This window comes from Falco cherrug, chromosome 1 (genome assembly GCF_023634085.1).
Source record: "Falco cherrug isolate bFalChe1 chromosome 1, bFalChe1.pri, whole genome shotgun sequence".
Classification (NCBI taxonomy): domain Eukaryota; kingdom Metazoa; phylum Chordata; class Aves; order Falconiformes; family Falconidae; genus Falco; species Falco cherrug.
In genome coordinates this window covers 19,409,795-19,697,507 of record NC_073697.1, presented here as the reverse complement: position 1 = coordinate 19,697,507, position 287,713 = coordinate 19,409,795, and the positions used below count along the sequence as shown (strand labels likewise).

General features: G+C 38.0%; 1 protein-coding gene and 1 long non-coding RNA gene across 8 annotated transcripts in view; both read left to right on the top strand.

The window, feature by feature from the left end:
* Nucleotides 1-12,440, top strand: part of LOC102054661 (coagulation factor XI) — a 17,829-nt gene extending 5,389 nt beyond the window's left edge. Inside the window, exons 5-15 of one of the 6 annotated variants that reach the window (XM_005433776.3) lie at nt 448-607; nt 1,187-1,296; nt 4,511-4,670; nt 5,444-5,553; nt 5,641-5,800; nt 5,931-6,046; nt 6,434-6,608; nt 8,648-8,823; nt 9,133-9,228; nt 10,564-10,703; nt 12,090-12,440. In XM_005433776.3, the coding sequence (XP_005433833.2) occupies nt 448-607; nt 1,187-1,296; nt 4,511-4,670; nt 5,444-5,553; nt 5,641-5,800; nt 5,931-6,046; nt 6,434-6,608; nt 8,648-8,823; nt 9,133-9,228; nt 10,564-10,703; nt 12,090-12,245 (1,559 nt within the window). In that variant the 3' untranslated portion in view covers nt 12,246-12,440. Of the gene's footprint in view, nt 608-1,186; nt 1,297-4,510; nt 4,671-5,443; nt 5,554-5,605; nt 5,801-5,930; nt 6,047-6,433; nt 6,609-8,647; nt 8,824-9,132; nt 9,229-10,563; nt 10,704-12,089 lie in introns of those variants that run through there. The other 5 variants (XM_055697528.1, XM_027797578.2, XM_027797579.2 and 2 more) reach the window with 5 other exon arrangements.
* Nucleotides 12,441-45,528: 33,088 nt separating this feature from the next.
* Nucleotides 45,529-190,019, top strand: LOC114014295 (uncharacterized). Of its 2 annotated transcripts, XR_008730037.1 has the most exons (17): nt 45,529-45,666; nt 52,609-52,837; nt 54,364-54,440; nt 91,633-91,700; nt 92,034-92,162; nt 92,771-96,524; nt 108,166-108,221; nt 110,292-110,379; nt 111,319-111,414; nt 112,019-112,048; nt 115,432-115,568; nt 115,669-115,755; nt 130,331-130,452; nt 133,747-133,833; nt 134,841-134,952; nt 180,980-181,014; nt 189,886-190,019. It is a non-coding gene; the product is annotated as an uncharacterized LOC114014295 (long non-coding RNA). The 2 variants fall into 2 exon arrangements; XR_008730034.1 differs by lacking the exons at nt 45,529-45,666; nt 52,609-52,837; nt 54,364-54,440; nt 180,980-181,014 and adding exons at nt 86,892-87,327; nt 88,835-89,151 and having other exon boundaries at nt 134,841-134,944.
* Nucleotides 190,020-287,713: the final 97,694 nt, after the last annotated feature.

The window sequence follows — 287,713 nt, the reverse complement described above, 5'->3', positions numbered from 1 at the left end:
CAGCGCTCCCTCCGTGGAGTGTAAACTGAATTTTCTGACTCAGATGGGAGATGTATGTTGTTTATGGGGACAGGACCTGCCTCTTAAACTGCTCTGTGAATTTGGAAATGGGGAAGTATGTTTTAGTATTAACCTTGAGTTCTTGCTGTGATTAACGGCATGATGGTCTCAGGCACAGTGGTTAGAGCTCCTTGCTCCGGTGGGCAGAGGCAGTGTCAAAGTCTGCCAGTTTTTTCCTTTGCCGTGCAGTACTGTACTGTACCTGCACTTCTGATTTGGTTCCATCATACTTCACATCTAGTAACTGAAGTGAGCATGGGATGTGGAATCTGGAATGTGAGAGCTGTGTTGTACCAGCTGCTCTCTGTTGGGCAGTTTGCAGTGCAGGGTGGGGAAAAGAACAGAAGTGTGCTTTCAGAACTCGGTCTCTCTTTTTTTTTTCCACAGCTTGCAGCCCAGATGTCCACGCAGGACTGGATATGGAAGGGAATATTCATGATGTTGCTATGGTTGACAGCTATCAACAGTGTCAAAAAAGATGTACCAATGACAAACATTGTCATTTTTTTACATATGCCTCAGAAACATTTCACAATGCAAACTTACGGTAAATACAGGTTTGATCACTTTCTTTGAGCAGCACTGTGCTTTAGTAGAGTAAATTTCAGAGCAGTCTAAGATGTGAGAATTTATTCAAGGAAGTATTTTTTCCTTGACTCGTTATCCTTGGAATGTTTATTCAAACTTAGAAATAGGAAAATGTCTACAGTCAATTAGCTTGCCCTTCTCACCGATAGACAAATGAAAACTTGATTATCGTAGCACAGAAGAAAGTTAAAATCCTCTGGAGATACTGAAATGCAAATTATATTGGTAGGCGTGCAGCATTATTACTCTGTTAAATCTTGTTCTGCTTGTTGCTGTGAAAATAGCATCGTCAGAGAAGTCAGAGAAATTCTTACATTTCTATCAGGCCAAATTTTTGAGCTGTTAATCTGCTCAATTTACAAGTTAAACATTGTTCAGCTAGCTCTGTTCCTAATTTGAAAATTATTCTGGAGATTGAAGATTCCTCTGGCCCATGGCCAGAACATGCAGCATGGTAGGAATTATGGGGCCAGGAGGATGGTGTAGAGCAAGGAGATAGCCTGTTGTCTTACCACTCTCTTTATTCTTTGTCACTCAGTAAAAAATGCTTCTTGAAACATACCAGTGTAGGAACTCCAACCAGCATAAAGGTGCTTGATGAGGTTGTGTCTGGATTCTCTTTAAAGCCATGCCAGCTTTCTGAAATAGGTAACTATTTAAAATCTCTGATTCAGTTTAGTTTTAAGGGTTATGGATGATGAGGTGCAGTCTATCTCTGACATGCATAAATGTTTCATTATATACGATAATTCTACTATAAACTTACTCTTGCAAATATAGTTAGTATTCTCAGGCAAAAAGGAAGTTCAGATCTTTTTAATTTTTTCATTTTAGCGTTTGTCTTACAAAACCAGTTGCCTGCTTTGAAGATGTAAAGAATTTTTCATAAGGTTAGCTTGATGAAATTGCGTATTACCTTTGTACCATGGATTCAAAAAGGAAAGCTAAAATCCCATCAGAGTCAAAGATCAGGAGGAATATAAAGCTTTCTGAATTGTTTGTATACCATGTATGCACTTAGAAATTTTTAATGAAGACCTGCAGCTTTCTAATACAACCGGCTAATATAGGGAAGTATTCTGTGTTTTCTGGGTGACTTGTGATGAAAGCAGTGTCTGTGCTTGTTCCTACAATCATTACTCAGGCAAAACTCTCAAGAATGCAAGATCAAACAGTGTGTATTATACCTTCTTATTCCCAATTGAAACATCTTTCACTTTTTAATTTTTTTTCTTTTTCTTTCTTTCTTTTTACATATTTACCTCTACTTTGTCTTAGTGTGTGGTATTTTCCCTGCTTAATGGTGACGATATTGTTCTTCTTCCATATAGCCTGATTTTAGCTCACAGATAATCTAGTTTTCCCACATAAATCACATTTTGTAGACACTCTGCGTCTACATCAGTGTTTTCTTCAGACTCTGCTAGTCCTACTGTGGGAATAATTTTTGGAAACTACAGAAAAAGTAATTTTGTTCAGATCTTAACAGTGAAGACACTTAAAGGAAAATGAAGTGTGAAGAATAAAAAAAGGAAAATAAAGTTTAGCAAAGAGAAGAAAAGAATTTAGCTATTTCCTTACTATGTGTATGAGAGAGAACGGAGGGAAGATTTTTCTTTCCCCCCAAAACTCTTGCATTAAGATATACTAGAAAGGCATGCATTCATCACTAGAAGAAAAATCACAGTACTCAAGAGGGTCCTGCTCACAGATTTTAAGAAGAATTGGGGGACTGTAGCATATGCACAAACATTATGACTTCAAATTTTAAAAAAACCAAAAGCTATTTGACACTTCATCAAAGACGTTTATGACAGTGATGACATGGCAGTAATGATCCATCACAAATTGAATCACAATTTCTGAAAGCATGTGAAGGTCAGTCTTGTTCCTACCTGTTCTCCCTTGCTTTCTGTGTCTTGTGAGAAAGGCAGGAGGAGAGAAGGAATAAATTGTGGGATCACAGAGGCCTGGACAGTACTATTGGATCAAGGGGTCATCTAAGGATGTCATCTGTCCTAATCCAAGATACATCAGCTATACCTGTCCAGACAGAGATTTGTGAAATGTAGTTTTAAAGTCTCAGTACCACCTTCTGCCTTGTTGTGTTGTAAATACCTGAAATGGGTTTATTTGAATATTCGTTCTAGTTTTTTTTCTGACTGTGTTTAGGCTGACTAATGCTACATTGTATATGTTCTCAGTGCCCTGATTTTAAAACTCGATGCTTCCCCTTTCAAAGCTTTTGGAATCACAGCAACGCTCTGTGAATGCCAAAAGCTAAATTGTACCAAGAAGCTCTGAGATTCTAGTCAGTTCAATTCTAAGATGACTGAAATCAATATAGGATTTCTATGTTTCCTGCTCTACTGTGCCCCCTTCCTCTGCATAGTAATGCTAATGTTGTTGACCATCTGACTGCAGTTTGTTTTCATGAAGAGAGAGGACATAAAAGGTCCTTCTGTAGCCTTTCTTGTGTCCTTTGCCATTAGCTTTCCTTCTCCCCTGAGCAGAACCTGAGCTTCTTTCTTAATGCTAATTGAATGGTACTGCCTATTTTTCTTATAAGTTTCTTGCTATTCAGCCTTTTGTTTTGTGCCTTTGCTTTTCTGATTTTGTCCTTACGCACACATGCTATTACGCCTCCATAGCAATTTGTGTGTATTTCTGCCCTTTGCAAAGTACCTTCCTTGAGGTCATTGAATATTGAACAATCACTGAACATGATTGTTGACATCATGGGTTAGCTTCCCTAAACTTCCAGATCCACATTTGTGCTTCAGATAGAATTTCCTTTAGAAGATGCCCATTCTCCTGAACTCTGTTTCCCCTTAACATGGGATCTTACCTACTAATTAACCCTTACTTTCTAGTCTCCTGATTTTTTTCTCCCTGTTCTAATTGTGTGATTACTATCCAGTATTGTTGTCCTTTCATGTTTACGTTTTTTGAAAACCTCATCAAATTAACAGGAATCACATTAAGTTCTACTTCTCCCTTTTACTGTTTTTAACCCTTTCTGTACTAAGATGTTCCCAGTATGTTTCAGTAACTCATTGTGTAGTGTCGACTCCACTGCTGTACTTTCTCAACAGCTGAAGTTCCCTGCTGCCATCAAGTCCTGCGTTTTGGATCATTTCACTGTTTTTACTGTCTTTACAGCTTGATGGTTTCAAGAAACATCCTCCTTGCTGGTGCTTTGTTTTTTCCTCATTTTCTTGTTAACTACGACTTCAGGCGTATCTTTAGAGAGGCAATTCATTCTCTTTCTAAACATGGCAGTACTTCCTCTAACTTCTGTACCTGTAGTTTGGTTGTGTGAATTAGCCTGCCAAGCCTCTGTTAGGTTATTTTAGTCTTGTCAGAGGACAGGCTGTACATTACTCCTGCTTATTCCACCTACTTTTCAAATAGCATCTAATAAAGTCTTAAGAAGGTCATTCCATTATTTTTCTTCTAGTCATCTCATGGTCCTTTTAGATATACCCATTATCTTAATTTTTATAGGCTTTGCCTAGATTACCATGATTTATTCCTAACTGTGGATTTGTACACTTGTCTCCACTGTTCCTAATTTAAAGTCTTCTCTATTAGATTAGCAAATCTGTATTCTAATATATAATTTTTCCCCTTCTCTATATGAACCCTATCCCTGCTCAGTAATCCTCTCTGTGAGTTAACACACTCAGAAATGTTCTGAGAAACAGGTTTTGGTTAAAATGTAATGTTACCTTTCCGTCTTATCAGTCACAAAGGAAGGAAACCGTGAATAAGAATAGAAAAGAGTAATCTGTAAACTTCAACATTCTGATGACGTAATATAATCTTTGGAATTTTGATATTTTGTTCTTGTTTTATACAGATTGTCAAATGGACATTTTTGAAGATCAAGAATTTTCAGGAATGAATATTACCAGTTTTTTCACTCCTGACATCTCTGTCTGCCAAACTATCTGTACATATTTCCCAAAGTGCTTGTTCTTTACATTCTTTACCAGAGAATGGCAAATCAAATCCCAAAGGTGAATATGGCAACTAAGGTTAATTCTCGAAGTAGATTTTATTTTATTTTTCAGAAGCACAGAGTCTTTTTTTAATCACGATTTTCTTATACTTAGGGATTTTTTTTGTTAAAAATGATGTCATTCACTGAAAAATAACCTTTTATGTTTTGTATTCATGAATTTATAATCCCCTGTGGGCATTTCATCTGTTCTCCAGTATGATCAGGGCTTTTGTATTGCAGCTGCATATCTGGTGTTAATCTGAAAAGAGTTATATGCAGCAAAGAGACAGTGAGCCTCCAGATTGCTTTAATGACTTAAAGCTGAGTTTTAAGATAAGTGTCATCTGGTTTCCTAGCAATATTATTTACTTGAAAAGACTTTCGGTAAAGTTAACACATTTAAAAATGTGCCTAATGAGCTTGCTTCTTTCATATGTAGTGGAGAGAATAGTTAAAAATCTACATTCCACATAAAACATAAGAATATAGTTTCAAAGGAATTTCAGGGAGAAGCAAAGCTTCTGAAGTCACATCTTCTATGTATGTATAAATACTGTACGACCTTTACTAGTACAGTCATATGCCATTTCACAAAACTACAAACGCCCCATCAATTTACTGTGAACTAGTGAACTCAGTGAATGCATTTTCTTATGAAATACTTTTACAGATAGAAGACTTGGAAGAAAAAAACACATTTAAGAAAGAACCTTCCCTTACCAGTACCTAAACAATCAAATTTAGGGTGTGAGAACAGATTTAGTTACTGTAAAACATTTTTCTTTTCAGAAATCTTTGCCTTCTGAAGACGTCAACAAATGGGATACCAGAGGCACTTACATCGCGAGAAAATGCTTTATCAGGCTTTGGTCTCCTAAACTGCAGAAGATCCTTTCCTGGTAAACAGTAAATTACAATAAAAATAATAATTTGAATTAATCGATTTCATAGACTTTCTGATGCTTGGAATGCCCTCACTTCTACAGCCTGCACTTCTCGCACTTACATGCATATGGATTTTTTGGGAGATGAACTCAATGTCACTTATACTAAAGGACACAGAGCCTGTCAGCAGGTTTGCACAGACATGGTCCGCTGCCAATTTTTTACCTACTTTCCTCTCCAAGATTCATGCAATGAGGAGAGGTGAGAAATATTTTTGAAAAATGTTCAAAGATTGCCGAAATAATAGTTGCACAGACTTGGTTGAGGGGGTAATGTATGTGTTCAACATAAAAAAAGTAAAAACTGAATCTTTGCATTAATTCATTGGCAGAAAGTGTGAGTGTCACCTAAGAATGTCTTCAAATGGATCTCCAGTGGAAATAGTACACGGGCCAGGAAGGATCTCTGGATACTCACTAAGATTATGTAAAAAAAAAGCCAGTACTGGTAAGTAAAACTTCTTCCATGTAAAAGCAACAACAGTGCTTAACTGATTTCAGTACAGGAGGCCAACCCCCCCTTTTTTTTTTTTTTTTCTTTGTTTTTTTTACTTGGTTGCATTGTCCCAATGGGATGCTTTGTTGCCTTGTGATGTTAAAGTGTTCCAAAAAAGTGAAGTCTGCCAGTTCTGCACATTGTAAACACCAACAGTAGCACTGTGAACTTGGTTTTAATAGATTTTATGACCATAAATGATAAAGGGGTTAGCATGTATCATGGATCCACCTTTGCAGTGGATTGGTCCCTGCAATCAGGGATCAGCAGTAGTCTCATCTCACTTTTCAGTGTTGGGTGCAAATTATCTCTAAGCACAGTTTTTAATTATTCCTATAGTGTGTATGCAGCATTCTGCAAGAACTATTAGGATCGTTGGAGGGACAGACTCTTCCCCGGGTGAATGGCCGTGGCAAGTCAGTTTGCATGTGAAATTACCTCGTCAGAGACACCTCTGTGGGGGCTCTATCATCAGCAACCAGTGGGTTCTCACAGCTGCTCACTGCGTCATGAGGTGAGGCCTAAGTGTAAATATATAAATAATTTAAAAAAAATGTCATCCCGCGGGTGAGATAAATTGAGATCTACCTTTTAAAAAAATAAAAGTGAGGACTAGAATAAACTCTTTTAATGTAACCAAAAGATGAACTTTTAAGGTAGACTATTCATATCCTTAACATAACTGGAACTCTATACTTTGTCCCTTTGTAACATAGTATTGTACTACCGATGCTGAACTATTTTATTGTGTCTAGAAGATGTAATTCTAAAGTAGGCACCAGATACCTACAGAAACTTAGACATTCTCACGCGATATAAGCTTTTTCTGACTGTAACACCATGTCATCCATCAAGGAAAATCTGTTGGTAGGTTATACCATTTCATAACCTTCAAATGACTTATCTTGGAGATATCTCTGTGGCACTTAAGTAGTGGTATTAATCCGAGAGCTTCAGCAGCAGGGTTCTCAGCAAGACCAGGACACAGAGTAAATCTCTGTGGGGGTCCAGTTAGGCTGCTTCTGGCACCTGATCTACCTGTTTCTGCATTACATGAAACATCCAGATCCCAGTTGCCCTGGTTTTACTTTAGCAGATTTTTTTTCCCAAAAAAATTCTATTAGTCAGTCAGTTAATGCTCTTATTTTTAATGCAGATTTCATATATATAATATAGATATATATTATTTATATTAGTATATATATTGTATCTGCATTAAAATAAATATAACAATTTTATTATTATATTATAATATAATAAATATATGTAATATAATAATTAAATAAGATAAATATTATATTTATATTAATGCAGATAAGAACAAAATCTAAAGCAGCCAATACCTAGGACATGGCTACTTTGCACTGATGCATATAGTCTGTATTGTTAATCAAATGACCATCAGATTTGGGTCATGAAATTGCTTGTGTTGTGAACAGCTAATTTAATGGTCACATAGATGATTAATTTAATTTATTAGGTTGTCATCACCTGTATGCAGGTTATCCTGTCATTTACAGAGTGGAAAGTGTAAGGCTATAATGCAGCCTGCTGGGAGAAAAGGGACAGGTAACAGATGAAATGCTTCAAAGAGGGAAGACCCAGCAACGTTGCCCCAAACCAGTCATTTTTACTCATGCAGTGTAGTGAATATGTCCATTATTGATTTCATGTGGAACAGTGTTGCCAATATTTTGCCTCCACTGGCAAACTTTATAGAAGTGCTTAAACTCTAAAAAACCTATATAAAAGATACCATTCTTTACCTGTTATCCACTGTAGAAGTTACCAGTATAATAAAAGGCCAAGGGAGAAGATTTGCTTGCAAAATAAAAATCAAAAAGACAAATTTTGCTAATTATTAAGCCTAACTGATATTTAAGAATTTATATATAAAATCTTAAAATTTTTTTGAAAGTTTATTTCGGACAAATTTTGTGTCTTCTTCATTGTATGTATCAAAACTTCTAGGTTGCCTTAATGGTAGAATATCACAATGAAATAGCCCTTAAACTTACTCAAAGTAAAACTGAAATAATCAGGATTAACTGGAACTTTTCACGTAGGTCTATGACATTACACTTGCTAATCTATATTTACATGGCTGTGTCATTTTCCTAACAAGGAAATGTCAGAATAGACTCTATCTGAATTTATATTCCTAAGCTTATTTTCATTATTAGAAAAGCTGTTGTGTTGGAATGAATGGAAATAATGTCATTTACTACTTCAGGGCTTGCATTAGGCTCAATTAAAATAAAATAGAAAGAGAGAGAAAAAGAGACCATAAAAGATGGCAGAAGAGGATGGAGGATCAGGACAATGAAAGAGAAAACTGATGTGAAGAGGAAAATAGGAATAGGGAGAGGAACAGAAAGAAGTGGAGGGAATGGACAAAACAAACTTTTTTTCAATTTTGAGTGTATGAAAAAAAATATGAAAAAAGGCCTCAGTGTACACTCAGGAGTAACAGAGGATCTTGGCATCTGCACACAAACTCTAAATGAGTGCAAATTTTTTGCTGCAGACTGACTGTTTGTCTTTTTCCCTCAGTCTTGAGAATCCCAACATTTGGCGTGTTTATGCTGGTATTTTAAAACAATCAGAAATAAATGAGGATACGCCCTTCTTCAAAGTGGAAGAGATTATTGTTCACCCTCAGTATAAATACGCACAGACTGGATATGACATTGCTTTAATGAAACTTGATAAGCCTATGAATTTTACTGGTATGTAGTGTATTTCAGAGGAATTCTGAAAATGTGCAGGATGACATAAGGCTGGCATTGGTATGGCAGTGCATGATACCTGGGCTGGCTTCCTTTAATATGGAGTTACTGGGGGTTGAGGAGAATCTCATTCTATTGGCTTTAAAAAGAAAAGGGGTGGCTTTCATTTATGTGCCTGGAACGATACGTACTGTAAGAGACAAAGCATAACAAGGAGGCTGTCATCAGGGGTCGTGTAGATGCCCACAAAACCTTAATGCTGCCGTTATCTCTGCTAGTCAAACTAATATTTTTTTAATTGTATTTTAGATCTTCAACTGCCTATTTGCCTGCCATCAAAAGAAGATGCTAACATACTTTATACTGACTGTTGGGTAATTGGCTGGGGTTACAGAAAAGAAAAAGGTACAGATGCATGTATGAACAGTGAGTTCTGGTATTTGCAAAAGTCATGTGGGTGAAGAAACCATACACCCTCCCTCCCCTTTTTTTTTTTATTAAAGAAACTCCCCCTTCTTTTTTAAAGAAAATTCTGCTATGTTCTTGAGTACCATTATTACTATCTGGCCAGCATTGTAATATAATTCTTAATTAGAATCTACTTCTATTAAGGCATCAAATGAGATGTATGAAATTATCATTAAATGCCTTAGTGCTCTGACAAAAAAATTAGATTTTATAAATCATTTGACTCAGTAGTATGATAAATGTAAGTAGGCAACCTTAAATATATCCTGTACAAACCTCAAATAATTTTCCTTAGATTCTAGCTTAATCTACTGGCAAAACCCAGTATATATCTGGGCTGCACACTCCTTTTCGTGCTCCTGGCTGGAAAAAGCTGACAGACTTATCACTGAACTGTGAGGTTTAGAATTACAGTCTGCCCATAACTCATGGGGGTTTTTTTGGGTTGGTTTTTTTTTTTGGCGTCATTGTATTCCTATGACTTTAGAAATTAAGATGGAAGATGTTGCTTTTATGATTCTGAAGGCTGATTATAAACAGTGCTAATAATTTTCATGTTTTGACAGTTGATGGGATTTGAACTCCTCTGATATTATATGGAGTTAGGCCAAATAGCTGTTAATTATAAAAGTCTGGTTTTACATGTGTATATCTATATGTACACACACACCCCTATTTAAACAATGTCCTTTCCTTTGTACACTTTCCTATTTGAAGGTTAGAGTTCAATGTGAAATCTAACAAATTTAGGCGGATGCTGTATAGGCTAATTTCCTCTGTTAATTTCTAAGAAAAGGCTGCTCTAAAATACTCTTATTTACTCTACATGCCGATTTCTCCATCCTATAAACTACGAGGGCATGGAGCAGCACAGATTGGGCAACTGGGAGACTCCAAACCTATTGTAAAACATTATTAAGAAATAATTCTTAATAACACAAAGCAATGTTCTTAATGGGAGGGCAAGTTACAAGGTCCAATGTCCTGAAAGCTGTACTCATATGAGGATTCATTGCAAATCACAAGGGAGTTTTGAAGCTTGCCCAGTCATGAGACGTAAAACGATATTGTAAGAGCATTCAAATTACAGATAATTCACATGGTTTGCTAACCAAAAAAAAAGGAAAATCAGTGTCATGAACATCTAACATTGCTCTAAAAGCACTGGCCTCCAACTGTGTAATACCACTGTAAGGGGATTTCTGGGGTTTAATTTGAACTTCTGTTTTGCTAGAAGCAAACGTGTCTCTGTTCATACCACCCATCACGTAGGTCGTGTGGAAGATATCCTTCAGAAGGCTACCGTTCCCCTCATGTCCAGGGAGGAGTGCCAGGCAAGGTACCGGAAGCACAGAATAGGTGACAAAGTGATCTGTGCTGGCTATGACGAAGGTGGAAGGGATGCTTGTAAGGTAATAAAAAGTAGTAGTATATAGTTCTATATTCCAGCCATTTGTTCAAATATATAATTTAGTACTGTGATTTTTTTTTAGTTGCCATTAGAAAAATATGGTTATCAATAAAGCTGTTGATTAATTTGTCACTCTTGCATGTCAGAAGCACTGGAAATCAAGGTATTTGCAAGATATTTCTTATGTGACATTGAAATCTTTAGGGATAGATTCCATGGATAAGAAATTTTATATATATATATATACACACTCAGAAACTCATGCATTTAGGCAGTAAGCCAGTATTCCTTTGGAGTATTAGAAATCCAAAGACAGAAGTATAGTATCTCAGAGCGTTTCTCCAGTAAAAGCAGGTTTCCTATGTGATATTTTTATTTCTTGACCTGAAATACATGTGAAAGCTTATTTCAAAGCATCCACTGTGTACAAACCAAAAGGAAGGGTGCTAGCGATGCTATTAAAATGCACAAGGTATGGAAGGCTAAAGACAACATGAGTGGATTGTTCTGTTCGTTATTATAATTGAAAATGTCACAACAGCATGAGTTCAGTGAGCCAGATTCTCTGCTTAGGCGTAAGCTCGTGCACTTCCATTAATTTAAGTATTCTGAGTTAATTTATGCAAGAAGAAAAAAGTCTGATTAGTAAGATTAAATTCTCTACCACATACAGTATTTTCATATTAAGCATTTAACGGTTAACATTTTTATGTTAAGATGTTTACTGTTACTATGATCGGTATTGAGTAATTAGCAATAAAAATACTTGAAGCTGAGATTTCCTCTATGCCAGTTAAGGTTGCTTTATCTGATACTGTGTACCAGAACATGGGGATGCTGGTTTATAAAAGTAACAGACTTGCTATTGTCTTAACAACTCATAACAGCTATGCTAAAGAACCTTATGTTCAGAAAGATCAGTTAGGAATAGGAAAAGAAAAGAGAGAGGTGTTTTATCCTGAGAGGGACAGTCACTCAAACAAGATAAGCCATGCAGAGAGCTGAGGTTTGTGTCCTAAAACTAAGGTTGTAGGAGAAAACATTGGCAAATTTACTGTTTTTCTCACTTGCATGTGTAGTCTTCATTGGGTTTTAAATCAGTGTATGTAGATAAATAAATATATAAAAAGTCAGTAGTTTTGAACCCTTGTGGGAAGTGGAAATTATTTGCAATGACTGGAAAGAATTTAGAAGTGAATTTACTAGATAAAAAAGAAAATCTGATTCAGTAGTCTTAGTTAACCTTAAGTGAAAGTGATGGAAATCCAGGCAGTTATGCTGGTGTTAATGCTGTATGATGCTGATTTTAATCAAGGTTTTATTTTGAGAGAGAAATACTGACGAGAGCTCTTCCTTGCATGCTCTGATTTCTTCTCCTGTGACACAGGGAGATTCAGGAGGGCCGCTGTCATGCAGGCACGAGGAGGTGTGGTATCTGGTGGGCATCACCAGCTGGGGCGAAGGCTGCGCTCGCCCCAGGCAGCCAGGTGTCTACACAAAAGTTGCTGAGTATTCAGACTGGATTCTAGAAAAAACTACGTAGCATGAGAGTTACCGACTAGCTCCAAGTGATGCCGTGGAATAATAACCCTAGGAGCAATGTGATGAAGTGTATTAGCATTTTTTAAACAGTGTTTCTTGGTAGACTGGAATGTAAAAGACTTGATTAAAAAAAAGTAGAAAAGCAGGAATGAATGAACTGTGCCTTTGCTAAATAAAAAGCAGTAATAAAAATAAACACTGTCGTCACTGATTTGGCAGATAAAAAAGTATATCTGAACCATTGATTTCTTCTGTCCTTGCTAACATAAAATGGGAGTGGATGAGGTTGCAAGGCATGTATGGACCTGGAAGTTGGGAACGGCTTCTGACTTCTGAGCATACAGCAGTGGAGTTTGCCCTCCCTTGTCTGAATTTGGTTGAAATGGGCTGACCAGTTACAGGCTTACTGCAGGGCTTGAGGAAGGGAAGCTGAGGCAGAGAGAAGCCCATACAGTTGTATAAACCTTGTTTCCTTAGGGAATTAGCCAAAAAAGTGGCAGTACTAACAGAGGAGACAGAGCCTGAGGCCTTGGCATGCTCTTGAGTAAGTTTTGCAAGTGTGGTTAATAGCTCTGTCTTTCACTTATATTATTCCAATTTCTGCAGAAAGTTTTGTGAGAACAATAATATGGGTCTGCTTGCCTTGAAGTGGAATATCCAAAAAGTCAATAAAAGAATTGTCCCCTTTAGAAATATCATATGTCATTGGTCTTTAGCACAATGTATTTTTATTTTCCAGATCCCTCGCTCTCCTTGATTAAAGAAACAGCTTTCTCCTTTTAATTTTTCTCCTTTTTTTCCTTTTATCCTTTCTTCTTTTTTTGTGTCACGTAATAAATGTGTTTCATGGCCAAAGTCAACACTAGTGTGAAAAAGAGCAGTCAAGTATTCATTACTTTCCCATAGTAAGAGGCAGCATTTCACACTGAATCAGAAAGGAAGGCACAGGACTTTGCACTGTCTTTGTGAGACTTCATGAGCTTGTTTCCTAGTCATCTACATTACCTTCATTTCTGAAAATGTGTTCTGGAGTGCTACTCATAACTGCCACACACCCCCACTGGGTATGTTGTGGAGGAGGTGAACAGCAGGAGTGGCTTTACAATTAAATGAGGTTGTGAAAATTAGAAATTAAGCATGTCGAATTTATGGGAGACAGCAATCAAGCTGCTGAAAATTACTTCTGCATTTGATTTTTTGATGCTTTATTTGCAAATAACACTGAGGAAAAAAATGTAATTCCACAACTACAAGCTTCAGTTGTATTTCTGCCTAAGTATCCAAAGAGCCTCTAGGGTCAGAGTGTTTCTCGGTACGTGCAGTGCTGAGCTGACCGCCGTCAATGCACCTGAAATTGCAAAGCTGTATTCAGGGGCTGGGGGTTTGGTTTTGTTTGCTTGTTTTTGAAGAATCAGAATTCAAAGCAGGGATGAAAACAATCCACATGTAATAGGAGGGAAGAGGGAATGTTGCTGCTGTGGGCATATCTCAGGAAAGAAGGGTGCTGCCTTCTCTCTGCTCCTCGGTGGGCTTCTGGGACCAGGGGCTTGCAGTGCTGAAGGTCTCCTGCTTTGGGAATCCTCATGCAGGCAGTAGGCATTCAGAGAGCCAACAGGGAAAGTCTGGCATGTGGTGAGGGGACTGGGTCAAGGGGGAGAGGGAAGACATGTCACTGTGTTGGCACTCTTTGCCAACACTGCAGAAGCCAAATGGGAGATAAAGGTGGGGGCTGATGTCCTTTTCATGCTCTGTTTAATCCACAATAGTTTAAAATATCGGTAAACCTCGGACATGCTGTCAAAACCCTAGATACTTAAATAAGGGACTGAGAAAGAGTAGGAAAAAAAAACAACCCCACAGCAAAAAAAGAATGATTTCTGGCATTCAAATGTGGTTCTGCCCTCATGGGGAAGGAATGAAGATGGCTGGAAAAGAGCTGCCGAAGAAACAGAGGAATGGCTTCGGTATGAAGGTAGAGACTGAAACTTTTTAAAGAAGAATCATCAGGAAACCATCCAAAATACCTGTCTGCCAATGCTCAGCCTGTGTACTTGCTGGGGAGCATATGCAATGTCAAACCAATAACCTTTAATGCTTTCTCATAGTAATGCTGTCTCAGCTTCTTTTGCAAATGTACACAAAATGCACGTGCGTTTTTTTGGAGGGGGTGTGTGTGTGTGTTTTTGTTTTCTGCTACAACTTTCCAGGTTGTGGCTACTGCAGTAATGAAGAGGAATGGCAGCTCAGCAGTGCTCTGTGGGCCTCTGGAGCTCCAAGTGTTGTTTCTCAGAGGTATACCTGGTGACAGCAATATGCCAAAGGAAATCTGTTTCTGTGGGAAGGATAAGGGGTCTTAGTGACCGCATACATCCTTCGTGAGCAGCTGTTGACTAGGTAAAATATCTTATTCCAATATATTTTCACCTAGAGCAGATATTCTTCAGTGAAGTTTTGTATTAGTTGTCTATTCATCTGCAACAAATTCCTGATAGCTAGAAGTGAGTAACAGGAATAGGTATTATGTGGAGAATGCAGGCATTCCTGGTAGGTGTACAAAGTTCTTATGACTTCATTTAAGAATAGTTACATAACGGAATGTCTGATCTTTGTGTGGCTTTATATACCAGCATAACATGTAACTCATTGAGAGCTTTAGACTCATAGATAGAAACACATTGGTATTGTTAAATGTTATGTTTCTGAGGCTTTCTGGTATCAACAGGTAGCTTGCACTAAATGAGAGGCAGTTTATGACCTTTATTTATTCTCCTTTCTCCTCTACCTCCCTGGGGAGAAATAGTTTTTTAAACCCAATAACCACAAAACCTATCGCAATCTCATTAAAGAAAAGCCTGGCCTTATACTTTAAATCTGCCTCCGTTTATGTTGGTACAGAACATAAACAGCAGTGCTTTAGCGGTTGCTTTGATTAATGGCAAGTGTCTGTTTATGTCTTATATTCAGCTCTTAAGTTACACTGAAAATCAATAAAGCTCATAATCTTACACTAGGCAGGCAGAAATCTTGCAAGGGGCAAGCACTACTGCTGGTGAATTGAATAGCAGCATTCGTCTGTCCTGAGTTTTTGTACAAATAAGGTCCTTAATCCCAAAAATTTATAGCCTTGTTCAGGAACAGATGAAACACTTTATATGTGCTGTGATAGTCTGGAGAGCAATTAGTTCATCATAAAGTAAGCCATAGTGTACTGCTGCTCAAGTGGACTCTTTAACTTGTGATAGTTTTCTCTGTAGTCGTTTTAATAGAATTGTAAACCAAATGAAACCAGCTTCTCATTAAACTTGCGCTGCAGTGTGATTCCTGCCACTGCTGATGCTTTGCCTAATGTCTGATCTTGAAGTATGTCTTCTTGAATGTGACCTGGTCTGGGAACAAGAAGGCATGAAGCCTCTCATTTCTTCTGCCTGAGAGAATTAAAAATTTATACAGTGAGGATGTACAAACATCACCAAGTATGCCCGTTTCCTCTGCTTCCTCAGCAGAGAAGGGAAAATCTGGGATAGGCTTTGAGTATAATTATTTGTTCTGTGAAAAATGTTTATTCTGCTGTGATGAAAAATGTATCTCAGATGCTGAAAAATAGGGAATTCTTATCCTCTGCCTAATTTCCAGTATGGATGGAGGATTCTTTGGAAAATAATTGCTAGTTCATTTTTTTAATGAAATATTTGCATTTTAATATATTAAAAATGCATTTCCACTTCAAATAGAGGGCAACATTATTTTGCCTCTTTGAACAATAATAGCGGATATGAAATATTACATCTTTATAGTCAGGAATTTCCTGGAATAGTAAGTTAATTGTTTTTCCTATGGTCATTGTGTTGTAAATCATGTTATAAATGTGTATAGATGTATTAGACTTACTGTTGTATGTTACAGGAAAATTTTTCGTGAGTTGTGCAGTGGAGATGTAAAATCATTTTGCATCTTCTTAATGTTTCTTAATTTTCATAGGATCCTAGAAGAGGGATCTGGAGAAGGTCTGTAGAGATTAACTAGTGCACTATCCTGCCCACATGGACAATCAAGAACCCCTACATCATTAATGACTACAGTTTCTCAAGCCTCTAGCAACAGAGGTTCTACAGTCCCCTTGTGCAAGCTATTCCAGTGCTCAGCGATCTTTACTACTACGAAGTTTTTCCTTGTCACTGAGTTAAATAATCTTCCCTGCAGCTTGATTCTAGTGTGCTACCTGCCATGGAAATGGAAAGTGAGGAGAGAGGGGAGGTTGGGGTTTTGTTGTTGTGGTTTCATTTTCTGTGGTCATCCATCATATGTCTGACACTTTTTTTTACATCACAAGGTGGTTAGCCAATGTTGAGGCAGTTCCAACATTTTTGTTAGCTACTTTGTTTGTGAAGACTAGAAAGGGCGGACAATGACACTGAAGAAAGAGGGTGTGCAAGGGCCTGTGCACAGGGTGTGCAAGAAGAGATTAAAAGGAGCTGATAGGAACTGAAGCTGAAGTGAAGTTATTGAGAGGAGAGTTGGAACAAAGAAAAGAAGAATCAGTGCAAGTTAAAGAAAGACCAGCCCAAATGGTAGGTACTCATCTGGGCACTGGAACTGAAAACATAATGGAGCACCTAGACATCCCTTCCAGGTCCACACAACTGTACTCCAGGACCTGAAAATTAATGAGGTGTGGTGCAGAAATGGGCTAATTGGCTCCTTGTGTACTAGGAAGTTGTAGAGTTTTCTGGAGTGCAGTGCTACCCCAGCATGACTGTCCTGTGCTCAGACCTGAGCTCATTGGCACACAACTCTGCTACGATTTGCTGCTGTACACGGATGTACCAGTCCGAACTGCCAGCCTCGTATCTGTACCTCCACTCCCTTTGCCACTGATCTTACCATCTGGTAGATTTTGTCTCCCTGTTACCTCTTTGCTCATTTTTGTCCCCAGAGGTCACGAACAGTGATGTGAAGAACCGGAGAAATTGCTGTTCTGGGGTGTTGATGGGTGATGTGGCCTCCCTAAGGTTTATTGCATTGCATGTCCCTCGTACAGCATCACTTTTTCAATCATTCCTGTTGGCTGAGTGCTGCTTAAAGAAAGGTGCTTCTTATGGAAACACCATCTATAATGCTCCTGAAGCTTCTGTGTTTCTGCACTGTGACTCTCTTGTCCTGTGCGTGGTTCACCATTTAAGTACTTTGAGTATTTTGGTTTTAAACTTGTGCCCAACACATTGAGTAGGGAACAAGACACACTCAACAGGTTACCCGGTGTGACGGGAAGGATAGAGGAGCAGTGACATCCTGTGGAGGACAGGGAAGGTGTAGAAGGGGAAAGGCAAAGGTATGTCAGCTTTAGAGCTGCTTCTCTCTTCTGAGCTTCCTAGGATTTGGCTGTTTTGACAGGCGACTTGATGCCATAATTTTCACTGAATCCAGCTGATTTTCTGAGTGGTGAGCAGTTAAACATTTATACAATTCTTATTGGATGAGCCCACATAAGCCAAAACTTTGGACTTCAAAGAGTCCAAAACTTCTAAGATGAGCAGAAAGAGCTGGTGGGAGCTTATAGAAATGAAAAAGAAATGGAATAAAGTTGTATATTTCTTTCCAGTAAAGGTGTTCTGCTTATCTACAGAAGTGTTTGTATGGCTTTCAGTAAGCCTCTGATTTCTTTAACATTCACTGCATGTTCAGCTAAAACTTCAGGGAAAAAGAAAAGCATTTTTGTGTACTCTAAAATTACTTGCAATAGTTTTGTCACTAGGTGGCCCTTTTGCTCTAATTTGTCTTGTGTTTAATAGCTATGTTGAGCAAATGCACTTGTTCTGGTATAGCTTTGATTAGAGTAAGTATGATTAATACATCTAAAAGGGGTATTTTAATTCCTATAGCTAATAACTAATAGTAAATAATTAAATTGGCATCTTCATTTGTAGCACTCTGAGAGCAGATATGTTTAGCTCCACTCTTCTGCACGGCACAGGACCATTAGAAGACAGCAGGACACGAAGGCTGACAAAACCAAGCTAAGCAGGCACTCTTTGCCCACAGCGTCCTGCCAGCGGAACCCCATGGTATTTCACATTTTAATAAACAGGCATCAAAACCACTGAAAGCCACAGCCAAGGCCTCGAGCGCATCTGCTGGCTGTGGGGTGCTTGGCTGGAGGCCAGCTTGAGTACATTGTGGCTGGCTGGTCCTGCGAGAGGGAGCTGGGGGAGACAGAGCTGGAGGCAACCTCAGCTCGGGGCGCTCCGTGTGAGCCTGGCCTGTGCATGCTGCTGCACATTATAAACTTACAGCAAACTTAGGCTGTACAATATAACTGGCTTTTAGGATAAAAAATATACCTAGCTGCTAAGAATGCCTTTGTTGGATTTCCATGTCTGGAAAAAAAATACAGGGAGATTGTCTGAAATGGATAAATTGGTCAGGACTGGGCAGAGGTGAAAATCTGAATTGTAAATCCCCAGCATTTGCCCTGGACGCAACCGCAGGGGACCATGCAGAACAATGGCCCAGGTAGTACAGGTTCTTGAGGAGCTGGAGGGTAAACAATATCTTGCTTTTCTACTACAACTCCATTGTTTCAAAGTGGCCGTTGATCTTAGTAACACTTGCACCAGTCTGGCAGGAGGAGAGAGAGGTTCTTTATGTGCATCAGTGAACAAACCAAAGTGTTAGAGATATTTGTGGATTAAAGAAGAACTAATGGCCTTAAGTTACAGCAAGAAGGGTGCTGAGAAAAACTGTCTGGGGTAAAAGGCAGTGAAGCAGTGGGTAGGGGGCAGTGGAGGATATTGTGGAACTTCTGTCACTGGTATTATTTATGGCTAGGTTACTCCGCATTGTAACTGTCCCTGTCTTGCACAGGGGAGATGGGCTGGACCATCTTCCTTCCAGCTGCTGCCTGTGATCACCAACAGCAATACATAACCAGGAGTTTTCATTTTTTCTGTAATACATGTGGCTTTTTGAACTTGAAATACCATCAGAATATTTGTTTGTTTGTTTTTCTTATCCATTCAGCCCTCTCATTCTTGAAAACCCATTTTTATTATGGACTGATTTTCATTCTCTACTGTTTGATTCATTTAGAAAGCTCAAGTCCATTTAAAAACATAATAAAGTGAAAGGAATAAAGAAAAATGAGAAGATGAAGTAGTCCTAAGCATGACTAACATGAAGACACGTTTGTTGTGCTAGCCTGGCAAATGTGATTTTTGCCATTACCAGGGGAAAGCACCAGGCTTTGCAGTGCAGGGACCCAGCGCTTGTCTGTGTCTCTGCCTGAGCTGGTTGTAGCTTGGTTTAGCAGCTGTGTAGTGGTCAGTGACCACTGCCTGACCTGTTTTAGCCTGAGCGATGGGAAACTACATGTAGTAAAGGCCAAAGAGCCCCAAGAAATCACTGTGCAACAAACAGCAGCCCCCAGGGTTAAAAGGGCTGGGGGCGCATCTTTGAGACTTCAGCTGGGAAGCAACGAGAAAGAAGCATACTGTGATAAAAAGCAGAAAAGGATAACTTCAAGTAGATCTTTGGGATCCCCACCATGATCGTCGTACTGCTCCCAGCAAAGGGCTGACGATGCTGATGGCTGCTGCACACACAACACCCTCCCCCTTCCCTCCCTCTGAGAGCCTCTCAAGGAAGCCCGAGACCACTGACCTTAGGGGAGCCAAGGTGATGCAGGAAAGGCAAGCACACGCCAGAGAAAAGGGGTATGTAGCAGGAAGGAGTTATTTTCTTTCTATAGCAATGTTTCCTGTAATATTAATGAAGCTTTTCTGTGTTAATTGGACAACATGGATTATTAAGCTGTTAGAATGGTACTGCCCGTCCAGCTAATGTTTTGATTGTGCATGTGTGGTGCATTCCCTTTTGCCCACAAGAAGACTTTTTTCTGTGTGACATAAAGTAAATGGAGCTTTATCTTGGCTCATGAAGGCATACAAGGGAAAAGTAGAAAGCCATCCCAAGGTGGTAGCAGAACTTTAGTTTGAAGTATTGTCATCCATTGATTGAAAAACAAGAAAACCACTCCTTTTGCAACTCCTTCTGTTGCTTCTGAACCTTATATTACTCTGCATAATATATCAGAAACTCATCTCAGTTAGCCTCCAGGTGCTACCCAATGAAAAAAAACATTGGTAAAATAGATAACTCATAGTGTCCTCATACATGCAGTTAATATTGACACATACAGATTTTGTACGCGATTGATGTTGGTTATTTTTTGGTTAATTTTCTGCACAATGTTCTGTATTTGATGTTCCTTTTAAAGCTGCAGCTGCTAGATCATAGGACTGGGTAGGAAGGTCACCTTTATACATAGAAAGTAAATTTCTGTCTCTTGTGGTTGCAGGGAAGAAAGCTGGAAAACATGACCTACGGCCATCCTAGAGGCTTACAAGCTACCATTAGGATTTGTAAGCAGCTTTTCTGAACAAAAATTCTCCTGATAGTAAAGCTTTTTTGCATTATTTTCAGAGATCTGACTCACAGCTGTCATGTGTGTGGCAGTGACAATACAATACTATGTAAACCTTCAGACAAGATGAAGGGTAAATCTCCTGAATTAGAAATCTAGGCCGTAAGTTTCACCAGAACTTAAATTCAGCAAAATCTGACCTGAACTTCTTGCATTCCCTTTTATCTATAGCATGGATTTTTGTAAATGATTTAAGTCACTGACATTGGTTCCTCAAAGGTCAACGTGCACTGCTGAACTACTCCAAGCCTCCGAGCAGCCTTGGTAGATGGGCCACAGATGATACACCAGGACTTGGTGTTACTTTGCCATTCCAGAAGTGAACTCTCTGTATCAACGCTATTCAGACCTACAGCTATAGATAAAATTACCCTGAGAGAAGCACACTTGGAAAAGGGATGGGTAGGGTAACCTTGCATTTCAAACTTTGGGGATTTGAAAGAGCTGATCAGTTGTAGCATGTCACTTAATCTTTCATTGCTTCAAGACTATCATTTACGATACCTGTTAACACTTCTTTGCTCTGGCCTGATGGGGAGAAGTCTCCAAAGTAAATAATACTAGTACTGATTCATCATTAGGAAATTATAGCAATGTTTTCAGCTGCTGTTTCTGTGCTCTGAACGATGGAGAGAATCCCAATTGCAGAGTTTCAGATGTGTGCTTACAGTGCTGTGATGACCATCTACAATACTTTAGGGCAGACAAGATTATATAGAGAGAATCCATGTTTCCTAAATGCATTGTCTGAACACAAGGGATACCCACGGCAAAATGACTCATGCCTGCCTCGTGAGTGAGAGACTTATTTTTTGATTAATTGCTTTCAGAACCTTATTACTTGCAGGCACATGTGGCATCAAAGCAGCCTGGTCTTTGGCATACATTTTGATGCAGTGCAAAAGGTTACTTTATAACACATCTAACACATGATGTTTGATTTATTCAACCAAAAATCTAGATGATACCCTATGAACTTCATGGAAAGGATTTAGTGTGCCATTAAAAATGTAATTTCTCAGTAGTACCAAGTGTTACAGGATAATCCATCATTATGAATGGACTAAGATTAATTGTTGGACTTGATCACATATGGTGGAGACATTCCTCCGAAGAACTCTATATCTGAACCTGGCTTGGGTACTCTCTGAGCAGAGCTCACTTCGCTAACTCTTACTGCTTTGATTCTTGTTTTGTTCATCTCTAGTTTAACAGCATTGCAGACTGTTCTCAGACCAGCTGGATGGGCAGTGAAGGGCTTTTGACAAGGTAAAAACAGTTTCAAGTAGAGGTGCAATTATATTTCCTCAAGATAGATTGCAGGAACAAAAGAAACAAGTAGATTTTCTAGGCCATCCTAAAATATGCAATTCTATAGTGAAATCAGTTATTTCTATTCAGATGAGAGGGAAGTGACAGGTTAAACGTGGAGGATAAATTAACAAGTTTTTCATGTGCATGTGTTAGTTTGGTTTTTTTTTTTCATAAAATAATGAGTCCATATATTTTTATTTTCTTTAAGGAAATAGGACAAGAATGTACAGTAAAATATCAATGGTAAAATCAGCTGCTGGCACTTTACTGAAGAGTAACGCTGAGATGGATAGTGGCCTTGTGTTTCAGGTGCTATGATCAGTTTTGTAAATAACAGGTTTGCTGTTTGTTCAGTGTTGCCTATGCATCATCTTTGTAATGTACAGTCAATGGACATTTTTGACTAGTTGGGATCATTCGATTTTCCATTTCATTAATGTTTAGTGTATGAAGTATTCCCCATGAATCAAAGGCTTTTCTAAGCATGGTAGAGACAGCAAAAGGGGTTATGGCAATTTGTAGAAAAAATGCATAGCCCAGGCAGCTTTATAACAGCTATGGACCGATTTTGAGTTGAGACACTAAAACTTGTAAGTGCATGAGTAGTACAAAGAAAAAAAAATATATCTCTAAATAAAGACTAAGTACCCAGAGAAGTGTTAGTCAAATTAATGTACCTGGTAAATCTTCCAGACAGGGCATTGTACAAGCTTTTGCTGTGGTGTTCTGCAGTTAGGCTGGTAAGGCAGTAGGTAAACGAATGTAAAACAAAGTAGGTTTTTGGTTGTTCTTTGTTTTTAGACTGCAAACATTTCTAATGAAGTATATGATTTTTTCCTTAAGCATAGTAAGAAAGTATCCATTTGATATGACGTTGCTTTTCTTAACTTTTGAGCTCAGGTTTATTTAGAAAAGAATTAATTTTTCAGGCCAGTGGACAAAACAAAGCATTGAAAAAACATAATAATATTATTGATTAAATTATTTTTTTTTTCATTTATCATTACTAAATGCAAATTTATTTGTACAAAGACTAAGTAAAAAGAAATTGGAATGTTTCATTTCATAAATGAATTATTGTATTTTAAAATTTTGTCCATTTTACCCTATTTCTTTGGTTTGAAGCAATTGGATGGATTTGACCCTCCTACTCCTTAAAAAAAAAAAAAAAATAAAAAAAAGAGCATTTGGCTGTGTACTTTCTAGTATGGGAAAGAGCTGACATTTTGAAAATGCCATCCAAATCTTGTTTCGAATCTGGTTTGGCAAATTTCCATTATTACTTGAATGTTTATTTTTCTGGTTGTATCTGCAAGTCTTGGGTGAGCACATCTGGCATATATATAAGCCCTCTAAGGGGTAACGAGAAACCCTGGATTTTCTGTCACAACATGGCTGTTATAAATGCCAAAAATTTCAGAATGCCGTGCTGTGAAGCAGCTACCCATCGATGGGGGCAGGCTTCTTGCCTGCTGGTTATCTCACAGCCTTCTTGAGAAGAGCTCTCAGCTGAGGCATGGGAGATGAAGATTGTGATGCTATTGAGAACTGACTTCTAGAAAAAGAAAAAACCCCACACACCTGGGTGATGTATGTGGGAAGTCAGATTTTCAGCGTGTCCTTCAGGTCTCAGCTTTGCCTATATTGTTTTTATTTGGTAAGAAGGGTTCTTAAGCAGTTGTGGTGTCTGATATCACACTACTCCTTCACTCTATATTGCATGCAGGTGTAAGAATACAAGCCTAGATAACCACATTAAATAACCTATGAATCTTATATGCTTTTCTGTATCATCACTTTGTCTCCTGGCACCAGCACCCACACCTCAGACCATTTTTTGTGTTATCAGAAATGTTCTTTATACCAGAAAGGCTAAGTTGCTTTTCTCCTACTGTATGAGTTTACAGAGAAAGTGAATGGCATAGCAAAAATCTTTCTGTGAGAGCATTAAATAAGTATCTGCTGAAATAATTATTTGTTAAAGATAGAATGGGAGGTCGGCACACCTCTTTGACATCAGGGAAGGAGTTACAAGAAACTGAAGGATGTGCTTGTGCTATGCAGTACACGTAGAAAGGCTGACCCTTCTAGTGTAATTTTAAACCGTAGGAAAGATTAAAATTTATGGTTCAAGGGAAGATTGATGAAAGTGCTTACACAAGAAAAATTACGGATGAGAAAAAGAATGGGGATAGACTGGGAGAGCTAAATATACTTTGGCAATCAAAGTATACAAACATACAGTAAGGCAAGCAAGAGGAGAAAATTAATTACTGCTGACTTTTGGACTTTCAACTATTCCATAAGCGTGAGAAAAAGCAATACTTAAAGAAAAAGGCCTGATTCTGTCCATCAGCATTATAAGGTAATGTATAAAAATATATAATACAAAGAGAAAATGAAAGACTAGTGGTACAAATTATACTTTGCTGATGGATGTTCAAGGTTCAAGGAAGCAGGATAAGGAATGCCGCTGTTTGTGGTGATGCCAGCACTTTTTTTGAAATATACAGAAGCCAGCTTGAGCTGTCCCAGCTATATTTCAGCCAGGGCAACATTTACATTCTCTTCATATAGCTTTTACTTGCAGTTTCCTTTAAAGAATATTCCTTTCTTGTCTGAAAAACAGCCTTGAGGTGTTGCAAGAACGAAATGGGTGTCGTGGCCTCTCGACCCAGAGGGTCAGAGCATTTCAGACATGTCTGGGATGATCCGTATGCATTAAACACAAAATTTCAGCTGGAGCGAAGTCGGAGGTAAAGCCTTATGGCTATAAAAGTAGCTGAGATGGAGTTGAACAGCTTGGGGTTCGCTGCAAGGAGGGGAATGTTTGGGCCCTGTTCAAGTTCACTGCTCCTGGTGGCGAGGCCCTCAGGGTACCGCCGTGCCCGCTCTGTGCTGTGCTGCCAGGGCGGCAGCAGCGGGGCTGGTGAAAGCCCTGCCACATCCCCAGAGAGGGCTGCCAGCCTGTTCCTGCAAGCGGCCCTGCGCCAGGCCTGTGTGAGCTGTGTGGGTGCCACGGGCTGCCCCGCAGGCTGCAGGCACCCTGCCTGGGCCCAGCAGCACGTCAGTGCTCTTCCAGAGCAAATGAGCTGTGCTGAACAGCAAGGCTGATTAGCCTGGGTTAGGCATGGTCCTGATGGAACGGAGTTCTTGCTCTTTTGGTTTTGTTTTGGTGCTTCTTTAGAGTTTGGGCGCTTATTCGTGGCGCTGAATTGCACCATACGGGCAGGCCTGCAAAGCAGAACCGTTGGCGGGTACCAAGGAGGTCACCTGCGCTTGGTAAGCATCTCTTGTCATTCCTCAGTGGTTTTATCGGTTGTCTTTCTCAGCACATGAACTTTTCATTGTTACTTACTCAGATGAGCTTCTGTCTTTCATCTGACCTTGTCTGTTCTGGCTGAGGACATTGGGTTGGGAACGTTCGTTTAGCTGAACGAGCACTTGTTAGCTCTTGCAGCACATTTCGGTGCCAGAAACCTTTTGTAGAATTTGGAGAGTCATGAATTAAATTTTTTCCTGGGTAATGTAGCATATGTCCGCAGATAGACTTTTTTTAATATCTTCTGTTCTTTTTAGCCTAACTTGCCTTGAGAAATTAATAAATTTATATTGATGGCTAAGGACTTGACTATAGAGGTACTATCTCTGTTTAATCAGGATAGATTAATAGTACTCTGAAATAAGCTTTAAAAGCCTATGCTAGAGTAAACACTTCATTAGGTACAGTATTACTTTTATCTAAAGGGCATTAGCTCAAAGTCTCCACATTTCCCCAAGATATTTTATATATCTGACCCAAGACAGCCATCTTCTCTGACAGCCTGACTTCAGAGATTTTCCTTTGTTAAAAACTTCTCTGAGGTTTAACACATCATTAAAAGCAATGGTGCATATGTCAAGACTACCTCATCTTCCAAAATATGAAGAAACATTAAATAAAGAGAAACAGAGTCCTTGGACTTGAGAGTAGGACCTGGTCTTGAGCAGTTAGGAGGGAATGGCTGATCCTGGGGTCTCACCCTGACACAGGCCGAACCTGGGCTGTGCTTCCAGAATGTGGGAGCTTGGGAGTGCTTGTGGATCCCTTGGCTCCGACATAATGTTTACTTTACAGGATTATCCTTTACCTTTTGTTATGCCTAAGGAAGTCTATGCATTGAAGAGAAACAAACAAAAAAATCTGAGACTTGTCATAATTTCATGAGAGAGAGCAGCACTGAAATCAGGCTTAGAACATAAGACTGTGAAACATAAATGTTTTTTGAGGGCTTTTCAGTGAATCCATTTCACTGTGCATGCTTAAAGATAATTAATAATAAAATTCAGAAATACGACTTTTATAGTGTTAGAAGGAAATCCTAAAGATTTATTTGGTTACAAGACTATGTGAGTTCTCAGGTGATTATTTTTTAAACTTCACTGAAACAGTGGCTTAGTCTGGATATCACACAGATGTTCTCATTCTGTATTCTTAAAAAATTACATCGTGAATAGTGTTTTTGGCACTGCTGTAATGTCTTGTTTAAAACTATTTTCCTTTGATGCCTTGGAAATAACCAGCTTGGTAAAAAGACCTGAAGCATAAATTATTGGTCTTTGGACTATTTAAATCTAGGGATCTTTCTCAAATACATTATACGTTAATACCAGACTAAGTTTTAAATGCCTACCAATTTTGCATAGCTTATTTACACCTGTTTGCTTTTTGAGAGTTTTTCAAAGGCTTTCTGAAGCTTTTGGGGATCCTTATTACTTTTCACAGCAAATGATTGTAAATATTTGAGTAAATGTAGCAACACCCATGTGACATACGAGGGAAGTTGCAACTTCCAGTTATGCTCCATCTTATAGCTGTCTAGTTTTCTCAGTGGAAGTACTTCCCTCCACCTTTATTTTTTTTTTTTTTAATCAAATGTCCCCTAAACCCATCTCTGTCACATTTATTCCACCCCCCACCCCCATCTTCCCCAGAAGCAAACCAGTTCTGTCTACATATTTCAGCTTCGGAAATTACAATTTTAAACAATATTGTGTTTCTTGTCAAAAAGTCCCCATCTTTTCTTAGTCCTCCAAAGAAAGTTTTATTTTTTAAGAAAGCTCCACCACTGTAGTGCTAAAAAAGAAAATCCTTTTGAGTAGCTTCTCTCCCACAAGAATTGCAGAGGCAATCACATGAACATTGGAAAAAAAGATTGGCATCTCTCTCTCCTGATTTCCCCTCCTTCTCCGCAAATCCTGTGGCTTGCAGCATACCTGACATCCTGGTGACATTTGTACAGGCACACAGGGTCCGGCAGTGTAAGCACTGAGTTACCTTCCCTTCTCTTGCGTCAATATGATAATAAGAGATGCGAATGATAATACAGAAACTATTGGATGCCAGTACTGGAAAAGAAATGAAAGGATTTGCAACAAAGATGGACGGTGTCTAGCAGATAAAGCTGACACAAAGCCAGGATCAAGAGAAACCTTAAGCTTGAGTTTTGAAATTCTTGTTTCATCTGACTATTTTTAAGCCTTGTGTGGTCTAAAAACCAGCTTTAGTTGACTTTCCTGGAATAAAGCTTCTTGGTTTGATCCCTAGCTGGCCCAGAGTGCTGCTTGCTGGATATTAGGGAGGAAAGCAAAGGTAACATTTTTCTGTGAAGATCAAAGCCTGTTCAGTGTATAATCCAATGCTGACAAAAGCTGGTGGAATGCATTACTTTCTAGCCAGGACTACTTCTGTCCCTGCATCACAGAGAAAAATAATGGAACATTTTATGGTACTACCTCTTTTCCCTACATGAGAATTGTCTGAAACCTCCCCCATTGAGAAGCATCATGCTGTTTTCTGTTATAAGGACAGTGCATGAAGGTTTTAACAATGACACATTTAGCCCTCTAGGTCCTTTCTGGAATGAGTGCTCTAAAATTCATAAAGTGCTGGGGAAGACTTTGTCTTAGTGCTAATTTGAGCCATCAGTAGATGAAATATTCAAAACATGTGTAACACTTAAGACTATAAGTGTTGACTTGAATGATTAAAAAACCTAAAGCAACTGTAATTAAAGTTTAATAATTCATAGGCTGCACTATGAAATGGCAAGTTGTTTCATTTTGTAATTTTCCATTAAATTAACTGTGGTAAGAAATGGAAGTACCCCAAAATTTAAGTACGTATAATCTCAGCCAGCACTGATATATGCACTTGTAATTCGCCTCAAGTAATTAAGAATATTTATGCAAGAGTAGGACAGTGACGAATCAATTTAAGTAAAGCACTCTGTTGAATAACTTTGTGCTTAAGGTTAAAGCGGGAGTCTAAATGTTTGCTGTATCCATACCAAAGGACATAAGGAGATATTTGGTGATGATCTTCAGTGTAGAATCTAAGTAACCTTTGCTGGTTAGGAAGAAAAAGAGGGGTGATTTCTGCACACCCCCTCCCCTTCCCCAGCAGCTGGATTTTATTCAGTGCAAGTCACTTGGCAGTGTCGGCTGTTCCCTGCAGTTTCTGTGGAATTGTGATGCTCATCCTCTGTAGCCTGGTTAAAAAGTGGCAAGGCTACCCAAAGTTTAAATCAGGTCAGAATCTGCTCAGTGAGTTATACTGAAAGAGTAGAAGACAAAGGAGAAGAGAAAGGGTTGAGAAGAGGAAGAGACAAATATAAAGAGTGAAGAGAAGAGAGAAAGATGGGGGATGGGTTGAGTTTTGTAAATGGTTATTTGGGAAGTAGAAAGATTAATTCCTAAAAGATTCCAAGAGAAAATAGTATTTCTTTAAAACTGTTTTGGCATTGTTTTTTCAAGATAAAGCTAGCTACAGCTTGTGGTCAGTGCTGGAATGGACATAATCAATGAGAGATTTTTTTAGAGGTGGATAACAGTTATTACTGCTACAGTTGTTTATCCTGTTTTCTGGGGAATTAGAAATGAGCATGACTAAGAATTAAAACTTCTAATATATATAATTGCACATTTGTCACCACAAAGAGGAAATTTTATTCTGTGTTCAAAGGAATATTTTTATGCAGTAAGATACAGATAATGCAAAAAAAAAGAGATTAAAAGCCTTTAATCCTGGTGAAGGAAAAAGCAAGGTTATGTCTTACAAGGCGAAGGATGACGACAGAGTACATCTGCTGTATTTGCTGAGTGAATGGAGATGCTTCAGTCCCTTGTAGCACTGTGCTTTGTTTTCCCTTTGTTTTTGCATTAAATACTATAAAGGCAAATAATTCTTACAAGAAAAATGGGAGGAGCTGCATTTTAGTATCTTACACTGGGTGAATGCTCAGTAAACAGAGCTTTAATTACTGACTGAGACCTCAGTGTCAAGTGCAGTGAAAGTCAACATCTTAATGATGGGAAAAGCAGCTGATTATTCCCTTGTATTTCCCTTTTGGAATGCAGGGCTGGGTTGTCCTAGAGAGGCTGAAGGAAAAAGTAATTTGCAGAATGATTCATTGAAGAGTCATTTAGATGTTTCAAGTAAATGTCATATTCCGATCTGTTCAGAGGTTTGCAAAGTAAATAAACCCCCGACAAACAGGGGACTGTAAAGCCTTGGATGGTGCCGGTGGAGTCAATCAAATTCTTAAGACTAACCTCCCATTTTGAATTGGAAATATCGACTAGAAGATGGATCTTTTCAATAGCTCAGTTTCTTCAGTGGCAAATTATGGAGAGCAGCAGACGCGTATGTGTAAGAGCTGTGTGAGTGTGTGAAACAGTCTGTTTTCTCACACATAATTAGCACAGGTCCTAATTGCCACATGTTTCCCAAAGCAAACAGACAAGGTGGTTTAGTTCATTGTGTATCCATCTGTAAAATGTTGTTAGGCAGTCAATTTTGTCATTAGAACTCAACTTTCCATTTTATTACACATTTTTACAGTTTTTTGCCTTTCAAGTGCTGACGGAGGAGATATTGTACGTTGTGGGTATCTCCAAATAACTCTAAATAACTCCAAATTCTGAATATTCTTATGGAGGTAGTTTTAAAGTATGCACCATTTACTTATTTACTGTGATTTTAAAAAATGCTATTTTTTTAAGTATTAATTGACTTTCAAAAATAAGCAAATCCTTATTGCTTCCTAAGTATCTATGTATGCAACATGTTTTCAAGCATGCCTACATAGAGATATGTAAAGAAATACATGTATTCATTTATATTTATGTATATGTTTATGTAATCTTATGTAATTTTATCTAGGATATTTACATATAATTAACTACATGGAGTGTTCAGTTTCTGCTTTCAAGCAGATAGAAAGAGGATCAATTTAGGTACAAGTGGCCCAGTGGGAACAAGGAGATGAGGTGCACTGACTCTCCCAGGCAATATCACAGAGAACAGAATTAACATAGGCAGCCAAACATGATTTTTTAATTGTTTCATTGATACAACAGGTAAAAAGTAATACATGGCTGTGGTTTTCTAATTTAGGTCTGGATTGTTACAAAGGTATGGCTTGTATAAAGAAGATAAATCAGGTGACCCTAGTCTCTTTTTTATTCTAGAAAATAATAGAAGAGCAATTCAGTAAAAAAAGTGACAGTTTAAAACAAATAACTACACAAGTTAATTACACTTTAGAACTCGTTGCTTCAACTAAGCTAGAAAGAAGTTAATATAAAGCAAATCTATGAATTTTGACTGCCTCAGCAGTCACATATGCTTAGGAGACAGGTATTTTACATGGGATGTCTCCATTTGATAACACTGTCTGGAGCAAGGAGCAGGATCTGGGTTTTTTGCTGAAGGAAACAGAAACCCGATAGTGAACATTTATTCCTATTCAAAGTGACTTGGTTGGCTTGTGCCCTGAAAAGTGATGATTTTTATCAGATAATAATTGGTTTTAACAGGTCATTCTTTTTTTTTTTAATATCTTGTCAGACAAAAACATCTGATATAGCCAAGTCTGACAGCAGACCTTAAAACAACATGTGGCCATGTGACATTTTATGCTTTGAAAATCTCATTTATGGGATACAAGGAAAAGATTTATTTTTCTCTTAAATGAAAGTGTGTAACAGACACTTAATTGCTTATAGCTCTTGACATATAAAAATTGGCCCAACCATCAGAAATGTAAGTCATGGACAGGTTTGGTGTTTCACTGTACTATTGTACCATAGGTTACAGCATTCAACTTTTATTTTCAGATGCTGTTATGAAACAGCTATATATTTTAAAAAATTGCTGACATTGAACATATTTTGATCTCGGTTCGCTAGCAAGAATGCAGGAGAGAGAATGACAGCTGTCAGATGTTATGTTCACATCAATGCAGAATGTCTTTTATACTCTTATACTTTATACTTTTATAGCTCCAGACGTCGAGCTGAAATTGTAGTGGTCTCCTCCCCTTCCCATTCCATCCTCCATTTTCCTCTCTTCCTCATCCCCCCAGACAGAAAAATGAGGCAGAAACCTTGGTTTGGGCCATTTCAGTCAGAATGGTTATATCATACCACCACACATCTTACCACCAGAATTAGACGTCAAACCTACAGCAAACGGAATGATTTTCTTTGTTAACTTTTTTTTTTTCTTGGAATAGGCTCCCTGGTTGGTATTTATCCACACTTCTCTCTTCTGTTCATGTTTGAAGCAGCTCTAACTCTTACCCACACCATTTGCTGGTGCAGGCATGCATGTGTACCTCTGCGGTTCCTTTCCATAGCCTCATCAGCTACGGGAAAACTATGGGTCCCTTACCATTTAACCATTATTATGTTCTAAAAATCCCTATCCAGGTGCTTTAATGTGCTTGATGGAGTCCTTTTTTAGTAGAAACCAAAATATACCATCTGGTTGAGCTGTGGAGGAGGTTGTCCAGGATGCTTCAGCAGTTTGACATCTGCAGATGTTATTTTTTTCTAGTCATCTGCAGGGTATGGACTTTAACAGTGCTCACAATCTCAGCACTCACAGTCAGAAAGCTGGAGTTGGCCATCATCGTTTCAACTGTGATTAATGTATTGTTTTAGAATTAGAAGGTAAAATACAACTGAAAGTTTATTTAGACTACTTTAAATAGTTTTTAATGGAAAACATCCTGAAAGTAGCTTTCATTCAGAAGTGAACAAATTAAACAAAGGAGCTGTATTAGAGTGGCCAAGAGCTTAAACTGATGATACATTTGCTACATCTGAATGGTGCAAAGCTGCCTTAGAAGTAAACCTAAGAGAGCTTGACCTAAAAAGGCAGTTAATGCTGAAAAAAACTTTAATTTTTTTATAGGCACCCAGACCAAGTTCTTACATGTTTTTATCAACGAAAATGCAGTATTATTTCTGATATGCTGTTGAGCTTTCATTAAGTTTAAAATACTTGCACAGTATGCAACTTCTGCAGTCCTTCTTTCCAAAATAACAAGCACTACATACAAGATGAAATATTAAGTGATTTTTTTTTTCCTTTTGCACATTTTTAGCAATGCAAGTCACTCTTGAGGAAAAAACTTAACTATAATGGCACATCATCCAGAGACTGTGAATGAGCAGAATATAATGAATGGTTAAATGTGAGGGCTCACTGCTAGGAGAAAAATTCAGCAAACCAAATGTTAAAAATGCTCCTCTTACTTCTGCAGATTTCTAATTAATAAATGAAAGGTGTAAGTCAAATATTTCTCCAGCACAAAGAGCCCTTTGCAGTTCTTGGTAGGCAGAAGAAAAACAGAAGTCATGGTTTCAAATTTATTTGAAGTCTGCACACCTTCAGGCTGATAGTGTGTGATAACGGTGTTTGTACCCCCATCTATCTTGAAGTTGATGCCTCTGCTGACAACCTGAGAAACATGAAAGCCTGTATCACCAAAGGTGTTCCAAATCCATACAGACTTCTTGTAGCAGGGAGTCACGCACAGAAGAAACACTTGAGTACACCTGCGGTTTCAAAGGACAGCACGGCTTACAGTGCTGCTTAAGAAAACTGCCCAGTGATATCACTGCAGGGCTGCGTGTAGGGAGATGTTATGGGAAGGTTTTAAGGCCAAACAGTTCATGGACCTCACAGGTGAGGACACCCAGAATGGAGCTCCGGGAGTTGCACCCCTCCCCTCCCCTGTACATTGCTAACAACTAGTCTGCTTTATTCAGAATCAATATTTTTTATTAGAAATGGATATATAATGACTTCCAACGCTACTGTGTGATTTTTCTGCATTAGTTCAATTGCACAAAGATATGATAATATTCCGTCATTCGAATATATTCTCTTTACTATTGTACTAAGGGTGACCAAGGATTTTAATTACAATGACTCTGTTGCTTTTTGTTTTCTTTGAATTTCATTTATTATGGTTGGATATCTTCTACTCAGTGTCAGATATTTCTGTGTATAGACTCTGATAAGACATTTTAGATTGTTTTCTGAAGACAGTTTTTGGCATTTTTTACATTGCAACATCTAGTTTGACGCTTCAGACCTCATTCATAATCAGCAACACTGTCTCTGCAGTCGCCCGAATATTTTATACTTCAAAGTACCCAGATTTTTTTCTCTTGGCCATCTGTCTACAACTGCTTACTCAAATCAGTGTAACCAAGGTCATCTTACATTTCTTGTCTAAGACTGTCAAATTTATTTTCAGCCTTGTCAAGTTCAGCCTTTGCTTTTTCTCTTGTGCTAAGGGGACATTTAGTCTAAGTATGCTGCTGTTGGCATTTCTTTTTCTTTCCCCCTTTTGACATCTTGCTTTTTGTGCCATTTATTGCTCTGTGACCATTCTTGGTTTATTTTAAAACACAGACTATTTTCTTTTTCTTCACTGTGTCTCTTACAACCTCTAATACAACCTTATAACCCCTTACAGCAAAGCAGATAGTCATGGTATTTGGTTTGCTGTTCTTGTTTCATATGAACTTAACTCAGAAATCTGATCGGAGTGTCTTGAAAAGAAAATTACGTAATTCCAGCTCAGAAGGTGGCGAAAAGTTCTGTGAGATCTCTGCATGCTTGTTTAATGTCTGATTATTCTTATATTTTGAACAACAACAAAAAACCACTAAGAAGAAAATACTGTACTCTTAAGCATGTAAGCCAGGATACTTAAAAACTCTCTAAGAAGAAATTAACCAAACCAACGCTTTGTGCATCACTGTGTATACATGCGTAATTTATCTCGTTTATGATTAAAATTCTTGTACTATGCCATTTGTACTGGTTACCTGCAGGCAGGCTGATGTAAGCTTATCTATAGCATACTGGAAGTGGCTTAGCGCAGTATCTTCCTGTACTGTGGATCCAAAAAAAAGCTGGGCCCAGCTACCCTGTCCAACTGCAATGGCTAGCGCCCAGGCTTGTGTGGTGCTTACCTGCCACTCAGGTAGCCCTTAAGGACACAAGGTGGCTGCAGCTGTTCAAGCTCTGCGACCAGTGACTGATCGGAGAGTATTTTATTGACTCTTGCTTTGGGGAAGTTTTCAGGTGCATCTTCCAGGATGTTATTTTCATCCTGAAAGTTCCAAATGGTGCATTCAATACAAAAGTACTTAGCATTTGGTAGAATTTATTAACACCCTTGTGATAGATTTCAGTAACAGTTTTGTCCTTGTTGACACAGAGTTATGTGTGTTGCTACATCTTTCTTTCTCACTTTGTTTTCATAAAATAGTATTCTGAAACTTCATGTCTGACCTTGAAAGTATGGGTTTGCACTGAAGTATTTTTTTTCCTCCTCCAGGGAGCTTTTGTCTCTACATCAACAGACCATTCAAGAGGTGAAAACGTGGAGGTGTTGTTTTAGCTGCTCCCTCCCTGGGTTGCATTGCCAGCAAGGTCAGGTACCGCTCACTGCTGGTGCTGTTCCTATGCCAGACCATGAAATGGAGGAGGAACACCAAGGCAGCAGTGAGTTTTGGGTGTTTGAAGGCACAGTTCGTGTCCTGAATGCACTAAGGAGTTCTGCCCCTGTTTCATCCCTCAGGGAGCCTCACCCACCACCTCTGTGCCACTGTGCAGCCACTGTCCCATCCTGCCCTACTCCCTCGTGGAGTGATTTCCTACAACTTTGGGAGACTTCCCAGGGAGGGGATGAAAAACAGAGATGTACTGAGAGCGGTGCAAGGCAAGAGGGTTGCACTGTTCCCACAGGAAAGCAAAACCCATGATAATGAAAATCTGGCAAAAGAAAGACCCTCTAAGACTTCGTTTCATAAGTTTAGAAGGCAGGCATTCTTTATTGCAGCACTGGGCGCACTGACATTAGCATCTCACTCAAGCCTACCTATCTGACCAGTGTTCCTCGATTTATTACAACAAAGCATCATATTACCCTGAAATCTAATACATAGTATAACTACCCCCCCAAAATGATTTACATACGCATAAGGCCCTTGTGTATGTGCACTTTGCTGCTGGGGGTCTTTCTTGGGGTCTTTCAAGACCCCTGGTGGTTGACAAGTTGGTGAATTTCAGCTGAACTTGCCTGGGGAAGATGCGCATTCCTTGTTCTTATATAACTCCATTTGTTCTCTGCACTATACGGTTTTGCCCACAGTGCTCCATTACCCCACTTCTCTGGTCTACTGTTCTATCCCAGGTGTCTCAGAAAGAAGCTGCATCTTAATGAGCTCATTCAATAGGTCGAGTTAATCATTGCTTTAGTTTCAGCTTCTGTTAGTGATTCTTTATATCTTTGTTATATCACCCATGAAACAGATTGATCAGTTGAACAGACTGCAGATCCCTGCAAAGCAAGTGAGCGAAGGCTGGCAGGGAAGGGGTGGCCTCAAAACGAGTCTGGATTTTGCTGCTGGTGCTATATGGATGCTGTTTCATGGTGGTGGTCAGCCCCATGAGGCAGGTAAGCTGTTCTGGGCTTCTCCAAGTGGGCTCAGGGCAACGCAAACCAAAGTCAGATGCCACCAAGAGCTAGAAAATGAAAGAATTCAGATGTTTTGCTCAGCTGTGCCTCTCTTACAGAAGCTTAAGCTTTCAAAGTAGGGAAAGGAAAGCTGTGTGTGCCACCCAGAGCACCCTCATGAGGGTCGGCTTGGTGCTTTTTCTGTTGCAACTGGCACCATGGCAGGCTGGTGGGGTGGTGCTCTCGGGGACAGGAGCCTCATCCCTAATTCCTCCTTTGCTTGAGAGAACTGGAGTCTACTGTCTTCTTTTGCTGAAATGGTGTTTGGAATGTTTGGGTTCAACAAGCTGGAGACAAGAAAGAATCCTGTGCACAGGGGTACCCTTTTGAGTCACCCAGACCCGGGGCGATGTGGGAACCCCAGGGGGTCTGGGTGTGACAGAAACCTGTGCCCATGGCAGGGGCTGCTTCAGTGTTTTGTATCAGTCAAGAGCTTTAATGTAACTGACCATCTGTCCAGGTGGCAAAGCCTGGAGTTTAGGATTGCCTTCTTCCAGGTGGGCACCCTAAAAACAAGAATACTGGGTCAGATTAACATATTCTTTTCCAAATAACCTGTTGGGTTCTTTTTCATGAGCTACAATGGCCTTAATTGGAGAGGAAAATGTCCTTTACTTGAATAATCTGTAGGGATTTGCTCATTTTCCTGGGGGCAGGCTGCTTGCTGGTTTTAGAGGATCAAGGTTCCTGCCCAAGGCCAGGTGGCCATCTGTGCCCACGTTGGTCTTTTCCTCTCCCTGGGCTGCAGGATCCCCAGCCACTGTTTCAGGGTGCTACAGGTGCCCCAAGTTGGCTGTCCAGTCATGATGTGATAGGGATTTTGTTTTCCGTCTCATGCTTTTGAATGAATTGGAGGCTGCTACAGTATGTTGCAAGTTGTGCAGTTCTCCTGCTGTCTTAATTGTCTCCTGGGAGACAGTCGCAGTCACTTGGGACTGGTGCTGTAGAGAAGGTTGGCTTTTTAACTCTATCCATGTTTATTTTTGTAACTAATACTGCTGTTACTTAGCTCTGAGGGTAAGTGGCACTCTTGTCCCTCTCTGCTTCAGAACAGGTTGGCCAAGTCCAAAATGCCTGTTGGGAACAACCACCAGATGTGCTCTCCCTTGAACTGTGTCCAAACATTGTCTGTGAGCATTGTCATGGGCCAGAATTATGCCAAAGAGTATGATAATGATTAAATAATACGGGTAATTGTGGCCCAATGTCTTGATGCTGTTTAATATACTAGTACGAAGGTACTAGTATCAGTGCAACTTAGGAGCTGAACTACTTTATTGGTATTTAATTGCTCCTGTATCATGAAGACCATCACAGCAACTGTGATGACTTTTGGGAAAAAAAAACCAAAACCAGCAGCACAGCATCTAGGTAATTTGAAATTAAAATATTTTCCAGTGATGTGCTTTGGGATGGAGAATAGACAAATCCCACCTTGGAAGAGCTGGAAGCACATCCATCATTGTAAGAGGAGTTCCTAAAACTGCCCTCGGGCAAGGGCAGTTTAAAATATGTTGCATCTATGTTAATGCGAGGCTGGACCTAATGGTTCTACATCTCTTCATTCACTTACTTTTAAATTAATTAAACTGTGGAAGTTTTAGGACACAAGTTCTTTTCCACCTAGTTCATCCCATAACTCAGTTGAATTTCTAAGTTCATTATAGTCATGTAAGTGTTCACTCACTGATCAACAGCTCATGATACTCTTTCATTATAAGATAAAACATTTTGGGGTTCACGATCTGTAGTTAAATTGCTGTAGACAGGATCAATGATACTGTAGCTTTTTAAAAGACAGGTTTATAAGAGCCAGAAGTCCATGAAGTAGCACATCAACAAAACTAAATGGAAACTGTAGAATTTTTTTTCAGAAATCCAGTGGTGACTGTCAACCTGCATGAAGCTTTTAAAGCTCTACTCTGTCCTCTTGGTAATTTCCTATTTTAACTGAAGAATGAGCACAGGCACTGCTAATTAATTCTGAAATCATCCTCTTGCTTGCTGAACTGAAACAGGATCCACAGGCAAGAAATTGGACCAGAAACACATTCTTGTTTTTGATGTGAACTCTATGATGCTATGTCTGAAGCACAGCTTAAAGTTTACTACCTGGTTAATTTAAAGTACCACTGAATTATTTAAATTAGTAAACAAACTCTCTAAGATATTCTTCTTGTGAATGTCACATCAGCTTGTTACTTTGATACACAGTTGTAAACAGCTCCCATCTGTCTATATATACACCCACAGATTCCTCTAGAAAGTAAAGTTACACAGTCCGGTGCTCGCTTATTTTTGTGGAGACTTACTGATTTTTTTGTATATTCACCAGAAAGCGCTGAGCCCACCTCTGGCATTTGAAGTACCCGATGAATGTAGTGCTAATGAGTGAGATGTTATTCACCTACTTAGGCTTCTGCCAGACACAGAGCCTCAGAGCTTCAAAATTTGTAGTAATTTCTGTCAGACAGAGCTGACAACAACCTTTTTTCTGTTGTTCTGCTATTTTTGCCATGCTTTAGACATCTTTGTGTTTCTTCATAGATCGTCCATGAGCAGAATATGCAACTGTCTCAAACCATGTTCCTGGAGCAAATGGATCAAGAACCAATTTATGGATGGTGATCTATTTCATGCCTTTTTCAAAAGGAATATTTTGGAGCCTGACAAAATTTTGTGTAGGCAATCCTGAAATGTATAGATATAGGTGAGATGACTTTTCACTTATCTTTCTGTATAATAAGAATCGAATACACAGTTCATCAGTCAGAGAGATCCTAAGGATTCATAGTTATCCTTAGAATTTGCTGGTTCTCCAAACAGTGATTTCTGCCACAATTCTGTTCTGGGAGTGTAATCTTTATTGTCACTATGTAATGAAATGTGCAAATAACCCAAATCTGCAATGGCACAGTAGAGCCATTTCTTGGAGACACTTGTGGCCAAGTCAGAAACCTTTCCTCTTTTCAAAATGACCAAAGAGATGTGATGTAATAAATGCACTTTCACTGAGGGAATGGGAGCTGTGCCCCTGCTGCAAATGAATGCACATCTGGGTTAGAGCATTTTTAGATCTGATTTTTCCATACTGTCATCAGATTCTTCCTCCCATCCCATTTCATTCTGCTGTTCTGAAAGATCTGCCAGTAGTTCTCCAGTCATTGCCTTAAAACTTCCTCTAGTGAGAGCCTACTGGAGGGATGGGCCTCCACAAGCTTCTTACAGAAGATGTTTTCAGCCTGTTCTCTCAGTTTTGATCTGCATCATCAGTCCTGCATCTGCAGCATCTCCCCAGGGACTCTGGCAGTCATTTTGCAGCTGTACAAAGTTGCCAATTGACCTTTCTAAACTAGGGCAACAGTAATCATTATTCCACGGGATATATAAATGCATGTACAGATCCATATGTTTACGGTGCTAGGTCACTCCCGTACTTGTACAAAGCTCAGAACTTTACTATTGTTTTGAACTGTTTATTTCCAGGAATGCAAGGCAAAATTGTACAAGCGCTGATCGTTACTGTACATGACGTGTTTTTATACCTGGGGAAATGTGTTTAGTAGATGGTTTTTAAACATCTTGCAGAGCCCTTCCATGTCCAAAACACAGTCCTGCTTCTCAGTTACCTCGCAGCTATATGAGCTGGCAACAAGAACTATTAAATTGGAACATCAGTGTCTTTTCTTCTTGCTGACAAAGGCTCATCGCACTGATGAAAACGAGCTAGGCTGGCTTACCCCTAGAAGGGAGAAAGGGCTAAATGAAACGTCTTCTGTTCCTGAGAGGGCAAAGTATTTCCCATGTTGCTGTATGGGGAAACCAGTCCATAGGCGTTCACTGGATAATCCTCAGCAGTAACTTTAATAATCAGTTAGAAATTATGTATTTCACATGGTCAGGAGAAAGAGGTGAAGGAGAAATAATTTAAGCATATTCCAAGACTGATTTTTCAATCCTTTAAATTATTTTTTCAGAAAATTCGGGATGTTTTTAAACTTTCTACATTTCAGGCGTGTTCTGCCAGTAGTTATTCATGAAAAAAAATTAACAAAATACATAGAGATGGTACTATTTGTCAGTGTCTTTACAGTATCAAGAAACTCGATCAGCTTCGTATTTTCAATGTTTTTTGTTTGGTTGTTTTTTTTAATTAGTGTCATAGCAGAATTATCCTGGCTAATAACCAGAACTAAGTCCTGTATTATAACCTGTGTTATATATTTATTACAGATTTTTTTAATCTGGGTACAGAACAAGGCATGATAGAGACTGTTCATTAGACTGATTGGCAATGTTTCCTTGTATTTTGTTTGCATGGCAAGGTTTTGGTGGGGGATACTACAGGGGTGGCTTCTGTGAGAAGCTGCTAGAAGCTTCCCCCATGTCCAATGGAGCCAATGCCAGCTGGCTGCAAGACTGACCTGCCACTGGCCGAGGCTGAGCCCATCAGTGATGGTGTAGCACCTCTGGGATAATGTATTTAAGAAGGCGGAAAAACCCCTGCACAACAGCAATCCCAGCTGGAAAAAGGAGTGAGAATGTGTGAAAGCAACAACTCTGCAGACACCCAGGTCAATGAAGGAGCGGGAGGAGGTGCTCCAGGCACTAGAGCAGAGATTCCCCTGCAGCCCGTGGTGAAGACCATGGTGAGGCAGGCTGTGCCCCTTATCCCATGGAGATCCACGGTGGAGCAGATATCCACCTGCAGCCCATGGAGGTTTGTGGTAGAGCAGATCCCCACCTATGGTCCAGGGACAACCCCACACTGCAGCATGCAGATGCCTGAAGGGGGCTGTGACCCCTGGGCAGCCCATGCTGGAGTAGGCTCCTGGCAGAACCTGTAGAGTCAGAGGAGCCCAGGCTGGGGCAGGCTTGCTGGCTGGGCTTCTGACCTCATGGGGAACCCACGCTGAAGCAGTCTGCTCCTGAAGGACTGCACCCTGTGGAAGGGACCTACACTGGAGCAGTGTGTGAAGAGCTGCAGCCTGTGGGAAGGAGTCGTGTTGGAGAAGTTCATGGAGAACTGTGTCCTATGGGAGGGACCCCATGCTGGAGCAGGTAACACTGTGAGGAGCCTCCCTCTGAGGAGGAAGGAGTGGCAGAGACAGCGTGTGATGAGCAGACCACAGCCCCCATTCCCCATCCTCCTGTGCTGTGGTGGGCACAGAAATCCGGAGTGAAGTTAAGCCCAGGAGCAAGGGAGGGGTGGGGGGAATGCATTATAAGGTTTAATTTTTATTTCTCATTATCCTACTCTGATTTGAATGGTAATAAATCAAGTTAATTTCCCCAAGTCAGGTCTGCTTTGCCCATGACAGTAATTGCTGAGTGATCTCCCTGTCCTTATCTTGACCCGCGAGCCTTTTGTTATATTTTCTCTCCCCTGTCTGTCTGAGGAGAGTGATAGAGTGGCTTTGGTGGGCACCTGGCATCCAGCCAGGGTCAACCTACCACATTGTTATATTCTGACAACCAAACATCTGTCAGAGAATCATGAGTGTCTTTGATGCTGGATCAAAGTAAATCTAGTGGTGGGGTGATGCTTCTGTTTCTCAGGCTTACTCCTGCTCAAGTTATCTGTGCTTTCGTTGTCCAAAGGCTGGATCATGAGCTAAGTGCAATAAATTAAAATTGCAGAGGTACATTTGTAAAGTGAATTAAGTCAGTCAGGATAATGAAATTACTGTTCTATGTAATATTCTACATCCACACCTTCAACTGAATGATACTGCTGATTTTTTTTACCCTAGATGGCAATCTCATGAGATGTGATCTCATACACTAGGGTGACCTAGTATAACATTCAGATGTGAGAAATGCATTCTTATTACTGTCAAAAACTTGAAAGAGACCATTTTGCTTCATGACCAAACTTCACCTTTTTTGTTTGAAATTTCTTTTGGCATAAGGGGATTGTTCAGAGCACTAATGACGGGAAGAAGTAATAGTGAAATTAACAGCTCTCACCAGTTGCTCTTCTGCTCTCCAAAATATGGATTACAGGGATTAACAGTCCTTCAAGGGACAGGATAAGTAAATGCTCAGTCTTATAAAGTGCTCCTAGCTCAGCTCTGTCACAATGTAACTTCCTTGAATGCTTTGTGCTGTGAACTGATCACTTGGTTTTCTAGTACTGAGACCGGCGCTTACTGAAACATGCAGCTAGTCAGCCCAAAAATGGCACTGGCAATTTGCAATGATAAATTTGTAGAATTAAATAGTTCATTGTCAAGGGATTACCAAAACGCCTGAACATAAGCCATCTATCATTTGAAAGGCTGAATAATAGTCAAACCCTAGAATTTTTCCAGGTAAATTAATAGTTTATATCCCACTGCTGTGCTCAGAGTTTTGACTTTATTAACAAGTTACACATACACACAGTGCTATTACCTGTTGCCTTAGTAACAATATATATTTCCCTGGTAACATAGGAAAAAAAAAAAAAAAAAAAAGTGAGCATGCATGACTTTGAAGAATCTAAAACAAATATATAAATACGTGGAGGGAGTCAGGTCTGAAGGAAAGACATGCAGACATTTTTTGTGCATCAGAAAGAACTGAATTTTGGGTTTCCTATTGGGGAAATAAATGGGAAAATATTTCAGGAAAAATAGAACATTTTTGTCTCCATGTAAATGACTCCCTAAATTAATTTCATAATTGGAATTAAAAAATTTTTAAAGCAATTATCTTCCTTATTTATCACCTGTCCCTCTTCCTTCTATGATGAAAGTACATCCCCAAACAGTAAAATTTCCTGATTGCTTTCTAAAGAAACAGAATGGAAGAATTATTGGAACAAAATAGCCAAGCTATATTTTGAGCAGTTTTATCTGTGGTTTTTGGTTTCCTAACAGTCAAACTGCAGTGTCAGCATGGTGAGACAACCATGTCAGAGAGGATCAATCCGTGGAAGGCTGGCTTTACAAAGCCTTAGATAACTTAAGTCAGTTTTAGGTACTGGTGATAACATAGTAACACAAAATAAATCATGGCCTACAGAATATGAACTTGCATTTCTACAGTACTGTGCACTTGAGCTTTGTGGTGTGATTTACGAACAATGTGTGACTTAGACATGGACAGGTTGCTGTCAGCTGTTTGTTATTTTAAAGGCTTGGGACTAGAGTCAGGAAATCATTTCTGTTTAGGACCGTGCAAATTAGATTTTACAAATTCAATATTACTCAAGCATATGCTTAAAGCTAAATGCATTCCTAAATGCTGATCAGAATAGAGATAAATTTAAAGAGTATGGGGATGTCACTTCATGAACCAGGGCCAAAGACAAGAGGACTTAAGTGCAAGTCCTCTGTTTTTCTGTACAACTCTTCTCATTGGTGTCATTAATGCTTTATACCACAAGCTCACATGTCATATCCATGTAAGACTGTCTAAATGGGGAAGATTAGAACACTTGAAATAGCATGCAAAAGCCTAAGGAATGGTAAAATAACTACTAGCCCACTGCTTATGCAAATTTTTATTTGCTCAGTATTTAGTGATTTAATTTCTGTACATGTAAACCACACTGGCTTTCTTTTATTCCTCATGAGATCACTGTTATGGAGCCATTCCTTATTAAACTCAAGCAAATTTCTGTCTGTGTAAAATTACACATTCAAGTAGGTGTGAATTCCAAATGAAATTACTTACTTTTACTGCAGTACCCTTTTGACACAATGTTCTCATTTAATTCTCTTCCCTCTCTATTTTAATTCTTGATGCTGAGTGGTGTTATACGTGTGGTAGAGACAATATGTGAAACTTGTTATTTGGGTAGCTGTGAAAAGTACCTATGTAGCAGCATCCAGTTTTTACTTTACAAGAAAAAGAGTGCGTATGACTACAAAGCCCTGGCCCCATCCGGAATCCCCTTGTCACAATGTGTATCCAGCTGAAAAGACTTTTCATACAAATTTAATTTCAGTATTAATATTCTCAATTCTTTACCTTTTTTTGTGTGTCTGTTTTTGGTGGGGCTTTTTGTTTGTTTTTGACTCTTTGTTTTATAAGCGTATTGGCTCCGAGATATTGTACAAACTCCTCAGCTTCTCACCTATATTAGATTTGTGGTTGCTATGGACTCCTGTGACTGTGGCCATAGTAGCCAGAGACATAAAAGACAGACAGTTTGTGGTATACAGACACATTCTCACTGCACTCCTAATTTTTATAAATTAATGCTGATAATCAAACTTCGGAGTCTTTGCTTAGCTTTCTCCCCTGACTTTAGCTGGCGTGCCGTGTTTGCTCAATGTGTACATTTCATTGCAGCTCTGTTGAGCAAGGAAATGCCGACCTTAGTAGGGGCAGACTCTGGAGCCTGGAACATGCCAGTGCCACAGCGAATTCAAGGAGAGCTGCTATTACATCCACTCCTGAGAAGAAGGAGAAATTAGTTTCTCAGCTTTGCAGAACACTGCCAAAGTTTGCATTTCTCAGCCATGTTTCCTTAAAAGCTCTTTATTATTTTAAAAAAATTACCATTGCCAGAAAGGCAACAAAAGAATATTAGAAGGAAAATAAGACCTATAGCCCATCCTGGCTTGTCAAAGCTAATGATGAGATGAAGCCATCTGTCTCTTAAAGGTATGTTAATGTTTAAACTGCTACTCAGAAACCTTTTTCTCACAGCGAAGAGCTTAGTCAGGAGGTTAGTACTGGATACCCTGTTTTCAGAAAAGTAAGCAAGCCGTACCATACAGCTGCATAAAACCAGGAGCATCAACCATTACAATGTTACTCTCATGTCCTACTGCATTGTGTGGTGATGGGCAAGGAACAGAGATAACAGAGTTAGAGCAGCATAAACTTTGGGTTTATTTCCTTTCCTCAGTACCCTTCAGGCTATGCCTTCTGCCACTTTTTGAAGCGAGCATGATTCCTGCCTATACATCTTCCTGATTCTCAAAATGGTGCATGCATAGGGAATAAAAGCAAAAAACTTTTAGGCTTTAGGTGCCAACAGCTATTTCACTGAAGCTCATCTTAAATGTCTAAAAACCTGGCCTTCTTTTCTGTGTTTGTCCTGCTAGGAGCATCCTACTACTTTTTGACACCCTCAGTGTCTCCTCTATACAATCACCTGTTTTTAAAAAAGGCAAGATTTGCATAGCTTTCTCAGTGTGTCTCACCCCAGCTCAGCGCTGCAGCCTAGCTGCTGGAGAGGAGCTTTCATAGCATCCCCACAGTCTGAAGGACGAAGAATTTCAGCCCTGCTAGTCTTAGCAGTGCAGCCTCAGGCCAAGGAGAATGTAGCTGCTTTTTGGCAGCTACATGTTTGTCCCTTAGATAAATCTAGCATTGGGATTTGGCTGACCTCAGGGACTTCCAGCACTACCCTTAAGCCAAGCTTTTATTTTAGCTACATGAGAGAATAGTCCCCATTAAATCACATAGGCCCCGCCTGTCAAATGTGCTGTACCGTGTGTATGCAGAGATGTTAAGACAATTAATCCATGTACAATATGTTGACTGGGATTTTTTCACAGAGAAGATGAAACTGGAAAGAGTTTTCAGCAGAGTTTCAGAATGAAAGATTGTATCACTACAGGTTAGTGCTTGTTTGAGTATTCTCTGTTCCATTCAGCGTCAAGGTTGTAACAGTTGTACATAGCTGAGTTTTACTGACTGTCATTGCAGTGTTCAACTAAAGGAAGGAAACAAAGCAAGACATTTTCACGAGATGATGACTAGCACCTCTGAGCAGCAGTCACAGCGTCAGTGAAAGATGAATAGTGGTGTCATGAATGGTAGGTTCATTAAATGATACACAGTTATGCAAGACTTGAAACAGGTATGTTCAGATCACCCTTTCTGTGTGACCTTGGGCAAGTTATTCACACTGTTGCATGGTAGACGGAGTCAGATTTACCTGCCTATGTCTTTCCATTTAATAAGCAGGGAGCTGCTTTCCAACCAAGTTGTCTGATTAGGGCAGGTAAAGCTTTACGTGGAGTGAATGCTTTTTTTCAGTCGGTCGGGCTGTTTTGAGGCTTATCTCTTGATGTACACAGTGTTTCATCCTGCAGTCCTGATGCTCTGAATGTCTTACCCTCATCTCATCTCTTTGGAGAGAGATCAGCCACATCTGAATTGTACCTAGATTTTCTTTCAGTAAAACAAAGAGTGATTGGCATCCCAGGGCCTCCTCTGGGAATATGAAAGTCATGGGCAGTGGAGGTTCTTACTCCTGGGTATATGATCTGACTAGAGTTATTTTTATACGTTTTCTTGACACAGTCTGCTTCTTTCTCGTTGCTTCCCAGCTGAAGTTTGAAAGGTAGCCCCCAGCCTCTGCCAGCCCTGCTACCCCAAGGGGCTGTTTGTTGCACAGTGGTGCCCTGGGGCTGTCACATCTTACTGCACAGGGTATTCCCAGGGCTCAGGCTAAAACAGGGTCTGGCAGTGGTCACTGACCACTGCGCAATGTTAAACCAAGCCCCGACCAGCTCAGGCCGAGACACAGTCGAGTGCTGGGTCTCTGCACTGCCAGGTTAGTACAAAGCCTGGTGCTTTCTCCTAGTAATGGCAAAAATCATGTTTACTGGTCTGTGTGGCCCCAATGCAGAGCTGGGACTCCTAAGATGTCAGTTATGATCAGAAATCTGAAAACGTGCTCAGCTGTTGTAGGTTACCCATAGCCTCTCTGCTGACCTTCCCTCTGGTAGATAGCTCTGTTGCAATAAGCAGCAAAGACATATGAAAACGAAATGGATGTGTCTTGAGATATTTGCTGTAAGTTTAAAAAGTAAACGTTACCCTACATTTTACAAATACAAAGACTTACATTTTTCACAATTGCATTTAGCTGATCTTTGTTAACAGTTCATAAGAGCACATCTACCAAAGTCTGCTGTAACTAACCACAATTTATTTACTAAATACGTCAGATCATTTCTGATATACTTACTATTAAACATCAAGTACTATTTCAGCAGAAACCAGACTTTTCTTGCCAAATAATGCTCTACCAAGGCACATGGGACAATTTGAGGTGTTATGTGTCCAGTAGATATCACTATAATAATGTGTGTCCACCTCCATAACTAATTAGATGACCCTGAACTACTAAGGTTTCTAGGGGTTGGGTTATATTGTGTTTCTTAGTGTATAATTTCTATAAATTCTTTTGCATTTTTAAGAGGTCTCGTGGATCTCAATGGATATCATATTTTGCCCTTAAAATGGCAAAATTAACCTACAATTTGACTGAAAGATGACTTGCTCTTTTTTTTTTTTTTAGCCTGACACTCAGTAAACCGAAGGGAGCTGTCCCTATCATTACTAAATTGACTCTTTTTCAAGGTATTTTACATCTCCAATTTTCATTTATTTATGAAGAGAAGCGAAGGGAAGTCTATTTAATGTTAGTGTTGTAAGACAGAGCGCCCATCTTGTGCCCAAGCAAGCCACTGCCTCACAGCCATGATGGCTGCAGCAGATCAGATCTGACGCTGCAAGAAATTCGAATCAGAATTTATGAATATACTGATCTGTGTATATCTCATTTAAAGCTGGGATCTTAGCCCGTGCGTTTTCTACTCTTGACCACAGAGATCCCAAATGATAAGGCACCATTTGCACTGATTTCCCGAGATTAATTTTCACACTGTCTCTTGAGTGTATGTGTGGCTTAGTCACACGCCAAAGCCCTACACCTACCACTGTAGCTGTTCACCCAGAACTGAAAATGAATGATTTTGTACTTAGAAGATACAAATGGTGTGATCACCTTCAAGACAAAGAAAAGCTTCCAGCTATGTTTTATATTATTACTATAAATGGAAAATAAAATTAAACCTAAAATAGACACTACAGCCCTTCAGTGCTGTACTCTACCACTGATATACTTAGCGTTAATAACATTTAATTAGCAAAACAGTATTGGGTTTGACATGTTACTTACAGTGTTAGGAGGAGCTCCCTGGGACATACCTAAGGAAACAGGGTATTGCCAATCTCTTCTAACTCAATTCAGTAAAAGAAAATTGTCTAGTGTTTCTGACACCAGAGATGCGTCAATACAGATGCCATTACAGAACAAATTGGCACTGATTATCACTACCTTTAATCTCTTCTATTAATGAAATCATTAGTTATTTTCATGTCAGCTGAGACAGGTTGTCATAGCAACCTTTATTATTTGACATTGATCAGGAGAGTTTTCATGTCCCAGAAATCAATGAGTAATGAGATGATCTAAAAATTCTGGGTAGTGGTAGTGCTAAGAGAATGAGATATGTCAAATTCTTAATGGGCGCTTGTAACGTCTGGAAAAAAAAAGAAAAGCAAATAGGAAAGGAAGTAAAATACCCAGAGAGGTTTTGAAGAAGATGCTGTTTTCCACTGTGCTTTATGTTCTTTGCTATAAATCTTCATGTATTTCAAATATTATTCTGTGAACTTTTAGTAAGCCAGAATACACCATGACTCGTGAATCCCTCAGTCTAAACAACTATGCAGTCCCTGTTGGAGCAAGTTAGTAAAAGAGCTGGTACCTGAGGAGTTGGAGCAGAGAATGAGTGAAAGAGCAGAAAACACAGCCATGTGTTTCCAAACTGTTTGCATATCTTTACTACTAGATGTCCCTATAAAAAATAGAATAAATGGTCTCCCAAGTAACTTATGTACAAAGGTCATAGCCTCTTAGCACAAGGTGACTGTGCATGATGACCATTACAGGTGTAGTGCTTTTGCAGTGGTTAGAATTTTTGTGTGCCGTTGAGATGTCTTTTCTTGGAAGATATGCTTGGAATGACAGAGAAAGGTACAAACTCTGTCTAGAAATATATAGCTTGAGACACAAAAAACCAGTTGCCTTACACAGGCTGAAATACACAAGGAAAAATGGTAATGCACAAGAAAAAGTGGAATTTGTATCAGTTGTTGATCTATAGCATGCTTTATTCAGTTGTTGTAGGTAGGTGGGAGTTATCTTTGACTGATCCATGTTTGAAACATAGGTAATTCCTTTTAAATGAGCGGGAACAGGCTTCCTGGGGACACATAAAGGAGAACAAGTATGAACTAGAGGTTTTCCTAAAAACTCCTGGGATGTCTATGGGAATAACGGAAGTGATGTGTTAGTATTGCAGTACCAATGAATGTGTCAAAGTGGAGGCCTACCATTGGATGCATCATGAAGGATTATGGTGGGTGTTTTGCATATTTTTTTTTTATAGTGAAGGAAAACAGCTTGGAAAGCATAAATAGCTTTTTTCCTGCATTTTTGGTGCTCTAATCCTGTGATAACAGATGCCAGTGTCAGGATTGAGAGTTTTAGTCCACAGGATTTAAAGTGTTATCAGTTTTATAAACTCTGCACTGGTTTTTAGCAACACCCCGATGTGCAATGTATGAGGGTTGCTGGAGGTGCTCACATGGTTGCCTTTCCTTGTTTACCCCAACTTTCAAGAAGTGGCCTATGAAATTTATAACCCTCATGATGGCAGCTTGCTCATATTCCACTGCCACCACCATCTGGTTTGTATCTAGGGAGGCTTCTTTATAGAGTTCCACTTCTCCTGGACACTTTAAGGAGAAATGTTATATAATCAAAAGACAGCTGGAAAAAGTCACTGACCCTTGAATTATTCTGAATTGTTCTGAACTTGGGAACCAGAACTCTTCCCCTGCTTTTGCATTGGTGAGTGTAATTTCCCAAGTTTTCCATCTTCTGTGTTGCTTACATACGAGAACTACTTTTTGCCTTCTCCAGGAAGGAGGTAAAAAATAAAAAAGGAATTAAAAAAAAAAAGTAAATTAGCCAGAAGTTTCCCTAAAACTTGTATATAAATTAAAATTTACAGGCATATCTACTGCATGGAATGCTCTGCATTTCCATTTTCTGGAAAAAAAAAAAAAAGCCTTTTCTTTGCTGTGCTTCACCTGCTTTGGCAAAACCCCAACAAACAACCAAACCAAAAAAATTGGTGCTCTCTGCACTATAAGAGCCAAATTACCATTTCAGTCTCAGAATTATAAGACTTTTTCTACAAAGATGACATTTTTTTCTTTCTGGTTCTTTGTGGGGCAGAGCTGAAAACTGACCCGTGTAAATTTGAAGTGTGTTAATATTACTTGTATGTTACTCTTCCAAATAACAAGTAAAAAAGCTTTAGTCTTCAAAACACTTTGAATTACTTTAGGTAATTGGTTTTTGTTCTAAGCAAGCATCAGAGCATTAACAAATTAGTAGGCTTTTTCATGTATTTTCACATCAAACTCCCAATGCCATTAATTTTCACATTTCACTGTGTGATACCTTTGGGCAGTAAAATGGCACAAATTTACGATTACCTGCTTATGGGATGCTAATAACAAAGCTGTGCTCTTTCGTGGGTCCCTTCCTATTAAGTCAAATAATGCAATGTAACAAATTTTACCTTGTTTGATAGGTTACTCTTTCTTGTATGTATTTTCATACTGGAAGAAGTAAAAGTCTAAGGTGTGAACTTTGGAGGACCAAATGCAACTTGTATTTACATATTCTAAACATGAGTTATACCAGTTTGTTTCAAGGAGCTTCCTGACAGAAGATTAGGGATGTCTTGTTGCAGAGTTAAATACAACTTCAAGCTTTTCTTAGGACATATACCCAAGGTTACTGCTGTCTGAGACACAGATAAAGAAGTCATACCTGTACTGAGGAGCCAGAGAAAGCTGGATAGGTTTCCAGTGACATAATTTCCCACTGCGCCATTAGATACTGAAATTCATATTTCTGCACTATATAGGCAGAAACAGACTTCTGGCCTTGCGTAACCTAAGTGAAAGGGGATAGTATTGTGCTATGCCCAGCATTTCATCACATGCTTAATGGTGAACCTGAGATTAATCTCTTTGTTTCTCCTTGCTCTGTGGAGGAGTTTCTCCAAGGCACTAGCAGTAACTGGCAATTGAATGTGTTGCCTTAACTGTGCCCTGCCTGGTCCAAAGCAGTGAAGAAGACAGGTGGCACTGAGTCTGGCTGAGCCCCACAGCAGCCCTCACAGTGCTGTGCTTGTCCTGGGAGCTAGAAAGGTGGTGACAACACACCAGTGTTCTGACCGCTGCTGAGCAGCGTTTGCGCAGCATCACTGCTGTCTCTCCAACCTTCCCCCCACCTCACCTGTAGGCTGGGGGTGAGCAAGGTCTTGGGAGGGGACACAGCCAAGGCAGCTGACCCAAACTGACTGATGGGATGTTCCATACCGTATGATGTCTGCTCAGATTTAAAAGCTAAGAGAAAGGAGGAGGAAGGGGTGGGCATTCGTTATTTACGTTTGTCTTCCAGAGCAACCACTATGCGTACTGAAGCCCTGCTTCCTGGGAAGTGGCCAAACATCACCTTCTGATGGGAAGTAGAGAATAACATCTTCTGTTTTGCTTTGCTTCTGTGCGTGCACCTTTTGATATGGCTTCATTAAACTGCCTTTATTTTGACCTACAAGGGGGTTTTTTCCATTTTACTTTCTCCTGCCCTGTTCTGCCAGGGAGGGCAGTGATAGAGCACCTGGGTGGGCACCTGGCATGCAGCCAAGGTCAGCCCACCACACAGGCTCCTGTGTAATGCCTGTGCCTTGCCTCGCTCCTCACTCAGGCTGGCCATGCTCTCTCAAAAGCTGGCTTGGGCCTCTTATTCCCCTACAGGGAAGTTCCTGATCTTGCCTGGAAGCAGGTGGAATAAAACACTTTAAATGCATGTCACAGATGAGGCTGGAAAAAAGGGTAGAAGAGTCAGTGCTGCTGTAATTATTCCAGTAATAGTGCCAGCAGTGGAGGAAGGCACAGGTGCTGAAAATGCAATTATGGCAGTGACTGCGGTGGTAATAAAAACAGTGCAACAGCAGGCACCCACTTGTCTTTTTCCTTCCTTTAACCAGAGCCATCAAAGGAAAGAAATGGCAATATTTTTAATGAGAAGAAAAGTATTCTGATTTTAATCACACATCCCCTTGCCTCTTTCCGCTTCCTTAAAACGTACCACTGGGCAGAAAGTGATGTTAGAAACAGAGAGGCTCAGTCCTTTTAGGTAATGCTGCCCATATAGCAAATTCCACGGAAATCAATAGCAAGGGGGAATACAGAACACTTTATTTAGTTAGCTCAATTGTATCTTCTGTTTTTAAGAAATTTACTATGCTCAGTCAATTCGCTGTCTTGATTCAAGTGAGACAGACACATGGAGGGAGGCAGTCTTCGGCCATTAATACGTTTCGTTTGTGTTTATAGGTAACTCACTGGGATTTTTCTTTTAACCACTTTTTCTAGCTGCTCTGTTTACTGTTTTAGATTGAAATGTGGGATCCTGAAATGTGGGATCCTGAAATTCCTTGGAGGGCAAACAAACCTTGGGAAGAGAAATACTTCAAGTCCAAAAGCTCAAAGGAGGAGTAGGAAATTATGTGAATACTTCCTATGTTCATCTTCAGGAATTACTCAGAATGAGAACTGATGTCAAAACATGCCATAGTCAGCCTCAGCAGTTTACCACAGACCTGCTTCTGCCTTAAGTTGAACGTTAAGAGGAAGAACACTCATTTCACTGGGCACTTTTTATAGTAGAAACTCTTTAGTAAGGGGTTGGTGCTTTGAAACAGCTACTATTATACTTGAGAAGGAGGTTAAACCAGAGTTTGATTTTTTTCCAGGAAGTGTGTTTTAAGAACTGGCAGATCGCTTTCCCCATTATTTTTTTAGATTTTTTTTAGGCTGAAAAACTGCTTTCTATGTTCATGAAAGAGGAAATAGTCTGATTGATTTTCATTAACTATGGAAGAACTCACAGCTTCCTTAAGGAGACAAGAGAGAAGTTACAGCTGAGCACCTGTTATAAATAGAAGCTGAAAAGCAAGACCTTGTCAAGCTGTGGAGAAGAAGAAACGCAGCAACCTGTCTGGGGCAGCACATGGTCATTGTAAAGGCAGCTGGTAGAAAAATGTAAGTGAGATTGATTATTTTTAAGTAGTTTGATGTGAAGGTTTATGAGAGATATTTGTGACTGCTTGATTAAATATCTTAGCACCTTGTGGCAAAGAGTTTGCTTGGCTTGTTGGCTTGGATGGCTGAGGCTGTAGCTGTGGTAATGATGGGCCTCTGGATCTCAGTCCCTTTCTGTGTATTTTGCTAACTCTCACCTCTCCAGCAGATCTCTAACATAACTTTGTGGCTAAAATGTAGACTGTTCAAGGATCCTGTGATGCTGGACTTTGTCCCTCTTGGGATGTTTGCTGGTCTTCATGAGCATGACCAGCTTTTGTGAAGCGGATGGTCCTAACTGAAATTTAATTGCAAATACAGTCTGAGTTGCTTTTAGTATTTTCTTTCTCTGTCAAAGACAACTTACAGGTAAACAGCAATTCAGAATACTAAGGGATATGGTTTCCAATTGTTATGAATTGTATGAATATTTATTTCCATTTTGGAACATAAATCTTGAATAATTTTTAGGATTTCTGTGCAAGTGGAATAATTTTTATGATTCTGTTGTTTAATGTTAAATTCAACAAGGACACCTACGTCATAGTTGTTAAGGGATATCTGAGAAATAATCTACAGTATAGGTAAGAATAGGTTAACCTGATTCTAATTCCTTCAGCTTTTTAAATTAATGAAATAGTTTAAATCTTGCATTTTCCTCCCAGAGATTTTTGTCTAGGTTGCCTGTGATTTTAGTATAATAAGGACATCTAATTTAAAAATCACTTGGTAAGAAGAGTGAGAAGAAAATATGTCATTCTTATTCTGTTTAAAATTCTCTTCATTTTTCATAGTACAAAAGACAAATTGGCAGAAATAGGAGGAAAAGCAATTAATTATACACAGCAAATTTTAAAGAAAAAATAATACAAATAAGGTGGAAAATGATAAATCTCTTATTAAAGACTCCCTCCATCAGAGTTGTATGTGACAGAAACACAAACCTGTTCCAGTAACAGAGAATAATTAACTAAGGATTATCCTTATTGGCATAACTCAGTGACTGGGTAGATCAATGTAACTGTGATTAATTTTCTAACATCAGTTAGAGATGGTGAATGTTTAAGTGTTACAAATCATCAGCACTAATCATATGATATGTTGAAATTGATTACAAAACCAGCAGCTTTGACAAATTGTCATCTTTTGTGTTAAACAGTAACATTTCCCCAGCATTGCGGTACTTTTAACTAGTGCCATACATTTTTAAATGTATAAACAAATGCCCAGAAAAATTTATTTTAAGATCAGTGGTTTTATTTATAGCATGGATTCTGCTGAAGGCTCTCTGCTGCACCCCTTCTTTTGAACATTACAGCTAGCCCTGGGCCAGAATAGATTGAAGTTAACACAGGCACTTTCAAAGCTAAACCTCAGACACCAGAGACACCTGGTATTCGATCTGTCAGTCTCTCCTCTGCCTGTTCCTCTTTTTCAGAACCTTGTTATGCAGTACTGATGCACAAATTCATTCTTCTTCTTTTCAGATATCTCCACGTGAAATCTGTAGTACGAAATTCCAGAGATCTACATCTGGATCCAAAGTCCCATACTTCCAAAAAAGGTGCCAGAATTCTGGAAATTCCTGAGGGGGCTAAGGTGACTTAAGCACAGTTAGGGCTCAAAAAGTACATGTGAAGAGGTGATGAGGTGTGAGAGAGGGAGAAAGACAATTAGCTATGGGTAGTACTGAAAGCTGGAGCTTGGCTGTGAGGATTTAGGGGCTAGATAATCATCCTGCCTCCCTGGAGGAGGTGGGCAGTGTGCCAGAGTTTTGCAGAACTAGCTGGAGAAGTCCGTGTAGGCAGAAAGTAGTCCCAGTAGATTAGTTCAGGCACTCCTTTATTTCAGAGTGTGCAGAAGAATCATCATCTTATGTGGGATTAAATGGTTAAGTTGTTCATGTCACATAAATGAGTGGTAAGTGACTGATGGATTTATTTTGAGAATGTTGATTAAAAAGGATGTTTTTGTGATGAAAAACCAAGCATGTACCTTGAACTGAATATCTGGTTGTTCTAAAGGAAAATGAAAAACACTTGCTGTAATTAACAGAGGGTAGATGCTTGTTGATGTCCTTTTTCGTAATGTGGGCAGGTTTGATCCATCAGCAGAATCCCTCTGAACTGACACTCTTAAAGAGGGTTTTGCTGCAAAGAGATGGGGTTCTGATATTTGTTGTCTGTCTGTCCATCTGCTCATTCAGCCACGTTTGAGACTTCACAGAGAACATTACATGGTAAAGGAAAAATACAGCTGTCAACATTCACTCTTACTCCTTGACCTGGTTTTATGTTGGTCAAGTGAGGGTTAGGGCTAACACTGCATCCAGAGCAGGCCAGGAGTTCAACTTCATAGTAAATCTTGTGGAAATAGCTGATCACAGTAGCTTTTTATGAATAACCTTGTGTTACGTGCTAGACAGGGTGACTGTCACATACGTTTGTGAGAAACATACCTCTTTCTCTCTTAAATGAACAAAATCTGTGCAGAGGGGCCGTTATCTGAGTTCCTGTAGAGAAAGCAGAGAGGAGACCGTGTTTTTAAATTCCTTATCAGTAGAAAAAAATCTTAATCTAGTAAAGTACCAAATCTTCTTGTGAGGGGCTCAGTCAAGATCTTCAGGCACAGATTTTAGCTAAGGGTTGGAACTGAATGTAAATTTACGTGGCTGTGCATGGGAATGAGAGGAAATACTTTCCAAATGCACTTTTTAGCTTGATTTAATTAATTATTTCTCCTTGTCGCAGGGGCGCTGCTCTGAAAGCAGGCTGTGAGTGCCATAGGGAAGGAAGAAAAAGGGGTGAAGCCTGTAGCTTTCACTCTGTTCATCCGAGCCTGCCCTGTGTAACCACTGCTGCTATATACCAAATAAACAGTATTTTATATGAAAGTGAGGAATAATGACAAGGAGCTTTATCAGTCAGCTATGTCTTGAGTCACAGGGCTTCCCAGGGTTTTCCTAGGGTAACATAACTTCTGCAAAGTGAAAGACCACAGGGCTAAATACAGAACGTGTTTATTAGCCTTGCTGTGTTTGCAGCTTTTCTGGGGCTTTCCTTGCATGCTGTGTGCTAGACAAGCTTTGGGACATATTCTGCAGGGGAATATATTTTCCCTTTGATTTCTTGCACAGGGAACTACTGTAACCACTTGGATGCTGTAGCAGTACTGAAATGGATCTGCTGCCAATCCCTGCTGTGCAAATGAAGTACATTTTCTCTCTCAAAGCCTGCCTGCATGCCCACTGAAGGTGCTCAGGCTGTACGTTGAAGGGGTAATTTTAGCTTGAGGATACAGACCAAAAGGGCAAAGGAAGAGTTGATGATGTATTTATTTCCCTACTTTCATTTCCACCCCCCACCAAATTAACACTTCTTTCACAGTCTTCATTGTGCCCTAATGGTCTTTCTGCATCTCAGCTAAATAGATGTGTGGATCCTAAAGAAACTTATAAGGATTTCCAGATGGCAGAAGAGAGTAAAAACGAAAGGTACAGATAAAGTATAACTTATGCAGAAATATCTAAACAGTATCTACAGAGAACTAAATTAAGACTGAACTAAATTTTACTGTACAAAAAGCAGTAAGATAGAGTTCTGAGCATGTCATGCTGTGGATCAAAAATCTGCTGGTGTTATGGTTATAAACCTCCCCCCACACACACTTTAGGAGAAATATGCATAAAACCCCACTATCTTAAAGGGCTTGTGTCTTGAGTAGTATTTTTGCTTATGACTTGTCTTGAGTAAAGTTGTGTTGCAGGTGCTGCCCTGAATATTTTTACTGTCCATGTCCCCAGCAAGAGAAGGGTATTACTTTGCATCAGTTGCTGACCCCTGATGACACTGGTAACTACCACCCGCAGTCTGCCCGAACCAGGAAGCTCCCTGTAACATTTTAGGTACTGAAATGGTTGTTTGTTTTTAGAACACAATTCCTGACTCCAAAGGAGTGGTTGTTTTTCTTCTTTTAAATAGAGTTCTTGTTATTAATCCAATCCATCTCCTCCTACCTCTTTTTTTCCTTACTCCCCTAAACCTCCTTTCTTGCTGGCTGCAGAACTGCAGAAAGCTGAGTTCTGCCTGTGCTTTCTTGGTGTGGTGACACTGGTTTCCTTAAAGAGGGATCTGGTCACAGAGCCTAGATTTTCTAGCACTCAGTCCTGTTGTGTCTTGAAAACCTCCAGTGATGGGGACTCCACCATGCCCCTGGCAAGGTTGTTCCAGTGATCGGTTGTTCTCACTGTGAAAAATGTATTTCTTATATCACGATGAAACCTCTCCTGATGCAACTTGCACCCATTGCCCCTTGTCCTCTCCTGTGGCTCTGCCCTCTTTGTAGCCAACCTTTAAGTACTGGAATATTGTGATGAGACCTTCTCTTAGTCTTCTCTTCTCCAGGGAGAAAAGACCTAACTCCTTCAGTCTTTCCTCACAGGACAGGTTTCTCCAGCACTTTCATTATCTTCATGGCCCTTCTGTAGACTGTCTCTAGTCTCTCTGTCTTTTTTTAAATTGTGGGGACTAGAACCGGACACAGTACTCCAGGTGTGGCCTGACAAACATTGAGTAGAGTGGGGTGGGTGATCACATCTCTGTCTCTGCTAGTAATACCCCTGCAGATGCAGCCCAGGATCCGATTTGCCTTCAGTGCTGCAGCTGACTGCTGCCTGATGTTCAGCTTGTTGCTCACCAGGACCCCCAGATACCTTTCAGCAAGGCTGCTCCCACAAATCTGAGCCTGGACTGGGCTCTTTGGATATTTTGTTCCAGGTGCAGGACCTTGTACTTTTCTTTGTTAAACTTCATACTGTTCTTGCTAGCCCACTCTTCCAGCCTGTCCAGGTGTGTGTAAGAGATGCACATCGTACATGCATTGCACAAATACACAAGTGTTTCTTTGCGCATGCTGGATAAAATCTGTTCTGCTTATCTGGGAGAAGATAAACTTCCTTCACCACTTGAAAATTCATAGGAACAGAGTTTTGTGCTTTGTAAGTTTTATCCACCCATGGCAAACTATTAATTACTGGATTGTTGTAGAGGTAATTTATATAACTTTTCTGGTCACTAGGTGGAGATAGGCAACCACAATGAGGACAGCTTTCCCTGCATTTTGTACTATGAAAGGAAAGAGATTATTCTGTGCTGATTTGGACAGCAGGGAGTGTATTTTATCATTAGAAATACTATTTTGGTACCAGGTTGCTTGAGGATAGGATGACACTTGCATTTGCCAATCCATAGCTTTGTATCAAAGCAAACTTTTTCACTGGAATCTGTTTTTAATCAAAAATATAGTTTGGGCATAAATTAATCTGATGTACATTTTATTGTCAGTAATACACTGCTGAATTTAGACAAGGAGGAACATTATTTAGATCATGCATAATATGTGTGCGTGTGTGTGTGCAGAAATTACTTTACTAGATGACCTAATTAAAAAAGAGGAACTTGAAAACATTCATTTGATGTCTACTATACCATGGAACCAAATACAGAATGTACTATGTACCCCCTCGTACTGGCAATTATGAAATGCAAAACTGTATGCTTCACACTGTGTTTGTATATTCCCTGTGTATTGCATCTATGTCGGTACACAAGAAATAAAAATGCAAACAGCCTTTCAGCACCAGCTTTTGGAAATTGCTCACTTAAAGCCACTTACAGTTACGGGCTCTCTTCAGTAAGATCCCTCTTCATCTTTAAGCTGAAGTTTCTGCTTCCTGTTGCTTAGTTTATAAAAGAGGATTCATTTCTAGGAACAATTTGTAAACACTCGGAGACAGAACAATCCTGTACCTTCAGGTACTGAAGGCAGCTACAAAGCTGTGCTTTAGGCTGAGACTCCTCCATGCGGACGTGCATAGCTGCGACAATGAAAGCAGGCTGGGTGCTGAAGCTGGTCAGTTGTTACCTGCCAGGCAGAGGGGAGTACAGTGCTGCATCCTGAGCTTCCTGGGAGGTACCAGGTTTTATTTTTCTAATTTTATTGATGAAACTAGTTTCTAGGCCTCTCTTTAGCAGAAATGATGAGTTAATAAACATCCTGACCTTCCAGAAGCAGTGATGAATGCATCCAGGCAGTCTAGGTATGTACAATTACCATATGCTGACTATAAATGGAGTTAAACAGGGCTGTGCATTGGCTGCAAGATTATTGAGAGCAAGGTTTGAACTACTGATCAGCAGTGCTTTTAAATACAATACTGGCATCTTTGTGTTGTGTCATACAGACCATTTGCCCCCACCTGGGGAGGTCTCCCCCCCTAAAGAGTTAAATCTGGCTGGTACTGCTAGAAGCTGGTGGGAAGAGCTGAAGGGAAATTTGTTGGCGAATGGGAGAGAAGACAGTGGCATATAAGAAGAACTGCTGTGCTAGGTGAAACTACACAGCAGCTTAGCTAGGTAGTTTGTCTGTGCCCTGTGTGTGCGTATGTGTGTGTAATAACATACTTTGGACAAGGTTACAACTATAGGACTGAGATACACCTATAATTCCTCTGGAATGTGATCCAATCTGACAATCTGTGAGGGTCCCGACTGAAAGTTTGTATCCACAAGTGTGTTTATCCTCCATTGATTCAAGCACTGGAGGTTTTTTTGTTTGTTTTTTTTTTTTAAATTATTATTATTTGGTTCTCTTTTTTTTTTTTTTTTTAATCCTTTTAGCCTTCACAGCATCCTGTGGCAATGAAGTTCATGGTTCGTTTATTGCTGTATGGAGAAATACTGGTTTTTTTCTGATTATCCTTCAGTTCTCATGTTGTGAGAAGTAAATTTTTTTTCCCTATTCACCTCCTCCACCTCATCCATTATTTCTTATGCCTCGGTCATATTGTTCTTATGGCATGTGCATCGCTATGGGGACTGAGGACTAGAGATGACTGGAATGTGGGAAATGTGGAGAGATGGAGAAAGCATCATCATCAGGGTTCACTCACAAAGTTTGGAAAAGGGATTTAATTAAAATCACTCTCATTGGCCACCTGAGAGGTGTTGGCCATTGTAGGTGCTCGTGCTCTGTATTCTGAAGGACATTAAGTTGCTTTCTGATTTCTTATGGGGTATAAAGTACTCTGCTGTCAGGCTGAATCAGTTTCTGTAGATATTAATGAAACAGTGCTGCTCAAATTGTTAACAAACTTTTTTACCAAGATCAAGACCTTTAGTAGTGGGTCTGTAGGTTGCTGGTGCAGAGCAACCTGTGCGCAGTGCTCAGAGATTTTCTGAACTGTCACAGAGAAGATTTGCCTGCTTTTCCTCCTACATGTGAGGCTCCTCTCAAACTCTAATATGGTTTCACAGAGATACAGATGTTTCTTACCAAATTTTCCATCTGCAATGTCAGCAAGATGAACCCAAGTGGCAGTGAAGGAGACTTAAGGGCCTCCTTCTGCTCCCTTGTTGCCAGGATATCTGAAGAATTTATCTCAACAGGTAGCACTAGCCACTTAGGGTCCTTTAAGAAGCACTAAAGGTTGCACATTTCCTCTCTTTGTGTTTCTCCTTGAATTTTTTAGCCATTTTGGTTTTCCTGGACTTTTGTTTGCTGGCCCAGCAGAACCATTTGGACTGGGCGTTGCATTGCTTTCCTCTCTATGTAAGATGCTTGGTTCTTTTTAGTTTGGTCTAGACCTGTGCTTCCATTCTGACACACACACAAGTGTATGCTTTAGACCCAAGCTACGCATTTTCATTTGGCTAAGGAGGAATGTGGAGTCTCAGGTATCCTGGTTCAAAGTGAGTTTCTTGAATAGCCTTTACTCAAGTGGTGTTTATAAAAAGTAGCCTGCTCCTTCCTTTTCTTCTCCAGCTTTTGTTAGGCCTGTCTCTGACTCCTGTTTTACCATTTTTGTTCTGTCTGCACTCCTGACTTTGCCTTCCCTCATCTTTGTGTAAGTGGGGTAGGATATTTCCATCCACACAGAACTGGGCTACAGCAAAACTGCATTCATTCTGCTAGGATGCCATTGCTTAGTAGGAGCTGTGAGAGGAATGACAAACATACTTGGTGTAAAAGGCAGTCCCAAGAATTTGGCTTTCAGATGTTTTATCAATTATAGTGCACATACAAGACTTCATTCACAATGCTGAAACAGTACACATGCTGGAGCAATACATACTTGTCTAGCTTTTGGGAATTGGAGTCTAACCAGAGACAACTCAAAACTAAGATTTTTTTTAAGATTAAAAAAAAAGTTTTTCTTGCAAGTAAGTTGGAAGGACAGGACACTTCCAATAGGACTTAATTTGCTCTAAAGAACGTAGTGCTACAAACTATCAACAGCTACACTGATGATGACTCTATTGAAATGTAAATTAGCTCATTATTAATCGCTATGAGCTTTGAATTTAAGTGTTTAATGACAAAAATGGCCCATATATGAGAGTACAAGAAGAATGGATTCCATAATTACTTTCACTAAGCCAGTCGCTCTCTGCAGAGCTAGCTGAGGGCCTCACTGGCAGGTGTTCTCAGGGAAAGGTCCTGCAAAAAGCTGTGAGAACCTGTAAAGTATCTAGTGCATTATGTATGCTTGAAAACTCTCTCCCAGGAAGTATTTTTGTTGCTACTGATGGTTTCTAGACTAATTCAAGAAAGGTCTCCAAAGAGGAAAGCCTTTGCAGGCCTTGCTTGGTGGGGTTTAACATCAGCAGAAGCCAGCTAGTGCATCTTCATTGATTTTGATGAGCTTGTGCAGAATTTGTAGCAAGGCTGGCCTTTCCCATGTAAAACCAGCATGGGATTAGAGAAGCAGTGTCAATAACATATCTATGTGCTGTTATGACCTCTTTTAAATTCTGCCCTCATAATCCACGTATGCTCCATTTGTGTGGTGCAGATCCAAATGTCCTTTTTAGTTTCAGTATTAAAATAGTAGAGGCATTTTATTTCTTTAAGTAACACAGAAGTCACGCTTACAACATTGGTGCTACTACCCTGCTGTTGTTAGTGCCAAAGTCTGCCAAATGCTTCTGTGAGTATGTGAGCATGTGCCTGTGAATTGGGAGCTGTTATGTCGCGTGGCATAACACGGACTGTGTCGATGTATGGTTTTCAACTTTAGTTTGTCCTCTTAAATACCACCCTTTCCTTCTCTATTATTAAATAAATTAACAAGCGGAGTGGATCAAAAACCTTTTGACCTGCTCTTCTTGCAAGAACAGTCTTTAGACCTGCCCTGTGGGCAATTTCTAAACTTTTTCCCTGTTCACCAGTTTTGTGCTGAGGCCGGCGTGTGTGACAGCCATGGCTTCAGATTCAGTGTAGCCCACACGAGAGGCAGGTGGGGAGCAGTTATCCTCCAGTGCTGCTGAACTTCTCATGATCTGCTGAAATCTATGGCAGCAAGTTTTATAGTCACTTTTCTTTTCAGGATGTCTTGTTCCTTATTGTTCAGGTTTTCTTCAAATCTGGAATTGTCAGACAACTCTTTAAGATACTGTTAGAATGTCTTGAAACTAAGAATTGACTTTTTCCAGCTAAAAAAATGTGCTGTGATCTTTAGCACCTTCTGCATCTGGTGCTGGGGTTTGATTAGCTGCTGTCATGTCTCCTTCCTCATATTCTTGAAGCCTGTGACAAAATATTTGCAAGCCTTCTACTATTCCACCATTCAAATATTTAAGAAAATACTGCGTAGAGTCAAACCAGGATAGCCTTTAAGGCTCCTTTTGAAGAGCTTAATCCACTCGAACAGTAAATAGTGTTTAACTGGTCCTAAAAAATTCTTTTGTTTAGTTGTGCGGTTACCCTATGATGCTTTTTGTTCCCTGTATTTTCTAAGTTATTTAAGAAACTGTAATCTGGAATTATGCAAAAGCATAGCTAGTACCAGAATGTATCCCATGCACTCCTTCATTTTTACCTGACAGGCTACACACGCTTCTCTGAAGAGTCAGCTTTTTAATCAAAGCTTTAGGTTAAGGACTGAAAAATTAACAAATAGATTCATTAAAAGATTTCACACGTAATTTTTTTTAATGAAAATTGTTTTTTCTCTGTTTTATTACAAATGAAGCAGATCTTTAACAAGAAACTTTTCCCCCTTTCTGTTGTCTTCAATTGCTATTGTTTTCCCCTTCTTTTTCTCCCTTCCTGCACTCTAGTTCATTACATGAGGTGTGTCTGGTATGAAGGGACACCAGGGAGAAAGCTAGAGAGAGAAAGGACATTTTAAAAATGGAAAAAAATAATCTTGCTTTCTGTCAAAATAGTATGTGAAGAAAAAAAACCCAACACATTGAAATACTTGCATTTCCTTGAATATGTTTTAAATTAAACATTTATCTTTTTAGTAACTCTTTTTTGCCTTACTGGGTCGTTACTGCTTTACTAAGCATTTCTTTCTTGCCAGGACCCAGCACTTTCAATCCAAATTAGCTCAATCCCAACCTCTTCTGCTTCTGCTGCTGCTTTTCTTCATACCTCAGTAGTTATTCTCAGTCATCCCTGGCTGACAGTTTGCTTACATATTAGCATTTCAGTTTCACCTGTGCTTGTTAAAGCATCAAAAGGCTCTTTGCCCTGTTCAGATCACTTGGCAACTTCTGTGTATAGACCTGCGCCTATTTTGTATGTCAGATTTAGAATATTCAAGACTATTTTGTTACTCGTTCTTCTGGTTTTCTGTTTCTTAAATGTTATAGAAATTCTCTTAGGTAGGGATGTTGACATTTTTGAGCTGATGCATTAAATGTCAGCATCTGCAATTATTTAATTGTTTGGGGGTTTTTTCCTAATTGCCTGATGCTTTTACCAAATGGCTCCATATTCTGCCCTCATAGTAGCAGCTGTGCTGTTGACCTTATTCTTGTTTGGATAGATTTTAGTTTTGCTTTTGGTGTTTTCTGTAAAATTCCACTTTTGTGGAGTCTGCTGTTTATCTTCTGATATTTATGTGTATTTCTGCTCCTTTGAGGGCATATGTTCTTCCTTTAGGGCCCAATTAACATTTTTCCTTGAACTATACATTTGCCTATGAATACTGCCGTATCTAGATTTTTGTATACCATTTCATTTTCCTGTTTTTATTAATGTATCCAAAAGCATTAGTGACCTGTTTGGTTTCTGAAAGAGAAGTCTTAGACTCTAAATGAAAAATGCAGACTTTGTTAGTGATAGTACACTCTGTGTACCTCGAGCTGTGTCTCTCTAGTGTCTGCATTAGAGCTCAGATCTCTTGAACTCCAATTCCTGGATTTTCTGCTGAAACGCTAGATGAGCTAAGATAGATGTTTTATTCTTCCTGTGCCTCAGTTCCTCTATGTGCAAAATCTGGGAAAAACAGCTGCTGTTTTGCATTTGTATCCAAGACATGCAGAAAATATTCTGAACTAAATATTCTAAACTAGTATAATTTTTTTTTGACTGTAGGAACCACTTCTATTGCTCATCTTTTTTGTGACTTCTTACCTTGCACAATAAACATTTCCTCTCTGGAATGCATGGTTCCTAGTGCCCCTTTCACTGATTTTTAGCAGTTTCTTCCCTGTCATTGCTGTTGTGGGTTTTGAAATGCCTTGTATATATTAAGCGTACAGCCTTCAAAACCAGTAGATTTTTCTCACTTATTTTCTATTTTATTGCTTCTGTGCATCTACTGTACCCTCAGAAATGCTGACAATCAAAAATGCTGTTGCATTTTTTCTGGTTCTCAGTAGCATTCCTTGTAATGTAAAGCTGACTGGAGAGGAGAAAGGAGATGCATGAGACAGGGTAAGAAGAAATTATATTTTCTTCTTAAAAGCATGAGTTTCACAACTGCCATATTTGTTTCTTCCATTCTCCATGTAGCCAGGGACTCTTTCATTATAATCAAGTCTGGGTCTTTTTTCATGGCCCTTTGAAACAGGTGGAGAAGTTTGGTGTCATCCGTGTGCTTAAGAGCTGTGTTCAACATGGAGAAGGCAGAAGACTGGAAAACCCCACTGGACAAGTGACATTTTTGCTCACCAAATGGAGGTTCTTGTCTATCAGCAGTTTAATTCAGAATTATAACGCATCATGAGGGTACGTATCAATAGGACCTAGGAAATTCTGCAGTTATGAGATATATTTTTTGTCATCAACATGTGAACCGCAGAACATACAGCTTGTTAAACCTTTAATGACATTTTACAGATAAAGGGGGGACCAGGCCTCAAGGAGAAAATAAATAAAATTAGAAAGACAATACAATTTAAAATATTAATAAGCAATAAAGGGGAGAGGTAAACAGAGTGTGTAGTAGATAAGCTGGCTGTGTTTACATCCAGTGCACGTGACCTACCTCAGATCTCCACCATTTTTGTCCTTGGCAACCAACTGTCAAATAATCCACTGCTTCCACTGAAAAATGTCTGATTTCATGTTTATTGGCATACAGAGGAAAGATCTCCACACTTATTTGTAAATATTTAATCTCCTTTTTTATTTATAAATCTTTGAAGTGCATGCAGTAAGAAAAATACATTTATTTCTATATGGGAAGGAAAATGGAATATTTAAACAGAATGGTACCTGCATTTGAAAAGAAAAATCTGAAGCATCTATCTGTTTAAGCATATACTTAATAAATAAATGTACAGAGCATATTATCAGTGCATATTGAGGTGAGTGGGGAGTTCCTGAGAAAGTAATTACTTTGTCATATCCTATGGAGTATTACCCAATTTACCAGCATTAATAATTCTCCTTATGAGTCATTTTATACTTATGACCTCTCGGCTATTCATATTATATAAAAACTATGCATAAAAAGGAAAAAAAGAAAAGAACACTCTGCTGGTTCAATAAAATAAATGCCAGTTAGAAAACTTGTATCAACACCATAGTCAATAATATAACCAATGTAAGCTTATTTCTTTCTTTGATCTTGAAAAAAAGAATTAATGAAATAGTGATAAAACCTCAAAGTGAATAATGTCATTCTCTGTCATATCAAACAATTTTTCAATGGAAAAATGTATTCCAATTAATTTTAGCTTGTAGTTTTGAGGTTACTTTTTTCATCTGTTGTGTCTGAGTCTGTGCGCATTCACACATGCCTTTGTAGGTACAGAGGTGATGGGCAGTGGGTTTTTTGGCCCCAGGGATTAAGCCTTTCTATAGTCTTGCTGTTGTCGGTGTTTGGGAGGGGGAAAAAAAAAAGCATAGCAGAGGGAATTTCAGACAGAGTCAGCCTGTTGTCTTCTGCGATTCTTGTGCTTTGCAGAACTGGTCATTGAGCTTTAGCATCAAACATAAATTTCTGAAGCTTCTTCCTTATCGCAAATGATTCACACAGTGACATAATGGAATACAAATTAGATTTCCCTTTGAATAAGTGATACAAGTCTGGCTTGGGACAATGTTGTTTAACTTCATTTTCAGAGGAAGCCTCTTGAATGCAAGTTGATAACCTTTATGAGTTTACAAGTGCATCAGCTGTGTCTAATTTGTAGTTACAGTATTTTAAGACTTTTCCCATAATGTGGGTATGTGTGCATGGATTTACAAAAGCATTTTGGGAGGGTTTTGTTAGTCAGCTATGCAATAACTAAGGCTTCAGAAGATCATCTATAAGCCAAACCACCGTATTTTTGAAAACTTTTATGGTTTACTTTCTTTTCCCATTTCTAACCAGATATAGTGATGGGTTATTATGGTTTTTGGCTTTTTGGCATATTTCTGTTGACTTGAAGTACAAGTATAAAAAACAATCACTGCCCCAAAGTCAATAAAACAAGAAAGAGAAGGATTTTATAGTGCAAATTGATGCATTTAGTAATTAATAGCAATAATTTTTGGGGTAGTTTTGAGACTAAATATTGAAAGTGTCAGTGGGAGCTTTGACTATATTAAACAATCCCAGCATGAATGTAAGTCATGAGTATAATGAAGGTCTGTGAAGGCAAGCATGAGCCTAAATATATCAGATAAGATATTTCTAGTAGGATGAAGTACTGGCCTCTTTTTATTCCTAGAGGTCTTCTAGTACTGGGGCTGCAGGGACTGCAACTGCTATTGCATTTTCTCCCTATTGCCTACCAGCCAATAGTAAATGCAGTGCTCCACTGATGCTTTCCCCTGATTTTTTACTACCACATCAGCTCAACACTGTATTTGTCATGAACATTCCTCATTTGGCAAGCATGTAGTGATGACCAGATAGACTGAGCCATGAACCCTTTTATATACATTTAACAATTCCTTATGCACTGTAGTTTGTATTGTGTCATATGGCAAACACTCTGAAAATCTCTTTTTGAAAATCATTTTTGCTTGGTCAGTTCTTTATTTGTACACTAAGTATACATGCTGGCTGCAGTCATTAACAGCACTGTGTTCAGTCCATGGTATGAACCCTTTAAGACACTAACTGACACTTCTTAATCTGAACATTCTCAGCACTGAGTACTCAGGAGTCCTCCCCAACCCTTTTTTAGTCCTTTTATGGACTAGACACCCAACTCATTAATCTGTTATTTAGCTACTTATTAGTCACACTCTCAAATACCCCACACCACCATACCACTGACGGACAACTGAAATACTTAGGCTTCCAATTTTTCATGCTTGTATGGTAATACTTTAACCTGTAATGGAAATTATCAGTGTCGGTGTGTATGATAGCAGTAAAACTACATTGGACTGCTATTTGTGGTTCTGGTCACCCATGTACATGACCTTTATTTGGAAAAATGTGGAGAAAAGAGAGTTTCTAAGACCATAAAGAACACGGTAACCCCCTATAAAAACAGACCAAAAAAAGTCTTCATCTTTTTGTTACGAATTGAGAATGGGTTAATAATTGTTATATCTGTCTTGCTTACACAGTGTACAAACACAATGTGTGCATTTTTAAAAGCTCCATAGCTGGATATCAATAGGGGCAAAAAATGAAATACTCTGGAAGCGTTTGATTATGACCTAATTCCATTGTGGAAAATTAATTTCTTGGTTAAGTAATGTTTGCTAACATGACCCATAATACTCATTAAACAAAAAAGTTTGAAATTTCTTATCTTTGCAAAGCTGTACCAAGGTAAGAAAAATCAACATTTATTTCAATTAACATAAACTTGGCTATATTTAAAATAGATTTTATTTTTTAAAAGGGGGAAAATACTAAGTATTTCCAGCTGGTATTTTCCCACAGTTATTAACAATTAAGCAAACCAAAATTAAATACGACTTATTTTATACACATAATCCACATCCAATGGAAGCTCCAGTGATATACTGAGAATAAAAAATTATTATTGTCCCACACTGGCATTTGAGTCAAGTTCTGAATTCTTCTTGAACTTTTGAAGCAGCTTTGTATTTTTATGTTTCACTGAAAGAGCAACAAGGCTGCTAATGGATATGTATGAAATGTGGGACCCAGGACCTGAGTGCGTGCCTTGGCCACATCCTGATCCTACATTGGGCTGAGGGCATATTACACACCAGTCATCTTCCATGTCCTGTTTTTTGTGGACAGGAAAACTGGGTCTAAATGTACTCTGAGAAGGGCTGCAGGGAGTATTTCATTGCTTACTGCAGTGCAGGCTCCAAGCTAATGCCTGTGCATCTTATGTCCAGCAATGGAATTGTGGCTGCAAGAATTTCATGTGCAGGTGCCTCTGACCTGGCAGGAAGATAGGATCTACAGGAAAAGCTTTCAGACAAATTTCAGCTTGAAAGCTGAGGTGCTCTACACTCATATTTGTGTTCAAACAGTGGAAGGAATGTATCTCAGGCTGATTTACAGGACGTGGTTCAGGCAGACGTGCCAGATGGTTGGAATCTGAGGGCTGATGGTCTGCTATCCGTAAGGCCTGAGTTCTGCTTAATCTTCCACTTTCTACAGCCAAGATGAAGTTGGTTGGATGACTAATCTCAGGTTATGTTAAAATGTTTGGATGTTGGCTGTGGCAGTTCAGGAGTGGATAGCTTGCTCTCTCAGCCATCTCTGCTTTGGGAATAGCAACCTTTAGAAAAGGACCATAAATTGAAGACAGCACCTGCTTCAGCTGTTCTGTCTAAATGGATCTTCATCCTCGAGTCAATGCTGACAGACAGGTTTCCTAGGCAGCCTGATGTGGAAAATTTGGAGGATGCTGAGGTCTTTCCTTTTGAATGCGCAAATTCCAGATTGATCTCTCCCCCTTACTTTCTTTTCATGCAGTTTTCAGCTAAAAACTACTAAAATCCAAGCCATCAAATATTTTAGCAAATTCTAATTTTTTTAATGGTTTTAACTGGACATGTGTGTAGTTTTGTCTTTAATCCTTGTCCCACAACATTCACAGCTTGCTTGTTTAATTTCTATAATGTGCATATCTAGTCACATATGACAAGGAGATTAATCCAATATCTGAATTTTTAGTTTGCCTGGTTTTCTAACTTAAGTTTAGCCACCTTGTTTGTCTTTTTGCCTGGTGAACAGGCTTATGCAAACTGTAATTCTCTAAATTCTTCTGAATGTCCTTAAAATATTTGCAGTGAAAAACAGTCATGGAGCTTCTCCGTGCTGAAATTATAACCTTAAACCTACCTGGAATTTTCGGCCTTGTTTAGGGCTGCAGGAGCTCATGGGCACTCTCCACAGGTGGTGGATTCCCGAGGCAAGAGAGATCAGAGTGCATTGAACCTGTTCTGCAGATAGAAACACCCCTTTTCTCTTTTTTTGTAGCTGCACCTGAGGCAATTCAGGCAGAGATCTGTAGGACTCAAGTGGTGATACCAAACTAGATTCTAGAATCTTCATTCTGAAGTCTTTTCTCCTCTGCAGACTTTCTGAAAGTTTTGGGTTTTTTTACATTTTCACTTAGTCCTCTTCCACCAGATAATCTTCCTGTTTTCTTCCTTTTGTCCTTGGCTCCTTTCCCTTCACCTTAACAAATCTTCTCTCATTAGCTAACAAATTCCTGACACAGATCCATAAATTTAAATACCAAACTTTTAGGTGAAGAGCTTTGGTCTCCCTGGAACTAACCTGAAGTTTAGCAGCCGTTATGCTTTTCAGTCTGTTCCTGCATTATGTAGAATTGTAGAATGGCTTGGGTTGGAAGGGACCTTGAAGATCCTCTAATTCCACCCCACTGGCCATGGACAGGGGCACCTTCCACTAGACCAGGTAGTTCCAGGGATGGGGCATCCCTAACTTCTCTGGGCAGCCTGTGCCAGTGTCTTATCACTGGGATTTTAAATCTTTTTTTCCCTAATATCTAATCTAAATCTGCCCTCTTTTAGTTTAAAGCCATTACCTTGTCCTATTGCTACATGTCCTTTTAAAAAGTCCCTCTCCAGCTTTCTTGTAGGCCCCCTTTATGTACTGGAAGGCCCTATAAGGTCTCCCTGGAGCCTTCTCTTCTCCAGGCTGAACAACCCCAACTCTCTCAGCCTGTCTTCACAGGAGAGGTGCTCCAGCCCTCTGGTCATCTTCGTGGCCCTCCTCTGGGCTCATTCCAACAGGTCCATGCCTTTCTTATGTTGGGGCCTCCAGTGCTAAACACAGTACTCCAAGTGAGATCTCATGAGGGTGGAGTAGAGGGGAAGAATCACCTCCCTCGACCTTCTGGCCAGGCTTCTTTTGATGCAGTGCAGGTTATGGTTGGCTTTCTGGGCTGCAAGCGCACATTGCTGGGTCATGTTGAGCACCAACACCCCCAAGTCTCTAACTCCGCTTGTTTGTTCCCCATGCTATGTGTGTTTGCATAGAGGCATTTAAGGTGGGCCCCAATGAAGCTGACTTACTGGCTGGAGTGGCTGGAACCCTTTGTGCTGCTCTTCAGGTGCTCTCCTGCTGACCTGCAATCCCTCTCCAGGGTCTGAGCATCTCTTGCTAGCGCTGGCATCAAACTGGTAGGAGTGGGATGGATCGAGGTTTCCTTCCCCAGGACTTTAGCTTAAAGCCTTCTTCACCAGCTTGGCGAGCCTATGACCAAAAATCCTCTTCTCCTTCTCTGACAGATGGACATCTCCTGCAGGATGATGGACATCTCTGACATCCTTGTACCTCAGTTTCCCAGATTACTGAACTCTGATATCACCGTCAGAGGCTGTAATATTTTCTGGGCCTCTGCTCTTCAGACAACTGATTAACTGAAGCAAGCAGTTTCTGCTTTACCCTGGGCACGAGAATCAGTGGTTATCTCCTGATAATTGTTTGAGTGGTGGAAGCCCATTCTGAACCTCATGTAATCCTCATAACATCTGGGCACAATGTAACTCTTAATTTCTTCTCCCTCATGTACTGTAGTTTATTAGAATGTGTGCCCTAGATTGGAGCCATGGCTTTTACATTTTTAATATAAATTCACCCAGTTATAGTCATCAGCATGTCCAGATGACAACTTTGAAATGTCAGTGGAACTCTTGAGTTCCTTGTATGGACTCTTTTTTTTAACTCCTTTTTTTTAAAATATTTTTTTGTTGTTTTTCACTTAAATGCACCATAGTGAATACTGACCCTTTTTTAAAAAGTCTGGCATAATTACATAATGCAGTTTATTACACAGGTAGCTCTATCTCTGTCTTTTTCCAGTCTTTGACTTTGCAACCTTAGAATTTTTAATATTTACGTGTAATGCAAATACAGGTTTTATATGGTGATTTTATTAATGAGATGCTAAGATTGTACTCATAAGGACTACGATCAAGAAAACCAAGACCTGACTTGGCATATGAACTGCATTTCAATCCTATTATACATATGCCTTAAGGTTCAATCTTCTATTGCTCAGTCTAATACTGTTAAGGGCACATAATATGAACAATGCAGCCAAATATCTTTTAGAACACTGTTCAATTTACTAACAATTTATTTCTGATATCAGTGCAGCATGTCAAGAATAATCCTCAGGATGTCAAATACAAAATGAAGAATGGGTCTGATTTCTCATTTGTGCTGTAAGTGAAAGTCTAGGTGCAGATTAGAAATGAACCAAACTATAGTATGTTATCTAGGATCTTACATTGTGATTTGGAGCTATCTGTGTGCTGCTGCTTATTTTCTCGTTTACCATACAAGTTGTGCTACCCACTGCAAGTGTAAAATAATTCTGCTTTCTTCCAAATCTTCCATGAAGTGGATGTCCTAAGTTGAAGAAGCAAAGATATCTTTTATGCTTTGTCCCTTTTTACAAAAATATCTGTATTTAGATGATCTGTATTTGCTTTTTCTATTATATCCAAATAGTGTGTATTTTTTCAGTGGAAAAATTAATAGGGGAAAGATATTTTGACCTCTCTCAAATCTGGTCATTGAACAAAGGAACTTAAAGAGGTTTCTGTGCTTTTAGTGATAATTCCATTTATACAAAGATCACATCTATCATCTCTTTGATTCTGTTTAAACATTATGTGTGATGGGAGCTTGCATGTGGAATTTAGCTGTTTGGTACTTGTAGTGATGCCTATTCATTCTAATACAAGGTCTCTTTTGCTTGAAAAATGCTTGATTCAGAAAAAAACTTTTGAGGACCTTGGTGTCTACTGCTGTTTTTTAGTCTGACTACAAAAATTGCCATGTGGTTCCATTGTGCCTGTGCAGGTGAGTGAGTATATCTAGCTTGCATTTATGGATGTTTATATTTTAGATCTTTCACTTTTTAAAATGTGAAATCACTTGCTCACAGATAGAGAAACCATTAAAACTTGTCTTTCTTACAGTTGTCTTTGTCCTTGTCCTAAGGAAACAAACCTTTGTTTCCTTTGGACCTCGTCTTTTATGATGCATCATGTGGGGTGGTCAAAAAGGTGAGCATGGTGAACCATGGGAGAGAAGAGCAAGGGACCTGAATTAGTGTTTGATAAACACTATTCAGTTTTGTTATTCACTATTCAGAAATTCAGTATTCAGTTATGGCTATGCTGTGGTTCACATGCTGCTGATCAAATGGCATTTGATTTTAGATGAAGTCTTAATATTTTTCTTTCTTAACCACAATTGACTAGTGGGATTCAGTCTGGCAAAGTCCCTGGTGTTTGTTTTATTGTTTACTTGCAGGCTGATATCTTAATATAGATTTTGTAGGGGAAAAAAATCCCATCTTGCCACAGTTGTGTTTAACTTCATCAAAGAATTATAAAGCTAATGGATCAACAGTTCTATCAGACTTTTTTTATAAAGCCAAGGTTGTGGAGAATTCCTATACAATGGAAAGTTCATATTTCTTTTTTAATTAATCCAAAGGGAGTGTATTGGGATGATATTGGAATACATCAATGCAGTGTTGGATGACTTGGTATTCACTACATATTAACACTGCAAAAAAGGAAAATGTAACTTCAAGGCTGGTCTAAGAAAATAAGGTCAAATGAATAGCTAGAAGGTTAAGCTGATTTACCGAGTAGGATAAAAGATACTTTTTAATTTTCAAAGGGGATATACCCAGAGTAAAGATGGAACAGTTTTCAAGCAACAGAAAATATCTGTTGTATAAATAGGAGTTGGATTTCACAGAAATTACTTACAGCAGGTCTTTAAAATGCTTACTTCTTTTTTTTTTTTCTTTGACAAGTATGATGATTAGACTACACTCATTTTTAGCAAATGTACTGAAAGCCATATTTATGTCATTCCTGCTAAGTCTTTCAGCCTGGTATTACTTGATGGATAAGTATGTCTGATGCTTGGAGCCTGCCTCTTGGCACAGGCATGCAGGTGTAAGCTAGGATAGATGAATACAGCCTTCAGGTAATAGATAAGCAAATCTCTTTCAGTCCTAGTTTCACTGATGAATACAGTACTCAGTGAGACTGAGGAACATTTGCAATATCTGATATTTTAGCTTCTTGTCAGAAGAATGAAACCTGAAACATATTGTTAGCTACCAGAAAGACTGGCACACTAAAGAGGAGCCACCCGGACTGAGCCACTGGGGAATCTGAGGATGAGTGTGCAAATGAATTCACGCTGTTGTCCCACATAACTGGGGTTGAGTGTCAGTTGTTTGGTGTCTGGCACATTGTAGCAAGGTCTCTCCCCTAAGAGAAAATCAATGTCTTTCAGAGAACGTGCATAGGAACAGGAGGCATGCTTTTCTTTAAAGGCACATCTCCTCCAGCTTTGTTAGGGCCACTGCCTCTAAATGTGTGAGGTCCAGGCTCAGTGTTCTCCACCTGAGGAGGCTCAAACGGCTGTCTCTCTGTAGAACGTCCAATGCTATTTGGAACTGGAGCAACAGGAGTAACTTACTGCCAACCCTGCTGAAGCAGACACACACTACAAAGATTTCACTGGGCTCAGAAGAGAGTCAGAGTAAGCCTAGTTTAAAGCAGCAGGGAAGCCTGAAATCTCACACCTGCTTCACAGAGCATCACTGTATTTTACACAATGGTATTTCGTTGTGAGGTCACAGTTATTAGACACTGAAGATAAAGCTCTAGATACCGCAGGCAGGGCTGACACTGCCCCTTTCCTTTTTCCCCATGCCCTACTTCGTAAATAAGAACATCTGAAGCTTCCCATTTTATGGCCCTATTTAACATGTTTGCAATTCTCTCAGACTTCAGCTGCGTGGGTTGAATTTCTTCGCCCAGGTAGCTTTTTGTTCTGGGACAGGCATTTACCTCTTCCTGTGCAAACGTTTCAAAAGCTGGCTTTCAAACTATTGTGGCTTGCACATGGTCTGCAGCGAGTTTAGTAACTGATAGCTCTGAACAGCTGTTCCTGGGTGTCTGTGCTGCTTCCTCGCCATTCTGAGTGCCTCTCAAACATCTGATGTGGGTCAGCTTCAAAGAGTGACTGACGTCCTTCAGCTCAAAGCCTGCACTGCAGTGGGACCACACAACAGGACAGAAAACTGGGATCCAGAGAGAACACAGAGAGAAACTACCTGACTGTAGTTCAGGGGAGAAAAAAGCTACACAGATGTGAAGATCCATGAAAGAGACATGGGCAAGAAATTTGTCAGCAGAAAACATGGTAAAAAAAAATCCATTTGACTTGTGATGGCCCCCCAGAGGATTCGTTCCATAACTTTCCCAGGGACTGAAGTATGACTGATGGGCCTGTGGTTTCCTGGATCCTCCTTTAAGCTCTTCTTGTAGATGGGGGTGACATTAGCCTTCTGCCAGTCTTCTGGGATGCCCCCCAATCTCCATGACTTCTCAAAGTCAAAATATTATATTAGCTGAAGTAATACTGACAATGGTTTATTGCCAAAGCTGACAATTTTCATGTGAAAATTTGTTTTCACAACCTTCCAAAGTTTTTTTTTAAAAAAAAAAAAAAGTCAGTGTTTCCTTGTTTCTCTTTCCTTTCTGTTCACTCCTGTAACCTTCCAGTGATTCCTTTAAAGGGGCTACAAATTGCTGAAACTCCATTTCCTCCATGGCAGAAAGCACATTGCCGGCATTCAGCATTTTCCTCTTCCCCTTTATGGCAACGTTATTTGCACACAATGTTGCATAAAGCACAAACACACTTGCCGCTCAAGGTATGGTGCTCCAAGCTTCTTTGGAAATGTCATTCAATTATTTTTAATGTGAATATCACAACAAATTTAAAAAATGTGAACACAACCGTACTTGAAAGTACTATAAGTAATTAGTAGGGTGAATGATATACTAGACAAATTTCTAAGAAAAAAATGACATTTCTGTAAATAAAGTGCTCTGGACACTGTATTTCAATCTCTAACTGCAACATGTCTATGTTCCACCATGGTTTTGACATAGTAGTTGTAGATCAACAAACTCAGTGTTGACTCATTATGTTTGTATTATATTATTGCTCAGTAGTCAAAACACTTTATGAAGTACACTTTTATATGCTTTTATATTTTTCAAATGTCTTTGTCTCAGACCTTTAATTATGTAAGTAATGTTTGAAGTTGCTGCTAGTCTCTGGGCCCTGAGTCAACAACTTGCCTCTAGTTAAGGACAAAAAAAAAAAAAAAAAAAGTTCTGGTTCTAATTTCTCTTTCCTAACCCTAGAGATAAATCTTTTTCTTGCTGAACTTCATAACAAATCCCATGTTACCACAAAAAAGAGATGGAAACTTGATTCTCTTATATATAAATTTGACATATACGTATATCTTTTTTTATTCAGCCTCACTCCCTATCACAATTCAGGCAAGAGTAATGCCAGTGCTTTAGATCCCTACTTTAATATGCAATATAGGATTATATTGGGCAGAGTTCAAGACACACTGGCTATTCTTGAAATACCTCAGTGGGCAAATACTCAGTGTTCTGAGTTTGTAGCATTTATTTTGCATTGGTTCTCTATCTGCCTAACTGCACATTCCAAGAAGCTGATTTTTGCAAGCAAGATTTAATGATTTTTTTAAATTAATATTTCAAAAACTTCTACTGCTACCCCATAACATGACATTCATCTTAGGTAGCTTTAAAAATGAAAAGCTGTTTTCTCACCTTAACTTACTGGACAGCTGATAGCACCTGGACAAGATGAGAGGAATTTTATTTTGGAGATGCCTGTCTTCCCTTATGGCTGCAGAAGGAGTCCTAGCACCTACATTAGCTTTATGTAAACCAAAAATTTTTGATACCTAAGTTTGGTGAACAAACCCACTTTTCTTTGATTACACGTAAATTACTTACTGCTTTTGTAGCTTTAAGAAAAACAGACTTTTTTTCCTGAGCTGATCCAGTTAATTTGAGCCCTTTCAAGTTAATTCAAATGTCCCTTAAGTTCTGAAATTTGGGCCAGTCATTACTTCTAATGTGTCTTCTACTTTCCTTTCTTTATTTTGTTTAGTTTAATTTTTGTCTTTGTAAAAAAAATGCTGGCAACTTTTTGCTAAACCAGTAACTAATATTAATTTTAGAAGAAACTATATCCAGATAGTAAGTTCTTAATTTTTCTTCTTGGAGGGTCACACAAAAAACCCCAAACCTTTGTTCCCAATTCACCATTTGGTATTTCTGTACTTTGCAGCTCTTCAAATAAGCTGGCAGTTAAACTCTTGCTAAAAGTCCTACTTTGTGTCTTTGTACTTCATTTTGTCTAACATTTCAATAGATTTTTGTAGGAATTTAAGGGTGGACACATCTATAGTGGCTGTACTTTTTTAGTGACAAATGATGTTTTCATTCAGCTCCATTGCTAAGAGATAATTCTAGGACGTATATGTAATAATTTGAGGAGTTTGCAGCTGTTGAGGCAATCTAGTTATTTCTGTGCTGTGATATAATTTTATTTTTCTTTTATTAGGCTTCCATTGTCTGATGATAAGTAGAAGTAAATCCTTATGAACAATGGAAGTATTTTAGAATAAAAGACTCTTGTAATCAGTATCCTCCTTTACAATACATAAAACTATTCAGTTTCTACTTGGAGACTTTGGATTTTAACTGAAGCAGAAATCCATATGCACCAAGCTGTGCATGGTAAATTACTGTATCTCAGAAAAGATGCATCTTGGAAGAACTATAAAATAAAAACATTAAGATTTTTTGCTTATGAACAGCAGTCTTCTTGCTGGTTCACAGAGTCATGTCAGGCCCAGTTTGGTATTTTTCTAAGATCTCAATAGCTACTTAAAATTATTGAAAGGACATGTAATTATCCTTGTTGGTTTGGTATTGTTTAAGCTTTTAATTAATTTAAATGGCTTCATTACTGTATTCACTGTTATTCATCTTTTTCCCTGCTATCTTTAGATGAAAGCAGACAATGAAGAATTAGGAAGCTTATATATAAAGAAATTAAAATTTGATGATCAAAATTCCTCTGCATCATATAAGTAAATCAAGGCAGTTTAATATTTCCTCTGAAAAGAAAATACCTAGATGCAAAATGATCATATTAGATTAATTGGTAAAGTAGATAGCTATTATAGCTGGTTTTTAATTAATTAATCCTGGATATATTGAATGGAAAATACTGAATTACTCTGATTCCAGAAGACTGGAGGTTAGCCAGTGTGACATCCACCCACAAGAAGGGCCAGAAGGAGGATCCAGGGACCTACAGGCCTGCCAGCCTGACCTCAATCCTGGGGAAGGTTACAGAGCAGATAGGCTTAAGCGCCATCACACAACATGTGCAGGACAACCGGGGGACCAGCCAGCAGGGGTTCGTGAAAGGAGGTTCTGCTTCATGGACCTGATCTCCTTTTGTGACGAGGTAACCCACTTAGTGGAAGAGGGAAAAGCTGTGGATGTCTACCTGAACTTTAGTAAAGCCTTTGACACCATCTCCCACAGCATTCCCTTGGAGAAGCTGGCTGCTCATGGCCTGTACGTGTGCGCTCCGGGCTGGGTAAAAGGCTGGCTGGCTGGCCGAGCCCAAAGGGGGGTGGGGAATGGAGCCACATCCAGCTGGCGGCCGGGCACACGGGGTGTTCCCCAGGGCTCAGCACTGGGGCTGGTCCTGGTTCGTGTGATCTGGGTCTGTGATCTGGGCGAGGGGATCGAGTGCACCCCCAGCGAGTCTGCAGCCAACACCCGGCTGGGCAGGGGTGCTGATCTGCTGGAGGGCAGGAGGCTCTGCAGAGGGGTCTGGGCAGGCTGGATCCACGGGCCCAGGCCACTTGTATGAGGTTCCACAAGGCCGAGTGCCGGGTCCTGCCCTGGGGTCACACCGGCCCCACGCAGCGCTCCAGGCTGGGGCAGAGCGGCTGGGAAGTGCCTGGGGGGAAAGGGCCTGGGGGTGCTGGTGGGCAGCCGGCTGGGCATGAGCCAGCACCGTGCCCAGGTGGCCAGGAGGGCCAGCAGCATCCCGGCTTGTGTCAGCAACAGCGTGGCCAGCGGGACCAGGGCAGTGACCGTCCCCCTGCACTGGGCACGGGTGAGGCCGCCCCTGGAATCCTGTGTTCAGGTTTGGGCCCCTCGCTGCAGGAGGGACACTGAGGGGCTGGAGCGTGTCCAGAGCCGGGCAGCGGGGCTGGGGAAGGGGCTGGGGCACAAGTGTTGTGAGGGGCGCCTGAGGGAGCTGGGGTGTTTAACCTGGAGACAAGGAGGCTCAGAGGTGACCATCTCACTCTCTGCAGCTACCTGAAAGGAGGTTGTAGTGAGGTAGATGTTGGTCCATTCTCCCAGATATCGAGCACTAGGACAAGAGGAAACGGCCTCAAGCTATGCCAGGGCAGGTTTAGGTTGGATATTAGGAAAAATGTCTTCACTGAAAGGGTTGCAAAGCATTGAAACAGGCTGCCCAGGGAGGCAGTGGAGTCCCCGTTGGATCACCACCCTGGAGGTATTTAAAAGACTTGTAGATGCGGTGCTTAGGGACATGCTTTAGTGACGGACTTGGTGGTACTGGGTTAACGGTTGGACTTTAGGATCTCAACAGTCTTTTCCAACCTAAACAATTCTATGATTCTTCTTAGAGTGCAGAATGGTCATACAAAGTGATTGCTTCCTCAGAAATGTTAGTGTTGGTCCTTATATTTGATGAGACCAGTGATCATTAATTAGATGATCACAATTTTCTTATAGGGACAGACCTATTCTAGAAGTCTGGAGACATGACCTGAAGTCTAAGTACATCACTTTTTGAACCTTGCACTTGGCAATACTGGTGTCTTTACTATCACCTCCATTCTCTATCTTCTTTCTTTCCTGTAAACAAAAGCTGAACTGTAAGCAAATTAATTAATTGAACATTAGAAATTCTGCTTTGGTGACAGAAAATTGAGTTGAGTGGGATTAACTGAAATATAAAAAAACCCCACATAAAATATGGGCTCAATCTCTTGTTTTGTATGCTGAGTTGCATCTTAAGAATAGAAATTTGTCAGAACCATGGCTGTTGCCTAACAAGAAAAGTTTGAGGTGTTTCAATATTTTTCAGCTTAGTTTTAGACAAAATGAGAAGCCTGTGTTCTATGGAAACATTATCTGTAGGACCACTTGCCCTAAGAAAGTGATCTGAATATTTCATAGACACCCATTTGCCCCAAACCAGTTTTAAATTCTACACATTTCAGGAACCTGCTGTAGTTTTTATATGTATTTTGGCCCAAGAGTCTATATCATAGTCTTTTTATTACATCTAGGAAGAAAAAAACATGAACAAAGTGAGCTTTTGTTTACATGTGGCTATTTTCAGTCTTGCAACAGGGTCCCCCAGTATAGTTATGTCAAATTAACAGATATCATTGTTGCGTAAGAATGACTTCACTGCTTTGCTGACAGTACCATCCTGACATGAATAGAGATGTTCTCTATCCTCTTGCATACAATCCACTCTCTTCAGCAGATGTAGATAAAAGTGTCTGAAATGAAGAATTTTTTGTTATCTTCATAAATGGCTAAATTAGGAACTGACCTTCCTGATTCTCATCTGACCTTCTTTACAGCAAGGATCATGAATTTCATCCAGTAACATCTTCTTCAGATCTTTCCCAAGCCTTTACAACAGTTAGCAGAAGTCCAGATGTTCAGATAAGTAACAAAGCCTCCCTTGGCTTTAAATTAAATTAAACTAAATTAAAATTACATAATTTGCTTTTCATCTAGCAATATGAGGTATAAGCCATTGTTTCAGGAGCTCCTGTACAGTATGGAGAGAAGATATATATTAATGTAATTTTTAGAACTGATGTATTAAGCAAAAATCTAGAATGTTCAAAGTTAAGAATAGAAAGGTGCTGATATTTTGAAAAAAAAAATTATATTTCCAGACTATTGTGATAAAATTAAATGAAATTAAAGTGAGCATAGAAGGCAGATGACTGAATTATGTTTATCTTGAGCAATGCTATGAAATGTTTCCCTAAAACTAAGCTAAACCTCACCAGAAGACCTAGACATCAGAGTTGCTGGCCAATGTAATTGTAGCAAAAATCCCAACCCCTTTGCTTTAGGTGTAGCTAATAGAGGAATATTGTACTTTATCCAAGTCCTTTGATTTGTTTCTGTGATATATCCAAGTGTGAAAAATGCAATTTAGTTAAATTTATTAACTTCAGGATCACACAAGCTTTCGCTGTGCCACCATGCTTCTGTCATGTCATGTTCCCTTCCCTCTGGTCACTGCGATACGAACACAAGAATATGCTGCAGAAAATGAAAGAGTCCATTGTCTCAAAATGTTGGTGCCCATACAAAGCCTGACATGGGAACATAAGTTAACTGCTAGTGGCTCCCAAACAGCCATGGATTTGTAAGTTAAGCACTTGTTAACCAGAGTACATGTGAAATAAGAAATACAGATGTAAATGACAGTATATTTTGTTACCAGTTCTTGCTCTTTATTTTTTATTCCCTTAAATCTTTGCTGAAGGCATAGAAAAGAAGTCTGGTGCATAATTTAATTGAGACTACCTTGCAATAATTAAGTCACTGAATGTGAGAGAGATAAATGTTTAAAAACCCTGATATTTTTTCTTGATAATTTTCTTAATGTAGCTGTCAAGAGGACTACTTGGGTACTTGTATTTCAGTTGATATAAATTGCATCTCCTGTTCAGTTTCATCCCCCAAACAGCCCAGAAAATCAATACTCCAAATGCACAGTATGATAAATTGTAGGGGTTAGGCAGTAGAAACAGCAAAGATTCTGAAAACTTCAGTAAAAGAAAGGCAATGATAATGCACTGCAAAGTACAGAATTCATTGAATTGGGTAGAAGGAAGAGGGGTAACAGTTCTTGGCTAAATTCAAAAGAAATATTTTCTTGTGGGAATTGGCATTTTATTTATAAACTTCTGAAGTCCTTTTTTCTATATAATTTATCCTGCTAGTCAAATTTCTGAATTCATCAGGTCAGATATACTGACCTGCTCACAAATAATTTTCTTAATGAAGTTATCTTAAAAGGAGAGGAGTAAATCTCTTGTTTCTGTAAAGCCATGATGTTTCAAACAACTTGAAAAGATACTTCTGACATAGCATAAATTTGGGAAAGACACGTAATCCCTTGATAAACTTTCAAAGTTTAAAACTACTTGAGCAATTAATACATCCTCTTATTATGGGTGAATCACAGTTTCAAAGATTTCATAATTATTCATGAGAATAGATACGCAGAAAGAATAAGCTGATTAATCATTGCTACTTTGGAGAAAAAGAAATCTAAAATTAATACGTAATCTGTTTAGGTTTTCTTGCTTCTGCTTTAATGAAAAGAAGGCCAGTATAATTTTGCCATCTGAGGAATGAGCCATCAATGTAACCGGCATTCTATCTGAATGATTTCTGGATGTGTCTGAAAGAGAATGATTGTTACTGATATCATTGATTTTTATAAAAGTACACTAGTTGTCTTGGCAGATTCCAAGCCATTTTGGGCAATGAGCCTAAAGGCTCCCATCAGAGACTAAAGGATGTTGTGTATGGGTACAAGTGCCACTCAGTGACAGCCAGAATGCTGGTGTGTTATCAACACTGTTTTAGTCACAAATCCAGAACATAGCACCACACAGGATACTATGAAGAAAATTAACTCCATCTGAGCCAGACCCAATACAGTAGATTTTTGTATGATTTTTAGTGGATTTTAGTAGATTTTTATACTGTGAGGTGAGAACCTCACTTTACTTTTGATCTTTAACGCTATGAAAGAAAGAGACTTCTGGGAGTAAGACGCCATGATTTTGGGAACTGAGCTTCTTCAACATTCAGGTTGTGTTTGGTCCTTGCTTTGTGTCAGTCTCATATGAATGGTCACAAGGTATTAAGTTACTTCTTTATATGTGAAAGTAGGATATTGAACTTCAGGTCTCAATTCTTGAAAATGAGTGAAACTTTGGACAGATTATTCTTAGAGAAAGGGCTGGAAATGCTTGGAGGAGAGTCCTGCATGACTAAACTACAGAGCATATGTCCTGTGTCCATGTAGCATCAACTAGCTGGCTTGAGTAACTTTCTATAGGCTGGCTAACCTCACCCTGAAGAGAATCAAGAGTGTGTGTCTGGTTTGTTCCACTGTCTCTCTTGTCAGATCAGAAACTTGCAACAAGGAGATTGTTATGAACAAGAGGCTGGAGGCCCTAAACCATCTCCGCTACTTCTGTGATCATAATCTGAAAATATTGTTGTGCATGCCAGCTTCACAACTGGCTAATGCAAAATAGAAATTAAAGTGCAGATATGTTGCCAAACGGAATGGTGCATTGTCATGAAAGAGAGGAGATTTAATTTCAGAAAAATGGCAAAAACCTGGGCCTTCTGGTTTCACTGTTCTAGAAACAGACATAAGCTCAGGAAATGCTATCCATTGAAACTGGTTGGAAAATAACTTCTTTCAAGTTGGTACACGGTGACTTGGAAAAGAAATCCTAAATATATGCAAATAATTAGCAAGAATATTGTGGTCAGAAGCTGTTTATTTTTCTATACCCACCGCTATTCCATATACATTTCTGTAAAGTTTTTGGCTCGTCTAATGTGACAGTCACCATAGTAAAGATATACTGTCATGTTTCTGTAATAATCTGGATGGTAGATCATAAACTGCAGCTTTTGATGAAGTTATATAGCTGATCTGCATCTGTAGGTACTGTAGGAATGCAATCAGGTTGATTCACTTGGTGTTCACAGTACAAAGTAAAAATTTCAGTGATTGCTTTTAGAACATTCCAAGGTTGTCTTCAATTATTATTTTTCATCAGCAAGGTACAGTGTAAGCAAGTACTGCATTGAAGATCGCTTACGTACATAGTTTGCACTGACACTGGAGCATAAAGGTACTGCTAACCAGAAACCTGTTGTTCATGAGATTAAAATAACCAAAAGTTAATATAAAAAACAACTTTTGTTCAGACTATGATTATCTTTTATTTCATTTCTGGCTTGCACAAAAGACTAGTATAAGGCTTAGTAGTTCAATGTATTTATGAAGTCCAGAAAGAGTCTTCAGGAAATGAGTTTTTCCTTTTCTTAGCAGAGAAGCCATAAATGGTTAACTTGCTTCCCCCAAACAAAAGAGTCTCTTAGGAATGACCCAGATCTTTTGCTTCAGAATGTAATAAAAAGGATTTTTCTTTTTTGGACAGGAATGTCCCTGTTTAAAGTCCCATCTCTCCAGCAGCAGAACCACCGAGATTATGGAAGCCCATGTGCTTCCTGGAGAAGAAGTTGTCCTCAGGCAATTTGCAGAGCCAAGAGAGCTTTATTCCCAGCAAGCACTGTCAGTAATGGATTTTGATGCTGCTTTGGGGATATTCTCAATAGAGAGTTCCTTCCAGATTTTGGGAGATTTTTCTCGATTTAGTATTTGTTTGGTTGATTCAAAAAAGACCATTCTGCATTTCAGTTCCTGCTCAAAGGAGAGTTTTGTGTGTTTTTATCCACAGCGGAACCCAGCCTTCATAAGACAAACAGTTTGATGAGGTACTTCATCGTTATTGTTATTTAGCTCACTAGATACTGGAGTATTTGTTGAACTAACCAATTTATTGTAAACTAGATCATATCACTATTATTTAAGAAAGCATTTTTATCAGCATGAGTTTGATCTACTGTTTACCACTGTTGCAAAGTAGCTGAATTTCAGGTAAGTTGCTGTGCAAAATTTAACTTCTACAGTACAAACTTAGGCTTCAATACTTAACCTGCCACTTCTGCTCAGACTGTTTTTTTGTATTCTCGTGTCTTCATATGCCTTCTCATTTCTTTGGCTAACTAAAATTATAATGTACACAGTAGAAGTTAGCAATTGATACTCAAAATGTAATCTTTCCCTTCTCCAAGCATTTTCCCTTACCTCTACATAATTTCCTAGCACAAAACTTTTAATATCTTTTTCCTGTTAGTCCCCTTCTAGCACTGAGTATTCGTTCCTTCCCTAAGGAAAAATCCTGTCCTTTGTCACCCTTGAAGGCTCTGAGCCCCATATACCTGTTGTTTATTTTGTGGACAGGAATGCACATAGCTGGAAGCTACAGGAAAATCTGTGCTGAACACAACTCCATGGTGGCTTTGTGCAAAATCAGCCTGCAAACTGTGCTTTAGTGAGATATGGTGGTGGGCTTGTGATTACTTTCTTTGGGAGAAAGCACAGAGGATTAACATTCAGAATAGCAAAGAAGTGTTTGGAAGAGGAATGTGCACATTTTGGGAAATGTAAGTAGCCAGTTAGTGGTAAGAAAACTTGGATATCTCCTAAAAAGCACAGCCCATAAATGTACCTCCCTAAGGAAGCAGTTTTCAAGAGTCAGCATGAAAAAAGAGTGGGGCAGTAGGGGAAGCCCAGACTACAAAATACTCAAGATTGTGGTAGCAGTCTTAAATTATTTATTTTTGTTACTTAACAGAATTTACCAAAGGCGAAGAGCTGCAAGCTGTACCTGTTGTTATAAACTTGGACAGATGACTAGATAGGTACTGATCATTCACTGGGTTTCTCTTCAAGCCCTCCCAAAAAGTAATCGGCAGTGTTCAAACACAAGAGATACAACGGCTCATACCCTCATGTTCCTTTACTTTTCATTTTCTAAGGATGCAGTTTTATAGTGTGAAGCTAATCTCTGTGCAGAGCAGTTAAACCAGTGACTCTGGGATGCCAGCTGTGACACCTACTAAGAATGCTCTTGCAGACTTCATAGCTCTTGTCACTGACATGGTGGTACAGCCCCCTTCTGTATTTCAATGAACTGGTCTTGCTGTGGGGGTGAAGAGGATGGTGTTCATGAGCTGAGTGCCTCATGCCTGGGAGGTGTTCAGGCAGGCTCAAGAGGAAGGACCCCTTTGCCTGGGCCTGATGACTGCCACGACCTGAAACTACACAAGTGTGTCCTGCAGATCAGGTATTTGGCAGTTCAAAGAGTGGTTCATGGAGTAGGGAAACATGCAGGGGACTGAGGGTGCTGCTGGAGCATCTGTTTGCTTTTGGCGCCTTGTGCACCAGCCAGGGTTGATGCATATCTTGATGTTGTATTCACTAACAGGGAAGAACCTGTTGTGGAGGTTAATCAGTGGTAGCCTTGGCTGTATTGACCATGACATAGTGGAGTCAAAGATCCTGAGGGGCATGGGGAAGGAGAGTAGCACAGTACCAGTCCGGGATTTCAGGAGAACAGACTTTAGCTAATTCAGGGACCTGGTAAGTGGGATCCCGTGGGAGGCATCTCTGAAGGACAAAGGAGTTAGGGAAAGGTGGCAGACCTCTAAAGGCAGCTTCCTTCAAGCTCAATAGTGGTTCCATCCTGATACTCAGGCAAACATTAGATTTATCAGGAGACCTGTGTGACTAAACAGCAGTACAAGGGATGTAGGAAGGTGCTACAGTGGAGGGTTACAAACCTTGCCTATATAGGAATGTAAGGTTGATGCCAGGAAAACAGAGGATGTGTAATGCTTGATAAGCCTGGTTGCCTTCTAGGTAAAAATGACTGGCTTCGTGAATGAGGGGAGAGCAGTGAATGCCATTTATCTTGACTTTACCTAGGCTTTTGATACTGTATCTGCAAGATGTTTCTATGTGTGTTAGGATATTATGGTTCTGGATGGGTGGACACCAGATGGATAAAAAACAGGGTGACTGGACTCAGATTGTGGTGGTTAATGGCTTGTGCTCTACCTGGCAGTGTAGTACTGAATGGGTCTGTACTATTACCCGTGCTGAAAATCCCTGTCAGTGAATGGAGGAGTTGGTGGAGGGCACACTCATGAAGTCTGCAGGTAGCACTGCACTGGGGCCAGCAGTTGATATGATCGTGGACAGGGCTATCATCCAGAAGGACCTTGACAACCTAGAAGAATAGACCAACACTAATGTCATGAAATTTAACAAGGACAGATGCAAAAGTCCTCTATCTGGGAAGAAAGGGCCCTTGCAGTGGTGCATCTTGAGGACTGCCATGCTGGAGAGCTGCTGTGTGCAAAAGGCGCTGGGGTCCTCGTGGGCAGTGAGCTCAATGTGAGCCTGCAGCATGCACTGGCTGCAGAAGGCCAACAACCTCCTGAGCTGTATAAGCAGGAGCATGGCCAGTAACTGGAGGGAAAGGATTATCCCCTTTTGCACGGTGCTCATTAGAAGCACACATCTAGCATACTGCATCCAGTTTTGGGCTGTCCAATATAAAAGAGGCATGTAAAATGGGGGTGAGTTCAGGAAGATACCACTGAGACAGTTGAGGACTGGAGTGTCTGCACTCCAGAAGTGCTGAAGAAAGGCTGAGGGATGGGGACTTCTCAGCTCAGAAAGATATGGCTTTGAGGGTGCTTAACAGCAGCCCTCAGGTACCCACGGAGTGATTGTCAAGAAGGTAGAGTCACGATCTTCACTGTGGGAGGTTGAGAGACAATATGCATGATGTCTACTACCTCGAATTTGTTGATTTTTTTTCTGAGGCTGTCAGAAAAAAATCCTGTCTTTCATAAAAAAAAATTCTCATCACACTTCTTCCAATATTTTTACATTTTGCTGATGTTTTTGTCATAGAAATTTTGAAATATTTAGTCAAGGTTTAACTATCAACATCCTTTCCATTTATAGGAGGGGAAAAAAACTTATGAACAAGCTACTCTATACCCTGGTTTTACCTGCTTTGCTGGTGCAGATCTGAGTCTTGAGCATTTTTCTTGCCTGTGATTGCAGCTTTTAAGCTGCTCCCTGACCCTTGATGGTATGTGTACTTTCATGTTATTATTCTTTTGAAAACTGGGGCCAATGGGTGGCGGGGTAAATGGTAGATCAGCTTGGATGCTGCAGTACCATCCCAGATTCTGCCTGGCATAGGCCTGGCATGCTGGGCAAAGCTCTCACCAGATGCCGTGTTAATTTAGCTTTTATTAGTGAACTTCAGCGTGCATCTGGCTGAATATCTTGTACCAATACTTACCATATGCTGCTCTCCGTATCATAGAGTACAGTTGTTATCAGGATGAATATTCCATCTTTTTGCTGGAAAAGTAGTGGTTTGTTTTTAATGTTGAAAAAACTCAAAGAATCCTTTGTATAAAAGATGATGTTATCTGATGGTTTTGCTTAGTTCTTGAATGTTACAAACCTTGGTTGGTTTTTTTTTCTATTTAATTCATGGTAGAAAAAGACAGTAAAAAGACACAGAGGAGCAATAACTGTACCCTCTGATGGACTTTAATAACTTCAAATAAACTGACAATATGGACCAGAATATTTTACAGAACGGTGTAGATGTTCATGAATGTATATAGTTTTATATTTATATATAGATTTATATTTATATATAGCTTGATGCATCTTTATAAATATTTCATATTGGGGACTCTATATCATCTTGGTTATGAGACAAAAATAGGAATTTAATTAATACTTGTGCTTTATTTGGTATCATAATGCCACTGCCATAATCACCACAGCTTCTCAGATTATTACCTAGTTTAGGTATTGAAGCTTAAGTTTTAACTTTAAGTTATTTAAGTTTTTTAATATTTCATAAAATATAGCAACAAAAAGAAGACTTGACAGAATATAAGGAAATTATTTGCCCAACCAATTTTCTGTAGTGAATAAGGTGGTCTTGGAAGTACATATACCTTAACGAACCCTGTGAGAAGGTAGTAGTTGCCACACACAAAGTTCATAAATCAGATGTGAATAAAACTGCTTTACCTTCAAGTATCCAAAAATGTCCAGACAAGTTGGTTATTTTGGTTAGTCTTGTGGAATAATTGCTGGAATTTAATCTTTCCTAAGAAGTGTAATGACAAGGTAAAGATTTCATCTGAGGACACCCAAATGTCCCTTTAAAAAAATGTGTGACACATTATAAATTCTGGGTAGCGACTAGAACTGGTAGCGTTTCTTAGGGTGAAAACTTGAAAGCAGATTTCTTTAAAAATGATGACTTCTATGAATGTGGAAACAAAGTAGTTGGTTCAGTGTTTTTTTTCTTTCACCTTCTCCCATGTTTTTTATTTTTCAATGGGAGGAGAAAAAGAGGAAAGATGCTTGCATGTGCATTTAAGTGTATAAGAGTGAGGGGAAAGAGAGGGTGTTTTCAGAGCAAGTTTTGAGGGTTTTTTACCATTACTGCAAAAAGAAGTGCTTTAAAACTTTTTTTTTTTTTTTGTAAGGAAGTACAAGGACTTTCATTTTTAAATAACTGAGCGTCCTTTCATTTTCAATCAATACCTACCTTGCTCTTACAGTACTCACACCTCAGAGATGGAAAGGCTCGTGAAAAAATTCATGAAAAGAATAGAAGTCCTGGTTTACGTAAGCTGAAAAAGGTGCACCTCCGCAGAGAACTGCAAGGAAGGCTTATTTCATGCTGTGCAGCTAAACTAACAAGGGAAAGTGTTCCTCCTGGTAATGAGCACAAACACCAACACATGCTGTGTGACTACTGAATGACTTGAAAAATCCTTTTGCTTCAAATGCAATGCAGGGCCTTGGCTGAAGTCACTGGGATGGCACGGATGTATGAGTGAAGAGCCTGCACATGACATCCCTTGCCCCATACATGGTATTCACCCTTCTGCAGAGATCAGAGTCTCTTTTGACCTAAGCAGTGGCCGATTTTCTGTGAAAATGTAAAGGGAAAACTTGGTAATGCTTTCCCCTGCCTCCCCTCTGCCCTGTTCCCCTTGGTGAGGAAAGAGTGCATAAGGAATGGAGTTTGAAGGGCTGGAAAATGGGAAAGTGAGTCTGATTTGTCCCAGGCTGGACTTCTCTTGACTCAGTGTTCTGGACTGTGTCACAGAGGTGAAATCACCGAGGACAACTTGGATAGCATGCTTAGATGTGATCCTTTTAATGCCCTAGAACCTTTAGCTTAAAACATTGTTAGGAGTTCCACTTTACTTCCAAAAAATAACTAATTTGAAAAATAGGCCATTACTTGTTGTCCAAACTGTAATGAACAGTGTTCACCATTCTGTTTGGAAACCTCTGTAAAAAGATAAAAAAAGTAGATTTTTACAAAAAAAAAGTTTTTAAAATGCAAATTGCTTAATAGGAGAATATTTTAATTTAATCTAAAGGTGAAGCTCTGACATACAGTGGGGGATTTGGATTCAAGACATATTGCTGTATATTCACTCACTGCCTCAGGAGGCACTTTTGTTGTGACAAATCTGGGAGTGCTCCAATCACTCCTGCCTAGCCTCCTTGCATTCACTGCCTGCTGTTTAAGAATGTGCATAGGAAGGTATCACTGCTGCTAACAGGAAGCCTATGGAGGGATAACCAGTACAAGAGGTTGTAGGGGTGGCATGCTAGGACATTCAGCTCCACAGTCCCAAAAGGTGAGGACTCAGCTCCCAGCATGGGGAGCGGTCAGGCTGCTGCCAATTCTCCCAGTCTATGAGCGAGTACCAGGAGTGTTGCTCAATATCCCACCACTTACTGCATGGGTGTGAATAATTTGTGCTGCAACTTTAGGAGAGCCCTTCTTGCCCCCACCTCTCCCTCCATTTGATGTTTTAGGAAGTACTGTTCTTGTCTTCTCACCTTCATTGCACAAGCAACTGAAACAAGTGGACCTATATAGAAGGTATATACGCATAGGATTTCAGTGTACAAATTTTGATTTATAAGAACAGTGGTTTCACATTCTTTAATAGCCTTTTCCAGACTTCTACTGACTTGTCCATCAAATGAAAAAAAAATATTCAGACTGATCCCTTTTCTAATAAGATTTAGAGATTATGTCTTTTTAAAAAATGTTGTTTCAAGATGTTGTCTTTAAGATGCTCTAGACTATCACTTTTAAAATGGAGTTGATGTTTGAAAGTTGTTTTTTTTTAAATGCACTGGACTTCTTATGCAACTATTTTGAATATTGCAGTATGAATTGTGCCAAAGAACTGTAATAGGTGACCAAATGTCCATCAGATTTTTCTGTAATTATCACCATTACATTTGAGCATTGGAAGGAGGGTAGGCTCAGATGCTTTGGAGGCCTTTTCCAATACTGTTTTTTAGAATCTGACGGCTTATCATGATGTCATGCCTGAGCTAAATAGCACAGCTTTTCTGCAGTTCATGTGTCCGTTCATTCAGGACTCTGAGGTGGATTTTCTGATGATTTTTTCTTTCTTGTGTGACACTTCTGAGATGAACAATTTGTATGGAATACTTTAATATTCCTGAGGCTGAAAGCCAGCCCTAGTCTTTCCATGTGCATCTAGTATTATGTTTCTTTTTTATAATCCATTAATACAAGTACCAGAAGATAGAAGCAGAGACAGTGTGAGCCATGCTGAAAAGAAAATAATAATAATTAAAAAAAAGACCAACTTAAGGAGGCAGATATTTTTGAAGTATAATGTCCGAATGAACAATTATGTTCATAAAAAATTGTGTGTCTTTGCTTTCACTAATTACCATGTAAACTGATCTGCCTTTTTCCCTACTTGGGTCAGAAAATGCACACCATGCATAGAATTGTAAGACTTTTAGGTACAGATACACACCTGTATAAATATGTACACCTGTGTCCTGTCTCCTCTAAAGGGGGGGTGTTTTGCTGTATCTGAATCTCTGTTATGTATAATTGTATATGGATACGTACAAACAAATCACAACACACTTCAGGAAAGAAATGAGCAGTGAAATTATGTAACTGTTCTCATTCACTATTTGCTATGCTAAGTACTTTTCATTTCAGTTTTCTTAACTGGAGTGAAATATAATCTACAATAATACCATACAGTTTAAACTTCAGAAATATCGTACTTGCTTTGAACAAGAAGGTCTCATTTTATAACAGTATTTTAATATAGTCTTCTCTTGCCTTGACTTGTATGATCTGGTTTAATGGGTCTGAATCTTAACATTGTACAAGTATTTTATATAACAATAGAGCCCTAACTGGGAAAAGTTTGCTGGGCTTTAGATTGTATTAGTAATAACTGCAGAGATCTTACCAGCTCTTTTACTACCTGTAACATGAAACAAGGATATAAATAAATTATTTAACTACAATTTCTTATATGTTTTCCAGGCAAATCTGAAATAGAAACATTACCCATGGCCAGACTCACTACCTTTTTGTCATGTCAGAATTCTCTGGTAAGTAGATTTTTTAAAAAAAGTAGTCAATTTTTCTGTTATTGCCTTCTAAAGCATTTGGGAGTCCAACAACCAAATAAATGCAGGGGAGGCTCACTCAGGGTAGGTGATGTTCCACAAGCCAACTTTGTAACTGGAAGCAGGTTACTGTCACTTGGCTGTATGGCTTTTGCGCTCACATTTGGATCTTGCTGTTGCTCTGGGGAGACATATTGCATCAAAGTAGTTTCACATGAATTGCTAACTCTAGGCCTACTTTTACACGTAATTAATGATTAAGATGTGGTTTGTGTTCTACTTCCTGACAGGCTGTTTTCTGTCTTTAATCTCTAGGCATACAACTGTATCTATTCCTGCTAGAGGATGAGTTGTTTTCTGCATTGAAACTTTTTGATTTCATATCAGGTGAGACTAGGAAGGAGTGTGCCTGTGAGCTACTCCGGCCAAAGCTGTTATGGAGAAGTAAGTAACCTTTCCTTTAAATAACAGCTGCTCTGTGTGCCATTCTGTCTCAGAGTCAAGCAGAAATTCCATACTGGAACCAAGAGACTTAACAAAAGGTTAATGAATGTTAGAATTTTCCTGTGAAAAGTTCTGGTCCTGCGAAACTGGAAGTTTCTAAGAGAAGGTTGTGATCCTGAAAATTTCTCAGTAAATGCCCTTCACTGATACTTTTAGACATACAACCCATGCTTATTTTGCAGCTGGTCCATGATCAGGTTTTTTTAATGCATCTGAAATTTTGGTAATTTTTCTTATTACATGTAATTTAACAGAAGAGTCGTATGAGTGCTTCTGGTCTACGTTTAAGTGTCAGATATTTTGAGACTACACGAATTTGTTCTATGTTTAGATGAAGGAGAAGCAAGAGGCAAGATTGTACTGTTTTCCCAAAGTCAGAGATAAAAATTCCCCATCATTAATTAAAATCCATTTTTTATATCATTGTTACTCAGGTCTGTCCACCAGTTTTTCTCTCTGTTTCAATTGCTGTGTTTCTTCCTTGTATTTCTTTTCTATATACCGTTACCCACTCACCCTTTTGTTTTTTCACATGCTTCTTGTTGTAGATGGGAAAGCTGCAGGATCCACAACTTACACATAGTCTTTGCAACTCTCTTAATCACTTGGCATAGCAGTGAGAGAGACCTGTTTCCATGGTGTGTGATGTGTATCTCCATGAACAGGAAAGAAAGAGATGATACTCTTTTCATGGATCAGTAGGTCAACTTCCTAATATGCTAGCTTGGGATCCCCAAGAGGCACCCAAATGGAATTTTTTATTTCACCTGTGTTTCTTTCATAGAAAAGGTATCTTATACTCTTTACAGACAACATTATGTGGTAATATTTAGATTTGTAAGAAGTTAACTTCAACTTTTGAAAGAGCAGATAGAACAAAGCCAGGAGACATTGGGAAATGGTGTTATTCAGGTGAACAGAGTGCAGCATTATGCCAGAAATGGGGAGGAGTAAGAAAATAATTCACAAATTACATGAGTCTCCTCTTTGTGTTGATAGACTGAATGAATGGGGGTTGCATCTCACTTGATTAACTTATACTGATGTGAATGAAAACCAAGTCTCTAAATCTACTTTAAACTGTAGTGTTTCTGGCATGTGTGAAACTGCACAACATTTTAATTAAGCTATCCACAGAATGTCAATAAAAAAGTGTCTTTGAACAGGTAATAGCTATCCAAAATAAAAAAAGAACAATTCTGGGGACACTACAAAGAACATTAGCACAGAAAGAGAAAAATTTAAGTCAATTGTAAGTCTGAACTTTCAGTAGATATAAACTGGAATATGTCCCTGTGAATTCTGAAACAGGTGAGTGAGATTGGCTGGCATATTTAGGTTGTTTACAGTGGCTCATGATGGTCTATTAATATGAACAGATGATGTGACATTGGCTTCCCTGGGGCCAGGATTTCAGCTCTGATATATTTGTTGGGAGTTGGAGAACATAAATTAGAAATAAGGCAAGCTAGAATATATCTCCATTTAGAAGGATAAGTTATTTTTTATATAGATTTTTCAGTCTGGCAACTACGTACTATCAAGTCTGAAATGGGTGTCCCATATCAACCTGTACTTTGGGAAGACATTTTATGAAATCCACTGTATCAGAAGAGGCAAAAATCAAAAATTCTCCTGAGGTCTGTATAGGCGCCTATTTTTATTGTGGAATCTGGGGACTGATGCTAATGAATGTGTGCTGTGGATTTATCCATTCAGTAGTATAAAAAAACCCCTACACGTTGTGTTTACTAGCATCTCATTGGAAAAATACTGGCTGTTCCTCCCAAGCAGTTATGTGTCCTCTTTAGGTTTGGGTTCAGTGAGAACAGCAACCAAATCTGTTACTACACTGTTTCTTTAATAGATCTTAAAATGCTTTAAAAAAAGAGATTGATAATATTTTTTCAGGTGGGAAAGCTGAGACAGAGTCCAGTGAAATGATTTCTAAATGACATTCAGATGGCAAACAAGAGAGCTGGAAATTTAGGCTTGGTGGTGTACACCATGGATCTGACAATTATCCCCAGGTAGAAGTTACCTTTCTATGTTAGAAAGACAATTAACTGTATCTTTAATGTTAGAAATTATCTTTCTGACAAAACATTTGTTTCTGTCAGTTTGGTTTTTGGCTTTGAGGGTTTTGTATGTTTGGTTTTTTTGGTCAGTGTCTTCTAGTACCTTGTAAATGTTGACAGATTCTTAACTTTGCAGGTTCTATGAGAATATGAATTTCTCTATTTCTTATTTTGCAGAGAGCAACAGATCTTGAAAAGCACCTAGGTGCTTAATTCCCAGAAAATTGACTAAAAGATTTAACTAAGCTTCCACAGTAAGGCTGTGTCTAAGCCAGCCATTGAATCTGGCTCTCCCGAGCCCAGTACAGTGCCCTGGGGCCAAACAGAGATGCAACATGGTGTGACATGTTATATCTTCACTATACAACATTGTGAAAGGGAGGATCAGAATAATTTCTTAGTTCATGCTTGACTAGAATTCATGCAGCTGGCATTTCTTATTGGTAATTCAAAGCAACCTACACTCACAATTAAAAAGCTTTTTTGTGAATTGTAAGCAAAGACTTTTCAGCCTGCACTTTGGGGTTCCTTGGTCTGAACTGTCCTTTCTGTCCTTTGAGGCCTTTGTAACTGCAGAGCATAAGAATAATCGAGTAATTTTGGCCTTTACACAACCTATAGTAAGGTGTTATTTAAAGATTAGTATAATATAATTGTTTGCTTTTTACTGAATAATCAAGTAAACATCTCTTTCTTAATCCCTTGAGGCTTCAGAGGTCAGGCTTCTGCTTTTTGGCCTCAGGTTCTATGGCTAAGAGGACACAATTCACATGTAGTCCTTTAAGGAAAAACAGATTTTCCTGTGGTTCTTTTTGTTTTCTTTTTTTGTGAGCTTGTTTTTTTTTTCCCCCTAAGTCTCAGGGACTGATTCATCTCTATCATAATTTTTTACAGTGCTTTCAGTCCAAACCTTTTGCAAAGTTAACCCCTCTTACTTTACTGTGAGAGCTGAATTGGCTTCAAACTTCATAAACGATCTGAAAATAAATACAAAATCTCATTTTGTTCTTTTAATGCTTCTGAAGAATTCCTTAAGTAAGCTTAAGGCATTACTTTTTTAAACAGGCCTCCTCCACATAGTGTTTCTGAGGCAGCTCACAGTGTGTTGTACAATGGTAGCTGTTACCTCAAATCAAATGCTGTCTTACATTTACCACTTGATAGAGTTTTCCATAACAAAGACAGCAGACTAAAGCCTGTTACAGTAAGCCATACTTTATTTCAAATCAAATGCTAATCCATCTGAAGACATAAATACAGCCACTGAAACCCCAAACTTCAAATTTCAGTCACTATTGTTTCACGTAAGGCACACATTTCATTTGAAGTGAACTATCATGAAACTATCATAATGCAATTAGCAGCTGTCATGTGGGAAACCTATGAGGTCAGACAAACAAGGCAACCAGATGGTGCTCACAGTTCTGCATATTCAATCAACATTTTTTCATACTGTATCATAAACTTTCTTCTCTGGTGCAAAGGGCCCCACGACTTAATCTTGACAAGTTTATGTGTTAGTTTGCATTGTCAGGAGCTAATGTTGTATCTCATATGCACTATTATTAAACAAATTCAAAATATGAAATACCTACTCAAATGTAAAGTGCAAGAAATAAAATCACAAGGTTGGATTTCTCTCTGGCTATGTGAAACAAAGGCAAGGATTGAATTGTGGGTTTTCACAATGGAGGGATTTTACCAGTGAAATGCCACAAGGATCTGAGATGGGATCTGTATCATGCAATAATCTTGGTAGCATAAATTACATAATTTCAGGTAAGGTTACATAATTTCTGGATAACAGCACATTGCCTAGGGTACAAACAGTTGCAAAACAGTCTCAAAAAGCTCAATAGAGTGAATGAGAAATTTCAGTTTGTCCTGGTTTTGGCTAGGATAGTTCTGAGTTTTTTTCAGTAGCTTGTGCAGTGCTGTGTTTTGGATTTAGTATGAGGATAATGTTGATAGCACACTGATGTTTTTAGCTGTTGCTGGGTAATGTTGATACTAAGTCAAGGACTCCAGTTTCTCAGGCCCTGCCAGCAAGAGGGCTGGAGGGGCACAAGAAATTGGGAGGGGGCACAGCCAGGACGGCTGACCTGAACTAGCCAAAGGGGTATTCCATACCACGGAACATCATGCTGAGTATATAAACTGAGCGGAGTTGGCCAGGGCCTGCTGACCACTTCTTGGGGACTGTCTGGGCATCAGTCAGTGGATGGTGAGCAATTGCGTTGTGCATCAATTGTTTTTTTCCCCTTTCTTTTAGAATTTATTCTTTCCTATTATGTCTCCTTTTCATTGTTGTTGTTGTTATTATTATCATTATTATTATTATCATCATCATAATATTTTACTTTATTTTAATTACTGAATTGTTCTTATCTCAGCCCTCGAGTTTTACCTTTTTCCCAATTCTCCTCCCCATCCCGCTGGGGGTGGTGGGGAGTGAGCAAGTGGCTGCATGGTACTTAGTTGCCAGCTAGAGTTAAGCCACAACATGGTTGAAATTTAAAGATGGCAAATGACCAGGAGGTTGGGTGGAACATCTTGGGAGTCGCTGTGGGTTGCTCTCTGAGGACATCAACTTGATGTGCAGCAGCAGTCTAAAAAGCACACGGGAATTACCTGGAAAGAATAGAATGCAAAACAGAAGATAGCAGTATCATGCTGTGAATTCATAATGCTTTCATAGCTTGAGTGCTGAATGAATTTTTGGGCATCCTTTCTCAAAAAAAGACACAGTAGAACTATGTGAGGCACAGAAAATTTTAAGAAGGATGGTCAGAAATAGTGAAAAAAAACTTCCACATCAGGTAAGCTGGACTGAATAAGACACAGCCTTCAGAGGGGTTAAGTGCAGAAGGAGCATGATACAGGTTTATGTAATTTTGTACCATGTGAAGAAAATCAATAAGGAATTATTTATTTATATGCTTGTAGCACAGAAGCTTAGAGATAACAAAGAGCAGAAGGTTTAGAAGTGAAAGAAGCACTTTTTTACACAATACAGAAATGAAAGTCTTCTGTTCAGTAATTTCCCAGTTTATATGCGTCAAAATTATAAAAGAGTGAATAAATAGGTGTGTCAGCAGGGAGGATGGCTCAAAAAGTACCTAAACTGTGAGTGCCATATCTTGGGGGGAAGGAGGCAAATGCAGAAGAATCCCAGTGCATCTCCAGTTTGTAATATTGTTTTCCTAGAATTTCTGCTATTGTGCACTTTCAGAAGTAGGGTACAAGGTTGGGTTTTAGTCTGGGGGCTCAGACTAATGCTTTCATGTAGACAAGTCATTGAGGCTCCCAAAATCAAATCTCTTTGCCTGAAGTTCCTCAGTAAACTTCAAATCCACACTGTAAAAGATATGTAAATACTTACGGGGTTTAAACACAAAGTTTTTTTCTTATATGTTTTTCATACTGTGATCTCAGGGCTAGGAGATGGGTTCCGTTACCTCTTGCACTGCCCAGGGAGTAGGGTTTTACTGGGGGACAGTTACAATTCTAACACAGCTAACTTGCCATCAGCTACCTCTACTGTAAAAACAGTTCCATTAGTTGGTCTTGCTGTATCCTTGAAAAATCCCTCTTAAAAAAAAAAAAAAAAAAAAAAAAGCTTTTGAAGAGAAGGGGATCTAGCATTAGAAAATCCATAAAATTGTTCTTGGGGTTTTTTTTTTTTAACCCTTATCTATTAATGTAGTGTTCAGGAATTATACTAGCTTGCCAGTTAAATAGCTTTCTTCAGGCTTATCGAAAAGTTTATGATGAGTTTTATGATTGACATTACTTGTGTGTATGGTTACATATTCTCAGTAAATTATCTAAACTGTGGGCACAGATTCTCAAACCAGTGTACCCGGAAATACTTCCTTCATCTTTAGGAAGTGAATTTGCAAAACTGGCCCACAAGGGTCCTGCAACATTTGGCCCTATATTCTTCCATCTCCAGAATAACTGAAGGGAAATGGAATTTCAAAAAGGCTTCATCTGTTTGGTATGATTTTGGATTAGATTGAGATTACAGAAGCTCTTATGGATTTGTTTTTACACCGGTAGGTTAATATCTGAATTTTGTTTCTGAAATTCATTTGTTGGATTATTGTAAAACAAATTCTGACAGGGAATAGCCATATCTCATACAAAAACCTGAAAATATTCTTTGCTCTTGAGATTTCAGCCTGTTTTATCATGCCATGTTAACACTGTTTTGTAGAACATAAGGCCAGGCTAACCACCAGGCTTGGTGGAAACCCCTCCCGTCATCCTGGGTAAATGACTAATGCACCCATCTTCTTATGTTTATCACATACCTACTTTACATGCGCACGTCAGGCAATTAAATATATTTCTTTTTTTTTGCATTTTCTAATTAAAACTTCATTGGCCAAGAGGAGGGTAAGGAGGGGTCCATTGCTCTTTATCCTAATACTTAAATACTTACAAGAATAGGAGAGACAACCACGGATAGGATGTCTTGATGCCTTGACTCATTTCCATGAATGTCAGCCCAATGACAAGTTATTGGAGGTTTTGAACATGAAGACCCCTTGGATTTAAGTATATGAACTGGGAGCTCTTTGTACATACAGGCAAACTATCACTGGAATTCCACTACTAGGTGGAGTGTTAATTTAGTTCGAGGATAAATCACAGTTCTTGGGAGATAAATCAGAACTCTATAGACTACTGTGGAAGAGCTCTTAGTAAACAGTCCTGGAGAGCTGATTTCTGGAAACAGCTGAGTTCCCTTTCATATCCAGTCTGTACCAATGATATCCTATCATGACTGTGTTGCCAAATGAATATGTATTCCAAGCTAGATGGAGAGAAAATCTTTTGACAGAAAAGAGAGGAAACCCCCCTGTCAATTGATTACTGTACCTGCAGCTATGGAAAAAAAATAATATATATATATGTATATGGGTGGTGGTGGTGGTGTGCATTTCTTTGATTTAAATCAGTTAAAAAGGACTTACATAAGCAAAAACTTTAAACTAATTTTTTAAAATTGTATAACTGCAGATATGATGTTATGGTAAAGGTACTATGCAGAGAATTAAGCTAGCTCTGAATGTCTGCATGATCCTTATCACAGCATCTATAAATCATTTGCAAGGCAGCTGGCAATTATGAAGGTCTATTGATGAGCCATAGAATGGCAGGAGGGAATAAAAGGGAATATAAAGAATAAAATTAGCAAAGATAGTTTTATTTGAAAATATGCTTGTTTGCAAACATTTTTTGTTTTATTTTTGTCCTCTTATCTCCCTTGGAAATGTAAACCATGCAAAAGCACTGAGACTTCCTGCTGCCAAAATTTATCTTTTTTGACAGTAACTGCTGCTTACCTGAAGAATTAGAGGGAACATGGTTTTCTTCTGAAGTAGTGCACCATGTTGTGCATTCAAATTTTTACTCTTCCTGATGTGATTTGATGATACTGTTACAAAGCTAAACTGTTGACTAAGGCTGTGAAGTAAATTGAGTGGACTATAATTCCTGAAAGTGGAAAAAAATTAAAAAAATCATGAGCTGTTCTGTGCAGTTAGAATAGTATAATCACAGTAAGGGAGAATTTAAACTTGACAGGTTTATGAAAACCTGTTTAAAATTCTTAACATAATTTAATTTCTATGATCTATCTGTAATGACATTGCCAAAGTCCAAATAATATGATGCAACACACTAATGGTGTTTTGGGGTGATCTTTGTAGCATTTGAGATTTGTAATAATAGTAACACTACCTTTCTTCAAAGAATACTTTATAAGAAAATCTATTTCAGGAGATGATAATCTTATTTATTTATAAATAATAAAGGTGTCAGAGGGAGGAGAATATACTCTGATCAGCCATTACAATACACATGCCAAACCCATGGTAAGAACGAGATACACATTCTATTGGACCTTATTTCTTAATAATAAACTTTTGTGTGCTTCTGATTTCCTGAAGTAATTTATGCAATATCATCAGACAGTAATCATTTTTATTGTCATAATGGTTTTAGGTGCCTATATTAAAGAACCCAGAGGTGTGTACAAGGAAGCACCTAAAATAATCTGTGCTCTGTGGGGCACACGTGGTAGAAGAGAAATGTTCTGACTGAAGGGAAGGAAATTTTGTGTATGTATTATGTAAACTCATCTTCATTTAAGATGTTTCACAAACTTTCAGTGAAATATATGAAGTAGAAGGCTTACCTGAGCAAGCAAAGGATTTGAAAGTAGTTGTCCCTGCAAACTGCTGCAAACTGAGACTTGAATATCCAAGATTTCTACCTTTCATTGGAAGGTCAGTGTACGGTAACTGACTGCTTCACTAGCTCATGAGTTGGTTTGGCAGAATGAAGTTCCAGCTTAGTTTAATACCTCTTTAGTCTACTGCTGAGAATGTACAGCAGTGTCTAAATTCAACGCATGAGTAATTCCGGTCCTGGCTGGAGTTCGAATGTCATCTATGCAGTCACTGCATGCTGTTGGAACAGCAGGTGGAGCCTACAAAGCCTGTTTCAAAAAGTACTACAGGGAACACTGGAAGGAACTTGACTGTCTCTTCCAAACCCACAGAGACTTTAAGGATTTTTGGGATTTTATTTACAGAGAGGACAATTAGATACCAGTTTAAAAAAAAAAAATTCCGAAGAGTTAGGTCTTACATGAATGTATTATTATCAAAACCTAAGGTTTTCTGACTTGTCCATTTTTTTTTGTTGTTGTCTCAATTTCAGAATGGAAATAAGAAAAGCAATGTCAGTAAGATAAATGCTCACAATTACTTTGGTCTTAATCATATTGCTCCATGATCATGATGGATCCTGGAAGAGAACACACTTTTCTCTTTTTTTGACCTTATTATTATTATTTTTATTATTATTTTATTTTGACCTTATTATTATTATTTCTCTTCTTATGACCTTAGCAGGGGCCATTTACTAGATTACTGTCACTTGCAGACAAATAGGTGAAGTGTAAAGTCAGTATAAGATGGTGCTGCAGGAGGCTACTGTTTGCCCTATTGCAGAAATCAGTCTGTTCATTTGCATTATACATTGAAATCAGTGAGATTTCAAGGTCTGAATCTGAACCTGATTTTGAGACTTAAACCATCTACAAAGAAGCAGATCTAATACCCATAACTAAGGCAGTATTTACTAGTTTTCTAGTTTGCTTTTTCTAGGTCTTATATTATTTGTGTTCAGTTTCTGAAGAGTTAAACCTGAATTGTCCTTCAGATTCGTTTGAATGTAATCTTGTCACTCACTTGGCTGACTCAATAATTTATTGATTAGTTGTTAACTTGACATGCTTCTTTCTATTGTTTATAGCAGAAACTAGTTATTTCCTAAATTTCTCTGTTGTTGCTGTTAGTCTAAGTTTAACATCTTTTGGGCAAGCCTATCTCACTGGAGTGTCCAAGTGCAGCCAGCTATGGTCCTGGTACTGCCGGCAGGGTCTTACACTGACAATCAGCTGAAGTCTTGACTACTGCTGCTATTATAAAAAAAAAGTGTGGGAGAAACTGCAGTATCAAGTTTTAAATTTGAGAGTTATTATGGATTTAGAAGAAACAATACAGGCAGAAACTGGAATATGGACATTTCAGTATTTTTTCTTACAGATTGTGAGCAAAGAATGGAATGGAGCATTAAAAAACAAATCCAGGGGAAAAAAAAATTACTTACTGACTGGTGGCTGAATTAGAACAAATCCCTTAGAATGACATCACTTTTATTTGAGAACAGCAACTGCTGGAAAAATCATTGACCTGTTTCAATGTTTTGGTGTAAAAAAACCCAAAACTAACTAGTTTTAATAGTAGAATCTTCCACTGATACCTACTTCATAAAAGAAGAAGTCTTTTATCTGTCTAGTAGTTCTTAAATTATTGAGTGAAAGACATCTGCCTGGACTGAAGTTAGATTCTTTTAGAACTAAGGATCTGTATACATACCGTAATTAGTTTTCAATCCTTTATTTACAAGTAGAACAAATCTATTTAAATAAGTCTTACAAGATTTCTCATATTAATCTCTTATTACATCTGTGAAGGATCAGTGATTTGTTAAAATATAGACTGAAGTCAACAAAATAGAACCTGTATAAGACTACTAGGGAAGAGAATCAGCTCCCCTCCAAACAGTGCACCAAAATTGATTCTGTCTTTAAAGGTGTCATAATAAAGTTGTATTTTCCCTTTCAAAATGACATTTCAACATTTAATTTATTCCCATTATTCCTAAATGCATAGCCAAGTGCAGAATTTCTAGAAGGGCTTGTGCTGTCCTTGTTCTGATCACATAGATCCTTTGAGGAAAAGGCTTGCTTGGAAATTGTGCAATGACCATAGAAAAGGAATATTTTTAACAGTTTAAAAATAGATCAGATGCTGCACTCCATGCAACCAACTGTTCTCACTTTCCAAGTGATGGAATGTCCACCCACACCTCTCTTGGAAAGAAGAATTGTTAATTCAAAAAGAGTCCGTGTTTCAAGCTGTAGGCTGTACTGACAATTTGACAGTGCCCACACCACCAGACCTTGTTCTTACACCTAAAGCCACTTGGAAGTTTCAAAATGGAGTGCTGTTGTTGAGGTACGTCCTTCGACACTTCTGGTTTGTATTTGTGCCATTACTGTGACTACTTTTTATAAAATACCTGTCACTTGTTGACCAGCAGGAGCTTACTCTCTCTTATTTTTTCCCACCCCCCTAACAAACAGTTGTAGCAAACATAATACATGTTCTACTTGCCATCACTGGGATATAAAGAGAATTGCTAACTCTGAATTCATAAATATCAAGCAGTCTCCATTTGGCAGCTTTGCCATTGCTGTATAATTGCAATGAGAATGTAGGTCCCAATTACACTTAAGATTTATCAGATTATATTTAGGGCATGAATTGTAGCCTTTAATGAGATGGGATAATGGGTGGTAATCAGGTTAGGAGAGGACTGAAATGGCTTTAAGAGAAACTTTGAACTATCCAGTGTGAAGCTCTGTTAACTAGAAGCTACTGCAACTGTGCTTAATAGCACATTTGGTGCCATGAGGGCCCTGCTACTGCCCTTTGATACCGTTCCTGACACGGTCCTTCGTCTCATTTGCCTTCTCAAGCAGGAAACTGCAAGGGCAATTTCAAAGCCATCTTCTTAGTGTCCAGTAGTCCCTAAGTGTGGGGACTACCCTAACAAGCCTTACACTTTCAATATGTCATTCTAGCTGCCTAACCTAGCTAACACAGGTTGAGCTTCTCACTTCAGATTCTCATAGGCCATTTCTGGTGTAGGTGTGACACACCACACCAAGTTGATACATGCTCCTATCCTCTGTCATCCTGGAATAGTATCTTTATTCTTCACTCTGGATAGTGTTTAAATGAAGATCTGTTTGTGCCTGCAGAATTACCCCATTCCTGTTCCCCGAGAACCCTGCAAAGCAAAGGCGTTATGCTAAAATGATAACATTTCCTCTTTTAACACGCCCGTGTTTATGGGAAATACCTGTCATTTGCTGTGTGAACTGCGCTGGCATCGGTAACTTCAATAGACAGGTCTGCATGGACACATGCCAGCATTTTGGTAACTCCCAGTCTGCAGGGCATAAAGCCAGCTCTTGCTGAATCCCTGCCGTATAGCCACGCTATCACATCTTCTGGAGGGGCAGTCTGTATTTGTACAGTTTTCCATAACAAAGATGCACGAAGCCAGCACTGACATTTTGCCCAGCTGCTTAGGACCGAGCATTGTCTATTCCTCCTCTGTGTAGGAACGGTCAGTGTCATGTACCCTACTGTGGCAAAGGCAATCCTGAAACAACTGCCTTCAGTATAGGCAGTACATAACCGAACCAGAGGATTAGGGGGTGACACTGAAATACTACTGGTATTTCCACTGACCAAACTACTATCTGTACAAGTGATTTTGGTGTACATATGTGAAGGCATATCCTCAGTACTTGGAAAGATTGTATGGTCACTAACTAGTAAAAACATTTTCAACAGTGTAAAAAATACTTAAAATTGAACGCTGATTTATTTTGCTGCCAGGCACGTTCTTTAACAGACATGTACAGACAGTAGTTGTCAAGGAGTTATATATGGCAAACTGACCTGCATCTGCTCAGGGAGATGAGAGCCTAATGCACATATGGCATTATACAAGTTTACTAGCAAGTGTATTACCCTTGTATGTTGAATAGCCCAGCTGTGCTGCTTTTTCTTATGGGCTGAAAGTAAGGGGCAACACTTTAGCATGCCCTGTTGGAAGGAGCAGAATGGGTTCTGGGAAACACCAGAGAGCTACGCCATAATCCTTGGGAGCAGAACAAAACAATCAATGTCATCTCCACAAATACCGGCTACAATAGGAGATTTCTAATTACTTACTATTTTTTTTAACTTTGGACCCTATCTTCTAAATTTTTTTCCAGTCACCTGTGCAAATTTAAATTTCAGTTTGCTCTGTGCATTTCCTCAATGTATATTAATTTACACCTCGCCTTTTATTGTGTTCAGTAGGTGAGCTATTAAAGGACAGTTATTTAGAAAAATATATTTTACTGTTGTATGGATCAGATCTTTCAAAACAAGTACTTCTGCAAAATAGGTCTATGCATGTTCAAAGTTCCTCCTTCCTGTATTGGCATTTCTTACAATTAGCCAAAAAAACCCCCAACCCAACAAAAAACAAAACTATAGTCTATAGCCCCAATCTAAAGAGCAAAGCATCATGCATTGCAGAAAACAAATAGCTGAGTAAATAACTGGAAATAGTTTAAATTTTAATATTTATTGTAGAAGGTTAAACACAAATATGTGGGTTTTGTTATTAAATATGTCCCTTTTATGAAGCATAGTGTTGTGTCTACGATGATGTAAGATACTTCAGCATGGCTGATCTAACCTCGAAAGTATTTGTTTACGGTGAGTTGTGCTGAAATATTCATGGACAGAAAGAAAGTAGTAAGGTTTAATTAACATATGTATCTGTGGGATACACAGATACATAAAATAGCAAGAAGTGCAATAATCTGTTGTTAGTAGCTTGCAGTTATTTCTGTCCTTAGGAGTAATTGAAATATACGGGCTGACAGAGCATCTTTATGGCTGACTTGGGCATTGCAGTGTTTACTGGGGAATGGGAGTATGCGGTTGATTAACATTGGAAGAATCCATCTCTCCATGTAAATAGAGCATTGGAAGAAAGGATTATTTGGTGATGAAGCATAAAACCGTGATTTGGAAATTGGAGGTTCATTTCCCAGCTCTGTTACATGTTTTCTCAAAAGTAAAGCATCAGAGCACTCCATTTTGCCTCTTTTGCAGGCAGAGAAGTGAGCAGTAGAAGTTTCTCTCCCATTTTGCAAAGCACGTCCCAGAATCACAAGTCTTCTGTGGATACTGCTGGTTTGCTTTATATCCTAGTAAAAATCTGATTTTGCCATATTATACCTATATGCCACATATTTCATAGCGTAATCCCTATATCCACTGGGGCCTTGCAGGGACAGTATAGTACAAATAGAGACAGCACCAGGATACGAGCTGAAGTTGGGCAATGTTTTGTAGGAATGCTACGGGTTGTGCTGTCAAACATCATACTACCACAAACCATATTCTCTCTGGCACTCATTTATTGATAAGTATTGTGTCCTAAATTATTCATGCGTTTTTTTATCCTCTTGTTCTGCATTTTGAGGGCTTCTCGCTTTTTCTAAGTACATTTCTTTTGCAGCGTAGTACTGTAAACAGTGATGATAATCAGCAAAAAGGCAGCAACAACAGGACCAAAAAAAATGGAGGCACATCTTGTAGTTGGTTAGAAAATCATAAATACAGTGGAGTAGTCATACCTTCCGCCCACGTGAATATCAAAGGATGGGCACCTCTAGATGAGGTGAACGTACGCGTGTCTTCAGCTGATAGTGCCTGCTGCACAATTAAGTTTAGTATCCTAGTAACAGCTGCCCATGCCTCCTCCAGCAGGGACGTGCAGTGAACTTTTAAAGGGCAGACTTCAGCACGCTGAATAAAAAGCAGCAGGCAGAAGGGCAAAGTCAAAAATTTAGAAAAAATGGCTGCAGGCTGTTTTGTGCGGGTTTTTTGAGAGCATTTCATTAAAGGAGCAGAAGGCTTGTGTGCCTTCTAAGCATTTAAGAAGTAGTGGAGTGTTTATGTGAAAGAACTTCAATAGAGCCAATAACGTTTGCTAAAATAGCAGATCATGCCTGAATGCAACAGGTTTGACTGGAGCAGGGATCACAGTTCAGAAAGAAATTACAAGGGCAACATGAGGATCAAAGAGAAAAAGCTGAAGGACTTAACTAGACACAAGCTGCTCTGATACTGTCTGGTAGTACTCGTTTGCATATCTAAAGGTCAATCAAAGCAAGAATTACACATACACATAATGGCTTGGCTTTCAAGAGCCCTTCAGGCCTTCGTGTCTGGTCTTAGGTACTTCAGTCTAAGGACATTGGGGTAGGTAATGCACAGCCAAACGGAGACTTCGAATCTTTTGAAAAGGTCACATGGATTTTCATATCCTCATCAATATTTGAAATGCTATGTGTTCATTTTAGGAAATTATAATTTTCTTTTATGAAGGCAAATACACTTCTAAAACAATGTGATATGATTTTCTCTTGGCTTTGTGTATGTGTCTGTATGCATGTATTTTTTTCCTAATCTTCCCTTCACCTGCAGTTATTAGTTGCATATTTTCTGTGGTCAAGCCATTTAACCTTCAGCAAACCTGATCTGAGCATGTGTGAAAAGGTTGTGCTAGTGAGAAAATGTGATTAGGACACATGATAGTTCTCTGGTTGTAAATCCTCTTGATACTAATGGGAGAGGGACCTCACTGGAGTATGACACAGCAAGCAAAAAGCACCAAACAGCCTGCTGGACCATACCCTACAAACATTCAGTTCAAGCCCTGTTCAAGATTAAATAGCTACAGACAGTAAAGAGCCAGAGACAACATTAGCTTTAGCAATTATCTGAAGTGCCATAGTCCACATGTTCAAAATTAGTAGAATTTTAAGTGTCAGGCACCTTAATTTGTAGTTCTTCTTAGATTATGCATGTCTATTCAATCCATGGAAACTATGTTTACGAACATTATGTGGGTTGTAATGGCAAGTACTTGAAAACTAAAACAGATTAGATTGTTGATTGTGCTTTTAACTTCAGCTCTGCCTCTTTGTCCACCCACGAGATCTCTGTGGCAAAATATAAACTGCTTGTGCTTCGAGCAAGCACAGCTGGGAGTGCTGAGACAAATACAAACCTGGTGTTTCTTCAATATAGGGAGGGTAAAGGCAAATTAAGTAACATTCTTTGAACGTAATACTTCTCTATGTGTTACTTTTTAAAAAGATGGCCAAGAAACTAAATCAAAATAACTTTTCTGTACAATTACACATGTGTATGTGGTCCATGGAACCCATCCTGCTAAGATAATGCCTTTTCCTGAGGTTTTAAACATAGTTCTTAATAGAGTATCACTGTTTGCTGGCTGCCAGCTACAGGATAAAGCTGGATATAAATTTTTCTGAGGTGTGTTACTGGACATGGTCCTGGGCAACTGGCTTTAGGTGGGGCTTGAGCAGGGGCTTGGACTTCTAGAAGTCCCTTTCAACCTCAGCCATTCTGTGATTCTGTTAAGACTAATAATATATTTTATATGTTTTATGATAGCGTGCCAATGAAAAATGATTGCTTGTTCATGTAAAGTCCCAGACTGTCTCTGTTTTACTTTCCTTGTTGAAGAAATCAGTCTGAGATTGTGAAAAATAACCCAGCCTGCTAGATTTCTCTTCTGTCTCTCTCTCCCTCTCTCTTTTTTGATAATAGCTGTCATCTTTCTGGAGAATCCTGGAATGACTGAGATGCCAGGCCAAGAACAGGAGGTAAAAGAAATATTAATGCCTACCTAACATAAATGTGAATGACACAGTACATTTTTTAAGGATGAATTTAACAAGTTCTATCTTCTTGGAGGAATATTTCTGGTTTTGGGGTGGGTTTTTTTGTGTGTATGTGTGTCTGGTTAAATCCCTCTCTAAGGGTATCAGGATGGCCTCATATGAGTCATAACAAACTTCAGCAAGCTTTTAAATTTTTATATTATTTTTAGGGGCTTGTTTTAATTTATCGAGTTTTGATCTTTCTGCTGTTTTAGAATTACTGTGAATGAATATAATAGAAAACAAAGTAATTTTCATAACAAAGAACTTTTCTAGGATTATTTTTATTGCAATCTTACATTCAAATGAATGTGTGCTTTATTTCTTCCTAAATTTCAGAGATTCTTTTTCAAAATGTCATAGAAGTTAAGTTGTGTTATGGCAACATAACAGTAGCTTAAGGTGTTCTTAAGGAATCTAAAGATTTAAATGTACCCAACACAGGCTTCCTACAGCTGATCCTAATACTGTCCTGGTTTCAGCTGGGATACAGGTTTTCTTCTTAGGAGCTGGTACAGTGCTGTTTTGGATTTCATAGGGGCAGGGGGTAGGTACTTAGTTGCTGGCTGGGGTTAAACCATGACATCGTGATTTAACCCTAGCCAGCAATCAAGCCCCACACAGCCACTGGCTTGTAAAACTCAGGGGTTGAGATAAGAACAATTTAATAGGGAAAGCAAAAGCCACGCACACAAGCAAAGCAAAACAAGGGATTCATCCACCACTTCCCGTGGGCAGGCAGGTGCTCAGCCATCTCCAGGAAAGCCGGGCTCCATCATGCATAATGGTTACTCAGGAAGACAAACACCATAATGCCAAATGTCCCTCTCCCTCTCCTTCCTTCTTCTTCCCCCAGTTTATATACTTAGCATCACGTCCCATGGTCTGGAATACCCCTTTGGCTAGTTCAGGTCAGCTGTCCTGGCTCTGTCCCCTCCTAATTTCTTGTGCCCCTCCAGCCCTCTCGCTGGATGGGCCCAAGAAACCAAGTCCTTGACTTAGTATAAATATTGCCCAGCAACAACTAAAACCTTATCAACGTTGTTCTCACATCACAGCCAAAACACAGCACTGTACCAGCTACTAAGAAGAAAACTAACTCTATCCCAGCTGAAACCAGGATACATGACAATTCAAAAGATTAAAAAATACACCTTTCAGGCTTCATGAAATGAAAATATAAATTAAAAGTATGGTGCCGAGAGTAGTCATAATGTTTACCCCTAAAATGTCAGTTTTTTCAATGAATTTCTCCAGTGTTTGTTTTCACATGTGACAACTGTTACATTATGTCTTAAAGAATGAGCACACATCACAGGGGAGAAGTTTATAAAGTTTTTGAAAAACTTTATAAAGAAGAATTATCATGCAAGACTGTGTCTCTTAACTTGTTACCAGGTCTTGTTAGGTATTTGCCTGTCTGTAGAGAAAGCATGTACATTCTGGAGCTGCATCCTGGCTTGTGTACTAGCCACCTAGGCTTTAAATCAATACCAATGAGCCAGGGAGAGAAATGCACCTTCTAGAGCTTTCTGAAAACTAACGAAAGCCTGAAGGTGCTGTATATCTGTGCTGGGGGGAGCGGGGGAGAGGGACAGAGAGAATTGGGGAAGTAAAACAGAAATGTGGTTGCTGAAGTTCCTGGGTGCTGAGATTGTAAGAAAGTCTGGAATGAATTGGACTGCAAGATCATGCAGCAAATTTTGTCTGTCTGGCAGTGGACAGACAGTAACAGATACATAAGAGAACAGCATCAGAAGTGCCCAGATTCTAATAATTCACATTTTAAGAACTTCCCAAAACAGAGGTTGTAGCCACATCTTGGAATGTAATAAATTTTTAGACTTTAGACTCTCTCCTTCAAAGATTTTGCCCCCTTCGGACTGTGTGCATGATGATTTTGTCTGGCACCTTGTACTCTTGTGTTACAAGAACAGTGACTAATGTTTTTCCTTTGCACTTTATCCATGCCATTCATGATTTAATAGATCTCCTAATTTGTTGTTTCTGTAGGGAATACTCTGCCAGCTGCCTCTCTGGCACCTCAAAGGGATTTTCTGCTTTGATTGTTGCAGCGTCAGAGAGCAAGAGAGTGTTCTAGGTAGGCAGGACCGAGTCTATTTTAAGATCTATACGAGTGCTTTGGGGAATGTTCCAAATTACGATGATCCAGCAAAATTATAATTAACTTGATGTCTTGTGTGCCTGAAATAGGACCAGAACTTTTATATTTGTTGGTGTTGAACAATGCTTTAACTGGCCAAAAGGACTGCTGCTCAAAATGACATCCACATTTAGTTTAATAAGCAAAACTGTTGTTACTTGGAAAATGTTTGTGTGCTGGCACGTGTGTTTGAAGGCGGATTAGCACTTGCCAATGATGCACACTTGCCTGGGGCTGTAACATGCTCTTCGTTTCTGAGACTCCAGGGATAAGAGGACAGAGGACACACTCCCAGGGACTGTTTCTGTCACAGATACAGATGCCTCTCATGTCCCTTAACTTTTGATTACCTCTGTGCTGGTAGTCACTTTGTTGAGGATCAGAGGTTGATCATCTCCTCATGTACGGTCTTAGTTCAGAGCTAGAACATGAGCTGCAACTGGGGAAAGACATCTGGATTTGAGTTAACCTTCAAGCCAATCCATGTGAAGGCAGGTGTCATGGTCTGTTTGGGTGTCTCAAATTCACAGAATAACATACTCTGTAAATTAAACTTTACTTTATGGGCTCTTTAGGAAAAATTATAAACAACAAACAAGGGCTAACACGAGTTCACTAATTTGTAAATTAATTTATAAAGCTTCTAACTCACAAGTTCTCTAATTTATAACTCACAACTTGTAATTTGTAACTTGTGCATCTGTGAGCAAAATAGTTACTGAGCTGATGAGAGTGCTCATCCTTCCTCCTCCATTGTGGTGCAAGCATCCCCTATATCACATTGAGAGGCACAAAAGCCTTGGCAGCTGTTGGATCCACCTCAAACTCCTTTTGTGGTGTTTTTTTTTAATAAACTGATGTATTCTTACATTCCAGCTTGGAAGTTTGGTCTGTACCATTTCCATGAGTTCCTGGATTCTGAAGAAACTGCTGATCAATATGCAAGGCTGATGGCTGCAGGAGCTGCAGATGGTAATGGCTGCATAAGGACCGTTATTCTGGCCACCATGTCCTGCCTACCGGTGACCTTCACTTTCACCTAATGGTGCTGTCCCCAGCGTACCTCAGGCCTTAGCATGAGCTGTGTGTTAGCCAACTTCTGAGCAGGAGCTGAGTTAACAGTCACAGCAGGGTATGAGAAGTAGCATGATTTCTCCACCCAGGGTTTTTTTGAGTGCAATCGGGCACTTCAGGGTGTGTGCTTAAAACAAACTCTGCTTTGGAGAGCTGGGTAAAGCCCACAGCTTGTCAGGTGGGGACAGAGAAGCTTTTGACTCAGAAGCTGAGGAAAACAGATAATCTGTGGATTGCTGATGAAAGATCAGTGCCTACAGGTCATTGGTTAAGGTAGTTTTAATTTGTTTATGTTTTTGTTTTAAAAAAAGCAATAATAGTATTATAGTCCTTGACTGCTTAAGACAGGTCATAAATCATTAAAAACTCTTTTGATTTTGATGTATTTTTTGATTTGTGAATGAAGTAAATCCTTGTTGGCTTTTAACAGTGTTAAAGATTTCAGAAAGCAAACCAGGTAAACCAAATAATTTGTTTTTTTTCAATTTCTTATTTTTTTCAGTTGCGTTTGCATCCTGAAATTTTTGCTTGGGTAAGTAAAGATGACATTAAGGATTATAAAATTGTTGTTGGAGGTGTTGCCAGATGAAGTAAGCAATCGTGGTCTAGCTAATAAGAGTAGACAACATTTGTAGCAACCTTGATATTATTGCAGAAAGAATTATGTATAAAAATTGCTGCCGTTACAACCAGTCTCTTTCATCGTATACATATATATGTGGATTTGAACTTCATACACTGGTAACTGAGTAGTCTCTGAACTGCTCTCCTGTCTCCATACCTGTGCTATTTATGCTTTGGTTAATGGAAAATATAAAAAATATTTTATATCCTTCTTTGTCTGCTTTACCTGTATTAGTCTCAGTGGTGGTAAATCACAGCTTTTTTTCGTTCATTAATGACCACTTCTTGAGGATTTTGTTAGCTCTGTTGTTAAGAATTGTGTTTCTCATAAAACATTGTGAGAATTTATTTGCTTGTGTCAAATACTTATTCTGGTAAGTTATGAGCACTGTGCATGGATTAAGAACAACAAAAGCAGGAAAGGAGAATAATTAAAAGCTATATTTAGTATAATGAGGCGGCTTTAGCTTAAAGGGAACTGGTTAAAACATTTAGCTCTCTCTGAACCCTGTGTTTGTTTGTACAAACACACAGAACCAGAGGCAGCCTTCTCTAAAGTAATGGGATTAGACTCCTGAGTTTATATGAGCCACTAAAACTTCATGTTACCCAATGATTTTTAAACAGAGTGATAAAACAGAAGACATCTTATTAAAGAGAGATCTTGGCATCCATAAAACTATGATCTTTTTAGGATTTTCATTGTTCGGCAAGAGAAATCATGTTAATTGGATATGAAATTTCCATAACCCCTGGAATTCCACAGGCCGATATTTAGGCTCTTTTAAAACCTATCTGGCTAGCCTCTGTGATGTGCCTGGTTCAGGAAGTCCTTCCATGGACATTGTTCTGGCTGAGAAGAAGCTCACTTGGAAAGTGCAGTCCCCAGCCTGGCTGTTCTGATTCAGTGAAATAGGCAGAACCATGAAGGGGGTGCTGAGTGCCAGGAGCTCACCAGTGGCAAGCACAGGACTGGCTTTGCCACTCACTGGAAAAAAAAATTGCATCTGCAGGTGTATGATCACTGTTGCTCCCACTGAAATAAGCATACCTAATGGTAGCAACGTGAGCAGGGCTGGTGGCCTAACAAATGCAAAATAATGGGGTAAAAGCATTCATTAATAAGAAAGAATTCCTTCCAAATTATGTGTTGTCCACATATTTCCAAGGTTTTTTTAAGAAACTACACTATCACTACAAAAGGATAATGTCCATCTGTGAGGGGGATTTGAAGTAGAAGCAGAACAAAGCTCATTTTATAATGTCTATGAAACAAACCAACAAAGCCAGCAGAAATGAAACTGTTCTTTCTTCTGAGACACTGATACTTTCCAGGGCAAGCTGATTTTTCAAAATATAGGAAAAGAAACTGGGACTTTATAATGGAAAGCAATTAGTTTTAGTTCTGGGTAGCATCAAGTCTGCTTCTTTTACTGCTATAGATCAGAACTTGCTACCCGGAAAATAAAAGAACGCCACAAACCCAGCACCAAGAAACAAACAAGCTAAACCCCAAGCCCCATAAGCAGTTCAAAGGCAGTCTGTCACATACCTTTGCTATTATTTTAGGAGTATTCTGTAGATACCCAGCATTACTGAGAACTTTGAAGATGTGTGAATTCAACATGAGATTATGAGGGCCACCTGCTGAAGAGATTTGGGCAAGATACTTGCAATTAGTTGGGAGATCTGAAAAAAATGAGAGACTGACACTTGCTTTCCAAAGCTACAGGAAACTGTCTGGCCCTGAGCACTTCAGGAAAAAAAAAACAAAAAAAAAACCAAACCAAAAAAAACCACAATGAAAACCCCTCCCTAGATCTGGGAGAGGCACGTGTCAACAAGTGGTTTCAGCTTGGTCAGAAACTGAGACTGGACACCCTCATTAGAACCATTCAGACACTCCCCTGCTTGCCGTAGGGGGCTCTCTGGTGTGATGACAGCACACCATCAGCAACTGGGGATGTTATCGGGTGTAAGGGGCAGATAGGGAAAAGCACCCCATATTCTGCAGAAACTCTGCTGCAGATTGCTCCCCAGCTGGAAATCCCATTTGCTGGAGCTCTTGCAGACCACAGAGCTGTAATTCTGCAGAAGTCAGAGGGAATAATACCCTAGGGACAGAGGACAGTAATTGATTTGAAGTCTCTTTGATGAATGGTTGCAGCACCTCATGAAACCTAGGTGTTTCTCTTCCATGACTTTTCTTCATCCAGAATGCCTGGTGATTGGACTAAGTTTCTGTGAATTCTCAGATAACAATAAAGATAATTTTGTAATCAAATGGCATTATTTGTAGTATAAATTACACATTTTTTTAACAAAGAGAAAGTTGTTTTCTCATAACCTTACAAAAAATGAATATTTTTTATCACCTCCAAAGTTGATCCAAAATTTTATGGCATTTCTGAATATGCAACCATTCAGTACAATACCTCTAGATGTTAAAAATTTAATAATTGGCTGCTATACTACAGCATGAATTTAGAGATATTTTAGTCTGAAAAGAAGAGCTACTAGACCAAAAATGTCTTTATAAATATTCTTATTTTCTAGTTTAGAAGATCCAGTTTAAATCACGTTTTAAGTTGTTAAAATGCCAAAACATTCCTGTTAACAGTCATCATAGAAAGATGATTATTTTACTCTATTATCTAAATCACACTTGGCTGTTGCAGGTGAACAAGGCTACTGACCTTGAGTTTGTACATAATCTTCAAAGGACATCTCTCCAGTACACTTTAAGGCAGTCCACAACCCTGGACATACAACTTTTCTGAGTAATAATGAGTTAGATCTGGTAGGAAACTTTCTGTACCCTTTGTGAGCATCATCGAGCAGCTGAATATTGACAAAACAGCCTCTCAGAGAAAAAAAGATTTTGTTTTTTATAACCATCTAGAAGTGTGGCTTTTTTGGGAGAAAGACAAGGAATAACTTATTTATACTTTAAGTGTTCCAGGAATTTAGGATTGTCTTTCTAATGTATTTTTATACTTATATATAGTACATCACAATAATATATCTATATCTAGATAATTCATAATAGTAATTATAATATGTGCAACAAACTGAAGCAGAGAGATCCTATCAGATAAGTTCCTCTTTCAGTAATTTTGTAGGGCTGAGAGATTGTTTACAAAATTTGGATCAAGTTTAACTTTGAAATGTTTACTGCTCACTAAAATTTGATACCATGTCACCCTACACAATAGCTGGATGTACGTTTCTGCCTGGTTGTCAGTTTTGCTCACACCTTTTAAGAGGCCCATAAACGTTCACTGATTTCAGTGGGAAAAGTGAATACAGTGAACTTGGCAGAACTGAGCTGTTGCTCCAAAGGGCAAAGTCAGCGTTGCAGTCATGGACCTGTTCTGGAGTAGCTGCTGTAAAATATTCAGCAGCTGAGAGACTTGGATAATCCACAGGTAAGATTAGATCGGTAAACCCAGTGCTTTTTAAACAAAAACTTTAGAGTATTGCTTCATTTACTTTTTTCTTATTTTTTTCTCTCTGCAATCCTTCCAGGTAATTTATCAAAATGGAGCTGTCAACTAAAACCTAGCATTATTTTGGCTGTGGATGATGCTTAATGCATGGAGGAGGAGGGAAAAGGTAAAAACAAATTCGAATGGGCCTTGGAAAAAGTATGGATAATAGACCACCTAATACGCTATGCAAAAATGCTTTCCACTATGCAAACTTTTCTTTGTGAGGTAGTAAATTATCTTTTTGCCTTGAGTGGAATTGGTCATATGCACGTAATAGTGCACTAATGTGAGTATGGATATGTACGATCTGTCACCACTTGGGTTTGAAAATAAGATGAGCATTGGGAGTTTTTGAATTTTTTTTTTTTATTTATCCTGGCCCACTCATCTCTCCTGACCCAGTTGTGCTAGAAGATTTATTCATGGGGAGCTAAAGGATTACCCAGTCCAAGGATTCTCTTGTCAATGGTGCAAGACAACTATTAATGCAAATTAACAGTAAACTGTTATGGATTATGGAATTGCTCAGGTAGTGGCAAGGCACATATGAATTTTGAGAGAAAAGAAAATAGAGACATTGTAGATGCCCACAGGTAGTTTTGTCCTTGCATGGCAATTGCCATGAAAGCACAGAAGTGTTTGTGGGGAACATTCATGCTGGCATTTTTAGTGAATGAGAGCCCAAAATTTGATACACAGTGGGGAGCAGTAAGCTGGGTAGAAAGATAGGCTATGAAAGAGAGATTAAGCTGTTTGAACCGATAGCAGTGAAAAGTACTGAGGTCCCGGGCTAAGTCTGGCCTGGGTAATTATTCACTTTGCCCTTCCCTTGAAACAATCCATTTCCATGATGAAGATCTTTCTGACAGAAGTATAACCATGTTCATTTTCCCACGGGTTGTTCTTTGTGGCCTATTTATAGTATATATTTTTAGCTGTGGCAGTACAAGGTACTCCATGTTTTTGCAGTTATAAATGTGTGTGTGGTTCTCTTGCGTAAATGAAAGCCTGAAGTGCATGTTCAAGCCATTTTCTCACATGCCTTTAAATCAGGAAGTTAACAAGGATAATAAGTCACTGGAACACTTAAGTTATTCAAGTCTAGTCTAACTTAGTATTTATAATATATCACATTTATCAAAGTGATAAGATCTGGCAAAACTAAAGGTTATTCAAAAGGATTCATCTCCATCAATAGCTCCATGAGTACTGGAGTTCATAACACCCCAGTTCCTGAGCTCTTGTATCTCGTGACTGGACTGTTTACTGCAGCGGGAACATCAGAATGTGTGTCTCCCTGCTTCACACATCTGTTCTTTCCCAGGTTGGTTTTGTGATGTCTCATAGAGATGAGCTAACACAGTAGCCTTTCCCTTAACTTGGGGAAAGAGCACTAATTTGGAACCTCTGTCCTCCATTCTGCCAGTTAATGAAACTGTAGAGATAGTTTGGGTTTGGCTTGGTTTGAAAGTGGCCACTGGATCCAGAATTTATTACAGGATACTGAAGGACAGGCAGGCAGACACTGCAACAGGGAAACAAGGCAGAAAAGATAATTAGTCCTTAACCCGCTGTAAGGGGATTCTGCCTACCCAGACACTCTTTGATAGCTTCACACGTCAGAGAAACATTTCCCCTGTCTCAGTATGGAAGAAATGCCCAGTAATGGATATTTCAACTTTTAAAAAGGTGTTTTAAACAGCTTCTGTTTCTGCATACTTCTTAAAATATAAGTTATAGTTAAGCTTTTACTATTGATGTGTTCAGTTCTGAATTGCCTTTGGGAAGTCCTCAGAGAAGGTTACTGCCTTTAGTGGTGAAATGGAAAATCAAAAACCTAACTGTCAGTGTGGCATTCACATCCCGCAAATTCCCTGAGACGTTGCTGATACCTTTGGTTTCTTCCAGTGGCACACAGGAGCATGAGATAAAGCTCTTGATATGCAGAGCTGCCAACTTTTCCTGCAGATCTAGAAAAAACGTGTTGTAGAATGATGTGATTTCTGAACAATGCATTACCTAGTTTAGCACGTAGCCTTCCTTGGGAAGGAATAATTTATACATCAATGCCAATAGAAAAGATATTAACTATAGAGCATTTTGCTTAGGACTCATTGAGTCATAATTTGAGTCTGATTTGTAGCTACTATAAGTAATAATACTTTCATCAAAGTAAATGTTGCTACAGTAGTTTGTAAACTGCATATAATATTAGTTAATCAAGACACAATAATGTACGTAGCCAAAGTCATGCTAAAGCAGAGAAGTAACAAGCTCCTGCTTTAATAAGGCAGTAATTGAAATAGACAAGAAACACAAGTAAAAGAAAAAGATACATGCATGTTGGTTGTTAAGTTTGCTGTTTTGTTGTTTTTTTAAATGACTGAGTAAGGTGGAAGGATCAGCCTTGGTTCAGTTAATGTTTCAACATATACAGCGCTTCTTATGCAAGCAGTTTTGTTTCACTGAAGTCTGGGTGTTTGTGCCGCCTTTATTTTTTGCATTTGAAGTCTGCTATTAAGTTTCAAACCCTAAAGGGGAATAAATTCACTCATTTCCTAACCTAGTTAGAGGGTTGGAAACAGTGTTTAAAACAGAATTTTAAAATAAATGTCTGTAATTCATGCACTTTCTAATATGAGAAATTCATAAATTGGGACATCTAGTGCTCAGAAAATGGTAAAAATAGAGATATTTTATGAGATAAATGAGTACAAACCTAACTCTATAGAAATACATCACATTAGGAGACTTGTTTTGGAGTTCATTAGAAAAATGTTGACTGTTTTGTTATTAAAAGCCAGTCCCTCCTACAATAAAAAAGACCTAATTGTTTAAAGATAGTCCTACTGCCATGCACTTTTCATGATTACTGGAATAAAAAAAATAAATAACTGAAGCAGCTGACTGTAGGCCTACATACCACTGAATGACTACCAAAAAAAAGAAAACAAAACCTTTTTTTGTGACCCATCTTATCCCAGAGACATTTCTTGCATTATGTAGACATTATTCTTCCTTTCTGTATTGCAGAAATCTCATGCATAGAAAGCATGATATTTGCTTTCTTTTTTCTTCTATGATTTTGTTTATACATGTAGGGTCATTCAGACTACCATGAATACAAATTCTTCTGAGCTCTTTGAAAAGGACAAGAATGGAGGGATATGCCAAAAATAATGAATGTCAAATGTTTCCTGTAGCTAAAATAATTCTTGGTTCCTCTGCAGTTTAGAGTTGCAGCTTTGCAGAACTCATCCAGTTCATAAACTTTCCCATGTTCAAAAATTCATATCCAATCAGGAAGATTTCACCTCATTTTTGCATACATATGCATATCTATTATGTACCTATACCATAAATCTGATTTTATTTTTACTGCTTCTAGATTTCTCTAAATAGCAGATTATGAAATACAAAGATTTTAATTTAAAGGAAAGGAAATATGAAGGGTATTGGTCTATCAGTCTTGACTCCAGCAACTACTGAATCAAGACTTAAACAGTCAGGTGACATAAGTGAAAAAGAGTGTATAAGTGATGCTGTGTCCAATTCTGGGCTCCCTAGTTCGAGGGACAGGGAACTGCTGGAGAGGGGCCAGCAAAGGGCTATAAAGATGATGAGGGACTGGACTATCTCCCTTGTGAGGACAGGCTGAGAGAGCTGGGCCTGTTTAGCCTGGAGGAGGCTTGAGAGAGGATCTTATCAATGTCTACAAATATCTTAAGGGCGAGTACCAAGAGGATGGGTCCAGGCTCTTTTCAGTGGTGCCCTGTGACAGGACACTGAGCATCAGGCACAAACGGCAACACAGTAAGTTCCTTCTGAATATGAGGAAGAACTTCTTTACCTTGAAGGTGCACTGGACCAGGCTGCCCAGAGAGTTTGTGCAATCTGCTTCTGTGGAGATACTCAAAACCCACCTGGACATGACGCTGTACAACCTGCTCTAGCAGACCCTGCTTTAGCAGGGGGTCAGAGTAGATGATCTCCAGAGGTCCTTTCCATCCCTGACCATTCTGTGATTCTGTGATAACACGTATTATGTAACTATATGTTTAGGCAGAATTCTAGATAAACCTATTCCACCTTGTAGTATCTTACATCTCATACACCAAATGACATTATCTGCCAAATATGAAATACCAAGAATCTCAACAATCATCAGTGCTTAGTTCCAGGAGATGTCGTGGGATGTTATGAAAAACACATACTTTGAACATCCGGTTCCTGATGTATTCTCGTAATTCCCTCTTGAACAGCCCTGTGGATAACTTCTGCTCACCTCGTTCAGAACAGCAGCTCTTACTCACTGAGTTTAGCCAGTGCTCCTGAAAAATGGAAAAGCCTTCAGTGAGCACACAATGAAATATTCCCTTATTCATACCTGAGGGCAAGTAGGTCTTAAAGATGAGGTGGAACATGGTGATACATCTGGAAGAAGGAAGGTATGCCCTTTCTTTCTCCACCTCACCTCACTTTATCCCAGCCAAAGTTTGTCCTTCCATGCAGAGGACAACATAACATGGTGACACTGTCTCAAGATGTCATGCTCTTTTTTCATACCTTAAGGAGTTGACATTGTTTCTTACTTCTCTGTGAATCGTCTACAAGAAAGTGCTTTCATTGGCTAAATAGGCAATAGTTATTTTAATATTTTTATTTCAATGCAAATGTATATTTTATATATTTCTTGCAAAGGAAAAAAACAACCAACACCAGACCAAGAGTGCTATACACTTAGAGGAGTTGCCCTTTCTAAAACAGCAGAAAAGGAAGGTAAAACTGTGAAATTGAAAGAACAATTATAAGAAATAATATGAAGAACAAAACTAGAGATAGCTCACAGTTGATCCAATTGAGTTGAAACAATTTGCAAGAAATAGGGACTTACATAAACAAAATATGAGTTCAATACTAAAAATTAAAAGCAAACATGACATTACAAAGCGTCATGGATATGTGGCGCAAAGGAGTCATGGTATGCCTTACCAGAAAAATGGACGTAATGTTCTTAAATATTGAAAGGCCTCTGACTGAGGAAAGGGCTAAGAATAATTATTCACAAGTGATTTGTAGCATTTGGATGTGCTTACCCTATTAGCTGAAAACTCACTCGAACCTTATAAGAGATCCTCCATGATACAGTGTTTCTGGTTTTTAAAACTTCATGTGTTCAGCTGTATTCTTATTATGATATTCCCTACATCTGCCACCTGTCCTGAATCCCCAACCTTTCTTCTCTCCCTGCCACCTTAAGCAAAATTAGTTGATTTAGAAAAAAGAGGTCTCCTTTTCCAGTGTACTAACTTGCCAGGCTTGCTTGGACCTGCTTGCTCAACTGAAAAAGTGAGTCTTTTGACCTGTGCTTTGAACTAAATGTGAGAAATTGTTTATCAATCTTAGCTGAGTAGGATTTAAAAAAAAAATAAAATTAAAACATAAAAAGAAGTATCTTTTTGAAGCATAAAACAAAGAACTGCTGTCTTTGGAGGGCTAATTAATCAAATGCAGTCTTGTACTAGGCTGCGTTGTGTTGCTTTCCATGTCTCTATTACTTCTGGTTCCAGTTACCACAGCTGTAGTTGCTAGAGGAACTTTGTCCCATGCTCTGCTGTGTGGAGTACCGGCTGTCTTTGTTGTCTGATGTTGCAGAGCCATGGATGCTGGTGGGTGCTCTTTTTAAATATATATTGTACTTCACTTGAGTTTGCTAAAGACATAACACTTTCCTCTTTGGTGGATTTGGCCCCTCGCCCATTCTGTTTTATTGGGTTCACGTGGGAGTCCCAGGCTTTGTAACTGAATACACAATTTGAGCTGCGTATTTATAGGCTTTGTTATGTATAAATAAGCCTGGATAACATCACCAACCTTCTGTCTCTTTGGCAAAATCTCTCTTGCAGTTGATGTTTTGTGATGCCATTTTGATGTAGTTCAGTCTCTTTCCTCCTCCTTTTCCCTTTCTGGGGTCATTTCTTGTATATAAATGCACTCTTCCGCAGAAAATCACTGCTGCACCAAGAGAGCAGAAACCTGCTCCAACTCCTCTTGCTTACTGGCCTGAGTGCTTATACCAGGTGAAAGTGAAAGAAGGAAGAGGGGAGGCCTTCAGATTAGTCTAGCAATAACAGAATTTTAGCTGAAAGAAAGAGCTGAAAAATGGTTAAATAAAAGCTGGATAAACCCCTTTGACTATAGTAATAGTTTGGGCTTGGGTTGTTTTTTTTGTGTTTTTTTTTTTTGTTCTGTTTTGTTTTTTCTTTTATTGTATGAATAAAATAAACTCCAGAGACTTTCTCTGAAGGAGTGGCCTGCATTCAATTGCAGGATAGCATAACAAATTCTGGAAATATCTTCAGAACATTCTTTAAAACATTGAGCGAAAACCCACTCTGTGTACAGTCCCCTGTATACAAACTGCAGTTGAATTGTTGTGATTTCATCTCTGAATATGAGTGGTTTGTTCCTAGCAAATTTTCTGTTTTCATATAAACAGATTTTCACAATGAAATACAATACAATAAATTATTTTAGTCTCTACTGATGCTGTGAACATGCCAAAAGTCATGTTAACCCTGCCATCAAACAGAAGTTGGTGAAGCATGATGAGAAAATATTTATAAAAAGCATGGCCATAATCTTTCTTTAACCCAGAAATACCACTCTTGTGTTCGAAAGTTTGGGGTTTCCCTTCTGAGAATTAGGAAATTTCCTTTTAACATAGGAGTATTTCTAGAGAATATAAAGTATTCTTGTTTTTAACAAGAAGCAGGCTGGCCTAGTAACTGTAACACAGTTCTTAAGTGTGCCTTCATTTTTGTTTGGGTTTGTTGTTGTAAGCCAGAAGCTGGACATGCATTAATTCCTCAACTGACCTTCTAATTGGCAGTGATCTCAGTGAACTCAAATTATTTCAGGGCGGCTGAAATTAGAATGTGTTGCTGGTCTGCGTGGGGGCCTGTGCGTCACCCAGGTTTGTGCCGAGGAGGAGGAGACTCCTCTTGTACAGAAGCCAAAGGGACTGTGCTAAACAGGGGTGGCTACATACATGTGTGGTTGGCAGCAACAAGGACTAGCAGAGCGTGGGAATGAAGGCAGCTTGGGTCTTTATGCTTTCCAGCAGAATATTGTCTTTTTTATCAGACTGTCCAGTTCCATTACCTTGGTTGCATGAAACTACTATTCCTCTATTCACAGAGCTTGGACTAGCTAGATGGCAAAAATTGATTTTTTTGGGAAGAATTCCCTAAATGTAGAAGAATCATCTGCTATACAACCTATATTCATGTTAATGAATGATCAGACTTAGCTGATGTGTTGCCTCTCGTTTAGAGATGGCTGAATGAGTTTGAAGAAAATTATGAAGCTGGACATATTTGACCTATGCCTCATTTAAAACAAAATCAGAAATGTATTTGAAGTTTCATCAAATTGAATCGGTTTGTTTCATTATCCTGTGGTGATACTGAAACCTTGCATTTCAAAGAAGTCAGAAGTAGAAACGTTAAAAGCTGCAAAAGGGTTTTTCGTCGTGTTCTTTCCAGCTTGAACCTATGCAAGCATTGATAGGAACCTGTTTTAAATGTCTACTTTTTTGAGACTTGGAAGTATGACTACTAACTGTGTATCTGATGGTGAACAATTATATTTTAATAAAACTGCCTACCAATGTGAAATTCCTCAAATATTACAACTATTATTACATCAAATTCTTCAGTCCATAATGGCTTATATCAAGAGGATGAGTAGAAAACTTTCTGACTTATAGCAGCGTCTTCTTCCTTATCTAAATAACTTGAATAGCTGCTATGCATATCACTGACTCATCCCACTTTGCTAAAAGCTCAATTACACGGAGCACTTCTGAGAATAAGGACTTACATATTGTACTTCTTGTCGCTCAGTTGAGTATTACTCAGTTGAGATTTACTACTGATACTGCTGTCATGGTTGCCTTAAAATTTTAATGGAAATCAAATATTGGAACAGATAATTCCTTTAATGTGTTGTATAAAACAGAAGAGGATAGATATACTTAAAGTTTAAGGTTTTTTGAAAATACTAAAAATAGAGAAGCAACATATTAAGTTTCCATAGTAACGCACATGTAAATTCTTACAACTGATAAATGGAAGTAATTCATTCAAAGACATTCTCAATGGCCAGACCCCAAATCTTTCTCCTGCAATTAAATAGTGTCAGCAGCATATATTGAATGTTCCACACCCACTCTTCCTACATTTCTCTATAAAAATACACATCACCTTACTTTTCCTGCCCTGTTTTAACAACAGCTACAAAGCTCTCTTTGTCTGAGAGTAATTTACAAACTCCATTATTGTGTTATCTCTGTATTAGTAATGTATGTGACCAGATGTGGAGGAAAATAGCCTGTGTTCAGCTGTTATGTTTTTATATGGAGAAAGGACTCCAGGATATAGTGACCTTTGTTGCCAACAAACTGTAGGGATGAAGTCTTCAGAATTAATGTTTTTCACCCTGGAAATTCTGTGTACATGGAAATATTTGGATTTCAGACATTTTTCCTCTTTGTTATGGAAGTTTCATACTTAAAATAGTTATGATTATTTTTTTTTAGACCCTGAAGATCCCAGTATCTGCATTAATTGTAGCTAAGCAGTCAAATGATATGCAAAAAACATGTAGTTAGCAACAAATGTGTTCTCAGATTGTTTTTAAAGTTTGTGCAAGAATCTGTTCTAAGATTAAATGTTTTAAACTTGCATTTAGTATCTTTTCCCTGGCTGACCTTTCTGTCTTATATGTAACCACTAGTCCTCCACTGGTGCCACTGAACAGTCAGCTTACACTTCTAATGTCACCTCCCTGGATGACCTTTTCTTTTTTTTTTATTTTCTTTTGTTTAAATTACAGGTGAAAATTAAATGTATTTAATGACTCCAGTCATGCTCAAATGGCTTTTGCCATTTTACAGGGAAAACAGCATTACAGTGCACCTGAGAAGCATTCATTTTGTTCATTGAAGACTTTTTAAAATGGGTAATTAACTGTAGGCTAATCTCTTCAACGTTGTAATTGCAAATCTTACCCTGATTAAATGGATGGTAGTTTCTGGTGCCACTGTCAACTGAGATGTTGCAGTGCTTGAAGAACTGTAGTATAAACTCCCCTACATTTTAACATCAAGTTAAAGACCAGAAACCCTTATGTTTCTTCTGTAATGGAGGAAAGAACTTGTTGTAAGGATTTGCTTAATGAGGTTGTCTTCATTAAAGTTTTTCAAGTTCAATGATTTCTGCAGAGACTAAGCAAACAAATTCATTGTGTTGGATGTGTTTTCATACAGCCTATTGCTTAGCAGGGGAAATAAAGAGTTCACAGTCTATCCCTCAGTGACACATATAATCAGGCTGCGGGATCTGATTGAACCTGCAGGACTTGCTTGTGATAGGTCACATAAAGCACGATACTTTTCTCCTCTCAGTGGTAAGTACAGAAGTATTTCTGAAAAGGGGAATTAGGCATGCAAATCTGAATTTCTTATTTATTTTTTTTACATGTACAATTATGGCACCTTTTACAACATGCCGAAACTAGATTAAAAATAATTTATTTTGAAATACTTAGCTGTAATATTGCTCTGTGTAATTGTATTTGGTATTTGTTTCTATAAGCAGATACTTAATACTTTGCTGGTTAAAGCATTTACAGAAATTGCAGAAGGCTGGTTCTACTTGCATTTTGTAGCAGCTGGTGCTAAATTGAATAGATCAAGCTTATTTAGACAGGAAAATGTACCAATACTTAATATTACTCTTTTTTTGCCCTAAAATGGAGCAATATCTTCCAAGTAACAGATTGAAACCTGAGCATTTTTCCTCCTGTTATGCAAAACAAAAGCAGAGCTATCATTTCTTTGGATATTTTGAGGAAAAGTGGCTGATTCTGAATATTTCCAGTTATGTCGCCCCTAAAGTCATACCTTCTGGGACAGGACTGATACAATGCTCAGTGAGGCACAGATACACAGTGACATCTTTCAAAACACACAGTGACTTTTAAAGGATATTGACGTTGTTTTAAACTAACACCTGAAGTTGAGAGTGGCACTGTTTCTCAGGAGCAGCACTTCACTGGCAGTTACAGGGAGGAGTTTTCTTTAAGTGCATTATCCTATGTGTAGGGACATCAGGAATATAAATGGATATTTCCTTTTTCTTTTCCATGAAAATAAATAGGAAAAAGAGCTATCAGAAAACTTTACTAATTTAATTTTTTTCTGCTAGTGGCCTGAGTGACCATGTGTAATAGCGATTCTGATATTCATATTTTATTTCCTCTGTGCATCACTTGTTTCATTAAGCAAGGGATATGTTCATCCTGGAAAGAGATCCAGCCTCAGGCAAAACTTTTATGTTGCTGTTGTGACACAGAAATCTTATTAGCTGTTTCAAGAAAACAGCTGAAATTGATGGTTTCCTCAATGCTGTGTTTTTAATCAGTGGCCAGTGTATTTTATCTTTTATCCTATCTTCAAATACTAGCCAGAGGGTGACCTTAGGCCGGTAGATGTGTTAGAAGAGTGAGTATGGTTCTAGATGTTGCACTTTGGAAATTTTTTGATACCATAAATTGTAAATCTACAGCTATCAGCTTATCAGTAATTTGTTGTAAAAAACTGTAAAATCTGTTCAGAGGTGCAGCTTTCATCTTGGAACAATCCAACCCATCACTGCACACCTAACTAGCTGAGTTGTATAGAGCTGCTGTTATTTATGGATGAAAATGCATTGACAGCTAGAGAAGACATCGTTTGAAGACAGTTACATTGTTTAATGTAGTCAGGTATGCTTTTATTTGCCTTTATTTTATTTACTCAGAACATGACAGTGGAACTGCACTAATTCAAAATTCCCTATGTTCAGCCACATCTATACTATATACATACACAAATATATTTACTGATATGGTTATATAGATATAGATACAGTGAAAAACATAAACAATACAAACCATCGTGCACTATAACATGCAATAAACTACATGTTTAATCAACAATAAGATATATTCTTTCTTCCAAGCATATTTTTTGACCAGGAATAAGTAGTGATGGTCAGTTATGAAATATTTCGTTGTTCTTGCATTCCTGATTGGCTTCTAATCATATTCTGGCACTTCAAGAATACCACTGACATCTTAAAAATACATACTTGGTGATAACAGAGTAACTGTAGAGTCCATTCAGTTCTCTGTAACCTACTTCCTTCTCTTTCAAAAACAAATTTAAACCAGCTTGTTGGGTATGAAAGGTTCTCTGCAACGAAACTCACTTCCAGCACAGGTACTTCAGAGCTGCCTTCATTTCAACACATTTCAAAACACACTGATGTTCGCATGAAGTTCCATTGTTTTTCCAGGCCTTGATCAATAGAATGAATTACTCCATACCTGTTTTCCTGCAGTCAGTGCATGACAACTGACTTAGAGAGAAGCTGGATAGTTGGGTCGTTGTCTTTTACAGAGAGGGCAGGAAGTTTTCTTAAATTTGTAGATTAGTCAGTCAAGTCAATGACCATTCAAAAAATATCATACCGATTTTAATTGAAACAAAAATCTTTCCTGCTTCTGTGACAAAGTGTCTAAAGAGGGAGCTCACTTGTTCTTCTATCTTGCAGAGAAACTTTTTGTTCCAAATATTCAAATATTTTGAAATTTTCATTCAATATAGCCCACTTCTTTTTTTTTTGGTGGTTTTTTTTTTTTTGTTTATTTGTTTGTTTTGGCTTGGTTTGTTTTTGTTTTGGTTTTTGGGTTTTGTTATAACATCAGTGAAACAATGTACCCACTGGCACTTTACCTGCTTACATAAGCTGTTATTTCACCAGGATCATTATGCTAGTATGTTTGTTGGCTGCCAACCTTATAAGTTAACTTTTCCTGTACTTCTTCAGCAAGATGTGTTTTCAGGATAAAGAACTAAATCCTATTATCAAATTATTTGGAAAAATATTTATTTGAGGTTTGTTGGGGAAAATCAGTTTTCATAACAATAAGTTGTTATGATGCAGGGAAATATTTATTTCCATTCACACAGATAACAGAAAAACAGAATAGACTTTGACAAATATTAACAGGGTACAATTTCTTATCCATGGTAATATAAAATAAGGCAAAAATGAATTATTAACTTTTCTTTTTCTTTGACTTTATAGGTCTGCTCAGAAGTATAAACACTAATCTGCTGTTGAATGTTTCTTGTGTATACTTTATTAAAGTTTTTCCTCTTTTTTTTTTTTTTTTTTCTTCCCCCAGCCAGGTATACTGTAGCTTCTCCAAAGAAAGTGAGTAAAAAATGTTTTCTGTAGTACCCTTCCAGAAGCCAAGAAGCAACATTAAATTTAAAGAAGAAAAATGTTTATTGAAGTTTAAGGAGGAAAGGGTTATTAAAGCAGTTTTCCTCATGACTTCAGCTGGAAACAGTTGAAAAGCATGTTTCCGTGAACACTTAAATTAATTGTGCACATGGTGGTTCCAAGTTTGGATTTCAGGAGTTCAAAGAAGGACAAAGAACTGCACAGACTTCATGGATTTGGTCTTTTGTCAGATAGTGCCCTAATGAAAAAGCAAATACATTGTGACAGAGGGCAGTAAATAGAACAACACCCCCCATAAATATAGCTTGGAAGACTTCAAAATACGTTATTTTACCCTAATTTGAAGCTCAAGAATTGACATTTCCCCCAGTGTTTGGCTGTTCAGATTTTAAAAACTGATCAAGTGCAATTTAGTAACTAACTGTCACGCTGTGTGCTCCAGTCTGAACACTGAAATAGTGAAATCACAAATTATGAACTTCCTTCAGCTTTCGTCACACAGCACAGCTCTCTGAATAGACTCCATGGTCTTTCTGACAGGTGCCTGTTCAGGATCTTTGCTTAATGAGTTCTGTGTAATTAGTTATTACAATACTATTTTTCCTATGGTCTTGTCACCGAAATCGGGAAAACTCCTTAATACCAATGTAGCATTAAGAAGCAGACATTATTTATTGCAGCATTGGATGCATGGGGGATTGTTCCACCACACACCATATGTTTCATTCAAACAAAATTATATAGTCCACACTTATGAGTATGCATTACATTTCTCAGAAAGATCATACATATTCATTCAACAGGCAGTACCATCTTAATTGAGCATCGCACATGCTCCTTACAGCTATCTCTGAGTCTTCTAAGGGATCTCATACCACAGTTGACCCTATAGTTACAGGTGACCGATCACTGAACCTTAATTTAGTTCCTTTATATCGAGAGCCCAAGGAGAGTCCAAGTTGGTTTCATTAGTTACCTATACAATGGTCTCCTCAGTAAGTTTTAAATGAGTCTTTCCCTCTTTAGCATAAAATTACATGAGCAAGGTTGGTTAGCAGCAGTCTCTCCATAGTGATTACACAGAAGCAAACAATATAGTTGCAAAGCTAAAACAGAACACGTTAAGAAATCTAGTTACCATGCTAAAATAGACTATGCGGTAATAGTCTTGATTCAGGAAAATCTCCAACTGGAATCAATTAAAAAAATATCTGAAGAAGTTCGTAATACACAGTCATAGGCAGAAAAGGCTTTTTCTTGCAGGCTTGTGGGAACTGGGAAGCTGAAGACTGGCTTGATAGGTGCTCAGTGTGTTTTCATGGCTTACACCTGGGAGGATAATGGGGCCTGTCTGCAACGCGCGCTCTGACCGGTTGATCTGAAGATCACAAAACATTTTTCTTTTGAATCCTGCCTCTCTACTACTCACTAACATTAATATAAGTAGATATAGTCCAAAGTATCAGAAGAGTTGCCTTATGCATGTGTTTCTGTGTGTGTTCCCTGTTAATGAGAAAACAAAGTGGCACAGGGCTTAATACCAATATTTCTAAAATACAGACACAATAAAAAATACTTTAAAGCTTCATTCATTTTGGACTAAAACTTCTGATATACCTACCAAGTATTCTAGGATCTCCCATTTTCCCAGTATGTAAATGTAGCTCAAACATCTTCATTACAAAAATTTGCAGTTACACTTAATTTTCAAGTTTACCGGTGTCAAGACATTTCTTTCCTGAATAGCAGAGCTAAAAATTGAATGGTCTCTGATGCTGTTCCTCAATCTGAAACTGAAAAATGAGAGAAATTTACATTTAAATAAAGTTCTCTGCATGTGTTGAAGCTGTTATTAACAAGATAAATTGGTGCACCAAGTGAAGATCCTGGAGGCTGTGTTGACATATCATTGTTTGCTTTACATAAGGAATATGCAGTGTATCAATGCCACAATTGCAGCATTAATAACTGTTCCTCCCCTTTTTTGACAAACAAGAATATGGTGGCAATGTCCCCAATTAAGGCTCTAATGGGTAAAATCTGAGATTTAGATATTTCTGTCAATACAGTCATTAAAAACTAGTAATTATCAATATGTTTAAAATCATCATTTAGCTATGAATAAATTAAGAATCAGTTATTAGGAGATAGTGTTACATCAGGATTACCTTAAATAATTTAGTCATTAAGCAGGGAAAGACTGGTGAGTATCTCCAAGGAGCAGCTCATAGCACTAATGTGTCTATGGAGATGTGGGCTGATATCTCCCACCTACATTACCTTACTAAGGAATTTTTGCCTGTAGGTAACAGTTGTGCGTTGTTTTTATGATTTTCACAGGAAGGAGCATCTGTGAGCAGGCTGCATACCTCTAATCTTTCAGTTGTTCCTGGCCCAGCAGTTTAAAAGGTATAGGGACACTGTGCAAATAACCCGCCAGCTTCGAGACACAGCATTTCTGTGTAAGTAATACCTCATGTTTATACAGTAAATTTCCAGTGTTGTGGAGCTCCAGATATGCTTGCATGCTAACAATACTGTTATGAGCATGATGGTTTAACTTAATTATTTTTCAAAGTGCAAATTCTACAAAGTGAATGTATATGTATCATTGTAGACACGGTGACAAAAAGCCTTTGTCAAAGATACAAGTGACTCTAAATTTTGTCATGTTAGACTTTTTTATTAGACTTAATTTCATTAAGGGGAAAAAGGAATCAATTTTATAAACTCAGCAGGAACTGAGATCCTTGCACCTGGATTGTAGGTTATTTTGTTGCTGGACAGAGGTACGACCAAGGACCTAGATTTAAAATACATTTCACCCAAGATACAGCAATAGCTTGCTTTAGCAATACTTTGTATGTATCTAGATGAGGAGTTAGTTACCAACCTGAGCGATGCCTAAAGACCCAACTTCAAACGGTATTTAAACAGTTACTTGAAATGCTTGGATGCACTTAGTAAACAACAGGGGTATAGACTGGTTTGGGTGGTCACACCAGACAGGGTGTGAATGTTCCTGTGACTACCTTGTGACAGATTTGAAAATCCCGCAACAGACCTCTTGATTTGAATAGAACATTTCCATAAAATTATTAGAAGAAATAAGCCACATGCCTACCTTTCTGTTTATAATAAAATTTAAAAGGTGGCTATATTTATACCTGAAGGATGTTCTGAGCTTTTAGTATGTCAGTATTGTATTTTAATGTGCTGGGGAGCAGGGCAGGGGGGGGCAAAAAAGCTGGAGAGGAGTATCACTTTGACTATCCAAATACTTGGAGCTAGCGTATCAGTGAAAAGGTTTGATTACCCACAAATATCCCTATGAAATAAGGATTTTTACTTCACCAAGCAGTCTTGAAGGATGCACAAGAAAAGATGAAGTGCTCAGGCAGTGATATAGAGATGCATCAGGACTGTTTGAAGCACTGTTTCCAGGGCACTAGGGAAATACATGTCTTGTAACATCTGTGCCAACGAGACAGCAGCTGCCCCCCACATGACGGTAATCCCTTTGCAGTAACTTTGTCAATGCCTTCATGCCATCCTCCCATGTTAAAAAGTCATTGGATGAAGCTCTTAAAAAAGTATGAGATTGAATACAGTAATAACCTATGTCCAGTTTTCATTTTTAATTTTATGCTTCTAGGGTTTAATTTAATCTTTAGCTATGAGCAGCTAGGAGATTATCCCATAATTGCCCAATATCGGTTGTGTAGATCTGTGTAGTCTTTTGAAGCAACTGGGCATCCAAAAGGTCTGATTCTGCTTTTGCCTAATACATGTGTCAGCATGCAGCCACCTGATGGTCTTAATTTTTCCCTGTTCATTTCCATAAAATTACACAGGTTAAAATCATATTAAAGGGGCAGAAACAACAGGAAAGGATTTTTAAATGTTTCTCCAACAGATGTGTCTGCATAGAATCATCATAAAATCATTTAGGGTGGAAAAGACCTTTGAGGTCATCAAGTCCAACTGTTGACCCAGCACTGCCAAGTCCACCTCTAAATGATGTCCCTCAGCACCACATCTACACATCTTTTAAATACCTCCAGGGATGATGATTCCATTGCTTCCCTGGACAGCCCTGTCACCAGAGCCTTTCCTAGAATAATAGCCCCAACTTGCAAATAGGTAGCTGTTTTCAGACTAACATATTTTTGCATATCTAAGACAAAGACAAATGATACTAAATCAGGAGAGTAAACAATGCTAAATCAGAAGAGTTAAAACTTAAGTTGTTTTTACAAGCTTTGATGACATGTTGAACTGTTATTTTAAAAATGCCTGCATAATTTCTCCAGTCTTCATTTAATGAAAAATAAAAGTATTACAAAGTGGTTGCAGTTGCTCTAGGCAATTTAAAATCGTGACTTTGCCAATAGAATTACTTTTCCTCTGTGATTGTAACTTGAATTTAAATTTCATTTTAGTGGCTATTACTCTATGTTAAACTCTTTGCTTTTCTATTTAGAATTTTCTGCTCTGAAGGAAAAAGTTAAATTCCTGCTTAACTCTTCTTTAACAAAACAAGTGTGATAATTTTAATTTTTTTTTAAAAGTTTTCTTCAAAATAAAACCATAGGATCCAGGCTGCCTCTGTGGTTTGTCTGGTGGGTGGTACAAAACCAGATCCTTTCAATGAATGTTCTGTTAACTTGTGGAGCATTAAGCATGCTCATAAATAGAGCTTGCGTTTCGTAAGGTACAAATGTCCATGTGTATATATTCCCCGTGGGTTATCACACTACAGAGTAGGATTGGGTTAATACTTGGATATAAATGGAATATTCCAAGGAAGAGAAATTCAGAATTTGACTGATGACTACATATTAGCAGAGTAAATGACAGTGCAAGGACTGGCAGCATTAATTTGAAAAAAAAGAACTGCTTCCAAGAAGAAAGAAAAGAATTGCTTTGCTTTTATAGTAACTGTAAGGGTTTTTACTAGGCAGGCTTTTAGCTCCCTTGCTGGTCACTATTGGAGCAGTCTGAACAGTCTGACCCAATGCAGTTATAACCTCTTAGGATACTAGACCTGAGGTTTTTTCTAGCACATTGAATTAGGAGTCTTGTTCTGGTACCTAGCTCATATCTATGTGCCTGTCGGTCTCTACTTCCATCTATTCAGGATTTTACAGTATTTGTACCCTGGTTGTAATTTAGGTCACATTTACATGAGCTTCCCATTCTATGAAGAAACATATTTGCTGAAAAGTAATCTCTCTAGTATCAAGTAATCAACTGCATTACTTGAATGAAATTCTTATTTTTAGATATATAAAAACATGTGTCTAATAAGCACATTGCTTTTTGATCATGTTTATGATGGATTGTCAACATTCTGTGATTCCTCCTTGACAGTGAAACATTACTTGTTAGCATTTAATTTCAAGTGTTTCAAAGTGTGACTTCAAGGAAACAGAACATGTTTATGTCAAATGTATCACACAGTGTATCAACAATCACACAATTTACTAACATTTAGTTCATAAAAATTTGTTACAGTCATACAGTCATTGGTGGGAAGGTGGGGCCTTTAGAGGGACCAATATGAGCTAGCATGGTTAAACAATCAAGGAACAGAATTAAAAAGGAACATCTCAAAAAGCTAGTTATGTCCAAATGAAGAAAGCAGGAAAGATGAACCATGACAGATTAAATGGAAATATAGAAGGCATGCCAATAGAAGTTTGAAAAGTCACTTATAAATAGCATTACAAGCTAGTAATAAATCCCTTTTACAGATGCAGCTGGAGCAAGATGCTTTCAAGAAGGCCTTTAGGGACCAAAAGAGGAGTTCAGAGAAGATAAGGCTATAGCAAGAAAATCAGGTAATTTTTTTGGCATCTATCTATAGAGGAGCTTGAGTGTGCTGGAACTCCTCCACATGGCTGTATGCACCTCAAACTGTGGCACAGGTAGAACAAACTGAACAACAGAGCAAATTGTCAAGAGCAACAGGAACAAACTGGCAGGTCGAAGTGACACCTGCTTAAGAATTCTACAGGACTTCAAGGACGGAGCCGTCAAACCACACATTCTGATATGCAGTCTCTTTTACATTTCCTTCAGTACCAAAAAACTTGAAACTGGGCTACCTGACACCAATTTTTAAGCAGCATTCCAGAGATCTGAAGAAATGTAAAAATCTGGGGAATTTTTGAATAATCAAGTGAAAGGCAAAAGTTCCATATATGACTAAAAATATGAATAGAAATATATACTGAAAGGGTGCAGATGCTTTTCTCAGTGACTTGGGAAGAGCAGTCATGCAATTTTTAAATTCAAAATTAAGCATATATATAAGTATATATACGCATAAAGGTATGTTCAAGACTTACTCCCCTAATGAAGGATTGTTTCAGTCCTGCAGCTAGTTTAATCATGCAAATATTTGTGACACTTAGAAATTTCACAGATGCTGAGGTATGACATATCTGTAAAACCAAAAGGTATCTGAGATTATCTTTTCTAAAATAAACCCTATTGCATCACTTCTCTGCTTCCTGTTCCATTCATATTTAGCATGGAACATCTATCTTTGATGAAGAAAAGTAATGTTTGCTTTGTATCTAAAGATATGTAAAATGCGTACACATAAAAACATGGAAAGAGCAGAACTAATTCTGCAGTGGTTGTATTATAATTGTTAAAATGAAAACAACTTTATTTTCTGTTGTGAGCTCTTTGGCTCCTGTTTTCGTGAAACTGACCATGTAAGAATTAGCATATTTGTGACTCACCACAAGGTTTTCTTTAAAATAGCCTGAAGTAACTATTGTTCTAATAATGTCCATACTGGTATCTTAAGATTCACTGACTTTCTGATATCTGACAGGGTGGCTTATCCGGTGACTGTCGTAGGTAAGGACAACTGGAACATATTCCATCCTTCACAAGTTTCCTCCAGAGGATCATCTTGGAATTTCTGCTAAAGGAGAGGTAAGAAGGTAAGAAAAGCTGTTCATATAATTAAGAAGCAAACTGAAGAAGAGGTAACACAATTACTTGGATTTATTTCTTATCCTGGCTTCCTGCTATAGTTAGTTATTGATATTATTCCAAACATGGAAACCTCAGTTTGAAGCTATACCTTGTACTAAGTAGTGGTCCAAAACCGCATATGTGATATTTCTCAGAAAACTCTTCAGTACACCCATGGTAAGAGTTTAATCAGGCATCCTGATTCAGGGTAATGCAGACATTTAGTCAACATTAGCTAACCTCAACTTAAAATTAAAGGTAAGCGTAACTTCACGCTGCACTCAGTCCTTAGGTTTCATTCTTTCATGTAATATTTCATAATTCACTGCACATAATTGTTGACTGAATACTCAGTTATAAAACAAAGCTAAAAACCAAGCAGTCATTCTGCAATCAATATTTGCCTTAAATGAATGGTTAAGTATTTCCATAACAGCAGAAGCCTCTTTTAGTCTAGGTAGTGTGGCATGCAATAGCTTCCAAAGTACAATCTGTACATTTTTGATTACTTTGTAAAGGGAGAAATAAGTATAATTACCTTCTAGAACTGTCATAATTTTTCAAGCTACCACTGAGATGCCTGTATTAGCTTCTGTGCCTGTAGATATAAACAATATTGCATTCAAAAGAAAATTGTCCTAAATGAAAAGTCTTGATTTATGAAGTCTGTTTTCTAGACTACCAAGTACTTGGCTACGTTCAAACAAATTGATTGGTTGCAGCGTTCTCCCTGACCTGGGATTTATTTTTTTGTTGTTCAGTCTGAGAAACGGATGAGGTTGATTCTTTCATTCTCTGATTGATTCTGCAAAAACAGTTCAGCTCCAGAAGCCATTTTCAACTAGTGTAGTTGAAAGGTACTGAGTTGTAAACAGATAGAAACAGAAGTAAGGTGTTGGCATCACAGTTGAGAGAATATGTACTCATTCATTTAACTTAATTCCTATTTTAGTTGAAAATTTACATCTGTGATCTGGAAACTGAAGCTTGTTAAATAATCAGAGGAATTTTTGTAGCAAGATACTTGCCCCTATTATCACTTCTTCCTTAGCTGCTAGAGCTGCACGCTGGTGCCTGAATATTGCTTGACTGAATGGGACAAGGGAAAGGTTCCTAACTGATGTTTTGATCAGTGAATAGTTTAGGCCAGTACTCTCGAAAGACTGCTTCCAACCTGACCCCATACTGCTAGAGAGGACTCCCCTTCACCTAGTGATGTTCCAGCTGTGCCTGAAAGGACATGCTCTACCCTGCATCTTCACCCGTGGATTCATTGCTGTAGGTAAAAATAACTGATCTTACTATTCTGCAAGGTTCATTTTCCAGATCTTCAAATGATAAGGCCCTAAAGGAACACAGGAGAACAGAAAACTTCCTTTCTCTCACTCTTTGAACATTTGACTGTAGATGGTGTATGAGATATTGTAAGATTAAACTTGTTATATTTCACAGATTTATACCTCCTTCTCTCTTATTTATTTAAATTTGGCATTATTTATAAACATAAGTGAAAACATCAGGATAAAATTTAAGCATATAATTAGCCTAGCCTGAGCAGACAATCAGCTTGCATTTAAAAGTAAAGTCCTCAAGGTACTAAATGTGAACTGAATGCAACAAAAATAGTGAGGATTTCAGGGATTTTCAGGGAGATCACACAGCAAGAGAAGTATCAGCTGCTACCGTCAGGAAGGAAATTTCCCAGCCCTAAGTTTGCCCTCTGTTCAAATTAGGCTGTTTTCTGTTTGTGGGGTCTGACATTGGATAAACCATTGCTGACAGAGTTGCCTTTAAAAAAATCTAAAAGTTGTTTTGAAGATACAGATTTGTTTATTTGAACAAAGGGCAAGTATATAACACCTTGGGACACTGCGAGATTAATCAGGGAGCAACTATTTTGTGTTCATGCATGTAATTAATACTATAATAACCAGGAACAAGGCTGAAGAACAAAATTGTCTATGGATGACCCTCATTCTTACTGCAAAATCTGAGCTGAAGTTCTGAGGTTAAGCTTGCATGTGTGTCAGTCCAAGCATAAACCCACCGGTGCCTATTGTCCCACAGAGGGAACTGTCCTCTGCATTCACGACACCTGGATATGTACAGCTAGACCCATTGACCAGCAGGGAGACTATAGTCTTGTCTAATCTGCTGAATAACCACATTGAAGGTCACTGCATGGGTTATTTGGTTTGCTGCTTGTAATCACTGATCTAAATGGGCTTTGGTAAAACTCTTCATCTCTCTGATCCATAAATTTCTCTGACTGGTTAAACTTAGCTGGTTACGCTGCACTGATTCACAGTTTGCATGTGAATAACCGTGTGAGTGCCCCTGCACTATTAGAAAGTGACAGTGAGATGTCACTATTGACAGTGAGATGTCGAGCAGACCTTGCTATCTTTAAATTATTGCTTGACTGTAGAAGAAAAAGAGCAAGGAGCACTGCAGGTGCCATCGTGTTTGCCCATGTAGTTTGGAAATTTTGTCTGGAACTACAGCGAGAAGCACCTATCAGAATATTGTGGTCCTGAACCATCTGCTGAAAAACAAGTCACTGAGAGATAAGTGACCCCTCATATTTCGTGAAATAGGAACCTCATTGAGGTTCGGATTTTTTTTTTTGTGTGGACATTAATCATTAAGGTTTACTGTGGTGTCCGCTTAGCCCTTTACTTTTGAACTGATATTGTTTAAGGATAGCATAGATATAAATATCACTGACAAAATGTAATCCACAAATATGAGCTGTGACTGTAACTCAGAAATGCTGTAACTGTTTACATTTCAAAGCTGCGGCAAATTTTAAATAAGTGTATTAATATGAAGTATGTAACTCAGAAATGCTGCAACTGAATTTCAAAGCTAAGAGGCAAAGTGATTTCAAATAAGTGTATTAATATGAGGTACCACATTGTGAACATAACAGCTCTTTTACAGGCTGTAAGTACATGTGAGCTTGTGGAAAGAGCAGGTATTTTATGTGTTTTATATGTTTTTTAAATGATAACATTTTGATATTATCAGTGGTTGTTTGATAAATACACTTTCCAGGTCTCAAATATTTTTATACAATATTTATTAGTAACTCTCTTCCTCTGAAATTAATGTGAATGAGAGACAAACTCATCACCTTGCTATATAGAATAACACAAAGGAGTAATTCAGCTCTGAAATTATAGGCTAAAATTCCATCTTCACAGGGACCTAGTACTTAGATTGCTTATATCCCCAGCTACAGTATCATGAGGTATTCTCTGATTTTTGTTTGCAAAGAAAAAACTCGAGTTTAAATTTGCAGAATTTAATTTGCCTTTCTTTCCACCTATTCGGGTAAAAATCATATAATTTAAATATTTCCATAGTAGACCATATCAGACTTTGGAAAAAGAAAAGCACATAGTCTTCAATACTTAAAATTGTGTCTGCACTGAGATCTGAAGTGGATTTTCCTTCAATTCCACATTCCAGTAATTGCTAAAAAAGAGGTGTGGCTGAAATTAGATTCAAAGAATGTTTAAAAAAACCACAAAACACCCAATAAAATTTTCTAAGGAGCTGAGGAAAAAAAGCTCAATCCTTAAATATGAAATGAACTAGAATTAACAGTACAATGACATTTTGAAGTATCTAAGAATTATTCCTTTCTTTTCTCAAGACAGCAAATGTTTAAACTATTCCACATTGCACATCTTCCTATGATTTGCTATACGTTTGATGTTAAGTCATTTTTCCTAAGAAGCATGCACTAAAAATGGTGTTAAGGAATATCCACAGTTTTGCAGTGAGCATTTAATAGCCAATTAGAAAATAAAATTTTAGTCTCTACCATTAAGGGTTTGGTTTTTTGCTGGTTTCATCTACTGCTAAAAAGGTGCTTTTATTAGGTACACCTTTATGACTGCAGAAAAATATGCTGAATTTCAGGGATAGTAATTTTCATACCTGCCTTAGCAGAAGGTACATACAGGCTGTGCAAAGCAGCAGATGTTAGAGGAGATGCAACCGCATGGTTAGCTGGAGAGTATCTTGACTGGAGTCTCTTGAGCAGTGGGAGAACTGGCTCAATCAGAAATTGAGCCATGGGAGCCAAATCAAACTTAGCAAGTCCCCGACAAACTCTTGTTGTCTTATTACTAATGCTGTCACTTCAGTCTACAGCAGATAATGTGCAAAGATCTTTCTGCAAAGCGGCAGATGCCTGGAATTGCAATGTCAGAACTGTAGCCAAAATAGCCAAAATATGTAAATTTGAGTTTAAGTTACTCAACGCAGTTTTGGAGAGGTTTCACTGACTACATTTGTTAGTACTGTTTCTACCTGCATTATTTAATGCCAGAATCATAAATTGTTACCTGAATTTATATATCATTTACAGCTGCAGTTCATGCAGTCGTGAACCAAGTACCTGTGAGCTTGTCTGCCTGTAAAGGCAATGTGTAAAAAACTATGTATTTACAAAACATGTACAAAATCTTCAGTACTCTACTTGTACAAAAGTTGTAAAAAATAAATTAGCTTTCCATGAAACCATACAGAGTCACAAATTCGATGATGTTTAGATATCTTCCGAGATGCTTGTCTTTGGAGTTATCATTCAAATATGGACATTTTCCTACAGAGCCAAGTAATTCCATGAAGTCAATATAACGAGAATCAAGGCAGAACAGGAGCACAGAATCAGCATTACTTTTGTAGCTGTTCACCGCATATTAAAATGCCTGCTGCCTGTCATGTGGGTGGATGAGGTCATTCCAGATCAGATTTTCCTCAAGGCTTGGTCACGTTCTTCATATTAATTTGGGTAAGGTAGCTGGCTGATAAAATTAGAGGCCAGACAGTTTTACTGGTGTGAAGGAGAGAAGGAGGCAGCTGAATTTTGCAGAGACATCAGAACCTGAGACATCAGAGAGCCTGACAGCAGTAAAAGAACAAGTTGAGTGGGAGTGGGAGAGAGAGGATAGTCTAGATAGGGTCTAGGGGGAGATGGGGAAGTTTACTTGACAGAGAGAGAAAACTTCCCAGTAACATAGGAATACGATTATTCTTCTGGAAAAAGAAAAGGTCGTTGTTGCTTATGATTAAAATTTGAACGATCAGCCCAAGAGTCTGGGAGGGGGGCTAAAAACCAATTTTCAGTGCAGAAGTTGTCAAAAACAGCATAGCGGAGAGGGGTAGAAATCCCTTCATAGTACCAGCTTTCATACACAGAGCTCATTTATTCAGTTTTGTTCTTTCCATCTCTGTATGTGTATTTTAAATGAAAAAGGAACCACCAGACAAATACATGAAGATGGTGACTGCTCGAGAGAGTGTACCTATAATATTCTATAAATCCATTGTAGCCTATTACTTCAAAATGTTTTCCTTGCAACAGATATAATTTTGAGTAGAAAAAAATATTGCACTCATATAGAAAATGTCCTTTCTTTTGACAAGATATTATTTTTTTAAAAATTCTAAACTATGTCAGAATTTTACACCTGGTAATACTCCCACCAGCTCTAACCTGGCAATACTTGTGTCATATTGAGAAATTAACTTGCTCCTTTTTTTTTTTTTTTTTTTTTTTTCCTAGAGCTGGCTTTGCATTTAAATTGTGCAGTTGTTGAAAAATGGAAGAGATGTTAAGCTTTATTTTTTGTTAATATTTTAATTTCATTTTTATATACTTTTGGCCCATGGGCTTTTCTTTGGTTGTCACTTGTTTGATTGTTTAGTGTCACAAATAGAATTGTGTTACTTTAAGCAGCACTTTTCTCCTAGGAGATTGCAGTCCTAATCAGGCTTGACAGTTGATTTAAGTACAAGAATTTATCTTCTGAAGTTTTTTTTGAAACATTAGAAAGAAAATCACAGCAAGCTATATATGGCTTGAGATTTTATCTCCTTCAGTTATCTCTTCTAAGCGCATTGATGGATTCAGCAGTGCTGAAACTGAATCAGTGCTTTCTTTATAGTGATACGGAAAATAAAATGCTTAGTTTTGTCCTATGATGGGAATGCAAAAGGAGACAAAATAAAAAGAAAGATAAATGCATTTATTAAAAAATAAGTTTATGGAGTACTAAAGTTGGGGCCATATTAGACATTTTTCTTCCAACTGATCTTACAGAAAGGTATTTTAAAAATAAGGCTTATATTACTAATAAAAGAACATATTCATAACATTATTGAAGTACTATGGAAGGGAAACTAGAAGCTAGATCAAATTTAAGCAGCTGTTGTGCTAGGAACACTAATTACCAGAATGAACAATATTGTCACATTGCACCTTCTGTCTTTTGCTTGTAGTCTTTTGTCTTATGTTTGCATTGTGATTTTGGATAAGAAACATCTTACTATATCAGGGTTTTTTTGTACTGTGGCTAGTCCACCTAGCTAGCCCAGTTCACTTCCCTAGCATTACACTGTAGCACCACACAAATAATGTAATTTAAGTCAAAAGGAAGTTTAAAGTTCTGAATTTTCAGAAGCAAGTGCTTGAAGTGTTCTGATTTAGATACTGAATGTTTGAATGAGCACTGAAGTTTTCTGTGTAATTTCCTGGAAGTTTTGTATAATTTCTCTCTTTGCCTATGATAAGGGAAAAATAGCTTAGACAGGAAAGGGTCTTCTCTATGACTTTTGCATAAAATATGATAAGTCCAATGAAGTAATCAGGCAACCTGGAAATTTCAAAATTAAGCCTGGATGCATTGAGATAGACTATGGGAGTTTTTAATTACATTTGTTCTTAGATTTTAAACCAGTCTATTTCTGTTATTCTTAGTTGTCTTTTACTGACTGGTAAACTGTTTTTTGCAGATGTGGAACAAAGTTATTTAAAATTCATAAATGCTCCCGTGTTCTTGGAGCATCACTGAAAGCACTTTTAAGGGCACCCCAGCGCTGATAAATCTTATGTACCAAACTTGAGGTCCACGCAATGGGCTGGATGTGTTGAGCCTCAGTACTTAGTACCTCATTTCTGTGTCTGCATGTTTAAAAATGTAACGCATAAACCACAGCTAGCTGCCTGCATGTTAGTCATGGTAACCGGGGGATGTGAGGACCAACCAGTTGAGCAGTGCTAAGCTACGCTAGCTGTAGGGTATCTAAGGCACCAACTAGTAGACATGACCTAGAGCTTCTGTGTACCCAACTCCCTGATTGTCTGGGATTGGCAGTTGAAGTCCCTAGGGAATATCCTTAGGCATTTTGAGTAGCATCAGATGTCTGCTCAACCAGAATGAGCCCTTTGTTGATGATGAAAAAAATAGGTAGGGTGCTCAGGGCTTAATGATGTACTGGCCACTATGAAAGCAGTATCCAAACCTGACTGAGAGCTTTCACCTCAATCCCACTGCTTATTCTGCTGGAACAGTCAACTCTTTTATTTTGCAAATTGGATAGTCTGGGGTTGTTTGCCATTTTGCATACTGCTTAATAGTAAGAGCATTTTCCCAGGAGGTAGAAAGACCTGCCTGATTATAGGAAGGCATGCTGAGAATTACTTTTCCTGCACATACAGGGTACAACAATTATAAAAAGAAAATGACAGTGAATATCAGAAATACAACTGTTATTTCACTGTCAGCACGTACTCACAGATTGCAGTTTCTAATCCCAAAATTACTTATGTATTTTATCCATTCTCTGTTTCCTGCCCCCCCCCCCCCCCCGCCCCAAGCATAATATATAAACATTGCTAGGGATAATGCTTTGCACTTCCGTCTTTCAGTTTTATTCTATTATTGAGTTCAGCATCCCTGGCACTTCTTCTCCCCATGATCTAAGAAATTTTAATGCCTGGCGCTGCACCAGCTCTGCCTCAAGAGAAGTCTTTAACACCAACAAATTATAAAGGCTCTTGTGCTTCTTGTCTTGCCCTACTTTCATGCAGAAAGGGGAGACTGATTTCCATAACAACTCTGTTTCTGGAACATAATTTCTTATTTCAGCTCCATTGGACATAAAAAAATTCCATCTGAAAGCTTCATCAGAAACTTAGCAGACTTGAAGTAGATGTTTGTGATAGTTGAATTCTACTATTTAGATTGGAACAAATCATCTTTTCACTGATTCCCAAGCCTGAGAGAAGGAAGATGTATTGGCCCAGAGCATTATGCGTTCTCCAAAGTACACAAACTTATTTTCACAGAAAAAGCTGTCAGAATCCCAGCAGTAGTAGATGGAGACTGGAGAAATTAATTCATATTCACCAGCTATACCGTATACCTAGTCATCTCATGTAGAGGAATGAAGGCAGTGGGTTGGTTAGCACTGATAACATGCAGCTGTGGCCTTGCCTCAAGGCAGTGGATTGATGGACATGGATGATGTGCAGCTGTAGCTCATTCAGCTAAGCAGTTAAATAGCCCTGAGGAGCGTGGGAGAGGGGGTTGGATGGAGGAGGAGGAGCAGTGTGGTCTGGCCTCTGGGGGGAGGAGAAACAGCATGGACAGTAGAATCTTAATGAAGGTAAAAGCCTTGTTGCAGCCTACTAGTTTGTTTGTGCTGTAACAATCTCTGAGGAACTGAATCAGGAAAACAAACTTGGCTCTGATTTCAAGCCTAGGCCTTGTTGTTGCAGGAGTAGGTATGATCAAGTGATGGAATGAGGGGGAACTTCAAGACAGTGCGTGAGTCCTGTAGTTGAAGAAATGAAGAGGAGCAAAGTGTAAACAGATACACACACACACACACAAAAATAAAAATATGTAATAGACCTGTAAGCTTTTTCTTTTTTTTTTTTTCTTTTAACTCTGTAGATTTTGGTATGTGGCAAATTGGCAGACGTGGGAAATACTTGCTTAGCATGAAAGTTATATAATGCTAATACAAATTTTAGCTGATAATGTCATTTTTTGCTTAAATATGGATTAATTGAGAATTTCAGCTTTCCTTAAAATCAAGCAAACAAGCTCTGTTTCACTCATGATTACAGAGAAAGGTTGAAAATATGCAGTCATAAAGGCTCAAAGAGCAGAGGGCAGGACAGCTAATCTATAAAGATGCTACCTGTCCCAGCAACAGCAATGCTGTTCTTAAACTCAACATTTTCTTTCCAATTACTATATAATTTTGGCTAAGGAAGCGGCTGCTTAGTACCGAAAAGGTGGACTGTGTTGCTTTGGAAACATGCAAGGTTGATGGGTAGGTGGGCTTCTGTGGACACACCCCCCACCTAGCCACCCACCCCAGCTTGCTTTGGAAATGGTTACAATGAATGGTCTCACTAGAAGTGAAAGAGAAGGATTGAAACATGTCCTTACTCAGAAACTTTGCAGTAGCACATTATGTCTTCCAAGACATGTCCCTAGTAATTGAATTTGAAAGTTAAATGCTCCAAGGAAAAACTGATCTGCTCCCATCGTTATACAGATGACCTAGTATCTGAGAATGGCCCTTTCTGAAGGCCTGACTTGGTACATGGAGACCTGGGCAGGGGTAGGTGTATTGCTCCTGTTAAATAATGAGCCAGCATTTATACGGCGAGTTTAGGAAGTGCCTCTCAGTTTGTTTTGGAACAGCTGAATCCCTGCTGTATAACCCCCCCCAAAAGAGCTGGTTGAAAAGTTATTCAAGTTTTTTTTTTTATCTTTTGAAATTAAACTCAGGGCTACTCACCTGAATATTTTCTCTTAAAACTTTTCTAGGCTTCCAGTGCCTCTCTCTAGCGGTCAGTTTACAAACACATCTCTGCATTACAAACCGAAGCCTGTATTCAATTAAAAGAAAATTCAGTAAAGATTTCTAAGTCATAGGAGAGAAAATTGGCCAGAAATGATGGATAGTTTGTTGTGAAATTAAATTTTTTATTCTTTTTCTTTCCTTCACATACTTGTTCAATTTTGGTAGGTTTAGTGTTCTCATTATCTGCCTTTTACAGGATGAAATAAAAGAAACGTTCAAGAGAAAAAAGAAATTAGTTTTGCATCAGTTAAATGAATAAAGCAGTGCCTAAAAAGACCCCAACTTTATAAAAAGTTTTACACCATCTGTACATTTGTAGTTGGCACCTGATGACAATAGATACCATATTATCCCAGAATTCATGAACTGAATGCATTTCCAAGTATTCCAGTTTTGTTAACTCAAGGGTGACGCCCAGGACATTGAACACTCCTGAAACGGATTTCAGTGAAACAGTATGCATGGAATAAGGTCAATAGCTATACATGTGGCAGGATGGCATGTAATACAGTTGTGTTGATTCTCCTCCACTGATGGTGGAGGAAAATAGCTAATTATGGAATAGCGTTTGAGAAATCCTGTCATCTGACATTTCTGCAGTTTTAGAAATCTCTGAAATATATGCTTTGAAATGCTTAAAGATGACAGTACTGTCATACATGGCTATTCAGTGTCATACTGGTAATGTACATGGAGAAGTGTCAGTCCTCCAAATGCTAGGCAGGGTCCAGCAAGTAGCCATGCTTTCCTCAACTCTTAATTTCTTACTGGTGTTATCCCTTCCTGAATCTGACCATTTTAAAATATGTCTGTCACAGTTTACCTTGGGGAATTCATCACCAGATGTGCAATATAGTGAGGATCAAATACCTGACTGTCCTTTACATGTTATATGAGTTTTCTACTCTACCTGAGAAGTTCTTGATGAAGTTAAGCTCATTAAATAAGGAAACGAAAATGACTGAGACAGCCTGCTGTTAGAAGGAAAAACTGGTGAAGGCAGGATGACTCTATGCAAAAGGAATAGAGTTTCCCACATTCCAGGATGGAATTTTAACCGGATGGAATTTTAACCACTGTATTTAGAAGCATACATTTGTTGCCGTTGCTATTCAACTCTTTGTGGAAAGATACAGCTTTGAATACATAGCCAGGTAACTTTCATCACCTATGGCTAGAGGCACTTGCCTACATTATGAAATCCAGATACATCTACTTTATCTTTCTTAGAGCAGTGGAGTAATCCTGGGCCTCCAACACCACATAAAAGTGTCCTGCTCTCTGTGTATATTTCTCTCCAATCAGAAATTCAATTTGAGTACCCTCATAGTAACACTTTTATCTAGAAAACATATTTTTTTTCATTGGCATTTCTGACAGAGTAAAAATGGTTTATAGCAAAATTTCTAACAAGCTGTAATCCTTGCAATTCATGAATTGTATATGAATACTTTTATCCTGGCTTTTAATATTATTTAGTTGCTTTATAAGGTATGTATTTTAATTTACTGTTTTAACAAATAATTTAAACTGATTTTTCTAATAATTTTAATGTTGGCTATTGGGTCAACTGTAATTCTGCATCACCCATTTAAGTATGTAAAAGAGCAGGCAGAACGTATCCTCTGGTGGACTGCTCCACCTTGCTGCTTTCAAAGACAGCAATCGCTTCTTTACTCTGCTCGAAAGTGAAGTATGTTAGTAATTCTGGTAATACCACTTCATCGTTCACATACAGCAGCTTTTCCCTTACAACCGAACAGGATTTACCAAACTGTCTGGTTTATGCACTTCTTAACACCACTTGCCCCAGATACATGGCAAAAAATATAGTTCCTCTTTGGGATTTATCAAGAAACAGTATTTGTAAACATACACAAGACCTGTCCCAAGCTAACTGCTTTGGTTTACTGGGGTTTGACTTTATTCTAAACTTAGACAACAAAACAGTCCTACGGCCCTTTCAAAGCCTGGCTCTGATCCAGGGAGGTATCCAGTGCTCCTGGGTAGGAACAAGCAGAACCCACCTGATCTGGCAGCACCAGCCAAAAGAGGACTGACACAGTTCTCTGAAGTTCATTAACCCCATTGTTAGGGTATTAAACATACTGAACTCACAATGTTTTTAATAATTTTCACAAATCAATTTTAAAAAAACCAAAAAAACACTATGAAATTTCTTGCAACCTACACAGGCAGCAAGTTCCATATATTCCATACGGCACCATAAAGTTTTACAAGAAACTGAAGTTAGAAAAATGGAAGGCCATATGGGAAGCAGGTGCAAAATGCTTGAGTAGGTGTCAGAAATCTAATATGAAAGCTAAACATAGTAAAAAGTGTAAGAAAATAATTTACCTGAAATAGACACACAGAATCTTCGCATAAATTGTCTCTGGGTTGTGCGGTTTATTTTGTTGCCAATTCAAACAGTAGAAGCTACCTCATCAGGCTTTGTAAGAGAACATTTTTGTAATATACTGGGACCCTTAAACAGTAATTTTAAGTGGCTTTAAATTGAGTTCAACTTTTATAATAAATACAATTGTCAGGAAAGTTAAATCTTTTAATTCTGCCCCACCTCTTTCAATACCTTCCTGACCATTGAACAGTTACTAAACATGTTTACCAGAACTCTTTTTTTTTTTCCTTTAGAATGTTGCCAAAAGTATCCTGTATGGCCTTTTTAAGAATGCAAACTTCTGTTACACTGAGCATAGGTTGACATCAAGGCCACAGAAGATTTTCTTTCTCATGTTTTCTCAAAGAAACCCTCTCCTTTTTAGGTGCAGATGGTGTATTCTGAGGAATTTAAGAAACACTTCCAAAATTCCATGAGTTTTGACACTGTGGTAGCTCTAAAGTATCTGAACCAAAGTAGTATGTCAGCATCTTCCTGGAAACATTTTTCTGTTAGTACTGATATGTATTAGAGCTGCTTTAGCTGTGGAATGGTGACAAGGTCTCACCACTTTTAATGTCTCTTCCAAACTGCTGTTTTTCAAATTACGAATCTGTTTTCCAAACTGCATTTGAGGCATGATAAAAATATGACTTTGATGAGAAGTAGGAAGCAGTAGTGTCTTGCATTTGTGAGTCTAATGTTATGAGTTAAAAAGATACTGTGTTAGTACTTAGGATGTGCATGCAGAATTACCACAGCTACTCAATTTTCAGGGAGCCTTTTTTTCCTTTTGGGAACTCTCTATTCTCTTGGAAAATCCATACTCCAGAATTAAATCTAGGTCACCTCTTTAGAGGAGAAAAGCATGGCTGGAAATGGAGATTTCAGTCTTAGCTGCCCTACCTTCATTGTTTTGGGTGCCACAGATGTTGTATCTGTTAGAAGTGTGTTAGGCACAATTCAGTTTCAACTTTCTGTCACATTTCCATTGTAAGAGCTTATTTGTATACAGCCAGTTTTTGACCCTGCTTTGAAGCCAGACTCCAGACCCAGGCGTGTTATACCCCCTAACAGCTGCTGCCCCCTGCCAGGGATGTGTTCCTCCAGGACTTTGTCTTGGGGGGAGAGCAACCTCTGCTGCCCACTGATGATGGGGGATGTGGCTTAGGATGCTAGGAATTCCCTGGCAGCAGCAGCAGCATGCTGAGTGCTGATAGCTCAACTTCTCAGCCTCCTCTCACGGAGCCCACCTCAGGGACACATGCTCCTGCATAGGTGTTGTTTAGTACCGTGTCCTGAGAATGAAAAGCTTGGATGCAGGCATTAAAGGCTTCGAAATACTAGCTTGACTCTGTCATAATGGAGGCATGGATATTTCTTTGAGCTGCGTCACTAGTGCTGTAGCTAAACTCTCTGTTATGCCCATGGTGAAACGGGTAAAAAGCAGGTTCCGCTTAGACAAAAGTCTGCTCCTTATTAGAAGACCAACATTATGTCGCTTCTTACACTCTTCCACTTCTATAGGCACTTGTCACTATAAGTATCTATGCATTCAAGCAGTTTCCTCACTGGAATTGTGAAAAACTCAAAGAATACAAATTTCTCGGGCACAAAAATTGAACTGATTACAGAATGAAACAAACCTAATTTAATTCCTAAGAGCAATCTAAAAGTATGAAGGAAGGTGTGAAAAAGAGTTTGGGACAAAGACACTGTCTGTAGATCATACTTTTTCCTCAGCAGGGTCACTCTTTGCACTGTCCTTGTGATTGATCTTTTACAAGCTCATTCACACAGCCCTATTTTCAAAGGTTTCCAGGTTCTTTTCTTTCAGTCTTTTATTCACTCCCAGTTTCTTGCCCAGTTATAAGACCAATCTCACTCAACTCAGGCTACAGTTGCAGTCCTGGGGTGCTACGGCTGCAATACCCTGCAGTGATGCTCCTTTATTCAGCTCACATTTCCTGCTTATGGAATAAAATAATTCTCTATATTAATTAGGAAATGTTTCAGGGTTTCCTGGAGTTTGTTGAACAGAATGTAAGAAGGATGAGATTTCCCAATTCATGGGAATATTGTGATCTAGCAATTTGTATTAGATCAAGTGCCAATTTCTGGAATCAAGTAATTTCAAATAAAACCAATGATGTGTTTATCACACTTAATTTTGACTGGTTATAGCTTTTAACACTGGTGCTCTTTGCAAAAAGGTGGAAAAGACATGGCTGTGCCCTCAGCCTTTAGAATTTCTACTGCTCTACATAAAGATGTCAAATGCAGAATTTAAGCTGCATATTTCCAAACTGTGAGTGAGCCACCAGAGCAACCAGTTGCTGAATATTTTACTTTTGCATACCTTTACGAAAACTTTACACATAGTTTTAGAAGAGTTTTATACTTTTATTTTATGAGTATATATATGTTGTGAACTGAACTGTCCATTCAGTTGATAGTATTCTGGTTTTTGATAGCTATGTCTTGCCTTTTTTTTTTTTTTAGAATCTGTCCTGATAATGAACAACCCATATAAGGTTCTAATATAATTTCATTTCAGAATGAAATGAATAGGTGTTGAAAGGTTTTGTTAAAACCGACACATCCAACTCATGCTTTAGAAATTTCTGCTTGGACAGGTTTGGGCTGCTGCAGCATGTGGCTGCTGTTTGTGACTGTATAATGAGGCTTACAGACAGTACTTGAATTTTTTATTTGCTTTTGTATTGTAAAATTTCACCTCCTAGAACTGGTTAATTACATGATATCAACTTTCATTTATTAAATAAATAAGTCACTGAATAAAGAGTCCTGCCTCATGCAAACAGATAGAAGCTTAAAATGCTAAACAAATGCTACCTAAGGACTCAAAAGCAGAAGCCACATGAAAAGCAAAAAATATTTACAGTTCTTACAAAGAAATAGCTAGTTGTGATTTTCTTAGCACCCTAATTCATACTTTGTGAGTGAAGTTGGCAAGACAGTTGACTGCTCAGAATACCTGCCCTCTAACCATTTTTATTGTCACCTCAGTGTCTGCTGCAAAAGAAAACATGAGCCTGTTATATCTCCTTCCAGCTAGCCTCTAACTGATTTGCAATGAAAAATACTCACGGAAATGCTATTTTTCTACTCAGAAAGTGATATTTCAGATTGCTACTTTCTGTTAGAATTTGAACAAATTTTTTTCCCCTTAAAAACTATTTATTATCTATATTATCTATAATACAGTTAAGTACAAGCATGGCTTCTCTTCTCAGCTCTTTAAACACAGTATGTACTTCTGTCTCATGATAAGCATGTCTGATTTTAGTACTAGAGCAGCTCTCCAGCTGGGAATGAACCTAAAGGACTGTCTTCAAGTTGAATAATGACTGTGTAGTTCATAGACTTATTTCCACATTAATAGATGATACAACTCAATAAGTGTAAATTCACAGAGGGACACTGCTGATATTTTACAGGTAAGCTTTCTTCAGACTAGTGCTTTTCCTGTGAACTGAATGCCCCTTAGTGGCTGGAGAGCATTCAATTTGCTCTGGAGTGCACCCTCCAGTTTAATTTCATCTGGAAAGAATCAATGTTCTTGTAGTTTGTCTACTCTGCAAGCAAAATGCGGTAAGCAGCAACACCTGAGAGTTTCACTTTGTATGGGAGGGTACAGCTGACATGAGCTGAAGCACTAATGGGGATGCATTTGTGACAGGTTATAGATGTGGCTCAAGAGTATCCTGATTATGAGCTGATTCTGGAAGCTGCCGGTGAAGTTGCATTTCATAAGGAAAAAACCAACATTGCATTTCCTGTATATTTTGACTTTTTTTATATTGAAACAAACCAAATGAAACACCCTGAGTTCTCCCAACTTCTCAATTATGTGTTTATGTGTGCAGGAAAACAGGGTCATTTTTCTCAAAAAAAAAAAAAAAAAAAAAAAAAAAAGTCTTTTCTTCAGAATACCAGAAACATTCTAGTATTTAGGACAATGAACTGGAAGCATTTTTGCAGTCATTAATATGCTGTTAAAACTGTTGTTTGCCTGAAGTCCCCCAGCTCAATAAGAAACAACTGCTGCCAGTTTTTTACTTTTGTATGGATGTGGATATAATTCGGGAAGTTAGAGCTCTTGCTCTCTGTTGTACTAACGGGAATGGCCTTTTTCAGGTTCATTTTTGAGCATAATTGCGTCCCAGTTAAAAATGTTTATCAGGTTGCCTAGGTAAGCTTTGAATAGTTTTTAAACCACATGCTTTTAATTCTGCTTGTTGAAGCTTTCAGGTGTTTTGCAACCATGTTCTAGAATAGTAAATGAAAGAAAGGAAAAGATTTAATGTCTCATTGGTGAGACATTCTCTCTGTCCCCATTCTGTCTCAACAAGTACCCCCAGGAGTAGAAAGACCCTAGTATCATTTGGGAAGAGGAGTACCTGTGGCCATACTTTGCCTAATGGAGAGAAGTGAAATCAGCTCAATAACTTGGCAATAGCTCTATAAAAAAAGGAAGGAATCAGTAAATCGGCATTTTTTTTGAGAGAGGGCACTACTGCTTTCTTCAGGGAAAGCTGTCATAGGGCTCACCACTTCTGCAGAAATTTGACTAAGACTGGAGATGATGCAAGTAAATGGACTATTTACAGATAGGCAGTAAAGCAGCCCTAAATAGATGCATTGCCCAGATGGTTTGGTGCCATGGCACTTGTTCTGACTGCTGTCATAAGTCTTCTGTGCTGCCTGCTCTTCTCTGACCCTGAGTCACCTACAACACTGTCCCTACATCTTCTCCATCCAATTAGAATGAGTATATAATTTCTGGACTTTTCTACAAAACAGGTGGATGCAGAGAAGTTCAAAGGAAATGCCACCTCACTTCCCCCTTCCACCCACCACTGGTAGCAACCCATCTTGCCCCAGAAAAATACTGCAGGATCAGTGGTGGTCTGGCCGCGTGCTGGGCAGGGCAACCGTTCCCAGAGGAGCTGGGGAAACAGAGTAAGTCCTGGGGACACCTTGCATTTTCATCCTGTGCCCTGGGGATGGGTCCCCTGAGGATAAGGTTCCTTCTTCCTCTGTGAGATGGGGACAGCCAGAGGAAAAGAGCTTGATTTGAAAAGAGGCAGAGACTCTGCTCAGCCCTGTCCAAAGCCATGACGGTATTGAAGCACTAGGTGAGATCACAGTGCTTTTATTTGGCATACAAATTGTGAAATGCCCACATCTCTGCACCCTTACTTCTACAGATGGAAACTTATTTAAAAGTTTTGGTCCTTATGAGAGAAAAAACTTTTTGATGTGTAAAGACAGAATGCAAGCCTGTCTGCCACTTATACCTTTAAAAGTAATGTGATAGGAGTGAAACAATTGTTTTCTATTTATTCTACCATTTCTTATGCTGAACTAAATAAATTACTGTCAACTTCAAGCATTCAAAAATCATGACTCAAGACTTTAAAAAATGCCACGCACTTCAAAGGGTATATTTTCTTTGCCTTCTGGTTTTGAGCCATCAGAGATCACATTTTTAAGTTTTTCTCTGAAAGTAAAGTAATAATAATGATTTATTTATTGCTTTGGTTTTTAAATGGATTAACTTAACCCTCCTCACCACCATATAATGTGAGACTGGCTAAAATCTTGAGGATTGGCAGCAGTTTTCCAGTACTGCAGCCTTGTTTCCACTATTATGTTCTGTGCTGGATAAAAGTGGAGGATGTTTCAAAACAGTTTCTATTTTACCATTTTCCAGTTAATTCAGTCTGTCCACCCTCTTGCTGCCTAGCAGCAGGGAAAGTACGTTGCTTCATTATTCAGAACAGAAACTGCAAATCCAGTTTTCAGGCACCTGGGGGGATTGTTCTGTGCTTTGACCCAAACCAAAGGATTGTTCGGAAATTAGGCTCAAGCTTTCATGTCACATCTCCCAGGGCTTTGTCAGGAACTTAATCCTGGCTGCCGCTTTGTCCTTACATCCCGAGTTCTGGGAGGCAAGCGAATGGTGAGGATCTTTCTCTGTGTTCACAGGGAGAGAACAAGAACAAAGATCCCCAACTTGAGAAATGTAACTGAGGAACATGGCAAAGACACAAAATACATAATGTAACTGAGAGAAACCTTTCTAAAAATTTTATCTTTTTAAGTTATTAGTCATCACAGCTTTTAAGAATTCTAAACTTTTGGTATATTTTATCAACTTCTATTTTGAAGGGACGAGAACATTATTTATTGTTTACAGCTTTCCTTACTTGAATCCCAGTGGGTGGATTGTTTCCAGAATCAAGCCATTACAAATCACTGGGATGTTATATTAATTGCTTACGGTTGTTCTTTTTTCTGATAGGTTGAAGTCTTACCTGTTTTTGCGTATATCACAAAGTGAAGTTAGCATTTCTTAATCATTTTTGTAAAAGATCAGATGAAACTGCTTCACACCCAGTGAAAAGTTGTGTTGCACTGTTAGGGAGTTTGTGCCACCAAAACCTACTTTCCAGTAACCCTTTCTTTAATCAGCTTCATAAACAACATTTGTTACAGTTTAAAATTTTGGATTTTATTTTGCAAGGATTTGTGACAACTATTTGTTTAGCTTCATGCAACAGAAAGGCACACTGCAAAATTTGCCTTCAGAAACCTGTTTTTTTCAGCATCTCTTTCTGGTTGAAATCGGCAGCGATTGACATTATCTTGGTTTTCAGTTTGGATTTTGCATTTGAGTTAGTGTCGTCTTGTGGGTCTGGATTATAACCTGATACCAGCAGTTATTTGTTATTTTGAGGATTAGTTGTACTGGGACAATCCATGGTCAGTGAAAAGCCCTACTTTGGTCCTACACCTGTATGTAGCATTCTGAGGCAAAAGAACAATGTGTATGTACCTCCTACAGGAGGCCCACATACCTGTGGAGATTTCACTATTTAAATTAGGAGATACTTAAACTATGCATTGTGGATAACTGGCTAGCTGAAAAGGGTCACATAGACATAGTCCAGCTGGCTGGACAAAAATGCACATCGCTCTCAGCTTATCTGAAGTAAAGCAAAATACACTGTCTTTGGCTGTCCTTGTTACACAGTAACAGGAAGATTTTGGTGGGAAAAGAATGTTGCAGGTGGGAACAGATAACTACAGAAGAGAAACAAGGGGCGGGCTTGGTATTTAGGCAACTAACCAATAATGAGCTTAACTTTTGTAATATGTATGAGCTAATTATAACAAGGCATAAAAGGTGACTGTAAGGGACAATAAAGGAAGTCTGCTGATCACTCATATTGAGCGACTGTGTCTTCCCTCCGTCGCAACAATGCATTACTTCCGGAGTTTGCTAGTTTTCAGTCTTTTGCTGAATGAATATTCATTTACCCAACAAAAAAACCCAGATCCTGCCGGTGATAGGTTTCCTTCCTGGTGTGGATAAGACCAGTACTTCTTGGCCCAAGATAGAGCTATGTTTCAAGCTGGTAGCATAAAACATCATAGCAGTCTCATTGAACTGTAAAATAGTGAAAGCATTCTTTGTAATATCATTATGCATCTTTTGTTGTATTTATAAAAATCCAATATAACATGTAACTTTTTTAAGGATGGAAAAAAATGTACCTGGCAATTGCTAAGTAATTTTGTGGGTATAATACATGTGTCATCATAATCAAGCTAACTGCGGGCTCCTATTCCTAATGAATTATCTGTTTGTCAAGCTCTGACAGAGTGTTTTGGTAAAAGGAGATGGACTGAGATTCCACAGTGGAATCCGTGGGGAAGTTACAGCGAGGGAGGAAATGATGGAAGAAGAAACTGATTTCTGAAGCCAACCTGTTATGTTTCAGTGTTTAGCAACTGATGTGATAAGACCCAATATTGTTTCTCATGGCTTTTTTTGAAGTAGAAAGAGGCAGAGGTTAGATTCTAATTAATGTGTTATTGTAACGTTTGTATCTTTTTTCAGTTACTCGTGGATCCTGCTGAGAATAACAATGTCTAAAATTTATGTTGATCCTTGATTTTGTTGATTTTTTTTAAATAGATTTTTGTTCTCCTGAGAGACAGAGATGTTTACAATATATTCTAATTATAAAGTAAGTTTTAACAGGCCAAAGATAAAAGTTACCATTTAAATTCATTTTTGGGGATCAACTGTTCAAAGAAAAAGAAGAATAAAATCACTTCAGTGGTTTTGGAATATTTAGAACACTTCTGAGCACAGACTTTGTAAAAAAGACTACAGTGAATCTTCAGCAAGTTATGTCCTGCTATAGTATATAGTGACTAGTTGTATTGCTCATTACGATCTAGGTTGGCTACTTTGTCATAGCATATCTAAGAGCTTGCAGAAAGTGTGTATCCTTTAAGGATATAAATATTTCAATCCAGTGTATGCATCATGGCTCGTGAAAAACTGCAGCACAGAATGGATTGGGCCTTAAACACACAAATAGGTCTGCTGGAGACGTCAACTGTCAGATGCAGTTCACCAAAGTGAATGCTGCAATGGTTCGGTTTGCTGGCAGAATGGCTCGGTTATGGCTAATACTATCTGCTTTAAAGGGGATCCCACCACAAAAATCTGATCAAGGAGGTATAGGTTTTATCAGTCTCCATATGTTGATGTGAGACTAATGCAGCTGGTGCTTTGGCTACACTTATGCATTTTCCGTGGTCAAGATGCAATAAGGTACTCGGTCCACAGCACAGGACGGGACATGATGTCGAACTGCTGCTGGAAGGAGTATTAGATAGTAATGCTCCTTCGACTATAAGGCTTTTTATGATCTACCCTCAAGCAGCAGTGGCACATAGACTGAGACAAAGGGGAGGTTATGATGTTGAAAGATAGCTGAGAAATCCTCTCTTGCCTTTCAGCATAGGACTTTTGATTACAGAGTCCATGCATCTAGCAAGACATAGCTCGAGCTCCTCTAAACCCATTGCTTCCCAATAAAATATTTTGCATTCATACTTCAGGTCACTGGGCAGAACAGAATATACTATTTCTTTGCTTGGTTTTGTCTACAAGGCAACAAAGACCAAGCTTCACTGATGTGAACTATTCAGAAGATATCTGTTGCTGTGAATGGGTAAAGCTGTGTTACAACTGGCTCTTTAACAAAACAGGACTTCACACATAACTTGTATATTATGCCTGGTTTAAAAAACTGAGACAGGAGGCATAAAGGAGCTCTCCTGCTCCCAGTTTAAAAATAGCACTTTAAGATGCACACAAAAAGCCATAGGGGTAATCCTTTTAAAAGCAGTTACAGTCTGTTATACACTATACCAAACATGTATGAGTGTGTGTAAGTATATGTATCTAATCAGAAAGAGTAAGAACAAATATATCCATATGTTAAATTTCACTCTAGATATGCCCAAGAAGTTTAATTTTCCAAGACATACTAGGAATGTTAAATCTTTCTTCCAAGCCCTCTTCGCAGTCCCTTTGTTTATTAAATTAATTTTGAATAGTACTACATTGTCTGTAGCTTATGGAAGGATCCATTAATCATTAAGAGAAATAACGAAACTACTTTTTATCAAAGTCATCATCATCCACATGAACTAGTGTAGAAGAATTACAAAGGAATGAAGGCAATGTGTTGATTAGCATTGGTAGCATGCAGCTGTGGCCTTGCCTCGAAGGCAGTGGGTTGATGGACATGGATGATGTGCAGCTGTAGCTCATTCAGCTAAGCAGTTAAATAGCCCTGAGGAGGGTGGGAGAGGGGGTTGGATGGAGGAGGAGCAGTGTGGTCTGGCCTCTGGGGGGAGGAGAAACAGCATGGACAGTAGACTCTGACTGATGGTAAAAGCCTTGTTGCAGCCTGATTGTTTGTGCTGCAACAAACTAGCAGCTTGCTTGACTCTTCAGACTTCCAAGTACTAAAGGAATTTATTGCTTGAAGTCCAGGAAGCTGGTCTGAACATGCTTGCACCTCACCACAGCAGAAGCGCACGGCAGTGGTGTGACAGGCATAGACAGTTGCCAAGAGAAATTCCTGTTTGATGGTGTGGCAAAAGTTTATTAAATTGATCGCTGCTTATGGAAAAGTCTTTAATTAGGAACTGTTTAATTTGGACAGAGAGTTCAGTGAGCTCAAGGACAACTTTAATGAGCAGTTTGTTTAATTGAGACAACAATAAATTGTCCTGAGCCCCTCGAACAAGCAAGATGTGGGCAGGGCCATCCGGACAGTAAATACTGTGTGCAGCTGTGTCACGGCGGTAACTCCACCACACTGGGGTGCCTGGCCAATGTCCCTGGTGTGTGTGGACCTTATGGATGGTGAGGCAGCTGACACCTGCACTTGGCACAAACTTCAAAGCTTACATACACTGGGTGTGTAAATTATTTTTGTTTTTCACTGAGTATAAAGGTGAGCGAGCTCCAGGACTGGGAAGAAGCCTCAGCTACGGGTGGGTGCACTGTGTAGGAATTTCCCAGTTACCGCAAGACTCTTGTCACTGGCTGCAGTGGGGCTGCCCAGCCTAAGTGTGGGCCTGGGTGGTGTTAAGGTGATAACTGGTGATGTGCCCTTTTCTTAGTCTCTGTACCGCTTTGCAGTAATGATTTGACGCTTTGCTCCTATTGCTCTTTTGTCGTATTGTACATAATAACCAGGACTGTTTCCCTTTATCATACTGCATCCTATTTTCCTTTATTATTTTGTAATATAATTAAATGCATTTATTATATTTGAGAATTATTATAAGCCCATTTTTGCTTGATTTCCAGTCAGTCAGCAAAACAGATGGTCAAAATCACATCAGATGTCATCGCTTGACTGGGGAAGGGTTTTCATGTATGATAAAAGCTTGTTTATTTTTATGGCTCTTTGGAATACTAGAATTTTTTTTTTTTACGGCCAGGAGGAATAAGATGGTGGAAAGAATAGAATGGAACCTCTGTTAGTTTTTTCTTATTTTTAAAAAATTTATTCCAAAGTACTTCTCTTATTTTAAGCTCCCCCTTTACAGAATTTACTTTTAAAGCGGGAACCTTTGTCTCCTTCTGACTAAGCATACTTTCTAAGGAGTATTTGATATGGGAAACAAGTAATCAGGAAATACTGTGATACTCCTGTATATTTTAAAGTGATTCAGCTTTGCAGTTTAAGTAACTCCTACTTAACTATCCACTTAAAACATGCTGGTTTTAGTTTAACAGTACTAAGACTCCCAGCCAGATGTTTTCACTCTATTTTGGGATACATAATCAAAACAGCATGTCTGCCATAAACAGAAACTATTTGTGGTCCTTAATTATTCTGTTAATGAGGAAACATATTATCTATTTCACATGAAGTATGCTCAGTATAGATCCAAGATGAAAATGAAAGTATGCAGAAATAAGTATTACTATTAATGATTTGGTGACTCACCTAAAATGTTATGTATTAATTCAGTGTAATATATAGATGTTAATATTTTTATCTGTCAGTCAGTCATCATGCTGTGAATTTTATGCATGAACCATCTATGACTGAATGCAAGCACTGACAGCCTGGTAGATGTCTGAAGTGTAGATAATAGCAATAATTTATCTAATCAGACTTGATATTTAAAATATCTGCTTCATGAAATTGCTGTTGAAGTCCAGCTGCCACTTTCAATACTCAGTTCCTGTTTCACCGTGCACAAAAGTTGATGGCTCAGTGAAGGAAACAAGCGTCTACTTTGAAGCAATTAATTTAGGAATTGTTCAGGTATTTGCTCCTCTGTGCTAACAACATTTTTAGCTTATTATGAGTGACTTGAGAGGTATTCCATCCACACGCAGACTCATGAATAGCTTTTGGATAATATTTTTTTTTCACTTAAAGAAGTTGCAGAAGGATGGTATTATCGTAATTACTTAGCCCATTTTATATAAGAAAAAGATACTCTGAAAAAAGCATAACATATAAACATGAAATTAATATGAAATTCAAGGCTGTTATGGGCCAGAATTCATGGGTGATTTAGGAATTCACTCAGTTCTTCCCAGCGGGCTTCAGGTACCTCTGTTGCTGTATAAATTCCTTATGCTCTGAGTACCTTCACACATTTGGCAAACTGAGTGCTGCAAAATACATACTCTTTGTAGGGACTAACTTCTGAATTTCCAGAGTTTTAAAACAGAACTGTGTATCGGAGTGACAGCTGTATAACTTTTAAGGGTTGTGAAGTAGCCAAAATCAGTTATAAATCTTCTATTAGTGAGTAAGAAGTTTTAGGTGCACCTATAACATCATTTATCTTGGAAGCATTGATAAGTAAAACCAGGGGAAAAGAGAGGTGATTTAGGGTTATGTGAGTCCTCAGAATAGGAAACATATAACTTAACAAGCAACTAAAGTTCCATTGCTTTTGTTTCAGACTTGTGTAAGGATTTAGACTATATTCTGTTGAAAACAAAAATTGGAGTTGCATAGAAACTAACAAAATAGGGTAGGATTCAATGGGGGGACCCTTTCCCCCAGAATAATAATAAAAAAAAAAAAAATCACAAAAAAAAAAAAATTACTGAGGGTGACTTGTACCTAACAGAAATAATTTATTTTCCTAAAAAGGAAAAAACATTTTGATGTTATCCAGAGAAATTATTGGTAAATACGGGATAGGCTCATTCAAGAAGTATTAAAGGTAGAAAGGTAATGAAGTGGGCAGAGTTGAGGAACAGCGGGTCATATAGAAATGTTATTGTTCTGGGCAGAATTACTGAATGAATTTCAGGGACTGGGATCTGATCTGCTTACAGAAACAGGCAATTAATGCTATTGTAGGGACCATGATGAAAATATTTTTAAATTCTCTGGATAACACTGTTCAGCTGAGTTCAAGAAAGACAAGTTCAGGATAGTGCTCATCACCTGAAGATCTTGAAAGGTTATCAGAGTGACAGAGTTTCATACAAACTGGAACTACAAAAGTTTGAATTCCTGTCCTGGATTTGGCTAGCATAGAGTTAATTTTCTTCTCAGTAGCTGGTGCAGTGCCGTGTTTTGGATTTGGTGTGAGAACAATGCTGACAGCACACTGATGGTTTTGGTTGTTGCTGGGTAATGATTATATGAAGTCAAGGACTTTTCAGTTTCTTGGGCCCTGCCAGCAAGAGGTCTGGAGGGGCACAAGAAACTAGGAGGGGACACAGCCTGGACAGCTGGCCTGAACTAGCCAAAGGGATGTTCGATACTATGGGACATCATGCCGAGTACCTAAACTGGAGGAGTTGGCCAGGGCCTTGGATTGCTGCTTAGGAACTGGTTGGGTATCAGTCAGCAGGGGGTGAGCAACTGTATTGCACATCACTTGTTGTTGTTTGGTTTTTTCTTTTGGATTTTATTCCTCTTTCCCCTTTTTATGACAATTGTTGTTATAATATTTTGGTTTATGTCAATTATTAAATTGTTCTTAGCTCAACCCACAGGTTTTACCTTTTTCCCAGTTCTCCCCCCCCATCCCACCAAGGGAGAGTGGGGAGGGAGGGAGCAGCTGCATGGTACTTAGTTGCCAGCTGAAGTTACATCATGACAGTTTATCAGAATGAAGGTGGAAGAGGTTCTCTAAGTACTGACTGCATACATATGAAGGAGGAGGGAGAAGTATTTAATCTGAAAAACTAATACATGACGGCACAGGAGCAAATTGGTATGGATTGGCCACGATTAATATAACAACCGAAAAACATATAAATGAAGTTCTGAAGTAGCTTTCCAACAGGATATTCTTGACAAACATCAAGATTATTTTGAAACATTTAGCAGTGTGGCTAAATGCTTCCCCAGGTGGACTCTTATTATCCTGTGCCCAGTATGCTGACTGCATAAATTTATTTACCTTTCTAAGGCCATTTCAATGTGCCTAGTCTTATTCTGTAGAATGAAGTTTATAACTAATAGTAGTATGCGGTACTCAGTGATTTAGTACAGTGATTGACGAAGGGACTTGTGCCCCAGACTGTGTCTTTTTTTTTTTTTCCCCAGCTGTCTCAGCTAATCTGATAAAAGACTCTCTGTACAAACTTTGCCCCTCCTACCTAAATTCAAGCATTGCAAAACCTAGTTACAAAAATATATGTTTACTCTGAAGTTGGGACTATTTTGCAGTATAAGAAAACCTACATAGCTAATGTTCCTGCCATGTTTTTTTTTTTTTTTTTTTTTGTCAGTAAACAAGAATTCATTATGCAATGCTCTCAATCTGGCGAAAGGCATGAACACTAAGCACATTACAAATTTTTCAAAAATATGTTAGCCATGGTGCACTACTTACTGTAATCAATGCTCCTCTGCCAGTGTGGAAATCCCCAGGTTTCTCTCTGATAACACTAAATGTTTCTAATTTTGTCTGGTAGTGCAATAGCATTTCTGAGCCTGAGATCTAATTAAAATCTGTGTGCTCTTTGATATGAAACAGATCAAAGTTAAATTTGGTATTCTTAACATCCAGCTTTTTCTTCTCTCTCCAAATGCCCTCTTCTACTGTCTGAAAATATTCTACAGAAGTTCAGCAGACTGTTACCTTCTCTGAAGATTTTTTTTCTGCATCATTGGAAGTCTGACACTTTGATAGGCTCAATGAAGTAGATAACACACACTGAGATTTATGCATAGAGTAAGGAACAGGATGAAGCATATCCTCAGCTAATTTAAATCGGAAGTGAAACACCAGATTGAGTGATTAATAACTGCTGAGGCTATTGCCTAATGGTTTTTACACAGGAAAAATCATGCAAACTGATAAACAACCTTTTTTCCATTTAGAAGGGCTAAACAAAGGATAATACAGATGAAGGTCTGCTTATATAACTTGAGATACGCAATCTATACTACTAGAAGCTGGAAAGAATGTTCAGAGACAAATTTTCGTAGCATCCAACTATGGGAAACACTGTCCTTTGCCTGAAAATCTATTTCAGGCTCCAGTATAATTGAAAATATTGAAGCTTCTATGAATCAAGATCTTTTTTTATCATGACTACTAAATATAATCTGTATTAGACTTTGTTTAGGCATTGTGAAAAATGTTTTCTGCCTTGTTTAAAATACAGTAGGGCAAGCAGATAAAGAAATCACTGTGTTTTGCTGTCCATCTCCATGAGGAGTCTTACCATAGCACATAAACTAGTGAGATCTGATTACAAGAAACGGGTAATTAATGAATTATTAAAATGTTTCTATCCTTGACCTCAAATATGGAGAGTAGATGGAGATGATATTCATACTAAGCTTTTCTTTTCCCTGCTTTCCCTGTTGGTAAGTTAGACATCTAGCATGAAGTGATCTCCCTAGCACACAGGGGTTGTGGTACTTCAAACACAGTTTCAGAAGTAGAGTCCTAGACCTGTGCTTCTTGTTTGCAGAAACAAAAAAAAAAACAAGTGACATTCAAGATCCCATTCCCCAGATGCTTTTCAGGCAGTAAGGCTAGCAATGAATCTTTTTGTTCTTGTCAGGGGTGTTATTTTGACAGATATTTTCAGAGAAAAGCTACATTTAGTATAGCCCCTTCAGATATCATTAGTTTCAGAGAGTCCATGTGTAGCTGAATCTGCCTCCTTCCTCCTTTCCCTTCTCTCTCCCACCCCAGCCCTGAGGCAAAGCCTTTCCAGGGGCCACTCTCAGCACCACTCCTGGGCTTCAGAGATTTACTGATGGTTGGACAAGGCCAGATTTTCCAGAGAGCCTGAGGCTAGCTCCACAATGCTGTACCTGAAAACAGAGTGAATTTGGAGCAGCTTTGCATTCTTGGTCTGATTTGTTGTAGTTCTGTATTGGTTGAAAACCGAGCAAGGGTCAGCCCTTCTTTTACTTGAGTCCCCCTGGCATGGAAAAACACCTTTGTGGAGCAGGTGAAAGCCATGACTCTTCCTACCAGGTCCTGAACATCTTAGACGCAACCCGAGCGCTACAGTATTTGGTGCTGCATAATCTCGCTTGCAGATTGTGCTGCCTAGTGGAGTCCATAATCATGAGGAGAATGACAGGGCAGAACCCAGATTCTGAGATGAGGACCTGCAAAAATGAGTTGTGTGGCCTAAAGAAAAGGTGAAGCTTTCAGTGGTAAAAGCTGAGTGGAGAGATGCTTGTTAAGACTCTTCTCGTATGTGGTTTGGGCTTCTTAATCTGTGTTGTGGGTCTCCCGAGCTGACTCCACATTTACAACTCTAATTCTCTTCTGAAATTGGAGCATTCAGTGTGCATAAGAAAATCAGTCTCTGTCACACTTAATGTACAAAAAACGTGGGTTATTTTGTTGGTGGTTTTTTTTTTTTAACCTATTAGGCAGGAATTAAGTGCCTTAAGATGTAAGTGGCTTTGGCGATTTATATGTCCCGATTGCTTTTTTCCCTTTGTTAGGCACAGGAGATGCAGATAGCCAGTGGCAGCTCCTGCAATTGAAGAAGCTTTTGTTTAGCCATGATTGAAACAATCTAAATATTGGTTTCTTCTTCATTTAAATATTGGCTTCTTCTGTGCCAGTTGGCTGACTGTTCTTCGAGACAGAGCCCAGGCTGAGCAGACACCATCAGATTGTACTGTTGGTGGGTGACAGAATAATGTGCTTGTTTAAGGTTTATTGATGAAGAGGAAGATTGATCTTGACAGTCCACCAATGTCTTTGACCTAGCTTAATCCTCAGCAGGTTTAGCTACTTGCAAGCATTTTACTAACGCAGTTGTTACCTAGCAAAGCTAAGACACCAGGCAAAGCCATCACTAACAGCACTGGCTGGGAGCCAGCAGAAAGATAAGCCCGTGGAGATGTATTCTTAACTTTATTTCCACCTTCAGATGTTCAAGCTCTTTGTCACATTGACTCTAAGGCCTATGGTGAATGACTTTGCTCAGTGCTGTGGATTCAATTACAAAACCAAAGAGACTAAACTGTTTTGAAGAGTTATTTAATTATAAGGTGGTAATTACCTGGTAGCAAAAACCATGCTCAGATGATATGTTGTTGCCAAAGCAATTAACTGGCTGGAAGTGAGAACCAAAAGCAGATTACAGCTACACAGCAGGAACTTGGTGCCAAGTTCTCCATGGCTCTTAGAGAAAAGAGCAACAGCATTCAAAAAACCCAGTGTCTCCTTTCCACTCGGTGTGGTCTATGTCAAAGTGTCCAGAAAAAAGCCTAAAGGCTCAGAGAGATGTTTTTTAAGACTCTTCTCTCATCCAGGAATTGCACCCCTTTTTTGGGTTTTGGTTAGTTGTTTTTTTCTCTTTCAGCAGCAGTTTGTGCATGCTTTAGAGACATTGGAAGAGTAGTGTGGCTTTTGGTGCCACATTAGTTAACTGGGAGTGCAGATGGGGGAGCAAGTAGAAACCATCAGAGTTGTAGGAAAATAACTTCGTCTTTTTGACTATTTAAAACTTATAGATGCTCTGTAAGATGCTATTCAGAATTACTTTTAGCAAGCAGTTGTTGTCTAGCTTCAAAGTTGCATGTTGTATCTAAAAGGCATGAGAATTTGGATTGGGTTGATTGCCTCTGCGTGAATACTAAATGCATTCAGAAGCTCTGACACATGAAGACAGTTGAGTCTATATGACTGTAGAGACTATTCAGGATTACTTGTTTGGCTTGCATTGCATTGGTTTTAAAGACTCAGACAAATATTTGTAACATGTTGAGTCAGTGACTGTTTCAGCACGTAATAAACCGGTGACAAATCAGTGGAGTTCTGAGAAAAGCGTGGTTTGGTTTGTTGGTTGGTTGGTTGGTTGGGGGTTTTTTTCCCCTAATATATTCTAAATTTCTGAGAGCAATTTAAGTGCCTGAGAAATGTGTCAGATTGAGACAGAACACCAGATTAGTTCGTTCCCTAGCTTGACAGTGGCAGAATAACCTTCCCCTTTCTTTCTCTATTCATTCTAGTTGGAAGAAATCACCTTTCAGAAGACAAAGCAAGTCCACAGCTTTCATATTCTCCTCTCTCTCCAACTGCTAATGTAGTGATTATTACATGAGCCTTAGTTTATTGAGAGCAATTTTACTGAGCAAGTGATTGTAATAAGTCTGTGCTCATTATTGTGTTAAAAGAAAATCTGACTCTGCACAAAGAAAGAACGGCATCAGCAAAGCCCAAACGCAGACCATAAATAAATTTAGGTGCAGATAAATCTTTGTTCACTTCTGGGGATAATGTGCTCCCAGTTGTGGAGTTCAACCTGAACACAGCATCAATGTAAGCCTGTGGGCTTCTGAAAACAGATGATCTGATGTAGTGTTTAAACAGGTTTTCCTCTTTTCTTTTTGAACGGTGGGGTTGGAGAGGTTAAGGTAAGGGAGAAAAAGGGAGTATTTTACCCATCTGGCACCTTCTTTTGATTTCAATGAATAAATACTGAGAAAATGAAAGTTTTCTCTGGAAAGGAGTGTTTAGAATATTTTTTTTCTTGTAATAGAGATGTTGTGGGGGGTTTTTTATATATTTCCTGGGGTCACTTGAAATTTGCAGAACTCAATCATTTCTATATAGCCTGGTGCATCTGACCAGTCATACTACTTCCTAGTTTTTTGTTTGTTGTTTTCTGTTTATGAGTTGAAGTGCCAGCCTAGCCTAACCTTCAAAGTTAGGTCTGTCTGAGTTCTTGTGTTTATTTCCCAGGCTGCAGCTGATGGTGCCTGGTTAGCCTGGTATCCTACCCTGCTGCCCAGTATTTAAACTTGGCAACAGCTTTCTGTTTCTCACTTCTATCATTTGAGCAGTGAGCTCCAGAGATAGGTGTTTTGGTGAAATGTGGTAACTTGTGGATCCTAATCAGGATGTCAGACTCCACAGAATAGTGCTCTTTCTTTCCACCTTGGAAGAAGTCTCTTTATCTTGCTCAACTTGGGTTGCAATCTTTTTTTTTTTTTTTTTCTTCAACTTATTTACTGTCTTGAGATAAGTGTAGAGCAGTTCTGTGTCAGCATAAACTGGATGGCAGCAGTATCAGCCATTTGATACCAGCTTCAGCTGTCCTTCTCAGTGTTGATTTAAGCATATTTTTTTTTTTTCTGTTACATTGCTGGCCCCTTTTATCCTGGAAAAATGTTCAGAATATGCAATAGTGCCAAGGTACATCAAAGTGTGAAATACCAGATTAGACAGGGCTGATTAGAGAGTCATTATAAGGAGTATGCAAAGCACACACCAGATAAATTGAATTATCTATAGCCAAAATGTTGTATGCAGATATTCTCCATTAGAACAGAAGACAAATTGGAAAGTAAGTAATTCCTGGGTGTTATTTTGTGCAGGGCTTTGATTCAGAGGCAACAGAAGACTGCCTTGGTATCCTTTGGGTCAAGCTCCATTTGACCCAAATGTGTTAGCAAGCAAGTGGTACTAGTGTTATCTATCAGCAGACATACTGTTTATCTCATAACTCATGAAAAATGAGACAGTGTAAAACCATAAACAATCTTTCTTTTTAAAAAAAAATCTGAGTCTGCAGTGACTCCCTCTGAAGAAGTAGTGCCATACAGAAAAACAGGCTAAAGCGTGTGTTGTGAAAATTTTATAGTTTGTAAGAGGTGGATTTGGAGTTACATGGACAGACTAGCACTCCCAGCTGTAGGAGCTCTCTGCTCAGTCTCCCTGCTCTCACATGGAGTCCTTCACTCTATATAATGGCTGCAGGAACAAAACCTAGTGCCGCCAAATGGTGTTAGAATAGGATGGTAATAATTCCATGCCATGAAGAGTCTTAAAGTTGTACCAACCAAGTGCGATGGTTTTAAGCTTAGTAGTAGTTTCCACTAGTCAGAGATGATGACGACCATTATGTAGGCCCCCTAGCACCTCAAAGTACATAATTTAATTCCACTAATTGAAAATACTAAAAAGATCAGCTAGAATGCGTTCTAGCTCTGTAGCAGCCAGATGTTCTTGCCTGGACCTAAGAGGGGCTTAACCCCTATTTGAAATAGTCCCCACCAATCTCTGCAGCAAAGCAGGAGACTGTGTTAACAGCCATTTCTTGTAAAACCGCAGAGATGGCCAAGCAGACTGGTGTCCAGATTATGGCTAAGCCCTGTCATGATCCAGACATAATGTGCTTCCCTGCCTCTTGTACATCAGAGAGGAATAGTCTGAGATACGTGCTCTGCATATGAGTCTACAGTTGTATCTTTGTGTAGGATGAACCTACTGTGGGCAACCCTCCTTATGGCATTTTATCCAACTGCTGTGAAGCTGGCCACTCACCTGCGCTATGGGAGCCTTGCATTTGATTTTCTGTCAAAGGCAGCCTGCCTTTTTGTGCATAGTGGCTGCGAAAAATTCTTTCACTACAGCAGTGAATTAGGAAGAGAATGGACATGAAAACCTGTCTAGTCTAATGTGTGGGAAGCTGATGTGGGAGAGAAAGGATCTGGGATCCCAACTCTGTTCCAAAGACTCTGTCTCTCCATGCATTTTATTTGATGGCATTTCAGGGCAACGTGACAAGACCCCTTACTTTCTACATCTCTACTGCACATGGATTCCAAAACTATGTTCACAAACAGCAGTGTTTTTGTGGAATCTGCAGGGTGGTAACCCACGTGAAAGGGTAACTTTCTTACAAAAGTTAATCTTTTATCCATGCACCGTACAATCTCACCTGTAGTTAAGCTGCAGATTTAGTCTTTCTGACATTTTAAGGACTCAAAGATATCAAAGCATTCTCATGTTACCGCATTTTTCTAGAGAACTAATTCCTACATGGTGACACAGACATTAAACTCTTCAGATGATAGTTGATGTGTGTAAACATGTTAAGAGAATGGAAAAGCAGAACTTTTCTGGAAAAGCAGAACTTTTACTACTCTTACATGTCTCATCTTACTAAACAGAAATAGGATGTTTGGAAGACTAAGCAATGTTGCCAAACTCTAGTCTGAATATTAGCATACCATACTATTTTTAATCCTATTTAGACTTTGTAAAGTTTTGCTCTCAAATATCTCACAGGTGTTTCTAAAAACAATGTTTAGGTATTGGGCTAAAGAAGGGCTGGAACAAAAGCCCTCTGCCGTGGTTTAACCCTGGCTGGCAACCAAGCCCCATGCAGCCACTCGCTCACTCCCCCTCACCCAGAGGGATGGGGAGGAGAATCGGAAAGGAATGCAAAACTCAGGGGTTGAGATAAGAACAACTTAATAGGGAAAGCAAAAGCTGTGCACGCAAGCAAAGCAAAACAAGGAATTCATTCACCTCTTCCCATGGGCAGGCAGGTGTTCAGCCATCTCCAGGAAAGCCGGGCTCCATCCAAATGCCATAATGCTGAATGTCCCCCCGTTCCTTCTTCTTCCCCCAGCTTATATATACTCAGCATGACATCATATGGTCTGGAATACCCCTTTGGCTAGTTCAGGTCAGCTGTCCTGAGGGGAACAATTTCTTGTGCCCCTCCAGCCCTCTCACTGGCAGGGCCTGAGAAACTGAAAATTCCTTGATTTAGTATGAACATCACCCAGCAACAACCAAAACCATCAGTGTGCTGTCAACATTGTTCTCACACCAAATCCAAAACACGGCACCGCACCAGCTACTAAAAAGAAAATTAACTCTATCCCAGCTGAAACAAGGACATCCTCTTTTTAGCTTGAAATGCAAGCTAATAATTAAAGCTGAGTAAGTAAGCAAGGAGAGAGTGTAAGCCAGCCCGTATCACCACAGGCAAGTCACATTGTAATTTGGTTGTCCATACTGAGTTTTCTGGGGGCTCATTCTAATCTCATTTAAACCACTGCAGCTCAGTTTCTCAATGGCTGCTTCAGAGTTATACAAATAGCTACGATAGAGAATGAAAGTCCCTAATACAGACTCCAGAAGGACTTGATCAGATGTATTTTCTTTCTTGATTTTTTTTCTTGTGGTGCTGTCATCTCAGCCTCCCTTTGCCTCACAGGTTGAGTCACTTTATCTGTAGTCTTAATTTTAAATTCATAATGTGATGAACACTTTGATCACCACCCCCACATAAATGCTGTTTTACATTATTTATTTATTATTTATGTTTTACATAAATAACATTATTTTTTATGAATGAAAATAAGTATATGATGAATGACTTTTTTTCTTTAACTGTATGCTACCAACAATATTTGGATGTGATTCTGTCTTCTACAGAAAGATTTAAAGTTTTTATGGCAAGCAAATTTATAAAGGCTACCTGTCAAAAATAATAAGCTAAATTGCTCTCAGTTTTTTCCCCATCAGTAATGGATTCTTTTTTTTAAAAAAAAAAAAAAATACACTTGCAAATTAATTACAATTTAAAAGGAAAAAATATTTGTCTCAGAAGGTAAGTTTGTATCTTGCAGAATTCAAGTTTTGGTAAGGGAGGGGTAAGTGTTTGCCTTCTCATTGTTTGGTATAATTAGCTTTAGGCAAGTGACCTTTCAGAATAGTGTTCCTTGCAAACAATTTAGTATTCAAGTTGGTTGTGGAAAGTTACACAAATTACTATGTGAAACAAAGAGCACGGATTATCACAGTCAGCCTCCATAATAAATGCAGCCTGTAATTCTACTCTATACCTCTGATAGGAGTAGTGCATCTGTATGACATTGTGTAAAGGAAGGGTAGGGGATCACAACTAATTGCTTGAAGGCTACATATTTTTATTTATATTAAAACAAAAGGTGGTTCAATAATTGCCCATTCTCTTCAAGGTGAGATGGTCTATAGCTGCTGGCATGCTAAATGCTGCATCAGATCTCATGGCACTTGTTAATTAGCATTTACTGGTTTTCAGCCAGAGTTTGTACTTCTAATATCCTTCATACTTTTTAATGAACTTCCTTGAGACCTGAGTTGAGAAAATCAGCCAGTTCCTAGACACAGCTTAGCAGCAGCTCTTCCATCTTTTCCTCTCTACTAATAGCTCACTAATATAGAGCTTCTAACTGTTATCCTATATAAATCCAGAAAATCACCTGAAACAGACACTCTACTTCTCAGGCCTCTAAAGAACGTGAAAATGAAGCTGTAACTTTTCTTAAATTTTTAGCCTCAAGTTGACTAAACAGGTATTTGTGTAAAGGTTTTGTTGCCTCTGTCATGAAGAGAAGTAGATGAATAGCTGTACAAGCGTGTTAGTGATGAGGTGAGGGGCAAAGGAGGCTGATACGCCTGATTGTCCCAGCCTACTAGAGACAAGGATTGGATCTGGCAGCACATCTTCTCTGTGGCAGACCTTTGATATCAGGGCATTGGACAAGTAGCACAGTTCCTGTGTTTGCATTCCTGACATGAGATCAGCTGTAGGTTTGGTTGCCAGCTTTCTCACCAGCCAGCCCATGGCCCAGAGTAGAAGTCTCAGATGATTTGTCTTGATTTGCTGTACATCCACAGGCACCTACCCATGCCACGGAGTGAGTACTGCTGCTTCTCCCTGCAATAGCTGTGCAAGTGGGTCGCTGAGAGTTTGTATGGAACGTTTTTATCTGTGTCAAAAAACCCAATTTATTTCTACATTTCAAGACAGAGAATGCATTTATGCAGCTCTCTGAGGCCTTGAAAGCCAGGGATTGTCATTCTGAATGGGACTGCCATGATGATTATTTGCAGAAAGCGTGTGGGAGAATGCAGCAATTCTCTGATTTCTATTGGTAACAAATATATCTTCTGAGCAAGGAATCATATTTTCAGTCAAAAGGAGTATTTGTAAGTCCATGGCAAGTATGCGTTGCAGAGAGCTGATTCCTTTCTGCTCCCACGTAATGGATTTAACATATACCCAGATCTACTGAGAGGGTTGTGGCCCAAACGGCAAGAAAACTACCTAAACAATACGTTAGATAAAGGAATTACATGTTAATTTAAGAAAAAAGTAAGAGTATTTCATGCCCAGCATACACCCCTGGAAGTATCTGAGCTGCTCAAGCCCTTTGGAAGGGGGCCCTGAGCTAACTGGAGCATGGAGCCAAAACTCCACCCGTTTCCATTCGGTGAGGAAGGCCTCAAAGACAGCAAAATGTGTCTGTCCTGAAAGCAGTCTTCCAAAACAACACAAAATACTAAACTGAATAAAATAAATCTTTTAGATAAAAAAAATATCTCAGAATATGCAGGTGAGACAGATCAAATTAACAGGTCTGACAGCAAATCCAAACTGCCAATCCCCAGTGTCACTAGGGAGCATGTTCCTTCACAGGCCTGCTTTGTAATCCAAGTGCGTTCAGCTGAGCTCTGTTTTCTTAGGGTGGGGAATTTCTATTTTCTGTCATCTTTGGGGCCTGTCAAGCAAATCCTCTTTCCTCATGAGTGTCCCAAATTACAAATAGGGCTAACTGACTCCCTGTCTGATGAGTTTCTTCCTCTTGCTTGCCCTGCTATACTTTAGAAACGTTCCCTTCAGCTGTGACTGTTTTTTTTTCTTCCATAAACTTCTGCCTGTCCTGAGACACAGTAGCCATCTCAAGAACAGAAAGCAAGCTCCACAGTATAAGATATGTAGTACTTACACAACCATCTGCATCCAAACAAGTGTAATAACTCCAAACAATTTCATAACTGAAATGTTTATGACAATAGAATCACCACAAACCCATAAGTATGCCATCCAACTGATTAGTCCTTTTGATCTGGAGAGCCTTCTGAAGAGTCATGTTGGTTTAGCTTTTGTATCAAAAGATACTTATCATCTGCTTCTCCTTTTGGCTGTGGTCTTAGCTCCTAGGCAAGTATTTCCAAGCAGCCTGTGGGTTAAGTGTCATAACAACAGTGCAACTGTATGAGATTTCAGTGATTAAAACTGTGAAGAAAAAAAATAATACGAGAACTGACCTTTAGGTCAAAAAATGAAGACAAAGCAAACCCACAAAATTACACTGAAATTAAAATATCAGTTCGTTTTAGGCATACAGGGTAACAAAGGATAGGGGGAAAGAGAAAAAGGAGAAAAGACAGGATATTTTGTTCCATTTTATGCTCTTTTGTGTGGTATTGCAATAGATTAGTTCTGCCAAGAAAAACACATTGGACCATGGGAACTCCTTTTATTTTCTTTTTCAATTCAGTATTTAAATCTTATACTTGTTTTGTGGTTTTATTTGTTCTCAGGGTTTTGAGAGTTTGTTTTTTAAGGCACATTATTTGCTAGCCCTGGGAAGCTCTTGTTATTTCTTAACTAGTCCCTGCCTGTGTTCACTTCAACAAACTACATATAAAGATGATTGTGTACGTTATGTTTTCCATCTCTGTAGTGGAACAAAAAGTGGCTAAATTTTAATCCTATGAAATTTTATTGTACCTAGCTTTTTTATGTTTATCCTTCTGGAAAAATAATAAAAAAAGAAGTTGGTAGATAGATCCTGATGTAGCTGAAGTCAGCTTTTCACATTCAAAAGTGTTGCTGAGTAAATAAGCATTTCCATAGCATTACAGAAATAGTGTTCTCCACTTGTGTTTATAAAATAAGAAATGTGCAGTTTCACTGCTATGTCTTCAAAGTCCTTGTAGTTGCAGGCAAACAAACCGGTAATATTGCTTTTGAAGTCTCCTGTTTTCTTTAGTTATCCTCTAGTTATTGGTTTTGGTCTCTTACTGAGAGTCAAAGGTTTGTTGTTTGGTATTGGGGTGTATGTTTTGGTATCAGAGTGTGTGATGTCATTTGAAGGGATGTAGCGCCATGTGGACTCTCCTTGACTTGACAGAATTTCATTATGAGAATCAATGTTATTCTGAAGGCTGAGGTGGTGCAAGACAATTTAACTTATAGCCCATCAAAATTAGAGTAAGATAATGAGAAATAAGAATGAATCTAAAACACTTTCCCCCCATTCCTCTTTCTTCCCAGGCTCAGCTTCATTCCCGATTTCTCTACTTCCTCCCTCCGAGTAGCACAGAGGGATGGGGAACAGGGTTGAGGTCAGTTCATAATGCTGTGTGTCTGCCACTCCTTCCTCCTCATGCTCTTATTCTGCATGGGGCCCTACCCACAAAAGACAGTCCTTCCTCCAGTGTGGGACCTTTCGACAGACTGCGGCTCTTCATGAACTGCTCCAGCATGGGTCCTTTCCATGGGTTACAGTCCTTCCGGAACACACTGCACCAGCGTGGGTCCCATGTGGGGCCACAGGTCCTGCCAGAAGCTTCACCTGCTCCAGTGTGGGCTCCTCTCCGTGGAGCTGTAGTTCCTGCCAGGAGCCTGCTCTAGCATGGGCTCTCCATGGGGTCACAGCTTTCTTCAGGGCACATCCACCTGTTCCACTCCAGAATGGGGTCCTCCATGAGCAGCAGGGTAGACATCTGCTCCACTGTGGACGTCCATGGGCTGCAGGGGAATCTCTGCTCCAGCACCTGGAGCATCTCCTCCCCCTTCTTCGCTGACCTTGGTATCTGCAGAATTGTCTTTCCACATATTCTCACTCCTCTCTCAGCTGCTGCCGCACAGCATTTTTTACCCCTTGTTAAATAAGTTTCCACAGAGGCACTATCATCGCTGCTGGTTGTCTCAGCCTTGGCTCATCTTGGAGCCAGCTAGAACTGACTGGGTCCTACATAGGGGCAGCTTCTGGCATCTTCTCATGGAAAGCATCCCTGGCAGCACCCCCACTACCAAAACCTCGTCACGCAAACACAATACAAGTTGTTATGTTTTTTTCAGAATGCACTTCAAAACACTCTCTATGTTATAAATTGTTCATGAAGTCCCCCAGAGTAAGAGCACCCAAGGTGAGTTCAGATGCTGAGGCTTGCAGTCAGTCAAGTATTTTTCATTCTGTATGTTCTTCACTAAAGACTACTTTGCAAAAGGCAAAGGGCTCAACTTACCACAGCAGTATGATGTTTCTCAAAGCTCTCTCTCTACGTGATCTGTTACATACCAGTTCTTACAGTGAGCATGGGAAAATGAGGAAATATGTGAATATAGGGAAAGGTCATAGAGCTGAGCTTCCAATTACTGCTCTTCTGAGGGACAATTTTGCATAAAGCTACTCTTGGGAATAACCTTATTTTCAAATGTGAAGTTGAATCTCTCTCCTCTACAATAATTTCTAAAGCTAGTCTTGTATTTATCGTACATATGTGTACTGAGTTACCACTGCAGTAGATATTGCACAAATAATCTTAGTGGGAAAGATAAGAGGATTCCAACAAAATGTTTAAATATGTCTCAACATTTGTGCAAGTTAGGTTAGTGTAGTGGGAAACAGTCTGAGCAATCATATTAAAATTTGCCTGTGGGCTTTTTTTTCCCCTAAGGAAAATGAAAGGCAGCAGCCTTAATTTTGAATAAAATTTGTGATTGCTGCAATGCCAAAGAATAAGTGAAAAACTGTTACTACCTCCCTGCCCCCAAGTTTTCCTGAGGAAAATTGAAAGTGTCAGCCTTTGGAGCCAGAGGGACACTGGGTAGATAGTGTAGATAGATAGGCAGATATTAGAAAATTATGTGCAAAAATTAGCTTCATTATTAATGGGGTTTCTTTGTACTCCACTAGACAATTTGGACTATTGGATTGTTAAAAGATTAATTAGGCTAACAATGGATTCTTAGTTCCATGTGTGCTGTGTTTCTTTTTGCTCATAGCAATTATTTGAATGCAAGACTGGTAGTCTTTATCCAGTCCTGTTCTAGCTGAAGCTCTGGATTTTCTGTTTTGTCCCAGCCCTAACTTTAGGCAGTCCCTTGCACAAGACAGTAGTTCCACTGAGTAAAAAAAAACTCCAGAAAGGATTTTTTGCTGCCCTCGGTTTCTTTTGCCTAGTTCTCTTCAGGCCCGTTCATACTATAGGTCTGGACTTTTATTTTTCTCTCAGCTTTAACCCTAACTCTAGGCTGAGCCAAAGGCCACTGGTCCCTGCAGAAACTCAATATTCCTCGTAGAGGAACTCTATTAGCAATCCTAAGTTTGCTTTGGAAGACGGGTATTTTCTGTATACGCAATAAGGGCTGATACCCCAATCGCCACCTGAGGAACACTTGAGCTCTGAACACAGAAGAGTCCTTATATCTGGTATTTTAACTATCTGAAGTGAAACATGAAATCAAAATATTCAAGACTGTTGAGATTTACATTTATTTCTTCCATACTTTTCTACACTTATCCCCATATTCTGATGAATTTGTACTTCCTTCTGGAACAATGGCTCCAGCACTTCCTTTTTATCTTATGTTTCCCAGCTACAGAAAGATTTGTCACAGTAAGAATTCTGTGTACGTATGCAAACTATAGCCACTCCTCTCCCTTTAAAAAAAAAAAAAAAAAAAAAAAAGTTTGAAGACAGTTATTTAAGTATTACCCTGAAGATTTTCTGCAGAATTGGCTATAAGTCCTTGTGCTGGGATTGCACAAACTGACAAGTGAAAAAGCAGCTGTGAAACAGGTACAAGCATTTCCCGTTCTGACATCCTTTCAAAACTATACTTTTGTTTATAAAAGAGAATTTGCTGGTCCAAATCCTACATAAAGGAGACAGTAAGAAAAAATGCAAGCAGGGAACAGGATCTCTAATGTGCATGTGATTGCAGAGGCTGGAAGCCTTGCAGTCCAGGAGATACATCATTAAAAAAAGGATGTCAGTCAGATCTGTGTGTGTAGGGGAACAGAAGCATCACTGGGCAAGGCAGATGGGTCAAAGAGCTGTTCAGGCTAAATTGCTACATGCTTCCTCTCTCAAAGCGTTTTATCTGATCTGGAAGAGGCAAGTCATTCCTCCTGAGGGGGAGTCAATGCCACTTTCAAATAGTGTGTTTATGCGGAATTGGTTTGAACAAGCAATAAAAGAGTTTAGCCATTCAATTTTTATCTTTTTTTTTTTTAAGGCAGTTGTCCTGCAAACTTTTTTAAAGGAAAATGGCAGTAAAGAGGAAACAAAGAGGGGTAAATGAAAAGAAGATGTTATTTCTCAAAAATGGTAATGTAACGAAAATACACCAGTGTCGGTTGTCCCCAGCCCAGAGCACCTTTCCCTGTCCTGCAGATTGTTCTGCCATGCTGATGACCCAGCACACTATGCTTACTATCTTCCCTTCATTTCCCTCAGTAACACAAGACTTCCCATAGCAGCTGCACTCGTAGGTGCGTTACATCTCAAGAAAAACCGAGCCTGTGGTACAAGGTTTCTGCTGGTATAGTTCCCTGCTCTCTTGGTTCAAGGGGAAGACCTCGCTAAAAGGCAGTTACTCCCCTGTAGCTGTCATGCTGCACAGAAGCTTCTCTGACTTAATTTTTGTATGCAAGCTGCCAGACCTATTAAAGCACAGGAGACAGGCTACCAGCTTATTCTACAAAGGTCTAAGATCACTTGGCAATGTAGCACAAGGAAGGGAGGTGAAAATTTCATGACCTTATCAGAAACTTGATAAATGTGATTATGGGTTGGTGTAAGAAAGGAGAGGTCCCCAGAGCAGAATAGAAGAAGTCGTGCTCCAAAACAGCCACAAAGTGCATGGTAAATGTAGGGTGGGCACTGCTGAAGAGGCAGAGGGTTGGTTTGGAAGTTATACCTGAGCTATTTTCTGCTTCTTGGAAAACAAGTGGAATTCAGAGAGATTTCATGGATCTCAGGGAAAAAGCAAGGAATGCCATACAGCGCACGGGAGGTGGCATCCTTCAAAAATCCTAAAATACTTTTATAACTCAGCTATTTCAAAGGAGGCAGTTTGGTTGATGTTTCCAACAGATGAAGAAGGGCATAGTTTTCTGCAAGGTTAATTGTTTTTGTGACACACAGAGGAAGAGATATGACTCTTGCTCTACCAGATATTTTGAAAATAAGTGACTAAGTTAAAGCCAAGACTTCCATTCACAGTGAGAAAGTTTCCGGTTTACACTCCTTATAAGCAAACTGGAACATTGATTTCTGCAGAATACTGCAGGGAAATACTTAAATAAAAATAATCTGTTGTTACAACGGAACTAATTGTCATTTTCAGATTTTTGTTATATAAACAGTTGAAAGGAGTTTGATTACAGATATTTTAATTATTCTGACTTGCTATATTTAAAGTCTGGCAGCAATGTGTTTGCATTTGCTGCATCCAGTTTTAGTTATAGAAAGTAAAGGGTAATGATAATGCTTGAAGCCATGCACCAAACCTACAGGATGGGGATGGACTCAGGGCCCTGACATGGATTTAAGAAACAGATGCAGAATTAGGCCTTTTGAAACATACATAAAAGGGGACAAAAGCGTTTAGACAAACTCAATGAGATTTGCTAATATTGAATGTCTCTTTTCCCAGTGGGTCCGACAGTGACAGTTCTGACCGCTGGACATTCTTTGTACAGGTAACGGAAAACTTGATTGTCTTGTTGGCAAGATTTCAGTAGGGTACTTAAAAAAAAGATGATAGAATCAGTCTAGTTGTGGATAATTCTAAACTTTTAAACAATTCTGATGTCTAGATCATGGCCAATTGGATTGCAGAAATACCCCAAATTTGGCTTACAGTGTCAAGACAAAGCAGTAAATGTAGGACTAGTAGAAAGTGTTGTGCAATTAAAATAAACAAAAAATAATTTTAAAATAGTTGCTAAAAATTTCCTTAGATTTGAACCAAAAATTTAAGAATTATTTCTGTTAAATCCTAGAATTGAAAAGGCTAATTCAAGTTTAATGAGGGTCACTGAAACAGTGATGAAATGTATATTCCTATATTTTTATTACCCTTTCCAGTTATTGGTGGCTAATCTGCAAACCACCTTCATCTGTGTCTTTCTTAAAGACATTTTATAAAGATACAAGAGAAAAAACAGGGAAAGTAAAAAAAAAGCTATCTGAAAATTCATCTGGGTAAATTTGAGAGTTTTATCTTTTACAGTCTGTGACTTGACAGTACCTTATATTTTTTCCCATTACTTCACAAGTTATGTGGGAATTTTTTCTGCTACTAACTCTTGGTCCTTTTATTATTTATAAGCAGCTGTACTAGATAATTATTTGTATTCATTACTGAAAATAAATTTTAGCTGAGGTTGTTCGAGCATTTCTGTTCGAACCTCTGCTCTTGTCAGGCTCAGCATCATTCTTAAAGTAATTCCCTTCAGCAATAGTGATGTTTAAAAACTGAAGCTGAACATTCAATAGCCACAAAAATACTTCTAGTAAATTAACAGTCTGAAAGGAAATACAGATTTGCTTCAGTGTTTATATGGATAACCAAACTAATATTGCATGTATTAAGAAGCTGTTTTCTGTTATAGTGGTTAAAGCAGTGGTCCACTACTTTATCAGTATTCAAATTACAGCTTTTAACAGTGAAAGGATAGTGAAATCAATTATTTCTGCTTATGCAGTACAATATTTCTTGAAAGAAATATTTTCTGTCAGTTTCATGGATAAGATAATTGAGATTTAATCCATATATGATGGGATAAAAGGTAACTATTATCAAGGCAATGGTACACAAAACAACTTGAACGCAAACCTTTAGCTGTTACAGAGAATAACAAATAATTGCTCCACAATTAAATACTGTATCGTACAAGATACATAAAAAATTAAAAATAACTTGATTTGCATGCTTGTTGAGGTGTTTACTTCCTGTAGAACATAGAAGATGAACCTTTGAAAGATTCATTTGAGAGATAAAAAATACTCCTTTTTTGTGTTTTCAGATTTGATCTAATATTTCCTCAGATGTGAAGAAAAAAAATATATCTTTGTTTGGTGACAGACTATGTATTATTGAAGCAGCACAGTGAATTGCTGAAATGCAGAGAATTAAAAATAGGACTATAGAAATTAATCTTCTGTTACCATTTTGATTGTAAAAGATTATCTCTTCTATGATGCCTTACAGGTAAAAAAGTAAGAATAAAACATTCATATATTCTGTCACTCAGGCTCAAGACATACATTCCCAGGCAAACCACATCAATGCCTGATCATCAGGTATTTCAATGTTGTCTGAGCAGACAATTATATTGATATCAAAATAAAACCTGATTGATTAGGAAAACAATATGCTGACCTTGAGTAGCCTAAGGATTAGTTTTAAGAAACATACAAATCTTTTTAGTATATATTTGAGTATGCATTAATAATTTCTGGATGTCAATTTTACACACAATACGAAATTATTCTGTTCTTTTGATATGCTGAAATGTGGCTTTTTATATTCAGACACAAAATGCAGTATTTTAAAGCTTAATCCAATATTTAGTTTTTGTTAAGCATGAATCTCAGTACTGTTTAGAAGAAAAATGGTGGCAATTGTAAAACATTAACAATTGAAATTACCATTGACTTCTTTCTTCTTGTTGTTTTCTTCTTTTCTTAAAATGTCAGAAGTACCTTTTTTTTTTTAGTTCAGTGAACACAATTTTGTGTGCTCTCAGGCAAGAGCTTTTAAAGTAAGTCCAACACAGTATTTCAGTATTAAAATTACTTTGGGTGCAGAATGATGTACATTTTAGGACTGGGAGATCTTCACATTCAAACTTGAATAAAAAAATAAACTTTGAACAAATGAAGTGCAAAAGGAGACCTGATTAAAGAAAATTCTTTAGTTAAACCGGTAATTAATAATGTGCAATTGCCCACAACATAATTCTTTGCTAAATTGTTTTTATCTTCCATGCTGATATCTTTACGGTCCGCAAAAACAAAACTAAAGCAACTAGGAAACTGCTGATTGACTAGAATCACTCAGGATTTTATTCTACAAGGGGCTTTGTACCTTCAGTTGCGATAGAGCTTCAGGGAAAAAGAAGATGCTTAGCGCTGTAGTAATTGTTTCTTTTTCACGCTGTTAACAGGACCAACAAAACCTGGTGTGAAGGGAAGGGGAAGGCTGTGAGGAAAAGTGTGCAGAAGTTATCAAGTCAATAATACATACTGCAGTAATAGATAATGTGTACATTTTTCTGGGATATGTAGCAATTTTCTCAATAGGAAAAGAGGTTGCTGAAGTAACAACTTGAACAGTCACTGCAGGGAAACCACTGCCTCTGACCTTGTTTCTTTTTACTTTATTTTTCTACTTTGTTAATGAGTTTTCTCTTTTCATGGACTTGCCCAGGGGTCCTCAAACTTTTTAACCAGGGGGTGGGCGCGCAGATGAAGTGGCAGGCAGTCATCTGTGGCTGCTTGGTTTCCCCCCCCAACCCCCGGCCGGGGGGGGGGGGGGGGGCGGGGAGGTCTGTAAATACCGGGGCCAGATTGAGGACCCTGGGGGGCCATATCTGGCCCGCGGGCCGTAGTTTGAGGACCCCTGGACTTGCCAGTAGTTAGACCTACCCTTGTTGTTCTCCTAACATCCACCAAACATAACCAACCAACAATTCTATCTTAAGAAAATTGATTCTGGTTTTTGATATCTTTTGGATGTGAAGTTTGGCACACATTCTGTGACTCAGTTGCCACCAATGATATAATTAAGATATAAAGAATCAGTGACAGAGGCTGATACTAAAGCAATCGACCTATTGAATGAGCTCATTAAGATGCAGCTTCTTTCTGAGACACCTGGGATAGAACAGTAGACCAGAGAAGTGGGGTAATGGAGCACTGTGGGCAAAACCGTATAGTGCAGAGAACAAATGGAGTTAGATAAGAACAAGGAATGCGCATCTTCCCCAGGCAAGTTCAGCTGAAATTCACCAACTTTCAACCACCAGGGGTCTCGAAAGACCCCAAGAAAGACCCCCAGCAGCAAAGTGCGCATACGCAAGGGCCTTATGCGTATGTGAATCATTTTGGGGGGGTAGTTATACTTTGTATTAGTTTTCAGGGTAATATGATATATATGTGCTTTGTGGTAATAAATCGAGGAACACTGGTCAGATAGGTAGGCATGATGTGAGATGCTATCCTCCGTGCACCCAGTGCTGCAATAAAGAATGCCTGCCTTCTAAACTTATGAAACAAAGTCTTAGAGTGTTTTCTTCTTGCCAGTTTTTTGTATCAGCACCTGCATGCAAAATTGTATTGAGTCATGAGAAATGACTCTGTTAAAGTTTGTTTCCTGATAAAGCCCAATTTCTTTTTTGCTTTAGTGAGGGTAAGGACGGAGGCAGGAAAGGAGGGGAAAGAAGGAAAAGAGGGAGTCAAGGTGAGTAAGAATAACAAACACCTCAAAGTAGAAAGAAGAAAAATGTATCACAGCAACCAAGTACTTCCTTACAAACTTTACTCTGTTCCTTCCTATTTCTGTCTCTTCCATTATTTTTCCAAGTATTATAGGATTCTTTCCTCCCTACCTACTTCCTACTCCAGAAGCAACACAGTTCCCACATGTTCTGCATGGGAACATGTTGGTTTTCACTCTTGCCCAAGTAGACCCAGCATGAGCCTGGATTACACCCATAAGAAAGGTTTCAAATATTTCCATGCAGTGACTGATGACCAGTCCAGGACAACACTAGGAAAAGGTACTTGAAATTCCTCCTGTTAAAAACCAGAACTGGAACGCAGGAAAGGCCTAAACTCCGGCATGGGCTGGCAGAGTTTGGGCGCAGCATGCAATGACAGTTACTGTGCCTAGAATAGCCGCTCAAATCTAATGGAAAAATCAGCACAACTTTGTATTCAGATGATTATGTACAGCATGAAACACCTTGTCCACTCAGTCTCAATCACCTCAGAGATTTTTTCTTTCCTTTTGTTCTTGCCACGTCACAAATCTAGATGCAACAAATATAATACTCACATTGATCCATACATTTAGCACTGTCAAAAATATTACAAAAATGTTTCTGTTTAAGTGTGACAGTTACCTACTACTTATGCACTATGAATACATTGCCTTCTGACATAAAATCATTGACAGAAGTAGTCTGAAACCTGAATTCCTGGTGAATTTTCAGCTGGAAAAAAGATACCTTGAAAAGCTATTGCTCTTCTTTTCCCTGTTCTTCCTTTAAAAGAGGAAAGTGTTTTGTACAGAGCAAGAGCAGCAAGGTGACAGTCAGCGTATGAAAATCTACTGTATCCATCTCACTAATTTTTTTTAGCTTTGTCCATACTGAATCACACTGGTTGCAGCAGAATCCTGTAAACAGCCATGGAAGAATCAAACACTTGTAAAGTGATGTGATTGTGTAAGGGTCTCCAGAACACAAATATTAGCTAGTCTGTTCTGAGGCAGAGAGCCCAAGTAACAGGGACAGAAAGGACTCATTGTGTTTAGTACAGAAGAGAAAGTGAGACCTGGGGAACTTTTGTTTACCTAACCCAGGCAGTGGCTATCTAATTTTCAAATCAGTTTTCTAGCTTATTTTATCCTTGGACACCACTTAAGTGTTTGTTTATTTATGTTGTATTGGAGCTGCGTTTGCATTAGTGACAGTGAAATGGCTGAAAACTGGAGGGAATACTTAGAGAATGGAGGTACTTTGGACTGCTTAGGGTTGGACGGGACATTTAAAGGTTATTGAGTCCAAACCCCTTGCAATGAACATGGACATCTTCAACTAGATCAGGCTGCCCAGAGCCTCATCCAGCCTGACCTTGAATATTTCCAGGGATGGGGCATCTGCCACTGTTCCAGTGTTTCACCACCCTTATAAAATATTTCTTCCTTATCCTTAGGGTTCCACTGTCTTTTAGTTCAAAACCATTACCCCTCATTCTATCGCCACAGGCCCTGCTAAAAGGTTTGCCCCCAGCTTTCTTACAAGCCCCCTGTAAGTATTGAAGGCCACAATAAGGTCTCCTTGGAGCCTTCTCTTCTCCAGGCTGAACAACCCCAACTCTCTCAGCCTGCCCTCATAGGAGAGGTGCTCCAGCCCTCTGCTCATTTTTGTGGCCCTCCTCTGGACCTGCTCCAACAGGTCTATGTTTTTTTCTGTACTGAGGTGCCACACACAAGTGTGTTTTGGTTACATGCTATAGAACAGCTTCTTTTTCTTTAACCAATATCTAAAAAGCAATACATTGAGAGAAATTTTCCTTTTCTTAAGACTTTTCTGCATCAGAACAACTATCAGATGTCCTTTCAGTTTGTTGTTTTTTTTTTTTTCTTGGCCTTGCAATCTTGTCATGTTTTCTAATTCTCTCATGTCTTAGTGCCTTCCCATGGATTATCTCAGATTTCTCTGCCTCTTTATTCACTGGAAAGTGAATGCAGTGTCCATGCTTCAGCAGAGAAAAGCTGAATGGAACCACTCAGCTCCCTGTTTTTTGTTATACAAGGGATTTGTTTTAATGAAACTGAAGTCAACCTTTTCTAGAGCAGCACCACATGGCTGACTCATATTCAAGGACTTTGATTCACTCAAACTCCCAAACTTTTTTATCTGCAATGCTGCTGTCTATCCAAGTTTTAATTTAATATCTGTGCGTTTGATTTTCCATACAACATGTAGAACTTTATACTAATTTCTGCAAAACTTATTTTGTGGACAAAGTTCATTTAATTGATCATATCCTATTCAGATTCTGTTCTCCAAAAAATTAATAGTTCCTCCCAGATTTGTTTCTTCTGAATGCATTTCTTTTATTCCATCCAAGCCATTGATGAAAATATTAAACAGAACCAGACCCCTGGCAGACCTTTGCAAAATTCCTCTTTAAGTACCTTGACAGCCTGACAGAAAGCTTTGGATTTCCTCCAGTTTTTCAGCCAATTTGCTATTACTCATTTGACAATGTGCTGTAATCTACAGATAATGGGTTTAATAGCTAATTCCTAAAAGAACACTCTGACTTCTGCTTCAATGTTTGTAATAGAGAGGCCCAGAATTTTGCCAACAGTACCATTCTCCTTCATTAGTTGTAATGAAATCTTCTCGTTAACTCATTTTACACCACCTTTCATAGAGAAAATGTCTCAAGTTTGACATTCTAAATTATCAGTTCCAGATTTACTTCAACCAGTTCTTGTCTTGAACTGCCTTTTGATCCAGCAGCTTTATTGAACAGCCCTTCAAAGCACACAAATAAATATATAAGCATTTTCCTCTGCCACAGGGAGGCTGTGCTTGCTGTTCCTGACAGCATTTTAAAAGGGAAGTTTTATATAATGCATCCTGTATATACAACATAGAAATTATATATTTCTAAAACTTTGTGCTGAAAAACAAAGGGATTAGACAAAGATTTTGGAATAAGAATCAGAAAAGCTCCTAAGGCCACAATGTCAAACCCACTGCTTCATGATGTGGTGCTTTCTTCATTCACAAGGAAAACAGTAATTCAGGTTCGTGCAGTACTCAAGTCTTGTGCTCGTATGTATCATCCAGTGTATTTATTCTGAAGCAAAAATGCTTTTGCTGTGGTGAAGCTGTTGCCAACAGTAATAGTTTATACATATGAATGTGTTGCTTATAGTAACTACAGTCCACACATAGTTCAAATTATTCTAGCATGTTTCACCTGAAACACGGTAACAGTAAGATAGAGCCAGTATCTCCCAGTGGGTATACTGTACACTGATCGCCAGCACTTGTTTTACCCAACTAAAACAACTTAGAACACAAACTGCTGGCAGACAGAAACTATGCTGAGTTTCACAATGTGGTCCACATGCTAGGTATGGGAAGCCTGTTTGCAGCTCATCTTTACTCAGATAGGTTAATGATAAGATAGAGTTCAATCTAAGATTTAATTTTACCTTCTTGAGGATTGCTCAGATGGCCTCGGCATTCTTCCATCTGTCCCCTGGGAAAACCTTAGCAGAATTTAGCAAGCTGTGCCTGCATCTGCAAATCAGAATGGTGCTTCTGGCAGGATCAATGCCACATATTTATGTTACAAGCTGATGCAAAACAGTTAAGGACCTGACACACATGCCTACATGTATACAAATCCACTGACAAAATCCTTTTATGTTTTTGCTGATGTTTCACCTCTGTCACCCCACTTCATTGTAAATTGTCAATGTTATGGTCAGTGGACAAGAATACTTTTTGGCTACTTTGATACTCCACATAAACAAAATTTCTGTGGGAATGCAGAAACCCGGCTGCATAATTGTTTTCCAAAAGAACTTGTTAGATGAAGACAGAATATACAGTAGCATCACAAAATCTATGCATTAAAACATGGTACATGCCTAACAACGGTGTGTAATGAAAAGATACATTACACATCATGACATATGTAGACGCGAACGTCTGCTTAAATTCAGAGTTGCAAATATGAGAACTGTTTGAAACTTTAAAATGAACAAGTTTTATTGATGTAAATTCTAATATTTATACACAAAAAGTCTTATATTTCACCCCCCAAAAAAAAGTAGGGTTCTACAAACCCAGGAATATTTGAAGATTTTTATGTGTATAAAAGTTGAGCTTTGGTAGGGCCGCTTGTAAAACATTGCATAAAATTTGTTCCTTATTCTAACTAGTTTTCATTATCTCTAGCATTTCCAGGTATGTCTATAGCATCTAATAGAAATGCTCATCAGTTGTGGGTGAACAGTTGAACCTGATGATCTTAAAGGTCTTTTCCAACCTAAATGACTCTATGATTATATGATATGCCAACAGCAAACTCGGTAGAAGCATTATATTAATCTCTCTGAGAGTTAGAGGTACTGCAGTGTGTCAAGGCAGTGTAACTTATAACATCTAAATAACAAATGTCTCCCCAAAGTCAGTGATTGAAAACTCCTATTTACATTTTTTTTAATCAAGCATCAGTTTCCTACTCTTTTGTACCCTAGTTGCTGAGGAATGTCTGCCAGCAGCTTAACCTACAGGCAAATTACATTGCTAACAATCCAATAATAACTGTCAGATTCTGAAAGTGATCTTCTCTTTCCTACTTTAAATTGCCAGAACTTACACGTTCCTTGGCAGATTATTCTCATTAAATAGGTGGTGTTACTTCCTTCTCCAAGAAATAGGCAGTCTGGGATCTTTTTCTGTGAATTGTTGGTTACCTTATGTTTAAAACTTGAAATTGCTTCATCTCAGCTCCCAGCACTTTATTTTTAGATCACAACCTGTTACTTTCTTTCCTTACAAGTAAACTATTCATTATATAATTTTTCTTCTATCAATGCAGAAGACAGAAGTAATTTGAAAAGGATTATCGAAAAAAACATATGACTATAAAATTGAAGAATGGGTTCTTTTCTATTTGAATTTGGGTATTTAAGCAGATTTTAAAAACTGCAATATTTTTTCAGTGTTTACAACTTGAAATACACTGTTACTCATTATCATTGAGGAATAGATTAATATAACTTCATTTTTTAAAATTCCCATTCTAAGAGTGAGAAAAATAAGAGTCTAAATAAATGCAAGACTGCTTCTCAGCAAATCTAGAAGAGATTTTACTTAATGTCCTTTGTCATCAAATGAAAAAGGGAAATGTACTACAAAAATTACATTGAATTTGAAAGACGATGGACTACACCATCAATTAAAATTATGTTGGCTTTCAGTTCAGCACTGAAATGTAGGTGACTGCAAAGGGTTAAATTCCATAAATGTTTAACAAAAATTATTTACAAAAATATTTTTTAACATAAAGCAGCACTGATTTGGGCAGTTTTTAACTGAGAATCTACCAGCTGTCAGAGTAGCAATGGGCTACTTGCTGTAGAATTATCAAAATTATATTGAAATCATTATTGAGCATTCTTTGAGAGGTAATAATTTCAAAGTGAGAATATATTTGTGCATGAATTCCCATTCTATGAATTGCAGTACTAAATATTAATATTTGAGCATGAATCCAAATATTAAGTTTAGACAGTTAAAATGGGATCTAGGGACGCTACTGTGATTTTTAAAATTCTACTTCCAGATTTAATGAAATCCATAAGTAAATCATAATGTGTTGTTTGGGGTTGTTTTTTGATATTTTTTTTTTTAAGTTTAAGGAATAGTGTATTACAACTAGATATCATGTGAAAGGTTGATTATAGATACAATATTACGGATAGTTAGATTACATTGCCCTGGACATAGAAAATCTTCTGGAAAATAGGTTTGAAGCATCACAGTAATTTAATTAGGTTATAAACAGTACCTGAAATCTACATGTCTGAATGGTTCTTCTTTGGCTTGGCACAAACCACATCCTGCAAGAAGGGTTATTGCAGCCTATGTCTCTCATGGCATCCTATGTCACTTAAAAATAGTGACAGCAGATGAAATTAGCCATCTGCATTCTGGAGTATAGTACACTGGAGGCCCAGAACAGAAGAAAACTAATGGATCACAAAAATCTATGGCGGGGGGGAGAAGAATTAAAGAATTATAATAGGAGGATAAATGAAGGAACAGTGTCAACTGGATGTTGAGATACTAGATTTCATTAATGAAGATGGAGTCGAGGAATGATACCAAAAAATAGATAAGCAAGGAAAGGATGCGTTAGAACTGAACTGATATGATTCATTATTAGTGAATAAGAAAGAACAAGGCAAACAAAGTAGCACTAGAAAACTGTACTTGAGCAAATCAGTTCATCAATCACATTGTTTTGAGATAAATTATTGTTTACATTATATTTTACTTACAGTAAAGGAAAACAATTACAGAAAGAAAGTTAAAGCATTTGGTCTTAAAAGCATGGGGAAAATGTTTGATAATGGCTGAAGGCAGCTTTCCATCCAATGACAATTTGTGAGATACCAATTTTCTTCTTCCTACATGATGGCAAGGAGTTAACTTTTGAAAAAGTGTCTGCAATATGGAAAGTTCTTCTTCCTTCTACTGGAACCAATTCATAACATCTAAAAATTTTTTCCAACAAAATTTAATAAAAATTTCAAAATGAAAGAAATAGCTGTTTGTTTCTAACAAAATGAAGAATGCTTCCAGTTGTTACTTGAGGAATTTATGGGAATTCATTATTTCTTATAGTAATGTAAATTAATATGGAATGCATATGTTACAGTCTTGTTATGGTACTAATATAGTAGACATAAAAGGCTGAAGTCAAGCATACTTAAAGTCTAAATGAAAATTTGTAGGAATATAAACAATGAGATTACTGGACACCAAGAATAGTGATCAAGATCCTGAACTTAAAAAGAGTGGAACAGAGCATGCCATTAGTCTTCCGGATGTATGAAGTATGGCAAAAAGTGTTGCCACCTAGCAACAGCTGATACTGAGACTAGAGGAAAAAGTGATAAAAGTATAGAAGCTGATACAGCAAAGAGGCTAAACTTGAAGAACAGTAGAGGCATGGTGGTCATGCTGAGTGTTAGAAGTGGACTTTAAGATATATCAGGCAGGGTCTTTACAAATAGAAAGTAACTTTTTTAAGCTAGAATTTTATTAATGCAGGTTTTGTTTTATTTAAGTGTATGAACTGGAATGACTATGCAATAGATAAGTGGAGAAACAAACATTTAGCTAAATTCAAATATCTTTTCATGTTGCTGTTCTACACAGTTGGCAGTCTAAGCCTAATCCTAGACAATATGCTAAGAACTGTACAAGAAATAAGATGAAAAGTTGTCACAGCACTCTCAAAACTATCAAGCTGCAACAAGGTCTTTCACCACCTCATACCAGCATACTCTTCATGCCAGTCCCTCTGCTGCCTTCTCCTCGTCTCACCTCATCCAAGACATGTGTTCTCTCTCCTCTTGCTTCTTCCTCAGCTGTGCTTTATTGGCTCTCAACCACTTAACTTCATCAGTCGCACCTGCACCTCATCTACATCAGCCAACAGCCAGCCCACAGTTGTATATTATCAATGCTAATTAACCCAGCTTCATTCCACTACAAAGAGTGTCAAAATTCAGAATTTTATTAACTTTCTTGTGCTTAATCATGTAGATAGTGTGCATATGAACTGACTTGGAGGGAACAGTAAAAATGGATATTTTTTGAGGAAGGTATTTTAAGACAGGAGAAATACAGCTTGAGATGAAATCATCATGGAAACTTGAGGCAAATCCAGTAGTTTCACTTGAGGCAGTAACAAAAATATGTCAAGTTGGCATAGATATAATTTATACCTTTCAGTTAACAATCGCAGTCAACATTGCACTAGGTTAACCTGCACACGGGCGTTGCTAACTTCTCTAACTACACCACTCTGGAAACTCAGCCCACAGGAGCTGTTTAGGGAAAGTGCAGTTTTTACAAGCTGGCACTTGACCACATCTCCTTACTTTTCAAGATACTCTATGTCTGCACAAGCTTCCTTGTAAAAACACAGCTAAACCTGTCTGTATTATCACCTTCTCTTCCCTTAGACATTCTGTCATCAGGGATTTAGTTCAGGATTTAGGCTGATTGGTACTTTGCAGGTATTGATGTAAGTCATAAAATGTAATCAGTGTAGCAAATGTGTTAATTAACCCCATCTGTGTATAGTTCATATTTAAACAAATTAAAAAGCAGGGTTGTAATATCTTCACCCCCAAAGGAGAACTAAAGTATGTAATGTAGGCAGATGCAACGCTGTTGCTATAACTTCTTCCTCTACTTTTTGCCTTGCTTTTTTTGAGGACACTTTTCCCAGTTGAGAAATGTGTTTGTGAATATACTCCATTAACTTCAAGACTCACACAAATCATGTGGTTAAATAACTGCATAATACTTGTATTTCTAAAGGTTAGTACAATTAACTTTGTGACATGGCTTACAAAGCTAAGGTTTTTGACATAACATTTGGGAGATTTTACATTCTCTTGTAACATCTTACGTTGCAAATATCCTCATGTTATATGTAGTATTTAAGTGATCCTTTATGTTAGCAGGCTCCAGTACATTTTCCTATGTAATTATAGATCATAAATTCAATGACATTTTTTTATAGGCATCTCAGTTTAGCAGTGTTTCCCAAAATAAGAAATAAATGACTACATTTTACAATGTGGTTACTGTTACATGTTAATATTACCATTTTCATTTAGTCAGTAGAACACCTCTCATTAAATTTGTTTTGTTACGTTATAATAAAAGCTTTTCTTTTGATCCTCTGTTAAGTTACTAGATAGTCTCAGTTGAAGAGTTGTGAATGGAGGTCTGGTCATTGTTTATGAAATGTACGTGTTTTCCTGCAGAACAAGCGGACTCTGTCCATGGGAGAAGTTTGAGTTCATCTTTTTTCACCCAAGAAAACTAGTCGAATTCATGTGACACACCCTAAATGCAATGCTTTGTGCAGCAAGAATAAAAACATCCTACAAACTAAGAATATCCCAGAGGGAATAAAAATTTGTTCACTTCCTTGAGGTTTAAGTTAGTCTAAGGGAGATATGCTTCTTCCAAGATAATATGTGGATACTACTTTTGACTTTCAGTCCATCAGCTGGGTCTTTTTTAATCAATGTAATAAAAATAAGGTATCAGTATCATTATAAATTTACACTTTAGATTTCTTTGTATTGAAGTGCACAGAAATATTACAACAATCCTAAAAATGTTTGTGGTTTTGTGTCTATATATATTAGCCCAGAAAAATAGCTCTTAATAGAAAACCTTTTTTTCTGTGGCTCTACTGTGTATTGTTGGGTTTGTGAACATTATTCTGGGTTTGATGTTATTGTCTTTTTTTTTATTTTTGCCTTGTTTAATGCTAGCAAAGAAGAAATCTTTCATTTAGAGTATGATTTCCTACTAAGAAGTTTTGCACTGAAAAATCCCAACTGAACCAGCAACATTAAGACATCAATATGAGCAAGAAATTAATTCTTTTTATTAAAGAATTACTTTTATTCATATAGATTACAGTGTGGAACAATGAGGTTCATATTTCACGTTTCACAACAGCTTTTCTTCAAAACTACTTGAGAACTTTCAGGTTTACATAGTGAATTTAAGGTATAGACTGTTTTTGATCAAGATTACATTAGAATTGTCAAGATAATACACTGAGAATCCTCTTGTAAAATTCTTGCTGCTATTTTGGTTCAACTAGAAGAAAAAGTACTCTGCAAAATCAAACCGGAGTTTTATTTAGTTAAATGTCCAAGAAGGACTGCATTTTTTATTGAATAAATACAACAGAGTCAATTCCTGAGTTAGTGAAACATCATTGGATGCTTAAATTTTAACTGGGTGAGTAATCATGTCTTAAATGAAGGATGATATTGACATGTGGGGGTTTTTTCCTGTGCAGAAGATGCAAAAAGTAACAGAGATGGGAAAAATCAGCACAGTTTCTGTAGTACAGGGCCTTCTTCAAAACAGAAGTAGCAAATTTAAAAGTTGAATGTTGAGGATAGCTGTTCAGAATTTAACTATTTTTCACAGTAAATGATAGCAAATGTAGCTGCAAGCTGTGAAAGTGAGGGACTGTTCACAGGAAGTGATAAACTTAATAATTTCCAGAGGAAAGGGAAACTGCTAATTTAAGTCCCTCTGTGGAACAAAGAGAATTAAGAGGCAGTGGAGGGGAAGAGAAAGGAAGATGGAGACTATATTGTGCCACAAAATCAGTCTGGAAAAGCAAGGGTTCAGAAAGAGTCACACATATAATTTTAGACCAAACCTTTACAATAAATCTAATCTAGTTTATTTCTTTTGTTTTAAAGAGGTTCAAAATTAATTTGAACCCTTCTGAGGAAAATTTTCTATTTTTCACAATAAAAGAAAACAAAGCAAACTGAAAAGTCTAATATTGTTCAGTGATGAAATCTATTAAAAAACTAGTTAACACCCAATATATAAAATCAGTGCTGTTTCTGAAATATGCTGTTGCTATCTGCTTTCATTTTCCTCACTCTGCAACAGTCTTTGGCTATTGGACTATTTATTGCTGCTATTTCTTGTAGTCTGTTCTTCTGGATATAGTGCACCATAGAAGTAAGTGCTGGCCCATATGGAGCATCGGGTCATAATATTCCCAAGAACATTTTCTTGAATAATGTGTACCACAAAACCTTAAATTTAAGTTAAAAAAAATCCTGTGTCATATGAAGACTGAAGAAGGGAAATCAAATACTTCTCCTGAAAAAAATAAAGATTTTTTTGAAAGAGCAACAACAAATGTCTTCTGGGAAAAAAACTAGAATTGGCTTCTGCATGCATCATGCATATGCATAGGTAGGAAGATCTTTACAGGAGAAAAAAACCACAAGGCTGAACGACTTTTCAAAGGCAACATGGGGCTCATCTACACAGAGAAAGCAGGCAGACCCCAGGTCTTCTACTTGAGCTTCAACTCAACTTTCTTGTTGAAAAAATGTTATATTAGATGTATTCAGAGGATGTTGAGGCAGAGCTGTTAGTATGTCCCAAATTTCAAATATCACATTAGTGCAATTTAACCTCAGAATAAGCATTTAATGCATATTTGTAATCTAACTGGAAGAAGTCCATCCAGCCTTGCTCCAAATTCTCTGAATTGGTATTAAACTTCATTCTGCTGATCACTAGTAACTTATTTAGTAAAGTAGGACACCAAAGCTTATTTTCTTGTTACATTTCTGTAACTTTTGATACTACTTTGTGAATTGACTAATGCTTATTTTTGGTGGACAAAATAAAGGAGAACCTTTTAAAATATTTCAGAAGTACCTGAAAAATTTCCTACTGATTTACTGGGATGTCCATATTTCTTTAAAACAGTTTTATGAGAAATTTTATTTTTTAGATCAAGAACTGGAACATCTATTTTGCATTGGGATTATATTATTATTCTTTTAGGAAATCAATCTTAATTTGAGCTTGCAATTCAGGCTTGGGAGAGAAAAATACATCTTTAATATGCTCTATTTTTCCCTTTCAACTTTATTAAATTAGAGTGCATATGAACTAAAATAGAGGAATTAATCTCAAATGTCCTGTTTTTATGACATCTGAGGTTTGCTCAATACAACTCACAACAGTAACTGGTGGTTTATATGTTTATTACTCAACGTGCTTTGGATACATTACCTCATTACACTGAACAGAAAAGTAAACATCATCCATAGGAAGTATTATGAAAGGAGAAATGAGTTACTATAGATATACTCCTAATACCCCCTTAGGTCAATGCTTAAAGCATCCGTTCTGAGGTATTCACAAAGGTTGATCTAGGGCACAGCAAGCTACGCTCCCCCTGGATCTAAGAATGAGATCACTCCTGTAATTCATGTGTTTCACTGCAAGGCTGATCTTTGTTCCATCGGGTAGGGAGAAAACTTGTGGGGACCATCATTCTTGTGGGGCTATTGATGAACGGTGTACATCAGTGTTCAGGCAAAGACTGGAACTCAGGAAAAGGAAAAAAACCCTTCCAAAACACCATCTGTCCATACCACATTCCTTCCCTCTTCCAAAAAGAAAAGCAACATAAGGCTCATTTGGATTATAGACTACCTAAAATATCAGAAGGTATAGTCACAAAAATAATTGCCCATACCATCTTTTTGTATTTCAGTTATTGCTAATAAGTGCAGGCTGGCTGAGCAGCAGAAATCTTAAAATAAACTCATAATTTTTCTACAGATTTTCATATAAGAGAAGATAAGGAGTCTAGTTTATGGCCAACTACCAAATTATTACCTGAGTTGGAGGCAAAAGATGATAAATCATATGAGATTTCCCTCTCAAGGCATCAGTTTGTGGTTACATCCTGCTGTATCAAGAAAATCTAAATCTGCTAGAAAACCAATGGGGGGTGTGGTAATGATCCAGATCATTAGTGTCACTCTGTCATCTTTCAACTCCCCCTCGAGTTAGGAGCAGCTCTCATGCCCTGTTTGAAAGGACTTACTCAAGTACCGGAGAAGTAAACTGCAAAGGAAATGTTTAGGACATTTTTCTTGTTATGTGTGATATAATATCTGAAAATTTAGAACTGTGAGAGAAATAGTGCTAAGCTTTATGCCTGAGAGCAGCCTTACTATTTTGGCCCAGGGACCAGAAACTCAGGTATCGCATCTTTTTAGAGATTACACTGTCAAAGGCAGTTTGTCAGAAGACCTTCATGGAAGGAAAGCACATATGATTACAGCCACTGTTCCTTCTGCAGACATTTCTTTTCAATAATGATTCTGCTTTAACAGCTAGTCTCATGGTTCACACAGCTGTTTCTCTGGCTCAGTCTCACTGAGATTGAAGTACACCTTTTCATCAAACACAACTTAGTTTCTGATATCTTCTCGAAGAGCAGCAAGAAGGGGCAGTTTTCAAGAACTGGATATTCACCTGCAACAACATTTAAAGTTACATGATTTTGCCTAGATCAATCAGATAAATATTATTCCTGAACATATCTCAGCCACTTAAAAATTTGGTGTATGGTAAAGTTTTTGCTGCTTTTACATTTTGGTTTTCTTTTGCTTCTTTATTTCTTATTCCCTGCTATGTTATTGACAGTAAGTATTTAAAATCACATTTTTCTGTTGATGGTTGGTCGGCTTTTTTGTCCCCTGCTGAACAACCTATGTTTCATTCTTGTAATTTCAGCTGCACTAAAGCACATTATTTCAGACACTTTCATTTCTATGAAATGATTGAAGACGGTAAGCATTTCTAAGTAAAAAGTTACTAGCCTTTGAGAGATTTATAAAAAAGAATGCACAGAACAACTCACTGCAGCAATGAAAAAACTGCACACATATACCCAGCAGATCAATGCCTGCTATCCTGAAATGAAGTGTTGGGCTACACGATTCTTTACTGGTATTGTTCTGAAAATTTATAAAAGGTCTTACAACAAAGAGGCAACAAAAGGACTCCCCTCCTGCCCCATATTTTGCTTGTGACACATACTATTAGCAAGGTCTACACTGGAATAGATGGCACTTCACAGTAGACAGAAAAGACAGAATGAGCACCAATTATTTCACCAAATGTAAAGGAAAGATCTATATTAATGTACATGAAGAAGCATGTCTAACATCCGAAGGACTGTAGTAAAAGGTATGCTTTTCCTACAAATATGAAGTTTTGTCTCAGATTAAAAATATTGTTATTGTTCATAACGGTGTGCCATTATAAAAATAGTTATCATCTTTAGTTGTAACTATAATTCATGAGGATGTGACAATGATTTTAAAATATGCCTGAAAAACTATTAGCAGCTATTTCCAAACAGCTAATTTCTTCATTATTCAGTAAAATGGGAACATTTTTAATCCTTACTCTAAGGATACTATCAACCTTTATGTACATACAGTTGTAGAAAAACATAACAACTCAAGAACAAACATAAGGTTTATTTTACTATATACCTGAATAACTTAGCAATTAATAAAAAAAAAACCAAACATAGACCTCAATGAAAACTTTAGGCTTTACTACAAGCAGAAAAGTCATCATCTACTGCTCTCTCTAGAGTAAAACAAAATTTATGCCAAAACAAGAAAATTATCTTCAAAGTAAATTCAAAGAAAGGTCAGCCCAGTAAATAAGAATTCAGTTTAATGACTGCTATACTTAGAAGAGCATCTGTTGTCCCATAGCACATATGGTAACACGAATGAGTATTTTTGCTTTTGCTTACAGGGTTTTTAGTTGCATAGGTACAGTATATTTAATCTCTTCTTTCACTTTAGACCCGTAAAGCATGTTAACTATTTTTCTTTCCAAACTGAAATCTATAATAAGCTATGCTGGGAAATGAAGGTTGTCCCTCTCTGTTATCCAGGTGAAATAAGCTAGCCACCACTCTTTAGAGGCATTAAAATCTGCTTTGCAACAACTACTGTATTACCAGATCACCCAAACCCATTACTTCAGTTTAAGAAACATCATAATTCAGAAGCAAACAGTTCAGGGTTGAAGCTCTCACGGCCAGGTAACATGGTGGACAGTAAAGCTGTGTGTCTGTGACAGCTTGTTTCACAGAATACATATCCTTTTAAAAATAACATGTGATCACCACTCTGTTGCTGGATGTCTACATTGCTTGATGTAAAAATGCATCCTGCTTTCCAAAAACTGAGCCATCAAAGGTTGAATCTTGATGACTGTAATTCAGATCTTTAGCTTTTAATGTACTTTGCACAGAAAACACAGGGTCAAACAAGGAAACAAACTGCATAGTACGTTGAGATCAAACTAAATAAGAATGTGAGTAAAACAAAACCGAGTAAAATGAACTGGAAACAGACACAACGGGTACATTTGTGGTGACTGCATCCCCAGATCATGTAGTCATCATGGTCACACACAATCATCATATGCACTCTCCAGCGTCTACATAACCCCTGAGTATTGCAGAATAACAGTCCATTGCTAGGTTGACTCTTCGTCCTTGAGGGCTGTAATTACCCAGAGGCAAATGGCTGACATTGTGCGCTAACCACTGTAATGCGTACAAGGAAAGGCTCTTGACACACAGCACAGCGATTGTCTCTTCTCCTACATGACCTAAATTTCTCCTCTGGAAGTGTCTCAGCAGAATGAGAAAGCGGAGCAGCTCTTTGTCTGCCACCCTATACAATCCTTCCTGGCCTGTCTAAAGAGAGAGAAGTAGGCTGCAAGAAATTAATAAGCTCTTAAGCATTGGCTTAAATAAAGATACTGAATGTTTAGCTAGATACCAATGTAAGTCTCATGATGAGAAATGGAATTAGAAAGACAATACAATACTGATAGTGGTCAGTGGTTTGGTTCTAAATTTCTTGTACCAAATTATTAAAAAATAGATACGAGGTATCAGGGCTTTCAAAGCTATGAAAACATTTCCTTTTCTATTTCACTTAAATATCTTTAGCACAGAACACATAATGCTGCTGGGAAGTGTCTAATGTTATTTGCAGGTATATTTGCAAATCTGGGGAAAAAAGTGCCCAAAGTCATACAAGAATTCTATCTCAAAGCAAGTACTTAAATCATAGTAATATTTTTTTTTATTTAGTTCTCATTTTAGGTTACAATAATCTGAAAAATATACTATATGTAAAGGACATTTAGAAATATCTATTTTCTTCACACTTTTGTGGTGAAAGGTCTCAGTTACAGTAGGTATTTTAGAAATCAAGGACTTTCTGTGAGAAGCAGGAGGATCTTTCTTTTTTGTAAAGGAACCTCACAGTTTTCTGTAGCTCATTGATGATCTCACAGTATCTGTGAATCACAGCGCCTCTTCTAAAGCCTGTTGCAGTTATGGAGAGTTTCCTCGGAGTATAATAGTTGCAAAGTGGTTGAATTAACTAATAAGGTATATAAGTTTGTATTTTAATAAGTTACACTTTTTCTGTTGAAGTGTTTAAACTAACAGAACTTTCCAAGGTCTTTATGACAGATTTTATCTATAATTGTAAACCACTGCCACCCGATTTATATGAAAAAAACCTTATGACTATTGTCACAAGAGTATTTGTTGGTTCTTCAAATTTTTTATATCCCTTTTCTAATTGCTCTTTATTTCACTTCTTTAGAACCATCAATCAAATGTTTACCAATTCTTCATGTTTGTAAATATGGTTCTGACATTTTATCTGATACTAAATTGCAGGGTCACCAGGCTGTCACTTTTCCTTAAGTACGCCATATTCAGGCTTTTTCTTGTTCTTGTTTTTCTTAAATTTAATTAACAAAAAAAGCCCTCTGTCTAGTTCAGATAGATAGTAAAGGAACATCCTGTGTTTCTTTGTACAGGCATAGAAAACTGGACTTCTGGGACCATCTAAGAGCTTTAGTGTTTTCTCTCATAAGTAATTTGTATTTGTTCTTTCCCTCCAATATGCTTTCTCCTCATGGTTTTTCCTGATTCTATGACATTAATGGTTATAGGGGAAAAAAGAGTCTCAAGACAAATAATAACTGCAATGAATGAGCTACAGAAATTTAGGACTTTTAATGAGGAAATAGTTACACCAAATAGAATGTTAATCTTCTACTTGAAGACAGTACTGGGAAGCAGTTGAAATAGTCTATGTCCTAGTTGCTTTACACTTGTGACAGGAATATTAAAATTTCTGAAGCTTGCAGTGTGAATGTTCCTTTATTTTGGTTTTGAAGTATCTTACATTTTCCCTATATGTTCATTAGTTATAATGTCAATCAAGATTTTTTTTTTTAAGAAAGAACAAGTACAGGTTCTTGAGAACACTGATACTTGTAAGAACTGATATGCAGCAAACATTTTTTTAGTAGTGCAGCAAAAACATCTATTGAAGTAGCATTCTTGAACACCTTTCAATACATACACTTTCCCAGCCCTGCCTGATCATTCATTTATTCTGCTTTTTAGAATTCCATGCCCATAGGCAAGTGTTCAAGAGGATTTAATGTGCACATGTTGACAATGTTTTCTCAGATATTTATAGGACTTTTTGGCTTCCCCTTTCACCTCCTCAGCTCAGTCAGATCTTCCTTTCTGAAGCAGGTGGGAGTCTAGAAACCAGCAATCTATGCAGAGAAACAACAGTTTAAGGGGCTACGGAGATCTGTCCTTTGCTGCTTGATTAGACCCATTCATGAGTTGATGCAGACAGGAAACATCTCCTATACCCCTCAGTTCTCATCTGAGTATACTGTGTGAACAGAACCTACACCTTCTCCGTCAGCCATTACACCTTCAGAGTACCTTTTGCCCTACGTATCTTAGACCATCTTAGTCAAAAGCTAAATTATACATCCCCATCTATTTACACAGGCACAAACTCACAGACATTTTAAAGGCTGCACGCAGCCTTACCTCCTCAACTATTGTAGGTCCCACAGCTCCTAAGGTACAATTCTAGTAGCTCAAGATGCAATTTCTGCTGTGCCCTGATGGTACATGTGGCAACATTTTCTTTCCTTTTACAACTAGATAGGGAATCAAGTGGACAAGCTGTTCTAGTAATGTTTGTCTGGTTTTAACAACATCCTAATTTGTAACCTCATTGCTATTTTTTCCGTGTACTCATATTATGTGACTATTTTCAGATGAAGAGCCAGGGTGCTGCTAATGAAGCTTGGTTATCCTCTCTCTTTGCTTTGTGTCCATCGCTTGTACCCAAATGTAGCAAATGTGAAGAACCAGAAACTCCATAACTGGTAGTTAAAGTGTATTTGCATTCTACCATTTGGAGACAAAATATAGCAAGCCAGATATATTTAGAAAGAGGAAAACAAGTTTATAGATTTTTTGAGATTTGACTGGGAAATGTGATCATTTCTTGATAATTTTCAGAAGAATTAATTTTTTGTGCCTTCAATGTGCAAATTTAAATGGAAATAACACCTCTTCATTTGCATGAGAAAACTGTAATATTTCACCAATATTTGTAGATTAGATTTTTTTTTGTCAGTTCTTATTTCTTTGGGAAAAAAGAGATTTTTTTTTTTAAATCACCAGGTGTGTTTTTCCTTCCAGTCAAAATTACTTGTTAATTCTATGTAAAGATATTGTCCTAAGAAAACTTATCATCATCGTATCCATTCTATTTCCTCAGTTGCTAAGGCAAGCAAAGAACCATATGCAGATTTTGAACAGTGAAAATGATGTAACTGATACTCAGAATGAAACAAGCCAGACATGTAATGCCTTTGGAAAAGACTCCATTAGAGAGATTTAACTCTTTTCTCAATTTAGCAGTCTACGCAAATCCAGACTTTCATTACTGCATTATTAACAGTTGTCAAATTAATCTCAACACGTCTAGTGCATGCATTTCTATTATAAAAATTGAAGTTATTGCCTTTCAGAAGGACAGTCTGTCTTCCTAGGAGGCTGTTTTCATTACGATTATCTTTAGGCAATATTAGTAAAGGTTGGCCATCTTTATAAAATCTCTTTGGGGTAGGTGAATGGCAATAAAGGAACATCTGATGCAGGAGTTTCTACAGTAGAATTGAAGATATCCCAGAGAGCCTTTTCATGAGTCAGCCTCTTCTGCCTTGTTCTAAATTGGCAATAATCCTTCTTCTTTTTTTTCACCCTAATTGATCTTACAAGTTGTTGTGGTTTAACCCCAGCTGGCAACTAAGCCCCACACAGCTGCTTGCTCACTGCCCCTACAGTGGGATGGGGGAGGGGATCAGAAGAGAGAAAGTGAGAAAACTCATGGGTTGAGATACAGACAGTTTAATAGGTAAAGCAAAACCCACACACACAAGCAAAGCAAAACAAGGGATTCATTCACCACTTCCCATGAGCAGGCAGGTGCTCAGCCATCTCCAGGAAAGCCGGGCTCCATCCTGCATAATGGTTACTCAGGAATACAACCACCATAATGCCAAACGTCCCTTTCCTTCCTTCTTCTTCTCCCAGCTTATATATACTCAGCATGACATCATATGGCCTGAAATACCCCTTTGGCTAGTTCGGGTCAGCCGTCCTGGCTGTGCCCCCTCCCAAATTCTAGTGCCCCTCCAGACCTCTTGCTGGCAGGGCCTGAGAAACTGAAAAGTCATTGACTTAGTATGAACATCACCCAGCAACAACCAAAACCATCAGTGTGCTGTCAGCATTGTTCTCACACCAAATCCAAAACACGGCACTGCACCAGCTACTAAGAAGAAAATTAACTCTATCCCAGCTGAAACCACGACATAAGTATATATATGTAAAAAATATTACTTACAAAAATATGTTATGCTATATTTGGAAATACTATTTTGTTCCTAGGAGATTTAGTCATGCCCAGGTGATGAATTTTTCTTCAGCAATCCCAATACTTTGCAGTTTTTGAAGAGGGCTAGCAATGAAACACTATATTCCACCTATGGAGAGGGATAAATAGAGAACTTGTAAGGCTTAAATTTGTAGCATACCTTTGAGATTTAAAAGAGATACTCATATGAGTAAATCACAAGTTTTTACTTTAATAGACATATGGGAGGTGTTATTTGTTCCACATGAACAATTCCATGTATTTCCCATAATGCAACAGAAACCTACTGGTCTAAAATGCATTTGTAAGATTATTACAAGAGATGAAAATTTCATAGTATAGACTCATCATCATGGAAATTCTATGTGCATTTCAAATGTTTTAAGAATTATTTTGAATAGTAACATAATTTGTCCTTTGGTTGAATGGAATTCCTTCCTATTTTTATTACATATGAGTAACAAAGGAAATCAAATGCCACAATGAAGGAATTAATCTGGTATTTAGAAAATAAATAATGATAAATAAAGAAGGACCTATGAAGACTTGAAATTGATATATTTTATCATTTTAAACTGCATAATAGATATTTATTCTATATAGAATTTGATTGACATACACAGGAATTTAAATTCTTTACTCCAGCCATAAAAGCATTAACATTTTTAGTAATGCAGTATAATTTACCTGTAAGGAAAAAGATCATTTAGATTATAATCTTTCAAATAAAGTGTATTCCCCTGTTCATTTCACCTTCTTCATTTAGACAAAATTTAATAAAAATCAGACTCCTCACAGAATAAACCAGAGCCTGAAATTATCTAGTCCACAGAAGTCTTATTGGTTTTCAAGGCTGAAATTTCTTCATAGCCTAAGATCCCCTTTGTTTGAAATCTTTTCGGCTTTTTGACTACTCCCAAGACTAGCTTGGGAAATGAACTGCAGTTTCTGGATTGCAAAATAAACCTTTGAGACTGCTCATAAATGGATACCTGAAGCAGGAAAGGACAGATCTACTGGCAATTGGCCTAGAAGACATTTGAAAAGGCTTCAAGTCACTATACAGTGACATACAAAAAAGACCTAGCCAAAGGTGACCTAAATTAATGACAGATACAGAGGTAAAAGGTTCATTGCCTCAAAGGCTTGCTCTTAAATGACTCATGGAAGATAATTACCTTGAAAACAAACAAACAAACATGATTAAAGGGAAAAAAAAAAAGCAACAACAAACCACTTTTGACATTGTTGATTAAAATTAAAGCAATCGAACACAAGATAACAGGAGTATGGGCTGTTTAAGTTTTTTACTTAAGGGAATATTTCTCATCTACTCTCCACACACAGATTCTGATCCATGTATTGGAAGACAGCAATTTTGTTCTACTAATTCTGTTTCCCTCAGTATATCTTCATCTTTGAGGGCCTTATATAATCTACAAACAAAACGAGGGATTTTGTGAAAATTATTTCAGAAAGACAATTTTTAGCATTAGTGATCCAGAAAACTAGTCTCCATTATTGATTAGATTATTAATTTATTATTCCAATCTGAGAAAGTTACTTATTTAGATTCTATAACTTAATAGTTTTAGATAGATAGATGAAACACTAACTGGAGTCTAACATGCTCTTGCCACCGCAGTATGGATATCCTTAATGTCTTATGGAGGAATCTTAGGTGGGCTCTTCCCAAGCAAAAAATCCTTGTCCTTCCATATAGCCTTTAATCAATGACTCCATAGAAAAGTTTCACAGGGGACTGCCTGTGAACCATTATGTGACTATGCTGGAGAATTATAGCTTTATTTTGTGTATATTTTGTAGTGTATATCTATAAAAAGATTTATGTAGATATATATATATATATGTGCTGTATCTAAAGTGGGGGCCTGTTCAATCCCAAAAGTAGATGTACTTTAAGTAAAATAAAATTAATACTTGTTTGGATTGAATTTAGTCATAAGCACAATAAAATAAAATAATTAATAAGAATATGTAAGCATTCTGTAACATTGTAGTGCCAACAATAGCCTGTTGTAATACAGCTCTTTTATACTAACAAAAGCCAAATTGTAAAGGGGCAAACAGAGACTGTGGTATAGTTGCCCAAACAGGGTGCAGGATGTAGAGCAGGCAGTAAAGTTGTCTGTTACAACCAAAATTATCCTGAAGAGCAGGCAAAATGGATGTCAGCTAGAACCAGAAAAATCCTACAGAATAAGTGAAACAAGGGTCAGGATAAGTCCTGGCCCAAGAATCAAGATGTAAAAAGCAGGTGAGATCGGTCTTTTTTCTTTTTGGGAGCATGCAAAAGGTTCTAAACCATCAATGATCATAGACCATCTTTCCTGATGAGGATGAAAGAAGACAGACCACTAGGGTTCCTGCTTCCTTCCTCAAACATCTCTTGTGAAAGACTACCTTGACCTCATAGACTAAAAACCATGCAGGACTGTAGCCATCAGTGCTATCTGTATGGCACCAGCTCTGTGGAACTAACTTACAGCTAGTTCAGGACATAAGTGTTAAGTACTAATCATTTTATATGTGTGCAGATAATGACTGAACATGATGAAGAACTAAGCACTTGGCAATGTGTTTTGTTAATGAGTATCAAATCCATCCAAGATATTCTGAAGTTTGAAACTGGTCTGGTCTATCAGTCTTTCAAACACGCTCCCATCACAGCAATCTCTGATTGTATAACCGATCTATACATCTACAAATATTTCATTGCAGTGGTATATATGTATTTATTCAACAAATGGATGCAAAGAACAGCTTGGCTTGTCGAGTCCACTGTCAGGGTGCAGTGAGGACAGCACCGCCCTGTCAAATGGGTAGCCACAGGCTATCAGCCATGGCCTGTCCCACTTCATCCGCTATAAACCACAAGCTGCCACACCATTTGCTAAGATCATTTAATGAAAAATAGACAGTAATATGATAGAGGAAATGACACCGGAAAAAAAAGATACGTGACAGGAAGCCAGAGAGTGGGGACAAGGACATATTCAATGTTTAAGGCCCCTTTTGTGTCAGGGAATGCATATGATTGAGTCCAGATCATGTCAGATATGAACTGTGATACAAAGGGATGGAAAAAATAAGTGAAATGGTCACTCCTGTGACCTGGGGAAAAGACATTTTTTCATTACTTCCAACCTAGCAGGAGGCTTATTCAGTCTGTATAAACACTTGAACATGATCTGGTGTTTCAAAGCTCTTCACTTGTACTAGGATGCTTGATTTTGAGAACAGGAATTCAGAATGTATTCAACTTCTTGATTTTTTTTTGCTTAAGGGTTTCAGAAATCAGTAAAAGTTACTATGGTGACTGATGGTATGTGGGAATGAACAAGTAGTCTTTATAAGCTTACAGTAACCCATATGTAGGCATGACCATGGATATTAGCATATGTTTAAAGAAAATAGACTTTTTGTTAAAGCACTGGAATTATTCCTGTACTTTATTAAATGTTTGGAGAATTCTCATTAAATTCTCAATTTCTAAGATCTCTCATTTATGAATTTGTGATTCTTCTGCAAATATTAAGATTTTGTTTATAAGGCAATGGTATGCTTAATCAAAATAAAATCAATATGACTTTTTCAAAAACCATGCTCTGCAAAAGGTTTTAATAAGATCTGTATTTAAAAGATGTGTATCTTAAGAGATTTTTTGCCTTGATCAAAAGCAACAATCTAAACCAATCCCCTCTACCTATACAGAGCTAAAGCTACAAAATGTCCTAGGTTACTAATGTAAGTCAGATAAACAAAGTCCACAATTCTAAATTAATGTATCCCTCAAACTATGTTAAAAAACCATGATTATGACTCAGATGATTTTGAAAGGTAGCGTAGTTGGCTTTGAGTGGGGGGTTTTGTGATTCATGACTCAGCATTCCCCAAACATCACACAAGTGCTCAATGAAAGTGTTTTTTGTAATTTTTGAGAGTTACTGCTAACACAATTGGTTTAATTGAGAAAAAATAAAAGCTTTTCAAGGTCCTTGCTTAGGGGCTGCCTTTCCAAGAGAAAGCTTACTGAATCCTACCAACAGTTAGTGAATGTAGCATTTTATTGTAGCCCTCAACAAATCTACAGTTCTCAACAAATTCTCTCAAATATTTTTCATCAGCTGTTTTTTGTACCTCACATATGTCATTAAAAAGTAAACAAAGGTATTGTAAAAGTATGAATTACACTACTACATATTTTTGAAACAAAAAAATAATTTAAACTCAGAAATTCTAGATGAGTATGATTCAGTCTTCCATTTTAACTGTGTGTATATATGTATATATATATACACACATATCAATGATTATATGATTCCCTAGAACCTACTATGTTTTACATTCCAAAACCCCAATGATATGCAGTAAAAAAATAATCAAGGTTCAAGATTAAATTCTTGGAAGTTAGAACACACTAGAATTAAGTTTGGTTATTTTATCCTGTTACTCCTACTTGTCTACACCTTGTAGTTTTTAACTGTGTAAGTACATGCTACTTCCCAAGGCTTCCTATCTCATCGAATGCCTGGAATAAATTATTCTCATTTCTTTTTCTCTCCATATCTTTTCTCCTTTTCATCCTTACTAACATCCTAGGATTAACTTTCTGCATACTACCTCAATTATGAGCTGAATGCCAAATTATTAATTTCCTCATAGGTCTTTTGATATTTTCATAATAGTAACTCAGTTCCTTACACATTGTAATAATTTATTTTCTTAGCACTTCCACACAGCTGATGCATATTCTTCTTCATGATTCACATGTGGAGAATGGCAATCTTCCAGATTAAAGGTAAGTTTAGGATTGTGTCAAATAATGTGGCATTTTGATAAACCAAAAAAATTATTTTTGCAGTGTTTTCCTTCTTATATCACTAAATATGGACAAAGCATTAATCTCATTTGCAGTGATGTGTATTTATTATTTTGAAAATACGAGTCTCAAGCTATTTCTAAGCTTGGGAATGTCTCTATACTTCTGAAGAAGGCAGGGAGTTCTGGTTTCATGTTGACTCTGTACAAGTCACACTCCTTCCTCCCTGGCTTCCCTTTGATGACCAGGTTTCTGTGGAAAAGTGAACAGGAAAGATGCTATGGATTCTCTGGCCATCTAAAGGACCAGAATCTGAGGGAATACTGCAGTTATGATCCACAGCAGCAGATAATTGTCTCAGGCAGAGACAGGACTTGCATGAATGCAGTGACAGCTGCAGAGATGATTTTCCTTCTATGATCTGTGTCTGAAGTGTAACTCTCTTTGGCACACCTCTTTTAGGAACAATTGTTAGTATCAGCAGCCTGATGTAACGAACCACTAGGATCCCTCTTTCTCTCATGTGCTTTTTCCTCTTACGATTGATAATTTTTGTTTTGTTGTATTAAAGGCTGAGAATTCTAAGCTCCATTTCAGCACTTTTCCTAGTCACTCAATCATACCTCAGTCATCTCTAAAAATGGCACTTTGCATGTTTTGCCTACTGTCACACAGATAGCAAAGGTATTTCCCCAGGATGGCAATCAGCTCCTTAAACCACAGCTGCATTTGAGAAGCTTGTGCTATTTGTTACTGAGATCAATTGTCAAAGTCTTTAACTAATCACAGTTGCTCAGGATTTCATCACAACTTTGTATCTATGAATTTCTAAATAACATAAAGGCATTTCTTAAACAATTCTTCACCCAGTCAGTCTGTCCTGTGTACTGAATGTGGACGAGTTTTGCTTGCAAAAAGGTGGGTGGGTATGTTCTAACTACGATAACATGAAAGCTATGAGGAAAGCTGTTGGCAAATTCCTGGTTTGACTTTCAGTAAAATAAAGATTTCCTAGATCTTTTCTCAGATTTCATTCAAGGATTTCAGTTGAAAACTTCCAAGAAACTAATATAGGGCAGACAATTGGCAGAGATAATTTAAACTCCACAGTTACCAGTAACTGAAAATGGGAAAAATGGAATCCTCTGATCAGAAGGCTGGGGGAAACAGTAAGTATTCCTCATTGTGGTATGCTCAACAATTTTCTAAGTATGACATTTATGGGGGAAAACTGATTTATTTCTTTTCTTGAATTGTTTTCTTTCCTCTTAGGAAATAGTTAAATAGGACACATTTAAGGTCTTTTCTTCATATGGGTCAATATTTTTAATTTATATTTATTATTTTAGCTGAATTTTCCAGTTTACTTGCACTTCACAGATCATTACATGATAAAAACCACATATGAAGAATACAGGCCCAATGGAGTTTCGTATACTGAGATGCAGACTGATGAAGAAAAGACCAAACAAACTGGAAATTAATCTCTGTGTTATAGATAGCTTTCTGGAAAAGTTATTCTGTATATTCTGAAATGAAATACCTTTCCATGTTTCAATCACAACTAAAAATTAAATCGAAGTGAACACTCACTTTAAAAAATTCTAGTGTATGGGAGCTGTTTGACAGATTATAATTGGATTTTTACCTGAAAAGTGATTATTTGACAAAGACTCGTGTCATCTGATATTTGCTGCAGAATATTTGAAATGGGTATTTTTTTATTTTTTTTTTTTTTTTTTGGAAACTAGTCTTGGAGCTAATGCTTACTCCTTGAAATTCTTTTAGGAAAAATAAAACAAGGCAAGAAAGATCTTTATTTTCATGTAACATACAAAGCTATGCCTGCCCTTGCTGATAGACTTATCTCTAAAAGTAGTGTTTCATCAGCTGGAGGGCTTTCCACTTTATTGCATAGTCATATAGAATGCAAAAACCCTAAAGGCAATGAGGACACTGGAGACCAGTAGGTACAGTGAAGGTAACACTAGTTGTGTGATCTGGGCATTCTGCAGTGACACCAGTCAGGACTCAAATTTGAAAATGCTCAGAAAAAGAATAGGTAAGTTTTATAATTTGGTTCACTAGCAGAAGACAAAGATTTAACTTCTACAGCAAAGCCCAATTCATTTTTTGCAGAGAAAACTCACAGCAGTTAACCCAGAGTGCTTACAGATAGCTCCATGTATTACGTAAACAGAGCAATGAACTATAGGAAATGTTTCTAATCCCATTTTGGGTAACACCTTGACTTTTTGTAGACCAAACTCAACAAATAACAATTTCTTTTTTAAAACTAATTATTATTTGACACAAAGGTAGTCACTTCCTTGCAAAAGCAGACTTACATGCAAAGATGCATACTAATATGGAGCATGTTTAAAGTCTAAATCCAAATTCCCCGGTACATGTACAGTGCATTCTTCATTTGAGGAAATTGCATCCAAAATGATTGCAGCTTTCCAGGCAGATTACAGCAGTGTCACTAGAGCAGCTACAGCCTAATTAAGGTTAAGAATGGGTGAACAGCAGCAACAGTGCAAAACCTTTGAAGGTCAGAGATATATTTTAAAGGGGACTATAAGGCTGGAAAAAAAAAAAACCAACAAAGAGAGGAAAGGCAAATTCGGCATGGTTCTAAGTGCAGGCTGAATATGCTAGGACAAGGGTTTGAAATATAGCTGTCACATGACCTGTCTCATTCATTATACAGCTTGCAAATTCTGTCATAGACTAACCATGACTCCTACAAGGCCAATCTTCTTAGCAATACTGCTTCCGTAGCAGACCCATTTGTTTTTGTGGACTGAAGTATGGAACTTAGGAAACATAAATTCTATGCTCATGTCCCTCTCACAGGCAGTAAACTTGCAGTATACTGCAACAGCATAGCAATCATCTTACTATGTCCTGTAGTTTACTCCTCTGGAGAGATGGGATGTGGGCAAGTTAATGCATTGTGTTTGTGGCAAAGGCAGAAGGCATTTTTGTTTGTCTTAATGACGAGATGGTAAAAGAGCCGGTGAGTTGTTCAAAGATGTATGGTTAATGTAATTTATCAGATGGGTTTGCGGTTTCTCTTCACTCTATCACTGCTCTGAGACCAGACCTTGAGCCTGTGAACTGCTGAAGACCTTTAAACTCTGTTTTAGTAAGCGGGACCTGAGACTGCGCAAGCTTGACCATTAATAAGCTATATTTATTAATGGCAAAAATTAACAAATGCACAAAAGTAATTTGTGCATGCATTAGTTTATATTCATAAATATATCAGCAGAATAATTTTATTTTATCTTCTATTTCCTGTGTGCACAACAGTAGTCCAAATATTTCTATGCTTGGTAAAACCTGAAAATTCTTCAGTACAAACATTTTGTTAAGCTAACCTCACATTTTAAAATAATTCAGAATAAACCACCACCATTATCTAGCCAACCTTGAATCTGTGATATTTCAGTTGCTCAAAGGAATGTCAAGATCAGTAACAGTATGAAGGCAGCAACTGTTCTGACAGCTGAAGCATGAACTGAATGTGTCTAGCAAAATTAGCCTAATACGGTCAAATTGCTTTTGCTTTCTTAACTGTATATGGGCAACAGCAAGACATTATGCGTATGGCTTTCATATAATTTACAAAACATACTGGAATTATGTAAAAATTGCTATGGCCTTTAAAAAACAATAGGAACAAATACCTCTCAAATTAGAGCTTTTTTTGTTTAAAAGTCTTCACTGAAAGCCTTCACAGTTTCATTTTTCCTCCCACCAATAGCAATTAAAGTTCTGCGTTAAATTTTATTCCTTGGTGATGTACAGAAAAAAAAGTCCTATTATGCTTTGTTTCTGCTTATTGCACTATGGTAGTTTCAAGTATTAGCTTTGCTAGAAACCCCTCCGGTTGTTAAGGAAATGAGTCATTTCTCTTTATTTAGCAAGTAGCATGGCATGGATCCACCTTGAATACAAATGGAACAAGTAAATAAGCAAAACGTTCAGAAACTTGAACTAAATTGTTTCAGCTAGATTCACACTCTTTCAAAAAAAAATGTGGAACTTTAGAATGGGTTTACCTTGAATATATATGTTGTTTCACTGTCTTTGAGACTTGTTTTACACAACAGGATTCTTTCAGTAGTTTCCTATGTTTTTTTCTGCTCTTTTTTTGATGCTATTTTTGCTGAGGAAAGAGATCTACACGGATAACTTTCAAAATAAGAGAAGAGGGAAAGAACAATAACTTGACAACACAGCTAAATTCAGAAATTTCCAATGAGGCATAGTTGCATTAGGAAATATAAACCTCTCCTCTTGCATCATCTCAGCTTCAACAAAACTTCTCAACATCCATGGCAGTATTTTCAGTTACATTTGCTGAATCTCCAAGTTGATTATTCACAGAAGCGACATTTAAATGTCATCTAGTCCAAACCCCCTGCAATGAGCAGGGACATCTTCAACTAGATCAGGCTGCTCAGAGCCCTGTCCAGCCTGACCTTGAACGTTTCCAGGGATGGGGCACCCACCATCCATCTGGGCAATGTGTTCCACTGTTTCACCATCCTCACTGTAAAACATTTCTTCCTTATATGTAGTCTGAATCTACCCCCTTTTAGTTTAAAATCACTACTCCTTGTCCTATTGCAACAGGCCCTGCCAAAAAGTCTGTCCCCATCTTTCTTACAAGCCCCTTTAACTATTGAAAAGGAACAATAAGGTCTCCCTGGAGCCTTCTCTTTCTTCTCCAGGCTGAACAACCCAAACTCTCTCAGCGTGTCCTCATAGGAGAGGTGCTCCAGCCCTCTGATCATTTTTGTGGCCCTCCTCTGGACCTGCTCCAACAGGTCCACATCCTTCTTGTATTGAGGACACCAGAGCTGGACACAATACTCCAGGAGTAGAGGGGCAAAATCACCTCCTTTGACCTGGTGGCCATGCTTATTTTGATGCAGCCCAGGATATGATTGGCTTTCTGGACTGCAAGCACATATTGCTAGGTGATGTCCAGCTTTTCATCCAGCAGTACCCCAAGACCTTCTCCATCGGGCTGCTCTCAAATCCATTCATCCCCCAGCCTATATTGATACCAGGGGTTGCCCTGAGCCACGTACAGGACCTTGCACTTGGCCTTGTTCAGTGTCATGAGGTTCACATAGGCCCACTTCTCAAGCTTGCCCAAGTCCCTCTGAATGGCATCCCATCCCTCAAGCATGTCAACTGCACCACTCAGCTTCCTGTCATCTACAAATTTTCTGAAGGTGCACTTGATTGCACTGTCAATGTCATCGATGAAGATCTTAAACAGTACTGGTCCCAATATGCACCCCTGAGGGACGCCACTCATCACTGACCTCCATCCAGACACTGAGCCATTGACCACTACTCCCTGGATGCAACTCTTATCGGCTGAACAGTCCGACCATCAAATCCGTATCTCTCCAATGTAAAGACAAGGATGTTGTGGGGGACTGTGTCAAAGGCCTTACAGACATCCAGCTAGGTGACATCCATAGCTGTTCTGTCATCCACTTATGTAGACATTCCATCACAGAAGGACACTAGGTTGGTCAGGCAGGACTTGCTCTTGCTGAAGCCAGTAGTAAATATATTTCTTTTCAGTCAGTACAAAGAGAGGCATATACTGAATGTTTTAACCCAGAAAATCAATTTTACATGTCATATGCCCTGCAAATCAGCAACCTGGATCTTCTTGGTTCTGTTTTGACTAAGCTGTTGCCAAAGATGAAGTACAGTAAAGGGGAAAACACCTAAAATCAAGTGCCACTGTACAAGACCTGTGAACTGCTCCTGTCTTTCAAAAGCTTAATGCAAAGGCTTATATTAAATCATCTAGAAGTTGACTGACCTTGATTCTGGAGAGCTAAGTAATCTTGCAGGTGATCATTTGGAGCTACCTGGGTATTCCCCATTGACAAATGACATTGAAATTACAATTTAGCATTTGATGTGTATCAGTGATGCAGCTGGATTCCAAAAAAAGTGTCAAAATAACAGTAGCCAAGACAGAGATGGTTATAGCGTAGCTATATTCATTCTAGATCTACTGGATTCTGGTAGATTTTATAAGTAACTGCTGTTATGTCCTGAGAAGCTGAGTAAATACTCGGGCAGTTAGGTTTTATTAATATTCATGATACCAGAATTACAGTGTTACCAACATATGAGCTGACTCATTTAGTGCCAGTTCATCTATTTACACTGTATTCACTGTGGCATAGACTCACTCAGGAACAAACACCACAGACTCTGTCTACATGACACCGCTACTACTCTGTCTATAGTAACCCTTGTCTCCAAATATACTTTCTGCTCATGATGTTCAACCAGAAGTTAAAGTCTCTGTCTTCTTGCAAACATTAGCTTATGTGAACTAAGCAATGAGAAATGAATATGGATTGAAATCAATCATGACAGGGCTGAAAGTTCAGCAATTTTTTTTCTCTTTATTTCTTTTTGAGCACTATCTTCATCTTTATTGCGTATCAGGAGCACAACAGATGCATTCTACTTTTTCCAGATTCAATTACATTTCACACAGACCAAGAGGTAACTAATTTTCCTTCTATCAGAGTGAAGAAGAGTATGGACTGGAGTAATCCCATGACACAACTGTTGACATTCTAACCTTTCTTTTACAGTTTGCAAGGCAGTTAATATCCTTTTTAGCTACTTCAGATAAAGAGCATCTTGTGTTTGAGAGCCATGATAGCAGAGAAATGTGTTTCTTCAGAAGCATACTGTTTCAGAAAGAAAACTTAGATGGGAAAAATTTAGTCATGAATGTCACACAGAGAAAACAAAGCTGCAGTGGGAATGCCTACAGGCTGTAGGCTCAACAACCTTTGAATAGAAAACTGTCACCGTTTCCTTCAATTTCAAATGCTTATTATTCTGAAATTATTCTTTTCCATAGCAGAATAACATAATGAAGGCTGCTGTTGATGTAGACGGCCCTCTAATTGATGTCATGTAAGCTGTGCTTATTAGACATCAAAAACTGGCAGTAGCTAATGCAAATGTTAGATGTGCATTACTGTAAACTACCAACATGATATGAAAATTGTCATATCAGTTGTTAGAATATGCATTTTTGGAGATTTGCTGAATTAGAAGTACTTTAGTATATAGCTGGCCCTCCGCTACTCTTGAATAAAGGGCATTTCATTCTTATGTGTTTTAATTTATACTGTCTCTGGAGTTTTCTTTCACTAAGATGATGAAAAGTGGTTCAAGAAGGGAAGGAGGTTGCCACTCCTGAAAGAACAAATTCCCCTCACTCCAACAAATTTAGGTCTGTTTGTATAAAGAAGGCTTATACCTTGGCTTTCTACCTAGAATCTTTTCTCCCGCTGCCTTGTCTGCTACAGTGGTAATTTGCCAGGAGTACACCTACTGATGGGAGTAAAAGATGTGTATAAAAGAACATAAAATCAATATTGAGGAAGCTAACATAGTCCTTCTAAATCCTTATAGTTTTGTAAATATCCTGAGAAAGCAGGCCACGTTCTTTACTAAGTCTTTCCTTCTTGGCCACAGAAAGCAAGAATCTTGTCCATGTAAAGCGCATATATGTGGCTGAGGAACAAATATTTATGACAGCTGAGATACACCTTTATATTATATCCCTCCTGGGTACCTATGGAATGAAAATAAAGTTTGTGTCTTCTCCTATACACTTTATCAAGACAAAAAAATATCATATACTGGACAGAACTCATTGCTCTCTAGGATTTATTTTGTAATTTCATATATGGGAATAGAGGTCAAGGTGGCAAAATGTAACTGCAGAAAGTACTGAAAACAGTAGAAACACAACCAAATATCATGTTGTCTTTACTTGTCTGACATATTAATTCCATAAGTGATGCTAAAAATTAAGAAGTTGAAGGTTGTGTGTGCAGGGGAAGTTTTGCGATCTTTAACAGTAACTGCATTGCTCATGTTTTCCATGACTTACTCTTTCACTGACATATTATTTTAGTTATCACCTAGTGAAAGGCAATACCACAGTCTGTGGGAGAGATCAGAACGTGTAAAAGCCTTTGTTGAGGCAGCTCTGTTTATATGCTTCACATAAAGCTTAGCAGTTTTGGACATGGTAACAATATGCCTCATTTTACATAATTTTCTTGCCTCGTTAAATTTGCATTTTTATCTCCAGATAAAGATGATTATAGCATCAGTAGCATCAGTATCTCCCACAAGTCACAATACTTATATAGGTTAGGTGCCATTTAAAGGTTAAGAAGACCTTCATTATCTTTCCCTCCCTTATTCCTTTCCTTTCTTCTAACTGACACAAATAATAGCTTCTGAAAGGAGAGGGAAAATAGGTTGACAATAACCTCCCAGGCAGGAATTCTAATGAGATTCAAACTTGTCCGTCTCATCTTCATTTCCTTTCCTGGCAGGTCTGATTGCTTATATGTTTGATATCTTTCATGAAATGTTTCTTCAGAAATTATTTTTAAAGGGCATGACACACGCAAAAGAGAAGAGGGAAACCTTGATTTAAAAAACCACAGTTGTATTGCATTTGGGTTTTATACATTTCAAGACTGATCTCTTTGTGTGAAAATCCTGCATAAGTTTTTGCATTTCTGTGTTGTTTCAAGGCTACTAGCTTTTAATTCAGAAAACACAACTGGTTTTTCTCAGTTGTGAATAATTTAATTCTTTTCTTACTACTCAATTTCCAGTTATACCTTTGTTACTCATCAAGTGCGCTATATCACCTTGCAGAGATACTTTTTCTTCTCTGGTTTCATTGGGTGGAGTATATAATATTCCATTGCCTATTCATCCTGCATAGTGGGAACTTTTGACAGCCAGCTTTACATTTATAATCAAAAAAGGATTCTGTTCGACGTTCTTAGCTCTTGTAGCTGAAGAATCTGAAGTAAATGATACTAAGAAAAAGTACTTATCTTTCTAAAGCAGTTGTTAATTTCTTGTTGTCACTTTTTCTAGTGGAGGTGTTTTCACAAGTCAGTTTAAGTGGTAGTTTTCACATGCTTGCTGGTTCTGACCAGCATAGACTAGTACGCCTCAACCAAAAGTAAGGCAGATGATAAGAGAGGTGCTCTTTAAAATAAAGTGACTATTAAATAAACCAAAATATGCACTCATATTTTTGTTTTTCTGCTGTTATTCTGTGCTCGTGCTCCACACCGTAACAGGAGACACGTTGCCATAGCACAACATGTTCTCACAGCAATCAGACTGGTGACAAGCCTGTTCTGAAGTCCTGCAAATTTCATACAAAAATTGTGGTCTCTCACTGGCAATGGCAATAGTGTACTTGCTGGTCAGTGGGGCCACAACAGGAGGGGCTACCCTCGCTGCTCTACGTGGACTCTGTTAGCACTTGTTTCTTTCTGTACAATGGAGAAACACAGAGTATGTTCTGTATTTCTCCTGCACATCAAAACATTTCTTATTATCTCCTTGCCATTGGCCTTCCACTGAACAGGTTTTGATTAAAACTGCCATCAAAGTGTTTGAGGAACCATATACAATTCATATACTTTTTGCTGATTTTCCTCAGCATAGCTGAACTTTTTGCTGGCAATGCACTCAAAGTAATTCTTTTGTCGTATTTTTCATCTGAAAAACAATAGGAATTGTATCATATAACTTCAGTGATTAGACAATGATCTAGGATACATAATATCCAATAACTTTGTACTGAATGAATCTGAAGGGTATCAGTAATTAGACCTTGTACCTCCCTTCTCAGGTTGTTTAATAATCTTAAGGGTCAAAATGAAATTTTTTCTGAAAGGAGAATTGGTTCCTCCAGGTGTCAGGAAACACATATGACAATATGACCTACCTTGCATTCCTCATATTTTTGTACAGTAGCACATGTCCAGTCAATATCAAGCAAGCAATGAATGCCCCAGGGCTCTCAAAACAAAATCTACAATTGCTATAGGGCTAGCCTGTTTACAAGACTTCTTCAAAAATGATAAGCATGAAGTAGGAAGGAAGTCCTTTTCCTAAATATTTGCAGACTTTTCTAAAGCTCAGTCATTTCCTTCCAGACCACCAAAAAAAAAAGAAGATTTCATTAAATATGGATGTCTCAGTTCAGGAAGGAAGGATTTGAGGATTTGAGACACTGACTATTCTAATAAGGCAATGTGCCTCGTGGGAAAAGCTGGACCAAGCTGAGTGAGTGGAGTGAGTTTCTCCAGGAAAACAAATGACAGAAGTAGCATTCCTACTCATTAAAAATTTTTCCTGTATCTTTAGTAGCAAGTGATTTTGTACCTGTACACAAAGTTCAAGTGGTGATTCTAATTTTTATATTAGGAGTTTTTTCAGCCTGAAGAATCTCAAAATGTTTTTGACTTAAAAGCAAAGCCTTAAAGTCTTACTAAATATAAGGTATTAGGTATATGTGAATAACTGGAAATTACTAGGGTTGGGTCACACGTGATTTATTCACACCACAGGTCCAGGTAACACAGCCACTTGACATGAGATTGGAATGCTCCCTTAGCAGCTGGAGAAAGAAAAAAAATAGTTGTGTCTCTATTTACATACCCTCTCTCCTCTCCTCCTCCTGCCTCTTCCCTATGGCTACCATGTAGCGTGGCTCTGGAGCCGGTGAGGTATTCATGAAGATTTGCTACTCAGTCACTCAAAAGTGGCATTAGGGAGATTAACTTGCTTGGCTAAGCAAGGCTTGGTTGAGTAAATATTGGCTTTGTGTATAAATCTATGAAGACCCCTTAAAACGAGTTGATTTTAGTATATATGATAAGATACAAGATAGAGAATTTTGGTCAATTAAATTGAACTGTGCTTTTGTTATATAAAAGATATTTCTGCCTCATGAAGTTGAGCACATTTGAATTGAATTCATAGTTCTGGAGTGTGACACATGTATCATACAGTGTCTAGCCCAAGGACAGCGGGACAGCCTTATGATACAGGATTACTTGAGAGTCCTGAAACAGAACTGTGTGTGATAGGGCCAGACGCCTGGGTCAGAGTCTGTGACGAGAGCAGGTCTCTGATGCGGGGTGCTGTGGGTGAGAAGTCCCCATCCCTTTCAGTCGCTCCTGGGAGTGACTAAAGTCCTCATAGCCCCACACTATGAATTCATGCCATGAACCGTTTCTCACATAGCCCAAATGCTTTTGGAGAAAGTACAGTTTCTAGTACTGTGTCTTATGAAAAACTGTGTTTGGAGTAGTGGCCAAACACAAGGAATGGGATTGTGCACTCTAATATGGGAAGCTTGTGTCAGAGTTCAGAGGTTACACAACATATGGGACAAATCTCAGGCAAACAGCTTCTGAATAGGTCTGAGACTTCTTTTCAGAATGGGGACAGAAGTTCACAAATCAAACAAAAAATACTATACTGCTCACACTGCTGTTCTCATGTTAAAAAGACTAAATATATCCTGTGAAAAGCTCAGATCCCAGATGTATGGCTTTTGACATCATAAAACTTAATGGAAGCTCTTAGCTTTGATTTTTAAGGGATGGCATAAGGACAGCATGCTGATGATGAAATATAGGTGACAGTGACTGCAATGGGAAAATGAAATGTTACACATTTAATATGCGGTAAGTTATTATATTGTATCTGTCTTGTTATTGCTGAAAACTTTTTCTTCAGTTTCTAATTTCACTGTCCATGTGTGACAAACCGACCTGTGAAGAACAGCTGTGACTGCAAATTGATCATATGAGCTTTTGATGACCAGAAGTGTGTTATTGATTCTCTTTCTGATTTATACTTTTTCCTGTCCTCAAGTCTGGCTGTGTGAGTCACCTCAAGGGCAGCAGCAGTAGTAGCCTTATAAGACTTTTGGTTTCAGGGTGGTTTTTTTATCCAAGTCTTTTCTGAACAACCATCAATACTGGTGCATCAGCTTTTAGGGTTAATTTCCTCATGTAGTTCACAAGTGTTTTTGCCACAAGCAGGCTGATTGTAGAAGACTTGGATAGACATCCTGGAGTCTTCTAAATACAGGCCTAATCCAGCACAAAAATGACGTTACAAGGCCTTGGTGAAAGTTTTGGTCTTGAGGAGGTGTCTTCTCTCTCACTTTAGTTATAGCTCTCAGGAAGGTCGGAAAAGAAGGTATGTTGGAAGCTAGTTTGGAATGGGGCAGATCTGAAGAAAGGTGGGAGCAGTCCTTCCCTCCTCCAAGGTGGGAAGCACAGGTGTCTTGTTTCCAGTTTTGTAGCCACCTTCGTAATATGCTCAGAGGTATAACTTAAAATGTTAGTTACTATTTTCTTCTTAGTGGAATTATTTCTTGATTTATCAGATGTATTTATATGATCTATAATGTGTCATTGGGACACTGCTCACTAAACAAAATACCGAGTAGGGTTTTTTTTTGAGAAATCATCATGTTCTTTTCCCTTTCCTTTCCTCCTTATTTTAGTATATTTGTATGTATTTATTGTATTTTTAGTTGCATGTGCTTCTCCCAGCTATATAATTTTGCATCTTGCCATTTCTCTTCCGAGAGTTTTTCTTCTCCTATTTATCCATTAATACAAATACTGTCAGCAAACTTCCCTTGCTCTTTTGCCCACAAAAAGAAAATGAAGCTGAGTTGGTCAAAGGAAGAAGCAATCTTGTTGTAGCCCAAGAAAATAAGCGCTGAATGTGTGATCGTACCATTTACTTGTAACTACAAAAAAACCACAAAGAAAACCCACACCAACTGCTCTTTCCGGTCCCGTTTTCCTGAGTCACATGAGGGCACTGTTTCCTAAACTCTAACCTGTCTTCTGCTCACCAGCACGAAGCCAGGACTGGCGTTAATCTAGCATCAGACTAAAACCCAAAAGGCGGGTGGTACATGCAAACAGCTCACTGCAGAGAATCCCGGTTCTAATAAGAAGAAAGGCTTCAAGCCAGTAGACTAACCTGGCATAAATTCACCACTTAGCATACAATATATTTCTTTGAACAAGAATCAGCATCTTCAGCTATCTCTTAATAATAAGCTATCTTGGAGAAAAATCAGTCCAGTATTACTTATTACAGCTGAAAAAGTAATAGATTTATAGTACAATAAAGCTAGCAATGGATTTTTCCTGTGCTGGGCAGTTCTTTTTGCTCCAGTATAGCTAAAGGCTAAAGTAATATTTGTCTATAGATGATGTGAATTTTTTCCCAGCAAACTGTGGAACATTGTATGTGACATGTTCCTAGATTTTTTCACCATGCAAACCCACAGACTTAAGGCTATTTATGACACCTGAGCTAGAAAGGTCAGATAAGCGTTCAATTTCTAAGAATCTGGAAAAGCTGCAAAATGCATCCAAGTGCTTCTACCTCTGCAACTCGCAGCCATGATTCTTTACTTCTTTCGAACATTCAGCTGGGAATTAAGAAGATAATTCCTCTAAGCAAGCAAGCAAAACTTCTTGGCTAACCTCTGAATTTGTTATAAACTGTTTGGTATCTTTTGTTCTCCTAGACTAGGAGGGAGACATTCTTTTCTATTCTGAACTACAGTCATTGTACCAGTCTTATGAGTGTTCTCCTTCTGCATACAGACTGCCTCTGCAAAGCAGTGTACTTTTGGACTGGGCAAGACAACTCCCAGGGAGAAAGGAAAAGTCCACATTCATAAGTAAGGCAAGAAATCTCCTTCTAAGGATGTCAAGCCTAAGAAACACGTGTATTTCCATACATGCCAGTAATTCTATATTTAATTTTATCCAGATAGAAACATGGATGATTGACTAAAGCTGTCCACACATGGCTTTACATATGTTCAGTTTCAAAGCATTGAGTTAAAATGGTAACTCCTGTAACTACTGTACATATTATTCATATGCTTCCATACTGCTCATAGGTTGTGGTTTAACCCCGGCCAGCAACTAAGCCTCACACAGCTGCTTGCTCAGTCCCCCCAGAGTGGGATGGGGGAGAGGATCAGAAAAGTAAAATGGAGAAAACTCATGGGTTGAGATACAGACAGTTTAATAAGGAAAGCAAAAAGCAAAACCCACACACACAAGCAAAGCAAAACAAGGGATTCATCCACCACTTCCCATGAGCAGGCAGGTGCTCAGGCATCTCCAGGAAAGCCGGGCTCCATCCTGCATAATGGTTACTCAGGAATACAACCACCATAATGCCAAATGTCCCTTTCCTTCCTTCCTCTTCCCCCAGCTTATATATACTCAGCATGACATCATATGGCCTGAAATACCCCTTTGGCTAGTTCGGGTCAGCTGTCCTGGCTGTGCCCCCTCCCAATTTCTAGTGCCCCTCCAGCTCTTGCTGGCAGGGCCTGAGAAACTGAAAAGTCATTGACTTAGTATGAACATCACCCAGCAACAACCAAAACCATCAGTGTGCTGTCAGCATTGTTCTCACACCAAATCCAAAACACGGCACTGCACCAGCTACTAAGAAGAAAATTAACTCTATCCCAGCTGAAACGAGGACATCCTATCACAGGGATAATTTTAATATATAGTATACTAATCCATCATATGTAATGATTTTTTTTCTTTTTCTTTGAAAAAAATCCCCATTTTAAGATGCCAAGGCTGCCAAACTATTGCAAACGATGCAGTTAGAAGATTGCCTTTCATGTACTTCAGTATTTCTCATTTCCTGGTTTCATACCTATGTTTGAGAAGAGAATGATCTAGATTAGCTTTGCTTCTGCCTAGTTTAACATTTGGGGCTGTAAATTCATTAATGTCAAAGATGTATTAAATCAAGAGAAGCAGCCCTGAGAGCTCAAAATAGAAAGCTGACATAACTTTGATTTCAAGGTATTTCAGAGAGTTGTGCTCTTGATCCATAGAGCCCTTTGGGCCATTTTTTAGTACTGGATACTACACAACTTAAGAAAATTTTTAACGTGATTAAATGCATTGGTCCATTTTAACTGTTCTTGTATTACTAACTTTAAAAATACATCTAGAAAGGTAACCATATTGCCAAGCACTTGGTATGCCTATAGACTGTATCTTAAAGAGTACAGAAACACAATCCTGTCTGGTGGAAGAGAATCAGGTCAGCAAATACTTATACAGACTGGACATACGTAGGTCCACGGGGCCTGATGGGATGCACCCACGAGTGCTGAGCAAGCTGGCAGTTGTCAGTCCAAGGATACTCTTGATTACCTTTAAACAATCATGGTAATTGGAACAAGTGGTTGAGGACTGGAGGAAAGCAAATGTCACTCCTATCACCAAAAATGTCAAGAAGGAGGACAGAGAAAATTACAGACTGGTCAGCTTCACCTCGATTCCTAGGAAGGTGAGAGAGCAACTAATCCTGGAAACCATTTCCAGGTACATGAAGGACAAGAAAATCATTGCAAGAAGTCAGCACAGATCCATCAAGAGGAAGTCATGCTTGACCAGCTGATAACCTTCTGTAATGAAATGACTGGTTTGGTAGATGAGGCGAGAGCAGTGGGTATTATCTACCTATACTTCAGTAATTCATTCAGCAATGTCTCTCACAACTTCTTGTAGAGAAGGTGATGCAGTATGAGCTGAATGAACCACCAGTCAGGTGGATTGAAAACTGGGTGAAAGGCCAATCCCAGAGGGCTGTGGTAAGAAGTGGTAAGTCGTTTAGCTGGAGACCAATAGTTAGTGATGTACTCTGGGGTCAATACTGGATTCAATCCTCTTCAACATCTTTCTTAATGATCTGAATGATGCAGTAGAGTACTCTTAGCAACTTTGCTGATGACACAAAACTTGGAAGAGTAGCTGATACGCCAGAGATATGCTGTCCAGAGGGACCTTGACAGGCTAGAGAAATGGTCTGACAGGAACCTTGCAAAGTTCAGCAAGAAGTGGAAGGTCCTGTGCTTGGGGAGGAACAACCCTATGCACCAGTACATGCTGGGAGGTGACCAGCTGGAGAGCACCCTGGCAGAAAAAGACTTTAACATCCTCATGGACACCGGGTTGAACTTGAGCCAGCAAAGTGCCCCCTCAACAAAGGATCCTAAGCTCCATTAGGAGTGTTGCCAACAGGTTGAGGGAGGTGATTCTTCCCTTCTACTCAACGTTCCTGAGACCACATTTAGAGTACTGCATCCAGTTATGGGCTCCCCAGTGTAAGAGAGATACAGACATACTGGAGAGAGTCCAGGAAAGGGCAACAAAGGTAATTAAGGGACTGGACCATCTTTTCTACTAGGAAAGACTGAGAGAACTGGGACTGTTCAGCCTAGAGAAGAGAAGGCTCAGGGAAGATATCAACAGTTGGATCCAGGCCCTTTTCAGTGGTGTCCAGTGACAGGATAAGAGGTAATGGGCACAAACTGAAACACAAGAATTTCTGCCTAAACAAGGAAAAAACATATCTGCTGTGAGGGTGGCCAGTCACTAGAACAAGTTGCCCAGAGAGGCTGTAGCATTTCCATTCCTGGAGATATTCAAAAGCTGTCTGGACATGGCCCTGGGCAACTGGCTTTGGGTGATCCTGTGTGAGCAGGAGAGTTGGACCAGGTGACCTCCAGAGGTCCCTGCCGACCTCAGCCATTCTGTGATTCTGTGAATCTGTTGCTACATTTTATAAGTTACATATCTAAAACATAAATATTCCATTTTTTTACATACCATCGTACAACTTTCCCCCTGACACCAGGGATAATAGAAGACCACAGTTAGTTGTTTACAACTTGAAACAGTAGGCTACTAGTTTCTGCTAATCATCTTTCTTTTCAGTTACAGTGGCTGGTGCCACACAGAATGATTGGTGTAATAGTATCACAATGACTCATAGAAGAAGCACTTCACACTGCTGAATGCTTGTCTTATGCTGTGCTACCCTTTCTCCTGAGTTTACTTATTGGCTATAACATATTTGGGTGCCTTTGAAAGAATAATTTCAAATATCAGTAATTACCTAAACGATATCTCAAAGAAATTGGGGGTTTCTGTAATTTAATCTGATCTGCTATATAAGAGAAAATTCAGACTTTCACAGAAAAAAACCCCTATTTAATCCCATATGCTATGTTTAAATTAGCATTTTCCTTTCTTATTGCAAAGAATTTGAATTTTAAAACTGTTTCACTTCTTTCATAGTTTGTTTTAAAAAGTTATATACTCTACAAGATTAAATCAGAAAAGGGTTTATTGGATTCACTGGTTCAGAAATCCTTTTCATCCTGTGACTATGGTCCAAGGCTATGTCCTGCTCCATAGTTACTCTATTGTGATCACTAGTGGCACAGAAATACTGAATCTAGTTTTTAATTAGTTCAGATAACTTCAATCTTTAATGAATGGGATTAAGCTTCCTTAACTCAACAATCTGAACATTAAAATTTGGTCTAAGGTTAGGCATCCTCAACAGCGAAGAGAGATATTTTCAGGAGACAAGTCATGCTACATGATACAAACTTATGAATATGTATCACTCATCCCTTCCTCTGATGACAGAAGGAATCTGGGAGTCCAGTTTCCTCTCTGTGCCTAACTTTCAGACAGCTTATAAGCAGAAATTAATTCCATGCCAAAATTCATTGCACTATATCTGAACTAATCAGGTAAAGAATTGAATCAGTAAGTTTGTATGAGCTGCCATCTCATGAGCTGAGTTAATTCCTGGAATACAGAATAAAAGAAACCCCATCCTAGAACAGCAAAAAATCAGTAAGAGCTAATTATCAGGTCAGTGATTTATTAGTCATTTTGTGCAATGTGTGCCAGGCTCTCTGGTTAACACAGCTACAGGCTGTAAAAATAAGAGGGATCCATCCACTGATCTGAGCTCTAGCAGAAGGACTATTTATTGCATTCAGCATATGTCCCATGGCTGCTCTACTTCCCTTTTCTACAGTACTTTTTTTTTTTTTCCATCACTTCTGTTATTGTCCGGTTTATCTGACAGAATCGGACAGTCTATGTTGAAGTTTTCAACCCAGTATTTTACGAGTGATTTACACGAGTCTTCTTTGGCAAGAGTACACAATAAAACCTTTCTTGTCATTAGTTAGTTGCTTTTGGTTTGTTTGGGGTTTTGTTTGTTTGTTTGTTTGTTTGTAAAAACATAAAAAATCAGCACTCCATATACATTTATGGGGAGTTGTATATTGCTGTGGGAAGGGGTGCCTTACTAGACGAGAAGATGCTGTGTGTGGCTCAACAATTTCCAGCAAAAACCTAAGCACTTACTGGCACACACTCAAGTACAAAGCTTTTCAAATATATAGATGATTAGTATGAATGGTTTCACAAGTATGTGCTGTCCTCCAAGGCAAGGTGACTCCCTTGTATTAATAGTCTTTTACCTACAGAAAGGTGAGGCACCTCTTCAGAGCTGCATTCTTATTAGGCTACTTGTTTGTAGAAGCTCAGTATGTATTGACCTAGGCTATACTGGTTTTCTTCAGTGCATAACATACACAGTTGTCACAAGGCTCACCAAAGAGAAGCAACCACACAGATAGATCAATTTTACACTGAGAACAGAAATATCTTAAATGCATTTTTTTTTTTAGATAATTTACATTGCTTTCTGATATGCGAAGATATAACTTGCCAAGTCTGCGCTGTTGTGTCCAGATAGCTAACTGAATGTTGAATGAGTTTTTAATGTATATGAGGATGAGGGAAGGGAGAGAGGGATGGAAACAATGAGAAAGAAAGAAAAAAAAAAAAAAGAAAAAATGAGAAGTAAAGAAAAGGGAAGGAGAGGTGACAGGACTGTAGGGACAGATAGAGAGCTAAAATGATGAGGACCTAATCAATACCAGAACACCCCTGCCTAAGGCATTATCCATGGAAACGTCAAGACTTCAGCATGGACTTTATACTGGCCTTAAATCAATAAATGCTGATCATACAATGATAAAAGAAGGACTGAACAGTATGTGAGAGACATACTCATGGTGGTTGAGAGCAGAATGCCCTTCAGCCACATTGCCTTTCAGTAGTCCTGTGGTGAACTAAGAATGCAGTGCTAAGTGCCAAGTTTGAGACCAAAGGTTCTGAAATTACAATGAAATAGTAACAAATGGATGTGCTGTGTGCTACTGGCAGACATGACCAATGGCTTATGGCATCGTGCCCTCCTGAAGGCCAGAGGTAGGCCTGGGATATCCCAAACGCCACAACATACCTGTGTTTTGGCAACTGAACAGAGTGCTTAATGCCACTGTTAAGCAACAAGGACATAGAAAATCTTTAATAGCTATAAAGATTAAAATAATGCTACAGTTTGTTTCTTTGAATTTCAGCACCCCAGGAGCTAAGTATTAATTTTCATTCTGTGTAACAATAAATCTCAGTTTAGCACCTTTTTTGCAGTGCTCCGATGAAACTGTCCTCCAGCTGGTCTGTCACATAATACTACACCCCAGATTTTAACAGTAAACTATGCCGATTTTTGCATTTCCTTTTCATCAGTCTACTGGGAATTGGACACAACATACCCCCAGCTGATGCCTCTTTACAGTTTGCATTTTTCTTCAAGTACAGAGCAAAATTTTTGAACTCAAGACAATGGGTATTACTGGAAAAACAACAGAGTTGCCTTTTGCCAAACAAAAACAGTTTGTTTTCCTTTTTTATAATCTATAACCTAAAGGGAATGAGGTGAGCATCTCTGAGAAAATAATGACAATATTGAACAAAAGCTGAAGACTACTTATGCAGCTCAAATGTCTTAAAAAGGTAAAAAGAAATGACCAGGAAATTATAAATCATTTAGTGTGACCTCAAAGCTGAATATCTAATGGGGCATTTAATTTAGGACTCAAAGAAGTAAGTCTGATTTGCACTAGTCATTACAGTTCCCTGGGAAGTTGATCTCCTTAAACTCAGTGATGTTTTTAGAAACTAGCTGAAAGTGATGCTAGTTATGATTAAAGGCCCGGGGATTTCTTCAAAGCCCTTGACATACATTTTGATTAGAAGGCTTCCATAGGTGGAATTCACAAGCTGACTGAACTAGAAACAGGCTCATTGACAAATTTAGAGATGTGAGCTATATGAGTGAATAAAGTTATTCAAGTAGGATCTTTTAGAGACCAATTCTCTATTTGGTCATATGTAGTTTCTTAGTCATCTCTTGGGATGGTGGTATCAAATACTTCTGGAGAAGTCTGCAAATGGAATACAGACTAGGAATTATGGTATATAATAGCTATATTACAGGGTCATGGAGGGATGTGAATTGCTTAGTTAAATCGTCACCAATGTGTTGCCCAGAGACAAGGAAGCAAAGAGTGCAGATTAGAGCAACTGAAATTCAAGAACCAGTTCTAAGAGGGAGACAGAGGACGATAATGTAAGTGCAGATAATTGTCCAAGGATAAGTTTTCAGCACAGTTTTGTGGTCAAAAAGCTACTATATTCATAAAAAGAAGACTATCACAGAGCTGATGGAAATTGAGGATTGCATCTCCACATTACACTGAGGAACCGACTGCTAAGTTATGTCTCTTTCTGGGATCCATACTTGGAGAAGAGTGTTGAAAAGATAAAGACATGCAAATTAATGTGCCAAAAATTATGTGTAGACTAAAAGCAAGCCTTTAAGAGCTCATCTGATCAAGGAGTTGTCTGAAACATTTCTGAATCCATAAGGAAACCTGCCTATGCACAGAAAAAAAAAATCAGATGGTGGAATACTTTTCAATTTTGCTAGTCAAAGCGTAATAGGATTTAACAGTTGGACATTGATGTTAGACAAATTCAACCTTGAAATTAGAAGCAATTTCCTGCTGTAAGGGCAAGTAAAGAGTTTCTAGAGAAAATGGTAGGCTAACCATCCCTTAGTGTATTTTGGGTAAAACCACTTTTTCCTTCCTAAATATTATAGCTTAATATAATTTCTGGGAGAAATTCCAGGCCCATAAGAGGATTACTCTTTTCAAATATAAAGTTGTGAATTTAGGAATTCATTTCCTTCTTTGCTGAACATTAAGAAAAGAACATTGCCCCAGGGCTTCAGCTACTCACCTGTGGCATATGAAGGCACAGACCCCAAGTGAGATCCCATAAGTACTGGTTATATACAATTGCTTATCCACTCAAGTTCTGCCCTGGAACATGCCTACATGCAGCAAACCACCTTTGCAGCCAGTTCATAGTCCACCAAGCTGTTTACTCCCTTCATACTGATCTGAGAAGGTCTCTTCTTCCCAGGTCAGGATTTAAGCTGTGGGAGGCTTTGGGCACACCCCTCATTGCAGACAGGTGTGCAGAGAATTAATTTGCAGGTGAGCTCAGAGAGCCTGATTTAGTGCTAGTTGCTTCCTCGCTACATTTGAAGGCATAATCACTCTGCAGCCTGGCACCCAGACAATGAAATGAACAAAACCTTTTCTCTTATCTCCATATCCAGAGCTCGGGAGCAAGCAGGAAAAGCCTGCACAGATTTCAGAAAGAGCCCTTACACTCACCCACAGGAGTTAGGAAGAACAGTATTCCTAGAGGCACAATTGCTCAGATGTTTTTGATTGCAGCTGTTCTTTCCTTCTTTCCCTGAAACATCACTCAGTAGAGCAGTAATGACAAGACGTAAGAGTAGGAAGATTTTTTTTTCCCAAAAAATTCAGAGGGAAACGTGGAAGGGGAGGACAAGGAAGAGGGAGAAAAGTTGACTTTCTCTGAAACTTGGATGGGACCTTGAAAGTTTCATCCACTTAGGTCATATTTGTGCTTATGACAGCCGGTCAGTTCCCTGTTGTTGTGGAGGCCTCCAAGCATCATCAGTATTTTGATCTTTGCTGTTCCCTCTCTATAGAACAGGTCAGTGTTGTGCTGTAACTAGAGACTGCATATTTAACAAAGACGTATCTAGAAGACCTATCTGGATGTATATGGCTGCATTACACCAGAGGCCTGAATGGATAATCTAATGAGCCTTTTAGTATCAATTAATTTGTTTGTTTGTTTTCCCCTCATAATTTGTCAGTCTACTAGTCCACCAAGACTATAGTCATGGCAATCACCCTGTCTGTGCTACCCCTTGAACCTAATGATTCCTCAGTGGTTTATAGTTTATATTGGCTTTACTGGCACAATTTTGCATTAGCACTGAAACTGTGTCAGAGGTGGCCCTTGTGTCCTTTTTAAAGAAATTGAGTCACTGCTTTGTGTAAAAGTCTGGGCATTGTGTTGATGAAGTTCATTTATCACGGAAGGCCCAAGAACTCAGAACAAAGCATGAAAAGCAGACCTCTTTATAGAAATAAGCTGGTAGCAAAAAAGCCAGAGGAAACTGGGGGAAAAAAGAATCTTTCTATGTTTCTTTCAAAAGTTTAAATGTAAACACAGTAGTGGAAGGATATGAAAAAAAAGAGGCTCTGAGGAATGTTTGTCCTTAAAGAGGTAGAAAGGGAAGGACAATTACAGTTTACCTATATTTAGTCCTACACAATCTGCATAGATTTTCAGTCACTATGTCCTATCTTAATTCTATGGCAGATAACATCAAAGATGCCTAAATGACCATAAAGAAACCAAGTGTCACACGTTGTCTGTGATTTCCACTTTGATCATCCTGCTCCTCAAGGCCCTTATCAAAAGTAAAAGCTTTTCATTTTACAACCTCACAGTCATTCCAGTTCACTGGAATGACTTCTGACAACAGTGTTCCATTTTTTGCTTTAAAAATATGAATCTTCAGCAGAAACCAGCTTTTTCACTTTTATGCTAGAGAAATGTTCATTATGATTGGACTATAACTTAAAATTAGTTCAAATATAGTGAATAGAGGAATGAAAAAGAAAGAATTAAAATACAGTGAACAGACTTCAGGGAAGCTGTGGAAAATATAGTAAAGGCATTTGCAGGAATTGTTGGCTGTAAATAAATCTTACAAGTATAAAAATAGACCAGTGGAGTACAAATTACATTAGGAATACCTCATCATTTTTGACTGCACATGAAGGACATTGGTAGCAGTCAAAAACTATGTCAGAGGCTATCAAACCATTCAGATCACTGCAAAGAAATTATGAAGAGAAGGTAAGCTGTGAGTGTACATATATATATAAAAACAAAGAAAAAGGAATCTCCTAGGTAGGGAGTTTCATTTTCTGCCTATTCAGCCCTTTGTTTTCCTTTGTAGCATTTTATTTAATTGTCTCAAAAACAGCCAGTGCAGTCCCTCAGAGCAGCTTCTTAGTGCTGTTTCAAGGTCTTTTCCACCTTTGAGACATGGCTGAAGGGAGCTAGCTGACCATCAAAATGGAAAAACAAACCTCTGTATGGAACAGGAACTAATTGTTGAATAAACATAATGGACTGAAACCGATAGGGTGTACCAGTAAAGAGATAATTTCAGTAAATTGTTTCACAGGTGATGGACAGCATGTACCAAAGCATACACCTTAACTACTGTATTGGACAATACCTCCAGGAATAAGTTGAGGGTACATGAATGAAAAAAAGATAAACAGCCACTTAAGAGATTTTTCAGGATCAATATATCAAGATGAGTAGGCTTGCAAAACCTAATTAAAGCAGGAGAAGTAGGATGTTAATTCCGTCCTGCCTGTCTGCATGCCTTCCTTCCTTTCTTTTAGGTTAATGATTGGACTTAATGATCTTAAAGGTCTTTTCCAACCTAAATGATTCTATGATTCTTCCCTGCCTTCCCACTTCTTTTTTTCCATGTCTAATGCTGTTAGTGAAAGTCCTGGGGGAAAAAATAAGGTGATTATTAGGTAATTTGGATTCGTTTTTCAAAGCATCCTCACCTTCTCCTTTCTGTCATTCTCACTCATTTGCCTTTTGTGCAAAATTTAAATGGAAAGCTCCTTTGACATAAGAACCAGATATCCCTGGTGTTCATGTGTGACTTCTCTAACTCTTCAGCTATTTCTCATTCATCTTGCAATTGCTGTTATAACAAAATTAGGGTTTAATATAAGACTTTGAAGAATGGTATGTACAAATAAAATGCAAAACTCTAGGATTCCTAAGACTAATAACTCAGATGCTCATTCTAATTTAGTAGAAAAACCATTTACTACTAGAATTAAAGAAATGTGGTATGAAGATGCTGTTATACTAAGGTTTGTTCTATTCACTCATATGCAATCAAAACTTGCCATCAGTGGATGACAAAAGATTTTCTATCCTTAGAAACATCCAAATGTTATCAATCCAGAAGAGTCAAAGGCTTCCTATATTTTAGTTCACCACTTTTAAAAAGTATTTGATTGCTAGAGGTTATATTTCTAAGATATTTTTATTTCTTTTAAATGCTTGTTTCCTGAAATGCTGAGCACTTACAAAAGCCATTGAAAGCAGAAAGCAGAAACAATCCATCTGTCATGTGATTGGATCGTCCTGAGCATCTTAAGACAGCAGACTAAAATGGTGGGTACAATGACTGATAAATCTGATAGCAAAACTCCTTTGACTACAATGAAATGAATTGTCTTACCAAGAATGTTTATTTCAAACTATCTCATACACAGTGTCTTTTTTTCACTTAAGTTAGTTTACATATGTCCAGGCCCAAATGGACAGTGATGTCCATGTGATGGTTAAAAAGGTAAGATCTTGCAGAGATTCACTGGCTTTAAGCTTTTGCACACTGATCTGGCCTTATGTTGATACTGAACACTCATTATTAATTACAGCTCTGAGAATTTTTCTAAGGATTTTTTTTTTCCAAGGAAAATGACAGTTTTAAGAATATTTTATCTCTTCTGGAGACTATTAATTGACAATGAACTCATACATGCTCCATATACTTATCCTTTTCTTCTCCAAATAAAAACCCAAATAAGGCTATCTAAATAAAACATAAATATTTATAACTGTTTTAACTAACTGCCAAACAATAAATTCTGCTCTGCTCTTCAGGTGCAGTAAAAATTGCAACATGATACAGTTCAGCAGCCACTAATACTCATGTTTTTAAAATTAAAAGATGTTATGTAAAATGGACCCTACTATCACAACAAGTGAAACAGCATTGTTTTAAACTGAAATAATTGCTATCACCTTTGTTTTGCCACTTCTTTTAGAAAATCAAAATTTTGGCAGTATTTTTTCAATACTGGGGGAAGGAGTGAGAATGCATTTCAGAATGTTAAATGCAAAGTTTTCCGCATCTGTCATTGCTTTACTTCAGCATTATCTGGTGCACGTGTTGTGTAGCTGATCTGAAAGAGTCTGTGACTGCATTTTATTCCAAGACTGAAAGACTTTGTTAGATTATTTGCATTCTTCCAAATTAATTTTTCTTGAACGCACCTAGAATTTTTCAGTTGTCTTCTACTTCCAGCCATCAAAGACAAAGCAAGCAATTATCATCTGACTCTATTTCACCAAGTCATGCTAAAAGAGCTCTCAAGCATTTTACTCAGTTTCCTCTAGTACTAGTCTTCACACTAGTAAAAACTGTATGTAGAGTGTTGCGAGTTTAACACAGAGCAACAAATAGTTGGGTTAACAGGGCCTGGCGGAAGCTGGGTGACATCTTTCCAACTTTAGCCAGGAAGCAACAGGGAGGAAGCAGACTTTGATTATAGAAACAAGCAGTGCAAGCATACCCCAAGACCCTGAGATAAACCAGCTGCTGGATTCTGTCTAGAAGGGCTCCTATATCAAAATCATCCCAGAAAAAAAAAAAAGATGGACTTCATTGTCAGCCAACACTTGGGTAGCCCTTAACATTGCTCTGGGAAGCGGGTGCTGAGCATTCAGTTCCAGCGCAAGTATAACCCACAACTCTTTGCTCAGATGAATCTGATAATGCACAGGAAGAAGCATAAAATCAGAGCACACTGAGTTGAGAAACAATAATCTCATGTCTCATGCAAGATCTCATTAAGAATTTGAATTTGTATTGTGAGAAACAGTCACAACTTTTGAAAGTAGAGTGTATGCTTGTTTGACAAAGCACAGAAAAAGTGATTTTCCTAGGCCTAGGAAAGTTTAGAGACAGTGTGAATTCTTCAGAAAACATAAAGTTTATTTCTAGTCATGTGAAAATTATACCTTTTAAAAATACAGAATTTCATCCAATTGAATTCAGGTCAATCTTACCATAAAGTTTATCACTGAAAAATGTGATATCACATCTCATATAGTTAGGATGCTGCTCAGTATATGGGGGAGTTTGCAGATACATACACTATGAGTGTGCTCTGTGAGTGTGAGATATCTGAGCACCTTGAGCTGGAATACCTACCACCTTTCTTTCTGTATGCAGCCCATCATGACACCATGCAAATTACATGCATGCCGAAAGAGGTAATGAAACACTTATTTAAGTAATTCAGTCTCTAGTGGACTCAGTAGGGAGTCTCCATTCTGTGAATTCATTCCTTTTTAAGATTTTTAACTTGAAAATTTATACTTTGTCCAATTAATATCTAATGTAAATGCATAACATAAATGTGTAATCACTCCTGGAAACAGAGCCCTCAGCCCAAGTGGCCCTAAAAAAACAAACACAGAAAGCCCAAACAAAACATAACCCTTCCCCTGTCAATACCTATGACACTTGGATAAAAAAGTCCTAGTGGCAATTTTTTCAGTTAAAAGTGGTTATTTAACATTATAAAAATTACTTCAGACCTGGGGCATTTTAAAATACTTAAAATTCGACTGGAGTAAGTCAACTATTAGATTTGATTTAGTGAACTGCTGTTAGTAAAGAGCCTTGTCTGTCATTCTAACACTTCCAATGCTGCTAATACTTGACCTGTAAATACATATAGCCAGCTACCAGGCACACAAGTTAAGTGCTTAAGAATATGAAGCAGAGGTCACTCATGGGTCAGTGATTCTAACCTCTTGAAATTACAGGAAAATATAATCCTCTTGTAAATGCTCAAGCTGTGTCTTCCATAATCCTGGTAAACAAGATTTTTGCCATTACCAGAAAAAGATGCCAAGCTTTGCACTGACCTGGCAGTGCAGAGACTCAGTGTTTGTCTTGACTCACCTTGACCTGAGCTGTTTTGTCTTGATTTAACAGTTGTGCAGGGATCAGTTTTACCTTGAGTGCTGGGAACTGTCTGGGTGGTAAAGCTGCAGGGAACCATGGTGCCACAAACAACAGTCCCTTGGGGTACCGGGGCTAGGAGAGGCTAGAGCAACTTTCAAGGAAGCAGACTGTGTTAAGAAAATACAAAAAAATAAACACAGGTAGAACAAGGACTGAGAAGGAAAAAAACCCCAAGATGAACATCATGTTTCTCCTGCTGAAAGTCTTGGAATGCCAACAACAAATCATAACTTTTCCTTACTCTTCTGAGGAAGACTGAAATTTTTCATCTTAGGACCCGAAGGAATATCAAGTGGGTGAGCACAATAACAGAGAAGAGGGAATGATACTAGGAAGGTTATTGTATGTAGCAATTTTAACTGTAACATTAATGAGACTTTTCTGTATTAATCAGATAATTTGGACTATTAATCCATTAAAACATTCTCTGGACTAAGAGTAAATTCTTAGCGTATATGATGTGATCATCTTTGGCCATAAGATTATTTTAACTGTAATTCTTGGAAGCCTTCTCCTTCTCTGTATTTGGGAAGTTGTTCTGCAGCTTTCTTACTCTTACGATTAAAGAGGTTTCAAAGTATCATCATTGTGAGTTTATTTCCAGTTATTCTGGTGCCAGCATTGCTCTATGGCTTCATAACTGCTTTATCCCATGTTTCATTTATGTTTGCTGTCTTAAATTGTCCTTCCTTCAAACATATTCTGAAGTTTGCAGGATCCCAGCTGTGTGATACAAATCCATATAAGGTCTGGTAAAAAGGAAAAAGTGAGAAGATTCAGCAATGCATATTGTCCCATGCAGAGCCTTCCTCAAATGGATTTTTTAGTGGTTTTTTTTTTTCAAAGAAATTCAGTACTAGGATAAATTTAGGCTTAACAGCACCTGCTGGTGGATACAAAGCTTGAACAGAAATTTCAGACCAAAGACGAATTATTACTCTGCTCCTTCACATATTATGTAATACCAATTTTAAGTAATCAAGAGTTTCTTGATCATTGTCAGAGATATGTCAAATGTGTGCCCTATGTGACGGTGCAACTAAGATAAACACCACTGCTCCAGCAAAGCCTTGGAATTGAAAAAAGTGACCTAAAAACCTCCACAGAAATTTAGGAAATTAATCCATGTATGCTGTGCTAATGATACATTATAAAAGTTACAACAGAGAAAAGTTAAAGGTGAAATGTAGGAAATGCAGGAAAATAGCAAAATACTACATTTGGGAGTAAAGTTAGCTTTCATAATAAAGGAATCTCACTATCTGCACCCTGTTGGGGATAAAAAAAATCATCTACATGCAAAAACTATTTAAATCCTATCAAAAACGGAATTGGTAGCACAGAAATCTAGGAAGAAGAACAGACTGAAAATTGCAATGTTTAGAAGATTTCATCACTTTATTAACTTTACAGCTACTCCATGCAGAGTAAAAGTTAATATAAACAGCATCTGTTTAAAATACAATAAAGAGAAGTCTCAAAATACCATCAGACATCTGGGCTCCTTTTGTAAAACCAGAAAATTCTTAATTTTATGGTCATTACATTGAAAAAGGCAGTGTTGAGACAATGTGACTGGGGCATTGTAAGGCAGAGGTCAATAACAGCCATACCAAGGCTTCCCCCTATACTCAGCACGGGTGAGGCCACACCTGGAATCCTGCGTTCAGGTTTGGGCCCCTCACTGGGAGAAAGACACTGAGGTGCTGGAGTGTGTCCAGAGACGGGCAGCGGGGCTGGGGAAGGGTCTGGAGCATAAGTGTTATGAGGGGCGGCTGAGGGAGCCTGGGTGTTTAGCCTGGAGAGGAAGAGACTCAGGGGGACCTTACAGCTCTCTGCAACTGCCTGACAGGAGGCTGTAGGCAGGTGGGGGTCAGTCTGTTCTCCCAGATAACAAGTGGCAAGACAAGAGAAAGTCGCCTCAAGCTACACCAGAGAAAGTTTAGGTTGATTAGGAAAAATGTCTTCACTGAAAGGGTGGTCAAGCATTGGGCCAGGCTGCCCAGGGAGGTGGTGGAATCACCATCCCTGGAAGTATTTAAAAAAACTGTAGACGCGGTGCTTAGGGACATGGTTTACTGGTGGACTTGGCAGTGCTGGGTTAACGGTTGGACTTGATGATCTCAAAGGCCTTTTCCAACCTAAACAATTCCATGATGATTCTATGATTCACTTCAACTTCACTGACTTTCAGTGGTTCTTTTTTCACAGTGAGGCTGAAAGGATGGGAGAAGCATTTTGGTGTAGAGAAGGCATTTAGATTGTTACTTTTTCAATCATCAGCATTTGCCCATTTGAATACAAGATTCTTCTATTCCATCTATCATCTTTTTTGGCATTTCCATAACGCTTGTGCAAGTTGGCCGAAGTGGCTTTGGTTACCTTGGTAGACTGGGATAAATAGGTGCGTGCTGTGTGTATGTTCAGATGCTATTCTGCCAGTATAAAAACATGCTTCTGTGGGACAATATGTATCCTGCATAATCAAGTATTACTAGTCCTCACTGATTAGAACAGAGCAGGAGGGCACACATCAGTATGCATAACATTCACTCTTAGAAAACAGGAATAATTTGCTAAGTCAGGCAGAGCAACTTGATAGAGTCTAACCTTATCTATGAGATTAGGTATTCTGAGAGGTAACTACAGCAACAAAAACATGAGACATGACCTGTCAACACTTTTTCCACTTTATGTATGTGTTATCAATAGTCTCAACACTTCTCTGCTCGCTGTTTGTCTCCTGCTTCTCAAGTTTTTCACTGTGACATTTTCTGTGAAAATATCTAATAATGGAATCTTAGTCCCACAGAGAGTAAGATTGGGTAAAATAATTTCTCTTTATGAATACTTTCATCATGTCAATCTGGAAGTCTGGATTTGATCCACCAGTTCCCACACCTCTAACAGTCTGTCAGTCTAAAATTTCCTGAAAATTACAACAAAATAAAGTGATAAAATATAGACTAATGACTACAGTTTGCAGAAGGTGATCAAGATAAAACAAAATACAATCATGTTACATCAATGGGCCAAAGCATTATTGTGCAGTTATATAAGAAAAAGTATCAAAACTCTTCTTAATAGATCATCTCTGAAAGACTTCTGATTCACCAATATATATTGCATAAAAAATCCCGAAAGTTTTTACACAACGCAGCATAACAAGAAAAAACATTGGTTTTGAATAAAGAAAGGATTAAGAAGTAGCATGTTGATGACTTACAGCTATAGAATAATTTTGGGGGAAAAAAACAAGAAGAATGCAAGTATTGCCTGAGTCTAAAAAGCTGCTAGGAAGAAAAAAAACCAGCTCAGAATTATTAGAAGTGCAAAGACAGTAATAACGGTATGTCTACCTGTCACATCGTAACACCCCAGGCATCTGAAAGGACAGAACTATGTCTGACAATTTGCACTGCAGTATCACAGAACAGAGTGCTACTTTACCCACAGGATTAATTTTTGTAGGAAGGTGTTACTCTCTTTTTGATTAGCTCAAGTAGCTCCACATAGCGCTGTAACATGCAGTGTAGGCACAGAAGCAGAGCCTCTGATTTGAAACTGATAACTGAACTATGCTGCCATTTCCCACTGTAGCTTAATGTTCTTTTGGAAAATCCTGCTTACTATTTGTGGCCTTTCTGACCACACACACGGATGCTAGTATGATGTCTGTCATGTTCAGTGGATTGAGCCAGGTACTTTGCTGCCCTATCCTGAAATATTGATTCATCAAAATTAACAGTGTTTATAGATGTGTGCCCACTTGCTCATTGTTTGTGAAAAGAAAAAATCTTTCTTTAAAGTCAAAACTAATTTTGCATAGAAATAATTTAAAATCTAAGTCGAAACAGGATCAAAAATTAACAGGCAGATCGAAATAGGAATAGAAGTAGCAAAATAAAACTATGCTTATGAAGACAAGCTTAAATGTAAAATAAAAATAGTTCTGAAAAAAGGAACTGAAGGGCTTGACTGAGTATGAATTTCATCTTGAAAAAATTGATAGTGCTCTTAAGTTATGAAGTCAAAACATCGAATAAATAAGCGGCAAGAGAATTACTAATAGCATGAATTTCACTTAGCAATAGCTTAAAAATAAAATTCACTAATCCCAATTCAAGCAAAAAAGAAACTCTTGTTTTCAGAAAAAATGTTTTAAGTCAACCTAGTTCTCTAAACAGCAGTTTTTACTATCTTTTATCATGACTGCCTTAAAAATTCTGGAGGTCCTATACATCATTTAAAAGCACATTTATGTCCTGTTCATATGCAGAGTGCTCTATATCCCATGCATAGTAAGAGATGTGGGTTCAAGCTTATAAAATCGCTATGCAAATAAGGCACAAATCCTGTAAAGTAACTTTACATCCCACCCAGTCTATCACTAAATTCAATCTGGCAGTTTGAGTCATCAAACAGGTAAGGTCTAAGATACAATGCTGGAAATAATAAACACTAGTGCTCAACTGCTTATCAGCCTAGAAATGTTAGAGCAAGTGCATTGTCTGTAACCACCTGAAACATTTCAATTACATCTCCTGCATTTTATGTTGCAGCTTGAAAAGGCTTACAAATTGTACATTGAGTAAAAAGCCAAAGGTTTCTAAAAATCAAATTAACAGTATTACTCTGTAGGAGATATCAATCCATAAAAGAATTTGAATAGAAGTAGAATAATGACTTTAACAGAAAGCAAATACAGGTTTCATGGGATTAAGAATTCTGAGGAGAATAAACAGTTCAAATTTTAGTAGAGTTTACTGAAAAATAATGGCTGGCTGTCACTGTAGTAAGAATTTAAATTCTTCAAACATTTAAAATTATTTTTGTGACATTCTGGTTCATTTCCATACATAGCCAGGAGACATCCTTTCTCTACAACCCACCTCCAGTGGCATAGTGCCACTCTCATAATGCTGTTGCACCAGGTATCTCTGTTCATTCAATTGTTGCTCATGTGCAGCACACTAAGAGATAAGCTCTCTAAAACCAGGAGAATTTGCAATTTATCTTGTATGTATGGTGGCTAAATCCATAAGTAGTGTAATTTTTATGTTTAAAAGGCTTTTTATGACACTCATCTGAAAAAGACCCGATCAACTCACTCTGGTCAGTGCAGGAAATCCAACATTTAATACAAAAGGCATTATACACTGGAAAGTTACTCTCTACATAACACTACTTCTCAGGCTAATCAGTAGTTTGTCTTATTCTCCCTTGTCAGGCAAAAAAGTTTAGGTTGGAAGTTTTGGAAAATGTACCCATGATTTTCTTTTTCCTTAAACTCTTGGCTTGCAGCAGTTGCAGCTTATTTTACTGTCATTGTGCTTTGTGTTTCAGTTTAGCAAATGTTTAGTTTTCAAAACCTTTTGTGAAAGCGTATGAATGTGGTTAATTCAGTCGTAATTTGCCTTTGCCAAATAACAGCATGACACTTTATAAATGTATGATTGCACATCCTTTTTTCATTGACCTTCCAGTGCATTTAGTGTGATGATACCTATTCGTATACAAGTAGTACACTATGCATCAGTAACAACTCCATGTGACTCATCACCTGAAAGCGCACCATTTCACAAAAAAACTCAGTGGCAACTACACTATTTGGAAGGTGAAAGGCAGAATTTATGAGCAGAGATCTCATTAAGTGCCCTAAACACTGAGTATAGCTAAAAAGGCTGCAAGCTGTACCACCTTCCCTACCAGGCAACTTTACCCACCTGGAAAACTGGAAAGTACCTTTTCCTCTTATATACAGAGTTATCCAAGGACTATATGTTGCTTTTGTCTGCATGCCTATAGGGATGCCTGTAGCACTGGGCCTTAAGATTCCAGGAGAAGTAAAGAACACAGATATTTTCTGTACAGGTACAAACCTCTGCTCCACAGAGACCTTTTATATGTTTAGACACAGAAAGCAGAAAATGAAAAGACACAAATAAGGAGCAGTACAATACACAAAATCAAAATAGATTATAATATTATATTCAGTGGATGCCCCTGTAGGGCGCTATTGTGTTCCAGACTGTATAAACTCACACAAAGACACATTCCTTTCAGTTCCTCAGCCTTTCAGTGAATGCACAGCCATCATGGAAAGCCTCTATAGATCCACTCTACTATTAATTGCTTAAAAGTGAATCTTCCTTCCCCTTTCATGCATTTGCCCATTACCAGGCCAAGCATTTAAAAGATACGGAGGGACGAACACCCTAGAATTAAATACAGGGTATGTTAAAAGTTCTTAACTTTTAAGTTAAGAAAAGCGGTCTTGGAAGAAATTACTTTGCATTTAAAGATGCCATCTTCATATTTTAAAATAATTTCAGGATGGCAGTTTTCTGTTATATGGGTGTTCTGAATGTATGCTAAAAATCTAAGTTTCCAAGGTTTTCTTTGTGAAGGTAGGTAGAGTAAACCTATTGCTCTACTCAGGTTTTATTGCTCCCTGCCTTCTGTTTTAATTGTACAGTTATTGGATGGGAGGAAAGGATTTTGTAGAAGAAAGCTTTTCTTCTTTTTGTTTCTTCCCATCTTCACATGAAAGTGACATGCAAACTGTATTTTTAGAGAGGAGCTTAAAAAAAAACTGGAAGAAGGCCAGTAACCATCCTATGTGTTTGGAAAAGCTGAGTGTTACCTTAGAGACCAGATAAGTTCATTAAACACATGGGAAGAAGGGGAAGAACAAGATAACCAAGAAGTGAACACATTTAGCATAACAAGCAGTGGTTACACCAGAAGAATGTCAGTTAGTGAGGCCTTTCTAAGTGTTTTGTAGTAGACATAACTTTTAGTAAGGCACTTAAAGAAGGGCAATACACTATTATTATGGATTGCCACACAAAAATGACGGTACTGGGTAAAGAACAAAGATGTGTGCACCAAAATTGAAACAGTAGGACATAAAGACTGGCTGGCATCATCAGTACCATGATGATAAGGGGGTGGCTTTATGGCTTCTTAGAGCTAATAGTTTAGAAAATAAAATTATGCTGTATTTCAATCACACAGTCTTAAAAAAAAATGACAGAAAGTTAATTTTTGCTAGCAGCTTTTTTTTTTTTAATTAGCCTGTACTATAGCATTTTTAGGTATGACTATACTAAACATAAACGTACACATAGAACTAAAAAAATCAAAATTAATCTCCTCTTCCATCATGTCAGTTTCCTCCTATGTTATTTCATGTTATTCCTTCCATAAATATATAAAACACCATTTTAAAAGAAGTCAGGTAATTTTGGCCCTTCTAGTATTGGAAAACTTTTCAGAAATTCATTGCCCTACTGCATAGGAATCATTCTCCACATTTCCACATATATTCAGTCCTATTTCTTCTTGCATTAATATTCTACAGTAACTTAGATAACTCTTGTCCTTTCGTGGTATTGTTAGAGACCAGAGTCATAATCCCACATTGCCTTAATTTTGCTTAACCAAAATAACAGATTCTAGATGCCTCTACCTACCCTTATGAGTAACCCTTCTCTACAGCTATGTCTACCTGGAGTCACCTTTCTCTGGGCAAGGTGCCGAACTCCTGACACTGCAGGAATCAAAACTGTCTCAATGGTGCCTGGTAATAATGGCAATACTATTTATTTCCATTGGATTCCAACCAAGCATTTCTCTGCAGTTCATTTAGCCCCTCTGACACTATAGCCTGCTGTAGAGATGACCTTCCAATTTCTGTTTATAACTTACTTGGGGCTCTTTGGTTTCCTAATTTTTAAGATGGTTGAGGTAACCGATAGCCACAGCTGCTCCTTCACATTCCTTATCTATTCCTATAAGTATTCCTATTTCATCTGCTTCTAAATATATTTTCTTTCTGTGGCATGTAGGTTTAAAGGATATGATTTAGTGAATGGTGACATTCAACTCTTTCACATATAAAGAAGATATTTAAAGTATTTTACAGGCTATACATCTATACCAGCCACTTCTTGACACATCTACCCTCAAGCAATGGCCCAACCTGGTGAATATGTCCTGTCATCCTAACAGATGGTCATTGGTCTAGACAGCTAAGGGACATTAATTCACATTTGAATGATGTGAATTCATTCATCCGGGTGTCAAGTGCATGATACACAGACAAAAAATTCAAAACAGTTGTCTGTCTTGAGGCTTTGCATCTTTAGTTAAGGAACTGAGAACTTTTAATGTGTTTGTATCACTAGCAAAGCCTTCATGTATATGTGTCTGTTGATCTAGTCTTCTAGACGTGCTAGTAAGCTGAAATATATGATGAAAAGTAGATTAATTCATGCTTATTCTTTAACATCAGAGGACATTAATTACATCTTTTGGAATTCATTTGTTTGTGCCTGCAGTAAAATTGACAAAACAGAGGATAATATGCAATGATTCTGTTGAACCCAGTCCAACACCAAACACATAAGTGGTTGCATAGATTTATGATTTCCTGGTGCACCAAGTCTGTTTATGCTCTGCGCTGACTGAGGCAGAAAAATGAATGGGATTTGCAACCTCAATTGCATACTACCAGTCTTCAATGATGATTATGGCGTTGCATTCAAGAACATCTGCTCTATGTGCTATACAACCTGCATGAGGTGAAAAATAGCATAGCATTTTCCCTATTTAAGGGTTTGTTGTAATATATCTCTTAAGAAAGACTGAATTTTCTTTTTGTAAGAAGTAAAAGTGTATGACTGCATACCTGTTTACCCCGCTGAAAGGAAACCCACTGCTTTTAGAATGTTGAGAGATGCCAGAAGGACCCCTGTGTCATCCCTTCTGGCAGCCCACACAACACAGGAGTGAAGTGTTATGTCAGTATGTCTACATCAATGCAAATAACTGTATTTGAAAAGCATAGAACCTTACAGAAAGTTACACAAACATCTGGCTTTCCTCCTTTCTGCATAAAAAGATCAGCAATGTCTGTGGTACCATAAAAGGAGTCAAAAAAACACAGTGCAATTTCCACTAAAACCCTGAGTATAATCTCAACAGGCAAAATGCAAGTTTACCAGAAAACTGCATTTTGTGAGAGATGGACACTGAAATGTTCCAATACTAAAATGAATTATTTAAGTACATTTAACCCTCAAAAAGTTTCATAACAAAATAGTATTGTAAATAATTTTCATAATAGAATAACTGAAATAAAAGTTATTAAAAAATTAAAGACCCAAAGCTGAACCAAAAGATTTTGTTTGGTTTAACCTCAAATTATTTGTTCATTTTTTTCAAAACAATTATATTTTTCAGTTTGATTCAGAATATTTTGTTTCTGGTTTTCCAGTTCAATTATAGAACCAGAAAGTCTCATTTTAAATATCACAGTATACTATATCGCTAAATTATGACTTTTTTGAAAAGTCTAGTACATTTAGCCAATATTTCTGGAAACTAATGATTGTATTTAAGTGCAGAATGCTGTTTTCTTAAACATGAAAAAGACTACATAAGCTGAAACTGGAATATGAAAATTACTTGTCAGCCCAAAGGTTGTCTATATTTTCCAATTATACTTGTTGCTCTGATGAAAATACTGTCTCTATTTACAACCCTTGTTTTGCACTATTATTGATTATTTGAAAACTTTAAAAATATTTTAGTGCCTTATTAGCCCACTGTGTTAAAAGAAATGGTGTGGAAATTAACTTGTCTAGCACTCCCTTTACAGTTAAAAACACTAACAAACCAGAATTCTTCATTTGAGAATGCTTAACAGTGGACTACTGAAATCTCTGAACAGGTTTTTTGTATGTTTGGGTTTTGTTTGGTGTGCCAACCACATAGTCTAAGTAATACGTGTGTAATTAGCTGCAACTCAAAAAGACTAATCACACTTAATAACAAAAAAAAGTGCATGTGGTTTTGTCTCCACTGATTACAGAATGTTTCCCCTTAAAAAAATGTATTGACCAGGACAGAGTATAAATAAACAAAAAACATTTTTATGTCAGTATAAGCAAACCAAAATAAATATTACATGATATTTAGAATAGTTAGTGACAGAAACATGATGGCTCTTGTTTTGTGGTTTAATTTTGGTTTCTTTTTGTTGTTTGCATTATGTTAGATATTAACTGAATCTTAAGTCTTCTGTAAGCATATTCATCATTTCACTTAATAAAAGAATTACGTTGGTTCCTGTTTTACATCAGGACATTGACCGATGAGATTTCTGGCAATTCATATTGAATAACATTTATCATTCAAATAATGTATTCAATATTCTGTTTTTTTTTAAAAAGGACCCAGTGAAGCAGACTCCCAGCCCATATAGAGTCTCATTAGACATTTTGGTTTGCCAACAGACTCTACAAACTGTACTAAAAGACTGCAGACAGGATCTTAATTAAATGTAAAATTCACACCGATAGACAGTTATTCAGATGTTTTATCTGCTGTAAACTTAGAAGTCACTTAGACATTGTCATAAAATTTCAGACCTTGTACATATGCATGGGAAACCTATTCCCAACAACAAAGTATCAATGAAAGGATTGCATTTCTGTATAATGTTACTAGTACCAGCAAACAATACAGTCAGAGGAAATAAATGCTGGTGGTAATGAGTTTACATAGTTGTGGTGGGCATGTATTTCAGACTCCTCTCTCAGTTACCACCTGCTTTTTATTACTGCTAGTCTGATTTGCAGCCACTGTTGTTATAAATCATATCCAGGAGTGACAAGAAGATAAAATAGTTTCTGATATTTCATAAAAACATATGTTAGGAAAACACTTAAATCTTGTCTATACAACTTATACAGCTCTTGCTTCTTTTTTTTTTGGGGGGGGGGGGTGTGGGGGGGGGTGTGGGCATTTTTAACCTATATACAGCATCTCCAACAGATGTTTTGACACTAAAAAGATTTGAATCAATCCATATAGGACAGAGCCACTTTTCTTTTAATGCAAAGAGCCTTTTCTGAATGATGGATTTGTGGAAGTTTTGACTGAAGTGTGGAACACTGTATTACAGATATAAACCTTCTGACACAAGGCTTGCTTACTCTCCTTACTAAAATTAAGACTCCTTGTCCACACTCCCTATTCCAGAGCCCAGGAATCAGCAGCCGAAAAAAGAGTCAGGTTTTAGCAGGTTGTTGGTTGTTTGGGTTTTTTTTAAGAAAGGAATATTTATAAAAGAAAACCAGAAAACCCACAAATAAACCATTAAGCAATGCACCCATGTAAAAACTGCAGAATATTTATTACAGGCAGATTCAAAATACCTCAAAGCAGGGCACTGAGGCATTGGACTTTCTGTCAATGGGTGTTTATGTATTATAAAAACAATAGCTAGAAAGCTTTGAGGAAGGCCATACCAGGAAGCATGGAGATTTGGGATTTACATCACAGGAAGATCGTTAACTATTTGAATCTCTTACACTTTGCCTGAATATGCAGCTCCAGAATAAGCTGAGGTCTCAGTTGCATAAGAAAATTCTTCTGCCTGGGAGGTTAGGGGTTGGATCAAATCTCTTTTATGACAGAAAGGAGAAGAGAAAGACACACAAGTAGTCTATCTTCTATGTACACTTTTCAGACAGAGCACTGAAACCTAACAAAAAAATGTCAAGCAATTTCATTTAACAAATGGTCTATTTATGACCTTACATCTACAGCTCTGAGTTTTAAAAATATTGCTAAGTTATCTTTCTCGAAAAATGATGACTACTATGATCATTTCACTGAAAAACAAAGACAATCTGAGGTATGTCCATCTGAATAGATATGTGCACTGAGATAGTTTTAGAAATTTCTTAATCCTCTTGAATGTAATACATAATAATTCAGAAAACTATTAGCATGCATTGCTACATTATAAGTTCTCAGGGCTCCCTGAGAGTGTACCTGGATTTTGATCAATAACAACACAAGGATTTTTTTTTTTTTTTTTTTTTACTTTGTCCAAGATGTAAAACAAATATTGTCACAACATTTTTGTGACATACAAAAAAAACAAAGCGGGGAAAAAATCCCTTTCTGTTACACTGCATACGCTTCTGTTTCAGTGAAAGACTAAGTTTGCAGATAGTACACTGCTGATCTCTCTTTCAGATTTCTTTTTTGTGTGTTTATCTTCAGTCATAATTATTTCAGCTGTGACACAGAATATAATTTGGATCAAATTGGGCTATGACCATTTTCAACTGTGAAAATGTCAGTTACAGCTTTTAACAATGTCATACTAGCTGAAGACCACATCTCCTCACACAATATAGTGTTTCCAGCCATCCCTAACTTGTGGCTGCTGGTCATATCCACTGATGACAGGGACTTGCAAGACGTTAGTGTCAGCAAAGTTCTGATGACAGTTCTCAGATCAAATATCCCCTTTCAGAAAGAGAGCAAAGAGGCAAATTATAAGAATTTAGAAGTAAATTTAAGAGGAAGGAATGGATATTTTGGTGTGGGTGTGTTCTGGTTTTGGTGATTGCACGTCTTTCCTGGCCTTGATGGAGAAATAATCTGCCAACGGATCAAAAAAAAATGGAATTCTACTATATGATATAATTAGGATTGATTTAATGTTTGAAGATCTAGGCAAGGTCTCAAAAGATGAGAATTAATTTCATGACTGTTTCACAGATGCAGCTCTACTTTCCATTGTTAAACAGAGTAACACTTCCTACTTCTCTGGGATAAAGATACTGGTGTTTTTCAGCGTATATACTGTCACCTTCAGAGCATCACAGCATTTCTAAACTTCACTGGTTTTTGTTTTGAGATTTGTACTTCAGTGAATCTTAGCTAGTGTCGTATGTTTCAGTATTCTTTCCTGCCACTAACATTTGGCTTGGTGTTTCACTGAACTGTTCCGTATATGCCAAACTGTTTTTGTGTTAGTTCAAATAATAACAGCCTAGTGAAAAATAAAGGTCTATTTGTTACATCCAACTGTAGGCCATTTAGGCCAGAAAGCCAAGTTTCTAAAATATTTATAATGTGACAAGTTCATTGTGACCTAGATAAAAGCACAGACTACAGAGGGGTATGGGCTTTACTATCGGTCAAGTCAAGGATAAACTAAAAATGAACTTCAGAGTGCATGTATAGTGTAGGGACTTGACTTTAGACAGTCCTTTTAAGAAAAGAATCAAGGAATTAAAGCTTTAAAGTGAAGTTTAGGATGAGAGTGTTTATCCTAAAATTTGAAAAACCTTAGACCTTTATGTAATTAATTTTGTAAAACAGTAGAAAAATCTGCTTTTTCATATTTCTTCGTGTTAATAATTCATCACATCTGTAGAATTTTTTCCGTGCTATAAATTCTGGCTTTAGAGGTAGGCTAATTAGTGTGGGGAAAAAAAGAGGCAGGATAGAATTTCACATCCAAACACCACACGTTAATAATAAGTACCCCACCATAACCAAAAGTGACAGAAGAGTTAGAAGATTGAAGAGTCAGAAAGCTCAAGAGCAGAATATCTGGACAAAAATTGTAACATCTGAGAACTCTGTGCAACAATTTCCTGTTCTTATATTCAAACTGATATTTAGGTTTAAATTAAATTTAAAATAATTTTGAAAGCCTTTTATAGAAAGGGTTGTGCAAGTACTGATTATTGTGCTTTTTACCATCCATTAGACATCTCATTGTTCATAGTTATTTCAGAATTCATGCTGAGAACTCTGAAAGGTGGACAGTTCAGCATTTTCAAGCCTTTTCTGCAGTAGGCCTTCAAAGAGAATTAAGTGCATTGCAAGCATTTTCACTGTAAACTAGGCAAGCTCTACAATTCTAAAAGCACATTATATATATATTTATGTATACACAGATACATATATGTGTGTGTATATTTAAAAATTAACTAACTCCTTTGAAACTGCCTGAATTGTGTATAGCCACTGACCAATTGTTAGGTGTATGATTTCACAGGACACTAAGGACAGTGAGGTTCAAATACCCCTTCCAGCTTCAATCCAATTGTTAGAAGTCCTGTTTGTTAGTAGTCTATCACAGTACTCAGGAATCTTTGACCAATTACTAGATCATGGTTTACTTCTGTGGGTGAATTGTTCTCATTTGCAAGCTAGGTTTATTGCTGGGTAAAGAAAAGTAATTCCTTACTTATTACTAAATAAGTAAGTCCTGGACATTGAGTCTTTTAGTAATTAAAATGTATTTCTTCACTTCAGGTTTTGTATGAGAAATAATTGTCCGTATAGCTGCTGCTTGTTAGCTTCTTTGTCCTAACACCTTCAAGTCAATTTTCTACAAAATAAAAGCTACAGTTACATTTATATGGCGATGCTTAGAAGGTACATGACTTTGCAACCTCCCCTCTGATCTCCCTCTTGAAGTCTTTCACTGCTGTCACTTTTAACTCCTTTATTACCTTCAGAGCTTATTGCTCCATGATATCTATGCAATATCCAAGGATTAAAGAATACAGGAAAGTGCTCCTGATCTGAGAGTTCACAGCTGGAAGAGTGAGCCACATTATCACAGGTTTAACTATTCAGACAGTGTACTTCAAGGACAGAGAGGAAAGAGTATATGGGAAGACACAGTGACATCAGACTTCTTTTGCCTACCCAGAGGTAGGCATACGTAAGTATCAGTAGGCAAAATATCTTTCTTCTGGCTACTGTCTAATTGGCCAGTGACAGCTGCATCTGCATTATACACTTCTTGTGCTTCCCTATAAGACTGTAAATCACAATACAAGTAAGGGTAAAGTACATTCCGTCCCTCTACAAATTAAATGCAAAAAGAAAAAAATAGATAGTTCCTTCATACCCATAGGGGAGGCTTTCAAAACTCTGAAGACTCCAACAATAATTCATTGAGAGTCCTATGGGTCATTTATTGCTATGTTAGAAATGTTGCTTGACAGAGAGAATCAACTTCTCTTAAAACTGTTGCTGTTCTTGAAATCTGCTAAGCTGATCCTTAGAAGATCTGATTATTTCTCAATGTACTTGTTGATCTTGGGCTATGGAATCTGGCTGCTACTGTTCTCCTATCTATTTTTAAACATCTTCCAATCTCTTCTCTCTGGAGCGTTGCTACCTCATTCCTAATAATCAAAAGAGCAAAGAAGTTGGCTTCCTCTTGAAATCAGAAATGGAACAACTAACAAAACCATGGGTGCCTACGCACTAGAAAAACAATTCAAAAGAGAGGGAGCGTTTGTGAATATGGAGTAGATGGTGCTTGGTTCACTGAGCTTGACCACGAGGCACGTGAGTAGGCACACATTTGCCTAATAGAGTGGGGTGAAAGCATATTAAGTTGGTAAGTGGAAGGGGAAATTAATATCTAGAATGGACATTCACTAAGATCCTGTACTGTTGAAACCCCCACCTCTTTGTGAAAATCTTACCAAACACAATTTGAATAATCCATCGATCCACAAACTTCATGAATAATGACCTCCCCCAAACCAAACACACACACACAAAAATTGTGTGGCATTTTCATCAGTAAGAGGGGGCATACTAGAGACATAGCCAATGCTATAGCTATAATAAACCGTAAAATATTGAGATGGCTGGTAGAAGTACAAATTGCAATATTAGAATACTATCTGAACAGCAGGGTACGAAAACATAACAATCTGTGTCTGTGTGAGGGGGTAAGTCTTTAGGAAGTAGATTTCCTACCAAAGAAGTGGGAGCAACTTAAAGTGTTTGCAGGGCTGCGAGTCTTTCATCAGTCATTTTAGAGAGAAAACAAAATGAACCAGGACTCTGAAAAGGCAGTTTCTCCATATTTCCTACATCCGTGAGGAAGGGAAGAGATTGAGCAGGGATTTGTTAGGGGATTATAATAAACTATTCACAAAGGAAGCTGATACAAGATATGTATGTATATATACACGTGTATGTATGTTGGCATTTGTTTTGTCCAACTTCATATTGTTCTGTGGCTGTCTAAAGAGAAATATGCCTAATTCTGAAGCACTTCCAGAGGGCTTTCCGAATCAAATACTTATCTATTTAATTCAACCATGTATTCTCAAAGAGATGAATTGTAAAGATCCAAGAAGAGTATGTCTAAGCTTATGGGAATTTCTACATTGACTTGTGAAAGAATAACAGAAAGACAGCCCTCAAAAATGTGCTGAAGGAAGAAATAAAAAGCAGCACTTCAATGGAGTCATAGAGGAAAGATTAAACTGTAAAGTCTGCTTTGACGGGGACAAAACTGGTGTTCCAGAAAAACAATTTAGTCATTGAAGCAGGTAGTTTTAAGGTTGATCAAACTATTTGCTGAATAAATCTAATGAACAGAAAGGAAAACATTCAGAAAAATAACATAAAAATATACTATTGCTGACAGTTTCAAAAGAGAGTGTCTTAGGTTTTTATTTGAACCACAATCCACATGACTTTTGGTGGCACGCAAACATAGCAGCAAACATAGAACATTCAGTTGACACCTGCCTTCTAGATCTGCAATGGAAAGGAAGACAGATTTATCCTAACTTAAGTAAACCTTATTTTGAGTGTTCAGTAATAGTAGTAAAAAATTGCATAATCAGAAGCAGCCTGTTCTGTTGTGTAAGATTATGTTTTCATCTGTCTGTTTCTCAGAAGGATCAGAGCTTAGACTATCCTAAACAATTGTTTGTACCCTTAAGGTTCTTGTGGATTTTGAAGTGAGTCACTGTACTAACCAAAAAGCAGGGATATAACTGATAATTCAAGTATGCAAACACATTTACAAAGTGTTAATATACTGCACAACAGCTATTTCACAATCATCACTGATTGACTAGAAAATTAGATAGTATTTTCAACGTGCATTACATAGTTAATTATATTGCATTATAAACTGCAATACTTCAAAGATAATATGAAAGAAAAAAGGATGCTGTCACAAAATAAGTTTTGGGGTAAGAAAATATAAAGACAGTCTTACAATTTATTTTAAAGGTAGAGGCATTTATTCTGTTATTGTTCTTTATTAAAATGACTTTATTCTACTACAAGTGATTGATGGAAACAATTTTCGTGTCCCATAGATGATGATGAAGTAGCACAGTAGTTTCTCAATGGATCATTTTTATAAAGACATATGTCAATTGGTCTATAGGGTGAATGCTAGTGAAATGCAAGTGTTTGAAAGACTGACCGTGGAAGCTGACTGTTTTATTTCTCCAAGGTACACATCATATTTTCTTGTGATTGACATTACTTTTTTTATCAGCCCTCAAACAATCGGAATAGACTATGTAATAGTTTCTCATGCACTTCTGTGAAAATACAACAGGGTTGACACCAACTTTTATCAGAATTACATAACCTCAGAGTTTTAAGTTAACAGTGCTAATTTTGCAGTGGAGGGATGAGGACCACTCATATAATTTGTTCTGCTAGCTTTTATGAAAAAGTAATAAAAACATCTGGGATAGGCCCCATATCAATTATTGTCTTGCTGGTGAAGATGCTGTTACTCTTTGCTACATTCAGCATGTATAGGATATTGAGTCACCACAACTGTATCAGCCCTAAGGTGAGCACTTGTTAACCCTGAATGAGAAGATGAATCAATTACTTCTGTTTCAGTGTTCTCAGGGAACACAGTGAAAATTGTGACTAAAAAACCCATCTGAAATACATATTTCATTTCTGTTGCCAAACCTACATAGGTTTAACGAGCTTTTCAATTGCAAATGTTAAGAGCTTTGGATATTTACAGCAATAGCAAACTGTATTAGATCAGATTTATTGTATTATGATATAATTTGAAATAATGTAATGAAAATGAGTAAATTTGGTAGGTCTCTTCTGTTAAGTCAATAGTTACTAAAATACGGAGTTTAATGTTTGACACACGAGTAAGTGTAGATTGCTATTTTGTCATGTCCAAGACAAACAAGGCTGAACACAAGTACTCTTTTGAAACTTTGCACCTAGAACCATTCCTGGTAAGGCAACTAATTTTAGTCATTTTCTGCACATGAAAAACGTGCTAATTAAAATGTGAGCTGCCCCTCTTGGTTGTGCTCTATCAAAGGCAGTACTAGGTACTGCAGGATAGATACGGACAACACCTTTGTAATTCAATATGCCTTTAAATTCCTATTGACTGGCTTTGTTGCTCTCAATCTTTTGTGTCAACCAGCAAGTAATTATACAAATACAGATTTCACTCTTAGTTACACTGGCTAAATTTGTGTTTGTTCCAAAGTGGGCTTACACTTTCTTTTGTCATTTCATATTAATAATAAATTCCTTTGTATATTCCCCACCCTGTTTAAGTATTTTCTATGTGTGTTTTTCTATTTACACATAGAAAAATATCTGATCAGCTGTTAAATGCATGATGGAATTTCCTAACATCTATTTTTCACTTTGCAACAATTGGATAATCAATAGTACTTGTGAACCAACTTTAGTCAGTATAGATGATAATAGAATATTTTCATTTCCAAAATATTTTCAGGTTGTATTAATATTGACAAGTAGTATTTTGGGCTGAAATTTAGGGAACAGGTTTCTAGAAGAAACAAGAAAGCTTCTTCAAAAATAAACCTAGAAAAAGATTCAGCAAGTAGTGAAGGGCAAAAATGCAGCCCTTATCTTATTTTTCTTTGATATATCTCAGTATCCTTGTGACCTAAAATAGCTTTGATCTTCAAACAAAAGATGTTGCACAGGTCTTTTCTTGCTGACTGTTCTACAGAAGGTATTCTCAGGGGGGAAACATTTGCAATTCTAAAACTATCAAACAACTGACTTGTTCTTCAGTGAAACCAATAGCATAAATATAAAGAAAGAACACAGATGAATACACCGTACTTGCTACATACTGCTTATAACGTTTCACAGCAATAGTATTGTATGACAGTAACTCCGCCAGAGTGTGAAATAGATGTACAGTAGGTAGATAGCCCAGATCTCCAGTGGAGCTTCGTGGGTAATTTATATAAGGGCTAAACTGGTTGATGTAGTTTAGGAAAGTGAGTGTCATGCATTCATAGACAATAATCACACCTGACAAAAATTTCATTTGGCTTTTTAGTACACAGAGGTTTAGAATATTTGAGTTCGTAAATCATGTTCTATAATTTTTTGGTATAATAGATTGCAACAGCTGCTTTTGCAAGAAAAACTAATAGCTAGGGTAAGAGAGAACTTTCAATGCATGGAATTTTGATGGGGAAGGGAATTTATTTGTGGCATACTGGTGAGTAACCCTAAAACCACTTCAGACAAGTCTGCTAATGTATCCCAGCTAAAATAGTTATCACATTTTCTAGACAAAATGAAGCAGCAAATTAGCTGATCAATCTTATTCTTGTTTATTTGTTAATGCAGTTATTTAGGGAGTTCTACCACAATGTTTTGGGGAAAAAAAGGAAGAAATGTTATGAAGGCATTTTTGAGTCCTGTTCATATGCATGATTTCCCTTTGAATTTCAATTATTACCTTTATGGATACTTTTCTTTTGTATGGGAATGTTCATTACCAAAACTTTTTTTTCATTTTTTGCCATATTCTGTCTGTATAATACTGAGAGCAATTCAACATATATACAAAGCTTTTCTCATTCATTTTTTCCTGAGTCCCTCCCACATCAACCCTTCAATCCTGATTCTAATGAGGAGGGGAAAGGTTCACAGTAGGAACTACAGTTCATTATTGTACTGTTTAAGAAATTATAAGATTCCTAAAGCACTATGCTAAAACAGAATTACCTTTCTATCATTAGAGATTGTGTGTCTCCTATCTGGCCTCTTAACTTACTGTAAATCTGTCCTATTGGTATAATTCAGAGCAGACTAACTGTCAGTAATGGAGCTACAGTGGTATATGCCACCTGACAACATTTGTTATCTCCAAAACTATCTTTCTATTGCTATTGTCATGCAAAATCTATTATACCATTAGGAAGCATGTCTGCATACTATATAAATTCATGTTGAGTTTAAGCAAATATTTCTGGGGTTGTGTTGTCTCTTGCTTCGCAGGGAAATAGTTGTCTTGAATGTCTAGCCAATTACCCTTAATATTTGAGAAATAAAGCACTACAATTGCTATTAAAATGTTTGGTTTGTTTAAAAATTATCATATTTGGTTTCATGTTTAGTTTCAGTCAATCGAAGCCTGTCCGGCTGCAAGAAGAACAGTCCAGCCTTTTCACCCCTATCTCGATATTCTTGTCACCTGTTTGTCTTGGCATGTGTGCTCCTGTGCATACTGTCAGCTGCAGGAGGAACAGATCCACTGAAAAAATAGCTGTAAAACAAAATTATTTTCAGACAGGTGTGGCTGTAATCCTAATGTCTAAACTGCCACAAAGCACTAGCAAAAAAAACCATCAAGAACCTTTGATGAGGGTGGTGAAAAGTGAGAAAGTGTCTTTTTGGCAATAGCTTGAAATACAATTGGCTTCTCTGATTATGAGGTCATTCTTGGGTTTCTCCCCCCAAGGGCTATCTTGATAGGTAAACTTAGTGGAGGCAAAGGTACAGCACAGCCAGAGCATGTAGGCATAAATTAATAAATAAATACAATTTCCAATGAAGACTATATATCAGGCCCTGAATTTTGTAAAGCACTTGCATATGTGTTTAACTCCACCAATACTCTGTAGCACCCACAGGTGGTTCATATTTGGTATTTATTTGCATCTTCTTTAAAAGAGTAGGAATTAAACATGTCCTTATGGAGGTTTTCAGAACTGGGACACCTTACTGAACAATGGTTAAATGGCCTTTTGTGTGTACTATTGCCCTTGTTTGTACTATGATTGCTTTTAGAATAGCAAAGTGTGATTGTCCCCTGTAGAAAACCCCTGAAAACTTTTGGCATAATATCAATCCTTCAGCTGAGTTTAAACTCTTCTGCTTCACTCAGTTTCCCAAACCACTCCAAAAAATCTTTAATCAGGAGTTAAAAATTTGGTTCCACTAAGGAATTTTGTGACTAATTTCAGTAGAATGAAGATGCATTTTTTTACTATCTACAAGACATTATTTTGAGAACTAATGTTTCAGCTTCGAGTAATTTATATTAATGTAAAAAAAATATTTTTGTCTAGGCAATAGGGCCTAGAGACATTCTATCTGTTTATGCACTTTCAATACACACTATCACCTTTACTGGCTTCATCAGGTGCTTCTGGAGAATGGAGAAGCAGAGGAAAGCTGATCAAAAGTAATCAAGAATGAGCAGAAACAGAAAAAGGATGGCTTCAGAAATAGAGTATAGGAGTATGAGTGTGAACATACATATACAATCACCATCTATATTGTAGTCTGGACTCTGCAGAAGGCAGATTTGTCCCCAGAAGGAAAGCCTATTAATATGAAGCTACAGACTGGGGGAAAACAGAAATCATAATTTGTGGTAAGTGTCTGTTAAAGTTTCCTCCTATGCTTTTCCTTGCATTTCTGTTAGTTTTGCAAGCAATTCCCTTGTGTAGTATCGAATATTATGTCCCCATCTATCAGTCAGCTGTCACTTATGAAAATGTTGCCTTTAGTCAAATCCTGCAATTCTCTTTAGACAATACTCCCCAAAAAACTAAAGGGGAGAGTTTTGGTAGAGGAGATAGTAAAAGACTTGGCCTTTGGTTTATGATCTTTAACCTTATTTGGTTTTTTTTTAAGCTCAACATCAGCCTAATTTTTATCACTACTTGTGATTAACACTATTTGGTTGAAATCAGGTTGTACTTACAATCCAAAAGCACCAAATCCTTACTAGTACAGTCCTGTTCTTAATTAAAATTATTGCAAAAGACTGACTGTAGCATAACTTCCATTTTGATATGTCTGCTTTTATTTCCTTCTTTCTTTGAAGAGTTTAAATTCTGTTTTTCTTCTTCATTAATAGAAGACAACACTCCCTTAATCTGCTGTAGGCAAACTGAAATATATGAAACAGTAATGACTAACCTAAGATTGAAAGTCTAATAGGATGTCTTCAGGTAAGTCTGAAGTATGCCTCAAGTAAAGCAAGAATGTGAATGTAGTAATTAGCACACTTCAATGGGGATTTGATTTCCTTTAAAGCTTCTCTTGTTCAATTTTTATTCACCACTGAAGCAGGTTTGATTATTTTTTACCATTTTTACACAGTTTACAGCTGCTGCTCTAACAATTACACAAAGCAACTAACTGCTTTCTTTGCTGGTCAGGAAGTTGAAAAGTGGTAGGAAAAATGGGTATCCAGCATCCTGTCACTTGGTTTTATTGACAAAAACCTGCTGCTGTAGGTCAGTCTGACTATGCAACTGTAACATGCTATCATGCAGAAGATTCAGATTAGGATCTTAATCTTCAACTAGCAGCGACAGAAAAAAAGACAGAAAAAAGTAGCAAATGTAGGGAAGGAGCATCTGATGTCCGGTGATATTTCAAACCACATGAAAAATCCACTAGATCACTAATCTGGGATTGACTGTTAAGTTATGGAGTAAGAGATACAGACAGAGAAATTCAAAGGATTATAAAAAAATTGAGAACTATTTTCTCTTCCTTCACTTCAGACTAAGAAGAACAAACAACATACTGGGCAACAGATTCCTGACATACTTTTGGAACAGACACAACACCATGCCATTGCTTATACTGCATTTAGAAAGGCTGTCCACATGAATTTGCCATAAAAAGATTTAATTGGTGTTTCCCAATACTATTTTTAAGGCAACTTTCAGTCTTTTAACAGAAAGTAGAAGTAGATATAAAAGTATTTCATATCAGAGCAGATAATTTACACACCAGTTGGTGCTGAGAAAAGGCATAGGGGATCAGTAAAGCTATACCCCTAAAATTTAAATCTATTCTGATTGCTAGTCTGAGACGCAGTTTTCTGTTATGCTCTAAGAACTGCAATAAATGCAGATTGAAGTAGTCATTACTAAAAGAATGCTTTTGTTCTCTGAGCAAAGTACCAGTCTCCCACCGATGCTTTATTGTAAATACTAAAGAAGCTTTCCACCTAAACTTACTTTCAAGAAGAAGTGCACGCTACTCATTTAAAGTGTTGGTTGCTATAAAAACTTTAGGTTTGGAACTTTGAATCTTTCTATTTTTTTTCCTGCAATTATTCTAATATTCAGTTGGAAGTCTCACAGCTACACAGCTTCTCAAGGAAGTCTCAAGGACTTCCCTAGGAACACAGGAAGAGGTAGCAGCTGTCTTTTACACAAGTCAGGTACTGCACCCACTTCCCATCCTGTGAGACTATTCTAGTTCCTAAACTGAATCATATTATTGGGGTGGCTTCATATAACAAGACTGCAGAATACATAAACAAAGCATGGGATAGGATGCACCATACATAAATACATGAACACACTTGCAGACATTATGAAGTAGCTTTGAAGTAGTCAAAGGCCATAGTACTATGCAGACACTGAGATCATCTGATTTTTCCACTGTGGGGGTGGGTATGCAGGAAAGAGGATTAACTAGGGGAAGGGGGAAAAGTAAGGAAAGTTGAATTCCCCTTAGAACTTTTCAGAAGTCTGCAGTTGAAGTTACCTCTCCTAGAAGCAGAAAGAGGAAAACAGATGTTATTTATATGTTCTCTTATTTTATGTAGAGCAGACTTTCTAAAGATACATATGTCCAATGACACAAAGCAACTTTTAGCACAATATAATATTCTCACTCAAGTAGCCTAGAACTTCAAAGCCATTTGTCGCAGCACAAGCAAGCTATCAGGCTGCAACAAGGCCTTATCATCAGATTCTACTGTCCATGCTGTTTCTCCTTCCTCCAGAGACCAGGCCACACAGCTCCTGCTCCTCCTTCCAACCCCCTCTCCCATGCTCCTCAGGGCTATTTAACTGCTTAGCTGAATGAGCTACAGCTGCACATCATCCATGTCCATCAACCCACTGCCGTCGAGGCAAGGCCACAGCTGCATGCTATCAATGCTAATCAACCCACTGCCTTCATTCCTCTACAGCCTTTATAAAAGGCTAAGTTTTGAGTGTACACAGTTGGTCCAGTTAACTGAGATCAAAGGTCAGAAGATAACATAACCTCTGATAACTGTCACAACAATATACTCAGACATATTTATGATGATTTAGGGGTTTGCTTGAATATCCAGCCCTGCAGAAATGCACCCTGAGAAGCCAGTCATGGAGTCCCTAGCTCAACAAACGTCTAAAGCACCTCCTTTAGCTGAATTGAGTACTAGTTACTATTCTGAGGAAATGACAGACCACAAACAGAGAAACTCAGTTATGATTGATATCACAGAACAGCCCAGGTTTGAAGGGACCTCAAAGACCATCTGGTCAAGTCTTTAATGGAAAAGGGAGCTTAGATGAGATTATTTAGCACCCTGTCTAGTCGTACTTGAAAACTCCCAGTGATGGGGACTCCACCACTTCCCTGGGGAGGATGTTCCAGTGTTCCAGGGGTTGCTCCCAATGCAACTTGTACCTCTTGTCCCTTGTCCTCTCCATGTGGGTCCTTGTGAAAAGAGCCTCTGTCCTCTTTGCAATCACCCTTTAACTACTGGAAAACTGTGATGAGATCCCCCTGAGCCTTTTCTTCTCTGAAGTGAAAAGACCTAATTCCTTCAGTCTTTCCTCACAGTGCAGGTTCTCCAGACCTTCATTCATTGTGGTCCTTCTTTGGACACTCTGATGTCTGATATTGAAAGTAGGTCTTTGTTTTGACAACTCGTTAAATGAAAGGAGTATGACAAGAAGGCAAATGGAAGCTTATTCATGACTCTCTCAAAATGTTCTTTATCCCTCTGAGATTCATTTTCATATATGTCCTCGTTTCAGCTAGGATAGAGTTAGTTTTCTTCTTAGCAGCTGGTACTGTGCTGTGTTTTGGCTCTGATGTGACAACAATGTTGATAGCACACTGATGTTTTCAGTTGTTGCTGGGTAATGATTATACAAAGTCAAGGACTTTTCAGTTTCTTGGGCCCTGCCAGTGAGAAGGCTGGAGGGGAATGGGAAATTCGGAAGGGGCACAGCCAGGACCTCCGACCCAAACTAGCCAAAGGGGTATTTCATACCGTATGACGTCATGCTGAGTATATAAACTGGGGAGGAAGAAGGAAGGGGGGAACATCTGGAATTAATGGCATTTGTCTTCCTGAGTAACTGTTAAGTGGGATGGAGCCCTGCTGTCCTGGAGATGGCTGAGCACCTGCCTGCCCATGGGAAGAGGTGAATGAATTCCTTGTTTTGCTTTGCTTGCATGCACAACTTTTGCTTTCCCTGTTAAATTGTTCTTATCTCAACCCTTGAGTTTTACATTCCTTTCCGATTCTCCTCCCCATTCCTCTGGGTGAGGGGGAGTGAGCGAGTGGCTGCATGGGGCTTGGTTGCCAGCCAGGATTAAACTGTGACAATTCACAATAGGATCAAGATTATCTCACAGACTTTGGCTTTTAACTTTGACATCCAAATTCAAAGTTTCCAATCTGTTAGAAGTCAATGCAGGTCTAGTTGGAGACTTGTCTTTATAGACACTACAAAGCTTTTAGTCAACCAAGAAGGTCTTTTTGCTATTGAAGCTGTGCAGTATATGCACTATCTACATAAGAAGGGGCTAGCAGTATCAGAAGAATGGTACAACACATGGGCTGCCAAAAGAAAGGAGGGGAGGGAAATTTACTAAGTACATTATACCTAGTATAAGACCTTATGATGGGAATGAAATCTGAACATCCTGATCAGGACATATGTGGAATCTAATATACAATTACTTTGAATACTGTAGAGAAAAGAGTCTGAAACCATGTAAATTTTGTCTTGTGCTAGGGAATATGATGCTATGTCATGACAGTAACAGGAGTTAATGCCTCATCAAAGGGAGCTTGTTATAGCTCTGCAGGCTACAAATCGAATGAGATTGTCACTGAGCTTGAGCTCATTCTTTATGAGGCCAAATTATCACTTGTGTTTCCAGACTGCAGCTACATATCCAGGGTTACAACTCTAACTCCAGACTGCAGCTACATATCCAGGGTTACAACTCTAACACACATTATCAGCAGACAATGACTACAGCTACAGCAAATAGTCAATAGACGATTTAAAAAAAAAAAAGGAAAAAAAAAAAGAAAAAACAAAACACACACAAAAAAAACCCCACTTTTCTCAGAGAAGAAGCCTATTTTTGGAAAATATCTCCCTTCAGGAAAAAATGTAAAAGATCTAACTCAATACTTCTCATCTATTTTCTTTTTTCAAAACATTAATTGTAGTAAGACCCATACAAATGAAAAGGTTCAAACTGTAAAAATTGTTTCGAATTTGTTGAAGAATATTTTTTGACACTTTTAACTGGAGGAATATTAGCTATTGAATATTTTGAGACTTTGACTTTTCATCCCATTTCAGAATAATGTTCATCTAAATCTCAATATTTTTCCAATGGGGAAAATTATTTGTGTTCTGTTTAAATATGAATAAGAATATTAAAGTTGACAGATTTTCTAAGCAAGTTCATAGATTCATAGAATCATAGAATGATTTGGGTTGGAAGGGATGCTAAAGATCATCTAGTTCCAACGCCCCTGCCACAGGCATGGATGCCTTCCACTAGACCAGGTTGCTTAAAGCCCCATCCAGCCTGGCCTTGAACAAGGATGGGGTATCCACAGTTTCCTTGGGCAACCTGTTCCAGTGCTTCGCCACCCTCACAGTAAAGAATTTCTTCCTAATATCTAACCTAAATCTGCCCTCTTTTAGTTTAAAGCCATTACCCCTTGCCCTATTGCTACATGCCCTTGTAAAAAGTCCCTCTCCAGCTTTCTTGTAGGCCCCCTTTATGTACTGGAAGGCTGCTATAAAGTCTCCCTGGAGCCTCCTCTTCTCCAGGCTGAACAACCCCAACTCTCTCAGCCTGCCTTCATAGGAGAGGTGCTCCAGCCCTCTAGTCATCTTCATGGCCCTGCTCTGGACTCATTCCCACAGGTTTGTGTCTTTCCTATACTGAAGACTTCAGAGCTGAATGCAGTACTCCAGGTGGAGTCTTATGAGAGCAGAGTAGAGAGGGAGAATCACCTCTTTAGACCTGCTGGCCATGCTTCTTTTGATGCAGTTCAGGGTACAGTTGGCTTTCTGGACTGCAAGTGCACACTGCTAGGTCATGTTGAGCTTTTTGTCCACTAGCACCCTCAGATTCTTCTCCTCGGAGCTGCTCTCAATCCATTCTCCACCCAGCCTGTACTTGTGCTTGGGAGTGCCCTGAACCATGTTCAGAACCTTGCACTTGGCCTTTTTGAACTTCATGACGTTCACACATGTCCACCTCTCAAGCCTACAAAGGTCCCTCTGGACAGCACCCCTTCCCTCCAGCATGATACCCACACCACTCACCTTGGTGTCAGCAACAAATTTGCTGAAGGTGCACTCAATCCCACTGTCCATGTCACCAGCAAAGATGTTGAACAGCACCAGTGCCAGTACGGACCCCTGAGGAACACCACTTGTAACCCATCTCCACTTGGACATTGAACCATTGAACACAACTCCAAATGTAACCATCCAGCCAATTCCTGATCCAATGAGTTATCCACCCATCAAATCCATGTCTCTCAAGTTTAGATGCAAGGATGTTGTGTGGGACAGTGTCAAAAGCTTTGCACAAGTCCAGGTAGATAACATCAGTCACTCTTTCCTTTGCTGTAACCCCATCATAGAAGGCTGCCAAATTTGACAGGCACAATTTGCCCTTAGCAAAGCTATGTTGGCTGTCACCAATCACTTCCTTATTTTCCATGTGCTTTAACATAGTTTCCAGAAGGATCTGCTCCATGATCTCCATGGGCACAGAAGTGAGACTGACTGACCTATAGTTTTCTGGGTCTTCCTCATTTCCCTTTTTAAAAATGGGGTTACATTTCCTGTTTTCCAGTCTGTGGGAACTTCACTGGACTGCCACAACTTCTCAAATATGATGGATAGTAGCTTAGACACTTCATCTGCCGCTTCCCTCACAACCCATGGATGCATCTCATCAGGCTCCATGGACTTGTGCACCTTCAGGTTTCTTAGATAGTCTCCTACAGTGGGTGCTCCTTCATTCTCCCAGTCCCTGCCTTTGCCTCCTACAAACTTGGGTGATGTGGCTGGAGCACTTGCTGGTGAAGACAGAGGTGAAAAAGTCATTGAGTACCTCAGCCTTCTCCATGTCCTGGGTAACCAGGTCTTCTGTTTCCTTCTGTAGAAGGTCCACATTTTCCCTAGTCTTCCTTCTATCACTGACATACCTATAGAAGCTTTTCTTGCTGCCCTTGGTTCCCTGGCCAGATTTAATTCTGTCAGGGCTTTAGCTTTCCTAACCCAATCCCTGTCTGCTTGGACAGTCTCTCTGTATTCTCCCCAGGTAACCTGTCCTTGCTTCCACTCCCTGTAGGCTTCCTTTTTGCATTTTGTGTTTATTTTGCCCAGGAGCTCCTTGTTCATCCATGCAGGCCTCCTGGCATTTTTGCCTAACTTTTCCTTTTTTGGGATGCATCGCTGCTGAACTTGGAGGACATGATCCTTGAATATTAACCAGCTTTCTTGGACACCTCTTCCCTCCATGTACCCTAGCAAGCAGATCCCTCAAGAGGCCAAAGTCAGCTCTCCTAAAGTCCAGGGTAGTGATCTTGCTGTACGCCCTCCTCACTGTCCTAAGAATCCTGAACTCCACCACTTTATGGCCACTGCAGCCAAGGCTGCCCTTGAGCTTCACATTCCCCACCAGCCCTCCTTGTTGGTGAGAACAAGGTCCAGCATGGCACCTCTCCTCATTGGCTCCTCTATCACTTGGAGAAGGAAGTTATCACCAATGCATTCCAATAACGTCCAGGATTGCCTGTGCCCTGCTGTGTTGTCCCTCCAACAGATATTGGGGTGGTTGAAGTGCCCCACGAGGACCAGGGCTTGTGAACATGAGGCAGCTCCTGTCTGCCTATAGAGGGCTTCATCCATTCAGTTGTCTTGGTCAGTGGCTTGTAGCAGGCCCCCACTATAATGCCACCTGTCCCTGTCCCTGCCCTGCCTTTAATCCTGACACATAAGCTCTCAGTGGGGTCCTCATCCATGCCCAGGTGGAGCTCCATGCACTCCAGCTGGTTGTTGACACAGCGGGAGACATCCCCTCCTGTCTTCCCCTGCCTGTCTTTCTTAAAGAGCCTGTATCCTTCCGCTCCAACCCTCCAGTCATGAGTCATCCCAACATGTCTCCATGATGCCAGTAAGATCATAGCCCTTCAATAGTACAACCACTGAAATTGGTCATTAGTGAATTAGGCTCACTGAGACTGATTCCATCATTAGCAAGTAAAGAATTACATTGTTTCTATCCTGAAACAGTTGCAGAGCAGAACAAGGTTATGAAATTTTGTATGGAAACCTATCCAAGTTTAATAGGAAAATAATAACATCGGTGTGCTGATATTTACATTATTAATGAGCTTCCCATAACACTTTCAGTGATCAAAGTTATAAACTCTTTACAATGCCAAGAAAAGGGATGAAAACAGTCCAATAACAATGTTTGCAATCATCTTGATTAGACAAACCCAGAAAAGCTTCTGAGAAACTTTAAGAGGGGGGCCTGGAGGCAGGTGAATAGGGATGAAATCAGAATGTGTTGATAAACACATACTGAAATGTGAATAAATGGATTCATTCTTTCACTTACAGGGTCATAAAATGTTGGTGTTACATCGGTAAAGGGGATGGGTATCACTGCAGGCAGCTCAGTGAATACTACAGCTCAGTGAGCAGTTTCAGTCAAATAAATATTCCAGTTGCATGAATGCATGATACAGAATGTTATTATGCCTTTGGAATACTGGAGAATGATGGGGGTCTGCTCTCCCGCCTCCCTCAAAGGAGAATTTGGCTTTGGATTAGGGATTCAGAGAGTGCTAGTGAGAAAGAGCAAAGGCACAGAGAAATCTCCCCTGAAGAGAGACTGAAACTACCGAGTTTGGTCACCTCAAAGAAGAGATAAATGAAAGGGTATGTGCTGGAAGTAGTTAACATTTCACACACATTCTCTAGCAAGAAATGTAAGATGACAAAATCAACCACCAGAAGGATGGAAAATGCCAAAACTAATAATACTTTAATGGATGTGCCCCCAAAGAGAGAGAAATAGTACTAAAAAAATAGTTTGCACAAAGTTGCTTTCTAGAGATAAAAGATTTCATATTTAAAAATAGGGTGGGTTTTTTTCAGGTCGATTTCTGTGATTTAGAGTCTTCTTTATTATACTTACTTTAGGAGATCTCTTTCTAATGATGTTTGTTTTTACATTTAATACACAGACTTATTTATGTTGCATAAGTAATGAATGAAATATAACCTGTCACACAAATGTACATCTCAAGCTTCATGTTCATTCAGGATACTAGCAGATGGGAATATTTCAAATCAGATGTAACACTAGAAAATATTGTAAATGGAAATACTCATTCTCAAAATGATAACCAATAAAACGGTTTTCTTAGACTCTTTCTTAATCACTTGAATTTCTTTTCTCTTCTGCTTGCAAATCAACAATTTTAATAATTAAAAAAAATTGCTGTAATCCTTCAAAATTTTAAAAATATTTTAGTAGTTTTTGTTATATAAATATAGGGAGGAGATCTACAGCATACACTTTTTTTATTAAAGGAACCATCTCTGAATCATACAAATAGTTTACCAGTATGTGAATGAGGAAAAGTAATTCAGGTCTAATTTCTAATTAACACTAGTAAGAGTTGCAAATGTTAAGGTAGGTTTGCAGCTTCTATCATATGGTCAGTTTTGAGCTGCCAATGACCATTCCTTACTTCAGAACTTTCAAATTAAAAAAAATGTAATTCCCATTAGCTGGTGCCAGCTTAATATTTTTGAAAAATATTCTATGATGTAATGCTTAGAAGTTTCTGAGTGTTAGGCTAAAGTAAAAACATCTAGAGCAAATTGTCTCAAAAAATAAACACAACCAAGACAATGGAGATAAGTGGTAAATGAGGCTAAAGATGAAATTAATTTGCTAGAGAAAGATCATGCCATACTAACCTTAAAGGTTTCTTTGATAATTTTTCTTGGGATTTGTCCCAGATTGTTGTGACCATAGTACAAGGGAGCAAATAAAATGCATGTCATTTTAGGAGACATTTCCTATGCAGAGTAGGAGCAAAACATCAGAGAGAAAACTCACTGTTGGTGAGGGCAAGAGTAATAAAAAGGAGTAAAATGTAATTATGTAAAGCATACAATATCACGTTATCATTCTAAAATGACAATTATTATTTAGAAGTGAGATGACAGGAGTGACATTTCAGCTTGTAATTCCTAGAATGGCATTTCTATTTCAGATCATTTGATGACCTGAAAGGCAGATTTTAGTGGGTTTATTTTTAATTCTTAAGGTATCTGAATTTCCCTCTTTTGCTTTGTTATATATGAATCCAACATCTTCAGGCAAATTATCCATGAAGCACTTCTTGGAGTCATGCAAATCACTGCAGACAGATTTGAATTAAACTCTGTTAAGCAAGTTTAGAAACAGTGGTGGTGGTGGAGGGGAGAGTGATGACAAAACCTAAAACTTTACTGGCAGCTGTAGGAATATTGGTTGAATGTGTAAGACACACAAACCAAGAATCTCTGTTAGGTCAAATATCTGATACACAAGCAAGTTTTGGAAAAGCTGACGTGGTTGCATCTGACTGAAATGGCTTTAGTAGATGTGCTACCAAAGCATAGGATATTCAGTGTGTTTCACCTTTATAATTATAGATGGGTAAGTCACTGATGCAATTAAACTAGTTTTTCTAACATAACTTGTTTGTAATCTCAATAGCTGAATTGTTCTCTATTAAAAGTTTCATTTGAAGGCTTTTCTATTATATCTAATTAAACCATAAAGCTGCAAATGATAAAAAAGTATCACTATCATGCACACAATTTCTCTTGCATATGCAACTTGTGTGAACCATTAGGACTAAATCAATTTTTTTTGTTAAATATGTAGCATCTTTTAGAAACAGTAAGATCTTTTAAAATATTAGTAAGATTTTTGAAGTCTTTACTTTGAAAATGTACAGAAGTTGCATACAAAGAGAGAACTAATGGCTTTTTTAAAATCTATTTATGCCAAAGCCTACTAATATGGTCACTATGTGATTATGAAAATCCTAAATTTAAACATATCTCACATTCTACCACTATGGTAGATGCAATTTGGTTCTAAGTAAGACCAATAAATTATATTCAGTTTTACAAATAGTTGATAAAATTATTACTTGCTGAAATAAATGGTGTGGTGAAGGTCTTTTTATCACAACTCCTCATTTGTTTTTAACAGCAGTACTAGAAAGGGGGATCATCTTTACAATCTTGCAGAATGCTGACCTTTTCAAACCTTCCAGCTTCTTACTGCATTAGTATATGAAGTACGTTTTCCTTTCAGTTCTGTGATTCCCATCCCCACAATATCTCAATTATACGCTTATGGGTAGATTAGATAATTTCTTGCTTTTATTTCTCCATGCTGACCCCGTTTGCTGATTGTACTCTGAACACACAATGATGGTTGTGTCAAGCTGTAATTCATATTTTCTGCTGTTGCATCTGACTACTTATTAAGGACTGAGTCTAAATTAATTCTATTTCCAGGTGCAGTCTGCAGTTAGAACAAAGCCTGAAAGGGAAATGCAAGGTGGAATTTTCTCCTATACGGTCATCTTTTTTGACATAAAGTTACCAACAATCAAATGAGATTTCTGGCTCTAATCCCATAGACCTTTTGAACAGACAAAATCTATATGTTTTAATTTAAAAGCTACTTACTCAAAAGATTTTCATGGGAGCTGAACACTCAGTACTGCCTTGTTTCATCTGAGTATTAGAGCTAAGAAATTAAAACCTCATTCCTATTTGGCCTGAATTTTTCCTACCTCTTGATGTAAAAGCATATGGACTCCTAAAAGAAGTCATTCCAACTGCAACAATTTAATACCATAATTAAGAATAGGCAGATAAGGATTTACTTCTTGCCCTAATCAAAGATGGTCTTAATTTCCTTCAGTTGATAAGCATAACTCCAGAAAGTCACGATTTCTTTTTCATGTACTGTAAAACTAGCAAAGTGGTAGTAGATAGGACACAAACTCTGAGACTGCACATACTAAAATAAAAAAGTGGAACAGAACAACTTGATTTCTGCTGTTGAATCCTAGAGTTCTCAAAATATAGCCTTTTCTGTTTTAAATACATGCCACTGTCTACATTACAGAGGAATACTTAATAAAAATATGAACTGTTTGCTTTTTATCCACAAATAAATCAGAACATCAGTTCAGTTGTTTGGTCACAACCTTCATTTGAAAAACCCTGGGAAAAGACTATAGACTAGTGTGTGTTTCCAATTTCAACCTAGATTTCTAAATGTAAAAAGCAGTATCGCAAGAACCCTTCTTTACTCAATGAAGGAGTTTCAGAGCTTTAGCTCATCTAAATAAGTAATTGAGCTGAGATCAGTGAGGTATGTCCCCACAGTCTACGTTATAGGTAACAAAAAGTGGTAAGGGAAAAGGATAGACATTGTCACCTTGACTATATGACAAATAGATCATACTCCCAGAGACATAACAGGATCAGTTGTGATAGCTGCAGGTTCAAATACCACAACTATTAGTAACTACCACTTCTGAGTCCATTTGTGGATACCAATCTGCTTCTTTTTGAGACTGAGAGTTCTCTCTCTCCTGTATTTCTTTGTCTTAGGTTCGTTTCACTGAATGATACTATGCTTCCCAGAGCTGTCTCATCCTGTCACGTTTTGCTGGGAATCTATTATGACACTATTCTTTCATTTTTTACCTTTTTACCACTATTATTTCTTCATTCTTTGCTGTAGCAATAAATTCCCCATTTCCATTTCCAAGTAAACTCAGGCCTTTTCCATGCTCCTCCTTTGCTCTTACTGAGACATCTCTCCTTCTTCCACCAAATACCCTTACCATTTCTGGCACTTTGCATGTCAGTGTTTAATCCTTTCTCTTCCACTCAATCTAGGTCTTCTCCAAATTAAAGCAAAGTAAAATATTTCATTGCAGTAAATCTTCTCAAAAAAATAAAGTTACAAATGTAAGGAATTATAGTTGATAATCTTCTGTAGGTCCCCCAAAATCTGTTACTAACATATCCACCTAAGAATATTCAGGTATCTAAGTTTCATGTCAATGAAACCTATATATTATAGAAAGTAGGACTCCCATGATCTGTGAAAAGGCACACAGTCCTGGTTTTGCTGGGATAGAGTTAACTTTCTTCTTAGTAGCTGGTGCAGTGCCGTGTTTTGGATTTGGTGTGAGAACAATGCTGACAGCACACTGATGGTTTTGGTTGTTGCTGGGTGATGTTCATACTAAGTCAATGACTTTTCAGTTTCTCAGGTGCTGCCAGCGAGAGGGCTGGAGTGGCACAAGAAATTGGGAGGGGGCACAGCCAGGACAGCTGATCTGAACTAGCCAAAGGGGTATTCCATACCATAGACCATCATGCTCAGTATATAAACTGGGGGGAGCTGGCCAGGACCTTAGGATTGCTGCTCAGGGACTGTCTGGGCATGGGTCAGCAGGTGGTGAGCAATTGTATTGCACATCACTTGGGGTTTTTTTTTCCTTTTGGACTTTATTCCTCTCTCCCTTTCTCTCCTTTTCATTACAGTTGTTTGTGGTGGTGGTGTTGTTATTATAATATTTCATTTTATTTCAATTATTAAAGTGTTCTTGTCTCAACCCACAAGTTTTACCTTTTTCCCAGTTCTCCTCCTCATCCTATCAGGGGAGGTGGGGGGAGTGAGTGAGCAGCTGCTTGGGTGCTTAGTTGCCAGCTGGGGTTAAACCATAATGCACACATAAATAAAAATAGCAGATGAAGAAATAACTCATCTTTGTGGTTCAGCAACACAGAGTGGAACTCTGCGGTGCTGGGTTAAAAAGCATGTCCTTTGAATATGTTGTGTCTGTACCACAGTCTAGATCTATGAAAAAAACACATAGTTCACCCGCAAACCATCATGAAGATGATGTTTTGAAACAAGTCTAGAAAATTGGAATAGTGGCATGGATTTCAGGAGTGTAAGTAAATTAAAATAGCTCCATTATTAATTGCAAAAAGTACAACACCAAGAACCTGCACCAAACTCAGCAGTATTTTTGTGACTTTCTGAAAAACTTTAAATACATATTCTGCCTTGCAGAATAGGGGGAAAAGGAGATTGAATGCAGCAGAAGCTTTTTTAATACTTTCTGTTGCTAGACAGAAACACAGCAGCGAAGTAGTACTTTCATCATCAATGCATGCAACTGCCTAGGGAATGAAGAACTGAACAAACTACTTCATTCATTTTTTGCAAAGGTATATATAATGTTAAGCACAAATGTGATCCAGAAAATATTCTCCTATTAAAAAATCAGCAGTATGCCAGTTTCTATTATCTCTGTTATTGTCCTGTCCAAAAGCTTTAATCAAAGATAAATGTCTCATTCCCTGAAGCACTATAAACCCATTCACAGTAAAAAGTCAGTTATTTAACAAAGTATCTGTAGGCATAATTACTGGTAAAGTTAAAGCAAATTAACACGTGATGTTTAAATCACAAATTTAGCTGTGTTCAATGCTGCACAAACACACACAAATCACGGTTATTTTTACATAAAGATTGCAGTCATTACTTGATGCAAGTTACCCAAGTTGGTGAATCAGTACTGCTGTATCTAATACCTTTAAACTGATCTATATGTCTGTCTGCATATGTCTATGAAAAATAGTAATATCATTGAAGAGACATGGATAATCCCCTATCAAACAGGCAAATCTACAAAGATGCTACAGACAGAGCTATGAATGAGTGCTTGCATAACAAAGAAACAGTAGGCAGTGGCAATTATTAGGCCAGATTCAGAAAATATACATCAGACAGATTACATTTAGCCTGGAGGGCCAAAGTGCAGGGGGGAACAAAACTGGAAAACATGTCTGCTAAAGAAAAACTACTGAGTATATAGATAGATAGGGTAGCCAAAGTAAAACAGCTTCTAGAGAAATGACCACGGTTGGATGAAAAGTCTAAAAAGATTATGAGACCTGGTAACATCTTAGAAAGCCATTGCAAGGTATTAAAATAGATATTAGAGAGCCAACTGGAAGATACTGGAAGCCCCATGCCTTCAGTAGGCTTTCTGTCTGCCAGACTGATTAGCAACATTCAGCTCATAGAGAGATTGTGTATGTGCGTCTGTTTTAGAAAGAGATATCACCTCTGGCTGTCAGATAGAAACACAGGAATCTAAAAATACATATCATATATGATTTCTTTTTTTCTATATATATTGACCAGAATATGAACAAAATACCATGAATTCATGTGTGGTACATAAAATGGTGATGGAAAATGTGCTGCAGGGTGCTGTCATACTTCTAGACCAAGATCTAGAAGATCTAGATCAACAAGCATAGAATCCTATGAACTTTATGAAAGCAAATGAATCCTTCTGCATTTTGAATCATGACATGTTGAGTATTCTCATTCTATTATTGTATTTTAAAGTGTGAGGAATTAAGTGTAATCGCTACCTTGACTAAATTTAAGCATATATTTATTTAAAAAGCCATGAGAATACCCCTAACAAAAATCTTTTTATTATTTTGTTATGTTGATTTTATATTGTTATGCCTTAACAAAAAAGGCATAAGAAAATCAAAATGGACAAAATAGAAAAAATTGGTCTCACTTACAAAGGAATGCATTCGTTGTATTGACTTGTTGATAGAGATAGCCTGACTGATGTGTAAAAGATATTCTAGATGGTAACAGCATACTTAGACTGACTTCTATTCTAAGGAAACAGAGAGTCATTATTAGTCCTTTTCTGCAATTTAGAATAAAAACTGAAGAATGTTTGTTACACAGACTGACCACCCTGATTTTTCTTATGACTTGTAAACACTGAAGAGGTGGGTGCTCATATGTGCTGAAATGCACGAGGTCTATATACCTGCCATTTGAATATTTGGGGTTACACAATTAAAATGTGAAAGGGAATGGTGGAGAGGAGCACCTGAAAGCTCTGCAAACATCAGCTTTGTACCTTAGTTTTTTACTTAGGGTGTAAATGATTTGGTGAAGAACAGAGTTCAGAGACAGTAAAATTTACCAATGACAGAAACTAGGAAAAGGAAGAAGCCTCTGCAAATGCACAGAAACAAAGTAGACAAGCTAATTTGCATGTATTACTCTCAAGTGGCTCATCCATCACAGCAGAGAGATTTGCAAAGTAATTAAACTAGGGAATCAAATGATTGGACACCACCAGGCAGGAGTCACAGTACTGAGTAGCTGTGTAGTTGGAACACCTGCAATAATAGGTTTGAGCAAATTAACATACGAAGCTCCAGAGTGCTTTTCATCACTAGACAATGGGAACTATATGGTTTGCAGCTTTGCACAACTGCCAACTTATTTGATTTTATTATTACAGCTTGTAATCTTTATTTTTACAGCTTCATAAATCCTTGTGACTTTTGTTTGTGACTATAGTTTGTGACTATAAAAGCCCTTATCCACTATGTATTGAAAATATTCCATAAATCAGTATAAGCAACCTGACAATCCTGACAAGGAGAAAAAAATCAGCAGATTAGATGCTGAAATCTTTTTAATATTGACATCTCTGAGGACAGCATGACCAGAATTTTGATATTGCGCTTGGTTTATCAGCATGACCAGGAAAGAAATTAGCACTGAATACTTCCATGCAACAGATATGGCCACAGTGGAAGTACACCAGGACAAACTGCATAATGGTGGCTGGTTTGGTTAAAAAAAAGGACCTGTATGTAATTTGTAGTTTTATTTCTTGTAATGGGAAAATTATACTGGTAGGATCCTGATTGGCATTTGATCTGCACTATTCCAGTTCTGTGGGCTTTATGATTACAGGCATACAAACTTTCCCGTAGTTCTGGGTGTTCTGGCTATTTAAAGTGTGGGATATTATTATAAACTGAATAATTTTATAAATTATTGCTAGTTATAAAGTTCTGAAGGAACCAGGATTTTAATGCAAGCATTTATAAAATAAATATCATAGGTTTCACAGGAAATAACTAAGTTCAGAAATTATCGTGGATATGTGGAACAGCTATGCATGTATGTGAATTTAGAGCTCATGAAATTCTTTCATCTGTCCAAGAAATAAAAGTGAGTAAACAGCTACTATAACAATGGTGTCTGACGGGCAGAGGCAGCTCACACCGTTGTAAATGTAATTAAACACACAACAAAGCCACTGTACATCTGTGACATGAACAGCATAATACTGGAACTGTTACACACAACAGATTGGTCTGACTAGTACAAAAAGTGATTTGCAGAGATTTTTCTGTTTCTCAGAGAGCCATGCTATTGATTATTATTTATTAATATTCATATGGTCATTGACTTGCACCTGATTTGCACCTCTGATTTGCAGAGATTTTTCTGTGTTTCTCAGAGAGCCATGCTATCGATTATTATTTATTAATATTCACATGGTCATTGAAAAGGTTGCATATTGCCAAGATGTAATTAATTGGCATCAGTCTAGCACAGAAGAGACCTTGTCAGAACACTCTTCGTTAAGTGCATCATTTTCGAAATTATTTGTCTTCTGTTCATTTAATTAGGGAGCAGAAACAATACAATGTTAGATGATAAATCTGAGCCAATAAATAGAAAACTGAGAATTAGGAAAGTCTGCAAGAGAAACAAGTATATTATGATCAATTCATTATCTTACATTTACACATATTGTACATTTAATATCAATTTGTAGACAATGTTTGAAAAAAGCAGGATGTGTTCATGAACAGAAAGTAAAATATGAAATATCAGACCCTGTGCATCTTTAGTTTCATTGACCTGTTTGATGACTGAAAAACCAAACAAGTAAATTAAGTGATGAAATACATCAGTACAACCAAATGTGTCCCTAATCTTGTAGGCACAGCACCTCTGTCAGTAAGACCCTACTATAGCATTAACTTTACCTAATTGATCTGAAAGTAGGAGGTAAAAATGAAATTTGGCATGTTGCTCAAATTGTGAAGTGTATATAGCATCTGGGTAGGTCTGGGAAATCTAAGGAGAGACAGAAAAGCTGCATCATCAGTTCAAAAGTGCTTTTAAAGCCTCTGGTAGTAGAAGGAGAGCCAAGCCAAAGCTGTAATAAATTTTGACTTTGTGCCATATTAATTTCCTTTATGACAAATACTTAAACTCCTATGTGAGCAGTGTGATATTGTAGAAGGGTAAGGCAATGTCACAAGTCATGTCGAAAAATATGAGCTATATGTTTTAGGAGACTTGTATATGCAAAGAAAAGGATCTCTAGTAAATATATGCAAAAAATATTATGGTTTTCTCACTTTAAAGGTTCAAGGGAGAAATTCAGAAGGGTTACCTTACAATTATGTCACAAAATACAATATATCTCTTTATAGGATTTCTCTTTAATTTTTTTACCTGAACCACTATTGCAAAATCCCTGATGTTCATAATTTACAATGAAATTACCTTTTTTAAATTTTCTAAAAAAGCTGAAATATGGAAGCTGCAATTTTTACTGTTATGTAGATAACAGTACATATTCTACATTAAAACTAAACTTTTAAATTGCTAATATATTTCCTAGTCTTTGCAAAACTGAAATAAAAACCCTCCAAAAGCTAATAAAACCATTATGATGTTTTTAATTTTAAAAAGAAAAAGAAATGTTCAACATTTCCAAGTAAAAAACATAAGCATATTTTGATTCAGAGGTCTTGAAATATTTCATTCTTCATAATTTCATTTATGTTATTTTCAAATCATTAGGATATACCATATCATATATATCTTGCTATTAACTTGTCAAAATGCTAGTTGAAAGAAATTGAAGATAAATATAACTAATCAAAAAACCAATTATTATTATTATTAGTTTAATCGAAATTATATATTTCAACTGTATTTATAATACTTAATTTTAAATATGCTAGGTTACATGATTAAAAGCTAATCACAGGGAACACAGCTGCCCAGCAAGGATCACAGGAACAACAGAGGCAGAAGAGCCCTAGAGACCCGATAAGTGAAATGATGTCAAAGAACCAGCTTCTCCAAAGACCATCAGAGGAGACTAATTAGACCATTGATGCCAGTGAGAAACCCACCAGGATGAGTCAGCCAGAACTCCTCTCTCCATAAGGCCATGCAGGCTATCGGGGTGGTTGCCTGAGAGGGTATAGGACTTACCATGGATGCAGGAGGAAGAACACTTTGGGACTGTGTAAAGCTTCTGATATGGCTTAAAGGGATTGTGGAAATAAGCAAGACTCATTATGGGATGCTGTACTGGGGCTTGCTGGACAGGAGTTAACTTCCTTCGTAGTAGCCCGCATGGTGCTGTGTTTTGGATTTGTGATTAAAAGAGCATTGGTAACACACTGGTGTTTTGGCTACTGCTGAACAGCGCTTGCACAGCATTAAAGTTTTCTCTTTTTCTTGCCAGCAGCCTTCAGTCCCGAGCAGCCAGAGAAGCTGGAAGAAACTGTCTTTGCTGCTTATGTTGGTGTGAGTGTGGTGACTGGTGGTGTGGGTTCCCTCAAAGGCAGTTTTCTCTCTTCATCGGTCTATGCGGACAGCCATGTTACAGCATGTGTGCACTGTTTGAATGCTGCTCAGCCTTGCCACTGGCTGCACCTGGGGACATGGAGCCACAGCAGCCTCACATGGGAGCCACCTGCGTCCCGAAGCCCACCAGATGTGGCATTCTCTGACATCAGGTCACTGCTATTAATTGACACGCTCATACTGGGGACACTACTGAATTTCTGAAAGCCTAGCTTGCCTTGGTGTCCTCAGTGCTCTTGTGTATTTTAGAAACGGAGCACCGTCCTTTTACAGTCTTCTGTCCTGAACCTTATTTTATTTCTTTATTTAGGTAACTCTTGCAGATAAAAGTCTCCTCTCTGACCTGTACAGCAAGTTCCTCTCAGCTTCAGCTGATGTGGCAACTAAAGATTTCTTCTTAGTTAGGAAAAAAAATCATTTGTTCCTTCCTTGAATTAACCTCTGTTTTTAGAGGTCTTCACTAGCTCTTCGTCTATTTCTTCTATATCCTTCTATTATCCTCAGCCTCTGAAGAGAAGTACTTTATTTCAGGTTGGAAGTGCAAGGTTTACTCCTATGTTCATGGGCGTTCATCATCCTACCTGACAACTACTAGAGATAGCAGTCACACCACTGCTAACATCCTTGCTGTCACTGCTAAAAGACCAGTGCAGGAACCAAAGACATAACCATGACAGAAATTTGAATAGAACTTTTAATTTCAACATTGAAAATAAATGGGGAATTTGCCAACCTATAGAATAGGATCTTCAGTTTTATCCTAACCTGGACTTATATTAATGACTGGAAAGATTTGCAAGCAGAAAATACATTCCAAGAAATACATGTATAGTAAGAGAAATAGGAGATTTAGGAATTTAGGAAGATGAATGAAACCTTATGCCAGGAATTAAGATGTTAAATATTTAAGCAAGATTTTAAATTCACTCTAAAAGTTTGTATATGCTCAGTTAAGTTAATGATTCGCTATCCTCCCCCCCCCCCCCCCTCCCAGTTTTCGTTTTTATTTCCTTTAAGAAAGGAAAAGAGAAAGGAATATATTTAGGGGGCAGTAATAAACACCAGCAGAAGCTGAAATTGTAAATTATAGTAAATAATGGGAAAAGATTCCCTTTTAAATGAAAACTACTGAAAACTATTTAAACTTTTTTCATTTCTCTGAATCTGTCTAGATTTTACATCAAATATTCTGTGTATAGGTTTGCTTTTTGTCCTTGAAGGTGCTATAAAAATTTATTTTTCTGAACACTCAATTACAATTAAAAAAAATTACTTTTTCTTCATTTTGTTCCAGTGTATTCTATTTTATTTTAAGCCCAGAAGCTCAGTAAGTGCTTTTAGGCAAAGTGTAGCAGTTAGCTTCAAGCAAAATAAATTTAGAACAATGATACAAGACATTATTAAATAGTAACTGACCCCTCTTGAATTCTTTTTGAAAGAGCTATGGCAGTCTCTGCGCGCATTACTTTTCTAAGGGTGAGAATTGACTATGCTGTACAGTAAGTGAACTTCATGAGATCATTTTATTCCTGTGCTGAGTCTGATTTTTTGTGGATTTTTTTATGTCAGGAACAAACAAAGCCAGTTCGTTGTACAACAGTGGAGCTCGAAGATACACATATTTCTATTCATACTTTGTGAAGGCTGATTGGCAAGTGTTGTTTTTCTACACTGCACAAAAGTCCTATTGAAAAAGTGTCAGGAAGGTTATATGCCCTGTTCAAAAGGATTATTCGACTACTTTTGCCATATCTTTTATTCCACATATCAAAGAAAAAATTTGAGCTATTTATAAAAGACACTGTTTGGCCTATTTATAAAGGACACCAAGTGAAATTTAGTCTGTGTCATCATAAGCCATGCCCTTTTACAGTTTTTTGTCTTTTTCTCCTGTTCAGAAAATTTACAAAACAACAGACTCCTAAAGAAAACCAACTCAAACTATCTATTGGCTTCAACAGGTTGAGTCAGAATGAATGTAGAGAAGAAAAAAGGAAAAAAGAGGGAAACATTCACATAAGTATTAAAAAAATGTTTCAGACAACAGAAAAGACATTATATTAGAAATTATTAAATAGAAAAAAAGATAGTACAAAATGTTTTAAAAGAGAAACCGATATGACCTTTCATGTCTTTGCTCCTCTACTACCAAATATGTTTGAAGTCATTCAAGTACCTACCAGCAGGCACCTCCCTTTGCTGCTCCAGAGCACCACCGCAGATACAGTGCAGCAACAAAACTCCCCACTAGATGGCAGTGGCACCACTAATTGATGCTCCTTCACCTTACACTTTTTTTTTAATTACGTTGATACCTGCACCTTCAAGATTGTGATTAAAACACGTTATTTTTAAACCAATTATAAGCCTACAAAAGTTAGTAATAAATTTAATAAATACTGAAGTTTCCATTCTGTGGGAAAGCATTTTACTAGTACTCCTCGTGGGACTAAATGGAACCTAAAATAAAGTATGGAAACATTTGCATGATTGAAAAGTACTGAGAAGTTCAGAAATCATACCAATAAATGAATATATGCAAAAAAAAATCTTTCACTTTGGGACAATTAATGATGAAACTACATTACTAATGTCCTGAGAATCATCATTTAAGGAACCGGTATTCTATTGTCCTCTGATGTCTTCAGTCCTTGGCTGAATTATAATTTTCAAGATTCACTATGCTGCTTTATCAGAAAAAAATGATACATTATAATTTAGAAGAAAAAGTCGTCCAAAAAGGTCATGAGAAGACAGTTCAAGCTACAACCTTCAAGAGACAATTTGCCTCAAGAGAGTACTGATTATTATTAAATGATTTGAAACCAAAAATTTATAATCGGTTCAATAAATGGAAATATTTCAATTCACATCCAACTGTTTCCAGACATAATGAATTGGTTTAAAGAAAAAGTATCAGCAAATTTTCCTACACAAAATAATATTTTCTATTAGAGAACCATTAAAGGAGACATTTCCAGCCTGCTCTAGTGGGTATCCTGTGCATGCACTAGCTATCCTGTTCTGCCATGTTTTTAGAAGGGTCCCTGAGACACTGGCCTCTGAGATAGCCTTCACAAAACTTTTTCAAATTGTTTTTTTCTTTCTAAAGGACTCCTATTCACAGCCCATTAAATTTTTACAAAAAATCCATATTAATCTGTAATTTCATGCAGTCGTATTAGCCTGCTTATTTTACAGCAGCTTTCAGTAACTCAAGGTTGCTGTTTCCAGACAGTTTGGTGCATGACAAACTGGAAACAGAGAAGGCCAGAAGTAATAACAAGTTTAGAAGATAATACCAAGGAGGAAACAAAATCAAATTAAATACGTTACGTCCTTGGGCACAGTCTGAAGATCCTAAGTCAAGTAAAATTCTGTTCACAAGTAAATATTGTTTTGATGCATCAACAGGTTAAAAATGGCTTGTCTCCTCTTCTAGAAATTAAACCATTTCTTCAGGGAGGGAAGTGATGTATATGTGAGCTTTATGTCTGTGGGCAGATGTTTTCTTTCATGGCAGAGTCCTCAAGGAAAGCATTCTGTTTTCCTGGCTGTATTATTGAAGATCACCAAAATGGAGTTACAGTAATCTATCCTCCCTACTACTGTTATAAATAATGCAGGTTTCTGTCTGATTTAAGAGTATTTCCAGGGTACAACACAGGTAGTAAAACTAGGCAATGAATTCTGCACTAAGCATTTAAGACAGCTTCACAGGGCTTTCGCCCTAGGAAAGAATGCAAAGTATGGCCAGGAGAAGATGCACTGTCCAGATCTCAGCTGAAATACCTGCAGTCTGTAATCTATGAAACAATTTAGTTTCCTTGAAACATTGGGAAACGTGACTTCCCTCTAACCAAGCAGTGCACTCTTTTGAGTTTCTTTTTCTGAGAAAATTATACCCTAGCATAATAGCTTTTTATTTTTCTGATTCCTTTTGTGTTTCTGTGATTCATGTTGTTAGAAGATGCCACCTGGTGGACTTCAGGACTCAGAGGTCCCCCTCCAGTCGCAGCCCCACAGATGTGAGGCTGCTGTGGCTCCGTGTCCCCAGGTGCAGCCAGTGGCAAGGCTGAGCAGCATTCAAACAGCGCACACATGCTGTAACATGGCTGTCCGCCTATCCAGCGTAGAGCGAAAACTGGATGTTTGCTCAACGACATCTGTTCTGTATGAGTGCCTGGTCCCCTTCCAAATTTTAGGACACGTAGGGAAAACAGAAGGCCTGTTAAATCATTAAAGATGGCCTTGGACTTAGGCAGTTGTCTAAACTCTGAACTGTGCTTATTTTCCAACTAATCCTTGAGGTCCATAAACTCAAACAATGCCTCAGTTTCCATTGGCAACTGTAACGTTGCATGGGGTTGTTGTGACCCAAGGACCACTTAGGATCTAAATTTTTCCTAAGTTTAAGATTAGATAAAACACTTTTATATAAAGCCTTCTCTCTCCTGAGGATAGGAAAGTGACTCCCACACACCCTTCCCACATACATCTCAATGTTTATACTAATCACTGACATGAGGGTAGGTGCCAGTAACAGTTTTCCAGATGGCTGTCATTTTAAGGTACAACAAAAATATAGATCCTAAAAGCTACTAACACCCCCCATGATTATTCTTTTGAAAGTCTTCTGTGAGGACACTGAAATCACTTGAAGTAGAATACCAAAGGGTATTCTGGGTTGCCCTGGGGAATCCTCAATAGACTTCTGAGTTGTGATAGCCTATGCAAATATTTCTTACAATCTTTCTTTTATTGTCATCCAAGAATCTATGCTCTTCTCCTTTCATATCATAGAGGTCTGGAAAATTAACGTGTAATCAAGGTCTCACAATACTTTGTGGTTTTGTACTATTTTTCGCTTTCTTTCAGGGATTTTTAAATATGGGAAAATGTTTTCATGTTAAAAAATGTTCCTAGCCTCACAAATGAAAGAAAAAGGAGGAAAATTAACCCATTTTGGGGGAAAAAGCAGGGAACATTATCTGAAGTATTTTAAGTGCTCCAAAATGAAAAAGTGAAAGGAAACAACTCACAATTCATTATTTCATCAATAATTCATGACATTGCAGTGATTATTTTTTTTAATTTTGGAAAGTTCTTTCATTATTTCTGAGCACTTTGAGGTGGAAATTCTGAAGAGCTATGAGATACAGTGTATCAACTGTAAAACTTTCAAATAGTGGGTTGCTTTCAAATGAAAAATAATAAGTAAGATCCCTGAAAATTGAAAGGGAAGTTTGATTAGTTTTTCGTTTCACCTTACACTTGTTCAGTTCAAAGATTTTCCATTAAGACTTCAAACTGTAATCAGAAACAGCCGTGAAAGGAAGATGATGTTACTTGCACGATTGTTACGCTCCATACCAATATCAATCTTTGACAAAAGACCATCATTATCAATTATCATTGAATACCTCAGTAGAGTCATGTTTGTGGAAAGAGAGTGCCAAGTTCTATCATTGGTAGTTATGTGGGTATAATGCCAAGAAGACTAGAAAGGAATGTTCTGCAGCTCACATTTGCAGGGATGGGGGTGGGGTGGAATCCTCTCAAGCCCGGGTGTTTGATCTGTCTATTAGCACCCCAGGAAAGCCAAGACCCTTGTGCCTCACCAGTCTGTTAGCACCCTGTTACAAGGACCCTTCAATAAACAGTCCCACTGGATCGGAGGGCAAATGGACTGACTTGTTCAGGGAAACACACCAACAGCATTAGAGGGACCCCTCAGTGGGTCTTCCCACTTTGTTTAAATGTGTTACCTGCTGCTGGCAACTGCTAGTGCTCGCAAAGGACTCACACTAACAGTTTGCAGAATAGCATTCTTTATTCTAAAATCTTGACAAGTTAAGATTCATGATTTTCTATAATTTCCCCCCTCCAAGTGATTTTCCCCACAAGGTCCCTCTGGAGAAGGGTAACATAGGAAGAGAAAGATAAAGATAAAATGCTTTGTTTTCTTTTTGGTGAAATGCTCATGTATTAACATGAAAATGACCACACAATTACAAAAACAGATCTAAATGAAACTGAACCAAACTCCCTCTTTTTTAAGCAAAAAACAAATACTCAAAAAAAAAAAGCGCAGGGCAGGCTAGGGATTAGAAAGTTACATACTTTGTATAAACTCATATACTTGTATATGGAGATTTTTTTCCTTGGTTATATCTTTTTTTTTAAATCTTTTTTGAAAGCATCCAGTATCACTTTTTAGAAACAGGGTACTGGAGTCAGTATTAACAGATGACGGGGGTGATGACAGGCGCCATCATAATGGACTGGAAATTCAGAATCTGTTTGGGTAATTATTGTGTTGTTCAAAAAAATATACTTCACACTTCTCTAACATTTCTTTCCTGTTTGGGATCTGAAGTTACTGTATGAAAACATATAAACAAGATTATGCAGATTTTTATAGTCAGAGAAACTGGGGCACTAAGTGTGTAAATGGCTTGCTTAGCCTGTGGCAGAGTGGCGAATTGAACGAGCATTTTCCAACTGCTAGTTTCAGTAGGAAATATAATCTCCTGTATTTGTCACCTTTTTTGGAATTTGTGGTGTTGGGGTTTTTTTTTGACTCTTTCAATGTTAATTGAATTTTTGTTATAGCAATTATGCAGCTATGGTAGCCTAGGGTCCAGTTTGCAGCCAGCTGTAAATTACTAGTGCAATGGCCATTTCTCCCCATTTTTTAGATGTAGTTAGCCCATGGCTATCTGCACTACAGAAGAAATAAGCAGACCTAAGAGAAAGTTTCTGATTTGTGGCAACATACCATGTTATTTGAGCGTGCATGCATCCTTGGATATAAGATGCATTCGGAAAAAGCCTTCAAACCTTATCTTTCTTGGCTAAAGGAATTAACTTGTTTTAAATCATGGCATACATAACTCTAAGACAAATAAAATCACCTAAGTCTGCAACTACTTTGGGAAATCCAGCTCTTAAAAAGCTAATCATAAATTTTAATGTTTTTCCAGTTTATATTCTTAAAGTCTGCTTGCCAAAGGAAGAGAATAATACTTAATTCTTTCAAATATTTTTAAAACCCTAACCTAAACTACATAACTGATATTAACAAAAATATTTATGCCCTATAATGATTCCCACTGCTACAAGACTGTAAATCTATTATTTAACCAAGATGTTAGAATATGTACGATCAAAGCAGTTGAAAAATTGTGAAAACTTAGGACAGCAGAACCATGCACCCTAGCGTGGAGTTCAGGAGAAACACAGAGGGGAAACAGAAAAAGAGGGAACTGGCTTGATATATCAGTTCACCTGGGCAGTTAAGTAGGCAAAGCAAAAAATAGTGATGCACCAGCCATCTCCATGTATAGATGAAGACATGAGCTTATACATATCATTACTGTGAATTACAGTATTTGGGCAGCTTGCTCATTTTCATCCTCAATGTAACAGCCACACATACCTCACCATCACTTTGTTGGACCTGGGGGAAGCAACCTTCCACTGAACTGTTTTCTCATTTATTTTCTCTGACATCAAAGACTAGCTTTTTTCTCATCTGGGATGCTTTGTCATTCCCAGGGGGGTCTTCCTTCTTTATCCATGAAGGACAGTGTCTTAGGAGAAGTGAAAAGGAGTAGCAAAAATTTTCTGTGTACAGAAAACCTTTGTGAATAAATTACTTGAACATTGTGACTAGCTGGAGTCAACTTTTGCTTGTTCATGACTATGTAAAGTTCCATTGCTATCAGTTTGAAAGTCCAAGTCATGTTTATCTGCTTTCATTTATCAGAAATATGTTATGCCCCTGTACATCTGGCCAGTTTTATTGGGCTTGATTATTGCAGTTGCAATTTTACATTTAATTGTTAATGCTGTTAGTGACATCAAAATTAATTTGTCTCTCGTGGAATGTAGTTTGGCTGAATTCTTACCTTTTGGATTTCTGAATTCTTTGCGTGGGTCTCCTACTAATAAGGTATGAACATGAAATACATATATCCTGATATGATTACAGTTTCTTACAAAACAGATTTATGACATGATTTCCATAGATCCTATGAAAACTAACTGTAATGGTGATGTGGCTGCAAAAAGCCATGCCTTTGGGCAAGCACCTTTCTACTTGGTCTGCAAATCACAGCTCAGGCTTATGATGTACAAATTACAGTTAATTTTTTATTAATAATTCTTGTTGTTACATGTTTGATGGCATGTAAAACTTATTAATATTCCTTACAATAATACGTGATGTATAGCAAAACTTACATTGCCTTTTCCAAAATTAATCTAAGATTACTAACAAAAAAATCAATAGTCTTTTTCTTATGCAGTTATAGGGGAAGATTTATATGGAAAAAACAAATCAGCAAAATTGAGAACAGAAGTTTGAGATAATAAAGAGTCCAGAATTATTTAACAACAGAGAGGCAAGGGCTGTGGTCTACATTTTTAGATGAGATCATATTCTTATTTAATCGATGTTGCAGCAGCAACTTGAGTAACATTAAATTGATTTGATTTTCGGAAGTAGATTACTGCATTTTCAAAATCGGACATAAACAAGCATTGTAAAACGTAGAATCACTTTTGTAAATGAAGACTTAAATGTTGACAATTAGAAAAAAGGGGCTAGCAGTCTTCATGGTAAGATCTCTTCAAGAGATTCTCTGGCCATGCAAGAGATGCATAGCACAAGGCAGGGCCTGGTCTTCTAAGATTTGGCTGCAGCATGCTGTGGTTCTCTTAGAGTCCACTTGAGCACTTTCCTTGTCAGGGAAAGCAATTCATGGGGGCTTTTGTGCATCTGATCTCATTCTGATATCTGATTAAAATATGACTGGATAATTTACATGGGTTTAGAGACTAAGATATGCTCCTGGATGATGTACTCTAAATATAGCTAATATGTCCTAAAAGAAGCCACTTCACCAATCTGCACTTCCCTCTGTTCGGTGGTGCCTCATTCCACATCTGAATTCAGAAATTTTCTGAGGACGTCCTCTCCTCCAGCTGAGTCTGACAAAATGTTGGCAGGCATTCCTTTCTTCATCTATGCAAGATGAGTATTTAAGGGTGCAAAAGGTTGATAAAAGATCCATGGTGATTGAAAGAAAAGATCTACTGGCCTCTAAAAACACTGTTTCCTTGTCTTTACTACTTCTCAGCACTTTATTTTAAAGTAAAGAACATTAAATTTCCTCTGGAATATCACTAGAGTGTCAGTTAAACCATCTCAAGTGTCCATAAATGCTAATTTGATGGAGCTGCTTGAAGTTATTTCAGTGGTTTTAATAACAACATGTCTCTTCCAAGCTCATTTCTCTGAGCATGGGATAAAGTTTTTGTAGCTGATCTGCCCTTTGTTTTGTTTGTAGCTTGTGTGTCTGAAAAATACAATTCTGTACTTATGTTCCACATACTCATATATTCATACAGGCTCTTATTTAATAATGTCTCTGACATTAAAGGAGGAAATTACTCTTTTAAAAAAGAGAGGGAACAAGAGAGAATGCTCTAAATTAGCAGTATGTGCCTGGGAAAATTACATGGCATTGTAAGTGGAGAGGAATACTCAATTAAAAAACGCTTGGGAATATTCAGCCAATGGAATCCAGTGATCGACTGGATGTTAACTTACTAGATTTAAATAGATGTTGACTCTCTGCAACAGTGGTCATAGCAACAGAACATTCCATTTGGAGGGGAGAGAGGTAGAAGAATACTGCGCTTGAATCACATTCATACATAAATAGACACAGACACGCAGAGAGATATAGATATAAATATCTAAAAACATGTTTTCCTAGGGCCATAAAACCTTATTGCAACCTGTTAGGAGCTTTGCCCTTGGCAGTACTTGGACTTTACACAATGAAAGATATAAAAATGAGAATAGAGCCATTCAGTTTTGCTCAGCATCTCATACCCTGACTGTGTTCTGCTCAGCAAACAATCTTTAAATCAATTATAGATTAATCATGAGATAAAGTACAGAAACAAAATTGTATGTAAGTGGGTTAATATTGTTTATATTGATGTTAAATATGCGACTTCTTTTAAAGTGAAATCTGAACTTGTAAACAGAAAACTACTTCTGATTTACTTTTACTCTATGTTTTGTTTGATCAGAAGGACTTGGGTTGTAAAAAGTAACATGCCAATATACCACCCACACAGTGATATTTTAAACACTACCACAGCAACACGATACCCTTATCACTGATGAGCTTCTGAGGTAAATCGGTTCTGGAGGTTTCATTTAAGAGCCAAAAAGTATTATTCTAACATTATAGTGACGGTGTGGGACTAGTGGTTCCCATTTCAGTAGGTACATCAATAAGTGAGAACAATTATAGGTGTGTATACCAATCCTCAAAAGCAAAATAGATCAACTAAAAAGCCAAAACACTTGAGAGGATGATATAGTAGTGGAACCACACTCATGTTATCAGAATAATCCTACAGGAAGTTTTTATGCTACACCTAGTTAACATACTTAGTCCCCTTTAGCATCTAAACAGCTTATTGTCTTTATTTTTCTTGTGATAATAATAGTAATTTTTAATAAGAGTATAGAAAAATTATCTGAAGACAAAGTAAGCATTTTTTTCATTGCAGTTATGCACTCAGAAAGTTTGGACTTTTTTCCATCTGAACTGCTGCTGGAAAACAGGGAGGGAAAATTATTACAAGAATGTAGGACCTTATCCCACTCACTGAACAAGTTTTGCTTTAGTCTGACTGCTCACAGCAATATTTAGAAGTGCTGCCCAGAATCCTCAGCTCTCTTTATAGAACTGCCTCACCTTATTAAAATTAAGAAAAAACAGTATCAAATACATACTCAGAAAGCGTATCTTTTCAGACAGAAAATGCATAGTGTTTGGCCAAACTCTGATTCTATGACAGCAAATCACTTACTGATTTAAACTGATTTCAAAATAAATGTAGAAGTCCACTGATCTTTAGCAGAGTACAAAAAAGCTGGGTCTAGTTTTATATAAAAAATAAATTCCCTAAAATGGAGCAGTTGTTATAATTTATTAAAAACTCTGCCAATCACCCTTGTGACTTAGAAATTTCTTAGTCTTTGCTGCAGCAATTTGTTAATTTCTTACATATAATGGTTCACAAGCTTAGCAGACCAGAAGACAGAGACACATGTATCGTTTGTTTTCTACCCTTTAAAGTGTATAGGTATGGTGTGAGAACATCACAGGAGGAAAAAAAACACCACAACAAAAACATTAGCTGTGAATAGCCCTATAGAGCTTCCTTAGTAGTTATTGAGTATGGATAAGTACAGCTGACTGCTGGGATCATGGCATTCCATAGCCAGAGAGAGATCTTTCCTCTCAAACCCAGTGAATGTGTCTATCACAGAGTTCACTTACCCAGAGACAGAGGGCAGAAATTCTCCGAGAGGGAGAGTGGCTCCTGAATAAAACTCTGTCATTTGACACAGCAGTTGCTCTAATGATTCCAATAAACTTTGAGACTGTGTAGCTTAGTCACATATACTTTAAATAAATATATAATTACAACATAGGGAGCACATATATAATATCTAGAATTAAATATGTATATAATGTATATGTACAGTAAAGTTTAAATAAATTTTCTTAATGACTAGCACTCTTCATCCCTAAAAAGTTAGGTTTTCCTTATATATATATTTTAGTATACAATTCCATATATTTTTATATCTGAGGTAACCTTATAATTTGTAAAATCTTCAGCAATTAATTTTCATTAGTTAAGATTCAAAAGATTTTGGAAATGTGCTGACAGGTGTGACAACAATTTAAACTCATTGGTTCATAATCCAAAGACATTTGGCAAATTTCTATAAACTCATGCTATGCATAGAAGCAAACACAACAGGAAGTGATTGCACTTATCTGCTGAGAGCAGCTGTCATGCTGTTGAACTGTGTAAACTTACATGGGAAAAGCTGGCAAACTACAACAGCATTACAGACACCTCTAAAGTCCCCTTGGCATTCAGACCAAGAGCTTCTAGAGTTTTCTCAAAGGGAGCTTGGAAATAGTGCTCATATTCAGGAGTTTAAAGTATCTCTTTCTCTCCCTATATAGATCCTATTCATTTAAAGGCAAATCTCAACCCCAGTCTCCAGGAAGAGATTGCACTTTTAATGCAGTTTAATCTTCTTTCCAACACTGCCAGGCATACTGAGAACAATTTACACAGTGCTACAGATTGTTATCAACCAAACCCACTGCTTATTCCTTCTCTGAATGATTTTTTTTAAATGTATCTTAAATAGTAATTGTTCCATATTTATTAAGAGCTTCATGTTTTCCCACAGAATTATTCAGTAAAGTTATGTCCTTCATGTAGGATAGCTCTAGCCATTTTCACAGCTTGTAGTCATTGAAAACACTAGGCCATATAAAGAAAACCCTTACAAATCTAAGACACCTTTCTCCCAAAAATTACAGGGCACAGAAAGTTTACTTCATGATCTTGAAGGAGATGTACTCATTAGTTGTCACTGGTTTGGCTTCACTGATGACATAATCAGCCATAAAACCAAGGTTTTTTTAAAAGCTTCTCTTATTAATACCTCTTTTAAAGTTAATACCAACAAGGCTGCAGGCTTCTTTTTCTTCTAAGGACCAAATCATTAGTTTCAAAGGGTGGTGGGTTCCTACTCTTATGTTTCTCTGTAATCTATTAATAAACATGCAGAGTTGTAAAATAACAAATCTCCAGCACATCTTTCAGCTCTTATGAAAACGTTTCTGTTACTGACTAATGTTTTGGGTATTGAGATGTAAAAACAGTTACAGAAAATCTTAGTTATGCTTAGGACAGAAAGTCTGATCTAATTCCTCAGAATGCTTTAAATGTTAGGATAGAGATTAATCAGGAAAAGATCAATCAGGGGATTGATCAGCAGAAAAAAGAGCATTGTAGCAACTTTTTGTCAACCTGCTTTTTTTATTAAGAAAACAGGTTGTGGCATTTTGTGCCAGCATGTTGCATGAGTAGACAAAAAACAACTGAAGCAATCAGTTGGAAGTCATAAGGGTATGCCTGAGTTCTTAGTATTTGCTGGGTTAAGGTAACATTCCTGACCAGTAACCTAAGGGAGCACATAGATTAGTTTAAGGTTATCCCAGCTACAAGGAAAATCAGTTAAGTCTAAAGAGATTTCAATGCCAAAACCTGAAGTTACAGTACTAATCACATGATTTTCAGTCCTGAAAAAAAAAGAAAAAAGTAATTTTTAGAAGATCTATCAGTTCTGAAGAGGTCTTTAAATACTGCTTAAACAGAGACATAGAATAAGTCTTCTTTTAAAAAAAAATTCTTAAACCAAAGAAACCATGTAACTAGAAAAGTTATAGCAGAATCTTTGTAAATAAATACATACATCTGAAGTAATGGAACACTGAGGAATAAAATGGAATAGGAAAATAAACTCTAGAGTTCTGAGCACAGTGATAGGTATCTTGGTTTAACCCCAGCCAGGAACCAAGTACTACTCAGCCACTCGCTCACTCCCCCCAACCCCCAGAGGGATTGGGAGGAGAACTGGGAAGGAACGTAGAACTCAAGGGTTGAGATAAGAACAATATAATAATTGAAATAAAATTACAAACAAATAATAATGAAAAGAGGGTGAAGGGAAGAGGAACAAAATCCAAAGGGAAGGAAGAAAAGGGAACAAGTGATGCACAATGCAGTTGTTCACTACCCACTGACTGATGCCCAGCCATCCTCAAGCAGCTATCTGCAAGCCCCAGCCAACTCCCCAGTTTATATACCCAGCATGACGTCCCATGGTATGGAATACCCCTTTGGCTAGTTCAGGTTAGCTGTCCTGGCTGTGCCCCCTCCCAGTTTCTTGTGCCCCTCCAGACCTCTTGCTGGCAGGGCCTGAGAAACTGAAAAGTCCTTGACTTCATATAATCATTACCCAGCAACAACCAAAACCATCAGTGTGCTGTCAACATTGTTCTCACACCAAATCCAAAACACGGCACTGCACCAGCTACTAATTAACTCTATCCCAGCCAAAACCAGGACAATAAGTAAAAAATACAGTTAGTAGAAGATTAGTTGTATTCTTCCACATGGATAGCAGAAGAAATTGTGATGAAGTAAATGGGGTTATAGTAGGATTTTTAAAAAAGTTTGTAAAGTCAGGATTTGGTCAAATCCATGAAATTAAAATAGAAGAAAAGCGTCAGATTTGTCTTTCAAAGAAGTTACAGCAAAATACAGAACTAAGATAGTGAATGTGTTACATGGGACAGCAGGACCAAAAGCAATGGTGGATTTATAAATATGTCAAAAATTACATAGTACTATAAAAAAGATACATTTTTTCAAGCAAGATATGGCATATGAGAAACTGAGGACGATCAACAAAAGCCAGTTGCTTAGAAATCCACAAATAAAAGCTACTATCAAATATTTGGAATATTTATCAAAAGATATAAGGAATAAGATGGATCCTGTTGTCTTTCAGGAGAACAGTACCACATAGACTGCTTCATAAGAACATTTGTAAAAATTAAAAGACATCTATTGCTGAATAACTGTTCTTCATTTTTTTCATTAAGGCAAAACAATGGATAGATATCGGTGGCCAGACTGTCTAGCTTGATATTAAATTACAAGGTATAAATCTAATTCAAAAAGGATACTGCATGGTGATAAGGATGTTTATGAATGAGCATCCCACAAAAGTCGACTAGCAGTTACAAAAAAGTGAGAAACAAAACTGATGCAGTTATCAGACAGATACCAGGGTAATATTTGATGCATTGTTGGGGAGAAAATAAAGAGAAAATTATGTAATTGCTTAATGTAATTTTCATCTTCATCATGAGGAAAATATAAATATACTTGATTCCAAAAGAAACCAAAGTCTAAAATAAAAACACCTACAGACTTTGAAAGAAGAGTCATCTGTTAGTTTGCTGCTTGTGTACCTGAATTTGAAAAAGTTTCTGTATAGATTTT